This window comes from Anoplolepis gracilipes, chromosome 5, assembly GCF_047496725.1.
Source record: "Anoplolepis gracilipes chromosome 5, ASM4749672v1, whole genome shotgun sequence".
Classification (NCBI taxonomy): Eukaryota; Metazoa; Arthropoda; class Insecta; order Hymenoptera; family Formicidae; genus Anoplolepis; species Anoplolepis gracilipes.
This window is the reverse complement of record NC_132974.1, coordinates 8,560,748-8,849,105: the sequence shown is the minus strand read 5'-3', so window position 1 is coordinate 8,849,105 and position 288,358 is coordinate 8,560,748. Positions and strand designations below refer to the sequence as shown.

General features: G+C 32.4%; 1 protein-coding gene across 9 annotated transcripts; it reads right to left on the bottom strand.

The window, feature by feature from the left end:
- Positions 1–49,005: 49,005 nt before the first annotated feature.
- LOC140665634 (neurotrimin) lies at positions 49,006–222,298 on the bottom strand. 9 transcript variants are annotated; one of them, XM_072891952.1, is made up of 11 exons: positions 222,120–222,298; positions 87,944–87,991; positions 77,149–77,252; positions 74,233–74,440; positions 73,844–73,999; positions 64,016–64,144; positions 58,981–59,118; positions 58,301–58,465; positions 57,351–57,419; positions 56,932–57,000; positions 49,006–51,371 (listed from the first exon to the last, which is right to left on the bottom strand). In XM_072891952.1, the coding sequence occupies exons 1-11, from the start codon at positions 222,190–222,192 to the stop codon at positions 51,223–51,225; spliced, it is 1,308 nt and encodes a 435-aa protein (XP_072748053.1). In that variant the 5' UTR covers positions 222,193–222,298; the 3' UTR covers positions 49,006–51,222. The 9 variants fall into 9 exon arrangements, with proteins under 9 accessions (XP_072748053.1, XP_072748052.1, XP_072748049.1 ...); XM_072891951.1 differs by lacking the exon at positions 222,120–222,298 and adding an exon at positions 125,166–126,255; XM_072891948.1 differs by lacking the exon at positions 222,120–222,298 and adding an exon at positions 94,717–96,815.
- Positions 222,299–288,358: the final 66,060 nt, after the last annotated feature.

Sequence of the window (288,358 nt, the reverse complement as noted above, 5' to 3'; positions counted from 1 at the left end):
ATTTTCATCTCGCCGTTAGGTCCGCTACTGGTTAGCCAATCTGCTTCCGTTCGTCGGTCGTACAAATGAGCTGCGAAGCGAAGACGACGACTACGACTACGACGACGACTAATGAGCTATGGCAGTAAAAAGTGAAGAGAGGACTTCGTCGCCAAGTCCGAGGCGGTTTGCCGCTCAATTCCGAGTCAGCTTGGAGATTATTAGAGAAAGTTAGTTCCCGACAAATACTTGGAGGGGTAATCCTGTGATTAGTAATTATTTAATGAGTGCAAAAAATATTTGATTTAATAATAGAAGCTTTTAACATGCGATTGGTCTGCAAATTCTACGAAGTTTTTTAACTGTCTTATAATAAAATTATTTTATATGTATGTTGCAAAATAATATGTAATATACGTAATTAAAAAGCAAAAATTTATACATTTTTTAAGCTATTTTTTTATTTATTAATAACAATAGAACGACATATAATATCATAATTGAAGTATTAACCATTGCTATCGATAATCTTTTGCCATTTTTCGGGCAATGAGTTCCGCGTCTATAAAATGACTCATCTTTGAGGGGCTATCCATTCATCGATCCATTTTCGCACTCCCTCAACATTTCGAAACCGCGTATCAAATAGACCGTACTGCATTGATCTGAATAGATGAAAATCAGATGGGGTGATGTTCGGAGAGGTACGTTGGATGCGGCAGGATTTCCATTGAAACAACGTCTCTTTAATCGACATTATATGGAACACGATGACTACGTCGATTTGAAACGATTTAAGAGCGTTTTTTTCATGGCTCGATTTAAATGCTATACCCTTATTGACTGTATGATCTGATTATGACTTAATAATCTTTTCTGACTGTCTGCCTAGTAGTAACAGTTCATGGTAAAGCACTCCTTAGTCTCGTCAAATCCACAGGAGAACTTTAACTGACAACGAATATTGCGTTTTGTAATAAATGTCAATAGTCGGGATCAATCATTATATTTTACGCTTTGTATTGACAAAATATATCCATTTTTTTCTTTTATCTCGATTAAAGTGATAAAATATGCAATGGCAAAGAAAATTTTATCCATTTTCAATGACGTTAAATTTGACATTTTGTTTGAAACTGTGATTTTATGTCACATATCTATCGTGATCGGATAACATTTAAAAACAAATGCAACTTTAAAGAAGGAAATTATCAAATGATTGCAAACATTTATTTATGATCTTATGAACTTTTGTAAACACTTAATATATCATGAATTACACTTTTTATTAATAATGAATCTAACTTGTTATCTACTATTATTAATTAAAGAGTTTTTAAATATATATTTTTAGATATATTTTGCGTAATTGCAGAATTTAATCAAATAATACGTAATTTTCTTCACATAATTTTATATTAATAATAAGTTTTTGAATTTATCTTTTTAATTAAATTATTTTTCGCACTCTAATTATTGTATAATGTATAAATCTTATTATTGCCAATTTTATAACATCTCTATTGTGTATAAGTACTTAATTATAATACTTATTATTAATTTATTTAATATTACGTATAATAACAGACAAATCGCGCTATTTCGATTTATATTATATTGAAAATTAATAAAAGAAAATATCAAATTTTAATTTGATGTATGTGCACATGTATGCATCTAGTGTTCGCTTATAAGATTTCTTTATTAAATAAAAGAAAAACATCCTTAATTATAAATACCACAATTATATCCAAAATGTACAACGACATTACATATTTTTTAGATTTTATGATATTAGTGACATAATGTTTTAATATTATATTACAAATCACATAAAAATATTTATATAATCGATATTTGCAATATGACTTAATTGAAATTCTAAGATATAGATTAATTGCGATTTATCTCAATGCTGAGTGAAACTCGATTCTAAAGATTGTCTTAGAGGAAAATCGTATCTTAATAACTCTCTACTTCAAGGGTTAAGCGTTGAGCTTGGATAATCTCGATTCAATTAATTCAGCTATTATCACAGTAGGTTAATAATAACTAACTTTTCGCGCAGATGGTTTCTTCAACGAGCTTTTACTTTTCTTCTTTCGTACTTTCCAAGGTATTATCTGTTCCGCGTCGCAATTTTCTCTATGCCTTTAAGAAGTATAGTAATTGTAACTTTAAATCCCGATCAAAAAATGGGAGACATGATTTCAGGCACATTTATTTCTTCTTTATTCGTTCGTGTTCCAATACTTACGTTGGACAAAATCGTGAATTGTTATGATTATAATTTTTATTATTATTATTATCATCCCTCTTTTTCATCCTCAGCGGACTAAAACTTTAGAAGTCGACGTCTGCATTGATTAGCATCTGCGGTGGAAATTTATCGAGTTCAGAGAACTGGAACACGTAAAATGAGTTTTCTTCCACTTATTTTTTTTTTCAGCCTCGAATTTGTACTTTCACATACGTAGTCACGAAACATTGTTCACAGAGGCATTTGAAAAGTTAATTATACCTTTTGTAACTAACATGCAGAGTACATACCACATTTCCACTTCAAAATGTAAACCACTGCTTTTGCATATTTAGCTTAAAAATTACATTGCTCATTTCACTTTATACTATAGAGTGCGTTTAATAAGCAAAAAATTTAACAGAATATTAATATAATGTATAAAATGTTATTCTTATGTATTGTATAATATTATTTATTTCTTAAATTTTATTTAGCATAAACAAGTGGATTTATTGAATATAAGCAATTATTATAAAATAGAATACTCTAATATCGTATTATGTGAGGTTTAAAATACTAAATAATTATATTAATTGGTTTTAAATTATTTATAATCATATTTTGATATTTTGAAATAAAATATTCAATATTGCGTCAAAATATTCCATTTATTAATATGAATCTTGCAGATTCAGGCCCATTTTTTATTCCATTTACAGGAATATTTAACATAAGATATACCTCATATCTTTAATTCTCATAGTTTCTAGTTTTTAGTTTTCATAACTTATAATTCTTGGAATAGTTCGTGAAAATTGATTGGTCCGATTTTTCAATAATGAATTACTTTATACCGTTAATTATGAGACACACGTTTTAATCTAGCTTTATCTCGCAAATTATAAATTTCCAAGTATTAATGTATCTACGTTCAATCACAATTTATTACTCAAGTTTTTTCTTTATGCTTTACTTTATACCAATTAAAATAATAATTATTTATAAATAAATTATTTAATCATTTAAAAATGTTTTTAAAAAGATATATATTGCCTTGAATACATTTTTTGTTTTGTCAACCCCTCTTTGTTAGAAAGAACTGTGATAATATTGTTAGCGAGATGAAGCTTGATAGCGTGAACTCTTGAAGGCAGGTATCTAAATCTGTGTCGTGTATCGAATATCGATCGTTCGCAGTTGCCGTACGATGTACTAAAATCCACATGGAATTTCCTTTTTCGCGCAATGTCGTTTCCTGCACGTCTTAGACCCTCGCACCCTCGTCGTAGAATGGCAATGAAAATGACGATAGCTAACCGACGGTAGCAACCGAAAGCGCAAAGGCATCTTGATACGAGAGCGCCCCAAAAGCGCTACTCGATAAAAGGTCGTTCCTGGGATCTTGAGTAGATGCGTCCATTTTTAGGGGGCCAAGGACGACTAGCGCAGATAAGAGTTAGTCCTTGAAGCCTGTCGAAAAAAAGTTTTTAAAAATAAAGCGTACTCTGGTGATAGAAGACGAAAAATGTGCCTGACCGATTAATGATATAAAGGAGGACGCTTAATTAATAAATTTGCCGTTGAAAAGCAGGATGGAAGGTAGTACAAGGGGTGGCCTCGTTTTTCGCGAAAATCCTGCGCGCAAAGCAGTTTCCTCCAGATGAATAGCCACCTCCGTTACGTTAGGAAAATGGGGTAACTGAAGTAGCATGATTAATTAACGTATAATTAATGAATGGCTGAATCTAATAAGAAGCTTGCGGTGTAATCACCTGGAAATTTATCATGCACGAAAATAAGCACGATCCGCCTCGCTACGCAGAAGGAAAAATTCCGTCAATTCTTCGTACTTTGCACTTTGCTACATTGTTTAATTCTCGTGAAGAATAAAGAGCCTAGCTCCTGGCATCATGACCGCGTATAATCAAGATACGGCGCTTTCTTCTTATATAATGTTTCATGAAAAATGGGTTTAATATTACTTCATAATATTTATACATAGCATCTTAATAGAAATATATTGTTACACATTTACATCTCCATAATTTAACTCTGTAGTCTTTAAAATATCGTAAAGACAATATTTTAACTTTATTTAAAATTATAATAAATTTAAAAAATATATCTAGAAAAGTATATTTATAATATGTAATGTATTTGTAGAATGCAGTTGTAGAATTATAAATATTTCGAATAGTAATGTGTGAATATTTTCAAAATAAAATACTTTTGTCGGCATTGCTGTTAAAAGTGTAATATATATATATATATATATATATATATATATATATATATTTTTTAAGACTATCAAAAACAGTATATAACGATAATTTAATTAAGTAGATTTACAAGATTTTGGAAAGCAGAAACTGCAATACCAGTGGCACATAGATGTTTATTTAGAACTTATAATTAAATAATGCCATACGTCTAAAAGTTGTCTGCATGATCTTTGAAACCCATCACGTTATACATATTCTAATTTAGGTCGTTACTGAATAGATCTTGCGTTGGAAAATCTTGAACTTCTCATAAATAAAGTTTACACTTCAATATGTAAATGTTGTATCCAACAATTTTGTTACAGTTGCATAAACTAAAATTATTATCGACGAAAATAAACATTAACTGGTTTCAAAAATTATAGTAAATATAATATAATATACAAAAAATAAATATATTGCTTTCCTTTTAAATATTTATTATAATAATAGAAAATATTTATTATTTATAAATCTTTCACACATATAAAAATAAAGTTAATTTATTTCTTTTTTTTCTTTAAGAAATATTGTGTATGATATAGCAACACGTATACACGCTAAAACGTATTAAAACTAATATATATACTAAACATTAGTAACACACATATGTATATGTAACTAATATTATATATATATATATATATATATATATATATATATACATATATACATAAACATATAAAGATATACATATACATTGTGTATATGTAATTGGTGTATTTTGATTGCAAATAATTGGTACATTCCAAGTTGGTCAATAATGTATCTTTATAATTTATATTTGTATCTATATTTAAATATCTATATTTACTAGTTTTAATACGTTTTGTTCAGTGCTCTCATTAAAAAATTTGCACTCTGTATATTTTATTATTAAAATAATATATTGAGTAGACTGTCAGAGATAAATTCTCTCTCTATATAAAATGTAATATATATGAAAATAATTTTGCAAACATCTTATAATTTTATAATTTGTTATGTGTTAACAAATTAGTTTCTTGTCCAATCTATTAATCGTATGTATTGTATAATTAAATGCAAAAGACAATTGAGCTTATCAAATTTATTTCTAAATTGCTTCTAAAGAATATATTTATTTATGTTTTATTAGTTACATACGTTTTTGTTATGCTGTATTTTTCCTTTTTATTCTTACAATTAGTGGAGGACAAAATATATCGCCTATACATATATTTATTCAGCAATTTTTAAACAAATCCTGCCAATATCCGATAATTCATACACATATATATTTTATTTGTTCTGATACCGTTTGTGTGTGCATTTGCATTCTAAAAAAATTATAAATATATAATTTTTAAAATTTATTTTAAATATTAAAATAATTGCGTTAAATCGTGCAAAATTTGTTTCATATTAATTGCGGAAAGTACTTATCAACGAGTGATTTATCTCTATTCACCACTCATAGTCCAGTAAATATTTTACTTTGATCTTCGAGAGTATTTGTTATCTGATCGTTCGACCGCTAATTATTACTCTAGTACTAATTCATTGTTCGGTAAATATACAATATGTTTATTGCAGTATTTGACTTCATTTCGCGTGATTAAAACATAAGAAATGATTTATATATTATCGTGATGGTGCCATTGCGTCAAAATATCATCAAGCAAGCTGAAACAAACAAGCAGACAACGGCCAGAAATTCATGTCGCGCGTCTCCTTCTTGCCTGATTTTCTTCGACTGACTGTAACGCACGAATGTAGTATTACATGCGGAAGAGAGTGCTCTTAACCTCCACCTGGATCTCAAGAGGTGGTCTTGTAGAAAAGAGGGAGGAAGTGGAGGCAACACGAGAAAAGAGAGAGGATCGGATAGAATGAAGAAAAGGGTGAATACAAGGAGATCCGCCATGGTTATCATGAAAGCTCCAACGAAACTCGAAACTCCTCCGCTTCTTATTTCTTCTTGCTTCATGTACGTGGGCTGCATCCTCACGCCAAGGATACCCTTACCTCTTGAAGATCCAGGACTTCGTCATATTTACCTCGTTAGGAATGTCCTGTGTGCAGATGCGAGAACGAGAGGTGATAATAGGTTCCTATGCGCAGATTCAGGATATCGATTCGATATGATCTATATAGTCGCTATAGTCCTTGCCTCAAGGACTATATATCATGATTGGCAAATTTATTTGTAGGTCAGTGAATTGCAATCTGTTTCGATAAATAAACTAAATGGGAGAAAACAGCTAAAATACTTATTGTTAGTGAAATAAAAGGCAATAATATTAATATTTAATTTTATGAAAACGAATATAAGTAAGAATAAGATATTACCGTATCTATATACATACAGTGTATATATATATATATATATATATATATATATATATATATATATCTTTTATTATGTTGAATTATATAGTAGTATTTTTTTAGCATTAATAGAAAAAAAAGATAGTAGTAAGAAAATGTATAAAGTGATATCCTCCAAAGAAACAACTCTATGTACGTAAGAGAACGTTATTACAATTTTATGTAATATTTTATACAGAAGAACACATTACAAAGTGACTTGATGAAAAGATATGAAAAATATCGATCCATATACGTATATTTGTGTATGTGTGTGTGTGTGTGTGTGTGTGTGTGTGTGTGTGTGTGTGTGTGTGTGTGTGTGTGTGTGTGCTTTAATATATGTACATATATGTAACATTATGTTATTTTACTATTTTTAATTATGTATCTATACATCTTCTGTAGATTTCACTAGCATAACAACAACGCTATTAAATATAAAACTCGATCACGAAATAAAATATCGCGGTGTGAAAACTCATGGTCAGTCTTTGCATTGAGTTGTGTTGTCGAATGACAAAATGCCGGATGCTACGGAAATATGCAAATGCCCTCACATAAAATCTGGACGAAAAATAAATGCTACGTGCATATGCATACGCGCTGAAATATCTGCTCCTGCCACGCTGTCATTCGCCTTCATACGGAAGGATAATGCCTTCGCAGATTTTCTTTCGATGCCGTATCTCGTGGAACCGGCTGGCACTAGTCTTTTGATATAGAGACATCGTCGTTCTACGATAGGATAGGGATGGGTCGTGGGTGGGTACACGATAACAATGCAAGCGGAGAAACCGATATCGACTTCCCAGCCGAAGCAGGTTCGGATTGATGAGCTCGCGGTCTACGTTGTAAACGTAGTCATCGAGAAGCTCACCGCGGTATTGGAGATTTGATTGATCTCGATGTATATGAGGATAGGGAGGACAGTATTGTGCCACTGGTGCTAATTCCCATTAGTGGGTGTACGTCGGGTGCGACCAGTTCAGCATGGCAACGACGCCCATCTATGACTATACATGGCCAGAAACCTTGTCCATATACATTCGTTATCACTAGGCTTGCCTTACATGGTAATGTAATATAATCAAGATATGTTCTCTCCCGGACATGAATCTTCCTTACGTTATGGCCGTAAACCTCGTTAAAGCTTCAACCTCACCGGTCATTCTCCCATCGCGCTTACACCTCTTTACACATGCGACCACATGTCACTTTCACATCATTGTTGTTTGTCGTATAATTATAAAATATTAAACAAATATAAATCTTTAAATTCGTTTCGCGTGTCCAAAGTTTATGTAACATATATTAGTTTTTGTTTTAAACTTTCTTTGTTTCATGTACTTTCAATTCTTTTTCAAAGACGTTATCAGCCGTTTTTGCATCAACCACACGTTTTCACAGAACGCACGCCACATGACTTTTTTATCGCTGGTGTTTGTTATACAAATATGAAATGCGAGAACGTACTGGTGGACATACCGTCATATTATTCTTATGCCCACGTTCAATATTTGCGCTGTGCGATTTCAATATTTTTGTTTTCCGTGGTTATCAATGGACGAGATGCATTCGTGCTTGATTTGCACGTTTTCACGTCATATGAAGCGAAGAATACGATAAAAGTTAGTTTACACACAATATAGGTGAAATTTATCTCAGACATCTTAAGAAAGAATGGATTATAGTTACGTCAAAAGTTGATCTAAAAAATTTATGAATTTGACATTGCGTAAAGCTCTTTCAACTTTCTAAAAAATAAAATTAATTATCAATTTGTAAATTATAATAAAGATTTGTCCTGTATTAAAATTTTTATTTTCATAAACTTTTTGTTGTACATTGACTAAAAAAATTGTAATCACTATATAAAAGTTAGTTCGACATAAGATAATTTTAATTTTGAGACAAAATTATATTCTACAGAACAAATCTTTACTTTAATTCACAAATTAATTATCAAGCTCATATCTTATATTTATAAAAGGCTAAGAGTGCTTGCGCAATGTCAAATTAAAAAATCTCAAAATGTATTGAATTTATTATCTTTTGACGTAGTCAGACTATCCAGTTCTTCTTTAATAAGATATTTTAGAAAATTGTTATTTTTAAACTCGTTATTTTTAAAAACGTTATCAAAAATACAAATATATGCCTTAGTATCATTTGATATTAATGACACTTAATCTGTATCGTAATATTATACTGTAATATTATCAAGAAGTACTATTTAGATCCCGCGACTCTATTATATAATTTATTCAGACTTATCAACTTTATTCTAATAAAAACATCGAGAGGTCAATGAACCTCTATTATCGCGTTATTCTCGTCATCTCCCGAATTAGTCGTAGGGACATTGATTGCAGCATGTGTTCCAATGCACGCATGATTAGGACTGCATCGGTGTAATTGAGTGGGCGGATTTCCGATTTGCATTACCGTCGAAGATGTTGCTACGCTGTGGGTTACTAATGGCACGGACACAAATGGCCGAGACTGCCTACCGATCCGCACCGAGTATGTTCCGCGCCGAGTATGTTAGTATCCACTACTCTGGTACAGGTATATACCTGGGTGGCGTTTCTCAGCAAAGCCTGTAGAGGAGATCGACGACGAAGGAGAAACTGAGGGGCCGCAACCGCAGCCCTCGTGAGTGATATACCCTCAATATCCACACTTTACCCTAAGATCTCACTAAATCTCCTCCTAGCTTGCCTACCCATCTCTCCGGCGCATCCATAAGCCTGCATACACAGTGCTCCAGTTTATGAGACGGTATATTTTCGGCTGTAGCAACGCGTGCAGCGCGAAAGTCTGCTCGTGACGGGTCCAACGGCGCATTACGTTTATTATTGTTAACGCTGTACTCTTGCTGCGTCTTCAATCTTCTTCTAATTTTTGTCTTAATTTGTAAAATTTTTCAGCAATAACTTTTTTTTAATAAAATAATAAATTTTTTTATATATTTCAATCAATATTAGATAAAAACATGCGAAGATAAATTAAAATAATAAGCAGATTGCTTCTGAACATTATTCTCCTATAATTATTGTATTTTATTAAAATTATATATATGTATATATATAAACGAAAAAAATATATATTTATATATATATATATATATATATATATATATATATATATATATATACACTTTAAGCAATGTTATATTTTTCTTGCTAGAGAAAGACAGATAGGAGAAAAGATAGGAAGACGATAGCGGAAAATTGATATGCCTTGTTTTTCTCAGACGTGCAAAAAGAAAAATAAACTCAGAACGGTCTCGTATTTCGTTGGAGAACTACGTCTTCGTTTTGGGCAGCTTTTCACAACAGCTGTTGCCAGCTGTCGAAGGACGTGAAAAAAGGTGTCGGAAGCACCGGCGTAAACGTGAACAGAATTTCATATCGGAAAAATCTTTACACATTGGATATGTGATTTTTTTCGCGATATAAAATTAGATAATTATAAATTATACTATATATCCATTAAACAAAAAGTTATTAAAATAGCCTCAGATGAATGGAAGATTGTCTAAAGAAGTTGTTAAGTAAAATATACAAAAGTATAATTATATTGAAGCAAAATTATTGTTATAATATAATTTTGCACGTTTTAAAATACATTAGAAATTTAAAATTGCATATATTTTCTGTATAAATATCAAAGCAATTAAAAATAAATATATTTTCCTATAAGTTATAAAACAGTTTTTTATAGCATTTTATTTGAGACAAATATTATTTTTATTTTTTAACGTCTTAATTTTAAAAAAAATTTAAAAACTTATTTTGTATTTTAAATTTAATAAATATAAATATAAAAAGAAAAAAGTATGAAAACACATAGAAAATTAGAAATAAAATAGCAGAAATATTAATAATGCATACAATTTTATAAAATCTAAAAATAGAAAACAAATTTATTTCTACATTAATATATATTACGAGTTTAGCAAAAGCTTCCAATTTAATGGAAATTATTTCTAATTCAAAATATATTCATGAATATATAATACACTAAAGTCTTTATATACCAACGGTTCGATAAAAGGCCAACCATGAATTAACCGCGTTTTCTACGATGAGACTCTATAAAAACATTTAGAAATCCTGTATAGCAATTACGCCGAAGTGTCGATGAGCTCACATGCGATCCTTAAAGCAACAGGCGTTTTAACTACCTATCAAGAGAATGAATTCATTTACGAGTCGACAGAGGTGAATCAAGAGTGCTCGAGCTGCGGCTGCGGACTAGCTTTTCATACGCCGACGACGTAAATGGCTATGGTACCTCGACACGTTAAATCAGATTGCCGCATCCGCAACCCCTCACAATATGTTCCTCGATTTCACGTAAAGTTCCAATTTATTCATTGATTTTACATTGATATTGAGAAAGTATCAAAGCACTATTGTTAATGGATGTACATTTTACACTTTTATTTGTATTAATTATTGAAGTTTCAATTATTTTAAAGAACACACGCGATTACACGTAACCGTATTGCGTTAAGTTTTTCATACGCTCATATTTTAGCATAAATAGTTTATATTCTAATATATAAGCAACGGTTTATACTATTCGAAGCTGTTTTGTAATTGCTCTATATTATTTCATTGTCATTCAATATAATAACAGTGGCATTATGCAATTCTTTGATGTTATATGTTATTTAAATGATATTGTGTTATTAATCGTATCATGAGAAATTATTTTTAAAATTCTCTGATGTTTTATTTACTTAGTCACAAGTAAAAGAGATGTGCATTATTTAAATGTATTTTTTACTTGTCAAGCAAAATTTACAACACATGGCATTAGCTTTAACGCATTTTTAATGTAGCATAATTTGGAAATAAATATTCAGCTAAAATATACTATATTCTATTTTATCAATTATTTATAATTGTACTGAATTATAATATATACTATGTCTAAGAATTTTTTAGAAAAATATTATAAATTTATTATAAATTATATATTATAAATTATTGTAAATTTTTCACTTTATTTTAATTATTTTTGTTTGTATACACACATACACACACACATATATATATATATATATATATATATATATATATAATTAATTATTATAATATTTTAATTAATTATTATATTAATATAATATTATTAATTAATTATTAATAATTTTATAAAGTACGAAAAGAATTATAATATTTTCAAAAATATAAAAACACTAAATTTAACACACAATTTAATTTTTGCGGTCTTTTTTTAACAATATAAAAAGAAAAACATTAAAAAAAAGGAATGTTAATATAAACTATGTTGCAATATTACATGCTTTACAAACTGTAAATTTGTTTTATTTATATTTATTTTATGTGTATCTATAACTTGAACGTTTTCATCATTAACTCATTATTATTATTATATATATATATATATATATATATGACATAAATAACAAGAGTTATATGTAAACAGCTCGTTATGTGCAAGTTATATAAATATTGCAACGATAATTCTGGAATTAAAATTGGGTCACATATCAAAAGCTTTTTCATACATTATTGATTACAGTGAAAATATTCATGGAACAAAATTTAACTATCCACAACGCATAAATTATAAATTATTTGATTATATAATAATTAATTAATTATTATATTAATTAACGTTAATATATTAATTCGTAAAATGTTTTGTGTCATTTTTTTTATATAACTATCTTTTTTATATACCTATATATCTTTCTTAAAATATGTAGATTTCACGTGTATTATTCCTAAAGAATTTCAAACTCATCTCAAATTTTGATTAGTGTATTATATGTTATATATGTTATATATTAGTATTTAATATACAAGAAATATATATATATAGGTTTAATATATAGGTTTCTTAAATGTCAAAATCTTTTCACCCTAGTGCTTCATCCACTGCATCTATGATATATGATAGGTTAATGCTCCATGCTTTAAGTTTATGGTGTCGATTAGTTCTTTTGCTGAATGTAACTGATATGACATAATTTTATTTTTTTCGAAAAATGAAAATTTATTTTCATATAATAATACATATAAATAAATATCCGTCAATAACAACAAGACGGTCGCGTGTATTAACAATACGCTGAGAAATATAATAACCAAATACTATGACAATTAATTTGTTTTAACCTGGAAATATTCAACACTTTGTGATACTTTAGATTAAATATTTTTTATGTCTTCGTCCATTTCAAATTAATTTCGATGATTGAGACAACATTATATATAAAATCCACTTTAAAAATTTGTAATATTCGTCCATTTGAAAAATTAATTAGTTTGATTAAGAAACTAATTTATTAATTTAATGTTTATTTATGTAAATTTATTTAATGTTATCATTTTTATGTAAAATTTTTATATTTTAAGAAAATATTACTTTTTTTTAAATTTGAAATTTTTAATCATTGTTTATTAAATAATATATGACGTAAGAAAATAAATGAGTGCGCGTGTAGCACGTGCTTTGTAATATTCTAGTAATTATAAAAGTAGCGCTACGCAAACGTTATATTCTACATATATACACACACATACACATATATATATATATATATATATAATATTATATTATACTAATTTTTATAAGTAATATTTTTAAATTTTTATTTAATTAAATATACAAAAAACTTTAATTATAAGATCATTTCTCTCAGTTACAAAACATTTCTTTTTATTTCGACTGTCTTTATCAATTTTTCGTTTACAAATAGACAGGTAAGAGATTTTACTTTATTTTTGATTGTTTATTGTTTCAGTCAAAATACATTTAAACAGCATTTTAATGATTTAAAAACGTTATTTTTTACACTTTTGTTTAAGTAATCTTTATGTTTAATATCTTGTCAATAGCAAAAGCCATATGCTGCAAATCGATTTCGATCATATTACAATTTTTCAGTTTTTCAAAAGTAATAATCTAAGGCATTAAATAAATAAAGTTATTTGTACATTATAACTTCTTCGATTTTTAGACTGAAATTGCACAATCTTTGCTCAATAACAAATACGAAATAATACACAATGTGTATATATAATTAATCGACATTGCGAAAGAGAAATACATATATTTTTATATTTTTACGTAATCAACTTTGTGTTTTTTTAAGTATTCTAAATTTAATAAATAAATAAAGTTGACAGTTATACAAAAATAATTGTTTTTATATTAATTATCTTAATCATACACATTTTGCTTATTATTGAATGGACTTTTGTTGTAAATTTTTGAAAGGTTTTGACACGACTGCAATTTGAAAACGGAAATGATAACCATCTCCAATTGTTGGCAACGCAACTCGATCTGATACCAGATACAGAGATTGTTTTGACCGATTGGCTGTTAGATAGATATGGAAGACAAATATATCTACACACAGATATATCTGCACATAGATATACTTTCCAATTTTTTTCACAAAAAATTTAGAAGTACAAAAGAATTTATATATATATATATATATTTTGTAATAGTTTTTTGGAATAGTTTTGTAAAAGATTTTTTTACTTATATTATCTAATTTTTCCTATATATTTTATGTCTTTCTAAGCATTGATACGTATTCTAACTTTTAATTACTATTTCTATATTATTCATATTTCTATGTTAATGAATTAAAATATACGTAATAATACTTTTTAAAACACTGCTATTATATAATACACGTAAAAAAATATTATGCAAAATAATAACGAGAAAGTACTCTCTCATCTCGCGCCGTACTCGAAAGAAAATTTCATAAAAACAATAATGTTTTCAAGCACAATACATACAGATTCACGCGCATTCATCGCCATAGTACGTATAATAGGAAGGTAGCGTGAAAGCGGAACGAGTTATTACGGCAGGGCACGTTTCAGCAACAGCCTCGGGCGATTTGCTGCGGCTTCCTTGCTCGAGGCTGGTCAACGCGTCCGATTCTCGGCGGAACTTTTAGAAACATTTCTGAATGACTCGGCGTAATCACCGGGAGAAGCAATACGACACAAGGCGTGGCGCAGTTGTAGAAAGTTTTAACGCGCCTGGCGTGATCTTGCAAATAGCCGTCGTAAATCAATAGCAAAGGACGTCTGGCTTCGGTGGAGGGGGTGTAAGCCGAAGAAGGGAGCACGACGCTGGCACGATGGGGGTGTTGGGTGCCGGTGGGCCCGCGCAGGTTGGGGTAACGAGAAATTGAAGGAGCCCGTCGTAAATGGATGTTCGCGATTACGAGAAAAATCGTATATAAATGGCATGGTATGGGTGACGGTGTGAGAAACGGAGTGGAGGATGAAGTTTTATCTGTCGGATGGCTGGGACGCCGGCAAAGGGAAGAAAGGGATGGAGAAAAAGGGAAAGCAAGAGAGAGAGAGAGAAAGAGAGAGCGTGCGCGAGAAAGGAAAAGAGAGAAAGACGGATGGAAGGAAACGGGTGCGGAAGGAATCGAACGGAGGATGGAAAACGGAAGAATTTGTCCGTATGACGGTGCACGTTTCGCAGCGAGGAAAGATTTTGAATCAAAGATCGATTACCACGAAGTTATGTGATTGAGGGAGCACTGACGTCGTGCATTTTTAACTCGCCCGGGATATATGGTACGCTTTCCTTTCCTACGTTTGTTATAAAAACCTAATGCCCTCCTCAGTTCCATTTATCATATGACTTTATTACGCGGTGTCTGTGTATGTTCTCTATCCACTGAACTGCATCGTCGCATTTAAACATACTGAGGATTATATTTAGGATTATATTTACACTACAATATGTGCGGCATGTGTGTAAAGGACATCGATAAAAATTACTAAGCCATGTAAATATGCAGCAAATAAATTATATTGTGTACTGTGTAGTGTGTTACTAAATAATCGCATTACATACGAAACATTTCTTGCAACATCTGCAACTATGGCTTACCAGATCTCGTCGAATGACGCTATTGAAGCGAGATACACGCTAGTAATCGCTGCGTGCGAAGCAACACGGCACACGCTTGTTTGGTAGGATCAGGGTCAATTAGGTTCCGATGTACATAACGATTCATTGAATTGAACTGGTTGGTCTATTCTAGCGTGCGAAATGTCACAGGACATGTGACTTTGATAAATCAACGTGTGATATATTTGTAAAAATGCTGTATTAGTATGATTGCATTTATTATTGATTATATATTTTGTTTTTATCTTTTATTTATATATTATATACATATATATACATACACATATAAATACATATACGTATGTATATGTCTATCAGATAATATTGGAAATATTACTTTAAATTTCTGATATAGTTTAACAGCCTTTTAGACACATTTTTAAACTTCTAAAATGTTCTTGTTACACTTTACACTATTTCAACATAAATATGATATATATAATATATAGCATACAGACTTCTATATATGTATATCTTATATACTAGACTGTTAACATCAAAGAAGTAGCTATTTACAATATAACAAAATAGTTTAGTTTGATAACACTATTGTATTTTTGTATGTCAATTCCCAGTTATTAAAATAAAAGCTATTTTCGTGTCATAACAAGAAATTTAATAATTTCTAGCAAATTAAATACAATACAATTTATATTAACATGAATTATAAATTATTCTGCTCTTTCATCCTTATCATTGTTATTAATAATCTAGTATAATACATATATAGAAGTCTATGACATAGCACAATATACACATATATAACATATTTATTTTATTAATAAAATATTGTAAATACTCCTTGTGAAGTTATTATATCAAAATTGTGCATTAGAAAAATTTTATTAACAAAAATTATACGCGTAAAGAATTAAAAAAAAAAGAGAAAGAGTTTACACTGTTTCTTAATGATTTGCACAGGATCTAAAGTATATGTATAAGAAAGCTAATTAGCATCTCATTTTTTTAAATAAAATATATAAAGCACAAAATTATAAATAATTCAAAAATTCCCAAAGAGACATGTTTTATTCGTCTTCTTTGACGTTTCTTTGACGTTTCTAGAAAGCATTATAAAAAGAAGTTAACGAGGTATATCTCACGGCTTTGGTGTTTATCACCAAAGAGGTGGGCCGATTGGCTACCATAACTGTACAGCACGTACTTTTATCAGTACGACGGCAATTCGATCACGATAATCAGGGATTACCTCGCAAACGGTGGCGCACGGCAGAAAGGTCGAGCATATCCTCGTTCCATAGACACGGAAAACGTAAAAACCTCCGTCACCCGTCCAGCCCCATGACGGATCAGACCAGCAAATAATCTTTTTGCGATCCCCTTTGGTGGCCAAGCTTGCCTGTCTCAGTCGCCGATCGTGGCGAGAAGAGAAAGAGAGTGATGCAACCGTTATGGCGTTGGTGATAAAAACCGATATACCGCCAACGCCATTCGTGAGTGTAAGGATTCCGTAGTAAGCCGAGCAAAGAGTGGAAAAAGCGATTTCAAGAACGGTCGGGAAAAAGCATCTTCTCGCAGCGAAATTAGCAGCGTCGTCGATTAAATCAATTCTATAGAAAAGAACCATGTAATCCAAATCTTTCTTCTTTGCTCGATAATGAAATTTAATTTTGTTGGAAAATTCGACTTTTGTTATAATTTTTATTATCAAAACAAATTAAACCAAGTCAAATTTATTCTCTTAAAATGATAAATTGAATAATAAATTATGTTATACTTTACAATATGAAAAAAAACAGAGATCTTGATATTAAAGAACGAAAAATTATGTCAGAAATTTTTGATATATTTACATCAATAAATTTTATTTTCTCTTTTTATGTATAATAAAAATTACATTTTCATAATTACTCCTATATTTTCTTTATTTAAATTATCATTATCGCAATTTTGATAGGCAGATAGAAACATCGCTATGAAATAGTATCGAATAATAAATAATTTCAAAATCCGACACGAGACAACGCAAATAATCTTCTCGATAAATGACGCGTGCGCCTGTAGCGCGCTAAGCCTGGTCGGAACGGTAGACGGAAAAGGCTGCTTCGCTTAATAGAAATTTAATTGATCCTTCGGCTATGCGCGGTCGAGCGTAATGCAAATTGAAGTGCTCCAGTGAACGACCTCGCGTATCGGAGAAAGAGGACCAAGAGCGGCGAGGCTATAGTAACGATGGGCAAGAAAGAGACGGAAACAGAGGATGGGACAGTGTCAGAGGAAAGTGGAATCGGGAACAAAGGAGAGAGAGAGAGAGAGAGAGAGAGAGAGAGAGAGAGACAGGGTGAGAATGAGAAGGAGAAAGGAAAGTGCGCGGGGCAAAGAGAAATTGCCTGAGCGAGAAAAGGAGAGAGCATAGAGGATGCAACGCAAGGTCTATGATGGCCGGAATTTCGGCGCACAAGTGTGGACAAGAGCGAACAAGAGTGAACAGCATTCTTGTCCCACGCAGCTCAATTCTGCAATTACAACTGCATTTTCCCTGTATACGCCTACTTCCGCTGATATATTTTTTTATTTTTTACTTACTCTGCACTCTTTTCTGTTCTCTCGACCACCTCAGATGCGGGATCCACCGTATCTTTCATTTTCTACGCGACCGTAACGGTAGCAGCATCATCAAACCGGTTGCGTTATGTCCTGAGCGCTCTATCGCGCGACCGCTGCTTGTTCATGCAACCCTTCTTAACCCCTTTTCGTGTGTACCACCTCGTACCACCACACAGTTAATTCTCTTCGTGCTCATGGAGGTCTCATGATACAACGCATGCTGATGATACATTGCGCCCCACCGTGACCGTCACCCTTCACCACCGTCCACACCGCGTCAACGATGCGAACGCGGCAATGAGGACGAGCGAGAGTTTATGGGTGCATAAACTGGGAACACATCCACGTTGATCTGCTAATGCGAAAGTGGATGCTTTACGCTTATTTGCGCCAAGCCCGAGGTTGGCGTTTATAAGCTGTCGTGAGTGAATAGCTCGGTACTTTACGACCACTCTTCGGTCTCTCTTCTTATAAAGAATTTCCTGAATTGTCAAGAAATCACAGAGCAGTTTATGAGTTTCTAACGTATCAAATGTCGATCTCTTGACGATCAATATTAAGTGATCGCAGAAATTTGTTATCTTATTATCTGTTTCAGATGCTGTTTCGATGCCGTGAGAAATAATTTTCTGAATTTTATAGTAATTTTATACGACACCTTTAATTATACGATGAAAATCATATAATACTTTTCGATATATTATGTACGCATATATAAATGTCAAAGACATTCTTTCACTTCATTTTTTATATTTATGAAAACACTAGATATACCTATTTTTGTTTAATAAATTGCAAAGATTTTTTAAAATATTTCTTCTTTTTTATAAATAATAATCGAGTTGACAAATTATAATTTTAAATATTATAATTTTAAATAGATTGTTGCGTTCCGTGTACAGAAGTAAATAATTATAAATTTATATCAATTTATATAATAAATTAAAGTGTATTTTTATTACTAAAAATTATATTAAAAAAACATTACATATGTAGCAAAAGAAATTTTTAAAATATACAAACTACAAATTATTAATAAAAGCTAAATGATAAATTTTTATGCTGCTTACATAGTGTTAGCATGGAGTTTGCAAAATTTTCTATTCATGAATGTAAAAAGTGCTTGCTAATTTACACCCGTTCATTTACACTGAGCTTTAATCCGGCTGGCAAATCTCTTCCTTTTATTGTGTCATATCCATGTATGATGAAAAACATATTTCATTTGTGAGTATAATTTATGCGATAAAAGTTTGTGGCAAGAACGAAAACAGAATATACACGACATATTATTAGAACGAAGTGTTATTTTAAAAACAAAAGCTAAAATAAAAATGTAAAGTATTTTCCTCTATCCTTTTAAAATTTCTAATAATTGCTTTGCTACTAAATCGTTTTAATGAAATATTTGTGCAGATACATTTTATGTCAAGAGAAATCTGAATGAATAAAGTTCTATCTCGCAAATCTAATCATGCAGTAAATCGCACACAGTACTCTCTCACCGAAATGTATATCTCTCAAACTCTGTTGCTTTGACGCAAGACACACCTTGAGAAACGGTGAACCAATCTAATAACGAAACTAATTTTCATACTCCATTTTCACGTATCTTGTCAAAGACATACGCATAACTTTATGCGTTTGAATTCAAAATGGAGCACGCTTTGGAGAATACCTGTTATAAAATAAGTAAATTGGTAAAAATATTTTAATAATATAAAATTGATATCTTTTGTTAACATATTAAATTACTTTATTAGTAATAAGTTAGAAATGCCATATAAATATGTGTAATGTTATATAAAAGTTTTTAAATTTTTGAAGAAATTATTCTTACAATATAAACAAACAGAAACAACATGATATAGTTTTCCGAAAACATCAAAAAATATATTCAGATACAATTACTTATATTTTATGAAATTTTTTTTTGTTTAAACGACAGTACTTTTTAAACAAATACTTAAAGTCACGTGAAAGTATTTTCTAGACGGCAGAATTTTTTGTAGATGTAACTTCTTTCATTTATCGCGGATTAGATATTTCTGTTATCAAATGATTTGAGAAAATATGCGAGAATAATAATATAACATTATGGACACGCGAGTTTGAATCATTACGATATAATGAAGTAAACGAGTTTCTAAATTCATCACGTCTTTGCGTAATATATTTTATTTTTGTTTTGTCGGCCAATAGAACCTGGTATGCATTCGTAGATAAACGATCCTTCTCCACGCTACTTCGCGTGAAGGATTAGCGAGAAGTACGTCATATATTTCATCCTGGACCCGCCCTCCAGAGGTAATGAAAATCCAGATACTAGCTAGAAACGCGGGAAGGGAAACGGGACGGAGAACATGGATAAGAGTACAAAGGAAACTGGAAAGTATCTGTACAAAAAACTACAGATATGCACACATTTGTATATATTATTCTTCATACAAATTCTACTGGTGCTGATGTAAACAATATAAGATATATTATAACAAATGTCTGGAAAATAAATTAACATTTTTTATTCAAATAATCAATATAAATCTGGAATAGCAAAGAAATATAAAAATCTGTTTAATACGATCTATAATATTATATTACAAGTATAGTAAAACTCTTTTTTTTATTGGACTTTTCAATTTCTTACTTGATAAAAATTGATGATATAAACAAACTCTGCTGCATTATAATATTCTCAAGAAATTTAAACTATTAATAATGTTTAACTAGCTTGTTTAATATGCATATAACACAATTCTGACTTTAATATTATGTCAACGCACGTATACAATATTATATGTAGACATATGTCCTTTTTGATATATAGCGATAGTAGTTATTTATACATATATTACACAATAAAATGATAGAAATATATGGTTTAATTTATATATAACAAAATTGTAGAAAAATGTATCACGATTAAAATAATTTGTAAGCCATTTGTTACACGATGCGAAATCGCAACGTGCAGTCGCATAATTCGTCAAAATCATTGGTTATCTTGATCCAAATGCACGTGCGGTCGTTTTGGCCTCCGTACAGCCACGTATGAAGCGTATCGTGCCACCTAACTCGTAAAATAACTCTGAACAAGTTTTGATAAATTGTAGACGTCACAGCACGTGCGAAGCGTTCCCCATTAGTTACGGCGTTTCCCACCAGAACTCCTGTCTTTTCTTGAAACACATGCTGGCGTTACTATCAGCTGTCAAAATTTCTAACACACGTGTTAAAAGTTATTACCCAGAAAATATATTTGATACGAATATATTATACCACATGTACATCATTCAATATGCGATAGCATAATTAATTTTATGTTTAATATATTAATTAAAATATTTAATAATTTTATTACTTATTTTGCAAATGTTCTTTGCTTCTAAAATATTATATCAAGTAAGATTTGAAATATAAGTTCTTTATTATTCAAGTTCTCAACATATTTAATATTAGCTTCGAAAAATTCTCATTATCATTGAACATTTGTTACAGTAAAAATAGATGTGAAAAAAATATGTATATATTCCTCATTTTAGTTAACATTTTCTAGTTTAACACATATAATTTTTTATATTTTAATAGTCAATTATGTTTAACATGTTAGATATATTAATGGACACATTAAATATATAGCGTCAGTCATTTATAACTAATAAATACAGCATTGGACACATGAATAAATAACTTCCAATATTGAAATAATATGCGCGTATTTATGTCAAAGAATAATAAATTATAATATTTCTATCGTTATATGTATTACCGATAGTATCTCTCTCATGTGCAGCGCGTTTGCTTCGATACAATTTATTGTGATTTCCGCTGCTTTTGCAATATATTGTAATTTCAGTCGCTTGGCCTGAAAAGTTGGATGCATCGTATTTTCATCAACGTAATCTGCTTAAAAATGATTACCACCTTTTGTACAGATTATACATATCCATTTCAATACCAGATCGTAAATTTTGTTGGTTTTTGCTTAAAAGCCGAAAAAAGCTGAATTATACCCCGCTATACAATCACAGAAGTTTAATCTAGGTTTCGATATTTCAACAAATATTTTATATATAGTTTCGTTTAGTTTTTTAAGTTAATATAATCTTCGTATATGTACGTGCAAATAGTTTGCACATTTTTCCATTAACAAAACAATCATCGACTAGAAAAAGAATACCATTGTGGTTATCTTTTTTTCAAATATTTGTTACAGCTGTAGGATGAAAATGCATCTTTCATTATACTAGCCGCAATGCGGAAAAATCAATTTTTTAGCGATTTTAGGGGAAAAAAGAATTATGCAGAAGTGCATACTTGAATGTCTTCTCGCTCCGAACTCCGAACACGAATCCGAACTGCGGAAATGTTTGACGGACAGCACGGATAAAGCGCGTAAGGATAAAGAGAACATCCGCTAATTCGAGACACGCAGGCTGTTTAATCTGCCGGCGAACGTGCGCCGTGTGCGAGACTTTCACGGCGACTTGTTGGTATCACCTGGCTCGTGCGTTCTTGAGGCACAATGTAGCGGCAATTTAACTTTGTACCTGACTTACGTGCGCGATGCATACAAATGGAGCTTGCAGGCGAAATGCATCAGTCAAAGGAGTTCCAAGCTGGGGGTAAGCGATGCGACAGCGCGAGGGAAAACGTGGTCTTAAAATCGCACGCGGAACAATACCTGCTGCACGTCAGGTCCGGAAACGGTATGGCCGCAGTGTTTTCCCCGTATCGCCGCGTCACCATCCCTTCCATATAGTATACGTGTATATGACTAGCAGCCTTCCTCGGGGCCTCTCCGAGCTGCACACGAGTTTCTCACTCCCTCGTGCAATGCAATTTCAAATTAATTATGCATCCGGTTGCCCGACGCGTAGGCGAACGTCGAATAATACCTCGGTAGTTCACGCCTCCGCGGTCGAAAGAGGCAGCTAATAAACCGGCATCAATTAGTCGACACGCAATGTCCCGGCACAGACAAACGGTATCTGCGATGTCCGAAATTAGATGTATTCTGCACATATAGAATCGCCATCGTACGAAATCGGGTATCGATATCCGGTATGTTCCTGGGGATTGACGTCAATTAAATGACGAGCTTTCGTGTCAATAATGATTACTCTTCGAAGCATAAACAAGAAGAACGGTACTGCATGATCTTTCCGATGAGATTTTATCTTGCAAAAATAGTTGATTAAATTAAAAGTCGATTAAATTCAAGCTGAAATATTTGAAATCTTAAATAATTCAAACTATCAATTCTTTTCTTAAATTTTATTTTTTACGTTTAATACATGTAATATACATTTTTATTTATTTATATAAAATTCATCGACATGCATCTATACACAAAAATAATAATCGCTAGTGATCTTTGAAGCAAACAAGAAGAATGGCATAAATTGCATGATTCTTTTGATAAGATGCCGTCAAATGGTGGATTAAATTAAAAGCTGTACTACTTAAAATCTTAAATAGTTAAAAATCATTATTATTCCTTTTTTTTTAAATATAATTTTTGTAGATTTATTTTTCAATTTTAATACATACACTCTTTCAATATTTTTCTCCATTTATTAAAATCCGTCGACCTACATCTCTCATACACAAAAATATATAAACAAATGCGACTTTTGAAAAATGCTAGACACGTAGACAGAAATCTGCGTAACTTGTCGGATCCAAATTTAAGGAAAACGAACGGTCAGCAGATCGGACTGAATCGATCTCACACTTTTCTCGCTGCGGAATACAAGCGAATCAGTCCCCTCTCTTCTCCGACGCTACAATGCGCCCTGGTCACGGTAACTGCATTTCGTAGATCGATTTCGTCGCTCGCGCGTTCGGTGTCGATCGCGCCGAGTCGAATCGAGGTCGCCCTCGGTCCGCGGACTCGTACAAATGGAAACGGCAGCATCGAAAAAGGGTAGCGCCGTGCGAAGAGTGTCCCATCGCAGCGAGGGGCGCTCGGCGGGACAGTGTGAAGAAGGGTGAAAGAGCCAAGAGATAGAATTAGATATAGGACACACGAAACGCGCCTGTGTAAGAGAGAGAGAGAGAGAGAGAGAGAGAGAGAGAGAGAGAGGGTGAAAATCAGATAGAGAGGGAAGGAGAACGGATGCAGGGCGCGCGAAAGTGGGAACATGGTCAAGCGGATTCTCTCCTCTCACCCCGCTTGATTCGGGAGGGGAAAGCTTAAATCAACTTGATTTAAATCGCTGAATCCGAATCGAACGAGCGCGCTTCCGCGTGCCATCTCTCGTTCTCTCTCTCTCTCTCTCTCTCTCTCTCTCCCCCTTCTCTCTCTCTCGTTATCTCTGTCTGTCTCTCTCTCTCTCTCTCTCTCTCTCTCTCTCGTCCTTTCTCGTATGTGTTTGTAGGTCCGGTATTCTAGAATAGTGGTGATGTTGGTGGGATGATGGTGGTTCCGCACGGTAGCCGGCAGCTATTTAAACTGCAGGGAATTTCCTCCGAGCGCGCGGCTTTTTAAAAAATCAACCTCTCCGACTGTACACGCCGTCGGGACAAGGGCGGGCTCGTACCTGTCGCGACGGGGGCAGTTTTGTCGAGCACCGACGCCAAAAGCGTCGACCGAGTTTACCACAACAAAACCGAGCGTCGCTCCCTGGGTGCGCCGTGTTTTTAAAACGGCGACACGATAGAAGCGATTATTCGTCGTATTGTGGGATAAACCGTGCGATAAAAACGTTTTCGCGTCTCGTCGATTATACACGACGACACGCTGAAAACGATTATTCGCCGTGCATGGAAATATCGTACGGATAAAAACCCTGCTTGCGCTGTGTACAATTCCAAGAGCCCTTAATCTACGAAAGAAGAATAATATCTGCGAATTTTCAATAACAGCGCACGTTGATCCGTTTGCTCTCTTGTGGATTCTTATTGCAAAATATACTTTATTTTTAATATAGAATTAATTTATTAATATATATAGATATATAAAAACAACAATATATAATTGTTGCTAAAAAACGTAAAAAGAATTTTTTTAATTGTAGATTCTACATGATATATTCTGTCCTAAATTTTTGTTAAATCCAATTAATCGTGAATAATAGACCAATAAAAATTGTTGATGTTTATTGAAAAATATTCGTAAAGAGATTCGTACCAGAAATACATAAATCTTGAACAATGTTGGTTTTGTACAAGAGTGGAAATTCCTGTAGATATCACTGCTAAAACGGTGATGAACTTTGTGCGAAGCACTTTACTAAAACTTCACTAGGTACATAGATTCTGACAGACCCCGACAATTGCCCCAGTTCTATATAACGAGCTTTCGTAGTCGCAATGATAATTTGGGTGCTATGTGCTATTGTGCTACTGTGGACCAAAATTCTTTGTTATGATGGTGCAACTATAACGTAATGTATATTAACGTTACAAACTGCATTTGGAAAAAAAATTATAATAAATAAAAAGTAGTAGATATTTATCAAAATTTAAATTCAATTTAGAAAATGTATATATGTAAGTAATAGTAATAGTTTTAATTTATTTATAAAACAACAGGCTTATCGTATTAAATGTATTATATACTTTCGAATAAAATTGAATATTTTACAATATATTAAATAAAAAAAATTGCGCTTTAATTATCATACCTCTTATTTCGGCACTTTTTTCACTTATTATTAGAATGTAATCTTAATTTAATTATAAATACATTTAAAACTTTTTAAAGATTGCGCATAATTTCTTTTACAAATTCGATTTTGAAGATATTAAAAAGAAAGATAATATAAAACTTACTTAGCACAGTCTTTCAAAAAGCTAATAATAATATTGGAATAACGTGACACATTTTTACTTCAATATCTTCGTTATTTTTTGCCGTCCAAGATATTTGCCAATATCTGCTCATTAATGATGCGACTAATTATGAAACGTTAGTTTTTGTCGTTGCGTTTTACTAGATGCAGAACGCTAGTCAGTACGTAGAAGCAGTTTCAACCACTGAGAAAAAACTTGGGTGAGAAACTTGGTCGCCGCGGCCGGAACTTTCCTGTTTTTCCACTCGTTGCTATTCATGACCGGACGGAAAAATTGTAGAGCCAGGGTCGTCGAGAGAGAATGCGCCGTGAAGGGGAGAAGGGGGGGTCGACAGGGGGTAGGAACTTTTAAGGAAGTATTATCCCGAGGGTTTTTCCGTTCGATGCTTGGTCGCACTTTTAAGTCAAAGCGAGCTGTTTCCACGATGACTATCGTCGTCGCCGTCGTCGCCGCCGATATCGTCGAAGTCGTCGACGTAGTTGTCTCCGCGTCATCGAGGATCTCATTAAAAGCATAGCGAGCCACTCGATTACTTACTCTTCTCTCCCCCCCCCTCCCCCCTTCGTCTCTTTTGCCGTTACTCTCATTCGTTTTCAACATTTCCACCCTTTTCCGAGTGTAAGTACGTGTTGAATTAATGAGATGACTCTTTCGAAGAATTTCTCGTCAATGAAATATCGTTAAAAAATCTCCGAACGAATGGATAATGAAATAAAACAAACAAATCATAGAGGAAACGAATTGAACGCTCTTCGCACAAAGGATATATCAAATAATTAAGATATATATATATATATATATTACTTTACAGTGTTATATAACAATGTTAATTATGGATAATTTATTGCGGGATACAATAAATATGAAATATGTACGGTAAATATAGATAAAATCCAAAGTATAAGCTTATATATGTAGAGATGTTATTTTGTAGATATCAATATGTTTGTCGATACTATCAATAGATAGTATTAATGTTAGTCGGCATTAAACGTAATTGCAAGAAAGATTTTTCGCGACAACATTGGATAAGCATTTTCTCGAGCAAATAGACTCTATCTTTTTAGTGTATTATTTTCTTTATTTCCTCCCGATGTTTACGCCCGATACCTTCTCAGAAAACATTCGCACCTCGCTTATCCGATAGAGCATTGAAAATAAATTTAGCGGGAAATCGGCGTGTCATGGCGTGACTCGCCGGAGGTGAGACGCGCTCCGAACAGTTTCCTGCGGGGCTAAGTTTGACGTTGAATTGATTGGGCTGCGCTCGTCGGTTTCTATGAGATGGTCGAAGGTTGTGATGGTTTGCCGGCATTGGTAGTAGTAGTAGTAGTAACAGTAGTGGTTACGGCGACCGTGACGTTGGTATAGCTAGGTCACGCAATAGACTTCCATGTTGGTCTCGCCATCCACTCGTCGTTGCTTTCGTCGGTGAAAAGTGAAACGAAGTGCCGTCAAAATTGCATCGAAAACTTTTTCCGAAATCCAGCGTACATACCCAGAGAGAATACGCCGGCACTTACGTGTTCGATCGGATACCTGGAAGTTCCATAAACGCAACTTTCTCTCGAAAGGAGGACGAATGGAACAAGACCTAACCCTTCGCGCCAATCCCCGCGCTTCTCTATCACCCGATATCCTCATCCCAGATAAGGAACAAACTTTTACGCGGTGTCGTTGGTTCGCGCCGATTCTTTCTCCTTCCTCGACGCGAGGGAGCTTTTACCGTCGTCGGAGGGTGACCGTCTCTTCGACTAACCCCCTACCGCCCAAAAACTGACTAAGCGGGAGACCGTCGCGTATTCCACGAAGGACGCCGCTCGCTTTTTTCGTCGGGAGATTATCGCTGACAATAAAAGTCAGACCGCCGTGATTCCACGTCGATCGCGGGAACGGCGAGGTAGAAGAGTCAGAAAAGATACAGAAGAGAAAGAAGAGAAACAATGGGAGTGACTGAAAACGTAACGGAATAGGGACCAAGGGAGGAGCGGGGCAAATAGGGGGAAGAGAGAGGAATCGCCTGCCTGCCAGGGTTGTTCGGTGACGACTTTACTCCTTCCATTAATCAACCCTCCCCGCTTTTGTCGCTTCTACCGTTGCCAGCGCCGTGGCAGTGGATGGTATGGGGTGACTCGCCTTAAGCCACGCTCTGTAGCCACGTTGTTCTATTGCTCTTAACGCTAATGCTACCCACCACCCGTCTACGAAGAAAAAGGAGGAAAGTCCCCTTCTCCCGTTCCTCCTTACAACGAGAAAGCATCTATACCTACAGGACCTCACCGGCATAGATCGATTGGTAATCCGCATTCAACTACCTCTCCCAACGGATATTGCTACTCTTTCGTTTTATTTTGATAGTTTTCATTCGATTGATAGCAAGTAATGTAAAAAATTGTGCCTATCAAAATATATTTTATTGCTAATTGTTTATTTTTTTATATAATAAATGCTTATCGATATACTTATATATATAAAGAATAATGACATCATATGTACGATAATCTAACATAAGTTTATATAAATGCGAAATATTATACTTTTACAACAATTAGATATTTTGCTATTTAAACATTACACAATATGTTAAATGCTAAATATATTATAAATAATCAGTATAATAAATTAATTAAATATATAAAATAAAATATTGCGATATTCTCTTGTTATTTACATAATTAGATTTATTTGTTATTTATATTTATAAAATAAATATAAATAAGCTAAAAATATATTTGTTGTATAAAGAGAAAATAAAAGACTTCTATAATTAATTTCTTATTTACGCTTGAGGAATTCAATAAAATATATTTAGGCTTTAATAACATTAAAATATAGAAAAAAATAGCAACAACTACCATTAAAAAGCAAAGGATAATTAAAAACAAATACAATGTTTTAAATAAACTGTTCAAAAATGTCATGTTAATTAGAACCTGACCGAGTTCTTTCTAGGATGAAATGCAAGCAGTTTAATTTCCAAGGGGAGGAATATTTTTTGTGAAAGAAACCTATTTGTAACAGCGTAGCTTGCGCCGTAATTCACCGACCTAGCGTGGCAGAGAAAGAAAATCAATCATTCCAGACTGCCTTTTTTTAATGTTAAATCTTTAATTATCTGAAATCTTTTGGAAGTGAAAATTAGCCGAGGATTAAATGGACGGTATACAATCGATATACTTACATCCGAAGCTGAATTATTACTAGGCAGAGAATTAAAGGTGAAATAAATGAAAGTTTGAATCGTGCGACAGCGAAGTCAGGCGGAAAGTTGCTAATAGCATAGTTCAAGAAAAAGAAATAATTAAGGAGGGAACATAATGAGATTGGGAAAGAAGTAAAGTGAGTGAGGAATATTGAGGTTGGAGTAACAAAGAGTGGAGAGTTAAGGGATGATAAAGAAAGAGAGAAAGATAGAGAAAAAAGTAGAAATGAGTGAAATTAAAAAAGAGAGTCGAAAGTATAAAAGTAAATTTTCTCTGTATTTGTCATTCTTGAGGTGAGAAAAAGATATTAAGGTAAGAGATATAAATGTCAGCTTACTAAGCTTGTTTAAAGCTAATTGCTGGACTAATAATTTATTTATGAGTTATATATTTACGTGCGCGCACAAACTTGTTATTAGTAAATAAAATCAGAGTGAGACTGAAATATTTTAGTGGATATTTATAATTTAGCATTTCTGTCTTATTGTAATCTAAAAATAATCTTGAATACTAATTTAAAATTAATTTAAAATTTTTTTAAATGTACATACATATGTGATGTATCTGTCAATATTATTTCAAGATGTGTATTATCGTGAAAGAACATAAATATTTTCTATCATGTAGCAAATATTAATAGCTCAATGTCAAAGTTATTACGTTACAGAAAAATTAACGTTAATTGTGGAGATATCTATCGATTATCTTTTTTTATTTATCTCTATTCTCAACATCTGATTTATTCGTATTACTGAACTTTCGTGAATAATATTTCTAGTGGTTCTCTGTTTCTGCATCTAACGTAAGTTGTATTTCTCATCTCGAATCTCCCGACTCATCTCCCCGGGCCTTTGCCCATCCCCATCCTCTTCCCATTACCACTCAAGCTTCTTAGCGCTTTAGAAAATTTTCTTGTGCTTCTTAAACTTTCTACCTGAGCCAATTTGGTGCACGTCTTCCTTGTCTTTTGTGCATCTCCGCAACTTGTACCGTCTCGCTAGTTAGACATTGCCTGTACTGTCATAATTTCATTTTTAGATATTTCATAGTTTTGATTTGATGTATATACGTTACAATTTTAATTTTATTCAAATTTATAGATCGTTGTAACACATATTTTTATTTTAAAAAATACATGCATTACAACTTTTAAGAATAATTATATTTCCTGGCAATTATTATATTATGTTTTTTGTGTATTCAGTTTTCTTCGTTTTTATTTATATTCAATTTTCTTCGTTTTTGAAAAACAATAAAATTAAATTATATAGCATAAAAAAATAAAATTATTTATATACATTATTAACTTTTCCGAGCTCTGTTAAATAACACGAACTTTGCTTAATACATTTTCATTGATCTATGAAATTTACGCAAAAGGCATAACGGGATAGCTAATCCGCATCTCAAAAAAGATGCAACAACAAACTTTGATACTTTCAAGCTATCGACTTATATATATCTCTTTTAATTGTGAATGCAATACTGTAAATTTCTGTCAATTTTTTTTTTGAACGAATATCCAAAAGACAAATAACAATATAAATTTAAGCGACATTTTCATTAAAAATAATGAGAATGCGAAACAATATTCCTAAGAATCTTAACATCATTTCTGAAGATACTAGCGTAAATATTTCTAACAGTACTCTGGAGAATCTTAAAAGCGTCTCTTTCCTTGTACAGTGAAAATCACAGTAAAATAATAACGTTGTGAATTTCATAATTAATATATTCGCTCCTTTAATTTGCTTAAAAGCAATTCAAAGAAAAATATAGTACATTGACATACAATAAAACAGTAAATTGACAAAAACTCCTTATTATCTTTTAAACAATTATATATACTTTCCATTATATGCTCATCTTTTCGTTGATTAAAAACATATGTATAATTTATTTTATAAAATCTATGATTAACAATTAATAAAAATTTATTTTTACTATACGAATATACTACTATTAAATAAATTTACTAAATAAATATATCTAAAAGTAACAACTCTATATAATTATATGTCAGATTATTGTACAAATTTCAATTAATATTAAATCACGTGTATTTAATAAAAGTTTTAAATAAAAAAATCCATTGGAAATCCGCAATAGTTTTATGTGAAGATTCTAAGAGGTTTAGATATATCGGTAGTACCGCCATAAAAGCTAATGTTTTGATCTTTCGATCGGCCGAATTTGTGGTCTTACTACCATCGATATGGCATCTTCAGAGCTTAGCGACGCGAACGTAACTCGCTGTTAGAAGGAGAAGACGCCGGAACGTTCTGCAATTCAGGCAAAAATAACGCTGATATCCGATCACAATAGGAGCACAATGGACATCGGGGACGATGACTACCCGGCTCCAGGCACTCAAAGAAATTGGCTGGTGGTTTCCTGACCCCGGACGCCTGGACCTTAACGGATAGTTGGAAACTCTGGGAGCAGGTGGCTTTGGTGTCGTGCCCCGAACCAAACCGAACCACTTCGAAAACCCCTACCCCGGTTCCGTTCACCTCTGCCCTTCCATCTTCGATGGGGAGAAGGGCCGAGACTCGGTCCGGTCATTCTTTTCGCATCGCGTCCTACAAAGGAGTTACTGAGTGCTGAGAGATCTTTTAAATCCCGAATGCTTTTCTCATCCTCTTCGTCTTAGGAGCACACGCCGCCACCCCCGCCCTTCTTCATCCCGCATCCACCGCCTTGATCGTTCGTCGCAGATCGTTCTCTCTTGTAACTGATCTCCCACACGATCGCTAAGTTTTCTCCCGGTATACGTGATCTCTTGTGAAGTCACATTCCGTTATCGGGAAACGATCGTCCGGCTTTTCTAGGCAGCATCCTTCTAGACACTCGTACATTCGTAAGCCCGAGGGGTTTGTCACCAACGGGACCAGCTGGCGGCGAATCGCGCGGTCGCCACTGAAAGATGTCAATGGATGATTATTGCAACCGGGCAGCTGTATTTTGCATATAAACGAATATGATTGTAATCCTATATCGCGCTGTTCGCTCACGCAATTAAATAACCATTAACGTGGTTCGCGCACAGCGTGATTGCACATTAAATCACAATCTGATATTCAGCGCAAATAAATAGTTGCGAATTATGCGACAGCGGGAAATATCGTGACTGCGCGCGCTGAGCAAGCTCGCGTATAACGTTTCCCTGATGCATTCGAGCGTAGCATTGGATTTCACAAAAAAAAAAAATAAAAGGCAGAGTTGTGACGGGTCCGTTGTGCTTCACGAAGCACGATTTTACGAATTCTGAAAAAGAATTATGCATGTCATAAATGGCGATTGTACGTAGAGAAGAAAGTAATTCTCCTAGTATATATATGATATATACAACAATATAATTGCTTCTTATATATATATGTAAGTTGGCTGAAATTCTTTTTTTACGTTGATCTCAATGTTGAATGATATTTTTAATAACTAATAAAGTGTGCATGTATTGTTATATTGTTTAAAGTATAATTTTTTGATTATGTTTAAGCATTTTTGAAAATATCTCAATCCTTATTTATTAATAATAAAATTAACTATTATTACTAGAATTATTTAATTACTATCAAAAAGTTGTCAGTTTTGTACAATTCAAAAGCAAATGTAAATTTTTAAAATTTTTGAATATATATTGACTCTTTAATCGTAATTTTTTAAATGTTTTATAAAATGTTACAATGTTTTTAGTCTTGTGACAAATTATTAACTTTTGTTTTTACTTTTACACAAAATATTTTTAATTTGTAAATTTAAAAAATAATATAAAAAAATAATATACAATACGTATATATACATAGATACTAAACTCAAAAAGATATTTATTTATCTAGAAAATAAATCAATTAGATATTTTAAATATCAGATATAAATATCTGAAATATGCGGCTTAAATCTAATAAATTATTAAGATATAAAATAATTTTATTATATGTATGTAAAACATTATAATTCTATTTTAAGAATTTTGCTAACATACTGAATGGGATTTAATTGATACTATGACATATACTGAATTATTGACTGTATATATATAGATTGCACACACCATTTTGATACATTATTCATACAAATATATAGTGCGTTGTAATATACCGTTGCATCATTATGAATAACTTGGCATGTCACAGAGAGTAAAGTATATTTCAAAAGCTATATAAATTTCATTTTAAAATATAAATTGTAATTAAATATAAATTGATGCGATTGAGTTTAATAGATTAAATGCCCTGACAGTCATAAATTATCATCTCTATGCTATATATATATCAGTGTTGGGAAGTAACACGTTACTTGTAACGTCGTTACTTTTATTTGGTAATTGTAACGGTAACGGCGGTCCATTACAAATTTTTGTTTGTAACGGAAAAAGTAACTTTGTTACATTTTTCGAAAACGAGTAACGAAATTAACAGTTACTTTTATCGTTACTTTTCAGACAGCACATGTTTTTAAAAGATGCTTAAAAGACAACTTAAAGACGTCTTATTGTCTTTTAAATATTTTTAAGATCTCTTTTGGTCTTTTTGCTGTCTGACATTTTTTCGAATATACTTAAATATACTATACTTTTTTCGAATATATTTTCAAATAAAGAAACATAGATATTTTTCGTTTCATGTATATGTGCGCATTTTATACAGTATTGTACATGTAACATATACTGTAGATACATGTGCACATATGCGCGAAATGAAACTTAGGGATTGATAAGAGTATTGAAATGCAGTATCACATAGAAATTACTGGAATCTCTTTCTAGTATCTTTCTACTTAAAAAAGACATTTAAGTAGACAAGTAATTTAATGATTAGTCAAGAATTTAATAATGAAAATTATCGTATTGTGTTAAAATTTTAAAATAAAAAAAATTAAACAGATGTGAAGAAAGGGATTTGGCCATATTTACAAATCTACTGAAAGTAAACTACCTATAATAGAAAATTACTTTACTTACATTACTTTATTTACATTTACAACATCTAAAAGTGTTTAAAAAAGCTTGTCTACAATTTTTTCCAACAGTTTCTCTTATTTAAAATAATTTATTATCAAAATTATTACACACTTTATATTAATAGCGATATCACTGTCAAAATTATATCATTTTGATTATTTTAATGTAAAATAATGTTTAAAAATTTTTAGTGTTTAGTGTAAATTTTTAATTTAATTTGATTTGTGTATTAAATGATTTGATCTTGTATTAAAAAAAAATTTTTATGTAAAGTTTGTATTGTATATACAAAAAAAGTAACGAAAATTGTAACGATTCGTTTACTTTTTGAGTAACGGTAACGGTAACGAGTTATTTTTATAAAGTAACTTTCCCAACTCTGATATATATAATCACACAGATGTATTTTATTGACATAGAATATGTAATTATACACTAAACACACAAAAAATTATAAGCACGTGTAAGTTATATTTATCATATATCATACATTAATAAAAATTGAAATAAACAGCAAATATATATATATCAAGATAGGAAAATCAATTGGAAATTTATATAAACACAATTTCCACAATTTTTAACAAAGATAAGAAATAAGTTAATTTGTTAAACTAATAAATTAATTTCTCTATTTCTTAATATATTGTATATTTTTAATTATATAAAATTGAAATATTTTTGAGTATAATCTTAAATTAAAAAATTTATTTAAAAATTGTACACGAGATATATTTATAATATAATGTATATCAATAATTACATACATTTATGTCATGAAAACTATAGTTTAAATCAGTCAAGGAGAGTACAATTATTTATAGCTACTTGAAAGTAATGAACCAAACAAATCCTGTCCAGTTAATACTGAATAATTAAAAACACAAACTTAATTAATTATTGAGTACGCTTCAGCCGGATTAATTATCTCTGACACGTACTCGAGTTTATTACTAGTAAAGTGCCCTTCATTTACTATTGTTTATAATTTTACTTGCAAAAATTTTCTCAAGTTACACAAATTAAAAGGAAAAGAGAAAATTTAGTCTTTAAAGAGAAAACTTTTAAATGTTTTATTTTCAAAATTAAATCAATATTTATAAAACTCTATGTATTTAGTTTTAATGGCACTTTATTTCTTTTCTATATGTTTTGATTTTTATACACATTTATGGATGTGTAAACATAACTATACAGATAATTATTATTTTATTCTGTATGCAATTAATACAAATATAATCTGATAATATTTATACATCTTATTGATAATGTATGTTGAAAGTAATCTTTTATTTTCATTGTCAGACATTTAACACCTTAATCTAATTTCGCATTATATAATATATTTATGAGTAACATTTCAAAAATTTATTACAATTTTATTATAAATTGCATTACATAATTCCGTAAATTTTCATTTTAGTGTTATATATAATTAAGAATAGTGTACATGTATATATGTATATATATTATATATTATATATTATATGTATAATTTATTTACTATTTTATTACTATTTTTTTTATTTAATTCAATGCACACATTAAAGCTAATGAAATAACAAAGATTTACATTAGTTTTTATTAAAATGCACGTTTGTGTTTCGCAGTGGTGTAGTTAAAAGATAAATGAGTCGTTAAATGGTCGCAGAAGAACAAATTTTCTTACTTCAGTGTGCTAAACACAGAAGATAAAGTGAGCTTAAAAATTAAGACTTAGCCGTTAAACTTATAGCACTATGATATCCGCGTAATGAATATATATGCGCGAAATGTGCGGCACACAGATAACAAGATAGCTTTGCTGTGCGTTTAACTGAAAAACTCGAGGCTTCAGCTAATAATAAGTCAGAAGGTGCGTGTCGGCATTTATGTTCGCGAGTTTATCGAGAGCGCGGAGCTGGGTTTGATACTCGCGATACACAGGTAGATGCACACGTTAGACTAGGACCAGATTTAGGTAGTAAATCTGAGTTTACGGAGGATTCAACGGCGTTGCCCAGGGCTAGCAGAAAATTTATGTGCAGCCGTTCTCCCTTCGTGCCGTGGTTATGCAGGTGGATTCGCCGACGCTTTTCTCCCCGGCGTGCAACACCTCTCGCATCAGTCTTTGTAATGCATAGTGGGCGATAAATAGATACTTCGTATCTCTCGATTACTTTCGGTGTGCTTTCAGAATCCGGTTTTCAGAGAGCTGATCGACACTTTGGGACGTTTTGTACCTTGTGTTTCTCGCATACGTACGACATCGTCAAAACGAATTTACAACGCTAAACGTGATTTATGGAACTGCGTATATTTCATATACATTCTCTTACAAACTGTATACGCGAATACTACGCGAGAATTAGACATTAAAGTGCACTATGCGAAATACGTACTCGGTGGGTAGGTACTGTTGTTTCATGTATGGGCACTTCAGTTGCGACATGCAAGTATATAATTATAACTTACGATCGTGCACGTTAGTATTATAATTATCTTTATTATTATTACTCCACGTGTAGTAATAAAACAAAAGCGTGGATGACAACCGTTAAAGAAGAAATCATCGAAATATTACGTGGCATTCGCACTTCTCTAATAGCGCGAAATCTCGATGCCTTTCTCGTCTAAGATAACAGGGCGCCGAGACCGTTTTGTCAGGATCCTCTTGACGTCAGGAACGTGAGATCGTTATTTCATTATGGTTAATTTGAGACTGAGTGCGCTCGTGGGAAGGCCAACGAGATAACAGAGGGATTTCCGTCATTAGAGGGACGCATCTAGTGAAGATTAACGAGCTCTTTGCTGCGCAGTATCATGCACTATATGTCAAATAATATTTTATTTATATTTATTTTTAATGCCTTTTTCTCTTTATTTATGCGAAATGACGGAGTACTTTTTGATATTTAGTCTTTATCAAAAAAGAGTCAACATGCCAACTATTTAAATGCCATTGACTACTTACGACAATATATTGCTTATATGTATATACATATTATATATATGGAAATATTTTTTATCCTGATAAATGTGAATAAGCATTATAAACTAATTTATTGTAATTTAACTAAAATTTAACTAATTTTTTTCTAAGTTTTACTATGTAATTTTTTTAAATAAATTATCAATAACGACTTTCCATTTATAAGTGTATCTTCTAATTTAGATGTATTTTATTTTTCATTTTTTCTTAATTCAAAGAATTAATTAAAGAAAACAACGTCATTGTAATGTCTTTAAAAAATCTAATAATATAGTATAAAAATATCTATGTATTAAAAATTATATGTATTTAAAATGTATATAAAATTGTATTATACGTGTTTTGAATTTGTTACTATTTGATTTTTTTGTTACTATTTGATATGCATACATATCACTTTTTATAGGATATAGTTGCAAGTTTTGATCGAATAATAATTAACTCAAACATTTCTATCAAAAGTATTGAAAATTCTATCATCGAACCATTTACGAGAAAAAAGGTCATGTGCGGGATTCATCAATCACCTTTCAAGTATCGTTTTGCATACATATACGCAACATGTATGCGTAACATGTTCGTGTCTTTTAACATTATTGAGAAGTTGGCAAAAAACATTTTCTTCCAAATCATGAACTATTCCTCGCAAATACATAAAGATAAAAAAAGAGGAAGATGGTAGCTTGCTAGTTTTTTATCGACCCATTGGCGTCTCGTTACTTCTTTTGCTCACCTTTAAATAAATAGGTAAGCGGAGCTGCAGAGAGGATACTCGCCGAGAATATGTGTAACGACTACATTAATATCAAAGATTAAAATTGAGATACGAGAGTCTCTAATATTTTCTGACGTCACTGTGATAACTTGCATATTTTTTTTTGTTCACTTATTAGTAATATGATAATAGACTGATACAAGCAGAGACATCATAATGAGAAATCTCGCATGCTCATACAATATTATATATAATATTGTATAATATAAGTAGAATGCAAAATTCATACGTTAACATCAATGTCGGGTTTCATGATTGGACGAATGTCACTGGACAGGAATAGGGTTGTCGACGCAACGCCAATATTGGCTTGGAGGATTGGCTGATCAAGTCGTATACCTGCACAGAATCTTGTTTGCTTCACGTGGCTTTTATATTGAATCGCTTGTGTTTCACACGAATCCCATGTATTGTCTGCTAAATTAGATTAGGCGTTTGAAGAGACAGAATGTATTTTGTTTCACAAGTTTTCTATCTGTCGTCATCTCTTCTACAGTTTCATTTGAGCAACAAGTTTGATTTGCAGATATTTAATTATAACATTAAAAATATAAAATATCTCGTATTATAAAAATATATTTTACTCTTAATGCTTATTATTAATGACTATTAACATTCACAAAGTATAAAACAGTAGCTAAAGGTAGTTAGTTAAATAAAAAGAAATTCAAGACGATATAAAAAGCGATAATGTTTTTTAAACTGGTTATTCAATTGTAAAATATGTTTCCTTTATTAACGTATGACACATTCTTGCAACGCTATCTGATGTCTATGATTGTGCTTAATAGGAACTGTGTATGTGTTCACACCAATAGTTACTTAGATTGTATGTCTATCCTTCAAACGCTACCTACAATTGCCATAGTTCACGAACTGAATATCGGAGTTTCAATCTCGATTCACGAGCAACAGTATATATATCTAAACTTCTTAATAGATTTACTGGAACACCGTATAAACTTCATTGAACTTATGCAATGCGTCGTGTTGTGATTGACACTATTATATTATGACTTTTAATTGCAACAGTTTAAAGTCACTCGGAGCGTCCCGCGAATCTTGCTATCTCTAAATCCCTTTACATATGGTTCTCCCTTGTATTCTCGGTAACAGTATTTTGCGCCGCGAAAAGAGTGTGGAAATGCGGCTGGAAAAAAATTAGAAAAAGAATGGGGGGGAAAAAAAACGAAAAAAGGGAAATCGCGGAGGGGCTCGGCCTTGTAAGATTTATGAGGGCCGACGAGGTCTTTGCCGGTGGACTCCGTGTGTACTTACGACCCTAAGATATTGCGGTCGTTTCCCTTTGGTCAGGCAAGCCGAAGAAGTCAGTGGGCGCACCGTTCCGTCCGACTCCTTTTTGCCCCTTGAACGATCGAGCCTCCTGTCCACCCCCGTCCCCCCTTTGGTCCTCCCTCCCCCTCTTTACTCTTTCCATCAATTCATTGGATTTTTAGCGGCAAATGGTTATAACCGCTACTATCGCGTGAAATGTGCCCCCACCGAGTTAAAAATTGGCTTCTAATATGATATATGCCGGTCACCATATGGCCGAGAGAGTGCCGCAAAACGGACGATATTTTCAGTTTCTTCGGATGGTGCTTATTTCTACCTTCTCTCATTCTCTCTCTCTCTCTCTCTCTCTCTCTCTCTCTCTCTCTCTCTCTCTGTCTCTGTCTCTCTGTCTCTCTGCTTTTTCTCTTTTACTCTCTCTCATTCGATTGCGCTTATTCCAACCTTCTCTTTCCCATCGCGCTCCCGTATCACTCTTTCTGCCTCTTCCTTATGTAATCCCTCTCCTCTTTTTCCCCCTTTCTCTAACGTACTATTGGAAAGCGATAGTATTTTCGCGCCGGCGGTTCTCTTATGGCGCGGCCATATTTCATGACCCTATCCTAGAGAGGTGAGAACACGGGATGCGAAGGCGGCAACAGAGAAGAGAGGAAAGGCAGGGTGGCAGACAAGGATAACGGGCAAGAATACTAGCGCATTTAATATGCAATTGCCGAGCACGCTACCGGAGGGTAAAACTTCTCGAAAGATCGGCACGAACACGCGCGCGTCTTCGAGCTCGCGTTCCGACAACTCCGAGTCGCGTTTGACGGTGACATCTGGTCCTCGTGCAGGCGACGAGATCAATTTTCAAGGCTTCTAAAATTTTGCAGATGTACTTAATAGAGAGTTACTTATAGAGAGTTAACGTAAACTTTAACTGTACTTATCTATGAATTATAAGGAGTTTTTTCTTTAATGCATACTTTGTTGCACAAGCAACAAAAAAATTTATTCAAAATATTAATAATTTGACATATATATTCATAGAATATATATATATATATATATATATTTGTCATTAATTTCTTGATTAAAGTAGCTAGAAACTGATGAATACGTCCAATTATAAAGGTCAATTCGTTAGATTTTGCAGCAACAGTTCATTCGTAGAATCACAGCTATGAAACTTTCGGAGCTTTTAGCAAACTAAGTACGAAATTATACGAAGCGGAAAGAATCTTCGTTCAGTACGTATTCTGAAGGGAAGGAAAAGAAAGGTGAAGCGGAAGGGGTATTTATCCCTTCTTCGTAGTTGCCTACGATTTAGATTAAACGAGGCCGATTAATCGCATCTAATTGCACAACTCGGGATGAGCCATTAATTCTCGTTTGAGAAGGCAGGATTACCAATCACTAAGTAGATCCAGTCGTCATCTAGCCAGATCTTCCTTTTTTTACCTATATTGAAATATTCTATTTTATTATAATCCATAATGATACAAAAATTAATACCTTTTTTCAATTTTATTTTGTTTGAAATTATGTTTTATAAAAAAGAAACAATTTTTAGACTCTGAAATATATATCAGATGTTATAAAAATCCCGCAAAAAAATTTTTTGTTAAACAAAAACATAATTAATATTTTTTAAAAATTGCACAATTATATATATGTTTTATATTATTATTTATACAAAAAAGGTGTATTGATATATTCTTCATACTGATATTTATGTTTAATTGTTTTCTACAATTCTTATTCTAAGTTATTTTTAAAAATAATATATTTGAGGTTTTACATATAGAACATTTAATTTATATATGTAATATATATATAGTATATAAATTTGAAATTAACCGTGTGGCTATTTTATTAATAAATAAAAAATTTAATAATTATAAAAACCGTACTTATACCATAAATTTAATATATAATAATAATAGTTTTTAATTTCTCCTTGTGTAAAATTTTGTATAATAAATGTAATACGTTTGAGCGAGTAAAGGAAGATTACAATGAGAAAAAACAAAGAATAGAATATACAGACATCGTAGGAATATAATTTATTTATGCTGACGGTTGCAGATAATAAAAGTCTTAAGAAACGAAACTGAAATTGAGATATATATTGTTCTTTATTACGGCAAAGACTCAGCGGTATTTGAATAGCCTGCATAATGCATTGTGACTTGACGTTGGAATAATTACAATATTTATTTCATTTTTTCTTTGTTTTATCGAAATGTCGATTACCGGAAGCAATCTATTTTCTTAAATGGCATAAATGTAAAATTGTACGATATCTCGTAGAGAAATACTTTATTCAGAAATATTAGAATATTTAAAGGTGTAGTCTTTAATATTATATATATATATATATATATATATATATATATATATATATAATATAAAAACAATCATTGTTGCAGCAGTTTCTTATTTTACTTTTACCTTTGAAAAATGATTAAAAATAACATTGACGTACCTGATATATAATTAATGTTTATATACATGATTTATTGATATATGATAACTTTTCGGTGCCATATACCTACGAGTTATGTATAATTCGTATTGCAATTAGAGTTATAAATAATAATCTAATAAAAAAATTTTTAATTAAACATACACAAACATAATAAAATATATTAACATTATTCTGGTAAATTAATATATGTATGTGTATATATATATATATATATATATATACAGAAATAATACGATAACCATTTAAAAAAATTTATTTGATAATCAGTATTTTAATACAAGGCAATTACAGGTATAGAAAGCGAAGTACATTGAATTAAAAAAAAAATAATGTCAAAACAATTATTCGCTTAAAAGACATTTGCCTCGGATAAAAATATTATAGCAATTGCGAATTAACTATTTACGTACTAATATTATAAAAATAGGTATATTATAAATATAGGTATTATAAATAGGTATATAAGATATAGATATGTATAGATATATATATATATATATATATATATATATATATATATATATATATATTAAAATGTAAAATTTTAAATATAAGAGGTATTATATTTAACATTTTACATATATTTAAAACAAAAATAACTAAAAGTTTAAAAAGAAAAGATTCAAATTATTCCTGCAAGTTAAAGATAAAATAAAATCAAGATTTTATTGCAAACGATGTCCATCTTTAAGCAATATAATTTCGACGATAACATTCGCGGTGATCTAAAACTTAGCTAGGATTCAGAATATTGCGCGCGGAAAATGATCTCATCGTAAAGATTGCACAAGGGCGGCACGTAAAGTCCTCTGTGTGAAGTGACCTCGTCAGGTCGATTCAATTCCAGGCGATGAGCGACGTCGAGGAGAAGAGCGAACAAAACTAGACGAGCTCGTCTGGCGATCTCTTCCATCGCGACGAGAGAGGATCAACGCCGGATAATAGGATTTTTTGACGTACGGGAGACTATTCGGTCCTACCGGGTCGACTAGGGAAAAAAATCGTGCTTATTGCTGACTTTGCGGGAGAGTGACTTACGCATCACTGCGTGCACAAATAATGTGACATGAGGCCCGATAACATCAATTGTTTCGCTTTGCTTTATGTTTTATATTTTGATTCATTTACATATATATGTATGTACGTGTTGAGTTCGCCCTTCTTACGTATTTTATTTCTTTTTACGTGTTGCTACTTTCTTTGCTTTAATAAGAATACGTATATCTAACTATAAAAACGCGCTTATATTTACCTTTTAAGAATCATTATTATTATTAAGAAATGTGACACATTAAGTTGTATATATTATGTGTGAAAAGAACTTACAAATCATACAATAATCATAATTTATAAAAAAACGTAATTATAGTTAATAATAATCGAATGATTCATAGTAATATTGTAATAGACATTTATTTCAATTGTTTTATTAAATTCAAAAAAATAAAATTTTATAAAAGAAATTGAAAAGAGAATATATTTCATTTATAAAATTGTATAGTTTGCTTTTCAAATAAAGTTTTTATCAATTTACAAGTAAAAATAAAATTTCTGAATAGTAGCAGAAAAATTTACGATATTTAATTCTTATGTAGTTGTATGTATATAGAAATTAAATATAACAAAACTAACGTTTCAATCAAAATTTATTAAATGGCAATCATTATTATGTCAAATATACATGTATGCATGCATGCATGTATGTATGTCTATGTAGTGTGATCTTTTATAATGTATTTTACATATTTTCATTTAAATAAATAAATAAATATATATATACATATATATATATATATATATGTGTATATGTATTTTTTTTAAATAAATTTATTTTATTCATTTTATTTTATTTAGCAATAAATGTTATAATACATGTGTATAAACAACATGATATCTTATTACAATAAAATATAATAAAAACATTTTATTGTTGTGTATTATGTTGTTTTCTGTAATATGAGAAAAGGGATAAACTCGTTATAGCAAATTAGTTTATGTAATTAGTAACTGAAACTCGTTACAACAAATTAGTTTAGTTATTGACTGAATTATTAGTAATGATAAAAAATACACAAATTATATCAAAAATACTGATTATTTGTTACATGCTATTGTTATTTATCGACAAGGGCAAACATACATTAAAAGAATAATAATCGACTTTCAATAATTTCAATTTTATTATTAATAAGTAATTTTCATTTTAAGAAATACGTTAATAATATTCAATTTAATTCTTTACAAGTAATATATAAATAAAATTAATCATACCTAACATTACAATAACTAAATCAAATACCTCGATAGGGCTTGTATTTATTAGTCTAGAAGAAAAAGTAAGTCGAAATTGAGAGGTAGAGTGAGATGCGCACATGTTCGCATACGCCGTCGTACGAGATCCGAATCGAAGTCTTTCCCACAGGGCTACAGGAGACACTTTCGAGATTACTTTCCTATCTATCCGAAGCGAATTGATCCAAAAACCATAAGGCATTTCCTGTCCGTTGCATTATTTTCGCCGAATGTCCAATCGCAGTGAGAGCCGATGAAAAATCGCTTTATGCAATTTCAGAAATTGATTCTGTTAGTCTGATTGTACCAATCTTCAACATTTGAGTGAATACCAGTCGCGTTATTTTTAACGTGATACAATCAATAACTGTAAAAGTTTGTGAAAAAACATACATCTCGTTCGTCGATGAAGAAATAGTTTTGATGAAAAGCACTTTGTAACGTAATATTTAACTTTTACATTAAGAAAATGAATATTTGTTTCATTATTTTATTGTGTTGTAATATTTCTCTTATGTATACATACACACACACACACACACACATATATATATATATATATATATATATATATATATATATATATTGTAGAAAATAATTACTTTATAAAAGAAATACTATAACAAAAATTTATAAATATAAATGTAATCATATACATTTAACACACACACACACACACACATACACAAATAAATACTAAATACAGTAATAAATATTTTTACTAATATTAATTTTGCACTTATTTACAGGTACAAATTTTTAGTTTATATGTCTGTTACAAGATTATCTGTATACATAATCGAGACATAACATTATAAGAATAAACAGTATGACTTGTGTAACACTCAATGCACTAATTCAATAGGTCGGCAAATTAAGGCGGATTGAACATCAATTTTGATATTCGGGCCGTCAGGAGTGTTCTGAACATGTTCGTACGATCAGTAATGGCCGCTCAGGGGTGGAGAATAGGAGACTCTACTAACTTCCGCGAGTCGATAATGTCCTATAATTAGTAACTCCCGAAATGTCGATGTGAGGTAGAATATATATAGAGTTGAACAACCCAGCCTTAGTATGCCATATCGAGAAGGCAATCGTTGTCATAGTCGCCATCAAATTATTTATTGTTATTACACCAGCGTTCATTAACAACAAAACAACTGCAATAAGCATCAAAAGCTCTTAATGATTCACCAGTTTAGTATCTCAATCTAAATTTCTAGACATCACAATCCAACTTTAGAATAGACAATCACATTATGTATTGCCTTTCAGCCAGTTACATGCCTACATCCATCTGATCCTAAAGAGGGAGAAAAAATAAATCATATACAATCTGATTGATAGTTCTTGCCATGTGTCTATCTCGAAAATCGCTGACCTCGCTCTTTTTTCAGCTCTCTTTTTTAATCGCCGGTCATTTTCTCGCCGACTGCATCAATATGTACGCGCACGTGAACGCGTTTGTCCGTTTGCCCGCAGCGGCAATCCTCAGTTGAAATATACAGCTGGGCAAAATGCCGGATTTGCAAAATCGCATGGACGTAAATAACCGCGAAATGAAACGCAGAAAACCTGTTTGTCGAAATCCTCTGTTAGGATCGATGCACTTTGTTTTATGCATCATGCATCATTTGAAGAGAGAAACAATGAAACAATTTTTTTATATTATAAATTTAAGCCTATTAAAATTTTATTTTAAAATTAAAAGTTTAATTTGATTGTTCAATTACACACTATTTTTCAAGATATATATTTAATATAAAAAATAAGTGTGTTGTAATAAAGTAATACATCCTAAATTTTATGATTGACATTAAATTATTCATAAAACTGATTACTAAAATATAATGTAATAGTTTTCGAATTATCTTATAAATATTTTTAATAATAATTAAATTTAATAATCATTTTATAAATATATTGCTATTAAACATTAATTGAAAGTTATATACATTATTTGATAATAATTTTTTAATAATTCTTTATTCTTTGTACAGGCTTTTAATAATCCTATTAAATATTTTTGAATACAAACTAACATTTATGACTGATATATATATATATATATATATATATATATATATCAGTTTATATATATATATATAGATTTTTAAATCCTCTGTACGTTTAATTTTATTTATTAACACCTTTATGCAATCATAGCACAATATACAATACTTCGGTCGTGACTACTTTGCATTCATACGGCTTACCTATCCTGTGCGCCTAGTAGACAGCAGACGTATCTTTGTTCGAAACAAGGATGTTATCGTTCTTACTAACAATAAATGTAACAAAATTCAAGTTAAATTAATTTTTTTATGCAAAATTTTATTATAAAGTTCTATGACAAAATAAATTTTATCTAAATTATATAAAATTAAAGCTATTTTTTAATTAATGCAAAGTTGAAATTTTTATATTACTCTGAATCAAATTTAAAGTTATACATTTAAATATTTGCAGTTGTACGGATTAAAATGGAATTTTATTGAAAAGAATTTCCGAATTATTTTAATATATGAGTCTAACAGTATCAATGAGTGTGTATTTTCTATTAGATAAACACAAATTAAAATCTGATCTTTAAGTACATTTGTTTTTGTTAAATTTAAAATTCACAAAAATGCGTCTTAATTAAAATATATTTGTGATTATATGTACAATGAAGGCGACTAAAAAGAACAATTGAGAGAATAAAGAAAAGCATTAGTATCGAGTTCGGTGAGAAAATCGCTGATATCGTTACGAAATGAAAGAAGGATCAAAGAAGAAACTGCAGTTGACATATTTCAATTATTTATTTCAAATGACTTAGAAGCAAACACAATATGCATTATATTAATTAACAATACATAAAATTAATTAATGTAATGAAACAGCTTAATCTCATGTGTCACGGGCTATTTTCCGCTTTTGAAAGAGTGACCTTTACAGTAATCTATTTGCAAAATATATATGAGTAATATACTACAATAAATATACAAGCAAGCGTAGTAATTTTAACTAAAATCATAAACATTTTAACGTTTAATGGCATTTGACTGGTTAAATAAATTATTAATTCCAGTTGTATAATTATGTATAATAATTTTTACTTCTTTTAACTATTCTAATTAAATTTTGACGAGTAATGGATAATATAATTTATCTTTTATTTACTTTCAATATTATAAACATCCAGATATATAAAGAAAAATTAATTATTTATATAAATAATTTATTTTATCAATAATATATGTACATTACATTAAAAATGTGAATGTAAATTAAAAATTCTCATTGTATACTTTATCTAAAAGATACAGACTAATATCCAAAATATTCCATATAATAAATTTCTAATTATTCATAATAGATGTCTAATATATAATTCGTGTAAAATATATTTAAATATAGTAAAAGATCATATTTAATCTCAATTAATTAACTACAATGATGCAAAAGTTGATACATTGGGAATAACTTCAAAGACAAATGCTGGATTTATTTCCTTTTCAATTTTACATAATATGACATATATTATTTGTAATTATTTAAATATTCTCTTTCATATTTACAACAAAGAGATATAATTTTTTTTTATTTTGATGTATCATCTGTATACTCAAATCAATTCAGAATGTATGTATTTAACAATAATTTAACATACGCACAGTATAGGTCACACGTTACATTTATAATAATTAATTTTATTTGCTAATAATGCTTAAGATGTAAATGCAAAATATTATATTTAATACCATTATTATTTATAGCATAATTTTATGCTTACAAGCATATGCCGACCTTCTTAAACATATAGCAAAGGTTGTTAAAGTTTGATATAGATACATATAACACATATTATTTAATATTTTATATATATGAAGAAATTGTATAGTTATTGAAAATATACAGTTAGGCAATCCATAAATATTGTTATGTAACAAAAAAAGTTTTATATATATAATATATATGTAGATCCACGCGCGCGTACTATAAAAATTTCGAGCTATCAACTTTAATATACCTCATATAGTTCACTCATCTATGAAAACTATGATATTACACGGAATGCATACAGTGATTGCAAATATTCTCTTGAAGAAAATAAAGCGCATTTTATTTGATTTTTCATGAAGAAAGAAAGAAAAAGAGATAGTATACCCATATACTGAACTATACAATTTTATACTTTCAGTTAAAATTATGAATATTGTTTGCACTGCAGTGATATATAAAACACATTTATACCATTTTTTCTGGCGTATTAACGTTAAAATTAATAAAATATTGAAAAATTAATATTAATATAATTGCAACATATTTTCTATAAAAGTTTATTATAACTCTTTTCATATTCATTTAATTATAATTTGATCGAAATATTAATTATATACAACTTATTATATATACGAATATTAATATTTACTAATTAAATAAAGAAGTAGATTTATTAACAAGAGAATCCATTAACAGTTCATGTTAATCAAAATTTCGCGGATATAATTTTATTTATTAATAAAACGTTAAATTTGAATAATACATGCACATGCACTATATTATGTATTACTTCAATGTACTCAAATCAAGTCCCTTTCAAATTACTATCTAATACTTGATAATTTATATACGTAAATATAATTATAAAACTATTAACATACATGTATAAATAATGATATATATACATATAATGATACTTACCTTTGCAAGATTTTTAAAATTTTTCCTCTTTGAAAAACTATCTTGTCGAAACAATATAATAAATAAAAAAATCTGCAATATATAAATTAAAATATATTAATAAAGAAATGTAGCAAGATTATTACAAATAAAAACGTACTATTTATAAAGTAATATTTTAAGAACTTATTTAGTAAAAAAGAGTTTATTTTAAGGGCTTATATTTATTAAGAAATAATGCATGTATAATGGCAGTCATGTATTCGATTTATTAAGATATACAGGCCGACAGTTCCACTATCTATTTCTAATCATCGGTTCGTGTTTCATCCGAGGCAATGCATGTGGTACATAAAAATGGTTTGACATAGTGAAATCGTCGGACATGTGATACATTAATAACATTATCATAACTTAATTTGAAATATAGCTACGATCGCGCTGCAGCCTCATTTGGTACTCTATTGAACGACGTCTTCGTGTACGAATACCGTCTTCTCTCTATATCATCTCAAACATTATATAATATTCACAACACTCGCCTCTACATTCGATTTAACAAGCGCAGCCTCGAGTCATCCTCTCAAAGATGACGATCCAGACTGATCACAGCACAACGTATCTACAATATTTACAGAATGAACAGGGAAAGGCGCATGGCATTTCACATCCGCTTCGCTTGAGATCGAACGATGATGGCAATTGATACGATCAGGTACAACGTAAGAAGAGATTCAAAGTGTTTAAAGCGTCACAGACAACATTCTCTACGCAATGTCCCTGTGTTAAGCGCACGCGATTCGCGTAACGCGACGGAAAAAACGAGAAATGAAAAGCAGGATTTGCGCAAATATAAGTGTCATTTTTTCAAAAATGCCAATTAATATTTTCAGACAAAAACATCATTGTCGATATACGCCACACGTACATTAATCTATATATAACAAGGATATATCGATAAGATATCGTTATCCCATATCGTTATCCCATATTGTTATCGTCTCTAATTGTGGTCGTGTGCACCTATATACTGTGATAAAAATCGTGTCCGATTCCATCAAAATGTCATGTAATCGCGCAAAAAGAAGCCACGAAGCTCTCTGCGTCACCGTCGTCGATGATTCGAGGCTACTTGATGTCTAGCGTTAAGTCTTTTCCCGCCACATATATTTACTCGGGCGCAAACTGACGAATTTCTGTTGATTTCTCTTTAACATTCGCGTCTCGCGAAACGCATGCAGGATCATACGTTATATGCACGTCTTATCAATCAAACACTAATTACGAGATTATCGAGCGATGCGTCTCGATACAACTACGATCCATATGTATGTATATATGTGTATATATATATATACATACATATATGTCTATATATATTTTTTTATTTATATTTTTGTTTATTATTTTATGCGTACGTATATATATATCTATATATTTACTGAATACAGTTCCCGTGTCTTTCTCGTGATATGACGTGATAATGCGTAACATTAAAATGATGGTAAAAAATTGTATCAGAATTTTCCGAAAGGAATTTCCAAAAGGAATCGATTAATTAGCACCTATAATAATTATGGAAATCGGGTTAGCGAGTTACGGTTAGAGTACATGACGTACCGTTTCACTGCATATTGGAATTCAATAAATATGAAAATACATCAGGAGAGTAGTTACGGATAACCGAGTAAAACGTTACATCAATAAATCGCCAATTGTGGATCAAGATATTTTTTGGAGTCATGCATTTATAAAGGACATTTACAGATTAATATCCGAATAATTTCGTCAAATTCGAGTATGCCGTAAGTATTCACTGATGTATCTGTGTTCAAGAGCTATATTCATCTCCTTATAATTTAACACTTCTCTTTGATTAAAAGAAAATCAGAGGCGGACACATCAGGCGAGGATTCTCAGTATCTTGAGACCTAAATTTATAATAATAAATCTCGGTGCTTTTGCCGCGGATTAAGTGTGTTTCGGTTTCTAAAAATATTCAACAAATAACATTCTTTCTCAATATATGCGTATTTTCTAAGCAATCAAAAACGTAGGAAGCTCGTTCATACAGGAGGACCAATTACACGAGAAGAACGACACGATTCACAGAGTGACACACGAGTGTCAATCAGTCGAGAAAGCCTAAACGTACTCACCGCATGTATACTTACACGACATACTATATATTCATATTTATATATTATTCATATTATATATATATATATATATATATATATATATATATATAATATCTTTTCTCTTTGCGCGTTCTCTCTTTGTATAAGTTTAGTTTTAGTACGAAAATAATTTTAAGCGCGGCCCGCTTCGTCGCACTCGTCCATCACTTGCCCGGAGACGGCGTACCGGAAACTGGTAACCGCGTGTGCACCGGCCGTCTCCGGCCTGGGTCATCGACCAATAAACACTAGAACTGGAAGCCCCGTTCCCGCGACGTGAGAATCACCTTCTGATGGCCGGAAGCAGCAACGACAGGAGGCTGAGAGAGAGATGAAGAACGAACTGCGCCCGATGGGACACGCCCGGACTCTGGACGTCCGGCAGGTCGCCCGGTGGCCTCATTGACGCCGGGCCGTAGTCCCTATCGTAGTCTGAAAACAGACAAAACAACGCTGCGGTTGTTCCACTACGAGTACAATGAAGCGATTACGCGTGAAGTGCATCAATACGGATTCTATTCAAATCATTTCTAATTCGATTGCGATGCTACAAGAAAGAAAAGAAAGTAGCGGAAAAAATTGGAATAAGACGCTATTTTCATAGGAGATACTACCTTAAATAACATATGTGATATGTTTTTGATCAAGTTTTAGTTGCGTTTATTATTCAGTCATCGGACCGGAAACGATCGGTACGATTACGGATCTGAAGATAACATTATTATAAACTTGTAATGTAATTCTACAAAGTAGAAAATATTAGATATGCGTACGCTTTTAATGATATTAATACAAACATTATTAATTATTATATATTGTTTTTTTTCAAAAAATCAGAATTACATCTTAATGTTTTATATAAACTACATTTCTATCTCACACTCTTACTTTTCCTTCTCGAATTGCAATTGATTGTTTTTATATTTAATATGCCAGTAAGTCAATAGAAACGAGTGAGTAAAAACAATTAAAACTTCTTTCTTTAACATTGTCTATAAAATGTATCACTTTAATAATTATAAAATGTATGAACAAAGAAAAATTTTTAATGATAAAAACATATTTATATATATATATAATAAATTTAATTATCATATTGTCTTTATCAGTAAATGTCTTTTTATAAATTTTACTTGTCATGACTGTTTTTATAAAAAAATTATATAAAATATGCCAATTATATAAAATAGAACTATCTAATTATGATCTCATGAATTCTATATAAAATGGAACTATTTAATTTATGATCTCAGGAGCTCTAATAATAGAGAAAGGAAGTGGTTACTCGTGAGTACTTAGCGATTAGGATTTAAATAATTTCGATAATTTTGATATCAGTAATGCAAACTTACTAGGACTGCTTTCGCTTATTATAAAATAATTATTTATTTAATTCACATGCAGTTCGAACAATTTATCAATTTTATTTAAACGTTATTTATATAACATAGTTTTGATATAATAATTTTTTGATATTTTGATATCTATTTTGTATATTTTGTGGAGTAAAAAAATAAAAAATTTGTACAAATAATAAAAAATTTTTTAATTAAGGAAAAATAGATTTTTTTCATATATATATATACACATGTATATATACGTATATATATACATAATAAAAAAATAAGTTTTATTTGTTTATTAAAAATTGGTTTTATTATAAACATATATATATATATATAAGGGAAAGTTTTTTGTTTGCAAGTGAATATAAATTCCACGTAAATAATATGTAGGTAGATATCTACCGCACATTAATAACGACAAAGTATCTATAACAAAAAGGAATATAATCTTGCATAATGAAGGCAGAGGATGCTGAGCTGGTAATAAAAGAGGAACTTATTCATTGACTGAAAGCTAATATTCTTTCTGTCTGACTAATGAGACTGGCCGCAGGGCGGGTGACCACGCCACCGGAATACCGCCCTCACTTTGTATCACCGACCGCGAACATCACCGCCGTTGACACCGCGTTTTGGACAAACTTCTTGGCTTTATTTTCACATAACACCCCCCTCGCGCCATAACCGTCGTTTGCTAGTCACACGACTTCCGGAACAAATAGTTGGTAGGGCTTGAGCATACGCGAAAATCGTCAAGCTTGGCGACTCATTTCCTCGGTGGTCTCGTTCTCGGCGCTGCCAGAATATGCATGCACGTACGGTAACGAGCGGATACGGAAGATAAATACGAGGAGTTGTTGCGGATAATGCGAAACGAGAGGGGAAGCTGGGCATCTGCCCCCCTCCCCGCTGCTCGCGCGCGCGTCCGGGAATTAAATTCGAGCGAACTCTCGGTTCTACCGGAATTTCTGCGATGTTCAACTCGTGCACAAATCCCTTTTTAACGAGATAAAACCCTCGGCGATGAGGAGCGGCGGGCACAGGAGAGAACGCGGAAAGGGTAAATTCATTTGAGATTAAATATATCCGACGTCTGTTAAATCGGCTCTTATCAGCCGTTACCGTCAAAGAAACGCCGGATGAAATGTTACCGGATTAATTGTGGCGCCGCAGTAATTCGCAGATGTGCCTTGCGAGCTTTTTCATTTGTTATGTGGCGAGAAGAGCGATGAGACACCAGTGAGATACGTAGAGCCAAGAGTTGCTGCGCGAAATGCGTCATGATATATTGAACTTCCGGAGCTTAACAATACTGAAATATCTTGAGCTTTAAGATTTTTTAAAACAAATTTCTATCTAGCGCGCAAAATAAAATAATGTCCAACATCACAAATATGATTGTACCTACATTATTATATAATAATGAATTATAGAATAATGAGATAGATAACAAGAAGGGAAAATGATAGCCATATCTAATATTTAATAATAAAGTCTAAAATGTAATAATAAAATTGTATTTTATAAAGCATAAAGTAGTCTTTAAATACATTATAATAATGAACTTTTATAATATATAAGTATAGAAAGATAAATTTAAATAATCTAGAAAAATTATCGATAAATTTTATATGAGATACGATATTACGGTATATTTGACATATGAAGTGGATTGAATAATATGCAAACGCGTCAGCAATTCCAGAAAAAGCTCCATTTTATTCGATTAAATTCACATCTCCTGACGGTAACTTTTATTGATTGTCTGAACTTTGATAAATGAATTGAAGTCGAATCAATATCGCCACCTGTGGCACTAATGTATAGTTAGTAATGTTACAGAAACGAATATATCAATGCCGGTAGACTATACATCAGAATGTACGATTATTACCGCGATAAAACTTCACCCCGATTTACCTTAATGACTTCCATCCACGGCATTATCAAATAATTTAGGATCTGTTTCCTTATAACAAGTTGCATTTATTAATAGTGATAACTATCTGGATAAAACAAAACTTTTATTTGTTTTATTTTACTTTTACTGTCAAATTATTCAATAAAATTTAAAAGATTATGCATTACGTTGATAATCAAAATATTATATGTATAAATCAATAATTAGGGAAATTTCATTTTAATATTATAGTAATTAACTAATGTCTAATCTAAAATCAACATTATCTCTTGCTCGTGTTACATATTTCAAATAGAATTTGATATTAAATTGAGCACATATTTCTTGTAGAATTTTTTCTAATCTTTAGCAACTAGCCTCGCGATGGAACGTTTAGAACGATATTAACAAAATTTGTTCTCTCCAAAAAACCGGAATGTAACGACTCGAGAAAATGTCCGTTTTTGCTTTTTTCCTAGCACCGGCGGATAGTCGTCCCAAATGCAGGGCGTTTCTCGAGAGTAGTTCATCGTGCCCCTTGGCTTGCCCGCCAGAAACGGACGTCGAAACCGCACGTTCGTTCGGAAAAAGTTATTCCCACCTACCAGTAAAATCCACTGTACGTGACTTTCCGTATAGTCTGCGACAGACGAACCATTTTCCAACACTTTAACAACTTCTTTAACAACTTCAGTCTGTACATTCGGTCTTATTATTGATTATATTTAAGTAATTTTGAAATTACGCGAAGACTAGCCGAACATCTGTGCAACGTTATAATTACACGTACACGTACACACGTAGACACACACACACACACACACACACACACACACACACACACACACACACACACACACACACACACACACACACACACACACACACACACACACACACACACACACACACACGTAGACACACACACACGTAGACACACACACACGTAGACACACACACACGTAGACACACTCGCACGCACGCACGCACGCACGCACACACGCGCACGCACACACACACGCGCACACACACACACACACACACACAGACGCACGCATACACAACTCAGTTTTGTTTATATTAAGTATAATATACAATTAGAAGTTATATTCCTCATTATAAAACAATCTACATATATAATAATATCACAAAATAAATCTTGTTTGTTTTGAAATTTAAATTTTATTTATTAAAATTAATTAAAGTTTATTTTTAAATTAACTTTTGTAAAAAATGTTTTTTTTCTCAATTTTTTATTAGGTCTAATCAAGTGTATGCATTCAGAAAAAAATAAATTGTAACTAAATTATTTTGCAATTTATAGTTCGACTACTCGTAACATTTGTCAATTCTTCTTCAATAGCGGTATACATATAAAAGCGAATAATTAATAAAGAGTAATATTAATTAAATAATACATAATACATAAATCACAATTGTGCGCATAAGACGATACGAAACTCGAAGTCAATCGACTTTTGGAGAAGGAAAGGAAAAGGCGAAGAAAAAAAAGTATCGGAGGAGAGTTTGCCTCTCCCCATTTCCTCTTTTCCACTTGCTGATCCCGGAGGCAGACGGCTGCGAGTCAACGCAGCTCGTTTTTCATTAATTGAAAGTAAACTTCAGGAAGGGAGAACTGGCCCAACGCTCGGGGGAATCTTTGAACAAAGTCATTCGAAGTGAGTTTTGAACTTGCATTTTGCCGCCAATCTTCAGCAGCTGGCTTGTATAATATAAGGATCTGCGAAGAGTTTTAAGTTAACGTACAAAGTCTGCCTTTTGTAATAACGATCATAATTGATGAAAATACCACGAAAAAAAAGATGTAATTATATATATTCAGTGACCATAAATTATTATTTTGTGGGATCATTATTTTTAAAATCAAATTTCCGTAATACAATAAAATCATAAAAAGCAAAAATTCCTTCATTTTGTTTGGAAAACAGTCCACTGAATGCGTCATAGAATATATCCATGATTAGTGTAATTAAAGTTGGAAATTTGAAGATAGTAAATTTATCCGCAGATCTTAGAATGTTACAAAAAATATCTTATAATTACTTGCAGTTTAACCATCCTCAATATATGCAAATTTGTAAAGAAAAGCGCAACACAAGTACAATCACAAGTATATAATATAAACATATATACCTATATATATATATATATATATATATATATATATATATACTCAAAATTATAATAATTCATGGACATATAATTTTTTTCAATAATATTTCAACAAAAGATAAATGGTAATTTATTACGCAACATTTTTCAACATAAAGTTTTGTGACATAAAAATTATCAATCGATTGTGTTGTTTATGGCTAAAATTAAACAAATCCCAAATTTTTCAACTTTTGGCACGCATAGAGTCGCAAAAAATTTCACACCATTATCGATTTTTGCTTAATAAGCTTAAACAAGGAGTGAGTTAATGTATGTCTTTTCGCTTGATTTTCCTATAGCGAAGGGATGACCACAAAATCCTTCTCGGTCAATAAAAGGGACCGTGTAACGCGACGAAGTAATTCGTTCGCGGATAAAGTGGATCACCGGGCATTGCCAATTTAGTGGATTTTCTCTCTTAGGATCTCCCTCTACCATCCTGATCGTACAACGTTGACGAGGTTTTAATTACGCTAATTACTCGAACGACATGGCGGTCGGGCAGAACGTGTATCGTCGTGGGAAATGCCTGGGCTCTACGCGGAGCGTGTTAAAATAGATATTTACTGACCTGGATTTCGCCATTCCTCGACCTCGTAGTCGATAGGTCGTTGTCGTGATTTCTTGTTACTGTTTCTACCTAAAATGCATTACACAAAGGCGGTTTTATACATTGGTGCTCTATACGGTAAGCTGCCGCGGACGAGGAGTGAAAATGGATGGTTTTACTTAGGAATCGAGAAATAAGTGAATTCTGTCAGGAGCTTCGCTCGATCCTAAGGTAAAACGTTATTCTACCTTACTCGATATCCGTATTAGGCGCTTCTGGTGGTTTAACATAATGCTACATTATCGCTCAATTTAAATCTCACACATCGCATTTTTCTAACCGCTGTCCTACATTACGTGTACTTGTCGTACGTATAACAGATATAAACACAATTTGAAGAGGAATTTATAAAATATTTATATATGGCTTTATACAATTACCGTTCTTGTGCGATGACGTTGCATGATATGGCGACTGTGTCGTAGATGTGGTCGATGGAGCTGGAATCTCTGAGCGTCAAAATAAATAAGTAATATACTTTAATATACAAATATATACGTACAGGAATATTGCATAACATTGCATTTCAGGTGTTGGCAGTTTTAAAACAATATTGATGATGGACATACGTATATTAGATATTATGAGAGTGTGGAAGTTCATAAAGTTTTACGAAGAGTCTTTAAGCATACAATGAGAGACGCGTCGAAATAGTTTACATGCCATTATTTCATCTATGTTGTCGCTCAAACTAATTGTAAATATAATTTCCCTTCTACTATTAATATTGTCAAGAAAACATTTTGAAATAGAACGGGTCATCGTCAAACTTTACAAACTTTCGCGCTTTCCTTTTTTTCTCTACTTTTTTGTATATTATGTAAAATGACTAATAATATTCATTTTAAAATTTAAACACACGTGTTAGTATTCATTCACGTTTTACATAATACAGTAACATCTAGAATATTTTATAAGACAGCTTTTGATAACTATACTTGTATGTCCAACACAAATTTAATAGGCAATTATGGTTAATGCTCGCGTAAGAAAAGTATGCGCGGCCTCGCCTGTCGCTCGTTAAGGACGAAGGCTCAAATATCTTAAAGTAACTGACTATTGGAAACCAATTATTTCACCATTAGCGCGAACGTTGACGTCGAATAATCGATCTTAAATAAAACACAATTATATAGTTGTTTGATATAGTTCTTTTCAATGCGCGATATTAAATGTTTTTTCTCAAAGATATATATATCTGATCTAATAAATCTGTATATATGTATATATATATATATTCATATATCTTTATCAAATTTATTTTTTACTTTATTTCTACCTATATCAAAATTAAATATTATCGCTCTTATTGTCATGTTGCATGACTTACCATCTAATTTGATGACACCATCTGTTCCGCCGAGAGAATTTTGTGCGACACATTTATACGAACCAAAATCATTCGGACCAACGTTTCTTATCTTTAGCATCATGTATTTGTTGTACCCGTTGTCGGTGGATATCGCCTCATACTTGTCGCCTGAAACAGAATTGCCTGTGCCAATAAAACCAAGTCCTCCGACTTTCATTTTAAATTAGGATAGCAAAATAATATAAAAATCAAGTATTTGGTTAAACTTTATCTATGATATCGAGAACTTTTAATAACATTTCTTTTTATGTATTTATAATCTTTTTACTCATATATTCTGCGAATAAAATCTTGAAGTATTATGTAAAAATGTAAAATTTTAATTTATTTTTTAAAATAAAATAATTATTTATAATGTTTATTTATAAAAAAATATATTATAATTTATACTATCTTGTAGAAATAAAAATTTATTATTGTACATAAAAGAGAGAGAGATATTTAAAAATGTTTTTCCTATATTAAAAAGTCTGCCCTTTTTCACGTTGCATATAACACATAAAAGTTAAAAATAATACGCTTAATATATTACTCTCTCATAGAATTGAAAAGCTTAAATATATTCTAATTGTATATCAGACATGCAACTGTATCAAATTTGTGAGAAATATTTTTGCTTAACAGATTTTTAGAATTACCAGACACTATCATATCACCGCGTTCTGTTGTCCAATAATTTATAGAATTTGGATAAGCTTCAGTATGACATTCAAGAGTTACGTCTTGTCCTATATAAGCTCCTTCCAACTGATTTGGTATTGAAAGCATGGGTGGAACTGTAAATTAGAAACGTGAAATTTACTGTGAATTATATGTATAATTAATAATATATTATTTATGCTATATATGTGTATACATTATATATATAATATTAATAATATTTTTCACATTTACCATTATCTTTTACTTTTACAGATTAATAACATCACTTTTATAGAATAATATTAATTTATTTATTATATTTTACCAAACACAAGTATGCGCACGAATAAACAAAAATACACTAAATGTAAAAACAGACAGATAATAAAAAATGTAAGTTTGTATAGTTTATGTATACCTATGTAATTATTCTTTGTTGCGCAAACAAAAAATAGGATAATATAAATTTAAGGTAGTTGTAAACCATAAGATAATAATGAGTATATGTATAATAATAGGCATCAGTTACTCAGTGGATATGGGTGGAAAAATTTAAAGAAAAATTTAGCATTATTTTATTTTATATTAAGTTTAAATTTTTATTCAATTTTTTATTTTTATTTTATTTTTTTCTTTTATTTTTCTTTTTTTCTTCTTTCTTGTTTATATTGTTTTATTAGACAGTTTTGTTACTTATATTGTTCATTTTGTTAACGTAATAGTTATATTATACAAATGAAAAAAATAAATTAACCTTAGAGATTCAATAAATATCTATCTATTTTTATAATTATTATTTTAAATTGATTATAAAACAATTATAAAATCAAGACTAAAATTATTTATAGAAAGATTTTGCTTTAAACGTTTTATATATATGTAAATATGTACATATTTTTATGTAAAATTCCAAATTTGTACTTATTACAAATTATAATTGAGAAAAAAGAGAAGAATTTCAATGAAAAAAAAAATATTGTGTTAAAATCAAACTAATCTAGAATAATATAAATATGTCAAATTAGCATATTTATTAAAACAATATAGAAAGTTTGTACAAACATGCAAAATAAGTCTTTTTCAAGATGTTTTTGATGTCTAAAAATTTCAATGAAATGTTCGTGAAAAAGCGCAGTCAACACGCAATTCCCATTGCATGCAGCTGCATACAATTGCCCCATCTTTGCACCGGAAGTTGTCACAATTTAAAAGCACTGAAATCTGAAAATAAGTACTTGCTTGTAGTTGCATGCAATGTAGACTGCATGTCAGTTTTATCCAGTCATCTTGCACTAATATTTTTGGAAACGCAAACGAGTTCACAATATAAGAAGATTTTTCTTGTCTTTGTATTTGTTAAATGTTTTGTTAAAAAATAATTTTAGAAATAACGTATCATCACAGTACTGTGTATAAAGAAAAAGTTTTGAATTAAATTAATTCATATTATTATCTGGAACTATTGTCTTCAGCCGCAAATTTATAAATAATATTGGCTGTTAATTCCTCAAAATATAATAAAAATGTTTAAAAAAATTGTTTTAATAAAATAAAAATATTTTTTATATAATTTAAATTTTCTTATAAATTGCTGGTAATGTTGAAGTCTTGATTTCGACGAATACTCTTTTATTAAGCAATCAACTTATCACTTTGCTAGTTAAGTTTAACGTTTAGTATTTCTTTTAAAAGGAAGCATTATTTTATATGAAGACTCTCAATTGATATTGGTGTATCATAAATGCGAGACCGTTCTTTTTCCATCGATATAGATATACCAATATATCGTGTCATACTTTCGTCTTTTACGAACGAACGTAAATCACGATTTACTAGCAGCAGGTGCACTTTCGACAGAACTACGGATGGTAGTTTTTCCACCTATCTTCTTTCCCCAACCATCCTGCTGAGCTATCGATAAATCTATAAACTGTGAGCGAGTGTACACTTTGATTGCACATCATTCAATACGTATTTCGGAAGCGTAATTCTTATCTACCAAACTTTACATTGCGCATGCGCCCATATTTAAAAATACTATTTACAAGATTTTATAATGTCTAAATAAATATTAAAAATCAAAAGCCCTTGCTTAACAAAAGATAAATACACATACATACACACATATACACATATACACACACACACACACACACACACACACACATACATATATGTATATATGTATTCAAATTTAACTCATGTAATTCTATTCTCTTTAACTCTACCTTTTCAATTATTTATTGTTTAAAAAGAAGTCTTGTTTTTTATTATAAATTCTTTTCTTTTATAAATTAACTGTCGTTGAAACGATTTAATCTTCATATAAATCGCACTATAATCGCGAACGATCTATGATAATGGCGGCCTCTGATGCACTGAAGATAAAGTCGATAAAAAAAACTGTTTGATGATATATATCTTTGTGATACACGATCGGGATATTAATTCACGCCACGCGTTAGTAATACTCGCGCATTTATCACGCATCGTGCGCATCATCAGATCAACATCCGCAAGAGAATATATAGCACAATATGCCATACACAATATCAAGAAAAAATCCAAAGAAAAAACACTAGATCCGCATGGGCAGTATATAACTGGTCAAAAAGTTGACGCAATTCGTGACCCTCATGTGAAATTGCCGTTCAAGGGTGGCTCGAATTCCTCGGACGATTATTAATATTTGTGCTTGCCCGCAGGGGGAAAGATAGCTACGTAGAAGCGAGAAACTAATGTGCTAGAAAAGACGACGCAGAGACGCGTTTCGCACCCCAAACTGAGTAGAACCCGGGAATTGTCGGTGAACGGTTGGCGTTTGAAATGACTGCGCAGGGGTAAACGTATAATATATCGACCATATCTAGGTCAAGTAGCTATCCATAAATCGGTGGCTAAATGAGACGTTGAAAATCGACCTAATGCATAGTGCACCGTGAGAATACTTTTACGGATGAACACGGACAACGACTCTTTATCGCAGCAGTGACAATGTGTTTCAAATGTGTATGTGTGCGCACGTATGCCTGTGTTTTCCAAATAAATGTTTCTTAAAATTTACTTTTATAAATAACTATATTTTCAGTTTATATCGCCGGATATTTACTTTTGAATTTTATATAGTGCTAAATATGATATGAAACTATTTTATATAAAATATATTTATATATGTATAATAAAAATAGATATTGTTTTTACAATAAATGTTAAAAAATGTGTTCATTAGCATTAAATTTTTATTCTTACTGTTCGTTGGCACAATTTTTTATGTCATTATTTTTGTAGAGTCAACAACAAAACTTTTTTTAATATAATAGTTTTTTTTTATTAAAATATATATTTTTCATAACTGATGCGTGTACTTAGTTTACCTTAGGTTACCTTAGCGCCTTTGTTTACCTTTTTTAAAAAGATAAGTTTCTAAAGATTTTGTTTTTATAACAAATGTTAAAAAATATATATTTCTAGTCTAAAAAAATCTTTATTTACAATATAACCTTTCTTTATCAATAATATATTATATTGAATATGTATAATGTGTATATGTGTGTTTATATATGTGTGTTCCATCAAATCTAAAGGCCATAAAATGTAATAACATACCACTTGTAATGCCTGTTAAAAATTTAATACAACATGCGAAGTTGGCACAACTTCGTCGGGAGATTAATAAAAAGCTTATGAGAAACAATATTAGCGTGGTTCATATATCAAAGAAAACTAGTGGCTTTATTTCATTTCTAACGTTTATGAACCACGTCGAGTTTATTAAAAGTATAATATTTCCGACATCATACTTTACTGCTTCCAGCGACCGGCATTTACTAAGTTACGCGCACCTTGCAATCGGGGAGAGGTATGATAAAAACGGGTTTCTCTCCATCATCCTTTCTTATCATCTTTTCTTGCACAGAAAAATACGCGGGTATTCTTACGCGACAATAGTCGTTTCTTCCTGAGTTTTATCCTACTCTTATCATAATACCAAAGTGCATAGTATTACGATGACAACGTGGTTTTCGCTAATGGCATACATATACACAAAGGAATCGATGGTGTCAGTGTCAAATCCAGCACTCAATAGAATGATATTGATGTAAAATCAATATAATCCAAAACGAATAAATTGTTGAATATTCTTATATTAATATTTATATTGTAAATATACGACGATAAAGAAATAATAGTCATTCAGTTACTTTATCGTAATTTATATTCCAACTAATATAATTATTAGTTATATATTTTATCTATATTATAGTTATATTAGAATTTTAATTATCTGTTTTTTTAAGAGAAAATCAATATCAATTGTATTTAATTATATCGACAAAATGATAATTAAAAATAAATTAAGAATAGTAAAAATACAAATAGTTTTAATTTCAATTTTTTGTTAAAACAATTTATTGCATATATAATCTTATTTACGTACATATATATATATATATATATGTAAAATTGTATTTAATAAATTTGATATATTGAAATAATAATTAAAACCATTAAATATTATAAATATATATATCATGTTTAAAATATATTTATTTATTCTGTTATAGACGTTTTAATCTATATTTGATTATCCAACGCGATCCTTCAAAGTTTCGATTGGTTCAGTTTCGATACTTGCGCTGGAAAATAATTTCCACAAACTTTTTCAATCAGAGAAATCAATATTAAAATCGCTGACTTTGCAAACTATTGGTTTTATCTGAATTCGTTAGGTTAATAGGTAGGAAACTATTACTTTACGAATATATTCAAATATGTGCTTCTTTAATCTGTATTTATAAATATATATTTTTTTATGGTAAATTTTCGATATTAATTTCCGCTTTTTATTAAAACTTGTATTATTATATGCACATGCAATTCTTGCCTTTTGTTTTATTAGAAATGACGTCCATATTATTCATATTTACAATTGTGTGTACAAAACTTTGCCAGACAATGTTTTAAACATTGTTTATGCGTACGATACATATATAAGAATTCTTGGATAATGCAAAAAAATTAGTGACTTACATTGTACACGCAGCGAGACTCGCCTGCTCACCGATGGTGGAACACCGTTTGAAGCAATGCATAAATAAGCGCCCATATGAAGGCGGCTTATCTTCACGATATGCAGCACCTCACCATCCACGACATTCACTGAAACATAAAATGTTCACACATATTAGCATATAAACTGCAAAAGCTTCAAGAAAATGTATTTATTATGCTATTTCAACACTTCTATCAATTTTTATTATAAGATAAAAAAAATACATATATACAAATGTATATTTGCAACTAAATTGTTATAAGACTAAATTGTTATAATACTGATAATCATAAGCTCTATTATGAGATCTACAATTAGCAATCAGTTAACAATCGAATTTTGAATTAAACGATACTTTTTAATTAAAACGCATTGTAAATAGCAAATTGCTGAAAAATCCTCGTATCATATTCTGTGCCGAGTAATTTTATTGTATGGAACGTATAATATAATTTAATAAATATATACATGGCTCGTCGCAATTGTAATTCTTCTCACGAATTAATAAGCGCGTGGCGTGCCATGATAATATCAGCATTATTTCGAAACGCATGGATATCGATAATGCCGACAAAGAAAGCAGCATGAAAGCGCGATGAGCATATGCGTCGAAACTTTTATTGCATGTCGTGTGACAAAGAGTACTTTGCGCCTTCCCGGAGAGCTATTTGCATCTACGCTGCATTCATTTCTGGCATGTTGGTTGATATGACTGGCGCAGATCACATAAAGTTGATAGATAGGAAGCAAATTAAACTCTACAAAGGCGCAAAGTAAAGGCAAGTTACGCCGGAACTTTGTCACAAGGCTTGCTTAGATATTAAAGTCATGTACGCGCTGATAATTACATTATTGGCGCTGATTATGCGTCGCGTGCGAAACTTTAATTATAATAGTATAAAAATAAAATAAAAATGTAAATTACATATTATTCGATAATAAGTACATTATATATGCGGAATATCTTAGAAGTCACGTGTCTTTTTCTTTACATGATAATATGTCAACAAAGATCGCACTTATAAGTACCTACTTATTAGAATGATGTTTGTTATTATCATTGTGCACAGATAAATGTGTCTATACAGATAAGTACAGATAAATTATTATATGTACTTTAATATTTCAGAAGATTACTCGGAAAGCATTATTACGGTTATCCTCATATAATTTATGTCATAAACGATAATATCGTACGCAAGCAAAGCGCATATTATAGCTCGATATACCTTTATTCCTGATTTCTAGAACGACTACACAGATAACGTATGTCTGTTAAAGCAGATTATCATATTAACAGAGAAACTACTGTATTTGATGGAATGAATGATTTATCCTATCTCGCTGTTGTCACTCAATGGATATTAGGCATGCTATACATATTCTTTGCTTATTGTTAGATATAGAAATCATCTATCATTCAACAAATGTCTCGTATATTTTACTTACTTCGATCAATTTTCTAACAGGTAAAATACAGAGAGAGAGAATGTGTCTCTATCAATACAATATATATTATACAATTTTACATTATACAATTTTACATTATGCAATTTTTATGCGTAATAAATAGTTTGTATAATATATGATAATTAACTGAAAATTTAAATTAAATATTATTAATAGAATTGATTTAATAATAAAAAAGTGTTTTGGAGCTATTATTGTGTATGTTTATCATGCAACCTTATTATGTCAAATATATATATATGTTTAAAACAAGACAATTTACGAAATGGTAGAAGTTGATATAACTTTTCTCATCACTACTTAGTCCAAACTGATACTCAATATTTAAAAAAAATATATAAAGATGAACGATATTTAAAAAAAATGCAATGACAAACCTATTTAAAGTTTTCTTGTAATAAAGTTAAAAGCATCACGAATGACAAGAAACTTTATGTCTATTTGACCTATATATATAAAATAAGATATAAAGGCGTGAGATGCTAAAAGTTTAACGCCCTTGAACGCATTATACATTTTAATATCTAATAATATTTTACGCGTTTCCTCTCTCCTCCTTCCTTCTTACGGTTTCATTATAATTTAATTACGTTATTTTATACGTGTAAACCCAGAAGTACCACAAGAATCAATAATGCTTTTTAAATTGATAGATGTGATAATATATGTAAATTCAAATACAAAATAAATACACGTATATATTATTGCGAGCAATTATCACATTTCCATATTGTATTTATGCGTTTCCACGCATAACAATTACAATATATTAGTGTCAGATAAAATGAAAATTACAAGTCATTAAATTCCGGCCGCGCTGAAGATTTCTCTATTGAAAGAAAACGTAACATATATGCGCGTGATGTAGCGATGAAAGCGGTGAAAGGAATAAAGTTGTTACCCGGCCAGTAGTAGAACGCGAGAGGGTACTGAATCCCTGGTAGCCAACCCCGTGCTACAAGCTGCGCGGCAAACCTATCTATTGTTCCATAAACAATGCAGAGTGCCGGGAGATTCTGCCAGAGGGTCGCACTTTCAGGGGGTTTTAATCAAGTAGTCCCGCAGGTCCTGTGTCGGAACTACCCGCGCTTACCGGTTTAGCGGGAACCTTTAAAACTTTCGGCTTAATGGGAAACCGCAATATGGCTCGGCCGGGCGGAATTTCACGACGGACGGGCGGGAGCGAGCGAACAAAGGAGAACGTGGACAATTATTATTTTCGGACACGCCCAAATTTTATCGTTTTCCCGTGCGATCGAAGTAGCTCAATTTAACTGCGCGGGAATCCGTTATTTCACGGTAGAACAGCGATCGATGCCAGTTAAGATTAGAACACAGTATTATCATATCGCGTGAGCTCACGCGTTGTCATGTCACATTAAAGTATAAATAATAAATAGTAGCACCATTAATAAAGTTATCGTCGACTCTTATGGAATTCTCTCATCTCATTTTTCTTCTAATTTTTTCTTCTAATATTTGTTTTGTTAATTTTTAACAGCATTTTCAGCTCCTTATAAGATTTAATATAAAATGTTACATTTGTGTATTTTTTCCTCAATAATTCTGATTTGTTTATAATATATATATATAACTATTTAACTATATAGTTAGCAATTAAGCTAGAAAAACGTTCGTCTAATGCAAAAAGAGGGATGTTGATGCATACGTAATATATTATGTATATATGTATATATTAACATAAACATTATATCTACATACATATTGGAAACGCGTACAAAACATAATTGCCTGCATCAACCTAAAAAGATCACTGCATTCTCACTATAATATTATTAAACTCCAGTGAAACTAGCTTTTCATCATCGGATTTAATAAAGCTTCAATGCATTACGTATATCAACTTCAAAATCTTCAAGTGACATTACGGATCTGTAAGTGACGCGAAATCTTTTCAAGCTCCACCGTTTTAAACCGCAAATGCACAGAATGGTGACAAGCGCATATGGAAGAATTCCCGAAATGAATTAACGTCCGTTTGCGTCGATGCCACGCGCGCGCGAAGTACTTTGCATAACGTTCCCCGGTGGCGTATTCTCAGCAGCGTAAAAATAAGCGAACAGCTTACTCGAAGACGAAGTGGTAGGTTGGCCACCTATTTGGGAATTAGTACGTGATGTATTCCGACCCATAAGCGAAGGATGGGTCGTAGATATTTCATCCCATCCCCTTTCTCGTAGCCTTAAGTGCCCTTTTTCGCGTTATAACCGGGAGATAACCCGGGTACATTCATTCCCAAGCGAAATCCTCGACCAACGATTATTGCCGCTAATGCATCCGCGAATGTTAGATCAGACATACGTAAGTGATTTCCACGTATTTATTGCACTGGTCACGAAATTGTTTTAACAAACGTGTTAACGATAACAATCATGACAAATAACGTTATTATATGAAATATTATTTTAGTCAATATTTTTTAAATCTATGCCTTTTATGTTTGGTAACAAAATTTTGGAATGTGTAAAAGAATGTGTCAAACACATTTTTTATTATATGTGATTTGTTCGCTCTCACGTGGAACGTGAAAAATTATTTCTCTGATTTTTAAATGTAAAACAAAACGCACAGGCATTTTTGAATAAATTCCCATATTATCATGTTTATTTGTAAACAAACATATATGACTGAAATGATATATATATATATATATATATATATATATATATAAAAGATATGAATAATTGATATATTTTTTAATGAATTCTTGTAAATATTTTATACTTTCAAGAAGACATAAATTTTATAGAAATATTGCAGAAAAAGGGAGAAAAAAAGAGAGATATTGAGTTAAAACTGGTATAAAAGACAGTCGTAATAGAAAAATAAAGCCGCTCGTTACTGTTCAAATTCAGGGAATATCAACGATCGATTGTAATGGACGATTGACGTCACCAGATTTGAAGAACAAATTACGCTGTGCAGTGCAACATCGCGTAAAGCGAATGAAAGAGACGGGGCTATTATATTCCAGTTTCCAGCGAGAAATTTCTCAGATAATATTGACTCCGTGCTGAACGCTGACTTTACCAGTGGTTTGGAAGGCACAAAGGAACCTCAAACGGTAACGAGAAAACGTAACGTGCTTTCTCACCGCAAGCATTGGCGTACCACCGCAGCCATTGGAACGTTCGATACCGGTTGGAGCTTGGTTGCGTATGCGTGTGTGCGTGCATGTGTATGTGTGTGTTGAATGTGTGTGTGTGTGTGTGTGGGTGTACGCGCGCAAAATGAGTGCGAGAGTATAGCCGACTTTGCGCTGTGCTTTATACCCGATGCACATCGCCTCCTATTCTCCCGTACGTTCGTCTCCTGGTACACCGGCGCGAAACTCAGCTCGTTGTCAGTTTCGATTTTCCAGTCGCGTCGCGTTATGTCGGCCTCGTCGACAAGCCCGTGGTCGCATTAACGGAGGAGCCTTGCCAGGATACTCGTGAGAGTATCGGTGACGAAAATACTCGAGACATCTTTCTCTCTCTTATCTCTACTTATCTATATATTTCTCTTTATCTTCATTTTTTCATAAATTTAAACGTAAGGTAACGTAAAGTGAGCAAAAGGAACATATACATACCTATAATGTTTATGTATACATGTATGTTTAAGAGTCGGTGAACGATATACATTTGTAAAAACTAGCGTATACATGCATGATTACAACATGATTGCGTCGTTATATTGATTCGTGTGATAATTGTGTGCGTATGTATTGTGAGATGAGGGTAGATGAGGTGGATGATATAGTTGCACGGTGTACACACATGTACACATGTATGCGTGCGAACGAGTTTAGAGTTGTTCGTACATCGAGAGACTACACCACCGATCTATCCGACTGGTGCTGATGGGAATGGAGGAGTGCACGGACACGATGGACAGGTAGCGACCGAGGCAAACTCGTATATATGTGAAAAGGTGAGAGAAACCAATCGCGTTTTCCGATCACGAAGCGCACGAAACGACGTCGACGTATACGCGTTTCCATAACTATAGACGACAGGGAGGTTTCACTTCCCCGCGAACCTTCTTCTAGAACAGGTAAACCTCATCTCGCGGTATCGGAGTTATCGAGAATGCGAATACCTCCTGCTCTTTCCTACCAGTCGCGTCTGCACCAATTCAGCTCCAAAGTCTACCGGGACGTGGACATTGGTGGATCGCAACGTTATCACTCTTATGAACGATCGTATTAAGGACACGAGAGTAGCGCGACAATTCGTTTCCGCCGTCCTCGTAGTTTATTTGCCCTTCGTGCCTCCCCGCTGCCGGCGCTCTAATTTCCCACTCGCGCCTTCCTTTATCTTCCCCCTTCATATCCCCCCGCCATCGTCCTTCCGCACGATCAGTTCCGGCCTGTCCGCCGGAGGTAAATCTCCCTCGTACCTGCAGGTGCCTCGCACCACAGCCAACACCAACACCGGCGCACCATCGCCAACGACGGCACCTCGATGCGCCACGATAGTTTTGCTAAATTCGATTTGCTTTCTCATCTCTCTCGGCCATTCTTTTTCGGTTTCCTCACTTCGAGGAGAGAGAGCGAGAGAGAGAGAGAGAACGAGAGCGGATGGGCTAGGTATACCCATTCGATTCGAGAAGAAGCAAGAGAAGCCGACAACCATCTATACTTTCTTCGAGGGTTAGAGGGTGTCTGGAGGCTATCAGGCGGGGAGTAATGGCGTTAGCCCATCCCTCGTGCCCCAGAGGCCAACACATCAGTTAGTAACGCGGTCGTACGGTTCGAACGCGCACCATATTCACCACCGCGATATTTCGTCCAATTACGCCGATAATCTGACGCTTCTCTCGAATGACGGATAGTCGGTTCGCCAGAAGGCGCCTACCTACCATCGATTGATATCGATTACGCGTCAATTTTACAAATTCATAATTTTAGATATGAATCCAGATAAGAATCCAATTATAATAATATTAAAGTAATCTGAAATTTTTGATGAAGTATTTTGCAAAATATTTTTTAAAAGAGTCGTATTTTTAATGAAAATGTCATGAAAATATCTCCTTAATGTTTAATTTTACAGCAATACTATATAATGTGTGACCCCCTTATTTTCTTATATATAGATAATAATCACTTTAAAATCCACTTTAGGTTTTATTATATATAAGAAGTCTTCTCCTTCGAATTTAATATCTCAACGAGAAGCATTTAAGAACTTGCAACCTTTAAAGGTTAATAAAAATGTCAGTTCAGAAAGTTTTCAAGCAGCTTAAAATATATCAAATAATTCGCATTCTGATGGCTGTAAAAAAATAAAAAACTGAATCTTTTAAATAGAAAATAAAAATATTAGAAAACCTACAAAGTAAATGTTATTGGAAACGAGGCAGTTTATGTAAATAGATGATGTATGTAACGGCTTGCCATAAATAAAATATTCATAGCATGTAAGAGATGTTAAGCCTCTCAACACTCATGTGCTATATGCGCTGTGCTCGAACATAAAAGTTTATTACTTTTTTAAGAAAGTAGTATTATAAAATGTCAACTTATATAATTTTAGCAATTATTTTACGAATTCTCTACAACTGAACATTTTTTAAATAATAAATGTGTTTATTACACATGTATTTATGATTCTAATTTAAAATTACTAGAGATGGTTAATACTTACAATCTTTTACTTTTCTACGATATTGGGTTTTTCTATTATTTTCTATTGCGTTGAACGACTATTTTCCATTCAAGATAAAATTCGAAGGCACTTTGTGTTTTCGAATGCATCGCGAAATAATCCACGAACGACGGGGGAAGAAGATGCAATTTTTTGCGATGCAATGTTTACGTATTAATAAATGATACTTAAGTACACGTGCTTTTACCAGAAGTAACGGTAGAAACTATTGCTTTATTTTCGAAAATTTACTTCCAGGAAAATTGAAAATACTTCTTTAGTAAATTATAAAATAAACTTTTTCATTATAATTCTACTAAACAATATTAAATTTATGCGTTATTTTCTTATATTATGACAAAAAGACGTTAATAGACATAATTAAATCGCACTTTATATTTTCTTCTTCTTTACTTTCTCTAGCTATTAATTTCTATATTTTTTTAACATTACTAATATTAAAGAAATAATATTAATGAACTTTTAATTTTAGCGTGAATTTGTAATAATATGTCTACTACGATATAATATTGTTCACATAACCGTGTCAATTTCAGTGCAACTAATAATTGCATCATATTAGCATAAAATAAAATTATGAAATATTTATGAAAGAAACATACTAACAATAAACATTGTAAAACACATAATTAAAAATAATATAAAATAAAATTAACATGATTAATAAGGATTCCCTTCTTTATTTTGTCTACTCGAAGAGTTCTACAAAATAATTGTTTTAATTATTATTATTCACCAACTCTTATTTATCAATTAGTTATAAGAGCAATGCAAAATAAAATGAAATAAATAAACATAAAAAAATAAAATAAATTATAGACATTAAATGTACATATACGCTAATTAATACTGCTAATTTGATCTTAATATAAAAAGTTTCTCTAATTGGATACATCTTATCAAATCTCAATAAATGACGCATCCTTTCGACAGCGGATAATCAGTAGATCAAGTTACGCTATTTTTCCATATCAGAACGCGACATCCATATTTATAAGTAACAGTTTATACGGTCAGCTTAGTATGGGATAGTGGTTTACGATCTGACGATCCTCTCCGGCGAACGCCGGCCTATGCCTGGAGGGCAATGAAAATTTAAATTAGCGTAGAAATTAAATCCAGCCTTTATCGAGAGGAAACCCTTCGAAATCTGCAGACGGTTTGACGTCTCACTTTCCTGTACCTCGACCAACAGACAGGATTGTATTTTTTATAATTAGTAATCAAGAGAATAATTAGCATCGATCGAGACGGAGCTAAGGAAGTAGAGAATAATAAGTGTTTTTATGTCACACGATTATTTTCACAATATTGAAACGACAAGAGTATCTCACACCTGCGCTGTTATCGATCCATTATTTATGTCGGAGTCATATATAATTATCCGCCTTTCATGGAAACTAACATAATTTATCAATGAATTCTTTACTTATTTTACGCGCTTAAATTTAAACAAATCATACGTGGTTTGTACAATTTTAATTAATTATAATATATAAATGTCATTTTGCTACCAGTATGATAAAAATACATCCATTTTGCTCGATTTGCTACACAAAATAACATAAAAATCTCCAAAAACTTAATATAAAATAAAAGAATTTTATATATTCGTGCAGAAATCAAAGAAACTTTATCGCTAACATACTTATATCTCTACATATATTGTTCTCAGCATCTAGCTGCAAATCAGTATCAAACTGCAGTTGCACTTTTGGATATATTACAGTACAGTTTGGTAATATGCAATATGGTTATACCATACAGCTGAATAATTACGTTTTGGTCCTGATTTACTCAGTTAAATTTTGATGTTGGATCAAGAGAGGAATAATTCAATCGTTAAAGCAACAACGTTAGTGAATGGATGATATCGACTTAGATTTTATAGATGTGCTCTCGCACATCAAAATGTATTATCTACAAATAAAAAAAGTATATGACCTCCCATAATATTGCTAATAATATAAATAATGTTATTTATTTATTTTTTAAAGTGAAAAGTGAGTGCATGTAAAAATAAATTTAATTAGTGGTTGAGAATCTATAATTGATCTAACATACAATATAGCATTTAATATTGATAAAATATTTCATATTACGCAGAGTAAATATAATTATCACGATATGATCTGTTAGCTAATGGCTAATGTTGCTTTGTGTTCAAACTTTATTATGCCTATTATTTTATGAATCCATTTATCTCCGCGATTTCAATTATATTAACAAAAGAGTACAAAAAGTGCAATTTTAAAATAAAGAATAGAAAAGAATAAAAATTGTTAAAATTGCTTGTTACTTGAAATTTTATTTAAGATATCGGGATATGTCATTTGAATTGAAATATGTCAAACTTGGAGAAGACCAGAGATATTTACATTTTACTTCGTAAAATAATATTTTGCAATTGTATCGTTATTAGTCATAAAAATGTAACTTGCTATTGTCCCGTAAATGTAATATATATTTAAATGAGAATACCAATTTGGTGTCGCATAATCCAGTATTATTCACTATTGACCGCGATATCGACCACCACATTTCTCGACAGTGTTATGAAAGTAATGATTTTTTTTACATCCGGCGTTAATCTCCGAAAATTATCGTTTCTATCCGTTCAATTATTCATGTAAATCATAGTGAATTATAATTGAAACTCACCACTTTCGCCATTATAATTTATGTTCTTGCCATCCTCTCGCCGCCACATGACGTAAGGATCCGGATATCCGGTCGCTTTACACGTCAATGTCACGTTGGAAGCTTCGCGGACTACCATGTCAGTGCTGGTCTCTTTAGTAATAATCACCGGTGATACTGTAACATAAATGTTGGAAAAATTTTACTTTTAGAATGGTTATATTTATGCGTATCTAGTATGAATTCTTTATAGACACTTATAATTACTTAATTTATATATATATACATATTCAACAAATAATTTTTTGAAAGACTGAAATAAATACAAATAATTTTGAGTGCAAATAAAAGATATAGAGATATCGTTTTTTTTTTTTTTTTTTTTTTTTTTTGCGTAAATTATTACTCACCTACAACTTGTACGTAGCCCTGACGACTTTTCATTGGATCCGTATTCACCTGACACATGTACCATCCACGATCCACTTCCTGTACGTCCTTTATGTGAAGATACCACGAGCGGTGATCATTGTATGTTAGAGAAATTCGTGGATTTTGAGTAATTACATTCTGATGAATCGACAAGATAGTTTGTGTGTCAACGCGCACCCACGCCACCTAAAACAAACGTGAGAATGCATTTTTCTTGAGCTCTACTTTTTTATGCTTTATCTGTTTAATTATCAAAATATTACTCAATACATAAACATTCTTTATTTGAATTCTATTCAATTATGAAAATAAGATATATTAATCGCGATAAATGCTAAGTAACGAAATAATCAGATAAAAATTTATTAATTTGCAAATTAAACTGTGAGCTTATTATTTTAAATTAAAAAATATATGTATATTGCAGTTCCTCAAGAATGATGTCCCGACGACATATTAATGTTAGATTCATAAAATATCTTCTACAAACGATCTCTGACCTGGCAATATATCCTATCTGCGACAATTTTGCGACAATTTTGAGACAATCTGACGATTTTATAATTCTTTTTATTAAATATCCCTTTTTTCTCTTACTCAACCCAATTGAGCAAAGTTGTATTCTTCAAATTCTACATGAATCTCGAAGAACTGACATAGACTTAGAACTACTAACTCTTCTTCCTACCACTGACTCTCACATACTTCTGTCGTTGAGTTTCCGATATAGGCAAGAGGTTTCTTGAGCATGCAAAACATGCCTGAAGTCTCGCGAATTCTATAGTATAATTTCCACCGCGAGTGCAGCTCGAGTATGTTTCATGTTTCCAGTACTACGACTCGAAAGTATCACTCGTAGAAAAGATCAACTCACTCTCTCGCGAATATTTTAGACACATGCATACACACACACACATATATATATATATATATACACATACATATATACACATATATATATATATATATATATATATATATATACTCGTAAATACTATGTATTTATATACGCGCGACTATGCGACGAATAGTATGCGCAGACATCGGAGCACGTACTCATATGCTCACGTTTATACAAGTTTTTCTAGTATTATTTTTTATTACAATATTACTTTAACAGTTTATCTTGAAAGAAAGAGAGAAAGAGAAAAAGAAAGAGAGTGAATCAAACATATTCTTATTAAGGTATAACAAATGATAGTTTGTAGCAATCTGACACTATTGCAATTCTTATAACAATATGTGAAATATTAAATAATATACTAAACTGATCTAAACAATTTGAAATAAAAATATTTTAGTAATTTTTATGTTTCTTGAAACAAAAATAGAATTAAATGTGGTTAATTTTTTAAACCGATATTAAGGAGAATACAAGCACATATAAGGTTTTTTATACATTAATTTGATAAATATAAGTATACAGTTTAATATTTTTTATTAACTTCCTATAATTAAATTTTAAATCTAATGCTTATTCTGTTTTATGTAGATTAAGATTTAAATTGCTTTAAAGAGAGAAAAATACTATGTAATACAATCTCTTTAAATAAAAAGCTATTATAAGCTTAAAATTTTTTGGTTTCCACGTAGAAAAATATTTAATGCTTTTTTATAATATCAAAAGTTTTTCGATTAAAACAAGATGAATGCGTCAGAATCAAAATAAATTTTTTGAATGCGAAATATGCTTTTTCCTCGGAATGCACGATGAATACCGGGAGCACGAAAACTCGTCGAACGACGAGGATATAAATCTTTCAACTCTCATTAAATTTTCAAGCGACGAATGGCGAATACCTCGCAGATTATATTACATATAGCGAGAACATTCCTGAAATACGCTTAAAGGAAATGTATGAATTTAATTTAACTCGTTTAATAAGAAATGAAGAAATCCGCGACACGACGGGCAGGAGAGCGAAGGAAGAAAAATAGAGTTAGTTAGCTCACGAAACATGGAATAATTTATAAACTTCTACTCAATTCTGATCATCATCTTGAGAAAGAAGGAACGTGTTATTAGCTTACGCCCTCTTTTCCGTGCGAACTTGCATTGTATCCAGTAAGTGTTGTCGCTACTCAGCAGAACGAATTGTATCCCATTGTTACGTCATCTCAATTAACTGAAGGAAAATGAAGCAATTATGCAAGGCCTTTGATAACGGTACGTAAACTAGGACCGTCCAATTCGCAGTCTACGGACCATAAACGCCGTAGGGATTTCAGCAGATATTATCTTCGTTTAATTTGTGCAAGCGCTTCTCTACGAAACGGCAAGAAAACTTCAAATCTTACTCGATGGCAATTTGCACGAAAATGCTGTCTTAGCGATGATATTGTGTTTATTTTTACGTAATAGTCTTCTACCTATGTTAATGTACAGCAAGTAGTTACGTCTTTATATGAGATGTCTGCTAATATTAGCAGATTATTTTCCTACGTTTCATACTTATAAGATTTTTGTCTACGGTTTTATCTTGCGGATGAATGAAGTAAAAAGAAATGCAAAGAATAAAAAATAAAATTGAAAAGAATGAAGAGAGAGTATGACATTTTCGATTATAGCCATAGTATATACATAGATACGTGACCTCAATTTTTCTGAGTGTCTCAATCGATGGACCGAATTCAACTCGACGAGAACACGAATAATTATACGATAACGGCGTTTCATATGAAATTCAACACACGTTCAACGAAAACGAGCAGATAATTTCACATTTCGAGCACATGTTATCTAATATTAAAAGCTTTTTTTATTAATTTTTTGAATAATTTTAACCAATGAATATTTGTTGCAAAAAAAGTTTGGATAATTATGCGATAACAATATCTCATGACATTTGGCATATATGAAATAATAAAGAAGGTGTGAGTTCATTTAAAATTACCTTATAATGCCGTAGGTTATCCACCACGCAAGCAAGTAGAGCATCACGACCCTCGCTCACTGTCACATTTTGGATTTCCTCGGCGAATCGAGGTAATTCGGTGTCTGTAACAACAATGTAGGTATTTTGTAAAAAAAAAATCAAGTAAAGAATAAATTGTTAAAATAATGCAACACTTAAATCATAACTTAATTATTATTTATATTTAATATAAAATATTCTGTTATAATCTGTTAGGTACTTAAAGATATATTTCACATGAAAGAAGTATGGATAATTTTTCAAAGAAAAAATCTAATTTTTAAATTGAGTTGCAACGATTGCCTGAGGTTATATTATAATTAATAATAAGTTCATAATTGAAGCAAGTAATTTGCTGATCTCTTTTAGAAATTATATCGCCTAGTGTGTGTATATATGTGTGTGTATATATGCACAGATAGAAATAAAAAATACGTATTTTTAATTAGAAAATCAACATAGTTCTGCTTACATTAGTGTCAGTATTTGTTTATCATAATCTGTTAAATTATGGTTGCGCCTCGGCTATTATAAACATTAATTTCCCTCTAAAACAGAATCCAACGTAAATTAATTAGTAAATAAGCTCTTATTATTAATTTACATTTTTTATGCGTTACTTTTCGTGGAAACAATTAATATTCATTATTGAATAATTGTGAAACAACGAGATGAAATATTAGTCATAAAAAAATTTAAAGAAATATTGAAACAAATAAATAATAATTTTCTTTTGTATGGCTTTTCTTCATAAAATTCAGTTTATTCTTTATAATTATTATTGTACCTTATTATTATCTTATCTTATATTCGTATTAGATGCAATTTTATTATGGAGGAATGAATAAGAATATTACAACATCAATAAATAATTATTCACATAATGCCAGTCATGTTAATAAATGTTCCATTTTGCTACGCGCCATACGTCTGATTAAGATAAATCTGTCGCAAGCTAAACACTTGATTAATCACTTTGTCTATTATTCACTTACGTATGTTTGATGTTGGCGCACCTACACATATGTCTACAATACATCGTCCGACCTGATTGCGGAGTTATTATCATTAGAGTAATACAACAAGTTGAGAATTCAGGCCAGTCTCCCTTAAAAGCTTTTATCTTCGTTAATGTCTTTACGATGTCTCGAGCATCTGAATTATTTATGGGCACAAAGAACTCGCGAAGAACGGGAAACAGAAGGATTGTAGGGAGGAAACAAAATCAAGGGAGAGGGAGAGGAAGACAAAATATCGTAAAAGGATAAGAGCAAAAGATAGAACAGGGAGACAAGCTTCGAGATAAGTTTGAGTTACTTTTAAGTCTTTTAAGCGCGACAGCTCTCGGATACAGGACAACGTTAATTACGCCCTCAAGTGCTTTATTATAAAACACTTCGCAGTGTTAATTGTCGCGCCTACGGCGACAGAGAATGAAAAAACGAGTAACGCGCTTGGAGCAACTCGAAATTCATTGCAGCAATAAAATGTCAGAATAAATGCTTTTGTAAATTCCTTTCTCCCTCTCTCTCTCTCTCTCTATCTATCTATCTCTCTCTCCTCCCCTCCCCCTCTCTCTCTTTTTTCTTGTTCTCTTTGCTAAAGTTAAGATGAGGATTATACTGCACATCGGGAAAGATGAGATTGAAAACTTTTAATATGGTCTAAAATCTTTCCGTCTTGGATCATTATTGAGAGATATTTTTCTCAATTCAATGAATAATTAGACCCTTAAATTTAATTTTGAATCATCTTGAATGCTACTTAAAATTATAGTCTAAATAAGTAAGCTTGTTATTTCGCTTGATTGAGGAAAACGTGTAACTTCTCTTAGCAGTAATAATACGTTAACTTTTATACGTTCATCAACGAAATGTGCCATCGTCATAATGCCGATGGCCGTCACAGCATTCAACGTGTTAATGATAATGAGAGTGAGAATCGAGTGAAACTGTTGGAATTCGCAAGCACGTCCTCTGAAAGTCGTTATCAAACTGATTAACAAGCTTTGATTAAGGTAAATCCATGTGTCGGTATAGCACGGAGCGCTTAATAACATGACTCAGCTCCGAAAGACACAATACATTACATACTAGATATATCGTGAATTTCGTGCATAACAGTCCGCAGTTAATGAATATGAATTTCTGCCACCGCACGTACCTGCGAACAGCTTTGGAATAGGTATTTAATAGGAGCGCGCGCGCGCGCGTACTCGAGTATTATGTAAACGGGGAATAACAATAATTATACAATAAGAGCTGTAAAACGTAGGGTAAGAGATATTTATCACCTTGTGTGATTCTAAAATGCTTTTATAATCACCTAAGTTTAAAATATGACATGTCTAGTGATGCAAATTATCTAACGTATTTATTTTACTAGGAAAGGAAATACGTATACATTTTAAGAGCTTACACAATATTTACATATCTTAAGCATATTTTCTTAGAACGGAGAGATGCTCCACGACCAACAGATTAGACCTGAAAATCCTATCAGTGATAACTGCGATAAGAAACGTCGCTTTTAATCCGCCATGTTCACGTCTCATCTCTCGTTCGACATTATCGTACATATCGCAGGGGAAATCGCGTCCTCGTATTTCAAGAGTTCCGACTCAAAGGCGGCCTTATTTTCTCGTTAAAGAACGATTTAACGAGAAACGAAATTAAGGGTCGCGCTTCTTGCCTCAGAGGCAAGCCCCTGCGTCTGTCTATCCACTTTTCCACAGCGCACTTCGGTGTTTTCTTAGCACACTTCATCACCTTTAACCGCGTCGGAAACCGCAATAGCGTTTGACAGCAGACTTTGGTGCCGAAGATGATTCAATGGTTTCTCATTAAGTTTCTGTCTTACTTTGTCTGATACTTCTATGCTTTTTATTCTTTTAGTGCCATAGTTTACGCAATAATCATAACTCTGCGACAGACACAAAAATTATGCATAATATGTGAAACTCTTCTGTTATATTTTATTATAACAGATAAATTCAATTTTTCTTATACTGAATATTAATTTAGCATATTACAATGAGTACAATAAATAATGTATTTTTAACATAATATCATATATACATAATACACGTCATTGAATTTCAAGTGCAAACTTTGTTCTTATTTTTTTGTTACGCGTTTTGATTCTTTTTGTAATAATATTCAAAATTATTCAATTTGCATTAAAAATATTAATTTTCAATTTACGTATATAAATTTTGAAAAAAAAGTTTATATATATAAATTATCTTAATTTTCCAAATCAAGTAATCCCGAAAAATACATGATTATTAATATTAATAAAAAAAACTGTTATTATATATATGTATGTATATATTTTAACACATATATTTTAAACACAAATTTAATGAAAATAAGGATCTCATTTGCAATAAATACATAGAGTTAAGCATAGTTACATTTACGTTATAATTTCGATTTGCGTTTTTACCCCGGTAAAAAATCGAATACGCGGCTCGGTACATGTAGAGTATGAAACAAATATTCTGTTTTATTATACGCGCGTTATGCAACGGTTCTATCATGGGATACGATTGCGCGAATAGGTACGATAACTTTTATTGTTCAAACTATCATAAATTCCCGCAAAATTTCATTTCCAAACTACATCTTTACTTCTCGGCTGTATCTGCATTTTGCAGCGAACCACGACGGAGAATCGCGGGTGAATCGAGCACCGAGAGTAAAATTATTTCGCCGAGGTGTGTGGGAAGAAGTTAACAGTTAGACCGGCCATTTCCGTTAGGTATTTCGATCAAGCAAGATCTTACGGAAGATTGCCGATTGTTCTATGCGCTATTTCAGACGATTGTCGTGAGCGAGGGGAAAACCTCCTCCCCCATTGAGAATGCGCGATATTCGAGAAACAGTTAAAGCTACATGACGTTCGTACAACCCTACCTCTATCCGATGGAAAGCTCCTCTCAATAGGGAATAATAAACTTTTACTGCAAACTATTTCAATGAAATTTCACGCTGTATGTAGGTTTTCTATAACGGTGAAGAGGACGCGACGACAAAACGGCGCTATAACTGTCTCCGATTTGATCACAATTTTATTGCGACAAAACTGTTGTAAAAGTCATCGAAAGAAAATATATAATTTGTTCTTTGTAATGTAATATAAATTATTTTAAAGATTTTTCAAAATGCATGTAATCACATCAGATATTCTCCTTTTTATTTGCATTTTATACGTGTGAAATAATGCGTAATCATTTTTAAACAGAAATGTTGCGCAACATGCAGTATCGCTAACAGAATATTATTTTCATCCTGTAATTTTCAATACAAATACAAATATTTAAATAAAAATGTAATACAAATATAAATATTTGCATCGATACTGCGAATCGATTTGTTCACGCGCTTTGATAAGTCTTTCAGATAAGAAAATCTTCGGCAAGTCAAACAGTTCGAACATGAAACTCGTAAGGATTTACCGGAAATGAAGTTAGAGTTTATTGGTTTACTGAAGTAAACGGAAAAGGACTTGTGCGAAACGTGCTCAATAATCCGTGCCACGAGATTATCCGAGAACTGGCAGCGTTTCTTTCGACGTGCTTTTACCCTCGCAGCTTTGCGCGGAAATCACGATGGAATTTTAACAAGTTACAGCTCGTGCTCGGGTAGCTTGCTCGGAAAATGCACAAAGACTTATGAAAGTCATGAGTTTCCTCTCGGAGGTAAGCATTGTCGTTCTTCCGCCTCGTTCCACGACAAGTATTATGTACCAAGGGGTAAACACAAGATGTGAACATATCTGCATTAAACATAGATATCGATGAAAAATCTTGTACAAATATTGGTAAAAATCTGAGCTGCTACTTTATAGAGAATTTACGATTGAAAAATACTGAGATGAAAAATAATTGACTTTTAATTACATCAATACAACGAAAATTGTCGAATTGTTTCAGAATTTGTAAGATTTCAAGATTTCTCTCCCTTTACTTTCTCTCTCTTACTCTTAATAAACTTCCCTTTCTCTCTAACATTTGTAAATTAAAGTACCGACCGTAATTACAACGTTTCAAAATTAAGAATGAAAATTGCATAAACAAAAAGAAGATTGAGATAAGAAAACTAGTATGCATAAGAAAACATCATTAATTTTCCTTCTTATAATTTTTAATATAAAACTTGATGACATTCTCGCCGAGCATTAAAACATTAATAAATTTTATAAATTAAGAGTTTCTTTTAGACTTTGTTTTTATTTATCGCACAGAAAAGTTTCAGCTATCCACTTCAACGACGTAATATTAGTTATTTCCTCGCGAATTCTATATTCTTGCAGAACTGTAAGCAGCCTCGGTTTCGAAGTCGTCATATTTCAGGATTTAATCCTAGAAAATATATTAGCGCTGCAACGTCGAGCGATAAATCAGGCAATAAAGGAAAGCTCGACGAAGAAAAGAGGTTGGATAAAAAGAAAATAACAGGGCGGAGAAAGTGATCTTCATTATTTTTAAAAGCACTCCAGAGGCACGCGTGGGAACTGCTGAGGGTGCCATGTGACATATATGTATATATATGTATATGTGTACATATATGTCACACATATATATATATATATATATATGTACATGTGTGTGTGTCACCCCTCGGAGGCATCACGGAAGGGGTGATTGCGACAAAACATAGTCGGCCAATATTTCTAATATTCCTGCCCCGATTCTGCCATCCCTCGAGTTGGTGTGCGCGCGTTGGCGGATTCACTTTGCGCTCGAAGAAGGAGAAGGAGAAAACGACCGCGGGGCCAATCGAGGCTGGACGACGACCGAAGCTGGAAAGTTTTGCATGAAATTAACGTAGGAAAAATTACTGCTATTACCGGCGGTCTCTCCCGTACGTGCACGGTACGGTAAGTCGGACGGAAGTGGTAAGAGCGAAGACCGTGGCGGACCGAGAGAGGGGTGAGAAGGTTGAGCGGTCGGGCTATAATTATAAGTGTGACCGTGACTAATTCAATTTTCCCCATCTGGTAGCGATTTGCAGGGGCAGAATAACTTTGGGAAACGCGAGACTGCGCTACGATGAGAACGGCGCCGGCGACGCGCTGGATAATAGCCGCAGGAAGTGTCGTCTGGTACTACGGTAAGATAGGTAGTAGAGGTAAGAGAAAAGACGAAGGCGCCAGTAGTGTCTTCCACACCGCGAAGGAGTAACAGTCGGCTGGGTAAATAAGTTCCGTTTAAATGTAATATCCCGTTGAATTGTGTGCCTCGGGGTTACCGCCACCGCCATCATCGTCGTTGAAATCCGATACGCACACACTTGGCAGGTCGATACAGCGCTGGTTACTTAACGTTTACTAACTATTCACCACTCGCAGTATTGCTCCTTCTGTCTCGTTCTCGTGTTTTTTCTCTTCCTCTCTCTCTCTCTCTCTCTCTCTCTCTCTTTCGTCTCTGTCTGTCTCTCTTTCTCTTTCTGCTTCCCTCTGTTTCTCTCTTGTTTTCAGACCGCTGTCAGAAATTTCGACAGGTGGAATATCGTGGAAACAGGAGACACCGTTCGCCGGGACGATAAAGAAACGAGAAGTTTGTTCCCGGATCTCACGCGTCTCTCTTACGTTCGTTGACTCGTCGTATTTTATTTCTGACACTTCTCTCGCCTCTCTAGAGCGTCTCCCAAAATGACACGGTGCCTCGTGCATATTCCGTGGCAACGCGAAGCCGCGAGCTACGCGACGAGAAGGAAATTATTTTATTTCGCACTTCGAAATATCACCTCGCGCGGACTCATTCATATTCATGCCCGCGCCTGAGCACTTCGTCTCCGAAATGTGCCACGCCGGTGGTCGTGCCGGTTAGTTTAAGATTCAAGCACGATCTTCTTATTCGGCCTAACTCCATCCCTTATTCCCTTATCGCCTTTGATTTTGTCTCTTAACGAGGACAAATATTACTCGCAATATGGTATCGTCCGTGATATTTGCCCGAATTTGGAAACATTTAAATTTTGTGTTTTTTCGTAACAATACAATGTAAATTATTATTACACCATCAAAATAAACAATGTAAAATATTAATATTTGTTAGAATTTTTTATTTTTATTTTACAATTTTATAATTTTTAAAATTAACGAGTATGAAATCATATTGCAGTGATATATAAATTAACATAAAAACTAAAATAGAAAAACAATGTAAACTATTGTTTTTCTATTTTAGTTTTTATGTTAATTTATATATCACTGCAATATGATTTCATACTCGTTAATTTTAAAAATTATAAAATTGTAAAATAAAAATTAAAAATTCTAACAAATATTAATCTCGAAATGTAAAACAAAAACGCTTAATTAGAAATAGGAATCGAAGAAACTCTTTGATAAAAAGAGCTACAAAAGAATGTTGTATCAGTAATACTAATTATTATGATTTTAACAAACGAATATATAAAATCTGTCATCATTGTTATACTACTGGTGTGTAAGAATCGTATCTACTAACTTTGTTTTATTGTAAGACTTACATCGTCATTCGTACATCAACGAGATGACAATCGGTTCATCTCCGCAAATTACAACTGGATCTTATTTAGCTCTTATTCAGAATGCGAGGTCTAGGTACGAATCTGATTGTCTTACGACGAGTAAACTCTCTACAAATAATGCCATCTCCTTGGTTTATCTAAACAACCCCAACTTCCCACATTGCTCGCTTAACGCAAGCGACTCGGTTGATTAGGGTGCAAACGAACCGTAAGCATTAAATTATTCATCATCTGTTCTACAGTCGAGACGGTTAATTAACAGTCTAGTTAGTATCCGATTAGTTTACGTTATTAATGCGATATGATTAAAACTTTTTTGGGTCACGCGCTGTAAAATGAATTTGCTTTACCTCGGTTGAAATTCGATAATGGCAACTATATGAAGTTATTTCAGTCCCTGTCCTCATTATTATACGTCATACATCAATGTCTAAATTTTGATAACCAGTTATATCGAAAAAAATAAATATAAAAAATAAATACATCGCATAGATCTTTATTATTTTGCAAGTACTTTACACATAATAATATTTTATAATGTTACTATTTTAATGTTTCAAAAAAAGGAAGAGATGACGTAATATAATTATTTAATATTAAATATGCCTTTTATATGATTTTCTTTCGTTCATTATCGCTATTATTCAGCCTTTCGGAATGAAACATCTTGTATATCGATTTCGGTTAATATTGTACGTGCACAAAATCTCTATATATTCGCATAGTGTACATGCGATATGAATAGCATTTATAATGCCGTTATTTTTTATTATTATCAATTGTATTGTAACAATGATTTAACATAACAAAGCTCCTAATTAAAAATCTCACGAGAAGTCTACGTAGGGTGAAATATTGTATAGAAACGTCGACTCCATTCGGAGCAAAGCGTAAGGGTTGTCGCTTCTTTTCTCAGTGAATTGGTCAGATCGTAAGATTTCCCGAGTGCCCATGTTACCGATTAGCCTCGACGCATACGACGGCGAGGGATCGCGTTCCAAGAGATTTCTCTTCGTCGGGGAAACAGATGGAGAGTGGGAAATCGGATGAGAGGGAAGGAAGGAAGGAAGGAAGGAAGGAAGGAAACGTCGAACGCGGGCGTAACGCGATAGACTTCTCTCTAGGAACACGAGAAATTGTAGGGGAGGAAGGAACACAGAAGGGAAACAAGTCGAGCGGTGGCGCGTAACACCATTGTGACGAATGATTCGCGCGTGTTCCGTCGAACATACCACCGAAGTTGCGACCAGCGCGCGCGATGCCGGTTGTACCTTCTGTCCCGAAACTGGCGAGGCACAGACACGGCTTCGGGAATCACGGGTGTCGGCGATATCGATCGGGCGCGAAACGGGCAAATAGAAGGGGATGTGAAGGGAACGGGGCGGGGGAGGAAGGGCCACTTAGAGAGCCATTGCATACCGAAATTTCCTCTCTCCGCATGGAGATTTTCGTCGCGGATTTTTGCGAATAAAAAGACGGACTGAAAATCCTGACGAGGAAGACGAGGAATGTGCAGAACCCAGAGAGAATCGTAGATAGCGGACGATATGGGTGGGCCAGAGAGTAGATGAGTGGGCGGATGCGGCGGGGAGATTTCATTCGGCTTTTGTGACGCGACTGATATATTTTTATCTGACGTCGGGATTCGACTGTGTGCTCGAGCCAAGCGTGTTCGTCTAATATCGACCGAAAGGTATATGCAAATGGTTATTAAGCTATGGCGAACGAAAGCTATCCGAGACGTTCGATTTCATTCGCGAAATCCTACTGGGATTTTGTCGCTTGTTAGTTAATGGAACAACATTAAAAATTCCAACTTGACGACACCCTTTTCATCCAGATACTGAATATAGGGTTAGGTACCGGTATAAAATACACGAAAATGTGACACGTATTGCAACCGCAATATCAAAAAATTATATTAGAAACGACGAATAAAGTTTTAAGTGATTGCTACTCTTCATATGCAGATGTCCCTCCCAAAATTTGATATTCAAATTATAGTTAGAATAAAAGCGCGAAAATTTTTACTTTTATAATAAATCATGAAAAATATGACAATTATAACTATATGTGTGGAAATATGATTCATGAATAATAAAAATACAAAATATATAACTACGTTTTGTACTTTTATTATTCAAGAATCATGTTTCCACAAATATAAAATTATGGACATCAATTATTTCACATATATTTAGCTATTGTCTTTGTCAATATTTGACTTGCAAATAAATGAGAACAATGACCTACAGCTAAGAAAATATAGCATAAAATAAAATATAATATAATTATAATAATAAATTGATTATAATATATTATAATTATAATAATATTAATAATATTAATAATAATATTCATAGAGTGCATTGCATTTTTTTAATTGCATATAAATCAAATCATACAAGCAACAGTCAAATCCTCTTCTAAATGGATCTGTGTAAAAAAATTATACCAAAAATACATAACAGCCAATTGTCACTAAACAATTATTCATACGTGTTATTTTCTAAATTCGACAATCACGAAACGACTCATAAAATTGAAACAACTGTATTTTTTTTTACTTTACCATTGTTTGATGTACGCTATCCACCGAATAATACATTTGCATCATGCGATTCGATAAAAACAATTTGTGTCGGCTTACCGTTTCTCATGTACAATCGATACACAACGCGAGAAAAAAATGTATAGTGTGAAAATCCATTGCTAAGCGACGGCACAGTACGAGAGAGTGAAGTAGGGGGGACTTATCTTCAATAAAGATTATAGATATAAAAAACAATCTGCTCTCGATAAGCCCACAACGGCTTTATCGTTCCAATGTAATATCGAAAAGAGCTCGAGATGTCGGCGCTATGGATAGGAATCGAATTGCGGGGGCTGGATAGAGAAAGTTATTTTATAAGCAAGCGGATGTGCCGAGGCGCGAAACGGACCATTTCATGGAGTATCCGGGAACCCACGTACGATATACCCGCGCACATGCAATGTTGTTAAGGTAACAGCGAAAGCACTCGGTGCTTCATAGTTTATTTTGGCCTTTAACGCAAACAACAAGGACGATAATACGCGGTCCCGGTTGACACTCGAAACGTGCAGGGCCACGCGAGTACGATTTCCGACATCGAGTGCATTTTCGCAACATCCCGCAAAATCTAGCCGTTTTCGCTAGTGATTTTCTGGTTGGATTGCGCTCATCAACCTATGGTCGCTCATTGTTATTCTAACTGTCTGATAATGATGCGTACCGTGATGGTGGCCCAACGTTCCCAGTAATAGATTCCTCGTTTGTCGCCCTGCAACATGGAAGAGGACGTAGCGGATGTTAGATATCGCAAATCTGTCAATCATCAACCGCGTAAATTCAAGCGTTTTGTAAGGAATTTTACTCCCCCCCTCCCCGTATCTATCAACTATTACTCGAATCCGTTAGAGACTTTTTGTATTGATGTTAATATCCGGTTACTATGTAAAAGTTCCAGTAGGATATGGAAAATATTCGCATATTCAGTTTTTTCAGATATTAATCAAAGTTAATTATATAATTCTTATATGCGTTTTGTTTATTTGTAATTGTGACAATGATATATGAACATAAAACAATATCAGAAACCAGAGAGCGTACCAAGAGTGTTTTCATCAACACGAAGAATGTATTGAAAATTCAATTCAATAAAAAAAATATCTGTGAATCAGTTTAATCGAAATCAATTAAATCAAAACCCCTAGGGTTTCAAGTACTTTTATATTACTCATGAACTTGGCTAATAGACGGATATTCCGGCACAGAGGTACTTGTTCTACATTGACAGCGTACTATGTTAGCGCATGTCCATGCTAAAAAATTTGTTTGCAAAATCGAAAAATAATTGAATCTTTTTCTATATATTCTATAAAATTTCATATAAATACCATAAAATTAAAAAATAAATTATTTTGTTTTATATACCTTCAAAACTAGATATAAATTTGCAATTTGTAAAACGTTTTACATTTATTTTAATTCTAAAATCCGATAATAAGATCTAACATTTATCATTTTTTGTGTAAATAAGTTTAAAAAATTGATGTTATGCTAAAACAATTCATAACAATCACTATACAATTCGTAGTAAATACTACAATAAGCTGTCAAACTAGCAAGATAAAACGGCACTTATTAGTGATATTTCGTCCGCGAATATGTCACTTTGTAAAACATAGATTTACATGCGAGATAGCGCGATCGAAGTGACAAGTGACATAGGATGAACACGGGTATGCACCGCCAGAGGAACATCGTTTATGCCGTTCACAAGTGACGCGCGTCACTTCGAAAGCACGACTTATATGAGACATTTATCTCCTTATCATATTAAATGAGAGAAAGAGAGAGAGAGAGAGAGAGAGAAAGAGAGAGAGAGAGAAAGGGAGAGAGAGAGAGAGAGAGAGAGAGAGAGAGAGAGAGAGAGAGAGAGAGGAGGAGGAAAGAGTGTGTGTATGTGTGTTAATATATTATTACTTAAAAATAATTATATAAAAGTAAAAGTATAATAGAAAAATTTCATGATATAACGTCATAAATATTACATTACATAAAAAAAAAAAAAAAGGTTTTGATGAGTATATTTGATAATCTTACACGTGTAGCCTTTCTTTATAATCATCCATTATGCAATAGAAAGGTAAAATGTCGAATTATTGTAGTGTCAATCAAGCCAAGTTTTTGACCAGTATAAAATTACAATATGTTGTTTAAAATACCTTGTGGCGCCTTTTAATATGGTTGAAAGATAACTTGAGTTTTCTCTCTCCTTCATCTTCCGCAACCATTATCTATTCATAATAAAAATATACAAAACAAAAAGCCTTTACAATGTTACCTATGGTTAAGTTAAAGCAAATTTCGAACTTATAACAAATATATTGATTATTCTTTATCTAAATCTTTATTATTATATATTTATTATTATATATATTTGTTAATTTATACATATCAGCAATAATTTTTTTTAATAATTAATTTTCTGCTGAATAAAAGACAAAGCTTTCTCTGCCAAATTAAAAATTTTTTTTCTCGAAAATGCTCAATTCAGAAAAAGGTATAGAAATGTTTTTTGTTATTTTGGAATAGTTTCTAATTGTAGTTCTAGTCTTGCTTCTAATTATTAGTAGAAATAACATCGATACAAATGTAAAAATCGTGTATTTTTCTTCGAAACTGTTTCATATCTTTTTCTATTGGATATCTAGATTTATGTATTCATTCACACAAGTAGAAAAAGATTATTCTATATTCTATATCTAAGACATGAAAAATTTGATGACTACCGACTGTACGTACAATACTACTGAAAGGGTGATTAAATGATAAAACAATGTAAAACTATTATATTGTATATATTTATGATGGAAATCGATCCATATGAATCATGCATTCATATGAATATCGTTACGAGTTTTATGCATGGCAATGTATGATAGCGTTGTGATATTTTCCAGCGAATTCGAGGTGACGAAACTATCTAAACTTGGAGATTATGACAACCGTTTGTCGCGAGTTTAACGATGTTCAGTGACGGCGCTTCCCCAATAGTTATATAACTTCGTGCGTCTCATAAATGCGAGCCACGGAGCAACTTGAAGATAATTACATTCGCAGATGACAGAGGGTAAAATTACTTGCATTATGAGCACGAGAGTAGTAGATTACACGAGGGAAATGTGAATTTGTAAGAGCCAATATATACGCATGTTTTGTGTTTTGTACGCAAGTGAAAATTTCAGATAATTACGTATACTAGAGGAGCAAAATTGCTCTGAATAAGCAATAAATTAATAACAAAACATAAATCTATCAGAAAGATTTATTCCCATTTAAACTTGATTTTACATAAAAATTTATAGTCATTGCTACGAGATACTTTTTACAATATGCATACACATGTAATTTTGAAATATATGACACGAGAAAACATTCATTGAAACCACAAATCAAATGAAAATGTGTTTACAACTCTACATCCTTTATTAAAACCTCATTTGCTTTATTTTTTACTATTGTACATGTGCAATATATATATATATATATATATATATATATATACATTGCAAATACCTTTACACTATATTAATGCACGAAAACTTTTCTAACCAGATAATTCAACAAGACGATAAAAAGTCATAGCAATAATGTTTTCACATTTGTCTATATTATTCGACATTTTCACGGTATTTCTGCTATTCCCTTACATATATTTTTAAATTTTTTTGTCATAAATTGAATTAAATTTCATTGATCATGATTGCTGTTTTATTCAAGCTTTGCTAAGTGTGTTGCTAAGGAAGGTTTCATTGTGTAGTTCGGGGATACGTGCTATTATGCCACGTCGCTCTTTTTCCCTTTTTCACTCGCTGGTGCAGCCACCACTACGTAATTGCGCAACTGCATTTTCTACGCTATGGCGCCGGTGTTTCAAGCGGCCGCATTTATTTAGGAATAGCGTGGTCTCCTCATGACATTGTGCGATATCGCGTGCGTCCGTGGTAAGATTAATGGACCAATCTTGGCGCCGGGCACGGTTACGCGCAATCAGGAGACAGCTTTTCGGAGCTTCAGCCTTTCATCGTGATAGCAATAGATACGTACCAGTTACCCAACATGGCTCGCTTACGCGCAGGCTATTCAAGTCTACGGTATTTACCTTACGTTCTGACATGTAAACTCCGTGAGACGTAACACGCGCTTTACATGGTTCGCAGTCTGTGTTGTATACAGAGCGAATAAAACAAGTGTTATTGTAGTGAATAAAAATTTGCAAATTTTTTACAATGCTATTATTTTATAATATTATCATTCCGTTAGATATTCGAGCAATAAAAACGCAGTTTGTAAATAGAGGATCTGAGGACAATTAATATAGCACGCTTTTCCCTTCCTATAAACACAGATTGCAAAAACATTGATAGAGAGATCGGTTATCAAACACTAATATTTGTTATAGACGATCAAATCACTCGGGAATGAAATCGATTTGTCTTTTCTCTTGGATTCGTCTCTGAAAGGTCAAACTGCCCAAGAACTATTTATCAAGCAAGCAGAATGCCAGAAGAAGCATTGAAAAAAAGAAAAAAGTCGAGAAAGAATAATGAACCCGGTTGAAAAATTGAGGTACTTCACCAAATTATTCTTACCCTTTTCGTGTTAAGTTCTATTCGTTGTGTTGCTGCGAAATGTCATTGTTTATTTACCTTCGTGAAATCATGTCTGTCACATTAGATTTATCTTAATAATCATACTATTTCTCTCGTATAACGCAATCTGATTATTATGTAAAAGAAGTCTAATCACATACAAAATCGTGACGGAGGATTTAATTGCTAATATTATATTGCGGATTGTGCGCAAGAATTTATATGCATCAGTTGCAACATTATAAATGCATGCGACATGAATATAAATAGAAATAGTTATCATCAGCATCACAATGAATATAATATTTTATTAGCAAAAAGATTCGCATAATTAATATATTTTTTTTTTCATTTTGAAACGACAAATAGTCTCTCATTGTTACGGTTATCCAATTAAATAAATGAAAGCTGAAACACACAGAATAGAAGGTAAAGGCAGATTACATGCCTTTGTAATCCAACGGTATTATTTCATAGTGAACATTATCTTGCTATGTCCAACCGTAGAACACTTTTGGTTGGATTAACTTCATTGTTCGAAATCCAAGCGTGACGTTACGTATTTGTACGATAGTAATATTTCCACATTTCTCACACGCATCTCTTCTCAAGTACGCATCTCTACACCTCATTTTCCATTACAGAACACTGACTTACGGCGGATAATGCAAGTCATAGCCTGCTTAATATAATTTTGCACGCATTGATTATTCACTTTGTCCCGCTCAATGGTCTCGACCGCATGTAAATTCCCGAAGGATCATGAGTCTCCAAACGGCACTAGGAAGTTGCAGGACGGAGTAAAGTACGGTGCCTAATACAGCTTTATACACCCAAAGGAGTGTTTTACCCAAGTTGGTTCGTTCCGGTCTGTCGCCACTTTTCCGATAGGCTCTTTAACTAATTCAAGCGACGGTGCCATAACAACTGAGATAAAATTCAGCAGAGAGTTAAAAAGGCAAAGGCCAGAGAGGCAGAATGCTCAACTCAGGCGCATCGCTTGAATGTTAAATCGATGAACACCTACCCCGTTAAAACTCGAATTAATTAATTAATTACAAATAGCGGAACAAAAAAGGAATAATTTGAAAAATAAATATCGTATTCTCTTCTATATAGTCAATGTTTAAAACAAAATGAAATACTTTCTCTTATTTTAACAATGCTTTTCGCTACAGGTATGGAACTCAAATTAACTTTCAATAATAATGTACACCTCGGCGGTTTGCTAGTTGTACTTCGTATTTAACTTATAAATTTAATTAATATTTTTTTCAGTTATCGGGAAATGTAAGTTATAATCGTACGAGTTCGCAATGGTTATAAAGATACGCGAATCTCGAGAAGTGGAAGAATATTACAGAAACCTGCAGAGGAATAAATTTAATTTTACATTCAACCATGTTAATCGTTTTCTCTTTATGCACTGCCTCGGTCTTTCTTCTCGTAAGAGGAGAGAGGTGCAACTTGCGAACAGAAGTAACGCGAAGACCGAATGGAGGATGGTCGAGGAAGATGAAGAGGTACAAGGGGTCAGGAAAACGGCGCGCTGGAAAGGGAAAGGACGGGATCTGCAGAAATAAAAGGACTAACTCCGACGTACCGACAAGTTGAAAAACTAGGTAAAATTGGATCTCGGTGCTGTCTTCATCTGCGGAAGCGCAGAAGTGGCAATCGCGCAGCAAATTAAGCGAGACCATCGTAAAAGAACGAAAATGATTATGCCCTGTCCTAAACTTCCTCTGTCTTACCGTCATTCTTCTTCTCTATTTTTCCAACTTTTTGCGCTTCTATTAAATAATAGATGAATCAAAGTAATGCGTCTACAGCGAAGTATATTTCGCTTCAAGCTAGGAACAAGTTTCTAAAGCTTCTTGCCTATCTTCGTACAGGTAAGCATAGAATTACAAGACATCGGCTTAGTACATTAAAAGCTTTCTTGCAATTACGGTTGCAATAAAGCATTTAATTTTTATTAATGTATTTAAAAAACAATTTACTTATTGTTAAAGCACAGAGATATTAAAATATTAAAATTAGTTTCATAAAATTGTTGAAAAATATAAATATTGAAATAAAGCCTGATAAACTGTGATTTATATATATATATATGTATGTAAACAAATATCAAATTTTTTTTAAACTATAAAAATAATATGGTATATCATCTAAAAATACAAGTATCGCGTGCCCTAGAAAAAAGTATATAAAATGACAGTTTATGATTAAAATAAAACAATGGGACAATTTTCGCTCTATAATTCAATCATAATTAAATATTTTATTAGAGAAACATAAAAAATGTATTTCAAAAATAATTAAATATTTTAAAAATAATAAATTAAATAAATTATTATCAAAATGCATTGCATTTATTAAAAATCAATATATATAATCTGTATTTTTAAATGCAATATAACTTTATTTATATTTGATAAAAGAGTTATAATATTTAAAAGATTTATATATATTTAAAAAATTTATAAAAAATAAATAATAGAAATTAAACTCTTCTAAATTTATCTAGAGTTACCATCGCGCGCCCGCATGCTTTTTTCGTCATTTTAACTTTGCTCAAACTTTCAATTTCTTATAAATATTTTATTAAATCTAAAATATTATAAATATAAATTTTAACACTAAAGCAATACTTTTCTCTCTCACACACAAAAAAAAGGAGATTAGTCAAGATTATAAATGAAGCGTTAATTGTTATTTCGCGGATTCAATAAAATGCTCATTATGATTTCATTTAGACAAAATTATTCGTATAAAGATCCTTTTTCATAAGCCATATCTTTTATGCGCTAAATAAAATATAGGTCAAAGTATACCTCTCGTCTCTTACCTTCCGACACTTGGCCCAGAATCAGTATAAGTTTCCAACTTGGTAGCGAAGAAAGCCCCTTGCGGCAAGTTGCGTACCGCAGAATCTCGTGAACAGACTCAGTGCATGCCAACCATAAGAAAGAGTAAGACGGGGAATGGTATGTCTTGGACCGCGGCATTCTCTCTTATCCCAAACACGTACCATCACGCGCGCAAACTCTTACGTACAGGAGACGCCACGTACGTGTACCTAACCGAGCGCAAGTGTTTCTTCGTTGAATGAAATGTTAATAGCGACGGAGAAGATGTGCGTGCCACATGTATACGTTGCCAAGAAGCATGAACTTTTCGGGTAACACCCAGCATTGCGCCGTTCGCGCATTCTTTTTATACGGCTTGGCGAATACTCCACGTTCTTGCTACCGCATGAAACGGAGTGTCTCGAATTCTCCCTCGGACGGCGTTAACAGCGCCCACGCCCGCTTTTCATTTTTTTGCTAACGAGAAGCTCGGGTGATTCATGGAAACTCGTAAATCAACTTGACTACCTGCTCCTTAAGGGAATAATTTCGGTCTCTTCTTACCGAATGATTTATGAATTAATATCTTTCTTAAACCGCTGGTATATTCAGTCCGCGAGTGGTCAGTACACGTTAAGTGTTAAATCGATTAATTTGTTCTCTTGACTAATTCAATCAGCCATTTCCTGCTTAAAATGAGTAAATTATTTTCTCACCAGATACATATAGTTTTACAAAGTATAGTTTAAAAAAAATTGTTTGTACTTTAATTTTATGTAATTAAAAATAATAAATATAAAAATAAGCTACTACATTTAACATTTAATAATATCAATAATGTATATGTTGGTTATTTTTTAATACGTATAATAAGCATTGTAATAATTTTAGAGCGTCGACTTTTAATAATCTGTTTCCGTTTTTGATATGAGATTTCATTAATGCTGTCCAGAATAATTAAAATCTATATTTAACGTAGCTTTGTTCATTTGATCATATTTTGACGGATTAGTAAATATACGAAAAAATGTGATTTATTTATCTTTATGTATTTCAGTGACAATATTTGTGACATATTTTCCAATATCGTTCGAGAGTCTAACATAAGTTTTATTTATAACCGCTATTATTTATGAAAAGAGTTACTTTTATTATTCTTGACATTAAATCCCTGCAACCGCACAAATAATATACATATAATACTCTTTTTTCCTTTTTTTGTGAATACAATTATCGCAATTATAATGTTTAATGATATTCGTGTGATAGGTAATTTTATCACCAGGTTAGCGTTAATTATATTACCTAATTATATTATCTCATTGCGACAAAGACAATCTGTACGTATATGCACATTTACACAGGCAGCAGTTAACTTCATTCCCATGAGAACGAGATACAAATAGCTCGGGGCTTCGCAACAGATTCGAAATATTCACACAGCTTGTATCTAAGCATCGCGTTATATCTGAAGGCTATATCGGGAAAATCAATGTATTTAAAATCGGATGTTATGCTCGATTTCGTGAAATGCGCGTGTATCAATCGACAAATACTGCGCGGAAAAATCTGCAAAAAATTCCGAGTTTCAGCCGGAGACCATTCGTCTGTGTTAAAAAGGGATTCGCTGTCGATATCGCTGCATACATCACACACGTGATCGATGATGGCGATTGTAGCGGATCGCTGCAGCTGGTTATTTCATGCGCAGATTGAGAGAGGAACATTGTTTCGGCTTAAAGATAACGCTTTGTTTCCGGTGCTTCGCGGTGAACAATGCACGCATGAAAATCGAATAACGCGCATAAAGCGCACAGATAAGCGCTGTGTTGGGTGGAAAAAAAGCATGGCTCAAGCAGCTTTCATATTTCATGACTGCCACTTGCGCCATATTTTTCATTTTACTCTATTCTCGCCCTTTTAATTACTGATAGCGTGGGAGAAACCGTACAGCGTAGCTATGCGCGCGTGCGATCACAGAGATTTGTAGCCGACACCAGGCCCCGCGAAATTAAGTTTTACAAATTTACAGTTTATTATCCTGTGCCGGATGCAATACGAATGAGAGAAACGGATGAATAAATAATATACGCGATAACATTATTTACATCTCTTCTTGTGTGTGGGTGTGTGTGTGTGTGTGTGTAGGATGCAAATCTTGCCATGTTCCGCCGATGTTTTGATTGCGTCGGTCGGTATCATGTTTAAAGAAACGAGCAAAAAAAAACATTACTCGAAAAGCCAAATATAAATATAATTCGGGAAAAATTCACGCATTTCAGTTATCCATCAATTGTGCGTACAGCCGTCGAAGTGATTTCTAATTACCGTAATTCGCGTATATGTGATCATTTGCCAGAACACAGGGAACGGATGCCTGCCGATGCAGCGAAATCGAATTAATGCCGCCGTCACGCTTGTCGAGAGGTCGCAAGCGAATTCGTACGTGTCGACGTACGCTAATTCGCGATCTGCAAATCTTTCGCGCCAGTTAAACGGCCGGATGCAACGCGATTCAAGAGATCGATTCGGAAACGCGCACTTTACGAGAGAGAGCTCGTCGTTGCTGCAGATCCCGGCGTCCCTGATGCTCGTGAACGCGATCGATACGCGAAACAAAGTGCCAAACGTACACATTTCTATACGTTGCAATCCGAAGGGCAATTCAATTGCGGCGGTCGTCCCATACGGGCATCTGGAATATTCTCCGCGAGCAATCGTTCTCCAGGGACCGTCAATGTATGCGCTCGCACGGCTCTCCCAATGACATTTACATTTATATTGACACGGCGCTCAATGGGATCTTGAACAACGGCGGGAATGCTTAAATGCATTTGCGACCGCAGCTTAACGACCGGACCCGAATTTTTCCGGTGCCGGATCAACGTACGGAAACGCAGAAAATGGTACATGCGGAGAACGCATTGCGTTCTGCAACGAATGTCGAAATGAAGATTCAACACGATTAAGTTTTCACGTTACAATCGCGCGTATGACTCGCGGTACGCTAACTTCTGCGCGTGATACGTTTTCAACAAATTACAACCGACCAAAAATTGTTTCTTTTTTTTTTTTTGTACATCTACAGAAATGAATAAAACGCGAAATAATACTTCTTAATAGGATGAAATTTTTCATAGATATAAATGTTTGGCAAAAACATTTTTAATTATACCATTATTACAATATAAAGTAATATTGGACATTTATGGTTAAATGATATTGTATATTTTACTGCAATTAATATCTTATATCTATGATGTAAGCTATAGGTAATATGTTATCTACACTATCTGAATAAAAATTGTTTTTTTTATCTACAGAATAATTTAATATGAATACTGCCATATAAACTATAATATGATATAATATGATATATATATATAAACTGTAATATGATATCCAAATATTACTTCTAATAAAGAATCAATATTGAAGAGTTTAATTCATATATACAGATATACACGAATTATATATTTCTTATATACTCTGTAGAATATTATTCATAGTTATTACAAAAACTAAACTATTATTATTTTATTTATTATTATTATTAAATTTTCATAGTGCATATATAATATTAAAATAATACAATACTAAATCAATATAATCGCTTTTAGAAAACATATCGATGCGATAACAAGTTGCGACTAATAATAAATGAGACTCTACGTCATATATTTGTCTGGGGAAGGGGCTTTACTGTAGTTCCGTTGATAGCTTGATATATTAATATCAAAGAATTCCAGCCCAAAATAGTATACGGACAATATTACTCTACCTGTTGTCGATAGTATTTTTAATGTAGTATTTATTTAGTATTGCAGAGTAGACAAAAAAAGATGGCAATTGGCAAATATATACCTATACTATAAGTGTAAATAGGTAAAGTCAAATCTAGCATAAAATCGACGAAAGGAATCGATCGTTTTCGCGACATTGTACTCGGCGATAGAGAGAGAGAGAGAGAGAGAGAGAGAGAGAGAGAGAGAGAGAGAGAGAGAGAGAGAGAGAGAGAGAGAGAGAGAAAGAGAGATGTGATTTTTACCTTCGATTTTCTAATTCAGATAACAGAGGGATATCGTTCAAGAGCCTACGGTCGCTCTCTCTTTTAGAAGAATCGCTTTCGAAGGCGGAAGGAAACGACGGAAAAGATTGCGTCGCGATGGCTCGTTACGCGGCCGATACCCCGCGACTCGTACAGCCCGTTCACTTGTGCAAGAGCGGTAACCAAATTCGCCTCACGTATTTCCTCGGTCCTTTAAGTGCGACCTCCGGAGACCACGGCGGCCTGCAATTTATTTGGAATGACGTTCTATTAAGATGGGATTCGGTTGCCTTTTACCGATCCTTACACCAACTTCCGGGGTAACACGGCGACACAGGGCCTTTCGTTTCACGGATAGCTACGAGCTAATGAGTTTGTAACTTTTTAAACGGTCCTTTAGCGAACGCGCGATTCTTGGCGTCAGTCTAAGATGTCGATAGTCGATACGCGACACGGTGATTTAAGACCTCCCTTCAAGGGCCAAGGTAAGTTAATTGTAACTCGATAGCGTTTTAAATTTACCGGATATTGATTTTTTACTGTGGTTACAAATAAAATGAACCGTCATTATAGGATATTCAATTATTTTTTTTAGACAGGAAACCGCAGCTGTAATATTTCAATTAGTGTATTCTTATTGTATATGTACGTATATAAATGTAAATATTATAATCATTATTCTAACAAAATACAGAAAATATAAAAATCCAGAAAAGGAAATGCGGAAGACAAGAAAATAATTATTTTATAAATGAATATATCTCTATTTTTTTCTAATTTGTATTCGGTTTTAGACAAAATAAATGTTTTGTAAATCAATAAAGCTCATTATTATTAAAGTAAACAATTCGATAAAGATTAATGCAACATATGTAACTATTGATCATAAAAACATATCAAGAATTATAAAATATTGCAAAATACAATTTTATATAATACAGCTTTTAATATAATAGTTTTTTGTTGTTTGAACTTCGACTTTTGTCTGTTTTCTATGCATGTAAAATTTTTACATTATATGACCTATTTCAATGAATTCAAAAAAAAGATTAATATTTCCTGAATAAAAATGATGAAATTACGTGTTTTGAACGGAAAGAGAGGAAATGTATTTGGACATTTTGTGCATCGGAAAATTGTGTTAGGCAATATGCGAGATATCACATGGGAAGAGAGACAGGAAAAACTTTTCGGACACGCGAGATGACATCTGAAGAAATCTTGAGAAGCAAAGGCGCTGACGCATATCCGCGTCACATATATTTCACCCTACCTCCCCTCTCGTCTCGCGGCCTACCTATTCTCGAATTACGAAACTTCGTAACGCAAACATTCGTTGTGTCGGATGAGCCGACGCCGCGCGAGGACACTTTGTTTCGTAGCGACTGTCAGGAGACCCGTACCGTTGTGCTCGCGCGTCACGTATTATGGCATGCCCGCTCCGTCGAGTCGGAGCCGCGCCACGTATAAGCGTTTTCTCCATCTCGCCTCTCAAGTTTCCACAAAGTATACGATGCGCGGCCTGGAATTTTCACAAAAAGAACGTCTCGTATGCGCCCGGGGATTCGTCGAAATATTTCCGTCAGCTGCCTTTCTTCCGCTCTCTTTTCTTCCTTTATCGTGGATAAAAACAAGATGGAACGTCGCATCGCATCGCATCGCATCGCATCGCGTTGGCCCGACGAAATAAAGAAAAGAGCGAAGACACAGATTGTACGAGCGATACGTAAACTAGAATCCGCGGGTCAGTTACAAAGGAAACCCTCCGTGGCTTATTTCCCTGTCGGTTTCGCGCCAACCTCGACGATTCCGCATCTGCAAGACGATGATATCAAACGGATTTCGTAATTGCGAAACCGACTGTCGGCGCGCGCATAAATATTCCATTCCATTGCGGCACGAAGAGACGAGTCTCCGTGACATCACGTACGCGAATTATACGCACACTAGCTCGGAACAACGACTGCGTCTCGTCGTCGAATGATTTTCCCGCTCTGACAAAAGTTCACTCTTACCGCGACACGACAGCTCTTTGCCGGCGAAAACTTTTTTCGTTTTACTAGGTACGTGTGTGCGATATGTGCGTGCGTGTGTGTCTGCGGCGCCGTCATTATTCTCACACCGAAAGAAAAAAACTCTTCTCACAAGGTGACAGGCGAAATTCGTCAGGTCTTAGACTTATTTTTTTCTTCTCGCAGTGATTTAATGTTACATTGCAAAAATAGGTTGAAAGCAGAGGGAAAAGCAAGACTCGCTCAATCAAAATCATTGCTTTCGCGATTTCGCGCGGAGAGATGCGGCAAGCAAGGGCAATTTCGCGAAGTATGTCGGGATTAGTGCTAGTCCGTTGTCAGTTTAGAGAGAAATAAGTGAGATAAGATGAGGGTGAAATGACAGGGCGTACTTTATAGGATAACCGTACGGAATGGGAATGAGCTCTGAATGCCGACACGGTGTATTGACGCGTAAATCACGCCGGGAAAATTGATTTCCTTCTTCACTTGATTAATTCCCGCTCGATGCAGATTTGTTATTGATTATATAGCATTCGAAGGTTTTTAATTATTGCATTAATTTTATCGACATCAACGACATTACCTGTCTTCTTCGATTGTCATTTCCGCGCAAACATTCTAAATATTCACGTCTCATGAAAATTTATTAAATTTTGTACATATACACTATTGATTTGACAAAATGATAATAAAATATCGACAGAAATTATTGAAATTTTTTAAATACATAAAAGTATAAATATGTATTAAAAATAATTTGTCGAATTATTTTTCATACTCTTATGATTAATTAAATTATATCTCGTTATCATTTCTCGTAACTCATTGTGTATCGCTTCAATAATCCATCAATTGAATTACGGTCCAATTACAGCTTTATCTCAAATAGCAAGCGCTTGAAAAGAATATTACATTGTAAAATTTAACCGTATTTTTACCAGCTGTAATTAATGCTGAAACGTTTCGATTCAAATTTTTTGCTTAAAAATTTCGGATATTGCACCCTCCATGGTCGAAATTGCACGTACGCCTCGATCGGCAAATGTTCGATGGTTTCATTATCAATCCATTGTAACGTAAAATCCGAATTCGCCAATCCGTTCTCGTTCACAATTTCGTTTCGATATGACGAGCGTGATATCACCCGGATATTGATCCTGGCGTATGACACGCGTACGTGCAAAGGAGCGCGCGCGCGTGAGCAACGCGCTCATCGAGAGCGCACGATTGCGCAGCTGAATCAGTTACTCTGAAGCTTGATTTCAATTTGCCATAATTTCATAGAATTGATAATCAGGATTTCGCGTGTTTCCCCGACTGTACGTTGCTCGTTGGTTGATATAACTTTCACGAAGACGAGAAATGCGTTGCAAATTATTATGTTGATAATATGCATTTGCAGCGTAGATGTGGTACTGCAAGTTGCATATGAGATCGAGAAAGATGCAGCGCAAAAGAGATAAATGAAATAAACGAGAAACTAGATATTAATTCTTGAAAGTACGCTTCAAAGTATATGCAAATTGTTTAAATATCTTAAATATTAAAATTGTTTCAGAATTTTTTTATTTTACACACACACACACACACACAATAAATAAAATTATAATATATGTATATAAAAAAGAAAAATAAATATATACATATTTATAATTTTTAATATTAAAATATTAATATTTAATGAATGTTTTAAAAGTCATCTTCTTTTACTGGAAAAAATTAAATTTTTCTTGTGATACTATAATATGGAAAAACAAATTAAGGAGAAAAGACATATCATTAGTCAGACACAATTACAGACTAATAGGATAACTAAGTTTTAACCATTTAAACAGCAGAAACAAATTATAAATAAAAATACACAAACACTAATTTTAAAAAGTTGCAAATAAAATAACTAACAAAATAAAAAAAAGAGAAATTTTCACGACCTTAGGTCGTTACAAATGTTCATTCACGTCGTCAAATCTAACAAATTTCGCCGCAGCATCCGCCAAATTATATTCGCATGAATACCAATGTAAAAAACGAACTTCTCTCTTTCCCTCACTTTATACTTGTTGCAAAGTATTTATCTAACTACATGAATGCGAGAATTTGAAAAAAAGGTGATAAACAGCTGTTATCAATTGACAACATGTTAGTTCATATTTTATAGTTGTTTTCTTCGATGAAGTTTAAAACTAAAGATATAATAAAAATTTCTAATTAAATTGTGGAATTTTATATCAATTGCTATGATATAGCTTTATTTTTTATGATATATTTAGACAATAGTCTAGAAAGAAATGTTTACTTAATTTATAATTTGACGTATTTTTAAGAAAAAAAGATAATAAAAAAATTAACAAGTTACGCAAAATTAAAAATTATTTATTACTTATAAGATATTATTACAAATGTTTAGACAAACCAATCTAAACAAGAATATCAAGAATATAATCATAAAGTTTACTCCGAAACTGTTTAATATTAAAATTCAATTATACTTTCAAATTTATTCAATTATATATGTGTATATGTATAAGAAAATAATAAATTACTAAAAATTATCTATTATTACGGTAAAAAAAGTATGTAACTCTGTGATTAGTAGTTTATCACTAACAGTTATTTTTAACGGTACACATTTTTGCTTTTTCTATCCAGAAAAAATTTGTAACATAAAATTCCGCTTGCACAGTAAATGTGACAATCGCATTATTTTGCCCCTTGAGAATACCAGTCATTGAGAACAGGAAATAACTCAATATATTGGAATCAACGACGAATTGCCGTGATATATATATATATATATATATATATATATATATGTATATATATATATATATACATATGTATATATGTGTGTGTGTGTGTATGAATGTGTGTGTTTTTATCACGAAGAACTCACAATAACCCCTACTCGATTTAGAGTCCAAGCAGCTCGCAGAGACTCAGCATTGGACGGGGAGTACGAGGAAGTAAAGTGGTAAATCGCGACGGACATTCGGGAGAGACAAAGAGGCAGCAAATGTCCAACCGAAGGGTGAGATACGCGACGGTTTCTATGGGCTTGCGGTGGAAAACCGTTAAAGGGAGAGCACACCCGCTGACGAGGCTTTCCCTAGGTACGCCGGCACCTAGTTGCCGGACCAAGCTTTCAGAACGAACGGAAGGAAAACAGAGAGGATAGAGAAGGAGAAAGAGAGAGAGAGAGAGAGAGAGAGAGAGAGAGAGAGAGAGAGAGAGAGAGAGAGAGAGAGAGAGAGAGAGAGAGAGAGAGAGAACAAATGGGTGACAAGAGGTACCTGCAGCGGGACAGAAGAGGGAGACGGAAGCGGTGAGGTAAGCGGGAAACGAGGGACGAAATCAAGGGAGGGAATTGAGAAGCGGTGGGAAACGGAGAGCCGAGCTCAACGCGGAATCGCTCGGCCGGAAAACGCGACACCACCGGAAGATTGCACTATCGCGCACCCACTTGTTTTCTATCCCCTCGTCTCGTCGTGGCCTTTTCACCCTCGCGTCGCGGCCACCCTCGCGCGCCTCCTCGCTTTCCTCTCGCCTGAACCAGCCGATTCTTCCGTTCGACAGGGTATATACAAATCCGTTTTATCGGTTTTCTTTGTTACACTTGGGGTCACCGAATCCAATTCTCTATCAGAGCTCGTGTACGCATACTCGCTTGATTTTCTGTAAAACGCGCAATACCTCGCGACGAAACAATCCGGAAGACAACGTTTCTTGCGTCAAACGGAGAGAGGATTCCATGAGTGAATTTCGAGTAGTAAAGAGGTGTCGTTTAAAGGATGAAGACACCGTTGCTTGGGACTTTGCTCCGCGATACCTGGCTTCGTTTTACGGGACTGGTGTGCGCGCAACCGTTGATTAAAACTCGCTGCTTTCCACTTTGAGCTTCTTTCTTTCGTTCGAAGTTAAGTTTACCTCGTAACACGCACGCGTATGATTCCTTGAACATTTTCCATCCAATTTCGTAGTCTTCGTTCGAGAAGCATTTCTTTCGAATATTTTCAATTCATTTCAGTTATAGCGACTCGATTAAGAAATTTAAAATAATATTATGACTAAAAAGAGATATGAATTAAAAAAATAGATCCACCAATTTATTATATAAAATCTATTTTATAATTTTGATACAAAAAAAAATTTTTAATTTAAATAAAAGTATACGTAAATACAAAAACCATTATATAAAATATATATTGAATAAAATAAATATTTGAAAATGATTATAAATAATTATTCCTTTTCAAAGTGTCTTTAATTTAATTAGTTTTAATTACCTTGCGTATTTTTTAAATTACAATTCTTCAAACGTTTAATTTTAACGGTATTATTAGCTACAGTTTGTACTTTCCAAATAACAAATCACTTTTATTAGCAAAAAAAAACACGTTTGACGAGAAAACGTCACGGCTTTTTACTCGCAGTAATTTAACCTAAGTCCTACTCAATTTAAGACTTCGGTATTACTAGCTTGGTTTTACGAGATTCACGTGGCACCGTCGGTTTCATTGATTAAAACTCTTCGCTTCTCTCAAATCGCTCGAACTCGTACGAGACGAAATGGAGATGTCGAAAGAGTGAAAGAGAAAAAGAACTGCGCGGTGACCGTTGAAAGAATGAAAAAAGAAGCAAAAGCCTCCTTATTCCGGAAATTGAAAGAAAGTACGAATGGCCATAGCGCGGTGACGATGAAAGGAGAGGAGAGGAGAGGAGAGGAGAGGAGAGAAGAGGAGAGGAGAGGAGAGGAGAGAGAAAGAGAGAGAGAGAGAGAGAGAGAGAGAGAGAGAGAGAGAGAGAGAGAGAGAGAGAAACATAAGAGAGAGAGAAAAATCGGAAAACATAATGAGGTGCGGGAACAAAAAAGAAAGAAGACGCAAAGATTTGGTTAGGGGATGGAAACTGCACGCGGAGCGCGTTTCGTACGAATGTACTTATGCATTGGAATTCCCTTCTCGAGGGTGCGACAACGGTACTGGTAATAGGAACTGCTCCACTAGCATCCTAGACGAAGCAACGATTTTCCTGCGGCGAGAGGGGGAGAGAGAGAAAAGGAAATATAAACGAGACGAGCGTTGCGGAAACTCACGCGCGTACAGGAAGAAGAGGAAAAGAAAAGGGACGCGGTCGACGAGAGATATAGTTCGATAAGTATGAGCGAGTGTGTCGTACGAGCCGAAACGAAGTTTTCCAGACTCGAGGTTGCCAAACGCGAGTTCGGAGAGCGAGCGGTAGAGCGAGGCAGGAAGAACAAATATGTACCTGAACCTGGTTCCGACGGATAAAGAATTTTTCTTGAATATGACGTAAGACTTTTTTTTAGAATAACGCGTTTTTATTTCTTTTTTCCAAGTTAATTTCTTTTCCTTTTTTTTTCTATAATACTCTTATTTAATATGCTATATTTTTATCGTTTGTAGCATTTGTATATGTATATAGGATATAATTATTGAAATATATACAAATCATAAAGCCAGCATCTTTGTTATGAACTTTGCGATAAAAGTGCGTATTTCAATATCCCGTTGACATTTCGTATCAGATCATTTAGAATTGAAATTTAGAAACTGTTGATCCTCTTGAAGAGTGTTACGCTTCTCACGCGCGCGAGAAACCTACGATCGCTGTGTACGAGAGTGGCCCTAAGGCACGGAATAAACTCACTGCAAGATACTTGCAGGGCGAGTGTTTGGTGCTACGTGTGCAACGCGGCATAGCGAAGTTTGCATCGAGACTGCCAGCCGCAGGTCGTAAGGACAAATCCGTTTTCGAGTTTCGTTGGGTTACCGTTGAACAAGGAGTTTCCTTGATCACCAATACGATTTCGAGCTGAATTGGTCCACGTAGACGTGCTCGTACATAAGCAGATACATTTAGTTATATGTGTATAACCGTCCGCACATACATACATATCTCTAACACATGTATACAAATACATGTACATACATATGTATATATACATATATCTATATATATATATATATATATATATATATATATATAGTTCTCATAGGGAGGGTTAGTAACGCCACAAATCAATGGTGTCCAAAGTTTAATGTAGCCCAAGGCGCGTTACACGCGGCAGCGTGTAATTAACCCTTAACCGTGAGCCGACAACGACTTTATAACATCCTGAGTGTACATCCGGTGGCGCTAACCTACCTATCCCGACGTCACCGAAGCAGAGTAATTACGACCAGTCGGCACAGGTAAATAAGAGTTTCTTGCGTCAATCACACGGGCTCATGATCCAGCTCGTGATCAGGCTTGCAGATAAATACAAATGCCGATTGACCATAAGGGTTTGGTGATGAGCAATTTGCAGCATTTGATGATGAACGATCGAAACAAGCCTTACGGGTAATTTCAAACGGTTTCTATCGGAGATGCCGACCATGCAATCTACCACTGAAACGCGTCATTTCGTAAACACACTCTCATTGATCGGATCATATCGGCAACATCGGGATGTTCACGCTTCTATCGACCGGTCCATTATCGTTCTAATCTCTAGCGTACGTCGACAGGATCTCGTCACGGACCAGGAGAGATAATTGACGATGTCCGCGGCACCCCAGCTAGAATCGGTAAGTACGATCGATCGTTAAAATGCGATAGAAAGTTCACTCTGTAGAGTGTAAATTTTTAATCAAGCAGAAAAAGCGAGACGTTGCCAATTCCGCTTTCACTCGCCACATGAAAACGCAGAGAGTTACAAAAAAAGTTGTACGCCATTAGTTAGATGGAAAACTTGTGTGAGTTTTAACTTCATCCATTTCGGAGTTCGAAATTATATATATACATATATATACCTAATCATTCAGAAATATCACACTTTTTCACAATTATCGATACTACAGACAAAAGTCTGAACAAGATCGACTTTTTTAAATTATAATTTAGAATTAGATGAAGTTATATTAAATTATATAAGGATGTAAAGAATAGATAAGAAAATTTTATTTTTTATTTAATTTTAAGTTTAGAATTTACTTTAATTAAACTTTGAGTTGATAAATAAATAAGTATTTTCTTGAATAAATAAATTAAATAAATTTTCTCAAATAAAAGTTGTGATAGCAGAATATTATTTCAGCAAAACAAGTGTTATACACTTAGTGACAAACGTTGGTTAGATAAAAATTTTCGAGAATCAATAACAGATTTTTTTTTTTTGTTAAGAGGGATATATATATGTGATATATCGTAAAAATTCTATTTGCATTACAACTTCGGCAAAGTTTCATTCTCCCTCGCCCGGGTAAAGTTTCCGTGAGTCTGCCAGGAATAACATGGTAAACGTATTCCTTAAACCGGAAGTTTATCAGGGAATCCCGGCTGTGGTCAAGCGGATTCCACTACCCTTCACCCCCATCCGCCCTCTGTCCTCCTTTACTTTAGGAGCGCAAAATATTCGAGCAATTTGGTGACACTGCCAAGCGTCCGCTGGGGTCTTTTTATCCGTGGTGTTAGCCGGCTTAGTTTTATCGTGGGCGTATTATCCTTCTTCCTTTTCCTCTTCCATCTCTTTCTATTCTCTCTCGCATACATTTCTTCTCTCTCTTTCTCTCTTCTCCCTTTTCTCTTTTCACTTCCTCTCTCAATATCATATCTCTCTCCTCGCGGTACCAACTACATTCTAGCTCTTACCTATTCTGGATTAATGCCAGTGGTCTTGCCATCCGAATCTCCCCTTCACCATTTCGAAGGAATATCACCTTCCTCTTCTAGAGACTCCCCTTTTTCCGTCCTTGTCTGCAGGTTTCTCTCTTCCTCTCTTGCCATCCCTGTTTTCCGACGATTCGCCGGAGCGACATAGACGTGAAACTGACAGTCGTAAACGAAGAATTACGAAGTAGAACGTTGGTGTCGGCGCGAGACACTATGCATATTTGTTGTTCTGCTCGGTTTACCCTTCCAAGTCGAACCTCTTGGAGTTTAAACTTTATCGCCTTTGTATCATCCGTAGTACATATTACAGAATAGAAAATGCCAGCGCTGTAGGTGATCGTAAGAGAAAAAATATGTTGCTCATGCTTTTATTTATTGTTGTTTAAATGTATTTAAGTTTGTGAGTTGCATATACTTTTAGTTATTCATTTAAACGAATAAAATTGTGAAAATAGGATAATACAATATATTATGAGGACAAAAAGAAATAAAGAAATATTTTTCTAATATCTATAATATCTTATGTCTTTTTCTTTGTTTCTCTTTTTTTCTCTCTCATGGATAGATAACATTTGCATTTATGCCAATTTTAATATGATGTTTTATCTGAAACGTTTGCATGAGAAGCAGTTACTATACTATTTGCAATACTAATATATTTATTTTTATCGAATCTCTATCATGATAAATGCTGTATGTATTGTATATATTACAGAAAAAAGAAATTATAGTTTTTATTATCCAAAAATGTCAAACTTTTCAGATGTATATACTAATGAGAATTGTCATTCGTATTAGTATTTGCAGATGGTAATTTGATACGTGACAATTTAATAAATTCGTAGTCACGTATTCAATGTAATAGAAAGCAAACGCATATGTGAAATATGTTTAATGAAATGTATTGTTATGTGTATGCAATACGTATTATTTGATACGTATTATAATACGCACACGTTATGTTATATCATGTATCATAGCGCAGCATATGTTTTTGTTTATTAAAATAAGCTTAATATATTAAAAATAATAAAGAGGTAGAAAAATATGTGCCCTGTGAACTTATAAATTTCGGAGAAAAAATTATTTTCTGTGAAAATCGCCGCATTAACATTCGCGTTTGGCTCTTATTCCTCAAGTTTATAGTTGCTTGTTTGTAAATATTAAGACCTTAAACCTTATATTCGCAGTATTAATAAAGACAAAAACATATATTAATAAAGAGGTAATTTTATTGTTTTTTTTTTCAAATTTTGCTCTACATAGCAACGGAAAGATCACACATCGCGTCATCTCGATGGCAATGTGCGCGAATGCACATTAGTTAATATCTAAATATTATACGTTAAATACACAGCCATCTTATCCATCGCGATCTATTTCAATTACGAACGCTAAAACAAACAGTTTCACGACACCCCGGGGAATCTGGTCTCGAATTTCGTGCTCTACGGAACGACCGTCTTATCATGACGTATCGTCGGTGTGCGTCCCCGAGAAGTTACGTCGAAGATGATTTAAGGAGATAGATTTGCGCGCCGTCCCGTAGACCCGACGCAGGGATGCCTTAATTGGTTTAGGTTTTCCCTGATATCGGGTTTTACGAGACGACCAAGAAGGAATGCGGTACTCCTGACGCTCCAGCGTCATAAAGATAACAAACTATCATACTGAAGAAATACCGCGAGGCGTAATTTACCGCGAAAACGGTTGCTTGCCCGTCCTTTCGTCAGAGAGAGAGAGAGAAAGAGAGAGAGAGAGAGAGAAAGAGAGATCGATCGCTATAAATATATACGGGATGTGTTCACGCTCGCTCACACCCCATATACACGCGTGTCGTAAAATTGCACAGTGGAGTGATCGGACGACAAAAATTCCTGAGCGAAAATTGCGACAACGAAAATGGAATCCATTTCGGAGCCGCGTATATACATGGTTTCGCGAGTAAATCCTAAGGGGACGATGCGGACAACGTTTATATCGTGATAGCTTTTTTACTGTCCGAGTGCATGTACGGGCATACCGACAACCGCTTTATTTTCCTGATTTGCTGCACTTTTCACGTCGTGATAAAGTAGGCCGACAGCAACCCTGTGATTGTGATTGATGTACATACTGCGATGTGTTCCAGCTGCCTGGGACGATCCGGCGCATTGAAAGTAATGATCATTACTGACGTTATTAGCAGTATATTTACACAGAAAAAGAATTTCCCGACAACATCATAAAGCAATAAGGTGTTTTATTCAGCATAGCAAAATGCACATAATTTTACGAATAAATAGAATTTCTCTTCAACAAACAAACCTTTGATTGCATATCACTTATTCCGACAGATTTCAATTTTCAATGTTATTAGCTATTTTTGTAAATAAACTGTAAATAAAATAAAATATTATTAAAACAAAATTCTTTTGATATTAACTAATAATTTTATTATTTATTTGTAGTTTTTCAAAACTTATCTATTCAATCCGAATCTATATCCAACTCGAAAAGTTTTTATTAAAAGATACATTTATAAAATTTAATTTAAATCTTGTCAGTTGATCTATATAAACACTTTTATATTAATATTAATTATTACTTTATACATATATTTATGATCAAATATTTATGACTACTTTATTTATTTAGATTTTAATATTTATATTCTCTCTGCAGATTTCCAGATAATTATACATATATATATATGCCATATGTCACAATACGGAGTCTACTTTGTGTAAGTAACTAATAATTTTGTATGATATTATTCCGTATACACAAAGTGCAAGATATAAAATTTTTTATTACTTAAATTTCATTCCATTCAAATTTAAAAGTTAATAATTGGGATCTGTATATCTAATAAAATAATTTCTCGTTTTATTCCACTGTATTTATAATTATTTTCTCTCTCTTTTGTTATTTAATTATATTTGTCTTCAAATTCTCTTCGTTCGTGATCATAAATTAAAAATAATTAAATATCATACATCATATATAACCACTTCAAATTTTTATTAATATCTTCTCTTTCGCAAACTTCCAAGTTTCCAGATCTTTCCGTGAAAATTCCGTGAGAATTTCTTGAATAAAAGCAGTTTTAGGTTTAAAAATAATTGTCTTGCTCTTAAATATTTATAATTCTTAATTATACATTATTGATTTTAATACTAATCTCTACGTCGTTTTCGGGTGAACGTTGATATGCTATGTAATTTCTAGAAATTACCGAAATTAATCCGTGTAAATATTATACCAGCGAACAATTATAGCAATAATACTGGCGACATTACCACAGAAGTTACAAGCGATCATTATTACGCATACACAAACAGAGTCTCTAATTACCATGCCATTGTTAGACCTTCGAATGGCGCCAAGTCATTGCGAACTACTTTCGCTTCTCCTATGCTTTTAACACATAAATCGCACCGTAAATCCACATTCATGAAATATTCCAAGTATAATTGGTTCTAACTTTTTTCATATATGAACCAGGAACTTATAGCTGCGCCCGGGAAAATTATATTCCATGGACCCGCGGGTTATGCAACTCGGCCAACCAAGTGAGACCGTACTATGAACCGCGCGTACCATAGTCATTATATTAAAATATATGGGAAATTCGCTGCTAATACTCTATCTCGTTCGACCTCGCACTGAAAACTGCGCGATTTCAAATATTCCTTTGGAAACGACCTGGTATTACCTTTTACTCGGATAACTCCTTTCAGTAGTATCGTTTCAAAGGTCGTGTTAAAAGCCTGTGAAGTAATAATAGGATTTCGCTTTGTTCGCGTGAACATGTCAGTCTGGTTACGCCTAGCTGCAATAAGTAGTACAATAATTGACGTGACTGAGCGCACTGTGAACAAAAGGAGAAACTATATTTGCATTCATCGACCATACTGACGTTTATCACGGCACGTAAAACTGCGCCTATTCTACGAGGCGGTATGACTAATGACTTAATTATTATGTTGGCAGTAATCGTTGTATTTGTGAGCAAATCATTATTATTAATATTCCAGTATTCTTCATCATTATCTTTACTTGCGTATATATTACATATATGTAGTTTCTATAAACTTTATTTTGACAATAAATGCTTACATTATTTGTTTTTCCAATTTTTAAATACGTTATAATAATTTTAAGAAATTTGAAGAATAAATTAGATTTAATGTAAAAAGCGAAAAACGTGGTAAGATTTTAGACATTCCAAAATGTTGATTAAAAATTTATTTTATGTTTATATCTTTATCAATAGTTATTAAAAAATTTATTCTTTTATGATGCTCCCGCAAAATTTCCATTAGAACACATACGATTGTGTAAAATTTTTATACGGCAAAAATATCTATGTACAACAACGTGTTACTAACGAAGTATTACAACAAGGAAAACACTATTATCAGCCTTCATATGAAAAATATTACATTGTACGTGATGTCGGTATACTACAATAGAAACTTGTATATACGTATATTGCATATATATGTATGCGTATGCACTTCACGTCCTGCGCTTTTGTCATGAATTTTCATGCTAAATTTCATGCATATACATTCATAAATATAAATCTCGTATTTTTTAAGTAAAATGTTGGGTAGTTTTATATGACTATGCTGAAGGATTTATTATCAGCATAACTGAGAATCTCCAAAGACTAACCGAGTTATTTTTTTTTATATTAACGTTTTTAAAGTATTTAACAATAAGATATTTAATTTCATAATGCAAGTGTAACTTATTCACATGAGTGTATATGCGTATATTGAAATATTATTTATATTTTTTCTCTCTTATAATTAATAGTTGAAATTATTTTATCTGACTTGTGATAATCCGACTTGACCTGATCTTTTCTTTTCTTAAATATAATATATATTTTTCAACTTTTTCAAACTTTTATACTAGACTTTCAATCATACAATATTTCTTTAACTTTATCGATAATAAGTTTTCTAATTTCGTAATTTGTTTTATTGATTTTCGTTAGCATTAGAAATATACCTTTTTTGTCATGTTATAAAATATGGATATTTTAACTTATGCAAATTGTGCATCTATCAACTTTACATCATAACATGTTAGTCACGTCGCGAAGATTCTACACACTTTCTCCATTTTACGTATAATACCAACTTTTCAAGAGACCAAAGTAGACTCTCTGACGTACAATAATGACATTTTTTTTTTATTTAAAAATTTTTTATAACAATTTAAGATTTAAATGGAAATATCAATATCTTCTTATAAGATTTCAATATTCAATTTATACTAATTTAATTTTAAATATCATTAAATATAAATAAATTTAATTTAAATTTTGTTGCAAAGTCTTTTTTTTTAATTTATAAATAAAATAAAATTTTCTTTATTTATTTGGATACTTGAAGTTCTTTATTTATTACTTTTAACTATTAAGTTATTTGTATTTTTCAAATTTTAATACATTGATAAAAAATTCGAATATTAAAATAAGAACACAAAAAATATATATACTCGATGTATATGTATTGCATACGTGTTCTTATTTTAATATTCGAATTTTTTTATTTATATATTGAAATTTTTCTTATATATATATATATATATATATATATATATATATATATGTATATATTGTATATAAAAGATATATATACAGGGTGTCCCAGACTTACCGAATCACCTGTTAATGGTGGATTCCTGAGGTCATTTATAGAGACGAAAATCCTAATACCAAAATGTCGAGGCTACAATAGTTTTCAAATTGTAAGAGTTTGAAGTTGACCAATTAGCATGACAAAACTTCGTGCGCTCAGGCACGTCGCATATTAAAAGTGCCACCGCACTAAATTTAATTATCAACATTGAAATATTGATAAATTATGTATTTAATTTATGGTTAAGTTATTGTTATGTAGTAATTTATTGTTATTAAAATAATTTTATAAATTTATCTCCTTCATGTGCGGTTAATAAATTTTGGTATTAGACTATCTCCGCAATGACAGAAAATCCTCGTAACCACCCAATTAAATTCAATGTCGATGTTGCGCGCGGAATTACGAGGATTTTCTGTCATTGCGGAGATAGTCTAATACCAAAATTTATTAACCGCACATGAAGGAGATAAATTTATAAAATTATTTTAATAACAATAAATTACTACATAACAATAACTTAACAATAAATTAAATACATAATTTATCAATATTTCAATGTTGATAATTAAATTTAGTGCGGTGGCACTTTTAATATGCGACGTGCCTGACGCGCGAAGTTTTGTCATGCTAATTGGTCAACTTTAATTTTTTATCATTTAAAAACTATTATAGCCTCGACATTTTGGTATTAGGATTTTCGTCTCTAAATGACCTCAGGAATCCACCATTAACAGGTGATTCAGTAAGTCTGGGACACCCTGTATATATATATATATATATGTATACACAATATATACATATATAATTTACCTAATACGTCATATTTTCTTTTTCTAAAGAGTTTTTAAGAAATGTAATAAAAAATGAAAAGTGTTTTTAAATTATTATTAATTTAATATTTTTTTTAGAACAGAAACGGAGAAAAAAGAGAAATAGAGAGAATGCGATATACAGAAAGTTACATCTTATTCAAAATGTGCATGTCACGCGAAATGAAGAGCTTCAGAAATCTCCGGATATAAAATATCGATTAAATAGAGATTAACAAAAGCATGCTTATTAATGCGCGATAATGCTCTGCAGTAATGCTGCACGTAGAATTCGTTGAATGTGCTTGATATTGGAGACGTGAATAGCAGTGAATATTCGTCGGAATGTTCTTTAATTTCTACAACAATGGACGGTAAAAATGCTGAACCTTTTCCATTAAACTTATTTTAAATGATGTGATAAATTGCAATATTAAAATTCCTTTATGGATGTCAAATTTAAATATTGTACAATGCAGAAAAATATATTGACAATTTATATTACTAAACATAAACGGAACAACCTATAATTTAACTAACAAACTTTACAAAAGCATTATTAAAATTGACATAAACAATTACAATTATAAATCTAATATAATAGAGAAGTAATACGATCACTAAATTAAAAAAAAATTTTTAATTTTTCGTCTTTCTTTCTTATTCGTATATAATTGAATAGATATATTTTCTTGAGTTGTATGCGAAAATTCGTTGAATGACAAATAATTAAATTCAATCAGTAGTTTTATTCCTTTCCTCTGTTTACGAAAATATCAAGAAAATTAAGTACGACCTACATTGCACGTATGCATTTCTTCATCTATAATGCGAGTCGAACATTGCCTGAAATGCGGTTCATGTCCGGAAGTAATTTAAGCCTGGGAGCGGGTTAAATTTTCTTCCACTTCGACGGGAGGTCAGTCGGGCGCGATATAATGAAATATCGATTACGCGGTCTGCGGCATTACCGAAATCGTTTTCCTGGCACTCGCTCACATTGGCCCAAATTGTTCCGCTCAATGCACGTAGAAACTTTTATGTCTGTAGTATCTTTATTGTACGTATACATATCCTGATCAGTTTCTCATCATAAATATTTCTCTTCTACTAAAATTTATTTTATTCTATATGGATACATATGAAACAATTCAATACAATTTATTAAAAATTATTTTAAAATCAAGTGATAAAATAATCTTTGACAATTTTAAAATTAATTTCTTTTTCACTAATAACAATTAAAGTATAGAAAAATTTATTTTTTGTAATAAATTGTAATACAAAAGAAAAATATAAAAAATCTATAATATATACTTTGCGTACTATTAAGAAAACAATATCTGTCAAGTTTTATATTTCTGAGATATTGTTTATTAAATATTTACATAATAAAAAAATTCATAAAATTATTATAAATTTAATAAGTATTATATAAAACAAATTTTATTATTAATTTTATACGAAATATATTCGATTATATTATATTTTTAGTATCTCAATGTCATTTCCAACAAATCCCACTTAATTCCGATTTGATTACAGAATATACAGATGGAGGAAAGAGGGTACGAATAATTCTTGACATTTTGTATGAACAAGCCGTTCTTTCCAGCTGTTTTTTTTACACGCCGGTCGAATTGTATGTATGTTTCGTGACGATAGACAATAACGAGCACGCATCTCCTGCCGGAATTTGTCCGCGCGAATGTGTGCGCGCGCGCGCGTTCGCTTGTTCATACAGATAAATTTCCAGGGTGGCGAGGGCATACATGGGTATGGCTTCGTTTTGCGGGGCGTAATTGCCGCTACCGAAATCGATGAATATTTCAGCGCGTACATCAGCACGGCACGTCGGTCGCGTACTTGCACCCGCTCGTGTACGTTAAATTTACCCCCTTTATCCGCAGCCCTTCTCGCTTTCGCTCGCCTACTCTCTTATTCCCGCTTTCGTATCACAGTATTTGTCTTGTAGCCCGCTCTTTCCCCCTCCCTCCTCTCATCTCTCGCTGGCAACGGCCGGCAAATATGTTTATTCATGCGGTTATTTATTAGTTCGAGCAATTAGCATTAATTAGCGCAATCTGGTACTCCGTTCTACCTCGTAGCGGCACGTCCGCAAGCCGCGAGCAGCACGACATTGTGCGGTCGTTATGTTTTGGTGGTACACAACGAGGCAACGGGTTGTAAGCTACCAGCTACGATTGCGTTTACAAACTCTGTTAGCTTCTCATTTACAATTATATCTACTATAAGCAAGGGGAGATCAAATGTCTCTAGTTAATCTGTTTTCTAAAGAGGATGACAATTAGTTTTTATTACCTCAGGAATGGATAGATATTTTGGAATTTTATTTTATATAAAAATAATATGTAAAACGTTATGTTTAATTTTTAATACATTGTTTTGACAACGTTTAGTATATTGCGTTTACAAACTCTGTTAGCTTCCCATTTACAATTATATCTACTATAAGCAAGGGGAGATCAAATGTCTCTAGTTGATCTGTTTTCTAAAGAGGCTGACAATTAGTTTCTATTTCCTCAGAAATGGACAGACATTTTGGAATTTTATTTTATATAAAAATAATATGTAAAACATTACGTTTAATTTTTAATATATTGTTTTGACAACGTTTAGTAAAACGTAACGAAACAGTATGACTTTTATATAAGTATGAAAAGTAACGAGAATAAATTAAATATAATTTTATATGCGTATTATTAAAAATAGTTTTATAAAATTATTATATAATCTGTTAATGAGTTTTGCTTTAGTAATTTCGCTACACTATTGTTTATTCAATATTATACACATACATACATAATAAAAAATATTATATAATATAATAGCAAAATATTATATCAATAACTCTTTTACACTTACTTTTGTTTCATCATTATAAGCTAACGTCTAAAGCCATGTTTTTGCTTTTATTATTATAGTCGTCATATTGATTAATGCGTTATAAGTATAAATAAATCATGCGCAGAGCAAATTTAATTGGCTGATATAATGTCACAGATAATACTCCAATCAGAAAGACGTAGAGGGACGAGTAGTTAAGCAAGTGTTTCGGAGATAATAGCCTCCTCTCTTGTAGAGATCACTTCATTTTATGACTATGCGCGATCAATTTGTCTCGCTTCACTCTCTCTGATACTTTTTTTTATTGGTCAATCTTATACAGTTGGAGAAAATTGCGGCCAGAGTTCTCTCTTGCCGCTTCTGACGTCACATAAAGTTCAAAGAAAATAGAATCAAAAGTTAGCAACGGCTAGTTTCGTCTAAAGATAAATATTGATGGTTCAACATTGAATTGCAGTTATGACACGAAATAATTTGTTCCTTAAATATCTGTACTCTATGCAGTACATTAATTTTCTTTTCGCAGATTTTTAACAAAATAAAACAACTTGGTAAGTCGAAAGTCTTTGTATTAAAGTATTTAAAAATGTATTTAAAAAGCATTAGAAGCTCTAAAAAGTTAAAATATAAAAGAAAGATATATATTTTTATGTAAACGAAATGCAAATTGCGTTAAATAATAAATTTTATATTAATTTAAGCAATTTATGTGAAAAAAAGTTAAAAGAAAGTAATTGTGAATGGTGTTGCAAAAGTTGTAAGAAATTATGCAAATTGAATGAAACCGAAATATCAAGACATTTTAATATCTGCGCATTTACTTTAGATTGTCTTTCATACCATATTTTATCGCACTTATATTAATACTTGGCTTTTATATTAATATTCCATATTTTGAACGAGAATATTCCATATTTCTACTCTAAAATGCTATAACATAAAATCAATTTGTATGACGTTAATTTAAATCAATGAATATGTATGAAGAAATTTGAATGTATAAAATAAATATAGCTACGATTTCAACATATTTGAAGAGACTTAGATATTCGAATTTCTCCATCACAGAAAGGGTAATAATAGTGGACCAGACACAAGAGATATGAAAATCTGATTATTCGAGGACATTATAATGCGATATCCATTTTCCAAATGCATCGCGCCCATCCGTGTTATTCACGCGATAATAGAACAGAAAGGATTGGCAAGATACTAGGCAGGCCAGAGCATTAGCATAAATCCGATAGAGATTCCCGGTATTATGAGGATCCGAATTCCTGGCCGTTAAGCGTGTCCTCTTTCCCCGCGTAACCATCCGTACCATCGTGAATGCGGTTCGTGCAGCATGCAGTAGCGCTCACGGAAAGACAATAGACTCCGATGCCGTGAGGGAGTAAGAGGGTTCATTAGTCGATGCCGCGTCTCTTTGCATTAAGTATTGATAACGGAGAACTCTCGAAATAGCAAGTGGAAGGGTGAACTGGAAGGGAGAGATAGATGTGGTCTTTGTTCGTAACTACTTCTTCGTCCTGGATCGTGCGAAAGTTAGGTGAGAGGTATCGTCTTGGCGATGTCACGATGACTACTTGCCCGCGGAATCCGTCTTTGATATCGCTGAGCACAAGTACAGCCACATCGCAAATACATCGGTGGCAAAGGTACCACATCAAACGAATTTACTTCGAGTCGACTTCGCGTACCAATCCCCAATTATCGTCGAGTGTGTCTGTAAAGTCGTTTCCTTGAGTCGCCGTCATCTTCGCCACCGTCTTCGTTGCGGTCCCCTAATCGGTTGTCAAGTAGCGGTTTCTACGTGCAGTTAACGACCTGCTCTCCAGATCAATGAACGTATACAGATGGGAAATGTCACATAATTTTGATAACAAAAAAATTCTCTCACAGAATACTCAAGAATAATAATTTAAATCTTTCAAAAATTCTGGAGTATTATTTTAAGAGAGAAAGAGAAAGAGAGAGATGGAAAGAATACACAATATATATAATACATAGAGTATATATAATACACGATACTTATTTCATAATTTCATTCTGCGAAAATAACATGTACATGATTAAAATGCATAAATAAAATAAATAAAAAATTATGAGAGTATAAATTAAATTTACATTATCTTTGTTTTTAAAGACAATAGAATTTACATGAAGTTCACTATTCGAAAATTGGAATGCACTGAATAATGAGAATAAAAGCAAACGCTAATTTTGATATACATGGGATCATTATTAATTGAACGACGTTTTATTTATGGAAATGGGATAATTACATGCGCAGCGTTCGAAAGACGCGGTGACCTATATTACATCAAATAAGCATGATTAATTGAGCATGATTCAGCTTAACTCTTCTGTTTCTCCGCGCATAAACTAGAGGTAATTTCTGATAAATGATGCTTTGTTTAACGCCAATTAGTAAACGAAGCATGTATAGTAATCAGGTAACAAAAATAAATTTTTAAATTATAAAAACTTGATATATTTAAGAAGGGGTTTAATATATGCATTGCACACGTATGTATATAAAGTAAAAGTTTTCCCTGATTTTTCCGTCAATTTTAATGAGAATGAGGGGACGTATGTAAAATTCTCATGACGCTACACATCGTTAGAAGCATATTGAAAACATGTATCTACTACGTACATCGAAGTTGCTCTTCAAGCTTGTTGAGAACCGGCAACGATATTGCGCGCTAATGCAACTTTCCCCTCGAGTATTTTCCGTCCGCATCGCGCTTAATGCAACAAATATATATATCGCTTTTTATCTTTTTTTGTTTCGTTTTAAAACAACGGTCCGAGGAGGTTCGGGAGTATGTATGGCTACGTAACCGGAAAGATAATCGTTCGAATGTATCCTCCCGGTTCGATCAGAAGGGAGCAGGGGTGACTTTCCGGGTTTTATTATCCCTGTTTTTGTCAACCCCTAGAGGGGGGTGATCGTTTCTTTTTCTTAGCAGTGATATTTTACCGGTGGCCGGGGAGAGCCGCTCGCCTTTTAAGCATTTGTACTCCATTCGGCGAGCTAGATCGAGAAAGAGACGGGGGCAGAGGGCAAGGGAGGATAGTTACCCGCACTGCAGAATTGCCATTTTCCGGCTTCACCCTCTCTATTTTACTCCCCTAATCCCAACGCCATAAATTAGCCCGGACGGAAGTTCGATACGTTAGTCGCATTTGTCCACGGTATACCCGAAATAAAGAGGACCTCGTGAAATCATGAGCGTGCGCAAGCCGGAAGAGGAGAATCGTTCCCTTGGTATAGCGACTCCATCCTATCTCATGGTTAAAGGAGTCGGGCGAGCCGTATGTCTGTCTCTCGTACCTAAGATATCGATATCTGTATGTAATGTCCTAATGAATGAAATAATGACAAATATTTACGCCGACCTAGCTTCACGTTATATACCATTCGCTCTCCAAAGTGGAATGCAACTGGTTGCTCGTTTATTTCCTATCGATATTTTGTGATGCATATGTTTGAATGTCACAGTACCTAAACATTCCGAGTATGATCTATGTTATATAAATGCTAAATATTTAATGTATACTGCAAAGAGACTCTTCAATATTTCTTAAATTTCTAATTATACTTATTGTTAGTTTAGTTATGATAACTATTATTATTATTATTTGTTTATTACAATGCATTCAATTGTTTAAAATTTAATACATAAATTTATATAATTGTATAAATAATTTTTATTATGCACATATAAATTGCATGAGTTTTAAATTACTTCATAATTATTTCTCTAATTGATATCCAAACAGTTCTAAATACATTCTTATTACTATTAATTAATATGTTATATTTTCTCTGATCAAAGTTTATTAATTATTGAAAACTTATAAATATATTGTTAAAACTCCTCTGAACGTTAATAATATTTATATTTCTGCCTATAATTTATTACCGTATTATTCATATTAAAATAAAATATATTTCCATATTACTTCCACATTATATATTAACATACACGTTGAGTATTAACATATTCTTTATTTATTATATTGAAAATTTATTGTAATATTGCTCTTACGCGTTGCATTCTCATCGTGATGCAAGTCATGACAAGTGATCCGTCGAATCGATATCCTGGTAGATCGCTCATCTGATTTTCAAACACTGAATGTCGCCTTGTAGCGTTGTATATTAATGATCGCTCTGTACTATACAGCTTATACATACAATGGCATGCAGCGAACAATAGTGTGCATCGATTCGAATGAGTCAATCACGAGCATAGTCTAATTTGGGATATACATAAGACCGAAGCATATGGAACGTGATTCACGATCTGTGCTATCCTATTGAAGGTAATTTCGACGATATCCAAGATAATTTCAGCAAGATATTCCAAAGTGTTTTTGCGGCTCATAAGGAACATATTATTGTTTGTCCAAATATAATCGATTATCTATATTTTCGTTCAATAAAAAACTCTCTGGATTCTATATTTATTTCTCTATTGTGAGTCGGATTATAAATTTTATCTGAAAAATTCAAAATTAGAATTCTTTTAAATAGATTTTATTTTTAACGTGACTATCTATGTAAAATTAACTAATAATATATATATATATATACATATAATAGGTTAGGCTTAATTTAGCAAATTGTTTTTTAAAATCAAAATTAAAATTTCACCCAATAAAATCCAATTTTCTCGACTACGCATATATATAAATATATTTTAAAATGTATACTCAATTTGAAAAGCTTTATTAAAAAATATAATATTTTAAAGATATTTACAGACTGTTAGAAATTTTAATATATCGAAAATTGTTGTAGAGAGATAGCATTTTGATAAGTTAATTAATTTTCTAGCTGCTATCTAAATTATTTATATTTTAGAATGATTAGTTAATATCGATTGTGCGCAACAAAACAAGCTCAACACATAATAACAATATAGCTAATAATTAGCGGCTAATGATGATCACTAATCTTCTATTATTCTCCAAAATAATACAATTTTGAAATCGCACATTCTGTTAAGAGAATTATATAAAAAAATATAAGAAAATAACTATTATTTAGTTTTTATAAACCTGTGTAGCATAAATTTTATAATCTAAATCACAAACCACATTTCAATTAATTACAAATTATATGTTGTTCGATGATTTTGTAGAGAAACATGCTGTTTATTCAGTGTACATTATATGTACTGAACCGTTGTGGCGCTCAGAAAATGTACACATGGTGAAATGAAACACAGTAATTCTCTGACTAAAGTGTAAATAGAGACGCCATAAAACTAATCCGAGGATTTGTCTTGTGTATAACGCTTTTGTTATCCTTAAATTAAATGAGTGTCGCGCCGTTGCCAGGACTTTTTTGGCAGTCAATGCGGAAAGGTTTCCGACCTTGTGAGACGAGTTGAAGAAAAGGAAGTGAAGTGAACGAAGAGAAAAAGGACGGCAAGGAAAGTAGAAAAGCTTCACTCGCACTCGCCGCCTCGTTCGTTCGTTATTGTCGGCGGGTAAGGATCCTGCCAGGGATTGGACGTGGAAAAAAGTTCCTCGGTACGGGAGGGGTTTCTCGCTTTCAAACTCTGAGGTTTTATAGATGGAGATAAATAATGTATCAGGATATTGGGGGATAATCGCGCTGGCAAGAAGAATTGAGGGTTCGGGCCAATCGAGGGGTTAGATATCCACAGAGCTACGTATATATTCACCCTCCCCCTCCCCAATATGTACGTTGACTACAATCTCTCGAGTTTCATCGAAAACGCGATGGTTAGATAAATCGAGCGAAACGGCCAAGTTTTTTGCGTGTTCTTTATACTACCACTGGCCCTATTTGAGAAATTCTATCTTGATTCTGAAAAGCCAGAGTATGAAAATAAACTGAAAAATGTGAAGAAGAAATTAAATTTTTCCGTGATAACGTTATCAGAAACGTATACGGTAGTTTGTACGTTTCTGTTTGAACAAAGCTGACGAGCTACTTGATAAAGCCATCTTTTACCAGAAAAATCTAGATTGATAAGAAACCTAAATTTTATGAAAATTAACAAAAAAATTTCAATTTAGAATATATATAGCTAATATTACTCTACGATAATCAATTAACGGTAAAGAAATATCATATAAAATACTAGTCTACAACGAATGAAAAAAAAATTGTCTAATGCCATATATATTGATAAATTAAAACATCTATATCTTTAACTTCTGACAATCATAAAACGATCTAAGCACATGTGCCGCTAAATTATCTTTTCTTGGCAAAAGCAATTTATGTAAATAAAATGAAAGTGTCGTGTACCTATCGTGTATACTTTATCGCGCATGACATGTCATTACTTCGCTCGTGTCACGAGGTGTTATGGCATGTCATTAAATTAATGCCGAAATCCTGTAACATAAACTGCTGAAACTTACCGACCAACTCAGATTCCGAAATACAATCTCGGCGTGCCACAGAATGACATGCCAACATATTTTGTAACTAATTTTAATCATATTAAAGAAATATATTACAACCATTAGGACACAATCATTACTACGAACATTAAGATATTGACTTCCAATAAAATATTTATCGCGCGTGATTTTTTTTACCTCACAATCACACACACATAATGTAAATATAGTTTATAAACTTGAATGGATTAAAACAATCATTAACATATATATGTGGTTAAAAAAAACAATATTTTTAATAAATTATTAAGTGCGGAAATATATTATATTCAAAATAAATACATAATATATTTTAATATTATTATTCATATATTTTTATCTTATTTTATCTAATATAAAGTATAAAATAGCCCGAAAAAAATATATTTATGCAATTATATAGGATTATATTTTTTGGCCATAATTTTATCCAAAATTTAAATGCTTATATACAATAGAGCCAAATTTCGGGTATAATTGTATGTGACTAAACATGATCTTAAATCCACTTTTTTCTCGGGAGTTTGATAAACGCACTATGTGAGAGAAAGAGAATATATTATATTTTAAAATAAAAGTTTTAGAGGTCTAGTCACTGTTTTGTTTCTCACACCGTTCTTTTCAAATATCGCGTTTATAATTTTAGTGTAATTTTATACCATGCACGTGTAAAGAAATAAATTATAATAGCACTAAAAGTTATAGGTACAAAAAGATGTACGGTTAATGCAACATATCACGTCGCATAATGTATCACGTGGCAATTTGACGAAATAATTAACATTAATCGTCGCGCGGACTAATGGAGACAAACTTGGCGAGATTGATTCACAACCCCGTATATACCCGAATAAGTCACATAGAATACCTTATTCCACGCACAAGGACCGCTTTCAAAAATAAAGAGACAGCGATTTTCTCAATGTATAACGGTAAACGAACGGCATCATCACTGACCTTCCACAAGGGATGGACGAACAAGGAGCACCTGCGCGACGACGTAAATCGCTGACACAATAATGCGAATCAGCGACATCCATCTAGAACTTGGCGTGACGCCACGACGGGAAAGAACAATTCGCGCCGGAATCTCGGTGCGGACTGGCACACGAGGGGTTTACTCGGCTCGGTGGTGGCTGGAGTAAAAGAGAGGGTAAGAAAGAGCGGTAGGGAGAGACGGAAATAGAGAGAGAGAGAGAGAGAGAGAGGAAGAGATAGGAGAGGGGTGGAGAGGGGAGACAGAGAGAACGTGATCCTTTCTGGTCTACCGTGAGCTTTAGGGTTGGTTCGCATGCGCCCGTCGGGGTTCACGTGCCCTCCGCCATCACAAACCGTAAGACCCGCCTTCCTCGTACAGGAGACACGTTCTTAGGATAGCGAGAAACACACGTAGACACCAAGGCCGGTTCCATGGGATCCGACCACCAGAGTCCCCTTAGAATAGATAAATGATCGAACGTACTGCTAAACAAGTAGATGCGCTGAATTATGTTTCTATTTACATAATGCATGATGGTTTTCTGGAAATAATAAAATTTATTATATACATATATAATGTATAAAGCAATTGCGCTCAACTCGCTCATCGATCCGATGTACTGCTTAATTAGTATGTATAATAGGTGTATAGATATTACCATGTTAAACGCGTTATCGAGCGTAAGTTATCTTAGCAAAAATAGAAGTTGCTTTAGATTCAAATACCACAATGTACTATTAATATGCTGCTGGTTATATTGCACATATTATTTTTTTAGCCAAGAATTTTAAAAATAATTTTATATTAAAAACTATAAATTTTTCTATTTAATTTTTTTAATGTTGTTGCTGTAATAATTTAATTATTTAGATAAAGAACAGAACTATTACATACAGGATGTCCTGTAATTGGTGAAAAACCTGCTAATGGTAGATTTTTGAGATCATTTAAAGTCGATTTTTTCTCAGCGAAAATATCAAGAGATGTCATCATTTTTTGCCAGTTTCCAATTTTTATTATTATATATATCTTTATAATTAAGTTTTAAATTAAAATTCTATTAGAGTAAACTCTATCTAAAATTAACCGAAAAATGTAGTTTTGGTAATTTTTTAACTCCAAAAAGTTTAGTTTGCAAAATGTGCCTCTTTTTCAATTGCTCATAACTCGGAAATTATTGATGCCTCGACATTTTCGCTGAGGAAAAATCGTCTTCAAATGATCTCAAGAATTTGCCATTAGCAGGTTTTTCACCAATTACAGGACATCCTGTATATATAAGTATATTTCACTAAAAAAATTTTAATGTATCTTTTAATGTATATGATGAGAATTGTAATTTTTGTAATATTATATTAGTATTATTATACATACACAGTTAAATCATTATATTAATACTTTCGATATTACAAGTAGTAAAATCCGTCATATGGTCAGACGTGAATTTCAGGCTGTACTAGATTAAGAAACGAAATTTATCGTCTTTCTCTATTGAACTTGTATAGAGTGTGTAGAGTGAAATCACGTGCTCAATCGAAACGTTGCTTTTTCAATCTGTGGGGGAGTGAAAATAGGTTGAAATCGATCGTCAGTCTGACGGTGAAAAAGATTATCCACTTTTCCATGTCAGATGATAAGATTTCGTGACCTGTGATTCACCGCATCAGGGCAGCCTACACGTGCAGGGACTATTTTAACAGGCTGTCGATCAATCAGTAGATATCCTCGTTTATCAACTGCTTTAGAAGAAAGCTCGAGTCTAATGAGACGTATGTTCTATATCGTAAAGCTCTTTCTTCAATTGCACATACTATGTACGAAACTTAACCAAGTCGGATGCAAAGTTCATTGGTTTGAATGTAATTCGCGTCTTTCGGTGTTGTGGTCTCGACGTCACGAGACCTGTCAAGTCAAAAATTATGAAACAAACGGTATACAGAAAACTAAAATTGGTTTCAAGTCACGAGCAGGAGAATCGTTAGCGCGATATACCAGCGAGGATGGAAAGTCACCATCAAAAAGGTTGCCGTGGAGTTTAAACGTTTTACGTCTTTCGGTGGCATGCGAACGAGTAGTGCAAGTCATAAACCCAACCCACAGCTCTAGCCAGTATTCGTAACAGGCATTACAGTACCTACCTACATCGCGCACTATTTCGAGGGATGACTCCAAGTGCAAGTGTACCGAAACTTTCGTGGGTGTCCTCGTAAACCGGTAAGAGATGGCTTCAAGGTGACGGCAGGAAGCGAAACGTGTTTCTAACTCTCCCTTCTCCTTCCCTCTTTTCGTCGCATTTACCTTTCCTGCGTGTCTCTCACTCTCTTTCTCTCTTTCCCTCCCTCTTTCTCTCTCTCTCTCCTTCTGTCTTTCTCTATCTTTCTCTTTTCTTTCTACAATATTCTCTTCCTTTCATCCGTTGGCAAGGTAAAGCCGACAACATTTCCACTACACTTGCCTTGTCGCACATATTCCGGCATCGTGTTGTAAGTGCTTCTGTAGGTCTTTCGAGCCAAGTTTCACAATAGAGGCACGAGTCCCAAGAAGGAAACTGTAGGTATTGTTCAAATTATACCTATGTTCTAATTAAAGTCACGCTATTGTGTGTGTGTGTGTGTGTGTGTGTATACGTGTGTAAAAATTTTATCTTGAATAAGAAGTCAAATGAAGCGCGATAGAGAAGTTTAATTAAATATTTAATCAAATATCATTTATTGTTTTTCGCTAATCAAAAATATATACATACTTATAATCGCGTCTTTATCATGTGTATATGTATTATTAACAAGAATATAAATTACGATATCAAGATTCGCAAATGGCTTTTAAACGATCGTGTTTGCCGATGATGTTTGTAGAATATCGTGGTTTTAAAGTCTTGACGACACTATTCAGCACGTATAACTTTTCGTCTGATGAGCTGTCGGACGGAAAAGAAAAACGCTACGATCGTTTGTTTTTAGATCCGCATCTGCGATAAAATCAAATTGCACGGAGATCGGGTGAGACGTCGCGGAGGTCGTCCGAGACGTCGAAGCGGCTCCGGAAAATGCCCATTCCCAGTGAAGGACTGGATGCTCATTTCCTGCCGTCGGCGCGGCGGACCGCAAACGCGAAACGGGTAATTCGATTTTCTGCAAAAGCGCTAAGAGGCGTCCAAATGCTTCGTTGCGAGCGCTCTCCTCGCGCTTATTCCAGTACGGTTGTCGAAGAGGACGAAAAAAAAACGGCCGCTTTATTCGCCTTGCTCTAAGTACTCGAGCTTTTATGCGCTCTAACGCAAGCATGCGAATGCAACGCGAAGAAACACACGAGAACAAACGGACAAACTTGAGAACTCTCTTAACAGCAAACTCGCTTTTTAATCTCGTATATGCATGCATCTTATAATTCGCAAAATACTTCATTTTTTACAGTGTTGTCGATAGCAGGTATTTGATTGTTAGATATTAATCGTGAATCGCGTACGTACACTACTTTGTTATCATGATTGATTCTTTAATAATTTTAGAGACATTTGAAATTATTTTATATGTTGCTTATTTTATAACTTTTATATATTTTTTATTTGCTGTCAATCAATAATTTTGCGGCATTTAATCGCTAAATGTCAAACTGTCACACCAGTGGAATCAAGCCAAATTTACTCGTCTGAATCATATGATTGGCAATCAATCAGCTAATGGATAAACAATAACAATATTTGCGTAATATTCAGTTTTTGTATTTTGTAAATTAGGCTTACACAAAAACAAATTTATTTTACATATATTTTAAAAATTATTTAAACTTAGAAAATGTCAAAATAAAGAAAAAATATAATATTAGATAAAATAAAAATAAAAAAATATACAGTATCAATAAAATAAAATAAAAATTACATTTATAATAGAAATTTTAATTGATTTATTTATACTTTAAACATTTACATAAATTGCATTATTAATATATATGACCATACACACATGTATTTTTAATTTAATTGGCAAGTACATGCAAAAGAATGTAATGTTTCCTGCTTCTGTATCTGGTTCAGTCAACCAATCTTTTCATCCTGTTATATAGCTATTTCTATATTGGCGCTATGTTATAAATTTATATTTTCCCACATCTATTAAAAATGGTACGACAAAAGAAGTGTGACATTTGACAACGATATGCAGCGGTTTGCTAGCACTAACATGCAAGGGGGTGCAATGCGAAGAAGCGCATGAACGCAAACGAGAAAACTTAGAAACTTCGTTAATAACCAAGCCTTTGCATGCATCCTGCCCAGCCGCAAACAGACCCTGACGCCACCAAGGCGATCCTACCAGACCTTAACGGCCTCAGAAGCGCGTTACAGCGATAATATTATGCTGGTAATATAATGCGCGCCATGGGGGATTCCTGTTATATTCTGACAATATCGGCACGCAGCGCGTCCCCATCGCGCACGACGCAATAGGTCAGAGTGCATCGTAAAATCTGCCTTGCAAAGAGATATCGATCGTGAATCGTGGAGACGGGGAATCCTTCGCGAGATAACGAAATCACTAGATATAAGATCTCTATGTAATTGATCTCTATGTATGCATACATCTCTTTCAACCAATAAAAATAACGTAAACAATCATGCGTCCAATTTACAATTGTTGAAGCATATGTAAGCTGTACTTGTGAGATGCATTTTTGAAATATAAGAAACAGACTTATTCTTAACTATATATATATATATATATATATATATATTTTAAAGAATAGTATTGTGATATGCATCTTTTATTTCAGAAAAATAAAATGCTAATTGTTTAGTAATTTCGAGAAAATAACTTAGAGAAAAATATAATAGAAAAATATTTCAATTTTGGCCTAAAATATTTAAAAATGTGTTTTTAATTTTTTTTAATTTGTACAAAAAAAATATTATTTTTAGTACTTTTAATATTATAAAATTGTATATGCATTATTTCCAAAATGATACATATTATTACGTTGCCAAACCAAGTTTACAAATTGTAATATTTGTTGTAACAATATCCCAATTAGTTAATTATCTAGTTAATATGTAAATTAGTAAATTGTTTACGTCTCTCGTATAATTATTTGTACAAGCAACAAGCAGAAATAATTATTAAATATGACTTGTATAATTTTACTATAATCATTGCAAAATTGTGTAAAAATTATTTTGTTAGTTTTTGACAAAATAATAGTATAAGAGAAAAAATAATAAGTGTGTGTATAAATTTTTGCTTTTTTTGTACATATGTCAAATCTTCATTTTAACTATTTTTAAATCATTAATATAATTAACAAGATTAATGGATAATTTAATGTAACTTATTACATCATTGAAATATCGATTACATCTGCTGTTAGCATAAAACAGTGCGTGATCTTTAATTTTTGTTGTTTCAATTAAAATATTACATTAAAATGTTACATTTGTCAACCTCACGTAAAGTCGATTTGCATGTATGAATAAAACCAATTACGCGTATATTGCGGCGCATCAATTTAAATACATGGCTAAACTAATAAACATGCTTACGCATTCTTTTGGTTATGGATACGTATATTGTTTAATTGGGACAATTGCATGCACGCGCACATGTTGGTGAATATTCGAATTTCGATGACACCTACTCAACCAGATTTGTATGCGGTTGCATAATAATTTATTCCCGATCAAGCGCGGTGCGTAATTATTTATACACAGTCCACTGTTTTGCGTATCTAATAATTGGACTCCCGGCTGACTGGAAGAGCTGCTTCCTCTCCCAGGTCAATCAGGCCGACCGTGACAGTTCTGCATTGAGCCTTTCAATTAATTTTCAGCGGGTGGCAACGGTACCTGGGCCTTATAACGTGTATGCGTGCACCTTTGATAAACGAGTCGCATAAGGACGATTAATTAGCACAGCGTGTGAGCGCTGTTTGCATCTACACTCCGTACATCTGGTCCAGCTACGTGTAAGCGTGCACGTTCATAAACGTGCGTGCCGGTGCACGTAGTCGTGTTGTACGTTTGGTTGTTTTAGGAGTCGAAGGGACTACGAGACGGAAAGCGTTGGAACGTCATTGTCTAACCACAACCCGAACCACCGTACCATTATTCAGGGGCACAAGGCTTTGACGTTTGTCCGAAGCACGAGATAAATTGGTTCACGCTATAAGCATTGAATAAACAGTAGTACACATACAAACACCTTTCCAAAATACACGTGACTATATGTACTTGTATATAGCTAGAAGGAAAAGGAATCGCCGATAAGATGGCGATGGCCTTCAGACGAAAATATATCACTTTTACTTCCAGTAAAATATATATTTCGTGTTTCATCGCCTATATGTTTCATAGTAGTTAGGCACGATTAGACATTTTGGACAGAGATGCGCGTTGACGTGGTTCTATCAGTATCCTTCTGCTCTAGTTGTGTGGCTCTGCTGTACAGCAGTTTTTATCCATGTCTCGTCAGAATCTCACTACAAGTATCGATATTGATGGCACCATCATTATTTTGATAAAATACATCAATAACGTTGTATCTCAATCGATAAAAATATAATCCGTTAAAAATTGATTTAGTTGTTGAAGTAATCGTGAATTTTGTCACTCTTTAGACTCTGTTTGTTAATTAAAAAAAAAAACGATGACACGAATATAAATATAAATAAATAAATATATATATATATGTGTGTGCCATCTGTGTAAAAGATAATTAAAAGTTTTAATCATTTTTAAAGATTTTTTAGACATCTTTTTAATCATAATTGTATACATATATGTAGAATTAAAGAGAAATTATTATATTGTAACAATTTAAACAATTTAGAATTTACAATAAAATAGATGATTAAAGTATGCAATTGTCTTTTAATAACTTAAAAAATAGAGGTCTATTTTTTTATATTTAGATAAAAGATAGTAAGATATTATTTTATATTCAGGAAATTGAGGGATAACTGTTTAAAAGCTTTCTGTATTAGCTAATTGCATATTAATTGTTCAATTATTAATCCTTTATTTTCTTGTGTGTTTTTAACTTTCCTTATTTAAGATTAAAGTATTATGAAAGTATAATAAAGTATTATCAAAGTATTATAACTTATATACGCATTGCAGAACTAATTTCTCGGCTTTCTCGAAGTAATATTTGTGAGCCATACGATGACTTTGTCACACATGTTATGGAGAATTTGTGGCACACAAAATAATAAAATTCTAGATATGTATTTCGGGAAGCAGATTATTTCTCTCGCGCATATATTTCATGCGCATCAAATGCATTTCCGCTTCAACCGCAAAACGTTAGTAATTTTAATATACGTGAGTTATAAGTGCGCAACACAGTACGAAGGCGAAATTGCGAACCGGAGGGCCGTTGTTTTTCCTCGCGCGTCTCGTAATACGATATGGCGGAAAATTGCATACGTTTTAAAGTTCACTCAACAAACTGCAACACCAGGCGGACTCACGGTCGCAGCCATCACATATTCATAAACGCTCTATGTAGCCGTGGTGGTATGCGCGGTCACTTGCTCGTACGCAATTGCGGTGACTCCGTCATCGTAGGGAATACATTATCATCGTTCTCGCGGATTCCCATATTACGTTTCTTGCCATTAAGCGATGCAGCTTTGCCGGCGTATAAACATCACTATTATGATGTAGATTTTGGTCTAATGCAAATCGCTTTTCAAGGTCAATTACGTTAGACGCAAAGTATTTGCAAAAGGCCGCCATACTTGTACGATAAGCCCACGAAGTTCTTAAGGTTCTTTCAACGAAAGCACGAATCTCTTTCTGAAAAAAAAAAAAAAAAAAAAACTCGAGATTACCGTGATTTCCTGGAGCGAGGGTGAACGCCTCGGAATGTGAAGACTGGCTGGGTGTGGCTGGATTCATTTTCCTTTTATTCAGTTCGTCGTTGGTAGTACGGGGATCTCACAAACATGAAAGGCTGGTGGCTCTCCGCGTGAAACAATCCGAAACAATACTATTCGAAATAACGGCGCTACTGTAACGTTACCGATGTCTGCGTCTTTAAAATAATTCGACATCACGTTTTTATTATTTCTTTCTCACAATAGTGTTATATTACAAGTCAGCAAACGTGAAATTGAAAAATGGCAAATGTGAAATTTAAAAATAATAAACTTTGGCTGCAGAGATCATATGTAAAAAAAAAAAAAACAATTTTAAGACAGTCCATAAAATTACAACTTTTTTACAATCTAAAATTTTTGGAAAAGCGCACAGTAACTTATGAACGAAAGATACTTTTTTAAGTTTAAATGACGTGTATTACACACTTTGTGATTTATTATTTACAGATTCAATTAGAAATATACAAATTGTGCTAAAAACAATGATGTATTTATTTTTAAGCAATGCTTATTTTAGTAATCAATTTCTTAGCTTAAACTAAGATAATGTTAAGATAAAGTTTATTTGAAATTAACTAAAAAAGACTTTATAATTTATTCATTTCTTTCAAAAGTTTCGTAATTCAAAAAGCTACCGATAGCATTAAAGATATGTCTATCTTAATAACTTCTAATCAGCTAGATAAGAGATAATAGATAAAAAATATTTTTTATAGTACACCTAACATTTTCGACAATATTTCAATATCCTGTATATTTGTCTATTCAATCGCTGTCTTTTGGTCAAGGTCACGTTATTTTCAAGTCAATACCAGTATATTAATGTTTATCTCAGGTTGAACTTGCTAACGAGGTAAGGTAACCTCACGATAGTTGTCCGGAATAGTTTACGTTAAAGGCTGATTTCATGGGCGTTGTTGCTAAGTTAACGTAACTGCCCTATCGTAGTTGACGTAATTTTAATGAGATGAGACAAAGATCTTGCTTATAACATTGTTTGTAAGATTATAGCTACAGTCTACCATTTTATCTTATTTACATTTTCAAAAAGAGAATAATATAAATAAATTGTATAAATAATATACATCTCGCAAAAAAGAAATATTTAATAATAACAAAAATATACAGTTACAATTTTTAATATAGATAATCAATTTGCAGTAGATATTGAAATTTGAATTTTATGGAAAACGCAAAATCGAAAAGTATTTTGTTAATAATCTAAAAATATATTTTTTATCCTTCTATAAAATTATCAGATATTACTGTATGCAAGGAGATGAAGGTTACAACATGCGAAGAGCATAAGCGCGTTAATTAAATATCGATAATGCCGAGTGTGCGACTGGAACGCTTATACGTGGTCACGTGCGTTCTTACGTTCGGAGGAATATATAAAATCCTGGTTGTGCGAGAGGGTGGCAACTCGTCCGGACCATCGAACAAAATTATCGAAGCGATAGGGAAGCTATCCGAGACTCTGTCCCTTCGTAATCCCGCCTCTGCTCGAGCTATTATCCCGGAAAAGCCAGTCGAACATCCGATTAGGAAAACCGAACATACGTTATTTCCTTTGCGCAGAAAATGTTCGTCGGCTCGCTTGCAGCAAAATGACATTTTATCGTTATTACGTTTATGATTCGAAACCGGCGCCGATCGATCCTCTTATAAACGAATTTGCTACCGCGGTCTTTATCAATCTCAGAATTCTGTCGTTCAATCACCCAAACTATAATAGCGATCAGATCTACTTTTCGTCAAACGCGGATAGTAAAACGTATTCTATTGTTGTTCGTCAAAATGAGAAAGTATATCATAAAATTAAATATTTTTATTTCTTTGTAATTATGAGAGTAAAAGTGTATGTGTGTGTAAAAATAAAATCGCTACATATATTGTAAGAAAATGTCGGATTATTCGAAAAATCGACTCTTATTTGCCATTAAAAGAGATATAGCAAAGAGTGTACTGAAAATTACACGATATACTAAACATTTAATGTTGACGAGATAACTGCATTGCAAGGCGTCGGAAATCGCGTTATAGACGTTGGAACGCGGACATTCCCGTATGTCCTTTGTGCCAAAGATTCCTCTGCTATTCCTGCACATGCGGGATACAGAGTAAAAGTCTCACGATGGCTTAAGCGACGGCTTAAGCGGCAGCAAATAGATGCTCGCGAACGCGAGCGAAAATCTCGGCGTTTGACGGTGGAATTTTTCAGCGTTTTATTCTCAGGTGCTCGCAACCTGTAATTGATAAATGGCGTCTCGAAGAAGGAGAACGAGAGCGCGATGCTTGCAAAATGCCGTCGCGGACGGGGAAGAGGACGGTTGACGGTAGGTGGTGGATGGAGGGAGGAGAGAGGGGAGGAAAGCGGATAGAAGAGAACAGAGAACTGCAGTTTCACCGCATACCGGAAGACGAAGGCACGGCCGGTCTTGAAGCGTTTCATGGCAAACCAAATATTCGCGGTATGCACCGGCGTTACACGCCGGAATTTCCAGCATGAAGTCGTTATACTGCGAGACCACTTATAATTAATTGCTCTAGTTTATAATCGCCTTGCGGCCATTGTGACGCGGCCGCCCGAATAACGCGGATACTTGTACTGCATACTGCGTGTCCGGCGGCGGGGCTTTTATTTTATTCCGCGAGAGGCTCGAGAGGCATAATTCGGAAGACGCGCCCACGCGGACTAATCGGCGCTTATCACTGTCCGACCGAAATCGCGCTTTATCGACGTGCATCTGTGGAGGACAACCCGCCTCGATAAATTAGATAATATGCCATGCGTGTTTCCGCTTACTTGCCGCGCCTGCGATTAATGAAGCAATAACAAGCAAACGGCGTACGGCGCCGTTTATTTTGCGACAATTGACTGGCACGTGACAGAGTGCAATAATTCGCCGAGACTTCATTAATGCTTATACGCTTTAGTGAGTACATTTTGGTTTCCATGTCAATTACAATATGCATAGAACATTTCATGGTAATTTCACGCGTCTCCACAGCAGATTTAATCAGAAATTCACTATACCGTTATACATACAATCATCTAGATTTATTGATAACAATTTTAATTCGAAATATAAAGTCTGCATTATACATTTGTCACACAAATATATGTTTAAGTTACTACACTATAATATAAACATTTTTATTTTGTCGTGTAATATATCTCATCTAATTGATTTGTGATCATAATAATCAATTTTCTTTTATTAAATTTTAAAATAGTAAAAAACTTGTAATATGAAAAAAAATTTATAAGCTTATTATCATTTCTAACAATACTAATATTTATATCTGCAAAATTTCAAGTGATATGTTTTTTTCATCAAACATAAATTAAGTCAAACATAACATTAAATCGAATTTTTAGAAGCATCGAATTTATAGTTGCACGAAATTGCAATTGTCAATAAAATATCAATATCAATTTCGTTTTTCTAAAACAAGATTTATAAATAGTATTGTAACAAAAAAAAGTAGTAAATTTATTAAGCTACTGTAAAAGCATTTGTCATTCTAGCAATATTTTTATTCTAGCAATGTTAATTCCCAGGTGATTTGTTTTTTTCATGAAACATGAAACATGAAAGATAACATCAATACAATTTTATAATCAAATTATGTTTTAGTTTTCATCGACTCAGAAAATACAACAATGTCTATGGCAATAGCTTTCTCCTAGTTTATAAACAGATATCGGCGAAATAAAAATATTCGCTCGTATGTTTTTTTTAAATTTTATCTTTTATTAAATTGTTATATATAAATATTTTAATTTTCTTTTATATCTTGCGAACATTGCATTCGCGCACACAATGCAATGTTCAAACAATAAAATTAGATCGTAAATGTATTAAATATTTACTTGCGCGTAAATTTTCAGGTTTACCTGTATTTGCGACATGGTGGGTCTTCAAGGATGAAATTTAAGCTCTCTGTGAATTTAAACGCGAACCGTGTCTCTGTATGTCTTCCGCCGATTAGATGCGACCGCGGTTGTTTGAGTTTACAGATTGCGCCTGGGGTGTATTAAAGCTACCTTAGCAAATTACTATCGCATGTACTAGTAGTATATGCATTTCAACACGATTTGGTATGTCTGCTTAAAATTTTGAAAAACCTCATGTATGATATATTAATGAAACATTTGGGAGAAAGTATTGTGTTCAAAACGCGGTATGCGCGCGCATACTTTGTATTTAATGTACCTACATAATTATTAAAAAATAATACACTTTTATGTAACTCATCTGCTATGAAATAAATAGGAAATACTATGATACGTATGTAACACATTTTATAATTCATTTAATCAACAACTTAATATAAGGAAATATTTTTTGTTCACTCTTTATTTTACAGCAAATTTTAGATAAAATTTAAATATTTAAAAGGTTTCATTTATTATCAAATAATAGAAATACTTTTATATATAAAAGAATGTAACGCAAATAAGGTAAAATTATTATTTTAATATATTACTCAAATATCCATTGCTATTACTTTTTCATCAATTTAATCATTTACACGTTACTGATATTACCTAGAGATGAAAATAGAATTTTCACGATATTTTACTTTCATAACATCATCTGTGGAGAGAGGGTTGAAGAACTAATTGCTGAAGTTTTCCCTCCCAAGCAACAATTTACGGTGACTCGCGCAAGAACACGATGAAGCAATTCGTCCGAGCAAATCGAGGCAATTAATATCCAGCGGTATAGTAAATTTGTTTTTAAGCCCCTGACATAGATTGATCGAGCGGACTTTTAATATAAATATTACGTCTCGCAAGAATTGTGTCACTGTCAAATGCGCGCCACGCGATAAGACAATTTGCTGAACGCCTCGCGTAATAATTCACGTCGACGATACGGATGCTCGTGCGCGATATCGATTTCACCAGAACGACCAGAGAGCGCGATGCCTCCGCCCCCAGAATTTCCATTCAACTCCCAAACGAGATTCGTCGGCGAAAAAATTCCGACTATCGAGCGAATTTGCGTCTCGATTCTGAGCTGTCGCATCTAACATTTACCTGGACCATTAAATATTTAGTACCAGCTGTGAAAATCTCGCGTCGGAATAGAATGACGTGCGTCCCATGCCGAGAGAGGACTTTAACGAGAGTAAAACGAGAGGCGAGAAAAGCAGAAAAAAGCTCGCGAAAATCCGTTGTTTCCGAAAACAGAAATTTCGCAACGTTCATAAAATCGGACGGAAACAGCATCCGTGAGATAACGCGGCTAATAATGCAATCTTCGAACAAGTTTGATATTAATGTTTTCTCTTTTCGTTATTTTTTAAATGAATGATTTTAACCGATCCAATTTTGTCATTGTGAATAAAATGCATCTTAGTCAGCGACAAGTATGTATTCGACATTGTTCAAAATTATATTATATTTTATAATTATATTTATATATAACAAAACGTATTTATCTTCTTTATATTTAAAGCGTTTACTATTCTCTTTGTTTCAATTATCGGATTTTGTTTCATTCAGCACTGTTGACGTTATTTGGCGTCTAGAGACTTTGAACAAATTATTATATATTTAAGGTCTATCATGTTTGAACTTAGTCATTTAATCATCTTCTGGAATCTTCGTTTTGCAAATAGCAAATATATATATATACATATATATATATATATATATAATATATGTGTACTAAAATTATTTATAGGTAAAAACATTTACATATTTATCTATCTTTGCATTATTACGTTTTATTTCTGGAAACACAATAAATAATTTAATTAATTGATTTGCAGTAAACATTATTACTTCGTTAATTCAGTTGCATTCTTCTATAATGTAATAATCTTGTTTTCTATATATATTAGCAAATCGTAAAGTTTATCGAGTTATCGGAATTTTTTTTATTACTATTTTTTTATTATAATTGTCTAAAGAATACAAAATGCAATTTGAAAATTTTTATATACTATTAAATCTTGTACATATTCTTAGAGTTATTATATAAAATAAAAAAATAATATATAATGACAGTACTTTATGTAAATGATATAATTCTATACAGAAAATTACCAAATTAAGTAATTGTGAAGATTTTTAATTTTACAAGTAAACTTGTGATTCATATATACTTGTTTATGATGACTTTGGCGAGTAACACAACTGATAATAACAAGTTACAAACAGACTTTGTCTCCAACGTCATTTTCACTAAGCTATACAAATTTCAAAGCACACTTCAACGTGTGGTAAGCGCTTGTGTGAACAATGCTTAACTCTGTATGAACAATGTGTAAATATAAATGTAAATGCAAAGGAACATTTTACATTTTGTGCAAATAAATACATAATGCGTATAGATCCTATAAATTTGCATATTGATACTATAAACCAAAAAGAGTCATAGGTTAATCGTCACACAGGTTAGTGATCCAAACGACATGTCGATTTAAGCTTCTTACCGAAGCTGCAGTTCGCTTGACGCTCGGCTCCGTAACTGACGGAATAATACTAACTGTCAAAAATGACAGTGTTATCGACAATAACATGGGCTTTCCGGACGACGGATTAACGAGTCACTCAGGATTTCGCGAACAGGGCGCACCGTTGCGATAGAAAGACAGGGAATGGGACAATGATAACGGGCTGAGCCCTAATCTGGGTCCATTAGCCTGACAGATGTAACGGTAAACACGATGCCGTTGTGATATCGGCTTGCAAATTACAACACTCCCACCTGGAGGACTGTGATAGACAGGTCTGCACCCGGCTGATTACGGGGGTGGCGGCCCGACGAATAGAGGTCTCTCGGAACGAAGATAATACGAGGGCAATTAGTTCTCGAGTAATGCCGCGATGTCGTCGACATCTGGCCCGCTAGCGGTGCACATGATTTTTCCCGAGCTTCACATTCTCAATCACATGGTTGTGTTCGTATCACGTTTCACTATTCGGTTGGAAAATTTTCAATAAGATACATCTTCCACAACAAAAGTATAAAATTAATGTAAATAAAAAATATCTACATAAATCTACATAGACATATTTTAAGTGATAAGAAATTAAAAGAGACAGAGAGAGAAAAAGAGAAAGATGTGAATATAATTGTATACATTCCAATAATTTTTGCATAATTATATATTTATAAATTTATTGATTTTTCGAGATCATTTAAATAATTAACTTAATAATAAAATATGTATAATAACTAAACATAACGAGATTTAAATATATAAAATAAATATACTTGTGGATTCTTTTAGTGTTGACACGATCAAAAGAATTGAATAAATAATTTACAATAATAATCATTATGTAACCGAAATAATAAATATATATATTATAAACTAAATAATGATCTGCATCAAAGAGATAGTAAGAACAATCGCCTGGATTCCAACTCATAAAGGCATTTATGGTAATGAAGGGTCAAATTCCATGACCGAAGAAACATCATCGCAAATATTTAGTACAGAATTGGAAATCCCCATAACAGAGTCTTTAAAGAAAAATACAAAAAAAGTATATATTGTAAAATCAATGAAAAAAAAATCACAATTTAAAACAATAAAAACTAAAAGGCTCACAAATTAAAATCATGGAAAAACACGAAAGGCATGTAAAGCCAAGCGCCAGATAAAGGAAAGTAAATAAAAACAACGTTTTGTAGTAAAACAAACTTTATTTTCAAACGTTTTGATCCATTTTTTAATCATCTTCAGTGATAAAAAAATTTTTTTAGAGTATTTTTTAGAGTACAAAGACGCTCATGCTTTCGCAATTACATCAAATAACGCTGAGTCCCTCAATGGTGTCACACAATTGCGAAAGCATAGACGTCTTTGTAATACTTTAAAAAATTCTTTTTATCACTGTAGATGATTCAAAAATGGATCGAAACGTCTGAAAATAAAGTTTGCATGTTTTACTACAAAACGTTGTTTTTATTTACGTTCCTTCATCTGGCGCTTGGCTCTACATGCCTTTCATGTTTTCCCACAATTTAAAAATTCAAAGGAAAACAATTTTTTATAAATTTTTAAGAGGACATCAAATATCCCATCGCAGGAATCAACCAGTTTCAAAATTCTGTCACAACTCTGAATTGTTTGAGAAATAATCACTAAAAGTAAAATGAATCACTAGGTAGAATATATACACTCATAATTAATTAAATGTGTCAAATGTGGATACAAAAAGAAAAAGTGTTTATCTTAAATCTTGTAAAAAAATCCTCTGAAACTCACTAATTGTTAAGAGTTCTTTATTTTTAATAGTTTCTTTACAAATTCAACAGAAATAGTTCTGGTCATTAAATACAAAAAAATGTTCAGGATAAATTGAGACGCCAAGTTCACGCTGCGTCTCATTTTATCTGCCGATTTTTTAAGCATTTCTTGCCAGACTTTAACCGCTGAAGAGTTTCACAATAGTATTATACAGAAAATTCTATAAGTAAAAATTATTAAAATATTAATTAAACAAATTAAATTGCTAAATTAAACACTGGTCATATATCGATAGTTCTATTGATTAATAAAATTTCGTGTTATTTTTGGAATAATTTTTAATTTCCAAAAAGAGAGTTTTATACATTAAAATTATTAGAATATTTATTAAACAAGTTACAATGGCTCGCCTGAAACGCCAAACATATAAATAGAGATGAAACACACTGAGATCATATTTCGATAGTTCTATCAACTTTAATGAGATTTCGTATCAGTTTGTAATCACTTTTAATTTCCGGAGAAGGTTCTATGCGTAAAAATTATTAAAAATATTTATTAAATAAATTAGATTGGCTGAGATACTAAATGTACATGTACTGAGATAAAACGCTGGTCATTTCGATTGTTCTATCAACTTTAAATGAGATTTCGTGTTATTTTCTTTTTTTGTTCTGCAATTATTTATATTTTCTGAATAAAATTCTAGTTATACATAAAAATTATTAGAATATTTATTAAATAAATTAAATCAAGACAATATAACACGAAATCTCATTTACCTAATTTGTATAATTAATATTCTAGTAATTTTCACGCATATAATTTTTCTGTAGAACTATTACAGCACTTTCAAGCGCTTAAAATCTAAAAAAATGAGCCAGAATTCTAAAAAAATCGTCGAAAGACAAAGAGACGCAGCGTGAACCTGACATCTCAGGTTTTTCCCGGTCTATTCTTTTAATAGCAGGCATTATTTGTTTAATCTATCAAGGATTTCAGAATTATTAAAAATAAAGGTAAAATTCTCAACAATTAATGAGTTTCCACGAAGTGAGCCGCCAGCTTCACACACGAAATTGCAGAAAATATGCTGTGTATAATCGCGACAAAAAAATTAATTCCGCGAATAATAATACTAATAATAATAAGAATAATAAATTACTAATACTATAAATATCATTATTGTTGTATATCTAATTGTTCCCACAAAGCCTGACACCATCCTAGGCCTGCTTAAAATACGAGCAACATTTTGCACGACACTTCTGAATTCCATACATATTACGTTTATTTTGATACACAAAATCTATATCCGACCGGTACCTTTCTTACTTGCTTACGTGTCGCCGCACGAATGATAATAAACTCACACTGTTATACATAATATAAAATATAAAAAAATATATACAAAAAATTCTTTGTGTTTTTCATGGATTAATAGATAACAAAACGAATGTCCTTTCAATTCGACACTCCCGATACTCGTTCGCGCGCGAAGTTCACTCCCCCCCTCCGCCTTCACCGCAATTCGAACTACCGTTTCCGACAAAATTGCGATTGTTAGATCTCTCCCTTGGCATTTTAATTTGTCCCAAGCCATTTCTTTTATTTAATAGCCAGAACTATTTATTTATAATCTTATCATAAGAACTCTGTTAAAAATAAAGCCAAAAACTCTGAACAATTAATTAAGTTTCCATAAAGTGAGCCGCCAGTTTCACATACATGGCTGACTGTTTACAATATGGGGACAAAATTATCAAAAAAAGAATTTTTTTTTAAATTTCCTGAATCCCAATAAAATTTCATGAAACATCTCTGATTTTTCTAGATACAAAAGAAATCCCTGAGAATTCCATGTTTTCCATATTTTTCTAAAAACTAGACACGAACCCGAAAGACATTAATTGATTTTCTAATGTAATTTTTTTAATGACTTAAGATTAAATTTAAATCTGAACCATAATATAAATTAAATTGAATAGGAGCTAGCAAACCAGATTGCATCTGAAATAAAATCGTGTAATCATAATTTTATCTCGCGAAAGGGCAAGGTTGTAAAATATATTTCCAGATTTGACCTAATTATATTTAGTTATTCTTTGCTATTATGACGTAAAAATTTGATTCTCAATTTAAATTTATTACATTTATTTTACCTATAAATTTTATTTTTCTAAACTTTTGTAAATAATATTTTTATATATATTTTTGAAAGATATGTTTAAGAAAAATATTATTAAAATATATTCTAACATATTACCTTTGTACAATCGTCTTTTAATAATCGCTCTACAAATATTATTTTATGATTAATTTTAAAATACATACACATAAATAAAAGATTTATACAAATTATAATTTCATTATACGAATATGAAAAAAGTAACTCACGATTAACGATGAACAATTATGTTGTGCGTAACCATCAAAGTATGATAAAAATAATATTTCAGTGTTGCTGTAAGCAAAGTCTGATGGGGCGCGTGGATGTACTATGCATGAAAATATTAGCATTTATATATAATACTATACAACAAGCTTTTCTCACGCTGTAATGCATTTAATAAACAAATTTTTTCGTGCTTGCATATGTCGATGTTATTATTAAATTCGCGCTAATAGAATTTTTTTATGTTCAATATAAATATTATCTTTTATGTATTGATGCCCTCTTTCTTTTATAATAATATTAATATTAAAAGTTAAAGTCAATTTTATATTAAAGTTTTGATATTATCATCAGATAAAAAAGCTTTTTATATGATTCAATATAATTTTACAAATATTTGAGCTTTTGAAAAATTTCAAAATATAACAAAAGCAATGTTAAATTTAAAAGACATTTAAAGCTAAAAAGATGTTATATTGTTTAAGAAAGTGGACAAAATTATATCTTTATATGTATCTTTTTAAACTTTTCTATTTCCAAAGAAACAACATTTCTATCTTAAAAACAAATTTACAATGCCAATCTTTATAAAAATTTTATTATAAATTATTATCATTACGTGTGTGTACGTATACGTGAAAAATGAGATCTTTTGATCCTTTACGAATTAATTAAAATAAAATACTGTTTATATATTATATTTAAAATAATGTAATATTTTAAATAATTATCTCTAGAATAAACAGAAGCAGAAAATAAACTCAAGTTCTCTTCATCTTGTTCAAGGGGTGATTATTTTTGTAAAACATTGTTCCCATTCATCTAGAGACATTATCAAAAGATAAATATGTAAAATCTGTGTAAAATCTCTGTAAAATATAAAATCATATCTAAAGTTCTTCGAAGGTATATATTATCTGATCTCACTCCCGCAATGTTTGAGGCTAGTAAAATATGCATTATTCAGGAAGGCACCACAGAATATTGTCCCCTCTCTTAATATTGTCCTCTGTAATTCTGACTCTTGTACGTGCTGTAGTCTGTCAGCAATGTCTGTTATGAAATTTCCCACTTCGTCCGTTTAGTGATCCGTGAATTATAAAGTACGCTTCTCTGTTTTGCTATTATTTAATAATAATATTCTCGCGATATTATTAATACGCGGACATAAAAGCATTGTATTTATGTATTAGATGATACAAATTTGATTTTATTACATCTCTCAAGAGTTTGAGTTTCCATCCCATTTATGTGCACGTGATAATTTTATGCGTTCCACGTGAATTTTCAGAGGAGAACGTGTTAATGCGGCTCGCAATTATCCAGTTTGCGGAAACGAAGGAAGACGGGGCGCCATTAAAAGTTGAAATGCGTGCCAGATAAACGGGGTCGAGCTCTTATCGCTTTTCCACGTTTCACCAGAGCTGCGTGTCTATTTTCGGGCAAGCCTCGAATTTCGGTGAAGCTTTGAAGCGCCGCGATTTCACGGCTCGGCCCGAATGAAATGCAGGCTCTCTCGCGACTACATCGATAGCGCGAACGAGCATACCTATATATCCCCAACACGCAAGCCACGCCGTGAAATTCCAATACATTTCTCTCTGCACGCGGGGACATGCGCGTGAACCCCGACTTTTTTTACTGCTTGTTTAGCTCGCGCGAATGACCCTTTTGAAGTTAATGCCCCATGAGCGTGCGCGCCCATATACTAAAGCCGTACGATTGTTGCCGGCTGAAAAATTCATCGAGCGCGTGCACACGAAAATGGGACCCTCGCCGACAGTGAAATCTAAATTCCGCTCGTACGTATCGGGCGCGAAACGCGCACGATAGTTGCCGTCCGGTATGACGATTCGTTTTCGTCCAAGTGTTCAATTATTAGCCAGGCAACAACGGCTGAGAGAAAGCGTTACTACGGTTTCGTCACGTTATTTTATAATAGCCATCGGTGGGGACGGGTCGCCTGCTTCATTTTCAATTTTTTACGTACGATAGAATATTTATCGCGCATTTCGCCACATCGCGCATATGTTCGCATGTATATCAAATGCCATTTCCAATGCTTATAAATACATGAATATTATATTTATATGTAACTCATCATTTTAATGAAACGATCGCAGTTGCGCAAACGTTCTAGCATAAACATTCAAAGAGATTAAATGTCCCGGTGAAAAACTAATTACCGTATTAATATTCGCTAATAAACCGTCAGCATTGAAACTCTCATGAGTAATTGATAAAATGTTACGAGCGAATGAAAAACATTCTCGATTGACATTCGACCAGGAAGAGCAAGTACACGTCAAAATTTTTATATCACACGAAACGTATATCTACGTTCAATCGTTGTCCTACAACAAGAGCGTTTCAATTATTATCTATTCCAACGCGTTCCGCTGCCGTCATATCATGACGTTATATATGCGAACATTGTATGTCGGAATTGTATGTGCGATGCACGATTGGCACCGACGAACATTAATCTTTAATCTCCGCTTCTTTCGCACCCCGCGGGAAAGAAAAACTGAACAGCCGCTATATTCCCAAGACCAAGCCGCTCAGGAAATTGCGCGCGCGTTCGAGCCGGTTCGGATTTCCAAATTGCTTTACGGTGCGATAATGGAGCCAGAGAGAGAGAGAGAGAGAGGAAGGGAAGGAGAAAGTGCATATACATATATGCACGTGTATGCACTCCGCCTCTCTTGCGACGGAATCGACCGGAGGAAAATTGACCGGTGTTTTCCGAATGTTTTTTTTATCGCTGACAAATTCCGCGGGCATTACGTAAGATTCCGGATAAACCTATTCGACAACTGGCCACATTAGCGATCCGAATTTTCCCCGGTTCCAACCTCGGTCTCGGAGAAGAGGAACGGGTTAAGCGGCGGCCGTACGTTCTCATCATCCTGAAATTTACGCGACGGCACTAAAGCAAATTACGCTCCGCGCCGGGTTCGCGGGTTGTCGGGCTCGCATAAAGAGTTCCTTCCTCTATCCTCCCTCTTCTACCTTCCTACCTCCCAACACCCCCTACGTTCTCTCCTAACACCCCGCCGCAGGCTACACGTCGCCGGACGTCTCTCTTGCGCTCCCTCTCCTCCCTTTTCCCTCTCCCGCTCCCTCTCCGCTCACCGCGCTGTTTGGCGAGTTTTTAAAACCGGCGGATTATGTACGTCCGGAACGGTAATTTGGCCACTTATTAAAACATTGTACAGTTACATAAAGCTCGCTACGCGGGGTGCGCCCGCTTTCGTATACTACGGAGAATTATAGTGTGCTAGAAAATAGCGCGGCAAATGGAACTTCAGGCGATTTACGCTTCCGACGAGGAATCAGTAACGAATTTTCATGGGGGTGAAAAGAGAGAAGGAAGGACGTAGCGCGTTTGTCTTCTATTATTTTATCTTCATTATTATAATTATAACAAATGATTATTTTAACGATTCGCTGTGACTTTGCTATAACTCGCGCTCTGCATTATAAAAATTAAATATTTCAACAATTGTTCTCTTTTTATTTCGCAAAATTATTTTTAAATGAATCGACTGGCCTTTGTAGTTGCATACTAAATGAATATATGCATGCATATTAAATAGCATTATACGTAATAAAATAAACTTTTGAAGATTCGGCACTTGCATCTCTTTGCATCTCAATTGTGCTCTGATTCTGCAAAATTCTATTCTGTTTATTATCTTCCATTATATAGCATTATACGCGCCGACAAAGAAAGGAGAAAATAGAATAAAAGAGTTGAAAAAAAAGTTATATTTAAAATGGCTTTTGCAGAGGTAAAACGTTGCTCTTTATTTCTCTCACTATTTTCAGTGAACGATTAAATTACTTTGCAATTGACCCAAAAACGTTTTTGCTTTAATTAATACACACTACACGTTTCGCTAATATTTTGAATTTATTTTCAAATTTAGTTTTATTAGTTTATATATGTATTAAAGTTATTAGAAGAATTTGAATGTTGCATTTAAATAAAAGAGCTTAAAATCGACAGCTTAACGTATTCTGTGGAAAATTCTGTATTTAATACGCATATAGAAAATAATACATTTCGACAAAAATAATATATTGTTGTATGTGTGGTTTCTTTGTAATATTATTCTACACCTACGTTTCACACACATTCTACACATTTATTGCGCTTGTGTTTATTTATAATTTTGGAAATCAAATTTATCACTGTAAAATGATATTTACAATATCATGCTTTACATTTATGTTCTGTATATTTTTTGAATGTAACATTAAAGATTTTATTTGTTTCTTCGTGTAATGTATTATACATGTATTGTACAAGCATAAATATTATTATTATATATGGTATTAAAACAATAAAAATTTTTTAATTTTTAAGCTTGTTTTTATAATTAAATATATAATTAAAAATTTGTTAAATAACAATTTGTATAATATCTAATTACTGATTCATTGTAATTGTAATTAAATTTAACTCAAATTTAACTCAATTTATTATGAAATGAAACAGGATACTAACCAAATTTTGATACAATTAAGTTGCCCCTAACTCTGTATGCACGTAGAAAATTTGATATATTTGATGTTAGAAATATTACCGTTCGAAAAATGGTAACATAAATAATGTTTTCGAGAGGTGATATGTCATTTGCCATATATCTTCCGTGTGTGCTGGCGTTGAATATTGAATTCGGAATAAAATGGGCAAATCTTTCAAATCTAGTGGAGAATACAATTGTATCGTGAATTGATAAAATTTAAAATATTTATTACTTTTATCTCAGTTTTGCTGTCACAATTAAAATTTGCTCAAATATTATTAACAAGCTCGATTGATCTGCAGTTATAAAAAAATAAGAATACCTATACATTAATTTGTAATATATTATTTAATTGTGTAAGATTTATTTTATATTTACAAAAAAATATAATTAAATTATCCACAGTTTTTTATATCTTTAATGTTTTAAGAAATTAATTATTAAGTATATATACATATATGTATACGTAGCTCCTATATTTTGATCTGTTTCATAAAAAACGTATCTTAAAAAAATTACATTATAAAAAAAAATTTTTTATCATATTTAAATTTGTACATTTCACATTTCACAAACATTATATCTTTACTAAACAAATATATATATCAACAAGTTTAAAATCACCTTTCTCGCACGTTTAACTGTATATATTCTAAAGGATTGCGAAGGTAGGTAGGTAGGTAGGTAGGTAAAATTAATGAGTGGCATTTCAAAGCGAATCATATTTAACACGTGCTAACCCACGCGATCTGTATCTCCTGACGTGATCACCACCTACTCATTTAGTCCACGCGGGGGCAGACGGAGCTGCAGCTGGCGAAAGATAAGGAGCTCGGTATGTGTGCCACGTGCCAAGCTTTGGTGTGGGCGCGTTCACATTAGAGCCTAAATCAAGGATTTGCGGAAGGTATATGCGGTGCATAGATGAATCGCTCGTTGCAAGATGCCTAACCATCCACGAAATAGGAGAGATCCGCATTGCGGCTAAGTACTCTGATAGGGTCTGAAGCCGACCTGAGAGCACGGCCGTCAGAATTAGCTATTGTTTTAGCCTACGATTTAGGTAAGAGGCTGCAATTTACTAGAAACTTGTTGATGGAAGGACTACAACGACGTTCGTGAAAGCTTAGAGTTTAAGGAAGGGGTGGAAGACCCGTCGATAGAGGGGAATGTCTTTGGAGAGGTGATAACCTGACTTAAGTACAATCGCGGGGATATGTAAATTGCTTCAGTGTAAGAGGAAGGAAGGACGAGGGAGGGAGATACACGATCTAAACAGCCGTTGGAAACGAGACGGGTAGATATCGGTATGTCGGCAAATAGATCTCGGCTAAATCCAGGAAGAGGTTGCGGAGATCGTGGCGAGGCTGTCGGTAGAAGCTGAAACTTCTCGTAAATGAAATCCTCGGGAACGAGCTCTGGCACAAGAGTTGATATCGGACCGGCAGTACGTTAAGGAAAGGTACTGCCAGTTTCACGGGTAGATTTGCTGCGAATTTGCATTACAAAAAACGACCGACGCCGGGGAGGGGGGTAAAAACGAGTCAAAGAATGTATATGTAAATTCAGAAAAGTCGGTAACGCAACTCCTGTACCAGTCGAGAACATATGTCTCGGCATTATTTATACGTGTGTGTGTGTGTGTGTGTGTGTGTGTGTGTGTGTGTATGTGTGTGTGTGTTATATATATATATTCTTATTTAGAAAAGTGCATAATCTGCAAGCAAAAAACAAATTTTTTTACACATGTTAATTGAAATAATAATAATGATACAATATTTAAGGAAACATAGAGTGATAATAGAAAACTTATATTTTTTAATGACATTCTTTGATTAACGTATAAAATTGTTTTCTTTTTATAACAAAAATATTGAGGCGCAAATAATTTTTTAAATTATAAACAATTTAAAATAAAATATTTTATGCATAATTTTAAAAATACATTTGGTAACTTTAAAAATACAAAAAAAGTAACAAATTTTTAGTGCACGGAGATAAATAAATTTTACTTTTTAATTTCAATTTCAAAATATTAAATAGATATATTTAACGTGAAAAATTGAAAGATATTGTAACGAATTACTTATCTCTAAGGAAGAAAAATAATAAAAATAATATTAATCGAATTTCTTCTCTTTTGCACGAGTTGAATTGTAAGTAATTGTCCCATTCTGCACTAAAGCCGCAAGAATAAGTAGCGGTATCGCTATACATCAATAGATCGTATTGCGGGCAAACAGCGTAAATTTTGATTTGTGTATGTATGGCGGCGCGTATTCATACATGGAAACGTCGAGGACAGGTTGCGTTCTTGCAAGACAGTATCTAGAGGCGACCACATTTGCGAACGTTACCGCGGCTGTAAATCTCCTCGCCGCGCATCGGAGAGCTCGCAAGTAGATCATTATGCACGCTGCAGCCGTAATTTTGTCTTTCCCATCCCCGGAGCGCATTTCGTGCTTCGGCATGCTAGAGAAACTCGCAGCATACATCGGTGGTTCCCTGGAGTGCCACTATATACATTCGACTGTGCCGAACTACCCAACGGAATATCGAGCCCGAAGTCGAACGTTATTCCCCAGTCTGTTGATTTATTGCCATTATTAATAGTAGGATAATATTACGCGATACGGACCGTTAAAACCGGCGTTAAAATCCGCTTCCAATATTGCCGCTTAAAGGCAGGTGCGCGTGATGATCGATGTCCGTAATCCTATCGCGAATCCTTTAAATCCCGACGTCGGTGTTAAAAATCCGGCGAGTTTTCGTATACATGCTAACGATCGGAGATTGCTCGTAATAAAACTATTTCCATATATACATACATACATACGCGCAATGCTGACTCTCTACGCGATTCTCTGCTATTCGGCAAGCTGATACGCGCGCGCAGCGAGAAATGATTTTATAACGCTCCGAAGATTCCAGAATTTCATTTGATTGTTGGTCTTATCCGTACTCAAAATGGAAATACGTGAATCAAGTTATGTTCCCGAATGTCTTTTCGCCCGAATAACTTCTGAAATTGAAACGTTATCAAATGTTGAAATTGGCAAACTCTCCAATTATTCCATTTTGCTCTAAGGGTAGAATGTAAATGAAATAAGATGTTAAATTATTTGAATGATTCGATAGGTGTATAATTAGAAAGTTATTTCTTATTCGAAGAAAACAATTTTAACCTCCCAGTGAAAAAGATATATATTTTGCGTATGCGCGTGCGCGCAAGCGCGCACACACACATACGTGCATGTAAAATTTTATAAAATAATTATATTAAAAAATAAGATTACGTATAATTCGGTAACGCACACCTTTTTATTGGCTTAGTCATAAATAAACATTACGAGAAAAAACAAAAAAAAATAATTATAAAAAGTTGTGTAAAAAGAAGTAAAGAAAATTTAGTGTAAAATTTAGATCCTTTTTACATTGTTAACACTGCGAAGAAAGACATGATATATTGCAACTTATTGTCGGATTATGATAATCAAGTAAATAAATCTCGTGACTGGATCTGTCACTTAGTTCCAAGATTTCTCTAGTTGAGTATGATGCCGCATAAACGAGGATTCTTGACTTTGCCAAATCCGAAGAAAATCATTATAACGGAACTTTCAGATCCTGCGAAAATCCTTCTGTGCTTTCTCAGCGCGAATAAAATTTTTTCGTCTAAGACAGTTGACGAGCCTCGACGAGAAAGAAACTCGAGGAAACTTCTCGTTATGTTCTCCTGGGTTCACTTCTGTCTGTTACATGGAGAAAGCATCGATATCGACGACGGCGACAACTCGACAAAGCGCACCAAATACTCCGATTTCATCCTTCCCCCCTCCCCTCCCACACAAGATGCATTTTAAACGTGTATATATATATATATATATATATACAATATATGTTGTATATATGATATACATATATATCAATATGTGTATATATCTATTCACCTTTTGACCTCTATCGAAGCATAGAAATACGTCCACCGCGACTTTTCTGCTTTTTGAAGCGAGATAAAATCAGTGAGGTGAAACGCAAATGTCGTCGTGAAATTGTTCAAGAGGGATTTGAGAAATCGTGAAGTTTTAGCGTAAGAGTGGAAGACAAAGATATTAGCGATGTGCAGTTGACAATCGCATTAATATTGACAAGAAAAGTCAATATTAATAGGTTCAAGAGTGCTGTAATTACAATAATTAATTCAGTTTAATTTAATCATCTATTTGTTCTTGTTTCTACATAATTTATAGGACTTTTTAAAATAAAATAAATCAATAAAATTGCAACATATTCTTTTTCCAAAATCAGGACACATTGAAGAAAAGGACAATAATAAAATAATTAAATATATATCAGAGGAAGAGAGAAAGGTAGAGACAGAGACAGAGATTAAGTTTCACTTTTCTAATTAAAGAACGTTTGTTTGCGTGCAGGCTGTGTCGGGTTATTTCAGTATTTATTCCTTAAGCCGTATTATTTCACGCAGAAAGATGAGAGTGTGAATTTATATTACGAGCGGCGCGAACCGCGTGTACGACCAGGAAGCTAGGAAGGATGATAAGCCACTGATATTGCCCATCGAAGTGTGATGCTTAGATTGGACTCGTTCCTTCCCATATCCATTTCACATAATCACCGCGAGCACCGAGACCACTCTCCCTCCCTGCTCGCAATTGCGATAGTCTTTCGACGAAGGGAAGGCAAAGGGGAAAGTGACTGGAGCGAAAATCGGCGGGTGAATTTCCACGTTCTTACGATCAGATCAATCTGATTTGTTTTTGCTTTATTTGCCATCGCCATCTCCGCTGCCATTATCACTAAAAACCGATACGGTCGCGCTCGTTTTGCTGAATCGATTTTCTAATAATACGCCGCTTGGTGTTAGAGAAATGTGCGCATGGGAATTGGGCGTTAATTAGTTTTTATTTCTGCGGAAATTGTATGCTAATTGCAGGTGTTGCACACGAACGTGGTTGCGTCTCATGGAAGCTTAATGAAGCCAATAACTTTCTTTCAAAATTTATGCTCGCTCCTATTTATATGTACGTTTTAATATGCAGATATGAATCGCCCATTTTATATGAAAATTATGTTTAAAAAAAATCACGAAAATAATATTTTACATTTTTTTTATTATAATTAATTATTATATGTATAAAATAATTAACTATATGAGAGTTATCTCTATGACAATAATTTACTATATTTTAATGTAAAATTTTTATTTTATTAGAATATGTATTTTATGTGCATATGTTGATCTCTAATGCACTTTCAAAATTATGGCTATAAATTATAAATATTTGTTATATACAATAATATAAATACATTTATTTTATTTTACATTCACATTAATAAACATAATGTTTATATTATATGTTTGTGCTATAAAGGTGGCTATAAAACTAATTATTCATATTATGTAATAAAAATTAAGAGTCACACATATTCTGATAATGTAAATTTAAAAGATTTACTTTATTAAATTATTTATGAAAATGATAATAACGTCTAGATTAACAAAAAAATACTTTTCATTGATTTTTATGTTCTTTTCGTATTATCATAGTTTCATAGAGTTTTTATTTTCCTCTTAATGTATGGAGCATTTGTACACAAAATGTTTAACACACACACACACACACACACATATATATATATATATATTTATAATATTTGATTAATACTTAAAAATTGCTTTTATAAGAATACAATTATTTATTATAAATTTGTAACATTAAAATGTCATTATGATCAGACGCTCATATTAGCTTATAAAAATAGTAAGTACTAATATACATATTCAGTAATTTATACTTATTTGGAGAATAATTTTTAATATATAATACATATTTCGCACGTCAAGACAACACATTGAATCTTAATTTACTGTAAAGTTTTATTACTTTTAATATTACTAATAATATTACCATTAAAATTATATATTTTACAAAGCAATTGTGATATCTCATAGACAATATTAAATCGAGTCTTGTTCAGTGTATGATCGTTTATATTATTTTTTTAGAACATTCCTAAATTATTGTAATAAATATGGATATACATTAAAATCTAAATTTGATGTTTTTGATAATTAATCAATATTTGCGTGTTAGAAAAGATGCTATTTATTGTAGGTACAATATGTTTTGCCTATGCACATATGCAAATATTTATATTCAAATCAATATTGCGTGACAAAAAAAGGTATTGTGAGAACAAAAATATGATTTGATATATTAATATAATAGGTCGTTGCAAACTTTGACGTTGTAAAAAATTTAAGTTAAATTTAAGCCATCAAAAAGACAAATAAAAGAAAACGAACGATAGAAGTTTGCGAATTATCCGAGAGTTAAACACCTGTGTGGACTGTAATTCGTAAGAAGCGATGTTTGAAAGCCAATGAGAACTTCTTCTCTACAAAGTACAATTTGATGGTCCAGTTAATTTCTTCAAGTTTATCACCGTTCGAGTCTCGCAGAAATCCGGTAAATGACGTGAATCGATTCACGAGAAAAGAGATGTGAAACTTTGAACAAGCTGGCATTAAATCGTCACGCATGTGTGATTCAAAAAATATTGCAAGAGAGAAAATCTGTGAAAGGCAAACGTTATTAATTGTTAGACTTGCAAAGACAACCGTACAAGATTTGAAACAGCAATAAAAAATTTGTAGATAATTTTATATAGAATATAATATAACATTAGCTATGATTAATTTTTTTAATAAAGATACTTACAATTATGATACATGATTATTATAATATATAATATATAAAGGAAACGTTTATAATTTTTGTTAGAAGTTATAATTCTAGTTAAATCCTATACATATACATAATTTTATGTATTAAATCAAATTTTACCGATTTATTTATAATAAATGACAATCCGTAGAATAAAAAAATTCGAATTCAAAAATTGTAAAAAGTATAATTTTTATAATCGTATAAAAACAACGCGTTTAAAAACAAATTTTTTGCTAATAAAAAAAATATTTGATCCTGAGTAAAAAAAAAAGAGAGAAAAAAGAGAGAGATTAAACAGAACAGGAGTATTTTTAGAGGCTAATCGGGATTTGGCCGCCCTGTCCTCCAACATTATTTGCCCATCGATTTGCGCCGACTGATTTTTCTATTGTCTCTGGCCGATGAAACGCCTGTTCGACCGGACACCGTGCCGAATGCTAATTCGCGCGGTTCAAATAGTTTTTCTACGTGACTTAAATTCCTCGAACGTGAAAGCCATTAACTGTCCGTAGTAGCATCTGCACCGCGTACCGATTGATCTCTCTTTGCATAATAACAGAATGCAATGACCCGCATTAGTAAATTTGTCTAAATAGGCAACGCAATTCCGTCAATATTTTGCGGGATTCGTATTAAGGATCGGACAACAATGTTTTATCGAAACGTATAAATCTTTGCAAGACATACGCAATACACATCAGTAAATGCAACCAAGTTATTGTACGGCTAACCGAACGTGCCGAAATAGTATAAACGTAGACTGCGTAGTTAAAAATAACGAGGTTGCAGTGCTGAACTGGTATATTCTTTGCGATAAAAATCCAGAAAAATTGAGAAAAATTTTTGTTCTCGCTCAAGATACAAAAAAAATTAAAATTTTATATATAGATGTTTTTTTAATGTACTGAACGTATCTATATGTGTGAAATTATATATTTAAAAAGATTCTTTTAATGAAGATAAATAAATTGAAAGAACTTGATGCAAAAATGCATTTGCGAGAACAATAAATATTCAAGTACTAGAATCAGAAGAATTAATTTTAAAATTGTTGAAATTTTCTCTCTCTACATTTCTCTTCATATGTATTTTTTCTAAAATTTTTAAATTTCTCTCTTATATTTCTTCATACATATAGTTTAAAATATCCATATTAATTTTTATAAAAAATGGATCGTATTTTAAATTAAAAAAAAAGAATAAGGATATATAGATATATAGATTTACTATACACTTAGCATTTAATTAGATCATTAAAAACAACAGCATTTTCAAAATGGAAAAAACCATTTACAAATTTCAGAAATGAAAAAATTAAATTTGCATAATAAATTCAAGAGCAATTTTGTTTTAGTCACTATTTGTACTCAATTATTTCAGTCACTTATTTTAATAAAAAGTAACTTTTTGCTCGTGCAAATAAAAATTTTATTATTATTTATAAATAAAAAATAATTCATTTATTTTGATTTTAATGTTCACAGTATTTTTTTTTATTGTGCAGAATTTTTTGTTTTAAAATTGAATCATTATTATTTCATAAGAAAATTTGTTTATATGTAATACGCCAATGTACTTAATACACTTTCAACATAAACATTGTGTTTATATTAAGTAATATACATATATAAGAATAATTTCTCCAGAAATAAAAATGCAATCTATGCAAAACCTAACATGTATAAAAATATCGATATTACATTAACTGATGTCATACGCAAAATAAATCTCTTACATACATGTAATATTATATAATGAATATTACTTATAACAACATTTATTTTCTCTCACACATAGGTACGTAGGTGCCACGTCTGTGTTTACTGTGAGCTTTACATTACTTATGCCGACAATAGGCGATCAGTCACGAAAGCTTCTCTTTTTACCTCGACGAGGAATCTCCATGTACGAGAGCGCGTACATAAGCACGCGCAATCTCGCGAACAAGTGGAAATGGCGCCCGTGGCGGTGTAACACAGCTGTGGGACCACTCGAGCCACGACGACAACGATATTTACGTTAAAGCATAAATCACGGCAACGCGAAGGTACACGAGATAGGCCACAGTGGGAAAAGAGAGAGAGAGAGGGGGAGGGAGGAGGAGTGAGACGGGGAGAGGGAAGGCGAAATCGGATGGAGGAATTGGCATGCATGAGAATACCTTGGCATTCGATTTAATGCGGGTAAAGAGGTAAGATGCCGTGAGACGTATCTATCCTGTCTTATCGGATCTCGAAGATGTATATCGTTGGGCAGCGAATACGAGCGCGGCCCATCCAATCCCCGCGCGGCTCCAAGGTGTTCCATCGTTCTTTCGCGATCCAGCTTTAGGCAAAGAGAGGATTCCCTTTCGACTATAAAGCCTCTCTTCGCAGCCTACGCGATCTGGCATTTTTTCTCTTCTACCCGGCCATCCCTCCGGACGTAACGCGTCGTCTCATCTCCTTTTCTTTCCTCCTTCGTTCATAGATCTGTTCCGATTGAATTGATCTCTTTGGGCCGATATACCGGCGCGGTATGTCGTTTATGTTGTTACATTTGCTGCGCATTTTGTCCATCATTTTCAAAATACCATCGATTTCCGATAATCGGCGGTACGCGGAAACAACCGCGGCCAGTGCTCATCACGTATTCCATCTCGCAGCAGCCGGCGTGACGGATCAAGCCTAGATCGGACAGAGAGAAGGTAAAAGAGGGGTAGGTTGAAAAAAAAATACCGGGGACCTGTCATTCGCCAGCGGCTTCCGCTCTGCCGGCATTTGCCAGGCACGGATGGTGGCATCGTGTCTGCCTGGGGCCAAACCATGACGGCGAAAACGAGTACTGGGCGCCGAGGGAAACAACGGCATTTCGACTTCCAATTGTTGATCGTGATAAAAACAGAAGGCCGTGTTAAGATTGAACTTTGCAGTACACTCCAATATTTCAGTCCGCGCTATTTATGCCAACACAATATATATATATATATATATATTTTGTATATACATTCGTTCATAAATCTTTATTATTTTTATAAAATTTTAAATGTAAATATATCGACCGTTTTACAAGCTTTCCCTCTATTTATATATTTTTATTTTTATAAAGAAGGCGTTTAATCTCACGTTAAATAAAACTGAGGGCACGTTACTATATATATAAATTTACATTTGTATGCACTTGCGAAAGAGAAAGAGACAGAGATATTATTCTAATCCGGATATTTGGCACACTATTTGGCGCAACCCAAACGCATAGGATTATCTCAGTCGCGCGCACGTGAATTTGTTTGACAGTGTAAATACGATCTGACGTAATTTTTCATAACGCCCGGCAGAAGTGCATCGCTTTGTGCGAATATCGGGTAACGCTTGTTTCGCGATATTCCATTCCGCTGTGGCGGAGAAACATTTATTCACGAAGCGAATGAAAAATGAGACCACCGCCATTACATGTATCGCGGCGAAACGTCCAGGGCGTTTGTCACGCTGTAATATCGCATTTTACATGTTTTTACCGGTCAAAATTGATCACGCGACTGTTTCGACATGGTGATCAGGATCACATAACAATGGTGTGCGCGTTGCGATCTCTACGAGCCCGAGATACCGGATATGCGAAGCAAATAAAATGACCTCATTCCAACGTATCGCGAAAATTCGATGTGAAAAGCGAATTTTATCGCCGGGAACAGAGTGAACGTTCTACAAGTGTCTCTGCTTAGAGGTTAATGCCCTTCATTTCAAATACTTAATCTTTTCGTAGGAAAAAACACGAAATACAAAATACCGAATTAGATCGAATACTTCATCGTAATTGATCGATTTTAGCTTTTCAACTTTATCACCACATCAATAATTTTACAGCTTTTCTCCCCGTGTATATCGCAACGCTTATCGACTTTGTCACGTGTCAAATATCATATATCGAACGTCTATTGCTGTATTTTTAATAGACATTTTTTTTATAGAAATGATTGCATATAATAATGTTGTACATTTCACTTATATAATTTTCGAGATTAAACTTTTACTCCATGTGAAAAACGCTATTAAAGATCAAATATAAACTTATCGCTATAAATTTTATTATGCGAATTATCAGTAGTTGACATTGCAAAATGTATCGATAGCGACTAAATAGCTTGTAACGATAGCTGCTCCAATATGCGGGCAACCGAATACACGCGATATTTAGCTTCCGGGCTAAAATCGCCCACTATCCATTATGAAAGTAGAAGTGACGGTTGGCATATCGACAAGCGGAAGTCTGATTAATCGTTACAAATAGTTCAATATGAGAGACGTCTGTCTTGTTCGCAAACTGATCACTTATTATAGAAGAATTCTTCCTCTCATTAAGAGTACAGAATGCCTGGGTACGCAAGTATTCATTGTCTGCGAGTTAAGCGGAAGACGGCAGGAGGCGAAGATGCCGACGACGAGGACGAGTGAACGGGTCGAAAAGGGTGGAATGACGACAACGGCGACGACACCGACGCAAATCAAATATGTCATTTATATCTGATGAGCGCCGTAATGAAGTCGTTATTTGCCTGCGAGCAAAATGCTGAAAATGCAAATTGAGAAATGGGCGTCCCGACGCGCAATGCTCTCCTTTCCTTGTCATTATATTTTCCTTGAAGAATGAGCATGCTAGCGAGGGAAAAAGGGACAGTATCCTCTTCTTCGTGTTCTTGGTTAGCCGTAATCTCACGTAACGGCACTGACGTAGCGTTTTCCGCACGTCGCACGTTTTCCGCGAACTAAAATTATTCGCGACTCTTCTAAATAATGACTCTCAAAACATACAACGGTCACTTGAAATTTATCCAGTAATACAATGAGTGATACATCAAAAGTAATTATAATATCGTAAACCAACGACACGAGATGAAAAATTTCGCTGCCCTTTTGTAAAGAATTATATTTAGTTTTTATTTTCCATTGAAAAATAACCTTAATGAAGTAGATTATATTAGATTAAGTTAAATTCCAGTATCTATATCTATCTATATCTATCGATTTTTAATTGAAACTATTACGATCACAATAAGACCACTTTATTTTTAATTGTATTATTATTCAATATAATTCATAGTTTTTAGTAAGCTAATCGGTTCTGGTTTTATCTCTGGATTATTTTTACTCCAATTAATGACTTCAAGAAAAAAGTGTATATATGAACACATCTATTTTTGGTAAATGTTGAATGTCTATTGAATGAACTTTTATTCGTTACATGTGCGATCAATATTTCAACAGGCAAATCGTTTACATTCAGTAGTAACTCGTTCTTTGTGGATAGTCGGACAGGCTATTAAATATAGTAACAATTATTAAAACCATTATTCTTCGCTTTTCCTTAATTGTGAATAATGTTAGTTCTTGCTGCTTTTCATAATTCTGCAGAGCATTATGTACAATAGCAGACATGTGGATCTAATTAGTTTTGTGTCATGTTACAAGCTCTATAGGAGAGAATATCGCTTGATAGCGCTTGTTAAGTATTTCAATTTTCTCATTTCGCCATTATGAGCAGGAAACAATGCTCTCTTATACAGAGAGTGAAATTCATAACATAAAGTTATATGAAAGAGTCAAAATTCTTTTACACTCTAGTGTAGGTAACAAAGATTGAGAGATTGAATTTTTCTTGACCAAAAACTTAATTGAATATCAAATATCATTTTCATAACATTTTAATAATTAATTCTGAATATCTAATTTATTCTTAAATAGCATTTTATTAAAATAAAATCTACTTGAAATAAAATAAAAGTCAATGTTATTTTTTTAATAATCAATTTCCAATTCTGAAATTTATCCAGTTGTCTTTTTCTTCCAATTCTTTATTATTTATAAGTCAAACACTAAATTAAAGAATAATAATGAAAAATAACAGTAAGAACTAATAATAATACTCAGTAGCCAAGAAAAACTGCTATAATTTATTTAAGCAAATTACTAATAGAAAAAAATAGTTAACAAAGTAATTTGAGAATGTCACTACGTAATAATTCAATGAGACAAATAATTGAAAAAAAGAAAATGAGAATAACAGAAATAGATAAACGAGTTAGATAATTTAATCAACCAATTTATATAGTCTAGAAGTAATTTTATATGCAAAGTAACTTTTATACACGAAACAATTTTATATAAAAAACATAAAATTAGATACATTATGAGGCACATCTGTACAAGTGCTGTCATTATAGTACCGGCGATTATTACCTCGACTCAACGCCGTGGTTAATACCCGTCTACCGACATCCGGACCGTGATTCTGTTACCGCCCGATGTGCGCTGAAGTCACTTCCCACAGCTTCTTGCCAATTATCGATGTTGGCCAATGGTGGCAAAGCCGCGGCCGCGGTCGCGGCCGCGGCACGTAACCGCGTCGGCGTCCCGCGTGAATTTCAAAAGTTGTCCGTACTTTAAGTTTTGACGAGAACGAAGCGCGCACGCATCACCTGAGCCTGCCCATCTGTAAACAAGATTTATCAGCGGAAACGTTTTAGCGAAACTTTCTCTCCCACGAGTAAAACCGACGCCTAGTCTGACCGAGCGCCGCTGCTGCTTCACAACCCCCGGCCGGTGGGATGCTTCTCGATAGGAAATATTTCACTTCGACGAACACTGGGGGATATACGTAATTCCCAATGCATTTTATCCCGCATTCGCTGTACCAGCGAGAGGTCACGTTCGCGTTCCGTGCTGGTTGGGCCGATGGGGGATTCAGATTTGTGGCGAAAGAATAGGTGGGAAGGGTAAAGCGAGGGTAATGAATGGAGGGTAGAATAGCGTAGAGATTTCGGGTTAAGAGCGCCCTCCCTCTATATCTTTGCCATGGCAATAATCCTTTTTTTTTTCACAGCAGTCATAAGAATTATTATCAGCGTGATATACGATCTGTACGCGGCGGCTGATACAATACGATATAGCGCAAAGATCGAAATACCATATGCGTGAAATGGGACTCGGAGCAAGATAATAAACGGCCTCTTTTAATCACGATTTTTCGGACCTCGGTTTCGTGCTGATCTCGGTCGAAATTAATTTCCGTATTTTCGCGAGAAAAACTTCCTTCGCGCTCTACGACCTTCGGAGGATAGCGCTGAGGCTCGCACACAGCAGAAATTTATTCACGAATTAAAGTGGAAACAGATATATTTTTCCATGTTTCCTAATGCCTTATTATGTCAAGTATAATAACCGTTCCTTTCCTATATTTTGAGAGAAAAAAAAAAAAAAAAAAAAAAAAAAAAAAGAAGAAAGAGACTATTCGCTTACGAAAAACTGCTATAGTCAGTATACGGTTTGCGAAGAGATTGAAGTAGGAAAACGACGATCGTTCTTGTGTACTCGGTCTTACTATCTCCCTTGGATCGGTTAACCGGTCTGAAGTCTTTATTTGTGTTCTTGACAAGCCAGAGAGGAAGGTAGAGCGCCGGAGGGAGCTCACGGCTCTTTGGAAGTTGAGGTATTTACGATCTTATACCGGGCGTATACAGAGTCACGGGGAAGCGGGAACGGAAGGATTTGCGAGTAATTAGTAGAATGCAATTAGTTAATGGTCATGAGGGGGAGGGGGAGGGGAACAGGGCGATGGTTTTAGACCCTATAATCCTTCCGTTTTCGTATCTCTCTGTTTTGCACCTCTAGGGTAGGGAAGTCGGAAATTTGAAACGGTCGGACGGGGGTAATTATGATTTCGTGTATAAGCACGTTGAAGTTATTACGATATGCGTTGTGAAAGATTGAAAGCGTAAATAGTTACTATATCCAAAAGAGCTTTAATGTAATTTAGGTACTTTACGATGCGTGTATACAGTTTTCCACATAGCGTTCTTGTGTAAAAGTTTTAATTTTTGTGTGTCAATAATGTACGTAAACTAAAATTGAAATAATATATTATAAAGAGGACACATGTGTGCATATGTATTTTGAATTAATTTTTCCTCTTGATGCCTTTTATGCAAAAGATATTAAATAAACCACGTTTATATAAACCGTCATTTTATTATTTACATCAGTATAGATATGTGCCTACGGGGCACAATCCTGCAATTTAGTTTAAAATACATTTGCTTTATGCAAGATACCACGCCGCAGTACACGTCTATGCATAATATCTCGAGTGCATAGTGCAACCACAAAACAAATTTCGTGATAACTATTAATGACCAAACGATTCAATAAACAATCGCGCGATAAGGAGATTTAATAACGATTTGATGACTTCGTTTCAACACACCATCCCAACGATATTTTGCCCTTTTAGTCGTTTTTTGTTTTAGATGTGTACATCAGCCTATAAAAATCCAACAAAAAGGCTACAGCCTACAATCGTAACTTTACTGATCGTATATTTTCCTCGTAATATTCCTGATATTCAACAAGCTAGGTTGGCGTCTTTGATCGTCGTTAATAGATCGTATAATTAAAACGTGAATTGAGACGTGCGAAAAAGCTAAACATTCTTGGGTCAAAAATAGAGACGCAAAATGTCAATCTATGACGCGGACGACGTAGTGATAAAGTTATAATAGTCCCCTTTTGACGATGATGCCGCAGAAATGCGCGCAACAACCTCCCCGTCCGCAATAAAGTTTAACGCGATGCTCTCATTTTATTGTGCTCGTCGGATAAGGTATATAGACGTATACATATATACACGCATATACGCGGGCTGGGGAAAATGGTCGCCTTTTGTCAGCTTGCGTAGGAAGGCGACTTCGAGCGTTAAAATACTCCGACGAAGGAGCTTCCAATCCGGAACCATGGCTATATTGCGAACAAACTGAGCCGGTATATTATAACTCAGACCATGTACGTCCTCGTCGACGTCTCTGTTCATTTCTGAAGTGGTATTCATATCGACATCGGGATTTCTTTGAATTTAAATCTGCATGACAGAGACGTATAAACTATCAAAATATGGCTTAATTTATTATAAGCAAAATAAGCAAAAGCAGATATTAGCTACTCATTACTAATGAATTTTATAGCTGATAAGAATAAAGATAGTAATTGAATATCTCCTTTAAATGTATCAAAAAATGCAATAAATTTCCAACAAAACTGATTGACAAAGTTATAAAGGTTATTAATAATTTTTTACCTAACAAAAGATAGTCATAATCTTCTCAATAATTTCTAATAATTATTAAGCATCTTTATTAATAATATATAGTTACGTCGTTCTATCTAATGGTTTCAATTACATCCTCAATTTGTCTTTTAAATATTATAAGATATTTAATAATTCAATTTTTCTTATATTATCTTATATATCTACGATTTAAGATCTACATAATTGATTATAATATAAAATATCCGATTGAACAAAATATTCTGCGTGAAAAAATGAATAGTTTATACGATAATCGTTTATACGATCTGATATTATTTTAAGCAAAATAAGCATAATAATCTAATAGATATAAACAGGAGTTCTACTTTAACTAAACTATTTGAATAAAATTCCTTCACACTTCTCATTTTGCGAAAGTGTAGCTACTATTATGCATTGAAAAGAGAGATTACAAATAGAAAATAATAAAATTTTCCCGAGAAATAGCGTAAAGAGTTTGAGAAGTTGCGAAAAAGAGAATTTCAACACGATCGAGGTACGTGTGTTGCAAATGCTATAATTACGGACTCGCACGAATGAAGACGCTGAACGGTCGATAATTGAATGAAGGACACGTGGACGAGATTACCACGCCAACACACGGTTTGGCGGTCGACATTAACTTACTTTGCGGCTACTTCAGTGTGAGAAACGAGAAGATTAATGGATTAATTCTGTTTATATAAATAATGTATATCCGTAAAAAAAAGAAAGGAAATAAATAAATATCTCTTTTAATATTAATATAGGTAAAAAATATTTTAAACATTTTAAAAAGTAATTTATTTAAATCAATAAAAAATGTAGATTAAAGATTAACAGATTTATTAAAATAAATTAAGTCTTTCTCAAAATATACACGATAAGTAAATCTAAATTTGAGAAAAGGAAATTTATATTTTGTAAATCAATTTTTGTAAAAAATAAATGAGTAAAATCCTGAAAAATGTACATTTTAATCTCAACTTCATGTGATTTATTCGTCAAATATTCTTATTTTGTCGATAAGTACTTTGTTCACTGACAAAACTTCTTATCTTCGAAAGTCGGTCATGGCAATTACTCGTGGAACGCTGGAACGTTCTGACAAGTTTCATCGATTCTCGAAACCACATAAATTACATATATCTCGTAACTCGAGCAGCGACGTTCAGGCTGAGCTTTAGCAGCTTGAGGCCGATTTAACGGAACACGACTAGACGAGAGATTCTCCTACCTGGTTAGGAAATTGGCGTTGACCCGTAACCTCGTTAAAGCTCGTCTGGTACAAAGGGGAGAATATCCGCGCTTAGAATTTCTTTCAGCCGTGAGAGGACCATGAAATCCACCTATTCCTTGTTTTATTTTTATTTCTCCCTCCTTCCTCTCACTTTTTCCCTTCGGCTATTCCGACCCTCACGCTCCGCTTCCGCTTACCCCGTCTTCCGCTCGTTCCTTCGGAGGATCCGAAAGAAAGATCCGGTTATGCGGGCGAAACATTCTCGTTTTGCCAAGCTGAGAGCCCCGAGGAGGAAGCCATCGAGATAAGTAAACGGTCGCGACCGCGTGGTGCAATTCTTTAAACGCTGCAGCTGCGGTACCGGGCCAGAAGGATATTTCTCATGAATGTTTCAAACGAAATTGCGGATCTAACCCCACGGCGGGGCTAAATCATTTGGAGGCCTTCGCGCGCGCCACTTCTCTTCGACCCTCCCTCGACTTTTCTTGCTCGCTCTACCGCGCGCGCAAGGGGTTTCCTCCACTCTTCCGCCTTATATCCCTCTTCTTCTTCCACCTATTTACTCCGGCGTTCGTTCCAGCTCGGTTTTCCTCCCAGTTACCATATCTTTCCTCTTCCTTCCGCCCGGCATGACTTCACTATTCCTCGATCTCTTCTCACGCTTGCCTCGCGATCTTTCTTGTCTTTTCTTCCTCTGGTTGAAAGCATACCAAAACCTGGATTCCCGTTTGCAAGTGAGAACCGCGTTACCGCCGAACAACGTAGTTACGGGCTTCGCGCCGACGGTTTGAATGGATATCTATAATGCATGGCTCGCTTTATTCGAGATTTTCGATCTCCAGCGAGGCTTAGCTTTCGCGCTAGGATAAATCGGATGGACGAAGAAATAATGAATTCTTAAATATTCGCTTATATAGTCCGTACATATATATTCTCTGACGCACTGGCGGCTGCCGTATCGATCTGCGGTGAAAATTACATTTCTCTATCTTCGTCTGCTGATATGATAGTCATGCCGATTCCGCAGTGGTCCTTACCGCTATTGTGCGACTACTCCGGGCATACAAAGGCAAACAGTTATTCCCGCGAATAACTACAGTGATTTTATTGTTAACGCGGTGAATTTTAATAAAGCTGCGGCGATCAGACGGTTAACGTTGCATAATACGCCGATAAATTAATAGGCGGCCATGCACGCCGCATTAACGAGCGGTGATGCGTGGTACATCGTTATTGTAGCGGTATACTATGTCGCGTTCAAACTTTTGAATGGCTTATAACTGTTCATTATGTGGAAATGCCGCTGAAACAATGGTACGTTGAATATATGTAATATATACGTTTGTGTAATAAATTTGCGTACTGTCAAAAAAGTCGATTGTCAAATCTGCAATTTTTTTTAAACTTTTGTAGCTTTCTTTTAATTATATATGTTTGTCAAGTAAATTTTAAATGTTCTCGTTTAATTTAAAAATTGTCACATTTCTTTTCGTTAGTCGTACTGTCAAGGCCAATTGGTCGATCATAAATTGATCGATTATGGGCATTTGCTTTATAGCAATGTTTGCTATATTAATTTTACATGCAATTACACATCATTTTAATGAGACAATAACATTTACTCTAAAAGTTATTAATTACATTAACTCATTAAAGCTAACGTATGCAGTAACCTATTATCATTCTTATGCATGTGGATTGTAAAATTTTAGAATATAGATTATTCGCTATATGCATCCTATGTTGTTTTAATTATAATATTAAATTAATAAAATTGCACTAAAAACAAAAAATTAAATAATATATATAAATATATATAAAATATTGATTTAACAATATTTTAAAATGTAAAGTTTGGCGAGATAATATACTATTTTAAATTTAACACTATTATCCATAAAAGACTCATAAAGTTTGTCCTGTAAAGTTTGTTTCAAACTCTTAAGAAGCATATTATTTAAAAAATTTAAGATTAGAAAATGTCTTAGCAGATTAAACTCGAAATTATGAATAGATAATGATATCTCATTCATCAGTTTTCCTTCAAGCAAACTTTGTTTGCAAGTTGCGGATCTAATATTAGTAAGATATTTATAACACCAAAGAATCAACAATTATAAAAAAAAGTAAAGTATTGACTTTTTTTAGATTTCTTTTAAAAAGATCCAAAGATGGTGATTTTTTAAAGCAGCGTTTTACAATAATAGAATTTTATAGCACTAGATGATGTAAGACGTATTTAGAATGCTATTGATTGATCCTCGAAAATAACGCTGGCCTGAACATTTTAAATCAGGACTGCAAAAAACGTCACGATATTACTTTTTAGTAGCACAGTTGCCACATGTGTGCACTGTCAGATTATTCTCTGACACAAATAGCATAATTACTATTGGACCAGGATATCATCAGGCTTCCTGGCATGCTCTATCATTATTTAATAATATTCTATAACAATGATCTAATCCGCTTTATAGCTTATCATACAAAATCTCTATTCTCGAAATTCTGCTGAAATATTGTATACAACACACACATCTTTTAAAATATTTAAATAATAATTGATATTAATTCTAAAATATATAATTGTATTATAATTCAACATTATTAATATTGCGTTATTAATATTGCAATAATATTACAGAAATCTATACAATATAATGACAACTTCTGTAAATTTCTGTAGATTTATTTCTTATTGTAATATCATTTTTATATACAGAGATGTCAGTCTTGATTTGACTAATGAACTTGTTGAAGCATTATTTAGCGGAAAACAACTTTTTTTTCTATAAATACCAAATTTAATTTTGCAAAATGACAGTTCTGAATCGCTTTTATTTCGATATCGGAATATACGGATGCAATGCAACTATGATCCCGCTATGTTATTTCCTTCATCAACCAATACGGAAATTAAAATAAACCGATGTTTATGACATTTCGATATAACTAAACAGACGCAATACAATTAATTAAAGGCAAGTCGATTAAATAATGCAGGCACTGAAACACGAATGGAATGACGGATTAAGTCCGAATTACCACTAACGAAGCTAGCCGGAGTTCCTGGTTGTGATGCAATCGAAAATACGTAATACAAGTGTATATCTGACCGTTATCCGGTTGCACAGAACGAAATACGTCCCCACGTCTCCACGAAATGCGAGAGAAACGAAGTGTCCCATCCTCCTGCCACCGGACACGCGAAAAAGAGAAACCGGTGACATTTTCCAAGCGGTTCTAGAGCAGCAGCTGCTCCCTTAACGAACGTTAAGCTAAGTAAGAGCGTTAACCCCCGCGTCGCGTAAAAACCGCGTGCGAACCGTCCGCAGCTGCGGCAGGGTCGCGGTACTTTAGGTAACTTTTCCGCTAATGCGCTCATCCATGGGTAAAAGAAGCTACCGCCCATGGCGTGCGCGCGCCAACCCATAAGAGAAATGACCGGCCAAAGAATTCTATTAAAATACATTAGATCTCGGATATGCTCAACGCGTTTTGTACTTCGGCACGATTCCTAATGAAGTTTTCAGGCAGATGATTCGTTACCTACTCGTATGCTAAACATAATCAGTATATGACTTGGCTCTATAAAAAAATGAGTGTAAGCAAAAATTTGCTAATATACATACATATGTTATATGTATGTACATGTATTAAAATATATTTACATACATTTTTTTTATAAATATGAATATTAAATTTTTCGTCGAATAAAAAGACAATATGTAAGAAGATAAAAATGTAAGAAAAAAGAATATTGCAATTACATTACTGTTAGTATATTAGCTTTCGTATTGAACAATGGAGTTTATTTTATTAACACATTTAAGGAATCCGAGTATGAAAATTTCTGGCAGTTTGGATGTTAAATAGAAGATAAGGGAATATCCGTACAAGACTCAATTCGATCTTTGCTATTGTAGATGCGTGAGATTGCAACGAGAATCCACGAGATTAAATCGGTCCAACGATTGTATTTCCGCGAACGTGACTATTGTAGAAGTCTTACGAGAGAGTTGGGTACGTGCAACAAGGACCGGCGACTTATTGTATGGTTCCAACGATGTTCTACGATCGTGTTAAACAACTCGCGCTCAATTTGCACATGCAACCCCAGGAGTTTACACTAGGTGAACCCTTGACGATAATGTGCTTCTGCAGTGTTAGCTTCGAGAGAACGGACAGTAGCCGACTGCGGGATTTTTTCCACACGGCACAAGAGTGTGACAGAAAGGGATCAATAGTGAAGCTGTGTGCACACGTTTACTACAGATATTATAAAAAGTGTTTACAAATGTATAGGAAGATTATCAGCGGTGCAATTATGCATTATTTGCGACAGTGGTAAAGTTATCTTAAACAACTGGCATGTTGCAGAATTCCATGTAAAACTTGCATAAGAAGAACGTGGTAAAAAAATTACACAGTTAAGAATCTTTAGAAATTTTTGTGATTGTTTGTGCTTTATTTGCGTAATAAAATTGTAAGAATTAAATAAATAAAAATGTATAGAAAAAGAATAGAAAGGTAAATGAAAATAAATATAAAAAGAAATTATATAATGCTTTCATTAAATTGTGCCCGGTTTGTTTGATGTCTAAAACTTTAATAAAACATAAGTAATTCAACTCTCATACTTAACGACTGCAACATCCACGCAGTTCGTACGACGCATTTTCCAAGTCGCGTTCGTTTAGCGCAGGCAATCTCGGAAGTTTACATTACGCAAAGTATCTTCAATGACGCGAATTTTCGAAACTTTCCAATCTTTCTTTTAGCGAAAGCGACAAACTTTATTCCATTACCGGAGGGACCGGGAAAAGCGCGTGAAGTTCTTTCGAAGATCGCGCGTAACGAATTGCGTTTGAAGGCAAATAAATGAGCGCAAATTGAAATAAGCCCAGCTTTACGCGCAATATACAGCGCAATATACGATTATCTCCGAAAAAATACAATATATCCCAAAGCCAATTTACATATTTAAATAATTACTTAACTACGCGTTAATGCAATCTTGATAGTAAAAATAAAAATAGTAAAAAAATCGATCTTATGTGTAAAACGAAAAGGTGAATTTTTACCATAACTGACATCGCCTCACATATAATTATGATGAATTACAGGTTGTTAAACGCAACGGAGTATTGAGTAATTAATCACGAGCGTCACGACACGTCTGACATGCCGAAAACGTCGCATACTAGTTTTTACGTGCAAGCACGACAGCTTAACGATTCATTATCTTGGTCTACGCAATACCGTAAGATTCATAAGGTGCTGTCATGAAACACGAGTCCTCCTCCCTTCCCCATAATCCTTTCTAATACCGCGTTACTGAAATTCAGTTATCAAGGAATATAACGGCGCCGGCACGAAAGATTCCTTTCGAGGATCCTGCAGATTAAATCGCCGCACCAATCGTGTTTGCGCGGACGTGACTGCGGATCATCAGTTAAACTCCCTGCGGCCAAACTCCTGGCTGCTCGGTCGATACCCCTCTAAATAAATAGGGAGGTTTGGGTCACGGCCATTAAACGAATTAGCTACGTTTGATTTTATTGGCTTGACCCTCTTCGACCCACTCTACCCGCGCGCCGATGTTATCTTCTAACTCATTCTAGTTCGGTCAATCTATAAGCGAGAAATGAAAACGTATTCGCCCATAATATTGATGATATCAATTTTACGTGATATTTTTACGCGATTGTTAGCAGCTTGTATGGCGACTTGAATGGAAAGTATCGTTATGTTTGTATGCCAAATATTTTTACAACTCGACACGCGCTTCTTTCATTATCTTTCGTATCTTTTCTGAACACGAACGGTCGACCCAATTTTAGTTTTCCGTGTCTCGCGATTCCGGTCATATTTATAAATTAAGAGCTGTTTGCGAAACGTCGAAAGCAGCATCGACGTATGATTGATTTAAGAGACGCGATAAATATAGATTTTGCTGACGACGGCTTTTGTAGTACGTGCATAAACGGATTATGAAGGTTTTCAATCGACCGACCGGGACGGCTTCGGACTCACCGTTCATTCGCGAGCACACAATTTCAGAAAAATCACAAACCGGCGATATCTTTCTCTCGCCCCAAATCACACGGTGGTCGACAGGATTCGATGTCCTTTCCGTTGCTTCACGCAGAACACGGGACACGCCACGATCGCGACAGCGTCAAACTCGTGAGGCGTGAGAACTCGATTTATCGATAAACGGATTTACAAGCAACCCGCATTTTGTCCAATTACCTATAGCTTAATCCTACGAAAGCATCAGTTTTTTAAAACTTTCGAGTTAACTAAATCTCTTTTCCAATTCTGTGTAAAAGCTTTTTTTTTATTTTTCGGTGTTAAAAGTAAATATTATCGACAGTTTTATTAATGTATATTTGCCTTTTATAAAAAAAATATAAATAATATACACGTCGCCAATTAATTCAAAATTTTTGTATTATTTTTCAAATTTTTATTCATATATTTATCTATATATATTGTATTATTGCATATATACAGATAAGCACATAGAGAGAAAACTGTATGCATATACATAGATGTTCCAAACCTATTACTTGATAATAACAGATTCTAAAATTATTTAAAAACAAAAATCTTAATATTAAAATTTCGAAGCTACAATGGCTTTTGAATCGAAAACATATAAAGATGACTTAAAGATGAGAAGAAGAAGAATTGGTTTGTTGAAAATTCATTCATCCGTAGTGAAAGCGCTCTTAAATATTAACATAATTATATTTTTAAATTTATCTCTTTATAATAATTCTTGATGTATCTGCTTAGAAAAAACAATACAAATTACACGCATATTATTTTACAAAGTGCAGAATTTATTACTACAAGATTGTTAGATAGATAAATCATCTTTAAATCCTTCCTATTCAGAAACTATAATACTTTAGCCTTGATGTTTTAATATTAAGATTTTTGTGCCAAAATAATTTGAGGAATCTATATTAGCAGATAGTGCAATAGGTTTGGAACATCCTGTATAAACGCTATAGTCAATTCAATGACTTATTTTTAAGTACTAGGCACATATTTTAGTATAATTTTAATTGACAATAAACAAAAAGCATTCATGAATAAGTAACAGAACAATAAGTGAGATAAATATAATTTTAATTAATTTTGTATAGCAAGCAATCATTCATTTGTTTATGTTATGTAACAGTTTGTAGAATAAAATGTGTCGATGTTATACGCTAATGGAAACCAATATCGTAATAAACAAATTAGATAACAAATGCAATACTTATGCATGTGCGCAATGTTTTACCTCATCTACTTATCATAAAAACAAATACTACATTGCATATTATTATTATCATTAAAATAAATTATTAATTTTATTATATATATATATATGTAATAAATTTATAAGTTTTTATAATTAGTTTTTATTGTAAATCCATAGAAATGTTATGTATGTTTAACGTAATATTATGGTTGATGAAAAATAAATATAAAACTGGGGAAGGGGAGGTGGAAATAGAGAGAAATATTTAAATATATGCCTGTATTTTCATAGTAAAAATAAGTAGAAAGATTCAAAGCTGGATAATAAGACTTTTTAACAAAATATATTACAGAATTAAAAGACATAAGTCTTTGAAAAGAAATTTTATTTAAAAGAATTATTTGAATAACATCAAAATTCCTCATCCTTTTCGAATAATAATTTTCAATAATTGCTCGAAAATTCTATAACGAACATTGATATTTCTACAATACGATAAGGAATTACCTTGAGGGGGAGGATAAAGAGAAGTTAGAAGCTTCAGTTTAGAGGAGCTACTCGATTCGGCTTAACAGTACCATCTTTTATTCATTGTGGTTGCTTGCTGTGTAGCTTGACGACTGCGTGAGCTGAGTTTATATACGCTCTCTAGTTAAAGTTCTACCAGCCTGCGGTCTGCGAATCGATCTGTTGAATCTTCTCCCTCGGCTAGCCGCACGCGTGAAAAGAAGGCTGCCCTTTGTTAACGGTGACGTCGTTACTCTTGTTGCGGCCAGGACTGGCCACAAGTCAAGTTACAATATGTGAAGGCGAATGGCAAAATTATTAGGTGGCTGGATATTCATGAAATATTTTTCGTATTGCTGTAAAAAGCATTTCTCATATGTAAATTGCGGACATATATGGCATATCGAGTAATCGACAGAATACTAAAATGACAGAAGAATAAAAAAAAAACTCGAAAAATTGCATAAATTTTTTCATTAAAAAATTCTCATTTGAAAAATATATCTTTAATGTGGCTATTAATGTTTGCTGCCAATTATGACTTTGATTAGCACAAATAATCTGTCGATACTTAAAACGATATTAACAACGATTACTAAAATCAATTACTTATGTAAAACAATTATTAAGTGTCCTTAATCTCGTTTTTCTTATAATTAATTGAGTTACTTGAAGTAAAAAATTATCTACTCGTTATATTTAATATTTATCATACTTGAAATATATATTGTATATATATGAAAATCATTTGTATATTTGTATATTGTATATTGTGGAAAACTCTTTTGAATTAGATCAAAAGTGGTTTTTCCAAAGTATAACAATCGATCTCATGCTTATAAGATTATATTTCACAGAGTGAACTTTGAGTTAATTTACGAGATCAAATCTTCTTAATTCAAATATTATATAACATCCCGTGGAGAAATCTTTCAAAATTTTTTATTTCTTGAATTAATAAAAAAGAATTTATTTATATACCGCAGTATTACATCAGATAAAATTTAATGACGCGAATATAATACTGAATATCTCCGTTTTACAAATTTAAAACGCAATCATGGTTGAGTACCAACACAATTACATATGTCAATTATGATTTATAATATTGAAATAGGCTTTTCATTTAAATATAGAATTATAAATTAATACCATAGAAACTTAATGAAAATAAAATCAATGCACATATAATTCAATTTTATTAATAATTTGCTGATTATATTTGATTAACTAACTTGCACATATGAATTCACTAACTCGTACATTAAATAACTGAATAACTGTCTTATATGTATCATTTTAAAAAAGTACATATAAATTTAATTTATTATAAATGTTGAATATAAGTTAATAATATAAGTTGACTAAAGGAACATATTCGCGTGATTAAATATGAGACCCTTTTGCTACAAGTCATTCAAGATTCATAGAAAAGCGTCATGAAGAATCCGCAGTGTCGATGCAAATCGCGCTCTGATAAATGCAGATCGATGTTTCCGTTGGCAAGAGGGCAAAGGGTCGCGAGTGTAAATGCGCGCTTAAGTAGTGCCACACCTTAATCGGTCCTGTTAGACTACGATAACAAGGAGAACTTAATTGCGGGAGAGAAGAGAAATGTTCGTCATTTCTATTCGCGCGGTGGAAATATCCCAAATTATAAGCAAAGGCGCGCATACGTCGTTATCTACACGAAAATCATTTATATGTAAGTGAATGTCGTGTTCATTGTGAGACCGAGCATCTTTCAGTCGTCTTTCTTTGCAAAATTGCGTGTGTCGTCGCAATAACCGCTCTGATGGTCACGCCGACAACATAAATATTGGGGGGTAAACGCGTCAGTTGACAAGTCACGGCTAACGGCTCCCGGCGAAGAGACAAGAGAAAGATCTGCGATTCTGTCCCTCGAATTGACTCGGCTTTCTTCTTCAAGGGTCGTCGCGAACCCAAGGCTAATCCTCCGCGAGCATGTCACAGAAAAATAGTCGGTGTGATTCAGTCACGCGATTCATGTCATCGTACCGCTTTGAACCACCCTCCACCGAAACACTTTGCATTTGCATCGAAAGCAAGTACGGGCACACTAGCACTTTTTATATAGTGCGTTGGTGGCAACAAACGCGAGAAAAAAAATTTATCTAACAACAGTTGGATACATGCGGCGTGACAGAAATGTCTTCTCGAACAGAGACGTGATTCGAGAGTTTTCCCCTTGATTTTTTGCTGACAATGAGATTAATTCGAGCCGAGACTGTACATATGACTGATAACCATGGTCACTCCGGTAGAAAGAAAAGAAGAAATATAGAACATGCGGATAAACGCGTGTCCGCTAAAGTTCCAGTGGAAATGAATTACAGCAAAACAATAGCCTTTAAAGGGACAAGTAAGTTATCGCACTTAAATGCGTAAGCAATTTTAATTCCGATATAAAAACGCATAGATGGCAATTTCATCTGGCAGAGAGACGATTTACTATTCAAACAGAGTGCTAGTTAAATTTAAAAATTCCCGATAAACAATTCGTACCAATCAACAAGAGTATTCGAGTTTTAAATATTTATAAACAATTCGTATCGATCTAGCTTCAAATCATTAAATCATATACCAAAACGTATCCCTTTGTGTTTCTATGTTGGATTTATATAAAAAATAACAATTTATTAAATTTTAAATCGTACAGATTTTAAATTTTAAACATGCCAAAAATATCAGTTCAGCAATCAAATTATAATGTTATATCAAATTGCTTATATTTTATTATCGATGTTTATGATATCACGCGAATCAACTGAATTAGCAAGCTAGGACAAGGAAAAAACGCGTACGAGCGTCTAGTTAAATATAAAAGAGATATTTTATTATAAATAAAATATATTTTAATGATTGCATTTATGATATATTATTTTATGCAATCAATTTGCAGAATAAAAAAAATAGCCTAAATCAGTTTTTTTTTTAAGTCATTAAATTTACTTTTTATACGCAAAGAATAATATTGAAAAAACAGTATTCATTTACATATAAATCAGTTTATGAAAACACGTAATAAATTTATGTAATTATGACATTACATTCATATTTCTAACGCCTGTTTTTTTTCATATAAATTTCTCTTGTTTTACTTATTGCTAGTGAAAAGAGAAGTGCATATTAAATTACATCTGATCAGATTTATTAACAGATTCATGGAATAGTAAAAAATTAGTTAGATTTATGATGCAAAGTGAGTAGAGTTTCCATCATCTGCGTCTCTACCTTCATAGGCCTTATCCATTTCACCTATCGCCAACGGAGATATAATGGAAAAAGAAGTTTAATAACTGGTTTGAATAATATGACGCGCATGAAGGATTACGTGAAAGAAAATGCGCTCTAATATGAATCCATTACTTTTACCGTGACAAAGTTGGTAAATGTAATTTCAAGACAAAACGATTCAATATCATTGGCAATCAAATTTCCCATTTTATAGTGATTGATAAATGGAAGTTAAAATTTGCTTCGTTACTTAATAATAAAATAAAAAAGTGACACATGATAGTACTTAAAACGGCGGGAAAGAGGCTAACCTTTCATTCAGAAATTATAATGATATAATCATATATATAAACATCATAGATACCGATGGTATAAATACATTAAACTTATTTTATCGGATTACGTTGCACGTATTCTTTTTTTCCTCTTTCTCTCTTTTTTCATCTATCATTTTTAACGTATTTTATGTGATGTCGACGCAGAGATTTTTACCGAAATTACGTGTGTCTATCTGCCATAGATTTAAATCAAATCTATGGAAAACTGAACGCTGTCCGCTGAAAATTGAGTAATGTCCGCCTCTCGAACAGCGCGCAAATTCGTTTCTCCGAATTTTTGCTTTCGATTATTTAAACGCTACTACGATTGGTGCATTTCGTATCAGTCAGATATGCGTCTAGTTTTACATTCGTTTATGAGAAATTAAAAAATAAATATCTTGTTCACTTTGATTTACGCGATTAGTATAGCTAGCAAACAGAGAAATTAGTGTTTGCGAGAAAAGAGTATATTATATCCGACGTGACCTACTTTCTTTATACCGGGAATATCAACTTGAATGGATTTTATTTGGGAGGTATTCTTTATTTTATTTATTTATATAAACAGTACACTTCAGTCATGACATATATATGTTTCCACTTGGGGTGTGAGCGTTAGTTGTTAAAAAAATATCGGGATATTATTGCGCTCGGCCGCGTGCAATATGTTCGAATCAGCCGTTATGTTTCGCACGATTCTTCGTCGCGGATAAACAGTGTATTTTTCGCATATTTGACTCTCTTGGATGTGAACAGTGCACTCAACGGCTCACTGCGTATATCGCGCCCGATGTGCGTCTCTCTGAATCGCTACGCAAACATGCAATACACGCTGTGTAAACGACACATAGATTCTCCAATTGCGAGAGCGAGATTTCTTTTGCATTGTTGTGTTAAGCGAGTTTTCGTGTCATATCGTTTCTTTTCATTTACTTCGTACACGTCCATTTAATTATAAATTATTTCGAAAAAGTTTGAATGTAAATAAATAAAAAATAAAAAAAGAAAGAATTAGGAATTCATTATATTTTAATGGATATACACATATAATAGAAATGACATCAAACTGTCGTAATTTCTCGTTTCATAATATATTATATATAAAATTAGGAAAGTTTGTAGAATATCAAAATATAATGATTAAATAATATATAAAGTAATACTAAATAATAAAAAATATTATTATTAAAATAGAGCATAAATATATGTGACACACATTTGCCTTTTATATATATAAATACTTATTTTTATAATTTAAAACGCGTAATAAAATTAGATCACATGATAACTTCTGTGTTTTCAATATGTGTATAATTTATTACTACTAATATAAAGAAAGAAATATTTTTAAATAAATATATTTATTTTCGAACATAAAATATGGAAAATAATCAAAGATAATAAAAAACTGTCATATTTTTTACTAGCAAAAGAGATTCACTTTATCTCTGTAATTAAAATTCTTTTTTCTCTTATTTGCATTTGACAGATTTTTTCGTCAATACACAATTGCCAAAAAAATAGTAGCAAAATAAAAGAGATAATAATTATTACCACGACATGCTTATAGACATTCTGTAAAGTAATATCACTCAGCATAACGTCACAAAACCCATCGATCAGCTTATTTTATGTCACAGCGACATTAAGTTGACAAACGCGAACTACTTTAATATTACCTGTCCTGTCTCACGAGTATGTAATAGGTACCGCGAGGACGATCACTTTACCTAATATGAACCAATCAAGTAACACTTGGAATAATAATAGAAATTTCCCCGGAGATGTTGCATCCTTGTACACGCGAACATAATCAATATATCGATGAAGCTAAAAGCCACAACACTACTTTATCATGATAATTTAACACAAAATTAATTTATTAGTATATCGTAAAAACTTGGAATTTAATTATAAGCTTATATAACATAGATTTAAATGTAGAAAAGTACAAATTATATACATGAGACCACACTTTTAAAAGAAAACGGGAAAGAAATCTAAATTTTCCTTGTACTCTCTTTCTCTTTCTTTAACAAATTTATACTGATTATCAAAAAAGAGTTGCTTGTTTTAAAGTAAACTTGATTCTATCTAATTTAATATACCTACTATACTATATATTTTTTTCAGATTCTTCTATCTTTCTTTTTTTCAATAATCTAAATTTATAACGAGTTGTATTAAACTACAAGAATATTAAGAAATGCAATATGTTTATAATTAGGTACCGCGAATGGCGGAGGTGACAAAACCGTTAATCCATTTCCAAGAGTGTGTAAAACGATATTCTTTATTATTAGAAGGCTATTTCAAAAGTGAACACGTCACCGCGCACGTCCATACTGTATGTATTATTCATCGTGGCACTCTCCTGTACGAACGAGTGGCCCGGTCTTGTCACGAGCGTCTGCTCCCGTCGCGGTAACCGAATCTCACGCCACCGAGAGTGGATTATAATCGGACGTCGATATTTCCTTGTCTGGTCTGGGTGTTCCCGTTGGTTCCCGCGTATATGCATACATATTTATAACGAGACTTGGTCGCGTTTAAACAGCAGCACATTCGTAGCGCGCATTCTTTGATCCGCGCACGTATCTCGCGTTACAGACCCGCCAGTCCACGTCGTCCAATCAGCGGCGACAGATATATAATATTTTGCACGCTTCGGGCATTTTGCGGGGGCTCTCCGTCCGTCTGTCTCTCATTCCGTCGCCTTTTTCCTCCTCGAAAAACGCCAACGCACAACGAAGTCACGTACGTGGCTTAACGAACGCACCATATTCCGGCGGATGGCACGGTTATATATATTCGTCTTTCTCTCTTTTTCTCTCTCTCTTCTTTTTTTTCTTTTTACTCGATTATTCCTCTTTTTCAAATTAGATTGTGTAATTCACGATATATATATATTCGTCATCCTGATCGCGTTCTGTACAAGCATTACCTGTGTTGTAATAGTAATGTGTGCGAATTACGACACGTCAATCGTGCTTAAAAATGATCGGTCGGATTTGTCTCCCTACGGGTTTTTAAAATTATTCTCACTTCTGGTATCTTATCTTATTCAATAACTGCTTGCAATAACGCTCGTATATATAATGACCGTCATCGATCGGTTCACGAGATTATTTTGTGGAAATCAATTTTGACCACGATAAAAAGGTAGAGAGAAAAGAAAAAAAAATCACCGGAAGGAAGTGAAGTTCCCCAGCCGGATGTAGTGAAATGTATCGTTATGGTTATAACGATCCCACGAAAACGATGAATGTTTTGACCCTCTTGTACCCTTGTTACCACTGTCTGTCGGCGAGTGGCTTGCTATTCTTCGCCTTCTTTCGAAATCGTTGCTTTCTAGGAAAGGACGACGGACCCGAGAGAGGAAAAGAATAGATATACGTGACCGAGGAAGAAACCGGCGTGACCAGCCGGACGTATGAAGAAAGATAGAAAAGGAGCAGGAGCGAACGAAGGAGCGATCGAAGAAAACTCGGTAGAAAAGAGCCCCCAATAAACGATCTCGATGGGTCAGGCGGCGTGGAGAGCGAGGACAAACGACATCAGAGATAAGCTATCTCGTGCGGCGTTTTATCGTCAAGGAGACGGTTAATGAGGGTCCACTGATAGATGATCATTTTCGAACGCGCGTAGTTGCGACCAGGGAGTTGCGTTTAGATCGCTTTTCTTCTTGCGAATAGTTTTCTCGTTCGCACGTAACAAGATTATATAAGACGGAGATAGAAAGAAAAACTGTTTAGCCTTTTAAAAAAGAGGGAAATGAGAAAGTTTAAAATATCCGTTCACTTTGAAATGTCATAAAATGTCTGTACGCATCGCGGAAGAAAAAGTGCATCTGGTATTTATAAAATCTGGCAAGACGCAGATTAATATCAGATATTAAATATAAAAACGTACATATAATAAAAAAAATCATCAAATAAAAAACATCGATTACTTATTACGACGAAAGAAGCGAATAAAACGAAAACGATCAAATCGCAGTGTGCCTTGCGTCTCGAATTTCGAGAAGAAACGTGATTTGTAATAATACTATATGATTATATAGGTAGCTACATTAAGTATGAGATATTGCCTACGCGTAGAATAAAGCTTTACAAGGTGAATATTTCGTGCGTGGGCGAGAGATGAATAAATTGCGGCTCCATGTTCCGTTGAGGTGTACTTATATCCAAGAGTGAAAAATCTTTTAAAGCTACCAACAGGCCAGACTAATTTTCCGCGTCATGCTTGAAACATGGTGTACAGCAGCGGTTACATTATTAATTCCTGCGCGGGGTGTTATATGCAACACGCACTGCGCTGCTTCCAGTTGGATTCAGATTGCAACTCTCCGTTGGTTATATCCTGGTATAACGAAAAGCCACGTTTGTGATTTAGGTTGGCGGTATCGAGTACTGTAATTATTAAACTAAAGCCAGAGGGGCTTCTGGGAATTTCATCGTGCCGCATAAAAGCGACATCATAATAAATGATGTAATATTTTATTTTATTCTGCATTTAATAATTCAATTATGTAGTCAAATTTTTTTAATAATGACATTATTGTTCAAAAAATAATTTTAAAAATTATTTTCATAATTTTCTGAAATGTTACTACGTTTTTAACATTATAGATTTTTTTAAACAAAATTGGTGCTTTTCTTAATAAGTGTATTATTATATTGTATATATATATATATATATATATATATATATATTAAGGAAGAAAAATTCACATAATTAACTGATATAATTAAACCTGTAATAAAAGCAGTGATAAAAACTCATGAAGCGTGTTCAAGTCGAATTTCAAGTGCAACAATATAAATCTTGAAAGTCGATATTTTATATCAACTTAATTTTTTTCAATTTATTAAAAAGTGTAATCGAAATAAGAATGCAAGACATCACGGATAAGATAAATTTTATAACAAATAGAACAAGATAAACAAAATATTGGTCACTGAAAGAACAAATAATAAAAGATTTCTTTCAGTGACCAATGTTTTGTTTATCTTGTCTTGTTTGTTATAAAATTTATCTTATCCGTGATGTATTTTTCCATTCTTGCTTCGATTATCGATTGTACTTCTTAATAAATTGAAAAAATTAAATTCATATAAAAAACGCGCGCGATGCTCTCGCTGTTTGCTATTCAATATTTAAAAAAAACTTTTAAATAACATATCTATACAATATAACTTGATAAATTGTAAGTTAAATTCATAAATTTTTAATCATTTTTAGATAATTTTATGCGTAACATAAAAGATTCATTTATAAAATCTACAAAAAGTTTATTTCAATTTTTTATAATACATTGCAATATTAATAAAATAATTATTATAATAAATTTTTCTGTAATATTGTAATTTTCTTTAAAAATATTGAATTTTTAACTAAATTCCAAATTTTATTTACATCTAAGACATTTTTATAAATTTCTGTAGTATTTTTTAAAGTTTAAATGGATCTGCAGAAAATTTGTCAATATTCTCATTAAAATATGCACATCGCGGTTGAATTCAAAAGCTTTTTACGATACATTTATGCCGTAATCATGAAAGTAACAATTTGAGAGTAATTCAAAGTTCTGCTAGTGTATAATCTCGGGGTCGCTAGTTTCTTTTACTAAGAATTGAAAAGTTTACGAAGTACAACGAACTTGTCGTTTCGATATAAGAGTTCGACAGCGGAATAACTGCGCATTCAAAAGTTTTCCAGCAGCTCGCATGCCTGTTATCAAATTCTAAAGTCGTTCGAACAGAATTGTCTTGCTCGTGCAGAGATAGGTATTGCGCGGCCTCCTTTTGATCGACATAAGTCTTATGTCTTTATGTATTTGTTACGATAAATAAATAATTTAGTTTTATAATTATTATTACAAAATTATATATGAAAATTATAAGAAAAAATAGTGAGATACGTAGATAATATTTTTTAAGCCTTTATAAACATAGAATGAATATCATTGAATGCCTGTCATCTTTTGAATAATAAATGTGTTATAATTTTAGACAATATTATTAGTACATTAAAGAACGTTGATATATTGAATCGTTTTTTGATAGTGAAAATTTCAAGAGTTGACAAGAACGATTTATTGAAACGCAATTGAGCTCAAAAGGAAAATACGCGGTCGTAAACTCTTCTCTCACAACGGTACTTTGGTAAGGTGGAAGACGATAGAGAGAGGAAAAGTGTAATATATTTTCATTATTCGACCTGCAATTCACGCGGACCACGACGATATTTAGAGAGGTTAAGCAGTGATTTTGTGCAAAATCTTCTTAAGGGATTGTAATATTTTCGCTTAAATTTTACGATTTTGTAGAAAATTCATGATTGCATGTCATACTCAGAAATTTAACAACACCAAAATAAATTGAAATAAATTTAAATTATGTAAATTATGTTAAATAAAAGATTTGGAATGTTTTTTCAAGGATTTTTAATTAATTTTTCAACTTTAATTAAATGTTTGTTTTTAAAAACTTTTGACTGTTGTATTTATGTCATGTAAAAATATTTGTTATGTCATATTTGTTATGTAAAAATTTTATTTTTTATTTATCAGAACAAGAAAAATTACATAGATTAAGCACATATATTTCTTCTATAGATTTCTTCTTTTATAAGAAAAATATGAAATCTTTTTCTTTTGTAAGAAAAAGTATTATTTAATTGTTTATTCTGTTCAAAAACGTTTTGCAAAAGGTGCTCAAAAAGTTTACCAGAATGAGATCCACGATTCAGAACAATTATTAGCAACTGACACTTAACTGCTACCGATGTCATTCATGACTCATCTTTCGAAACATTTTCCGAAAATATTTACTAATTCCTGCTAAAAGTGCCAAAGTGTCGATGGAAAAATTTTTAGCGTCTTTTGTAAAGCTTTAAACAGAATAAAGAACATTAAACATTTACTTCAAGTAATGTTTTCTTACGAGAATAACTTTAATACTCCGTAACCGTAACCGTAACCGTTAAGATGAACATATGTTCATTAGACATTTTCGACTTGCTTTTCACGTGGTGAAGCCGCCGTATCAGTTTTTGCACTGAGTTCAGAGACACTTTTATACTGATTTTAAAAACTATTATAAAATTTTATTATAAAAGAAACAATTCTTTTAATCGTACATAATTAAATCATACACAAAAGTCAAAATTAAGATGTATAATAAAAATATATAATATAAGCAAAAATATAATGTCATCCATTATCTTTAAATAAATCCATTATCTTTAAATGGATTAAGATAAATTCAAATAAGTGTATATATTTAATTTACAAGTCTGGAATATATTATATATGTTTATAAACTTTATATTATAAAATATATGTAATGAAAATAAGATAATAAGACTGAAAAATAATTCGAAATATATATCAAATTAAAAATAATTTTAGCATATTATTCTTTTAGTAATATGTCATATAATTTGTCACGTTATACACATGTATGGTTTTGTACATTGCCACATGCGCGATTTTTTATGTTTTATAAATGTAATTATAAATAAGCATATATGTTCTCACTTGGTATATCTAAATGCTAATAAGATCTGTCGAGAAACTTTGCTGATTCTGCCGTAGTTTCAATCAGTAAAAAAGCTCTCTCAGATTGCGGGCTTTTAACGAAGGGAATCCCGCTATAACTAAGAAATTCCGCCGACGTGGAATTCGAGATCATTACACGGTAGGAAAGGCATGCGGCCACAAATTCCGCATAAATAATCCGGCACTTCCGGAATTCGGCGGGACATAAATCATGCAAATGAACCGTTCGGACGTGATAAATATTGCGCCCTTGTAATCCGCTCGTTTCTCCCGCTGCACGATTGATTACTGGCAGATAAATCCAGGCCGCACATTAAGCCGGAACCACACCGATGCGGCAGCGGTAACGGTAACGGCAACGGCAACGGCGGCGCCGGCGCCGCGGCTTCGACGGTTGAGAGATCCCGTGGCGGACTTTGCGCGAGTAATAAAAGCGTTGGGGTCTTAGGCGGCCGGGAACGACGGCGAGCGCTTTTTCAAACTTCCCCGCTCATCTATCTGAAGCTGGAAAGTTGCCGCGCAAACGACGGTGCCACGACGATTTTGCGACTACCCGCGTTCTACCCGCTGTCGCGCCATTCTGTGGTCCAACTCCTTCGCCTGTTACCTCTATCTATCTAACTCTGGTGCGCATATCAGACGTGATGACTTCGAAAGAAAACTCGACGTGGGAAAAAATTCCGTCTTCCTTCCACGATATCTCGTGCAAAGCTAGTTAAACGAGGCAAGGAAGTCGCGACTGCGGGTAAAACCGACGGGTAAATCCATCATCCCCGCTTAAATAAAGATTCGATTAAATAAAGATTCTTATCTTGGTCACCGAATTATGACAATTGAATTATTTGGAGTTGATTATAATCCGATTATCGTTATAATCCGATATAATTTATTTGAAATTTGCGTAACTTATTTCATTGTTACTCCGATATCGCTATGTTATAATCCTCTCTTCAAATCATACGTTAAAAAGAGGAAATTTGACAGATTTCCATTAAAGCTATGCAGAAAAAGTTCTGTCAATATTAAAAATCTAATAGAGGTATTCCACTAAAGCGCTGCAATTTATCAAGCGTGATTTATCAAACAAATGAATTAGAGATATCATGTTAGATTGGAAAATATCGAGAGCAGAAAAATCCTTTATAATGTCCAAATCATAATATTCATTATAACAAAATATTAAACACATATAAAAGTCATACAAATTTTGCTTAATTTTGTTTATTGATTAACATATAAACTATTTTAGGAACCATAACACATAAGAGAAAGAGAGAGAGAGAGAGAGAGAGAGAGAGAGAGAGAGAGAGAGAGAGAGAGAGAGACAGACAGAGAGAGAGAGAGAGATTAGAACTGAATTTATAATGCAAGTTATGAGATGACAACAGTTTGTAACTTACAATTACATACAATTGCGTTCTGCAACATCATAATATATTGTTCATAACAGTACACAAACTTAATAAACATGCATTCGAATTAGACTAATAATAAAGTACTTACTAGTTATTATATAATCACGAAAAATAATATGTTTCTGTAAAAACTTTACATTATAAAAATATGCATAATAAAATTTGTGAAAATCTTTCTAGTTTTAGTAATTGTAATTTCTTATGACAATAATATGTTTAGTTTAATCTCATGATTTGATATAATGGAATGTATGCTTAAAAAACATATCTTTTATTATTAGTCAAAATAAATTTTTATGTTTGCAAAATTTTTTCCTATTTCTAAATTATTTCCATACATCGTGGATTTGCACTAGTAATCGCGATGCAAAATGAAGAAATTTTTACTATCCGAATTCTAAAACTTCTTTAAGCTTCCTACGCGGTAATATCCGACTTTAGTTAAACTTTGCATCTTATCTTATAGTACATAATCCTGCTTAGCCTACCACCGCAAGACGATTCAATTTAGACAATCTCTGATTATCGGGATTATTGTATCAAGAGATTAACATCTACTTTCTGCCTATTTGCAGTTCGTTAAAATGATATACAAACACATTTTAAAAGTTCTCTTTCTCTTTGAATTTCTTTCTCTCTTTTTTTATTATTTCTCACATTATTTTTCTCTCTCATAAAATATTAATGAAACAAAAATTTTGTAAAAAAATCTCTGAAAATATTTAAACTGACAATTAGTTTTTTCTGTACAAATAAAATTTACAGTATCTTAATTATAAAAGTCACACTATTATAACTATCCAAATATTATATATATTACTTTTGTCTCGAATAGAAGAAATACTTGCAAAATCATTTATAAGATTCGTATTCAATGTGCATAGTAAAATCAGAGCATTTCCATTTGATGAAAACTTCTTGGCTTTCACGGCGCGATTTATTACATCACGACTAGACGCACGTTACAATTGTTATTCCAGTGGATTTATTTCCCTCCGTTTTACATGTCACAGCCATAAAACGCGGCCGTTAAATGTTACTCGTGTTTTGTTGCGGCAGGATCGGATCAAGAAATCACTTTACTTGGTATACAAGTCAAACATATATATATATATTTATATATTCTTTAAAGATATTTTAAATTGAAACATTAATTAATATTATATATAATAAATATGTATGTATATAATATCTAAAATTATCTTTTAATCTGAAACCATTTATATCGCAATATATGAGCTAAACGAGATTGTTTAAACTACACTACAATTGTTCGAGCCGGTCCTGCATGACAGACGTATAGTCTTATTACAATGAATCTATTGTGCGAAGTGGATGCCGCGAATTCCGTTTGAAGCTAAATTCATGGAGCGAGAAGATTATAATGGGTCTTATGGGTATCCATATACATGGTGGCGTGTGCCATCAGGGAACATGATGAATCGCGCCTTTATCACCACCGCGGTTCTCTTTACAAGCCCCCGAGCGCGTGTCAATAATAGCCTTTATTCGCAATTTACCCCGTTACTCTTATAATTTCCTCATTTCCATTTCACGGAGATGGTCGCTCTTTTCGCTAAGAAGCTCCTGAGTACCTCGGCCCGCAGGCATTAATATTCAACGGTTTCAGTTATGAAAGTAAAGTGAAAAAGTAACGTCCTCTCGTCCTCTTGCAGATTCCCACCGCGTGGTTTCCTTTTCTACGTCCTTTTTGCTCTCCTTCTCACTTCTGTGATGGCACATAGTAAAACGGCATATTTAAGTCAATTATACACTATTTAGCATTGTAGTTGAATAATAGCGTCAGTTGACTCAATTATTTCGTTAAGAGATTCAACGATGCGTTTCATTGAGAAGGATAGATGTCGCCAGACACGTGTACGGAATAGTATATATATCACGTGGTTTCTTCCGCCGAAATTGACACGAATCATACAAATTTTGTTTTTTACAAAGAACTGATGATTTTCAAATCCAGAAAAATTCCATACAATAATCAGCTTAAGAAGAAAAGAAAGATACAATTTATAAAATAAAAGTGTGATGCGGTAATTACTAATAGAAATTTATGTATATTATAAATATTATAAGATTAATTTTATACTCATGCCACATGTTTGATCAAGAAGTCATAACAGTACTTCCGCGATGCCTGTAGACGAGAAAAATTACAGATGTACCGTCACGTTTGTCTGAAAAATATGTGCATACTTTTTACTTGTTACTTCAACAGCGAGAACGAATGCGGCTAACAATAAGTCTCTTGGTTTTCTTTCAAGGTAATTTTACTATGGTAAATATAGTAGAGAAAAGATGCATATAAATAAACAAGAATACTCTGAATAGTTTTGATTATGGAAGGCGATAGTCAGTTCAGGCTGATACAGTATTATGTATTCAAGCTAATATTGATTACGTAATAAACATAAGCTCCATAAACAGAGTGTCTATTTTCTGAAAAAACATGAAATTCTCAGCAATTTTTTTTGTTTGGAAAAATCAGGGAAGTCTCATGGAATTTTATTGGAATTCAGAGAATTTTTTCTAAAATTCTCTTTTTGATAATTTTACTCTAATATTGTAAACAATTAGCCGTGTGTGTAAAACTGTCTTACTTCGTGGAAACTCATTAATTGAGAGTTGTGGCTTTATTTTTAATAATTCTAGTGTTCTCGATAGATTCAACAAATAGTTCTAACTATTAAATAATTTAAAAAATCACTCGGGACAAACTCAGACGCCAAGTTCAGACGCTGCGTCTTATTTTGTTTACTGATGATTTATTAAGCATTTTTTACCAGATTTTAAACGCTTGAAAATTCTACTTTAATAGATCCACAAAAAATTCTATGTGTATAAATTATTAGAATATTAATTAAACAAATTAAATCGTCCGAGATACCGGATATATTAGTACCGAGGTGAGATGCTTGCATCTCTGCTCGTTTATAATAAATTTTATGTATATGTACAGAAGTGTCATTAATATCTTTATAAATAAATTTATGCACATATCAATACATTTATATATTTTTTTATATATAAATACATGGAAAATGTATGTGTTCTAATATGTGCATAAATTTATGTTTAAATTAAATAATGACTCTATGTACCATAAAGATGATAAATTATGTATTTGTTTTATTGTTTGTTAATGATTATATATTAGTTTGTGCATCAAAATATTTAAATAATTGCAATATTCGTAAAACATAATACCCGTATATAATGTTCGCATATACGTATAATATTGTTGAATATCGCACGTGATTTCTTGTATATAATATGTGTATATAATTAGTATATAATATTATAATGTATATAATTAGTATGTAATATTTTTATATATAATATTCCACGATCACAAATATCATATATTCTAATTTTTATTATTATATTTTTTCCATATAGAGAAAAATTGATATTATATTATTTCGTCGTGGAGCAAAGAATACAGATAATTAATATATGTAACGCGAAGCGTATTGCGCGATAAAAACAGTGAATGATTGTTTGGAATTTGTTGACGCGTGTTGCTATATACGCGACACAGTCGTGTAGTGATATCAGACAAATACGCCATCTCTACCACATGACCGCTGAAAGTGAACAACAAGAGTCATCAAGGTCGAATTGAAAGAACGAATGTTCGTTTCATTATACATATCAATCCACGGAGAGGTACACACGTACGCAGTGATTGTGTCATTCGTGAGGCGACATGTAAGCGGGAAGGTCGTACAGATTTCTTGTATCAAGAAACGTAATACAGTCGGTCCTCTTATCCTACGACCCTCTTATGCTACGAAACCTCTTATCCTACGACGGAAAATCCTCTCATGCTACGACCGCAAAAGGGGAATTATACCCTCACTCTCAAATTTTTGTCGTAGGATCAGAGGTTTAAGGGGAAGGTTCCGGACCGAAAATGACGTAGGATAAGAGGTCTGACTGTATATCGAATTCGGGAGTGTCGTGCAAAATGTCGCGCAAGTATTTTATGATTGCATTTGAAGATGCATCAACAAAGGATTTGAAGAAGATGAACAGACTTCGGATGGAGCTTTGCGGGAACAATCAGATAATTTATTACTATTATTAGGTAATTTATTACGTATTATTATTCGAGGAATTAATTTTTTTGTCGTAATTATCGCATAGTATATTCGTGTAATTCCATTTAGATGTGTGTGTGAAGCTTTTCACTTCGTGGAAACTCATTAAATGTTGATAATTTTGACTTTATTCTTAATAATTTTAAAATTCTTGATAGATTATGCAAATAGTGTCTGCCATTAAAAAAGTGGTCCCGAGAAAAAATTGGAACAAACTGACAATGAAATGCCAAGTTCACATTGTGTATTGTTTCTGTCCTTTCATGATTTTTTTAACATTCTTGCCAGATTTTCAGCACTTGAAAGTGCTATATAGTTTTATAAAAAGTTCTATGCGTAAAAATTGTTACAATATTAATTATACAAATTAGATCTAAATGTAAATGATTTAGTGTTAAACCAGCATCTCGATCTAATTTGTTCAATAAATATTCTAATAATTTTTACGTATAACTAGAACTCTGTTTAGAAACCATAAGTGCAGAACACAATAACATGAAATCTCATTTAAAGTCGATAGAACAATCGAAATATGAGCAGTGTCTCATCTTGATATTTATATTTGGCGTTTTGGGCGATCTCATTTATTTAACAAATATTCTAATAATTTTTAGAAATTAAATCTTGTTTGTTTAATAAATATTCTATAATAATAATCTTATTTATTTAATAAATATTTTAATAATTTTTAGAAATTAAAAATAATTGCAGAATAATACAAAATCTCATTAATTGATAGTACTATGGAATTATGATCAGTATTTAATTTGGCAATTTAATTTGTTTAATTAATATTTCAAGCGCTTAAAATTTGACAAGAAATGCTTAAAAAATTATCGGCAAACAAAATGAAACGCAGTGTAAACTTGACATTTCAGTTCGTCCTGAACAATTTTTTTTTATTTATTAACCAAAACTATTTGTTTAATTTGTGAAGAATTCTAGAATTATAAAAATTAAAAATTATTAAATTAAAATTATTAAATTAAAAGTAAAACCAGAACTTTCAACAATTGGTAAGTTTTCACAAAATGACACGCCAGTTTCACACACACTCTCTTAACCAAATAAAAAATTTATTTTAGAGAAAGTTGTATTAAAAAGTCTTAAAATATTCTCTTTACTTGAATTTTGAAAAATCTTGGAAAATCAGCGAATTTACAGAGAATTTTTTTACAAGACTAGACACTAGACACTCTGATGAAATCGTTAAAAAAATATATAAAGTCTCCATGATTTTATTGGAATAGATTTTAACGATAAAAACGTATCATACATACTTAGTACTACACATATTCGTACATACTAGACGAGTTCTCAATCAATACAGTTGTCAAAAGTGCTGTTATAAACATTGCTTTTTAATGTTAATTAGTTTATTGAAATATACTTGATCTGTTTCAAAAGTTAACATTCATGTCCGCTATAGTTTCATGTTTTAATGATGAATATCATTCTAATTTCTATAAAAGCTCTAGTTGCTGTAATTTGTTATCACGGTGTCGCGATTAACATCGCGGGCTTCATTGGACGTGTGTTAGTTTTAAGGTCGTCAATAAACCATTCCTACATTTTATGTTGACTATAAAATTCGCGTAGCGTGTCACGGCTATCGTGAAATTTATGTTGAATCGTTTATGCAGTGCCGCTGCGCTTCGCAATTACTGAAATAAAAAAAAAATATCATGTCGCAGTAATGGTTCGACGCCACGAAAATCGTGATGGGCACAGTTTGATCTGCTGCATGTTTATCTCATAGTAAGTTATGTTACTAACCAACCAGCTTGCATGTCACAGCTTTTGCAAAATATAATATCTTGTCAAGCGTGCAGTTTATTCAATTAATCAAATGAAAAAAAGTATGTACAATAACAACAGGTAAAGCTAGTATTTATTATAATTTTCTTTGCTAGTTTTTTTCAAGCTGTAATGTACGATATGTATAGATATGTAACAAATAATTGCGATAATAATACATTAGTATTATACAGCTCAATATTAAAATATAAGCAATCTATAAAAATTACCTTTGAGAAAGTATATAAATATTTTACACATATTTTTTTATTTTTGTTTTTCTCTTTTTTTTTATGTTATCAAAGATGCGATGATGCATCGAAAGCTTGAAAGGAAAATTGTTTTGATAGAGTTTGAATTTTTATTTTACCAGAGAATAAAAATCTCAAAAAAAGCGATACGCTATATTGTTCAGAACAATCGAAAATGTTTACAAAAATCTTTAAGCCTATATATTCCTTTGTTGTAAAAGCAGAATAGTTGCTACATTCAAAAAATTGACTCGGAATTGATCCGATATTATTTCACCTATCTATTAAATATTATGAAATTAAATAAAACTTAAATATGTACAATATAATATTAAATGAAAAATAGAATACTCGATATTTAAAGCGAAAATGGGAGTAAAAGGAGTCTGTGTACTAAATTTGTTACATAGAAATGTAGGAATCGTTAATTGAAACAAATTAATACTTCAACACTTTGTGAACCAACTGAAAAAGTAGAATAAATCAACTTTGAATAAAGATCAATAATCACGTAGCTTGCATCATAACACAATTGTTTCGTAAAATAATTAGTTTTAGCTTACACAATCAATATACAATGTTTTACTTCACAAAAGTTGTTCTACTACGTTTACGAAATCCATAAAATACTTTACTCAGTGATATTGACCTATGTTTGACAATACATACGTAAACATAGTATGTATTGTGAAAGTACAAAGTATTGTAATATGTGAAGCATAATTATCGTCATCACAGGTAGCTTTCGACGCAGGTACAAACCGATGACGGGTGTGCGGTTACGTAACAGAATAGTAGAAGCATTCATGAAATCGGATAACGAATTGTTGCTACATCGAGGGCTCGGATTACAATCGACGAAATCAAATTATCGCGTGTACCTAAATCGTCATGCTAATTTTGTCGCCAAACTTAATGCCGATGTCCAATTTTTCTCTCTTTCCACTCTTCTCCTTTCTTTCGCCGAACGATCGGAATGCATTTTCTACGTGACTGCTTCTGGAAGCGGCATAATTGATAACGTTTTCGTTACTTTATTCCTGTTATTTTATATTTCTCGGCACTGTCAACTTATTTGAAACTTGATTGTCTGGAAGAAATAATTGCGATTTGCTATCTTTTCTCACAGGAATTTTGCATTTTTCACATTTACGAAATTGTCATCAAGTAAATATATAACACAGCTGCTTAAGAATCAGTGTATTTTAAAAAGCGTAATTTATAAAGAATCACTGATTCATATCAAAAATGTACAATGCATTAATAATGTTTTTCTAATATGTAACTATTTATAATATATTATAATTAATATCGTATTTTTAGAATATATAGCTCAATTTATTGTACTAAATTTTTAAGAGAAAAATAATATTAATAATTTTACTATAAATGAGAAAATTATATATAGTCTTTCGCGTGTTCGGTAAAATTAACGGAACACATGCTCTCTTCTTGAAAATAAGCTCTTCAATTATAAATTAATATGTCAACGCGTTCAAGAGAACAGGCAGCAGTGACGTAACCATAATTTTGGATTTAGTATGCACGTGTAAAGTCTGTCGCGAAATCCGTTACGGCGGCGGCAACGAGAAGCTAATAGATAAATTTGGTTTCAGACTGCGTGTCCTTCCGTGAATAACAATCAAGAGCACATTACGCACGTAACAACGAATGAGAATGGCAAAGCCGATGGTAGGGTAAAATTAACGCGCTCGTAAAGCGGCGAACAATGAACGAAAGGAGTCGTTTGGTTACGGAAGACTCGTTGCGCGAACTCTTTAATCTTCGCCTCGTAACTTCGCGGGACGATTTCTTCGCGCATTAAATGCGAAAATGAAGGAAGCGTCAAGAAATTTTGAAACTTTAATGACACTGCTAATACGAAAGACAAATTACGTTACAGAAATTCATTAGGAATTACGGTTGTGACGATGACAACGGCTTCTCACGTCCTGCGATAAACGCGAATACTTATTTTCTTCTAGCAATTTATATATAACACATTTTTCTTTCTCTCTTCTCATTAATTCTCGAATTATGATTGTATTTAAAGTTAAATTGTGAAAGTTATATTTTTATAATCCCTTTAATAAATGAAAATGAAGAAAAGAACAAAGCAACGATTGAAATATATTATTGCAGTTGCAAACAAATTTGTATGTTAAATATTTACAATTTTATAATAAAATAAAATGTCTTAAATAACTATCGCAATTAAAAAAAGAAGACAAAAATTGCTGCAATATATTTTAGTAGCACAAACTAAAATTATGAACGATTTATACGTTTGCATAATTTAATTCAAAGATTTATTATTATAACCTTATTTATTATTATGCCTATTAAGAAAAATTATTAAAGCAATTTTTTAATAGTAGCTTAAATTGTGTATATATATTTAACGACATTAAAAATAAAAATATCTAATAATATTTTTGCAGCAAAATTTTTAAGTTTTTTATAAGTATGTATGTATATATATATATATATAAAAAGGATAAAATTTAAATCTTGAAAATAGTTTACTAATCTTTATGTGCTTTATATATGTGTTACAAAATAATTAATATAGAAATAATTAATAGTTTTTAGGAATTTTTGCTAAAAAATTTCAAAGTTAATTCGAAATTCATTAAAGATTAAGATATTTCATATCTATTATATCATTAAAGATTAGGATATCTTACATCTATTATACTTATTCATGAAATTTAATATTATTGCAAACAATAAAAGGTTATTAATCCAAATGCTGTAATATACGAAAGAATCGACAGTCTTATACAATTTTCTGTGCCATCTGTTTCCAATTTAATTAAATATTCTGTTAATATTCATGTCCAGAAGGAGAGAAATTCAATATTTCGCCGCTAGTTTACATTAAAGCAGAATGAATAGTATTCGTTTGCAATTGACATTGTGAACAAGTCTGACAGAAACGGGCCGACGTAGTTCATAGCTTTCTATAAACCGAACAGCGGGCCACGGTGTCACAGAAAGGTTTGTGTGTGACATCTCTTTACATCATGGCTGTTGCGAAGACTCGCGCTCGTCATCATTCCACAATCTGTTCTTCTTTTCCTTTGTTTCCTCCGTAATGTCTTCGAAGTACTTATAAGCTTATTTCAATTCGCACGTACCGATTGTGTATGAATCTTTTTGCTCACTCTTGCATTGCGAATCATCAGACCGTATTAACCTTCTCGTCTGCGATACGCCGTTCGAACGACGCGACGGATCGAAACCGTAGCAAGATTTAATAAAAAGGTTATTTCCTCCGCAACGGGATCCAGATAATTGGGATCCATGTACGCGCCACCATAATGAGGTTATATATTGATAAGGCGACTGGGAGCGCGAGACGCACTTAAGAGAGAAGAGGCGAAGTGATGCAGAGGGAAGGGAAACGAAGACCACACACACGTATGTGGGATGTGGGCCCAGAAGAGGTTATCGAGCTCGACGCGAGATGATCCAATCATCTCAAGACGCTGTCATGAAATTGCCTCCGAGCTCTATTCTATCCGCGTGGCACGGCCAATTGCCCGCCGCTTCAGAACTCTCAAAGAAACTTTGCTGCATTTCGGATTAAGTCGGTCGGAGCTTAAAGCTTTTCCACTGCGATCGGTGGTAGAGCGTAACCGTCGTCGTTGTCGTCGTCGGCGACGGCGACGGCGATGGTGGCAGGCCGGCAGGAGAGGGCGATGGGGCTGAAAGAATTATTCCTTCCACCGAATTACGTCCATTAAGTTCGAGGAGAGCCGCGCCTCATGAACGAGGGAGCGCGAATGAATAAAAAACCGTTATAACGAACGCTTTATAATAGAAGCGAAATATCTCGTTGAGATGTCGATTAATAACTTCTCGGGCAAAAGTTAGCAGACGTTCCGCCGTTAAGGATAATCAGGCCAAGTGCCGGAGAGAAGCGGCGAGTCGGAAATATTGTTTCCTCCGTTGGATCGCGCGCTATTAACTTCAGAAATTGGAACATTTCGCGTATGAGCAAGCAGTATGTACACACACACACACACACACACATACATATAGACATAAAGGTAGACAAGTACATCATGACATTACACTTTGATCAAATCGATTAATGAATAGATACGACTGTGTCGTAAGCAAATTACAAATATTTCGACAAGCGGCTAACATTTCATATACAATTATTGTCATACATTTGCCAAAATACAATTAAAGCTATGATCAATTTTTTTTAACTATATTGATAATTAAGCAGTGGAACAATAATACGCTTGTAATAGATTATTCTTAACTACATTGCTTTATGATAATTCTGATGATAATTATGTTGTATAATATTTTACAAAAGTTATAATAATTATATGTATTTCTTGAATGTGATACCTGTTATGAAAGAGAAAAATGTATGTGCAAATTGCAACCGCAAACGTTTTATAAAACAAGGGATGTAGCATGTGATATGCGACAATCGATAAGAGATATTTTTAGATGGTTTCCAATATGGGTTTATGGAAAAGTGATATTGGAACACGAAGCTATCGTAAAACCAGCCAAAAACCAATGTGAAATTTTCGATCTGACAATTTTTAGTACTTGAAATAAATGAAGCTGACGTTTCACTATAAGAACGTCACTATCACAAAAAGAAAATTATCGTGAATATCATTTAAAAAGAGCAAGATTTTAATTTAAAACTAATTTTGTATATTCTCTATTTATTGAAATCTTTTTATTAATCTTCAATGTTAATACAAAAAAAAACATATATATATATATATATATATATTGTTTCCTTTGTATCTTGATATTTTTTTCCCAAGTATTCTCCAAAAATTTAATAACATACTTCACGTTCTTAATAAAATATATAATTTTTTTAATGAACACATTGGATATAAAGCGAGTATTGTTTGAAATATTACACATGAAATGATACACATTAATAACGTTGTATTATTAATAGATATTATACTTTGTACTCTTGACTTTAGAAGCTAATAGAAAACAATGTTTTGAAGAATGCTTGCGACATGACATCATCCACATACTTTCGCTCTTGTCTCTTTGAGAGAGGATATGACCCAATTACGCCTACAAAAGAGGACAGCATGCGCATATCGCGTATATAAAGTTTCATAAATAGCATATGGACGAGATTACTCTCTACCATGTTTTCTTCGACTACTGCAGGAAGCTGCATACATTTTTAGTCGGTTTTATTTAGATATTTGAGCAAAATACTTCCCGTCTTTTTCTCCCGTTTGTTGTTTCGTCCTTATTGCGCCGCATGCATTTTTAAACGCGATTCCTTCGAGATAGCGTCGGTGATGTACGATGCAGTCGATATCGTGCAATGTCATAAGGGGTTGATGCTCTAATTCTACAGGAGTGTATGCTGGCACACCCTAGAATGGCATGTCGATGCATCTTCCCGAGATGGATATGTTGAATTAATATATGTGGAATAAAATTTATCGACGTGAGTATACGGCCATATTTTTCACGTGCGTCGCAAATTGAAAGGATATGCTGCTGACGAAATACATGTATGTTTCAAAAAAATTCGTATGAAAAAGAATCAGATTTTACCATTCGTTACAATTGTATTGCGAATCTACATAGAGCATTTTCCGTATTTGCATTATTATTCGAAACATATCACGTTTATAAATCGCAAGTATTGTATGGCAAACAATTATGTAGCATGTAATTCACCTGGCGAATATTACGTCAGAATTACTGAAATATAGATGTGTTCGAATGCTCCAATTCCGTTAATTCAATTCGCTAAATGTCAGCATGCGCATGATATTATATCCCTGTAATTTAATCGTTTCTTAATTACTTCGTGCACGATACTACACTACTCTCTACGTACTTAAATGGTACTGCTTGTCACTTGCTTATCATGTTTCCGTCGCCTATTAAATCCCTAACGGATATGCTTTCGTATTTACAGAAATATTCAGCAATATTACGTGCTACATGTTTCGATTATTCATATCTAAAATATATCAAAATATATATAATAGATATAATACAGCTTTCGAAAAATACATATTTCACATTGCATGTACTTAATCTTTTTATTTAAAATCGATTATTCTATTAAAAAATAATTGCTATAAGTAGTACAATTATTTCAAGTTAAATGTTTATTTTGTTAAAGAAAATATAATTTACAGCTAATTAATTTAAGAAAAAAACAAACTATTATTTATATATTTACGTTTGCACAAAGGGTATTATAAACATAAAATAGTAAATATTTCCAAATGTAAGGAAGAAATTACAATAATTATAAACATTTCGGTTTTTATTTTTATGATATTTCCTTGCAAAATGTAAGATAATATATTGACTGATTAGTACAGAATGTATGTGTTATAAAGTTCTGGAGAAAACAACCTTTGGATACTTCATAAAATGAAACGATATATGTAAATGGACAAAAGGCAGTTTATGCATCTCACACATCGAAAGACTTTCTACGAAGTGGCAAGACCTGGTAGTTACTTGAATAACGTGCATAGTACGCGTCATTATTATATCAAGATATGCCACAGAAAGGAGACGTCTAATGAAAAAACAGAGAGAGAGAATGTCGTATTTATTTTAAAGCGGCAACGTTCTACTTCATATTCTGTTCTCGGAGCGATTTTCTCAGAACGACGTTGAAATCCGGGATGGAAAGACGTCCGCGCGCGGCGAAAGCGCGGCGCGAGAGCAAAAGAAAAAAAAAAAAAAAAAAAAAAAGAAAAGGAGGCGGCTGAAGAAAGAGAGTGACGGGAAGAAAATGGTCGGTGCCGGTTCCTTAACTACTTGCACAAAAACGAGGGATTGCGCGCGTTGCCTTCTTTTCTCCAGTGCGCACGTTTAATTTAACCCCGGAGTGAGAATCGAGCGAGTCACGGTAAACCGACGAACGAATAGATGGTGCACTTACGGGGAGATAAGTGGCAGCGGTGCCGGCTCCTTGTTTGCTAATCTAGAAGAGCACCCCGGGATCATCTGTTGCAAGCTGTTGCGGCAAAGAGCGATCGCTAATGGTGTTAGACCCTCGCTTCTCACTCGCCGTATCCATCCCCGTCCACTCGTTCACCCGCGTGCGGATACGCGCGTGCACGCACAACGGCCCTCGCTCTCTCTCTCTCTCTCTCTCTCTCTCTCTCTCTCTCTCTCTCTCTCTCTCTCTCTCTCTCTCTCTCTCTCTCTCTCTCTCTCTTTGCATATGCGAAGAAAGCGGGATGGGAAAGTAATCGATCACCGGTACTCAAACGGAATACTATGATAGCTTCTTACGCGCGCTGATCGGCTCACCCGATCCTTTAAGCCCGAATAATAAATGCAGGATAAATCAACGGCTAGTCATCGTGGAAGCGACGATGAAAGATATCTTGACTGCTTGCATACGCGAAAAAATACTGCACTTCTTGGAATAGAAACTGTTGCTACATAAAAGTGTGCTAAAATAACAGTGTATTTTAAAAGCATAATAACGTTATTAAGAGGATGCTGAAGCTGTTCCATATTACCGACGAAAATCTAACTTAATATAACAATATATTTGCTTAATATAAAAGTTACAATTTATACAAATAAAATAAAATAAGTTTCCGTTCTAAGGATTGCATAAGATAATATTTGTGAACTTTTAGAAATGAATTTAGAAGCCTAGATAAAAAACATTTTCTTGTAGAAAAAGTTGTTGCACGACATTTTCTACAACAAAATGTTTTTTATCTAGGTTTCTAAACTTATTTCTAAAAGTTCACAAATATTATCTTATGCAATCCTTAGAACGGAAATTTATTTTATTTTATTTGTATAAATTGTAACTTTTATATTGAGCAAATATATTGTTATGTTAAGTTAGATTTTCGTCGGTAATATGGAACAGCTTCAGCATCCCCTTAAGAGGTAAATTTTATGGAAAAGTAAAATAATAAAAATTATATTTTATAAATTGTATATATTAATTTGTTTTTTGCAATGCCATATCGAATAATTGCGGTATATCGTACAGTAATGTGTGGCTTCAACATTTTTATACATATTTGTTTTTAATTATTTATTAATAATATTTTGCGAAAGAACGACTGTACGTTTAAAGTATTAAATATTTTTATTTTTAGGAATGAATAAATCTTTTGTTTCTTCTTTTGACGTTACGCGAGATCGATTTTAATTTTTACGTACACAAATCTGCAGACTGCAATTCCCAAATGCATCTGTGTGAAACACGAGTACCTCAGTGTAATTGCAATTATTCTCTAATTTAATGTAAATTCTTACACAGATGAAAAAGTATATTTTCAATTTTAAAGTATTCCCTATGGTTTATTATCTTTTTCATGATACAAAAAGCTATGGGGAATTACATCGAATATTAACATTGGATTCAGTATGGCCACTTACTATATCTTCGGGATATATCGAAAATTACTGAGAGGTCAGTAACAAGATAAAAAAGTTTTTACGTCGACGTAAAGAAATTATAAAGTTCAAAACCTTATTGCGCTTAATGAGAAAATAGTCCGAGAATACCACAGCTACTCCGTATAAAAACGAAAGTTACTATAATGCTTACGCTTATATGGAAAGAAGACGTATAAGAATACGAGTATGACTGCAATATCACGAATGTATTCCTTACCGGCATTGGAAATTTATTTCCAATTCTCTCAATGGCGTATCCTTCTTATCTCGTTTTGATATCCATTTATCGAGAATCTATTCATAGCGAATGCCGGATTCTCGATGCAGAATGGGTTCGCGAAATTTCTTTATCCTTCCCTAGAGAGCCATTTATCCCGTTACCGGGCGGGCCACTCGTCAGGGCATTTCATGGGCTATCCCAGCGCTTTTTGAATTCATAAATTTCAGTTTTCTGAACAAGTTTCGTGATAGACTAAGAACAACGGTGAGAATTAGACGGAGGAATTCGTAATACTGCTATATATGTTGCCATAATATAAATAATATAATATAATCAAACATTTTAATATTATGAATCAATAATCGATATATAGATTAAAAATGACAAGTATAAGGACAATTGGAATAAATAATTTTAAACGCAAATTTAAATTAATATTTTTGAATGACAAAAAGTTAAAATATAAGCGTATCTATAATGATTACTTTATTTGCAAAATATTACATATACATGCTGACATAGCAAAATTCACAAGATTTTGTATTTTACTTTATTTACATCATCTGTCAACCTCTCTTTCTCTCTCTCTCTCTCTCTCTTTCCAATTTATTTGTACATTGGACACACAAGTAAGGTCACACTGTACAGCGCTTTTGTGTCAAGATATGCGCGCTTGCATTTTCATCTATGGTCGTGAAAAGGATTCTAGGCAAAAGCTTACCCGGGATGTCATACAGGTGCCTTGTGTACCAAAAGGAAGAGCTTCAGAATGAGAAGGGCGAGCGCACGAAGCCCCGTAAATCGTACTCTATGTAACGATCGGGCATAGTAATGAGGACAAATGAAGTGGCTGAATTATACGCGAATGTCCCTATGGGAAGCAGGTACCCGCTGCTCATGAGTTATTCATGGAGGTCTATCATAGCCACTCCATCCAGATTGCGAGATTAATCGAGCGCGCGCACTCCTTTGCTCGTCCACCAAACGCGCTATCCCTTTACGTCTGAATGTCTCCTAGGTTTCTTCGCACCTCACCAGAACGAGGCGTCAGTTTCCTGAATCTTCTGTACGACGAACGACTTTTCCTATATCGATTCGTGAAACTCTATCTCCGTGTAAACAAATTTGTTGTTGCGACTAAATGTGATACCTCAGAAGACGCAAATGATAATTTACAAACAAATTCAAAGTTAAATTCATCTTATTGTTAAGGCTAAATATCAAAAAGTATTTTGGATTATATTATATTAATTTTTTATAAAATAATATTAAATATTAGCAATTAAACTTTAAATTAAAATTCTATGGCGTTCTGCAAACAATTATATAAATTAAGGTAATAAATTGTCTGAAAAAAGTCATAGAATTTTAATTTAAAGTTTATTTGCTAAAATATCTAATATTATTTTATTATATAGAAGTCATAATAACAACTTTTTTATATCTAGTTAACTATATATATATATATATATATATATATATATATATATATATATGATAAATGAAACAATGAAAAAAGCATCTTAAATATTTTGTTTCTTCTTGATACATATTCAGTTTTCCACATTGCAAAAATTTCTTACAAAAAAGTTTTTTCTTATAAAATATATTTAAATTTAATATGTTAATTTATATGATATACAACTAAATTATCTATCTAATTGTGCTATTAAATCGCATATAGATGAACAAGCTATTTTGAATTGCTCATTAATGTGAAAAGAGCGACTTAATGAGTAGGCGATCATGCGTAAGGGTCAATTGCATTGAATGCAAATGCAACTCGCCACTTGCTGATATCATTCTAATCGAGCTCTTATAAACTCGCGTTCCGCGTTACTAGTTTACTCGGTATTAAATCACGTCAATTTAACCATTAATTTGACATTAATTATCATTAAAATTAAACGTTTATTCCTGTTTACTGTAACTCATAATGATGATTAGTAACGTAATTGTATTTGGTGATGTAAAATTTAAGAATTTTCTAGATATAATTTTTTTGCATAAATTGATATATTTTGTGATATAAGAATACACAGTATTTTATGATATAAGAATACGTCAAATAATTTTATACAAGGTTTTAAATAAAAAATTTTGCATTAATATTTGAGTGATAATTTCTTTTTCGCATACGTATATTTACTGCATTAAATCTAAATGATAAAATAAAATCTCAATTTTGTATTTTAATGGATAAATTAACTGGTTTTAAATTCCTTTATTTTTACTGCATTTTATCATTTTATGTGGGATATCAGATATTAAAATCCTATAAATTATACAGCAGCAATTGCATTTGCTTAACATACATATATTTTAATCATAATTCAGCATTATACCGCAATATCATTTCCGTCATAATATCGGTAAATTAATTTTTAGTATTTATATCGATCTTGAACCAAATGTTAAGAGATGAGAGATTTCAAAATTTACTGTCAATTGAAAATACTATAATTTGAGCAAATGATTGCGATAATCCAATTCATTACAAACTGATCTACGTTCAATTTCGTCTATGGAATTCCAGCTGAAATATCCATGTTGCGTCATGTTATTACTGACCCAAACACATGCAATTTTCATGCCACGATCAGGCTGCATTAACTTTTAACCACCATTCCGTATACACGACGCAATACTGTTCATATTTATCGCGCGAGCTTTTACTTTTTGCGCTTGAAATAGAAGTTTATCTGCGGTCTACAATCTACCTTGTTCTCCAGAAATATATATAAAACATGATTGCAATCACAGAAAGAAACTTAGGTTCAACGAACAATTTTCAATTCAATTGTAAATTCCATAGTGCCATAAAAGCACGCCCGTAATTGCTTTGGTATCGCTTGAACCAATTAAAGCTTAAACTCATATAAAGCCGTTAAAGCGAAGTTTACCGCATCGTCCACAATGCGACACTCGGACGTGCAGCAATATTGCTCGTCGGAAAAACGAATTTATATTACTTTCGATATTGTCACGTTATTGACACGAGATGGACGTCAGAAATTTGATGCAAACCTATAATCGCGGCAAAAGTAAATTTAAACTTAACCGAGATCTTTAAGAACGTATGTCACAGAGTTTGCTTGGATCTTCAAGAAGTTTATCTCTCTAATGTAATTTGATAATTTTTTTTATTAAGAATCAGAGTTGTTTAACTTTATGAACTATGTAACGAAACTTTTGCCTTTTATATACTATAACGAATTTTCTATCTCTATACAACGTAATTTTTTCCGTTGGATCTCACAAAACTATACTTTACTCTCACTAGTATATACGTAATTTGATCGACCTCGCACCGCAATACGTCATTTCTCCTGGCGCACGTTCCTTACACCGCCCCTCCGCTCGCGATCCTATACTCCTTCGGTCCTTCGGTCCTTCGGTCCTTCGGTGCAATATGACGTTTATCCGTTCGATAAGCGAGATTTTATTGCCCGTGTAAATCCAGGCTTTCATCGCAATCGACGTATGGCATCGGGCATTTAGATTTATTATCGGTAACAAAATTATAGCATCCCCGACAACGCTAATATTGGCCAATGCGAAAGCACGTCGCAGGGATCGCGGAAATATGCGAGAGATTAATGTCGCAATGATGATAGTACGACAATAAGACGAATGGTCCCGCGAAAGGAGCTCCAAAATTCGCGATGACGTATTACTCTTGGAACGACAGGGATGGGGGGTAGTAATCCGGCAACAAGTGAATATACGCTTGAAATTGAAGTCTGCCGCTGCTTGGGAAATTCCCGGAGTCAGATCGATTTGGTGCTTGTTCAATCAGAGGGTAAAGCCTCTTTGCCGACGACCGAAAGTCCTCGCCATGAGACGACGATATCGGCAATGTCGACAGTAGCATCGACGATAATGGCGGCGGAGTGAAATGATTTGTCCTTGGCCATTATTGCTGCAGGAACCGGCGCGGCGGTTGTCGTCGGGATAGGCAGAATCAATGGCGGGGGTTAAATCGAATAAAGGTACTGAAAGAAAAAGAGAGAAAGACAGAAAGAGTCCGGCAACGTGAAAGGGTTTCTCTCACGTACGTGGTACGTGGTACGTGTATGTCGATACTGCCTGTCGAACGATAAAATAATAATGGAGAGGAGCGAAGACGTAAAACGCGAAACCCACGCCTATTTTTAGATGTCGAATATTTTTCCAGGCGACGCAGTCGACTAGACACTGTTTACCAAGTTGCTTCGAGTATCGTTTCCGAAATTCGTGATTTATAATCCTCGCAGAATAATAAAACACAATGTTGCTACAAATTAAGAGGTCGATCAAACCATTTCTTCCGTATCCGCCGCACGTTCTTCTCCCATGATCGCGGAAATTAGTCCCGCAAGACGGTCATCTACAGTGCACTCAGACTTTAACGGTCCTCGACAAGGGCGAGAGAGCGTTGTAGATCGAGCGTAAATCCCGTCGGTAGGTGAGTGGATGGGATATCCTCGGGATAGGGCGAAAAGAGGACGTCGTATATAATTTTGAAAAAGAGGACGCGCAAGCTTTAAGTAGATTAACAGGATGAGAAAATAAGGGAGTGTAACCGATAACTAATGTGTTAGAGTATGGGCGAGCCAATAAGAATTACTATTATAAGGGCGAGCGTTAAATTTTAGTAGTCGGCCGGGATCGAACGGTGACCTAATGGAAGCGATACGCATGTGGGACAAAGAAGCGGAAGAAACGAAAGGATGTAATTTAACGTGTGCCCAATGTCGGAACACAGCGAGCGGTAGTGGCAGCGTATGTTCCCGAGACAAATTCCTCCGTTCCGCTTTTATCGATAATTCTTCTACGAAAATGTGGATGTACTGAACTAGTCGCGCCGGAATAAAATATTACAAGATCGCGCAGTAAAGAAGATGTCGATTGCACGAAACTAGCGGTGGAAAATGTGGAAGCGGGACAGCTTAAGAGCAACGTCGATGCATTAACGTCGTCCTACTAAGCATTGCTTTCTCGTAGAAGTCAATGACATTCGTTGCGTTGGCCGTTGGCTACAAGACGGGAAACGTTAAGCCAGTATCGAGACTGGATGGTGGCCAACGACTCGAACTGTCTGTACGACTTCTCCTCTCTTTAGAGTGTATGGACTACTCTAAATTGTGCGTTAAACACTTCACCTGTCACCTGTCATATTAAAAGTCAGGTTGAAAAGAATATCACAAATTGAGTATCATTTATTAATTCTTTAACTTTTAGAAATTGTAACTTTAACTTTAGAATTGTACTTTTTAGATAATTAAGCTTCTGAATATTTTTTTATTTAATTAATTTTTAAAAAATTTAAACATAAAATTTCAAATTTAGACTTGGTTTCAGCAAATTATAAAATATTAAAAATCGAAAAATTGCAAAAAAAAAAGAAAAATCACAAATAAAGGAATTAAATTTTTTTTCTCAGAGAAAACAGATTCAATAAATATCAAGAATTCATGTAATTATAAGAAGGTATGTGACTTTGTGACACACAATATATACGATGCAATATTGTACTTTAATAATCTCACGATGGAATTTCCACAATTTCAAAATAATATTATAGTTAAAAGAGAGATCATGACCTTAACGTGTCTGGAGGAAGTGACGTAGGTAAAAAACGGAGAGATGTGAGATCTGGAGACACCACGAAAACCATTCTCCTTCGTATCCTGACGACGGTTTGGAGCATCAATTTTCCTTGACTTCATCGTACGACTTCGTTCGACGACCGTGCACAGGCGTTTCCGGCTGTACCAACATCCGCCAGTTCCTGCAGGACGCTATGTACAACGGACGAAAAGGATTGGGGAAGTTCTCTGCTTGGGCACTTTGAATACATTTTGCTTGAAACGACGTAGCACCATCGATAGATCGAATTCTTATCCTCTCTCGTCTTTCCTTCGCCTTTCTCTCTTTTCCTCTATCTCCAAGAATGCTAAAATATGTGTCGTTTTACCGGTTTTTTTTTTATACGTGTCTTTTATTATCAGTTTATCGAACGTTTCGGCATAGAAATGTGCATCAAAACCTGTGCTAAGGAAAAACTTTAAAGAGCAACCAAAGGAACGAGAATTTTTGTTTTACCATAGGAAGATATAAATTTCTACAAATATAAAGGGAGATTCTTTTGATAAAGATAAAGGCAAGCATGAAGATATATCCGCGTGTATTCGTGTTCTAAAAGACAGCGTTTACGTCAAACGCTTTTGTCGATCTTCCTCACCGAAATTCAATTAAGCGCTTTTACATCGAGTTCCAGAAATGGTTACGGATTGTTTGTAACAGGGGTTGCGAATATATAGCACAATATGCTTGCAATAACTGCAATACGTTCTACAATACCTAAATGCAATATACACTTTGTGTGTTTGGTGGTTATAACAAAACGTTAAACCAAACGTTACCTACCCTCATAGTTATTAACATGGCTTTATCGTTATGAATTTAATATTATTTACCATACCGATATTATGTTTATCGTATAGCTTTATCGTATAAGTTACTTAAGCTACGAATTTATTAAAAGTGCCGTTCGCGCTAACAATATTAGAAGAGGTTCACGTAAAGTGTGAGAAAAAAAATTTTTTACCGCGATATAAAAATGTGTTAGTCTCCCCAACCGTTCAAGTTAAGCTTCCTGCATCCGCTGGGTCTTGACTAGTAGTGTTTAGGGTAAATCTTCTCCATTTTACCTCAATTCGGTTCCAGATATAGCGGACGAAGCGACGTCCATGATAAGCGCACTGGTTTGACGTGGTTATGCGGATAATTCATACGAGCCATCCTGTACGATTGCTACAATCTTATGTACATCGTAAATAACGCGACTTTCTCGGACTATGTGTGCACGGAAGAACCCAAACTAAGTCTGTATCTACGAATCATTGTAGCAGTTCCGGTTGTCTCGTTGCCCGATCGATATCGTGTCGTCTTATCCAGCGAAGCGTGAGCTTCGTGCACGTCTTCAATCCGACCTGAAAGACCTTCAGTGCTTCAGAGGCGATAGGTAGGTACGTCTGTAATACGGCGATATACTTGTCGAAGCTGTACAAGAACGCATTGCATCCGTGACGAATACAGGATAGCTGTTTGAAAAGTCGCGACACTACGTTTGTAATACGATGTAATTGCAACTGCTCGGAAGCATGAGAACAATCGAAGGTTTCCTTTGTAACGAGCATCAGAGATCACTCACTATGATTGTATAAAAAGATACAGAGAAAGACTGAAAGTCGACAGATTTGAATTCTTTAATTAAATGGGATAGTCGGATTGAGAAGAAAGTAATAAATGTAAGAATGTAATAAAAAATATTCGCCAAATATTGTAATAAATATTTCTCGAAAAAGCTTACGATTTCAAAAAACAAATTGTTTAAGCTAAAAATATAGAAATGTAACGAATTTAACTTACAAATTAACATAAATTATATACATATACATATTATATATAAATTATATATATACATATTTAACAAAAAATAAATAACAAAACTTTTAATTATCTAAAATTATTAAATTAAGTGATATATGAAAAAACAAATTTCTGTATAAGACACGATATAAATTTGTTTCACTTTATTATATTAGAAAATAGCAATTTCAATTTTTCTAGAAATGCTATCTTCAAATATAACACACTTCTTATACCAGCAGATATGTTTCACAGTCATATGCAACAGGCCGTTTTTCGATGTTACCTCAGTGTGGTGGTTGCAGTGTAAAGGAATTCTAGAGGTGAGCCCTGGTTTCTGCAGAATAGCTAAATCGCATGTTGCATACGTAACGTAAGACATATCGCCTTCTGGAAGTATGTAACACATTTTCGAGGAAAATGTAGGTGATAGTCATAGGAAAGAAAAATTATAATGATTGCGTCGGCCCGCATTTTAACAAGCTCTTTCAGAATCAAATAAACGTAACAAATATTTAAATTCGCAGAAATACAATAATTTAAATACTTTTTAAACTAACTAAATGTTTGTGTGTGTGTTATAAAATTACAAATGTATAACAATATTATTCTTGCATTATTTTTAAATTGAATTAATATATATATATTATATGAACAATTCCATATTATAATTATACTTTAACGTAAGAAAGTCGGTTAGAAAGACTATACTTAAAGCCGCAAAGTTTGTCACAAACTTTATAAAATACCCGAGATATAGCATAAACAACCGCAGCAGCTGATACGCTTCTCGATATTTCAGCTATTCACGTATGACGACACTGGTGAATGCTGATGTTCAAAAGTTATAAGAGCAAGGAAAGCTCCTTTGGCGGCTCGGATGAAGCGGGATAAACGCCGGTATATAAAACGTACGAGACGGTCTTAACTTGAAACTGCTTCCAACACCTAGGGGCATAAGACGATCCCTCTTACAATTCAAGGCATACATCCGCTGGCACGGACGGTAAGGGGAAACCGGTCCACGGTAGATTCTCACGCGGTAAACGAATTAGGGGTTGATTTCTCGGGTAGGTGACCACCTATCCATTCTTCTCGAGCACGGCAACACAACAACCATGATCTAGCATGCTCCATATCGTGCTTCCTTCCGGTTATCTATTGTTTTTTTCGCCACGAGTTGAGAGGTAAAGGGTTAGATATACTCCGGCACGAGAGATAAAACCAATCACATGGCACTATACACACAGAAATTTATTGCCGCAGATTATCTGGCGAAAGTCCAAACACAAACACATTTCTTTCTTCGACCACTCGTGGGACAGGCCGTTTGGAGCCGACAGAGAGAGAGAGAGAGAGAGAGAGAGAGAGAGAGAGAGGGGGAGGGGAGAATGAACGAAGAGGATCGTTGGCATGAGAAAGTCAGTGAAAGGAAGAGAAAGGAAGAGGACAGACATGCAACTCAGGAGGATGAAGAGAAGATACAGTGAGCGAGAGAGCGGAAAGCTTTGACGATGGGTGCGGGTCGTCGAGCTTTCCGCTTATTCCTTCCCTCTCTCTCTCTCTCTCTCTCTCTCTCTCTTCCTTTACTGCTTGTTCGCCCACGCCATTCGGAGTTCTCCACGTTTGAATCTCGCGGAAACAGGGGATTTCTCGGCAAAGACGTGCACCGCTTTTTATTGTCAGATAGACCATTTGAACAACAGCCAACATGGCAATCCGAGCCCTACTATGCGTTGTTCTATCTGCGCCTTCTCTTCTTGCTCCTTTTTTTTACTTTTTCTTGTTTCTCTTTATGATACATCGGCTGCGTCTTTAACGCGATCCGACTTGTCTCGTTCCCTTTTTTTGCCCCAGATACGCGATTTATGAGTTTACAAAAAAAAATAAACCATAACGTATTGGAGATTAAAACAATGCAAGATAACTGTTCGCAAACGGATATACGAGATAATCTTGTAAATGATATACATTTTGCCACATTACATCACAAAAATGTAGAGATTTATATTTAATATTTGATATATAAATTTATACATATATTATGTATATAAAATATATCAGTTTTTATTCGATGAATTAGTACATTAATATCTTTCTACTTAATTAAGCTTTGCAAATGTTGAACTACAAAAATTGACACATGTTAAGCTTTAATGAATAAAGAGGAAAGCTAATAAAGATCGAAAATTACACATTCAATTGATTTATTCGTATAATAATTTTAAAAACGATTACAAAAAAAAAAATAAATATTACATTTATTGAATAATCTAATAAATAAACATTACAAATCGCAAATGGTTTTATTGCACACTAAAGAAGTGCTTGTTCACAAGTAAAGGAGAAAAGTCCGGAGACACAAGAATAACAGGTAGTACGTATGCGCATTTGCCAAGAATATTCCGATATCCAGGAGTTGATATTTGCCTCTGTAGCCAATAATCTATCTTTTCAAAAGTAACTTAACGGGAAATCGACGTCCAACGAGGAATACGCAAGCTACGCAATGGATCCGAGTATTTTCAGCGGTAGGAACAATATTTTCCACAGGGATGAGGCAAAGTCAAGAAGTTTTCCTATCGTTCGCGTATCGTCCGATATTTGCATAGCGAGATCAATACCAAATACCGCTAGATCGAGAGCATTGGGAAAATGGTCGCTATTGTATACCTCGCGCGAAATAGTACCGGTCGCAGATCTTATTTTTCACATTTATGATTAATGTATTCTTTTATTAGGTATTATTTTAATGTATTCTTTCCTATGATAGCAGTTATAACGGAATAATATAACTGTCGAAAATAATGTTTATAATATTAATTATACATTTTTCTTCTCTTTCATATACACACATACATACACAAAATAATTAGTTATTTATATTAAAGGTACATAAAAACTTATTTTTTTCAAGATAATTTAAAAGTTATTTTTAATAAATTTAAGATTAAGTCCCTATAACGGGAATTTAACTAGGTAAATTTTTACCATTAATTGAATTTAAACGTTATACAATACATGGCTTTTGATAAAATATTTACAAAGATATAAAAATAAAGAAATATAAAAAATACGATTGACTAATCTTCACTCAGCATTCTCAAATGTCACTCAGCAAATTCAAGAAAATGGTAGCTTTTGTCTTCTTCTTTAGGTAGTCCATTCATAGTCGTAGAAGTGGACGGTGAAGCAATCGTTTCAAATCGGTCGTTAGTAAGAAAGTCATTCGGAGAATCTTTCAGCTTGAAGAGAGAAGGATATCTCCAGAAAGTTTCTCCCTATAATCGTTGTGCGGTCTTTAATCTAAAATCGTGTGAAATCTAAATTCTTCTATTCTCTCTATTCATTCGTTTAATTTTAAATTACTGATTTTAAAGAAGAGATTTTAAATGATTTAAAAGTAATTAAGTACTAAAAGCGTTAGTATACTGTGTATTAAAATTGAGGATAAAAATTTGAAATTTAGTAAACGATTACATGCTCACTAACAACAGAGCTTGGCTCTTATTTGCCTTTTTTTACCTCAGTTGTTAATTTCGATAGAGCCTCTTATATTAGTTAGTTTTTTAGGATAAAAATGTTATTAATTAATTAAGAAACCTATGATATGAGTATATATATTTGATATATATAATAAATATATAAATATAAATAAAGTTAATTATTACTTCTTCATTGTTTCGCATTCTAGTAGCAATGTAGCTTAAATACACAATTATTATAATAAAGTATTGTAATTTGAAATAACAGAGAAGGGACGGACTGGCATTACCTAAAACGATACAGCAGCCAATTACATGCTAATAATTAGTCGACAACTGTGTACGCAACAATGCAAGTTTCCATAGTAAAGTTTCTTGTGCGTAGCACGTACATATCGTAAACATACTTAATAACACAACCATGTTAATTAACGGCAACGATTTGTCTTTCCACTAATGTTTCCTAATATCTAATAATGAACCGATAAACATGGGCCCATAATATACCTCTGTTTGCTGTTACTAAACAGTTCGCTCATTTTAGTTGATTCAGTATCCGTTGCTCCTCGCAAATCAAGCTTATTCAGCGCCGGACCGGTCTTTAATTTGCGCAACAATGCTTTTCACGCGCTCTGCATCGCGCGGTCAGATTCGATCTCCGTTAAACGTTCTATTTGTGCCCGGTTCGACAAGGCTCCATTAAATAATATCGTGACATTAGAATTGCCACGGTAAACTTCGGGCGTGCCCGAAGCGGGTATGAAAGCGGGAAAAGTTCACCGCGAGATGTCAAACAGTTTCTACCCACAAATACCGACAGACCGTGAAACTTCGAGGCGATGTGCCGACCCGTACTGGGTACAATACTTCTTGGCATTCCTGCCACAATAGCAGTCTCTCGTATGCTTTATTGAGAAGTTTGCTCCAGGCCTCGAAAGGTTAACATGGATTACAGCAGCCACGGAGCTTCTTTCTAATACTTCTAATTCCCTGCATCCACAACTTCCATCCAACTCTCCGTTACTACTTCACGCTCACGAAGAGGTGCCAAGGATACCGAATCGATCACGATACCACTACTCGCTGCAACGAAACTGTGTAAATTTCTACCTTCGCATCGTCGACGTTTCTCATTAATCGCTGATCGATCTCCTTACCAAGTGATTAACGTCTCGTACGGCGATAGAGAAAGAGTAACGGCAGGGGGAGGTTAACAGGAGATCGAGACCGGAAGAGAAGAACAATCAAATGGAGAAGGGAGAAGGAGGAAGAAAGGGGCTGGTCAGCAGAGGCAAACGGATTGACGTATCTCTAAATGTGAAGGGCGACGGGTTGTGAAGTGTGAGATTGAGCGTGCGTCAAACAGTATGCGATTTAATGCAAAATACACACGAGATGATGAAACGCTTGCAGAGTGTAAGTGTACTGATTGTAGGTAGCTAATTCGAACACCACGGTAATAGTTATTCGTCTTCTGTATGTCATCAAGGTATGTACTAGTACTCGCGTTGAGGTATTGGAACGTAAGGAGACACGAGGCATAATTTCCTCTCGTCCCATCCTTCCATCATAATGAATACGCGCATGACGTTCGCATAGCTATGTCACGTGTCACGAGGGAAACTTTGAATGCTTGTCATCATGAAATACCAGTCGCACACATTACACCGTGATCATATGTCATTACGCAGCATTTGTACAGCAATGATGATAAGATCGATATCTCATAGCCAAGAAAAAAACTAGAAAGTTTATTACGTGATAATTCTTTGTTTTCAGTGAAGAACAAGGTTCGCATAATATACGTCGCAATCTTTTTATTATCATTCATGATGTAAAATTTGATAACTTATTTAACACCGCAATCTTTTTGCAAAAAGAAAGTTCTCTATAAGATATTATTAATTTATGTTTTATTTTATATAAACATAACTTATACAATACATGCAATCTAAGCTTTTCACATTTTTTCAAAAATTTACGTAACAATAATTTGTAATATATGTAGGAAAATATTTCTTGTTGTAAGGAGAAAAAATTATGTAAAGATTTTTTAATTATATGCATGATAGCATTATATAACAAATTTGATAAGACATAACTTGTTTTATTTGCATTTCGAAATAATTTTAATGTTAAATGATAAAAAAGAAAATTACTAAATAAAGATTCTTATAATTGTATTTTATAGTATACAAGTTGCAACGAACGTCCAATAAAACGGTAATCGTTATACTCGGTTGCGTGGTATTCTGCTGCAAAAAGTAAAAAAATCTACTCTCGAGAAGATGGATTTTCTTCCAAGAAACTCGTGTAATAGCTTAAATTTCGCGATCTCGCTGTTACTTATCGGAACGACATTCCCATCTCTCCGTTCATTCGACAAATAAAGGTTTTCCTTATTACATCGCTATGTAAACACAATGTTACACAATCAGTGTTGATACGTGTAAACCTTCGTTCTCCAAATCTAATCATCCACTGGGTATCTGAATAAACGCCGCATTGACATGGTTTTTTAATTTTACATCGTTAAAGATTAAAGATTGTACAGAAATAAGACAGAATTATGTCGTAATAGTTGATTAAAGAGAAGTAAAAACTCAAATGACAAGTTAATAACCGTGTCTCCACGAAGATCTGACAACCTTCGTAAACTTCGAACGATGACCAACTCGTACTAAGCTTGGAAACTTGGAAAAGTGAACGTCATTATATCAATACTTTACAATCACATTGCAGAACACACTAAAGTATATTCTAGTTGTATCAATGGACAAGTTTGATAAAAAATAAAAAGTAAACATACTTTTTTAGTATGTTTTCAAATAAGAAAATTAGACTAAAAATTTGAGAAAGAAGTATTAAGTAAAATATAAAGAATTATAAAAAAAATAAAAATTATGTTACACAATAATTTAATTTATGAAAAACAATAATAGAAATCTTGTAATAAATAGTGAATCAAAAGTTATAAACTCAGAATAGCCCAACTCACATTACTATAAAAATAAGAAAATTAATTAATAACAACAATGTATAATAAGAACAAATTATCTTTGAATAATTTATAACAATAAAGCAACTCTTCATAAAATTGCAGATGTTTGGCTGTTCTAATTTTGAGCTGATTCTATGAATATTATATTCAAATGAATATTGCATTCCTAATCATAAAAGGTTAGAAGGAAATGTGTATATCGTAATAACGTAATATTGCAGACAGACGGTGTAACAGTGCTTGCTCGTTAACGTTAAAGTCTTACATTTCGTTTCCGCTAGCTATGCCTGAAATTCGTATTGCGAGAAAAGCTCGATTCACCGCGTACAATGTTTGCGCGTTCCCTTTCGTGCTAAGAACAATGGTTCAGAAGCAACCTACCAAAGAGCTTCCGTTTCCGGGGTTACCGAAGGTTTGCCCTTCTATACCAGTCGTATGCTCATATGTATGCGTGTTGAGTTGTTCTATGCGTAACTGTATGAATCTATGGAAAAAAAGAGACAGAGGGTTCTGCTAAAATAAATAAAAAGATTACCGAATATTACTACGCAGAATGAGAATCCTGATCAGATAAAAAATAAATTAGTTAAATTAGTTATAATTTTTATTTAAATCAATAAAAATCAATTTATATTTTAATACAAAAATCAATTTTTACATAAAAGTAAAAGTTGTATATTCCCAATATAATATATAAAATTATAACACATTTACAATAATTGTGATTACTTAATGCTTTTATACAAACTACTAAATTTTTAAAAAGCAATATATCGTATATTTTTTATTTATTAAAATAATTTAACTCTTCTACATGTTATTTTTTTAAATGTAACTTTAAAGGAATCTTGAAAAAAATTATTAAACTAATGAATAAAGATTGATTAATTTTATCATTTTTTTTTTTTAACATGCACGAAAGTAATTTTTGCGCAAACCATTGAAAGTGGTACAAGTATCGATGCATGAAAACGCACTAGAACTGCAGAGACAGAATCGGTGTCATGGTGGTTGCGGCCGTGTCGGCAATCTGAACGTGCGCAAAACAGCGCTTGCAGCTGACGTTTTACGCTTTGCGGTAGCTGATGGTAGCCAGATAGGTTTCTCGAATTGTCCTCCTTCCCGCGCGCAATCATCCTTGTCGCTTCAGCCTGGCAAAGTTCGCGCGATTCGTCCTGAGAACTGACCTCGGAGAATTCATGAAAATTCAGACTTATCGGGGAAACAGCCGTCGTGCCAACCTCTCAAACTCCTCAAAAGTATTTCGCGATTAAAAGCCTTTATAGGACATTGATATGATCGAATCCTAGAAGCTTTACGTCCTATTCCTTTGAATGAAAGATAATTCCATGAAAAATTGTTTATCAAACTAATGCTTTTCATAAGCAATTAGTTAATCTTAATTGTCAGAATAAAACATCCTTAATAAATAATTTGTTATGGTAAGATATTGATAACGTTGACGATGTAATTTGCAATATATAATAAATAGATTCTCAAAATATATTAGGCATAAATCTGTTAATTAAGAAGAGTACTATGACTTATATGTATTGATTATAATATAATATATAATGTATATAAAATATATATGTATGTGTAAACTTATGCAGATGATACAAAAAAAGTTGTCGGTATATTCTCATATTTATATTAATATTTTAACAATACATGCTGCAATAATTTATTAAACTATATATTTATCACTTATATATTATATGCTATGTAGTTTCAAAATTTACGATGGATGGTACTTTTGCACGAGTGTAGATAAAAGATACTATGCAAAAGTGTGTTTTCCTACATTTTGCTGGTTTAGCTTGTTTTGTGCTTGCCTATACACTACGGTGCAACGAACGAGGATATTTAACACGTAGATAACAGACTAAAATGAGCTGCAAAAAATAAACGAGTAGCAAAAGATAAACAGTTTTCATCGATGACAAACATTAAATAATATCTCGATTATATTCTAAAAATAACGTTCAATAATAAAAAAGAAATAAGGTACATTCTACAGTATACAAGGACCAAGAAGCGATTGGTCATTGGACGGGTAACCACGTGGAAATTAATTAGCGAGCCAATTTAACTTTAACGACCGTTCGATTCCATAGAGTTCCCGACGAGGTGTATACATTGATAATAATTTGCTCCAATGCACTATCTTACTCGAATATATTCAGCACAAAAGTTTTTTAAATTAATTTTCTAATCGCCTGTTGATTTTACCACAAAACAAATTCATACAGAAGAAATGTATATTAAAACTCTTTATAATATTTATTTCTTCTTTAATTCCATCAATAATATGTTTTAAGCATGCATTCTGATATTTCCATAACTGGCAAGTAGTCATAAATAGCTATAAATTTATATGTACAATAATTACAATAAACAAATAAATTATATAGCTACTTAAATGTAACATAATTATAATTGAAGTAATCAAAAAAAGATATTTCTATATCAATAGTTACAGCACACACATATATATATATATATATATATATATATATATATATATATATACACATATATACAGGTGTAAAAAAACTTTTTTAGCCAAGTATTAGTTTAGTCAAGTAAATCTTTTGCAACAAGATTTTATTTCCTTAAGAGGATCCAAAATTTTCGATTACATGTATATAATCGTGATCTTTTCTTCAATCTTGAAATCTATTACTATACGCAACTTTAAACTTTTGAAATACTCATCGCAAGTTATTTTAAAATAATACTAAATGTACAATATATAGGCCATATAAATATAAGAATTTGTAAAGACCATATATCTAATAAAATTTAATTATATGTAAACATTTAATTATATTTTAATAATTATGATAATCTATTTGTTTATATTTATTATATATTTATTATATATAAATTGCAAGCACATACACACACACCGTAATATTACCTATGTTCTGTTTATAATAAGTCTAAATAAATGGTTCAAGTACAATGTATAATGATATATTGAATAGTACCTCTATTTAATAATGTAATACGCGTATTATCTTTTATAAGCATGTTTGTGGCATAATGAGGGGGAATGGATTTACGAACTGATTTTCCGTTATTCTGATGATTTATGAAAATTCATTAGATTTTAGCCCTTCCCCTCCTTAACGTTTATATGTATATTTTAAATTAAAATATAATATACATTAAATGAGGTTATAATCAAGTTAGATTAATTAGTCAAATAAATTTTTGTTAGTTTTTATATGAAGATTGTGATGTACAATATCTATTATATACAAATCTCTTTATTCTGTTCAATTAAGTTTTAATCAAATTAACTTAATTGATTATCTTATAATAATGCCTACATTAATATTATTTTAGAGAAATTATTAATTTTTTATTAATTTACACATTAAAAAAAAGATTAGATTAAGAATGACATACAAATTACATAGTTAAAAACTTTTGCGCAGGCAAATTCTACACAAATTAAATCAATCGATTAATCAAAATTTGATTAAAGTTCTCACAAAGAAAGTAAATTGCATCATATTTTAAAAATAAAAACACAAATATGTAAGTTGACTTTGTATGTACGGTTCTATGTCACACGCGTCATGTAAAAATTCAATTTTAATTGAAAATGAGCACGTTGTCCATTATAATTTCATTAAACATGCAAGGAAGACAGCCTGACGAGGAAAAACTATCCGCATCGCGCGTTCTGATACATACGCGTCAACTTGCTGAGCTAAATTTTCCACGATGTTTAGAAGCACCCGAGCACCGAACATCGCATAAGAGATCGTCCGCTCAGACACGCGTCTCTATTTGCATAACAGAGGCGTGTTGCATAATGGAAATTGGCCCATGTTGTATACCATTGCGTGCTTGCATCGTGTGCGCACGCTGCCCGCCGAGAAAGAGAAAGGAATTTCTCTCATTCGCGTGCTAGCGAATAATTAGCAGGTCTGCCCGTGACATGAAGTTTGAAGCTGCTGCTGACTGGATATGCACAGCTGCCTTACATTTCCCGCATTCCTTAGGCAGATTGGGGTCACTAAATAAGAAATTACCTCGCACGAATACGCGGCCCGTAAGTTTTCCCATTACATGAAAGTAAATCTTTCCTAACAATATAACGCGAATATTTCATTAATCTCTGCCTGGTTTTGTTATGATAAAGCGATAACCACGAGAAGACGTTAACCACCGCTTTTATAATTCAGTATACGCATGCATGGAAAATTAACTATTATTTTCATATCATTGTCAACATTATTTTAATATTATTTGTTACCTATTATTTTATTATTATACTTTTATAACAAATATAAAACATCTTTATGTATACAGATACATAAAGACTTAATATATATGTAAGATACATATATATTAAGTGCATTCTCTTTAATGAGATAGGTTTTCAAAATGTAAAATTTCTAATCCCTTTTCTTTTTTTTTACACATTTATATACTTTGATAAAAATGGAATTCTTTCTTCCGTTTCTTATCACTTACATAATAATTTTTTCTCATTTATTATTTTTATTTTTTGCGATGTAACCTCGAATAATTGTACGTTCATGTCACTTTACGTAGCAGAAAGAAAAGATTGATTACAAGTGTAATACGCTTGATAATAAAAGCGCATAAGCTCCAAATCGACTAACATGTTTTAAGATTGTTGATACAAAAACATTCCAATTCTAATCGTCAAACCATTATATACGTACGAGTAAACAGATATAATCGATAATATCTATCTCGATAAAAAAGTTGAAATCGTATGCAGCAGTGACGATTAATGACGGCTGTATGGTATAAACTAAAAAGCAATTTTTAAAATCAATAACGCGCATTCTAATACAAATCATAATTTTATAAATATTTTATAGTGAGTTTACTCTTTTGTCTATTTAAACACAAACATGCGGCACTTTAATAAATATACTAATGGAAATTATGACGTAAAATATCACGCTGCCATTTATATTTCCTTCCGTTCGGACATAGTTATCGGGAAATAATTGCATATCACGTAATCACTTCATGATGTAAACTGCAAAATGTTAAATTCTTGATTTATTTCATGTTCAATTTTGCTTCCATTTATTACGGTATTGCAAAACCATCACGTAAATAATGCTTTAAAGTAAACTATTGTATATTTTATAATACACTCATCGTTTAAATAATATTATACAATAGTATTATAGCTCCTGTATTCAAATTGTGATATTACTCTAGTCTCAATATGTGTGTGTGCTATATATATATATATATATATATATATATATATATATATATATATATATATATATATATACAATATATATATAATTACAATAAAAAACCATAAATACATATAATATGTGTAAAAAATATTTGACAGATATTACAGATGAGGTCAAAAAGAATTCTTCTCTCTCTCTCTCTCTCTCTCTCTCTCTCTCTCTCTCTCTCTCTCTTAGTTAAAAAGATGAAAAAACTCCCGTCAAAAACTATTATGGGTAAATCAATAACATAATTCGTGCTAACTTTAATATAAGCATAGCAATATCGTTGATTGCAATCGACGTGTAATTTATCATTATATTCTAGCAGTTTATTGATCACGTCAATCACTGACTTTAAAAGATTCTCTCAAGAGAATTCGAAGACAATATTAAGAATCGATGAAAAACACTAACCTCTTCAAACTTTAATTTTTATTCTTCTAGAACAATTATCTGGTAATAAGATAGAATCATGATTGTAACACGTTGGATTGAAATTCTAAATCTACTGATATATCAGTAGAAAGAATTAATTTACTCACACACATACACATTTATACACACACACATATACATTCACACACACATACACACACAGTTTTATTTCCCATGCAACTTATATCACTTCGTTAAATCGCGAGTATGTTGTTTGTATCTCATTCTTTGCAAACTTGAAGTATGACAAGTATATCCAATAATTTTATATGACTTCTGATTATTCTAGTTCAATTAATCTCTATTATGTATCGCAGAATGTTTTAACTCTTTCACGATTCACTTTTTTTATTTCATAACAGAAACATTAACTTTAAAATGTGATTTATATTGGCGCAGTATCTACACATTTAGATTATTGTTGAATCAAGTTATACACGCGCGTGTGTGTGTGTGTGTGTGTGTGTGTGTGTATATATTATAAAATATATATAATATCCTGTATTGTAATAATATTATAATATAATTATTATTTTCTCACAATTTGATGATTCGATAAGTATACATTTTCTATAACATCTATAAAAAATTTTTTTAAATTTTTAAATGAATAAAAACAGTGATCAATTACTATGCACATGCGTGCACACACAAACATACAATTTGTAATATTTTATTAATATATCTAATATATTTTTAAATATTTGTCACACATCTTTTGATATTTAAATACAAAAAGTCGCACACGTTTTAATTTTTCAACAATGCAATTATAAGAGAATTATAATGATAGGTGACCTTTAAATTTATCATTTCGTACCGTCTGGTACCTGTGCAAAGTATATATACAATATTGATCTAGACTATTTACGATTTACTTGGTCCTTTCATTCATATTGTGTTCTCGTTCCCGTTTTTAAAAATGTGAAACAGGGCAATAGTCATGCGCCTATCCAATCCTTCATTCGATAAATCATCAGTTTAAGCAAACTGCTCTCTCTTTCTCTTCTATTTTTGGTATCTTTCTGTATCATTTTCAGCAATTGCTATTATTCCCGCCCGTTCCGCTAACAATACCAATTAGCACTTCCATAAATTTGAGGCTTTTTCCGTTTTCTCGCAGATAATACTTCTGTGTCACGCCACCATGTGCACTCCACAAATTCTCATTTAATCATGTACGCAGTTTTATCGTTATTTAAGTTTTCATTTTTATACCCTGAGGAATTTACAAGAGAGAGAACATCACATTTTTAGTTAACTTTATAATACGACTGTTAATAAATATTAATAAATTCAACTTTTTTTTACTCCACTTTCTACATTTATATTGTACACATTATTAATAACTGTTTTAAAATATTTTATTAATTTATATACACTTATGTTATAATATATAATTAATGTTTAAAAAAACCGTATACGTGAAACTTTTTTAATTTAATGTAATATCTATTTTTTAATTAATTTAATGTCAATTTATGCCTTTTAAATGCATTTTAAATGTAAAACGATTCTTTGTATCAATTTTATAATATGCAGTCATTTTATCTATATGTAGTCACAATGTGTAATCATATTGTCCAAAAAAGATATCCAACAATATCTACGAGAAAAACTGCATACACTCCAATATCTCCTGCAATATTACGAAACTAGAACAACGCAATAAAAAGCATTAAAAAATAGTGAAATGGTGGTATGACTTTATGAAGAAAGTTTCGCAAAATGGCATGTCGAGTTAAGTCAGATTTATAGTATAACCATAATGGATGGTATACGAAGAGCTTGCATTCGGATGTCGCAGTTCTTTTACGCGTTCTGCTGAGTGGACTTGATTTTTTTCTGTTTATTGTAAAGCTTAATGATTTAATTTTTATAATTTTATTTGTTAATGTATAATTTATCGTGAACGTTCAAGCTTCTTCTTCTCGATCCAAATTATAATTAACAGCTTCCACCATCAGAAGATTTAGGCACGCGAAACACTTTTATAAAGATAAATTGATTAATTGGTTGTTTAGGTTTATGATTAAAAACTATCATCTCTGTTATCTTTCGGCAAACATTTTCGCAAGTCTATCTCCGTACTTACCTTCAGATGAATGCGCCAACGTAACGAAGATCCATGCAGTCCATGAGACAAGGATGGCAGTGATTATTGTCATATTTATTACTTTTTCGAGATTTATGTCGTTTAATTTTCGTCACGTACACGCACTGACATTACAAAACCTACGCGAGCCGGAGTTCAGATGCAGACTGACTTGTCGTTCGGAGTCCAGCAGGAGCAACACGACACGCATGCGTCCTGACTCCCACGTGCCTCTCTCTTTCGTGTCTTTACTAGTCAAAGGGACAATTGTGATTTCCCGGACATCCTCATTCTATCTCATTGCGCAAGAGACTTGTGTTCGAATGCATCTTCGAACGTATCATACGAAATGTTATCTCTCTTATCGTTTCTCTTGTACTATTGTCATCACGTCAACTTTAAAAGTATTGTGTGCGATCGCGCAATCTTATATATGATATATATACTTAACATACATAATATATACACATGCGATTCGTTTATTCATTACTCTTTCAACCTCCCTTTATAATGCAAGAAAGTTGCATTTCTGTCGCGCGTATTCACATTGTAAAATGCATTCAGATTTCACATTCAGATTGAGAAGCGGGATTGAATAGATTCTTGGAATATCTTTACTAAAAAGATATTTCTAACATTTGATATAACGTGACTTGTGCTCTTGTGTTCCTGTCTCTTTTGTATCTAGTCATAAGGTGATTGTGATTAGCTGAATATTCTCATTTTATTTCATTGAGTAAAAAATTTTAAAATGCCTTTAACCGTATTATATAAAATATTACCTCTCTTAGCATTTTCTTCTCTTATGTTTTTCTTTTTCCTTTTTATTCACGATGTGCGTCTTACAAAATATAGAAGATAAAGAATGTGAATCAAAAAATCATACTCTGAATTATTATATTAATATATGTGTATATGTAGATACATTTTATTGGTAGATTTACAACACGATATTGGGTCTGAAAAATTGAAAAGTGTGGATAATAAGAAATTAGAAATAAAAATACTGACTTAATGATAAACATTATTTAGAAGATTAATAAGAATTAAAAAATATATTATTAAGTAAATTTAATTTTTTTTTACAAAAAATTAAAGTTACTTAAAAATTTAAAATAAAATTGCAATTTTTTCCTTTATTATTTATATCTTTTTGCATTTTTGTGCTCTTTTTTCAGCCATCCTCTATTAAATTTATACTTAAAAAGTATTTTTATATCTTGAAAAGTAAAAATAACTTTATTTAACAAGAAAATAAAATGTGAATCTAATAAATTTTTAAAATAATTATTTAACATATTTGTTCTAATTATGCTATTTAACAATCACTGCTTTCTCTGATTATTTCTAATATGTTTCTGCTTTTAACAAATAAAATATAGCAATATAAGATAACAAATATAAAAAATTGCTATTTAGATTTGCTACGGATTTTATCGAATTTAACAACAGAACTTTCTCTCTCTCTCTCTCTCTCTCTCTCTCTCTCTCTCTCTCTCTCTCTCGCTCTTTCTCTCGGTTGTGGTTCGGTCATATCCAAGTGTGTAATATTGTTAGCCGAATCTCTGTTGCAGCGGGCGGAATAAAAAGTCAAATTTCCACGATTCTTTCGAAATCCCATCGCTCGCGTTCTATTCTCACCGGAAAAGAGTGTATCAGGCACCGCTCATTGTTCGCGAAATTAATGCCGGAAACCACAACTCTGCCTCTACAAACGGCGCCGAGGCGCGCGCGCACACGCTTTGATAACGCGAGATGCATGGAAATAGGGAAACGGAATGGAAATAATTCGCCAGGCTGTTGAGGTAGCTGGGATTAGTGTAAGCCGTTAGAGGTACGTCCTTGCGCCCCGAGCGTGCGTGTAGCAACGTTTCTTCTCTGAGAACGTTTGAGGATAAGGGAAAGAAAGAGAGGGGTAAGAGAGAGTAAAATGTATAGAAATGTTCTAGAGAAAGGTAGATAAATAAGGCGAACTAAAGTAAAGGAGAGAGAAAGATGCGAGAAGGATGCCGGAAGTGAGCAAACATATTCCACCGAACGAGCATCGTTAGCGCGAGATTCAGCTTTAGACTCTTTTCACGTTTGATATGAATTTCTCTCTTCTTTCCTCTCCCCTTTTTTTTCTCTTTTTTTTTTTGGCGAAGCATTAACGCGCGTTTTTCGTTTAGCGGATCCCCGACTGAAAGTCTCGCACGACGGCAACCAACGAGGTGGAGCCGCGTTCGAAACGGGGAAGTCAAACGAGAAAACTTCGCGGATTAAGCGCAATCAAGTACCGATAATTCTCTGGTGAATCGTGTCTCCCGCTCTCTCTCTCTCTCCCTGCCATCCATCCGAACGTAGAACGGCAGGGGGACGGATAGGTTAGAGGGACCTTCGCGTGTCCCAGCTCGAAGGAAAACCAAATTGTTCGAATTGGATGCCGTCGTGTTCGCGGCAATGCTATCTCTTACGCCGACATCGGCGCTCGCGAAAGCACCCGTGGGCGTTATCTACCGAATTAATCGGGAAGTTTCTCGCCACAGCCCTTTAACTATATAACATTAATTTTAATATCAATTCGACGTGTCTCGTGGTTCATTCTCTTGATGGCATTCGCGGTTTCTGAGTGTTCACCGATGCGAATTAAAGCAGCGCTATGTATCGTGTAAGTTAGGGAATGAGCTATAAATTGCGACATTTGATGGTAATCGAGATTTCTATGTAATAAAGAATCAAGAGACATTTTAATTTATTAAAATGTCAATTTTTTAAATTAATTATTAATGTAATTAAATTTTCTTTAGCATACTTTTTCAGATAAATATCGACATAATCTAATAATAGTTTTTAATTTAAAAATAGAGTTTTTATTATTAAAAATAAAAGTTTAAAAGAGAGCTAGGAAATAAAATATGTACTATAATCAAATGTGAAAAAATTGTTTTTTAATTTAATTTCTCAGATCTGACATTTATAGCTGAAAATGCTAAAAGATAGTATATCTCTGTCATCATAGATATACATTCTGTCCTATATTTTCTTCTCAATATATCAGCATCAACAATATTTATTTCATAAGATTAGCTTTTAAAATAGTACTAGCGAGTTTTATAAAATAAATATAGCTTGCAAATTAGTGTATATTCGATACACAGCAATTAGAATTTAATATGTATTATGAATGTACAATCTGTGTACGCAGTGTACACCTTAAAGAATATGTTTGCATCGGTAACTAGTTAATTAAATTAAACTATACTGTTATGCATACAAATGGGATTCCACTACGTCATGCAACCAAAGTGCAGTGCATCCAGTATATGTATGTATGTGTATGTGGATGCGCATATATACAAATTTGCGGTTCTCATATAATTAATCTAACCTTGATACAAAATAATGTATTTTGTCAAAAACGAAAGAGAAAAGGAGTTTATATATAGAAAGCATAATTGAGAGTCTTTTATACATTATTTATATCGGTCTAAAATTCTTTACAAACTATTTTTGGTGCTACATAAAACATGTGATAAATACAAAGAAACTTTATAAGAATATATATGTATATTTCAAATATATGTAGTCACATATATTTTTATGAACAGAAAAATTTTATTACAAATGCAGAGTGTAGCAGGAATCGCTGCGTTACTTTATTCTGTATATATGTGACTCAAAATGAGATATAATATTTCATACTGAATATTTTTAGTATTCATGTAAATGCGTTTTGACATTATAAACGTAAACGTTGAAATGCGCATAGAATACATATACATATAATAATTTATTAATATATAATAACTTATTAACGTTTCTAGAGTTTTATATTATATATATCCACATAATAATTTATTATATTTTCTCACACACAAATTTTTTTACTATATATATATATATATATATATATATATATATATATATATATAACATTAAATATTATATAATTTTAGTTAAATTCGACATACATAAATAATATATTACGTATAATGAAATTATCATAGCGTATGCTTGCAAATATATGTTTTATTTTTGCAATATTAAGTAATAAAATATATATATATATATATAAATGATAAGAACGATAGGTGGATTATTAACTTGACTTAAATTAATTAATTAGTATCGAAAAGATCTTTTCTATTTTCGAAAATCGACAATGTAACAGCGGTGCAAATTTTGCCATACAGCAAATCCTGTAAACTATACGATAATGAGACTAATAATTCGTGCACGGAAGCTTCTCACGTTCCATGTAATTCACTACTCCAAGTACAAATGGCTCGTAACACCCGTGCCGTTAATGTTAATATACAACGTAGAGACGCACATATGGAGCATCAGATTTCTAATTCTAATAAATCTTGCGCGGGGCGTGCCTGCTTAGATTGCGCCTGTGAAATACCGGCAAATGGACTCTGTAATTCTTTAAAGAACAACCGGTACGTGAACGCGAACAAAAGTCAGTCGCGAAGTTCTACTCATTTAGCGTATCCATGAGCGGATATTTTAAAATAGAGAGCAGTACCTTAAAATATAAAATTTGATAAAATAATAAAAGAACGATCAATAAAAACGATATGAAGTAAGCGTTGAATTATCGAATATAAGTTGATTTATTTATTATATAACAAGATTAGAGAGATTGAGAATATACGTTTCATAAAATATTCTTTATAGATGAAAATGTTCAAATCTTGTCGCGTAGTCTATTATTTAAAAAGCTATAACATTCACAAGATATAACATTTTTATTTAAATAAAATAATTTTCTGAAATGTTTGAAAAATTCAAAATTATCTATTTTTAGCTTACATTCGTTTATTATTAAAAGATCTTCATTTAACCTACTTTATATAGATATGAGCTATTTTTAACATTCTGTTTTATTGTTCTTATATTAGACGATAACCTTAATATACTTTACATATTGCCGAATATATTCATATTCTTCGATATTTTAAAACAATAAATAACAATTAATCGACAAATTATAGTAAATATTTATGTGTATTGAGATTTCTAAATTTAATTTTTTGTCGTCTTACAATTTTGAAATACCAATCTAAATTGAAATCTAGATATTTTGTAGTGAATTATACTTAAAACACATTGTTGATAATTATATAATTTAAAATTATAATTTAAAACATTATATATTTTTAGTATTGACTAAAATATTGTCAATACTTTATGCGAGAAATAAATTTTATAAGAAAAGAAAAAATACAAATTTTTATATAATCTTATTTCCAAGATGCTAATTTATTTTAATACATAAGGCTTCAATGTTTAAAACAAAAAATGCATATCTTTAAAAAGTATTTTAGAAACATTTCGTCCGTATTAAACTTTACTTAATATTGCAAGTACGTGTCATTATTGTTTAGGACTGTGTTTAAAGCGATATATCGAGAAACTGTATGCGCAATTGTATAGACATAGATTCAAGACAGCGATAAAATTGTATAAAGGCAGAAGACACGAAACCTCGGTACGATTCTGTTGCACAAACTGGCGGTTGACGGCTCCGAAAGGACGAAGTTATCTCACGAATTCCTGCTCCATAATCTGGCATTTATACACGTGTACATTCCATAGAGTTTACCGGGTCTTCAAGCACAAAGTACAAAATTTTCAAAGTGCCCTTAATTATACGTACAAACGTAAAAATCTTTTGTCAATTGTACAGCAGATTCTTTTATCAAAACTTGATAAAAGAATTTACACAAATTGAATGAAAAATCTAAAAAAATGGAAAAATTTAATTATACTTGTGGAACATATTCCACATTTTAAAATATTAAAAAAAATAAATTTTTAAATAATTTTAAAATCAAGATATATTATTGTTACATTTTTAAATTCAATTCAGTAAATTATAAATTACATAGACATGATATTCTGATATGAACTCTGACACATTAACACACGTTACTTACAATATTATCTTTAAATTATAATGAATCACAAGTTTTACTGTCCTACATTATACTATATTACTTTTTTATTACTTCATTTAATATAGCAAATAATAAATTTAGAAGAATACGTTTTACATTATATTTTATAAGAGCACTGGATTAAAGGACAAAAGTTTCTTTAGTTTGAAATCGAAACGTCTGAGACATTTCACGGCAATTCCACGCGCTGTCGTATTTCCATGAAGCGTGTCACTTAACGGCGAGAGCGCCTTAAAGTTTTAAGACGGTAACAAGTCGACGGAGGAAATTAAAGCACTTTTCAGGGAGTCTACCACACGGTCCGCGTAGAAGTAGCTAACGAAACAAATGGTTAATGAATTATTGAAAGAGCCGTCTGCGTGAGCTTCTTAGTTCTTTTCACTAAAAACCTTCACGAGATCGTATAATTTCATAATATGAGCTAAGAAGAGAAATCTCGTTTTATATTTGCGATAAGCCATGATATCTTTATGCGAAATGCGATTATGTTCATTTGTGAATTTATATAAATAAAACAAATATATTTAGATTTTTTTATGTTTCTTAAAATACTCTTTTATATTTTAAAATATATTACTTCTTTGATTATATTTTTAATGGGTTATTATATTAAATAAAGTCTCAAAATAAAAAAGCAAAAATATTGCCATTTAATAATCATACACAAAATTCAGATATGCGAAAAAATTATGATATCTAATAAGTTTCGATATAAAACAAAATTGCATCAGACTAGCAGCGAAAATTTTGAAAAAAGAAACAAATCTATTTTCAGATTTTAATAAACTAAAATTTTTTTATAAAACATGCAAGCAAGATGTTATATCATAATTAATCAATATTGTATAAATACACTGAATTTCTAATAATTGTAGTAACTTAAAAAAGATATAAACAAAGAATATTTGATTTTGAGAGATGCACGGTACATCGCAAAAATTCAAATGCGCCCGACTGCATGCACGAGCGTACGATAGAAAAAATGCGGTATAAAAATTTTGTTTTTTCAGATAGATGGCATACTTTTTATTCTGCAAATTCCAATCGTACCTACATAAACAATGCGTGTCTCTTGACGCATTTCACGATCAGTTCTGCAACCGGATCAACACTTCGGAAATATAAATTTTAATATAACGCGAAGCTCTGTCAACGAAGCCCTAATTCCAAAAAAAACCTAGTTACGTAGCGAGGCGTGGCGTGAATATACGGAGGCGTGCTTTCGCGCGAAACGCGCACCTTGGTCGCAGTTTGATTAAATCGATTGTCATTGTAAACAAGAGCGTGCGGAAACTGTTGTTGAACATTCACGCGCAAAATTCAGATGTGTAAAAATTACAACGTGAAAAATGCCACGTGCGCGTCACCGCCACCTTCCTCGTTGGTAATCGGCTGGTATCGGTTCACGAAAAAAAAAGAGATATCAAAACGATTCGTAAATAGAGAATGCCAGATTCATTTGATTAGCCCGTGACAATCCCGCGGAAAATGCACGCATAAATATATAACTCTTTCCGCTTCTCCACGTACACGCAATCAATCACATCGCTACATGCACTTGAATGACTTGTGCTACTTGTCAAATGCAGAATTCAAGCGAATTAAACTTTGTGTGGATGAAATATGTCTCATGCTCGAATGAGATACGTTGTGTTTCACCATTCTCGCGAGTCATTCGTTATCTGCATCGATTCATATCTCATCGCATCGAACGGCTGTTATTATTTGTGCATTTTACATATGAATCGCTGTTTCGGTAAACTTGTAAGAGTTATTAACCGCGTTAAACGTCAATCGTTAGCATTGTAGCGTGCAATGCACGCCGTGCGTATACATGGCATATGATTTTTATGGTCGTTCGTTTTTTCAAACAATAATTATATCATTTCGTGCAACTTGTTAAATAGCTCTGAGCAACATCGTCAAGAATGTACTGTAAGTCAGTTCGCGAGGAAAACATGTCACATTTTGTAGCGCAGTCCAGTGTGTGATAACATAAATATCAGTCGTTCGAAGAGAAAACAACTCGTCGTGCAGCCACAACGTGCGGAAGCAAGCAGCACACAAGGGCGGCCGTGCAAATCCGGGAAGCTACCGGAACAAATGCGGCATACACACATTCGTTCCTTTGTTCACCGTTCTTTTCCAAAGCATTACCGCACACAGAGACGAAGCCAGTGGATCCTCGACAGTATTTCAGTGAAGTATCTAAGAAGTGAAATGAAATGTAGAGGGCCGGAGGCGTGACTCGAACTCGTATGAGTCGCGCCAGATGTTACAATATTTACTGCGAGAAAAGCCCCTAACCACTCTCCGTACATATCCCCAACAGTCCCTTACATCCTCGTACGGATATTCGCGATGTATATACTGTTTAATAATATTAATGTTCCAGCCTAATGAGGAGATCCTAATGAGAGAGAAACTGATACGAGAGATTCATTTTTCGCTCGATCTTTGGTCAATTTTTCGACTTTCTGTCAATCGGACCTTAATAAAACGTTCGAAATCATGAATCTGATATTTCTAGACTGTTGCGTCTTTGCTTCAAAAGTTTTATTTCCCTTCGATAAAGATGCATAATAATTATTACAATGCACAATAGCCATCGTGTTCATTAATGAGTCTGCTGCTTTCAAATTCAGTGTCAATATTATTATTCAAATTTAAGTAAAAATTTTGCATAAACAAGATTTAAAACTTGATTAAATATTTTTAAATGCATTTAAAAAACTTATAAAAAATATTAAGAAAATATAAAACATATCAAGTGTTTAGAAAAAGTGGACTTTAGTTTGTCTAACAAATCTGCAGTTGGAAGAAAATGCTCTGGCACTTTTACAAGGTAGCGAATTTTATAAGCAAACTTAAAGCCATAGCAAAGCAAGAAAGTTTAGAAGAGTTTTGTGGAAAATTTTTATAATGTATATCTAAAAGTGACTTTCTATTAAAATCCTTAACATGGATTACACGAACAAATATTTGTTTTACTTTTATGATGTTTAAGATTAAAGAAACAAACTGAGAAAAAGTTTGAGTATATATTATTCTTTTTATTATTATATAATCAATGAATATAACGATATTTTTCTTGACTCAATCTCTTTTAATTGTTAAGTATTCAGACGAATCCAAATGTTATCAGCTATCAGCTGACAAAAGATAGATTGGAATAGTAACAATCAATTGGCCAATGTGTCGTTAATCTTTCTCGAAATTTCATTACTTCTATACGCGTAATGTGCTATTGCAAGAAAGTCATCTCTCATAACTACATCGCGACATCGCGAATTTCTACAGCTATACGTTACATTTGAAACACATCCAATCGAAAATATCTGAAATAACATTCATCCTTCGTAGCGCGTTGTGCTCTGCGCGGCGAACATTCAATCTGAAAATTGTATACAACAATCGGTGTGCAATCGGCGAAAAACCTGGCACAAAATAGTTTCTCATCTTCTCGAGCGGGTAGCGTTGATCGAACCGTTGCGTCAAGTGAAACTAGGTTAATTGACTATACCGGAAAGCGAGTATATTCCCGAAGGATACCTCTACTGGTCTCTCTGACCAGCCTCTCGTAGCCCATCACTTCCACTTCGTGCATCGTCTCCGGATAACGCGACGCCGCATTAATGTGTAATTGGCGGCGAGCCGGGAAAGTGACACGATACCATGCCGCCAAGGGGGACCAGCACTATGTGATGTAGCGGTGGCAAAGCCTGCTGGCGGCATAGACATTTTACTCGCGGAAGACGCATGGTCTCTGCTAATATGACGTTTGAAATATGGTGCAACTCACGGTCGAAGATACGGCGGGAGGATGACAGAAAGGAAAAGAGCAGACAAAGAGAGAGTCTAGCGCATCCGGTTAACGGAAGCAGTGGAATGTGATCAGCCGGAAGGGAAATACGCGGTGGGATATAAAATATTGAGTTTTGCCGATTTTAACGACTTTCCAGTCACACGTTGTCGCTTCTCCACGAATGAACAGCGATAAGTTACAACCAAGTGCAGAAAACACGGAAAGAAGTGACATCACAGCACGTGCATTTTTCACATGTTCATTACTCACCAGTGTGTTTCCAGCTTTATTGTCATGACATATGACATTGATTGCCACGAACTCGGTCCACAGTTACATACACATTTTATAAAAAAAAAATTATATAAAGAAAAACTCATGTTTTTAAAATTATAATAAACAGTTTCATATGTAACACACATATAATACAAACATATGATTAATAGAAAATATAATAGTAAACATTTATTATAAAAATAATTGCAAATAATTTTCTTTTAAAGTGTTACAAACAAATACCATATACAAAAATTTAAATACTTATATTTTATAGAAAATTATACTTTACAAATCTATATTACACATATTTAATTAAAATAATATTAATATAATCGTATCGAAATATACATTTTAAAATATTATTGTTTTATTTAGAAATCAAGTTTGACGATAAATTATATACACTGACAGAAGTTTTCTAGATTGTAGATGCAACGGAATGAAGAAGCAAAGAAGTTGATGTTTACTTTTTACTTTGCGGTACCAAGATTACGGTCAAAGTTATATAGACGTAACCTCTTCAAAGAAAGAGATTGTGTCAATTTTTCCTCCGAAGAAAATACAGTATGATGCGTAAATGTCGCAGTCCAAAGACAAAGTTTATTAGACTTGAAACATTGAATGACGGCTACTTTATATAAATTAACATGCTTTTAATATGATTAATTTATTATCTTTTAAAGTAATAATGTTAAAAACATTTTAATTTGTCATCTGTATTTATTAACTTTGAGAGAATGACAAATATCGTAACATCGTTCCTTCTTTTTCAATTTGTTCTGGATTAATGGATTTTGACTAATGCGTCATTCATCATATTTATGTAGAAATACAGAAGGTACTTTTTTTCTATATAACTGAACGATATATATAAAAAAAATGTGAAATCATAGGAAAACATTTGCGATTTCATTACGTTTATGTTTTAAATCTGCGCAAATCTCTATGATCTCTCTATTTACATATATATTTTATATGACGCAATATATTCGATCAAATAAATCTGAAAACAAGTTTTTAAAGTTTTAATCATAGTAAAATTTGTCACATTTCTTTTTCTGACAAACGTTGGATATAACTAGAATTTATCTTGCGAGAGTTGATGCATCTCAGAGATAAGTCCAAAGAAACTTGCGAAACAGTCGTATCTTTCACGGTATCTGCATCGCCAACTGCTCTCCCGGTAGAGGTCGACATATTTATTAACATTTATTTCATTATCACAATATAACACTGTCTTACTAGTGTCTCTTCCTTTCTCTTTTGATAATAGAATTGCATTTCTCTCTAATTATCTCTACAACCACTGACAAACTGAGCATTTCCGCCTCTATTGCTGCTAACTGTTCGATCAATGCCGATGAATCGCCGTGTGCGTGTGAGTACGCATGTATATGCTAGTGTACATGGAATGATGGCTAAATAATACATCATTGCCCGTTACACGCTTGCTCAATGATCGAAATGTCGTGCGGATTGGCGATCCATTACCAAACCGCGAGCGACGAGCAGTGATGCTACCGGACGTATACGTCGGTCACTGGCGAAAATGTTAGCAAGATGGAACGTGCGTTGAACAGCGCACGCACAAATAAAATTTATTGAATTAGAACGTTCACATTTAAGATATAACCAATATGGTTTTCCAATTAAAAAGAAAAAAATAAACACGAGTGGAACAAAATTGTACAATGTTAATAATTTTAAAAGTTTAACAATACATTTTTAATTTATACCGTCTTGGTTTTTAACTCTTTAAAAAACTTAGATTATAATGTTTGCAAAAATGACAACTGGTTAAGAAGTCGACATATTTATTAGATTACATTCAACAAAGTATAGTAATAAATGCTTAATGAGATAATTACGCTATAGATACTTGTCACTCGATTCGATACTGATGTGATGTTTAAAACATATGAATCTTTTATTAATACGCGAATGCCAAATTTTTGCTTGCAACGTTTTCGGGCAAAGAGGGATCAAACCGATCCGGATTACGGAACGCGAATCACCAGGAGGGTTGGGAAGGTCTCAAAGTAGACTCCGTTATAGTTGAACGACGCGCACTTCATGCCATGCCGATTTATTCGAAAATCCAAGAAAGTGGCACGTTTCACCCGTTGTGAGGCGCCTAGTCACCCTTTACACCCCGCGGCGATGTCTCTCTTTCTTTCTCTCTCTCTCCCCTCCCCCCCCCTTCCCTGGCAAAACCCCACGTGATGTCGTGCACTCTCCTGCGCGCGATCTCTCCTCTTCCCTCGGGCATCCAACGCGTCCTCCGACCTTCTTACCCTCCGTGTGAAGTTTAGGTATTCCCGTAGCAAGCTTCTCCCGGAGCCAGTTTAGCGTCCTCTCTCGCGCCCCTATCTGATTTCAATGTGGTTCGGTTACGTGCCTCAAATCAAAAACACGAACGTTATTTCTGCACGTGGTCTCCACTTTTCTCGTTCTGCTCCTCCCTCTACCTCCCGTTTTCTCTCACTTTCTCTTCCCTGTGTCGCCAAGGCATTTCTTGTTGGTGCTTCCCACTACCAATCTTTCCGTCGTTTTCTTCGCTATCCCACCGACGTTTCTACTTTCCGCACCTTCGTCGAGCGTATCCACGTTCGAATCCCACCTACATGTACACACGCGCGTTAGCTTATAAACTTTTATTTTCGGAAACGAGGAAAGAGGATAACAGGAAAGGAAAGAAGACGAGGGAGAAGGACAGGAAGTGCGCGAGAATGAAAGGAGAATAGGTGCAGGGACGAAACGATTCGAGCGGGAAAGAGCGTATGTTCTGTCAAGCTGTCGCTGAGAGGGAGCTCGCCTGCCAACTTATGGGACACGTACAATGCGAGCCAAGAATATTGCAGCGTCTGTCGCCCTTCTACTCTTCTCCTTCCTTATCCCATCTACCGTTGACGCTTTTGCAAAGGTATACGTACGAAGAAGTTACCTTCTAACCGAATATTGAAATGTATTTAGGAAAAGAAGGTATATATACGTGAAGAGGTACGTGTGACACGGTCGACTTTTTCCGCGCTTACTGACGATATCTATCACATCAAAACATAGAACCTGGCAAAGCGATACACGGCTTTTGATGAAATATAAAATCGATAAACACACGTAGGTGAAAAATTTTGAGAAAATAAAATGTTTAAAGCAAAGTTATTTGACGAAATCATTAAGAACAGGTGAGAAGAATTATTTTGAAGAAGTTTGAAACACTTACATTGATTAGTAAAATCGGAAAAGATGAGAGGAGAGTGAAGAAGATTGATCGCACACACTGTTTTTGTTAACTGGTACTACAACTAACTGCTCGACATGTTGCGGTTGTGAACTGGGAACGACTCGATTTGTTTTTGCTGTATTTATATTTTATATGCGGTATTTCCATATGTGTCATTTTCGTAATAAACTTTTCATATGAAAGCTTCTGTAATATAATGCTTTTTTTATTTCATATTTCTCCGAGTGCACAGTTGTTATTATTTGAAACTTGGTATAAAAACAGAAGTAATTTTAAAAATTCTTTTAAAACGAGAATATTAATAAGCAAATATTTTACAAATTTATACACACACACACACGCACACATAAATATATATATATATATATATATATATATCTATGTGTGTGTGTGTGTGTGTGTGTGTGTGTGTGTGTGTGTGTGTGTGTGTGTATTTGCATATATATGTACATACATATATAGAATAAACTAGGGTATGATGACCATACGGAAAAGATGGCGATAGGCTGTAATTTTTCTAATAATTGCTACATAATGCGCTTTTTTAGTCATTAATCGATATTTACAACATTGATTAATAAAATCCTTGATAAAAAAGGGCACTATGTAGCTCTTATTAGAAAATATACAGCCTATGACTATCTTTTTCGTATGGCCATCATACTCTAATTTACCCTATAAATTAATTTGTATTATATTTTTTATTAGTAATTCCATTTCCATTATATTCTTATGATTAATCTAATTATTTCCTATTAATTTTTTTTATCTTGTTATAGCATATCACTGAAAAGCTACATATTATAATAATTACAATATACATAATTAAAGCTACGTTATTGTTAATTCATATAAAAGTTTAGAATTTATTAATATGTTTTAAGTTTTAATTTAATAATTATTGACACGTTCGTATTATAAATTCTTAATATGTTATCTTATACATAAGATGATGCTTTCTCTCTTTCTCTCTTTCTCTCTTTCTCTCTTTCTTTCTCTCTCTCTCTCTCTCTCTCTCTCTCTCTCTCTCTCTCTCTCTTTCTTTTTTTGTCTTTTATTATATATATTGTTTTGTTTTTTACTTTGGATCTTTAATAATAATAATGTATTTTTGCAAGAAAATATAGCGTTATATATATTACATATATTAGCTTATATGCAAAAGATTGCGCATTAATAATATTTAATGGAATTTTACATCATTAAAATAATTTAATTATTACTAAATATCTTTTTCCTATCATACATCGTACTCAATTCACGACAGATGATTATGGTTTAATTATAATATATTCTTCATTCATAAATTGAGTGACATTGCATAATAACATTAAGGTCAATCAATTTATCGATTTATGTGGTTGTCATAGGAACGGAATTCCGCTGTACCTGATCAAATTATCTACCTGTCCCGAGACATCGCCATGTCGTAAATTATTAGATAGTAATTGATAAAATGCCTACTGCTATATGAAAATCAGACAAATACATTGTCTGTCTTTCACATATATACACAAAGTTGATTATTACTTTAAAATTAAATAAAATTGTAAAAAAACCAAGACATTAAGCTTTTGTTTATAACTAACTAAAAATTAAATATTTCGCATATTAGATTTTAGAGTAGAATTAACTAACAAGATTTATTTCTCAAATAATATGAAATAAGAATATATTATATTATTTTTTTAAATAATAATTTAATAAAAAAATTTTTCTAGTTATAAATGCTTTAATTTTATCAATCAAATATACACAAATTGCATTAATTTGCAAAATAATTTTTATTGATTTGTTTGTGAATTGTAATTTTGTAGTAAAATATAATACTTAATACTAACTGAGATAAGGAAAAAAAAATACCATTTTACATACATTTCAATATATATATATATATATAGCATTCTTACAATTATTTTCAAATTGCACATTAATTGTTTTAGCTCTAACATTAACAATAAGTATTACATTTGTGTTATTAAAGTATTATTATAAAAGTTTATATTAATATACATAAGTTTGAGATCAAGACTACTTCATCTGACTTTAACTATATGCTAACTCACGACGGCTTGGAAAACCCGAATACAGAGCTCGGTGTGCCTGTGCATCACTCTCAATCCATACCTCGAAATCGAAGTATATATATCTTCGCATCCACGTGACGCTTAAGGTGCTGTAACGGTTTGCAAGGAAGAGGAACCGTTCGTCCGCGACTGCGATCGTTTGTCACGTCGGTCGTCGTCGAACAGCTTTTTACGTTCCAACGAAGACGACGACGCAACGCAAGACTCGCGAGGATTTGGCTTAACGACGAAAATTCAGTCGCCGATTTCTCGTTTTCGCAAGAAGCCACCATAAGGTGTTTTCAGTGGTGTAGAAGAAGAAAGTAGGAAATAAGGATATGACATAGAGAGAGACACATATATATATATGTATGTGTGTAACGGGCATGCAAGGTCGATTTGAGTAATCTTGTTGCCCTCAACCTTCATTCCTATTTGTTTCTCTATCTCTCTCGGCATCATCCATTTTCGTACGCTATGAGCACCGACAAGCACAGATACAATGAGATATCTCACATTTCCGACCGAGAGAGTGATGCCGTTCAACAGAATCGGGTGAATTTAATCATTGCTGTGCAGGCCTTTAGCGGTGCTTACGCGCATCAAGATTCTCGCGGATTGATGGATCTCTAGCAATATTTTCAAAGTTAGAAAATAGATATACATTAATGACTGCTACTCGATGAACTTTCTGCATTTCTTGACTGCATACTAATTTTATACACAATATTTTTATACACGCAAAAATTACATAATAAAGTTTAGAATATATTTTTTGAATTTATTAAAAAGTAATTTTTTTTTTTTTTAACATTATAGTATTGAATTTGATTCTTTTGAAAATGCTAATAGAAATATAAAAAAGGCATTGCAGTATTTAAGTCACTTTTACATAACGTTTAAACTTTCGTCATTTTTATAAAGGCCTATAGTCATGCAAATATTAACGCAAATTGGACACGGATAAAATGACGTTAAAAGATGCAAATTCAAAATAAGAAGTATCGAAGCCCTTAAAGGTACTTTTTAAAGAACATACCTCATTACCTCGGTTCTTAACCCGAGATGGTCCTAGTAACCGAGTAACAAATCCCATTTTGGAATACTGCAAAAGTTAGAAGTTCAAGGAATAAAGTTGAAATTATGGATATGGGAACTATATAGGCACGAGAAAGTTAAAATTGTCCCTTGGGCGGACGCCTCTTTTTCGCCAACCGTTAGAGCGACCTCCGTTGAGAGTTTACATATCGCAACACTTAAGAATTAAATAAGAAAAAAGATAGATAAAAAGTATTATCAAAAATGTAGTATGTATGTAGTTTCAAAAATATGTAAAAACAAAGTAAATGAAATTACATTTTCTCACAAAATCATCCAACAATAATGCAATTAAAAAATTTTATCGTATTGAGTACGAGCACAGTAAACAATAAATGTTTCAAACCAATTAAATTATAAGGGTTTATAATTACAGTAGAAAAATACAATTTTACTAAAACTGAGACAGTAAATTTGTTGTTTATGTATAATTTGAAAAATTCATTTAAAAAGAATAAAATTAACTAAATGGTCTTTATCAATTTTTCAAATAAAAATTTTTATAATGTATTAAGTTTGATAATTATATATAATGTGTAAGTATAAATATTTAAGTATATATATATATATATATATATATATATATATATATATATATATGTATGTGTATGTATAAATCATAAATAGCAGTTCGCTACAATCACATCGCTGAGCGATTAACTGCTTGGGAGAAACGATTAGACGGACTTAAGCATTATAGTTTATGGTCTAAGGCACGTATTCAGGCCGCGATATTAGCGTTGTTAACCCTCTTATGGAGTTTACTTGGAATATACATTTAAGCCGTTCACATCCAAGAGACCCGGCGTTTTGTGAGACACCGTTTATCGTACATACGATAGCATAGCGTTGAATTTCCATTGTATTTATCTTCCGCATCTGAACTGTGTCGCTCTAAATACATTCTGAGAAGTTGCTTGAACTTCAATAATGTTACTTTAAAGTGAAATTAAACTGTACCCCATGTTGGCATAAGACGAGCTAAGAAAATAAATTCTATCAAACTGAAAATACAAGAGATTTCATGTATATGTATATATATAAATCTTATAATTTTTTATTCTCTCTATTATTCTAATTATTATCATTCTTTATGTATGATGGCAAATACGTCTCTTTTTTTACAATCCATGCCTGTGAAACGCATAAAATAATAACAAGCATAATGCTCAACTTATCGCAACAGCAGTTTGCGTTGAACGTGACATAATTATCGTGAAATTTAAAGCGAAATATGGAAAGCAAATCGCAACAGATAACTCAAGGCTGATAAAAATTTTAATCTTTGCCTACGCGCATTTCACGTATTCTTTCTGTTAATTTAATTTAATTTAACGTCACTCGTGCGAATGTAATGCGAATCGCGGGATACCTCGGAGCAAACATTGCTGCACGTTGCAATGCTGCTCGTTTACCGGATTTAAAAGTCGAAGTGATGAAATTGCAATGATGAATTGGGGCAAACGGGAAGGAAAAAGAAAGTTTGTAGCCAGTGCGACCGACAAACTCGCTACTCTGCAAGCTATTACACCACCTTGACCATAGTTCACGGGCCGTAGATTTATTTTCCCTCCAGGCAGAACGATGTATCCATGCTCGATTTTATTCGCGGCCGAACAAATTTCTCGCGCAAAACTTAGAGTTGGCGGAATAAAATTGAGATGATAAATACGGCAAACGCGAACGGGAAGGAATTGAAATTGCGGCACTGAGTCTTAATCGTTTGTACTTCGTACAGCTATATAACGCGCGTGGCGTATTTCCCTTCGCGTGGAGAGAAATCTGTTGTAAATTAAAAAAGATGAACGTCGTAAAAAATTAAAACAATAGAGAACGATGTATGTACGGAAGCTTGAATTACGTATCACAATATTAAATTTATATTAAACAAAAGAAATGATATGTATTTAAAAGAGTATATATTTATTTTATTCTCATATTAATTGATGCATTTATTCATTCAATTTAATATAGAATATGATTTTTTTATAAAACGTATCGATGAGCAGAATAATTTAACAAGCATAAAATAACATAAATTCACGTATCTGAAGACATAAAGATAGACGAATAGACAACGTGTATTATTGTAAATGTAACAGTATATTTTATGCTGTGTTACTTTTACATAAAATATAATATTTAAATAACAATTAAAGATTCAATATAAAATAAATTTAATTTATTGCTGTTTTATAATTTAAATTATTAATTTTTATTCTAGTTTTCTTTATATTTAAACCACATTTATAATATACATTGTTATATACTTCACGTCTCTCAGCATTACAGAAAAAAATTATATGCTTTACTGCATTACATAATGCGCTTGAAATATAAAATAAATGTATTTATATTATAAATTCCATCACAAATAACGATCGTTCCTTCATGTTAAAATCTCGTTATATTTCTTACTGCTGTCATAGCTGACATTTTTTTCTCTTATTTTAGCCATCAGATATTCACAGATATTAATATTACAAGAGATTAATAGTAGAGATAATATTATAAACTGTGCTATTGAGAAATTCAACTTTTCTATATTCCTTGGACAGAATTCCAATACGACGGAGAGAGTGAAGGAGAACCCGATCATGACCTGTTTGCGCGCCTACCAAGGAATAAAGATGGAAAACGCGACGAGGCTATCGGACCTCCATCCGATGGTAAAGAACGACAGTCATTCTTAAAATGAGGTTAATCGAAAACATCTCGCGATGCTTGTTACCCTGCGCACGTATCAAGTACGTAAGGGTGTAGGAAGAGGAAGAGAGTGGTGGGTCGCGAGATATCACGAAACGACCGCGCCATGGCCAGCATTCGTAGCTCCAAATCATTTCTCGTCTCTCCATATTGTCAACCACCGTACTAAATTGCGAATTGATGTCACATTGGGCCTTGAGATATTGCATGGAGACGAATAGAGAACCCTCCGAACCGAAATAACAAGATATGAGGGTCATTTTATCCACTTCTGCGAACACATTGAGTCACGATCGATTAATAAATATTACTGTAGCATACAATATATATAAATTCGATAAACATCCATAGTCCTCTCGTTTATTTTCAATGAACTACCGTTTTAATTTATCTATAATTTATATATATATTTATTATATATATTTATCGATATTATAAATGGATATTTAGCACTCGATAGCGTTTTATTTTATTTCTGTTCCCATTCGCTTACTTATGCTATCAACAAATGGCAATATAAGACAAAAAAATGCGAAAGTTTTTTTATCTGAATATTAAAAAATATAATTTTTTTATATTGTGTATATATGTACTAATATGAATATTACGGTCCTAACATATAATAATAGGAAGAATTTTTTTATCAAAATTGTATTCAATAGTTTTAATTTAAGTACAAGTCGGTAAAGAAATCCCCATCTGTAATACTAACAATATCGAAACGCAAACATAAAATTCACAAACTTAAGTATCTTATATACATATAAAATTATTTCTTATAGGATAAACTAGGGATAATGGTCATACGAAAAAAATAGGCTGTATATTTTTTAATAATCGCTACATAATACGCTTTTTTAATCATTATCAAAGATAATCGTAAATATCAATTAATGACTAAAATAGTATATTCTACTATTCCATCTGTGAAATAATATTTACATATTTCATTAATTTTGAACATACATTACATAATTACCTTTACTACTATAAATACCTTTTAACAACATATTTAGTAAAAAAAAGTGATTGATCATAAATATATAAAATTAAATAATTAAAACAAGAATTCGGTCTAGCAAAAATATATACAATGTTATATACAGGAGATACAAAAATTATAATTTCTATTTCAGATCGCATTTTTATACGATCAATCAAAACGTATTGTTTCTAAACGTAAACAAATTTAAATAATATTTCAATAATAATAAGAAATTACATACAGAATGAGCATTAGAAATAAATAAATACAACAAATCTAGAAAGACAAAATTATTTCATACAAAATGTTTATAGTTCGATACGAAATAATACATATTTTTATATATCAGAACTTTCTGTCCTATAGTATTACATTAATTTATTACATTAAATAAGTCCCTACATTTAAATAAAAATTAAAATATCTTGTATTAATTGTTAAATTATTTTTTAATTTATTTTATTTTTTTACAATTTGTCTATAATAATTACAAATCTTGTTTGTAGGAAAAATGAAAATTTCCATAATTAACATAACACAAACACGGTATTGGATACAATATTTTCTTTACTATTATAGAATATTACTTTCACGAATTGTAACTGCTTACATTGAATATAAAGTAAATAAAAATAGTATTTATATTTGCATTATCAAAATTTTTTACATGTTTTACTTAAACAAATAATTTTGTCTGCATCAGATAAAATTGAGCCTCAACCCTCACGGTATTTTCTTCCCTGGACACATGTCCGGGAAATTTACAGTCGTTACCGTCATCTATATCAAACCGCGTATATAATAATTACATATCATCAGCAGTTGGCTATGTTTCTTCCTGTATAAAGATACCTAAAATATAAGATCTTTACAATATGGTTTCCATAACCGACGATCGAAAACCAGTACTCGACCGACATTGCAGGGACCCTGCTCGCCTTCCTTATAACACCGACGGTTTCCTGGCCACAATATCATGTTATCTTTACACTTTGTAGCAAGCTTGATGTAGTCCGCTTGGTCAGGAAAATAGACACTATCAGAATTAACCATTTCTGTGATGCCGACTGTCGAGTGAAATAGAACACATATCGTGATAAAGAAGAACGATGCTGAGAGATACATTCTTGATATTAAGTGTTCTTAATATTGTCCCACGCAAAAATGCAACTAAAAATCTGAAAATATATATTTATTATAAATGTATGTTCTAGTAATATAGACAAAAGCAACAATAAAATAGTTATTGATTTGTCCGCAATAAAATATAATTATTAAAAGTATGAAAGTAGAATTTATTTTTTTATTTGTTTATTAAATATATTCTTCTTCCATTAAGTTTTATAAATTACATTATTTAAATGAAATATATATATATATATATATATATATATATATATATATATAAATTATAAAACAGAACAATATTTTTCGAAATTTTCTTCTATATATGTATGTATAATAAATTCAACAATTTAACGTAATTTTTTAATAAAAAAACTTAAACTAAAGAATAATATCGATAAAAGTAGAAATTATGATTTAATATGGCTTTAATGATAAATTCAACTTAGATTCTAAAATAATATTTGCACGGAGATATTAATGGAGTCGATATAGCTCTCGATATGTACGTAAGAGTGTATTATTAAATACAAACGTGTGTATATATATATATATATATATATATATATATATATATATATGTATATATATACATATATATATATATATATATATATATACATATATATACACACACGTTTGTATGTAATAAAAGTGAACAATTCCATGATTAATAAAAAGAATTCAAAGCGTTCGCACAAAATATAGTGGCTAATAAATTAACTAATTTAACTAATATTTTCATATGTCAAATAGAATAACGCAGTTATTGCATATTGAAATAAAAAAAATTGTATATATACATATGAATAAAATGAATACGCGATTGTATGTAAAAATTAATTTCTACGAATATTTCATACAAATAAAAATATCTAACAAAAAATTCAACTCTACCATACATCACGGTTTTGGGAATATTATAAATATATGTTTTCCTTTTATATATATTATTTATATATATTTGTTTTATACATTTCTGTTATGTTTTTATATATTTTAAAATTTACTATAAGCACATTCTTAATCAAGCTATACTTTCGGATTTTTGTTTAATTTTATTATAGTACACGCAGAAAAAAAAATAAACATTTAAGAAGTTATCTTTAATAAGCTAAATAATTTTGAAATAGAAAAAGTTCAACAAAAAATTTGATAAGTATATATACATAAGTCCATATTCTAGTATTTTAATAGTATTTTATCTACTTTGTTAGTACTTTAATTTAGTATTGTCAAGGCGCTATTATATTATTCAAGAATTTGCATATCTCTAATGTTTCTACAAGTTTCGACTTTCAAGCAAATATTTGCTTATATCATATATTATTTATAGTAAGCAAACTTAGTTATGTGGAACTATTATATGAAGATCACATTCGATATATTTCTGGTGCATCAAAATTCAACATTATTTAATGTATTAAGACAGTAGTTTTTTTTATAACAATTTTATTTTTTTATATTTTTGATTTCGCGAATGCACAGCACACTGCAGCAAAAAAGAACAGAACAACATTTTAAGAATTTAGGCACAAAAAAATAATATTTGTATGTTATAAAACAATATGGATAAATACAAATAATAAGAAAAAATACGTATATTGAACTTACAATTAGACATTATTCATATATCTATATATAAATAAATAATTTTGAAAAGGACATACTTTTTATATCTCTATTTACTTTTTCAGAAAATGTATACATATAAAAATTTAATTATTGCAAAAATATGAAAAGATATTTAATGAAAACTACTGGTTGATTAAAACTATCTATTCACAGCAGTGAAGCTATTCACAGTCTACGGCGTGATATTTAGCCAAAATGACTTGATATATACACGTATGTATGTACATGCATAGCTTTTACAGAAAATAAACTCCGCGACACATACATAGACACGCACACGTTGTGATAAACTTAAGCGCGGGAAAGGTGAGAAGTACAAGGAAAGAAGATTATATGGAGTTTCCACACAAAACCGCTAAGAATAAGAGTATTCATTTCATGCATCGCATTTCACAAAATTTTCGCACGCGACTAGCGAATGCGGTTCGCGGTTTACTCGTTCATAGAAAGTTTTGAAATTAATTTCTCAGACATAAAAAAATGATGAACAACTGAGAACAACAATTCAGGCGAAACAATTTTTTACGTAATAATATTTTATGATATAAAGATTTTTTATACAGTATTGTAGGTATGTATATTTCACGCGTTTAAGTATAATATATTATACATTAGATTTAAATTTTTAATGATATAAATAAATAAATACGTTTTTTTTCGTCAAACATATCTAATAATATAACAAAATTTAGATGGAAAAAGAATGTGAACATATATAAAATTGTAATGTAATATTAATAAGATATATGATCCGTGATATAAAATTATTATCGGATTATATGTAAATAATTTTTGTACAATGCCGGATAGAATATTGATTTGCGTAAAGTGAACTTAAATCATGATGCGGAGATTTGCGGGCAATATATATTTCGGCCGATTGATTGCACTGTCGTTTGGTGCAGTGGTATCCCGCACAATCCTATATCGCAGTATCGGAGATTGTAGTATTGACAATAAAAATTATATCTCATAATTGTAATATTCAGCTTAAAGAACGTCAAAATCCTGTAAACAGATAATTCTTTCGCATGTTAAAGTTTTATGCATGATGCACAGACACCAGAGAAATATTTTTTTAAAAATAACTCTAGTGTGTATGTAAAGAGAGTTGCGTTAAATGTGATACTTTTATTGTCTCGAGTGTGTATTAGAATATATTTACATTAGAGCTATTAAAAATAATAGTTTATACTTTATATTCAGATTCTTTTCGAATAGCATTATTATGAGACATATAGGGAAAAAATAATTTGAAAATATATATTGTAGAAAGCATGATGTAATATAACATTAATTGAAATTATTTTTTATTTTTATTTATATGTAATAAAAAGAGTTTACATTTTTAATATTTCCCCACATGAAGATTTTAATAAGAAGGAGACAATAATCAATAAATATAATTTATAAAGTATATATTTTATATATATATTTTATACGTATTTCTACATTCGAAATTTTTTGTTATATATAAATTTTAATAATATTTTCATAAATCTTTCTATTGTCATACATTTTAATACGCGCATTATATTAAGTATTTTAATTTTATCTAGTATGGCTGGTTATTCAATGTTAGTTTATATGTTTTGGATATAATATTATTAAATTTTTGCAATTGATGACACTATACAATTTTTATTACAATTTTAATTTAAAATCAATTTTAGAATATTTCTATTAAATTGAAAAAGACAGAGAAATAAATTCTAAAAATATTTTCTAAACATGATGAGAGGCTTACGTCAATGGCAATCTATTTTCCAACATATAATATCATGAATACACGTGCATTTTCATAATAATTAAATATATATAAATTGTGGGGAAATACACATATTTTTGTCATTTTCTTATTGTGACGCACGTTGCGTTTTCACTAAAGTATCAATTAGCGTTGCCTCGAGCTACTTAAACTAATATAACAGAAATTACTCCGTGAATAGAAGCTATCGAACACAATAATTATAAAGTATCCCTAAGCAACATGCTAGTAAAGTCAATGACGACACGCAACGTTGTCATTAAGATAAACTACTATCGCCCTAGGCAATTAAAGCAGTTTGAAACTATTATACTCGATTCGATGTTCTAATGTCCAACTAAGCAATCTAAGATGCATGTAGAGTAAAAATTGTACAAAATTAAATGTACTTGAAATGATAATCGCCCGACAAGTAAAATTCTTATATAAATAAAATGTTATTAATACCGTGCAAACTTGAATAAATCAATCTCAAATTTTTCGTAAAAGAACTTAAGTTTATAATAAAAGTTATCGAGATAACAACGCGCGCCACTCAACATAATTAAAGACGAGTTAAGTTTGACCCGGAATAATAAATTGCACTATCTCCATCTGAATGCTTAAATTTCAAGCATGGAACAGAACACAATGGCCGGGTATATCTGGTTCCTTCAGGTGAAATACTCGCGATAATTCCAGAGGAAAGTTTCAACATTACTCCACGATACAGTGACCGGCCCTTTAGACTAAGTTGTTGCTCCGACAGTCTAGCTTAAGTAACCCTTGGTTAGCTTCGCTGCTCCTTTCTAGATTGCAATAATATAGACAGAGAAATGGAGGAACTCGCGTTACTCGACTCTTAAAGAGACAGAGTTCGAACTGAAGAATTTGTCTCTCTTTTATTGTTCGTTTCTTTATAGATCTGCAATTTATCGTACGTTGATAACGTGATTCGGTTATAAATTTTTCAAAAAATGTGAGCCAGCATTTATTCGAAGATTCTATTTTTTTTGTTTCCACTTTTTTATCATCGTGTCTCTCACAGAGCGGAAGGATTATGGAGCGTTTGCGAGACCATACGCGGGATATCCATTATAAATGCGCAACGGGTTTTAAAACAATTTATCGCTTAGCCTTGCCAGGTTGTCACGCGGCGGCCGATATATGGTGCATCGTAATTTTAAAAAATAGGTCCATCGCACCGTAATCTGCAATCGTAGAAATGAAATACATGGATCCGAGTACATTCGTGCACTCCCTCACCGCGCTGCCTCTGTCTCTCCTCTGATTTTTTCTTTTCTTCTTTTTTTTTCGTTATTTTCTCCAACGTATTACCACGAAAAAATACAAATCACAAGAATTACCCGTACACCGACTGACTCTCAAGCGGTTGACGAGAACGATTAATTTTTGCCTGTCTCTCCTGTCAACGTGGATGCTTCAGTAACTGAAGCTGGCTAATTTCATTTTTCGTGGACGAAAAATTTGGAAATTAATTCTCATTTGCAAACAAAGAATACCTCAGTACAATTGATAATTACTAGTATCGTTTACATATCTACATTTGTACAAATGTAATGTGGATCTTTTAATGTAAATAATTTCGTCGCAAGTTTTAAATAAATTATATATATTAAAATTCTATTGATTGTTTTTATTTTTTGTAATTGTGTGCTCTGTTAGTAATATATTACACAATTATTAATGGTAAGATTATTGAATTTTAATTTCCCTTTACGTTACAAATTAAATTATAATTGTTCAGCAATTTTAAATGTAACAATAAATAAATTTTTGAATGTGTAGCATTTTTATTGATTTTTTCAACAAATTTAAATAAATTATCTCTCGCTTTTTTTTATCTACTAAAACTTACGCGATTGATGTAAAATATAAAGGAAACATTAAAACAAAATTTCAATTGCGACGGATGACAGTAGACAGAGAAAATGGTCGGTTTTCTAACAGATACATAACAGTGGGTACTAAATTGCCTTCAAAATTTTTGATGGGACACTTTGGTACGGTGTATAAACATTTCTCAGAGACAAACGCGATCCCAGGCTATAAAGGGTTTCCCGAGTTGCTGTGGAATCACGACCATCACGAGATCGAGCATAAAACCACGCTCGGTTTGCTTCGCGAATATAAAGGGAGGCCCTAAAGCGCCCGTCGGCGCGCGCACGTGATGCAAATCATTTTGCATAATTTACATTAAACTTGCGCGGTATTCTCCATGCTTTCACGGCCAACAAGATTAACGATTACTTTACACTCACGTTGATTCGTTCTTCGTTCAACTCGATGCAGCTCCGTTCCTCTCTTTCCTCTCTTTCCTCTCTTTCTCTCTTCTTCACACCAAAATTCCTCTCCGTTCCACGTATATACACATATATACCGTGATTCTCTACCCGTAATGCCTTCACCTCGAGTTACCAGTCAAATTACGCTTTACGGGCAATTCGCTGGCGCTAATACAAATTTAATAATCGGCATCGGAACGTGTTACACCGCACATGTACGAATCGGCGCTAGCGCCGAGACTGAGAACGCATATCAAAAGTTAATCTGTGAGAGACTCCATAAGTACTCGGCAGGTTGGTGGTGGAAGGAGAATGGTAGGGAACGAGGTATATCCTCGTTGCCTCGAAACGTGTCATCGTTTTTAGTCTTTCCGAGAAAAGGAGAGAGAGAGAGAGAGAGAGAGAAAAAGGAAGAAAAGGATAAGAGGTAGATTAATCCGAGGCAAGAGGTGATCGTCTACTAGAATTGGTCCGATCGTGAGAGGACTACCTTTGCGTTAGCGGTATCTTTTCTGCTAAACTCTTAGAAGAATCCTCCGGGAAATGAAAGAATATATATTATATTTCCAATGTAGTATTCGCTGGGATGGTTGGTTATTCGATGAATTATATGTCCCACCACGCGAATAAATAAAGACCTACCAGCTATATCGAAATATTTCGACTACTAGATGATTCGATTTGTTTTACAATCGATTTGCGTATTTATTAAGTAACATGAATAATTTAAAAAGACCCTTCCAATATATACAGTAACCTGGATATGATTGTATAATTGTTCTCAACTAATCAGATATCTAATGCGTGCAAAACTTTTTGATACTTTATACCTTTTGTAAAAATTCAAATTGTATAATTTTTACTAAAATTATTAAAAAGTTATATATAATTTATTTTAATATTTAATTTGTATATAAAACAATAAAAATGGAGAAAGGAGAAACAAGCAACATATTAAAATGAAATATACAATTTATTATTGTGAGAAATAATAAAATCTTGCTTTTCTTTTGTGTCAATAATTTATATATTATACGTATATATAACTATTATATATGCTATATAAAGATACTAGGAAATATATTTGTTTTTAATATATTCCTATTGTTTAATGCTGCAGTGCAACACAAAAACAAAAAAAAGAAATTGAACAAATTACTTAATATTACTTAGTAGATAAAAACTTTATTAAATTATATATTATAACTATAGATTATAAATATGAAATAAGTTTATGTTGAGCTAAAATAGTTGACGTTTTTCACTATCTTCTTTTTAACAATATTTTTTAGTACCAATTAGTATAGATATTTTAAGCATTAGTTATCGTAAAGAACTAAATTTTCAAGAAATATAATAACGTATTATATATTGGATATATATATAAGACAAAAATATATTAAAAAATTTGATAATTAAAAAAATTACACATGTATTTTTTTAGGAAATTTCACTGTCCATGACATTTAGTTTCAATGCGCTATATGTATGTGCATTAAGAATTAGTCATCTCGCATGTATGTGGTTTCGCGTGTTTGCGCTGCTGTTGACCGTAACCTTCACACATGGAAAACAACTTTCGTTAATACTACGAAACTGGTTGAAACGTCATGAGTATGTCATGAGTACGTCATAAGTGGCGAAGTAGGGGTTTCCAAGGACGGTAAAACGCGTTTCAGGAAATGCGCTTTTTATCGTGAAATAATCACCGAATAAACATTAAATACATGTGAAATCGATCGATATCTAAATGCACATATATTATGTATAATGCATATTTTATTTCGAAAAATTTCATTTTTTATTAATCGCGCAAAATGGAATTTTTTACATTTATCAATTAGAAATTACCAAATTTCTGATCAAAATTAAAATATACGTGTAATTTGTGTTTTAGTAATTATTGAGATAATAATTTATTTAACTTCATATAATAAAAGTTGCCACTTTTGGTCAATTTATGACTAATGTATAATTATATCTTCTTTAATTACATCATCGCTCTAGTATAGTTTCCTTATATAATTTCTGAGATTTACATTCTTTAAACGTTAGTTCCATAGTCTAACACATATTTTTACTGCTAGCTATGAGTCACTGTCAATGAATTCTTGATACAATCGCAACGTCAAGGGAAATCCACTGCTTATTAATAAGTCATTTAGCATAAACGCAAATTTATTTTTCCTCTTATCCGAGTCAATGATTAACCAAAATTATGGATTAAATATAAAATCTAGAATGTCCGCGGCTAATATTCAGGGAAGGAAATGTCCTCCGTTATTGCACATTTTAGTGCTTGCTTTGTCGAGCTCGCGCATTTAATTTCCTCATATTGATATCGTACGTAATATCGTATTGTACGTGACGGAAAAGAAGATCAAGAACTTCTCAATTCGATAAAAATAGTTTAAAAATAAGCGAATGGGTTTTTCCCAGAAATAATTTCTTCATTTAATCATGATAAATAAAGCGCGCAAATAGTTTAGGACAAATTTTTCAATTATTATATTGTATTTCCATTGTTTAAATTGATGCATTATGCAATTCTAATTAAACTCTTTATGAAAAAAAAAATATATTTTTTGTCATTAAAAGTACACTCAAGTTTATCAATACATTATATATATTGTAATTTGCTACTGTTTTGTTAAAACTTAATTGCATTTAATAATCATGCATATAGTTCCCCATTATAATTCCATAATATTTCTTAATGGAGCAATATTTTCCCATGTGGAATAAAGTGTTAATTACAAATAAATTACGTAACGTCTAAATAACTCGTTAAAATATGTATGTATATGTATATGTATACGTATGTAATAGCAACAAGTTCTGTGATGTATATTTAAAGAGAGATTTTCAGCTCATGAGACAGCTTTCTTTTACATAAAAAGAAGAGATATAACAAGCGCAAAAATTGTCAAAGCTTGTTGCAAGTATTAATATAAATAATAGACAAGCTTATTCAAATTTTTAAAAATTTTATTGGCATCTTGTACGATCATGCATTATCTATATGATTGCAAAATATTGAGCTTCAGAAAACGATTTCCGGGATATCGAAACTCAATGAACGTCTTCATCGATTCTACTTTATTTTTCATCTTCTTTGACATTTGTTCTCGTAATTATAATATAGCTTAAATTTCTTCCTTTTTTTTAAATCTTCTAAAATAAAACCTGTTAAATCTTTTATAAAAAGAAAAATATGAATGCGCATGTATACGAAATTACAAACAAGAAAAATAAAATAAAGTATAAGATAAATTCTTCTTAGTATTACATAAAAATATAATCGGTGACTTATATGAACAACATTATCATGAAATAAAAATTTTAATAGCAAACGTCTGCAAAACCATTTTGCGTTATACAATTTACGATGCTGTGTGTGTGTGTGTGTGTGTGTGTGTGTGTGTGTGTGTGTGTGTGTGTGTGCGCGCGCCTCTGTGTATGCGTATATAATAAGAAACGAATAGATTTCTTATTAAGTGAATCATATAATATTGCTTAATATGTTACATTATATTGAATTAAAGATACTACATGCGGGTTTTCCATTTTCTGTTGTTAAAAAATAAAAAAAATTGGATTACTAATCCGCGTATGTTACTACCAAACACACACGCAAAGAGATAAGAGTAGTTACAAAATATTTCAGAATCTATGCATCAGACAATACCTAACAAATATCTAGTAAAAATGTGATGCAACTATGTATTAGTTACACCATAGCACATAACTTCAAAACATTGAAATAATATTTACAAATAAAATTTGTGCGAAAATATTATATTAATGATTAAATCTCTGCAGATTTTTTATAAGCGTTGTTTTTTATGGATATTGAATTTTGCATTTACGCTCGTGAAATTTGCATTCTATAATTTACAATTAACCAAATAAAATGAAATAATATAATCAGTACACCTGTGAATTTTTAAAAAATTTTTCTATCTTCTTTAAAATGATTGTAAAATATTTCAAAAATTATTTGTGTAAATATAAAAGTTTTTCTATTGACATCATTTGTCTTAATAATCCCTTGACTTAAAGTACCAATTAATCACTCATTGAAATCATGAATAATTTATTTGAGGAGAAAGAGATCGTACTACCGAAAATGTCTTACTTCAGTCGATCTTAATTCGTGCTGTCAAGACGAGCCATTTTCTTCAGCCACTTTCATCGCCAGGCGACCGTTTTTTTCTTTTTAATTACGTTTCAGTCCATTTCATTTAAAATTAATAACGGACTAGCCTATCACGTTCCGTGCTCCGTAATACGAGTATTAAATATTACCGCGGTTGAAATAGACATATGCTCTACATTGTACAATAATAAATTTGAAATCTGGAAACTTATCTTACAGTTACACAAAAAATTAAATCTTAATAGCTTATTCTTAAAAATATATTTTTCATAGTTTTTCCTATGTAAAATATGCGATGCTTAAAATATGTTCTAAATATATAAATTTTTTTATTACGATCAATTTATCTGCATTCACTTATTTTTTATTAATTAAACAAATTTTTGAAAAATAAGAATTTTAATGTAAATAAGATTTTTAAATACAAAGTTGTAAAATACTTTATTTTACTAACATTTTATGGATATTTTAATAAAAGTTAAATTTGCTTGGGAGCTTATTTCAGTTAATTATTTTATTAATTGAAAAATTATGATAAACAAGAATAAAGTTTTTATTAAAAGCTTGTTTTATACCTTTGTAAGATTAATATTTTACTTAAACGTATTTTTGTCTCGAGCAAATCTTTTTATAGTTAGATGGGTACTTTATTAAAATCTCTATTCATACTTTTTATTAATGTAAATATTTCGCATTCAATTAATTGAACAATTTTATTAAAGAACGTTATTAATCTATAATAAATAAACTACATTATAAAATAGAAAATGGAATGCAACGCATCGATAAACATGAAAATCGTGCAAAAATGAAATCATTTACATATAAAAACATGCATTATAAAGATACTTAAAAATATCAAACAAGCTCATTGAAAGAGAAATAATTTTCAATGTATGTTATAGTTAAACAAAATTAAATTATCATTGTGAATAAAAAACCTGACATCAAAGATATTCCATTGCGTGTGTTCGTAACATAAAAGCGTTAATATAAAATCTCTACAATATTGCAAATTTTTTTCTTAATTTTAAATTCTCTTTGTTCAATTTAATTCAGTTTATTCTTACAAAAATATATTTAGTACAATCGTTTTTTTTCATAATTTTCTGTATAACATTAAATCTGTCTTTCTCTTTTTTTCTTTCTATTTATAATTAGCATTTAAATTAAAATTCTGCTAAATATATGAAGAATTTATAATATATAGTGCCAATTTACATTTTATTGTTTATATATAAGATATTTAAAAATGCTAAAACAAACCCATTAAAAGAGATAAAAGTTTATATTTTATATATAATTTATGTTTACAGAACAAAATTATGAGGCGCGCAATGCATGCTATATACATCAGAGAGGCCGACAGAATATCCATTAGTGTAATTAAAATAGTAACGTGCGAAATGGAATGAAAGGAAGTTGTGCGTTTGGATAGTTTATGACACTATTACTAATGTTAATATCATTAATCTATTTATCATATGAGTTGTCGAGCGGCGTGTATTCTACTCAAAGTACAAGTCAAGCAAAGTTCGTGCAGCATGTTTCCTCTATCTACACTAGAAATTAATTTCTAGATATTTTCAACGTGCAATTAGCTAACCGAGAAATCGTTAATTGCAAGAAATATAAATTTAATGACATAAATAACATTATTACCTTGAAATTAAATTAGTAAGATTGATATATTTAATAATATATTTGGACTATTGTCTTAATTTCTTTGAAATTTTGGATTAAAATAAGTTAAAGAAAATGCTACAAAACTAACTAACCAGTTACAATTAATAAAATATATACGCGTTGCGTATACATACGCACACCTTCCTACACGCGCACACCGGTAATTGAAAATTCTAATAATTAAATAACTTTTCTAATATATAGAATCAATCTTTGTTCTTTAAGTTTAACTTTATACCAGCCCCTTACCATACTATTTTAATTATGTTTAAAAAAAGTTATTAAAAGATAAACTGTATTGTAGGAATAATTATAATATAATATAAGATAGTACATTTGTTCGTAATAAAAGACTTCTGTTATTAAATATACTATAAATTTTATACTATGACTTCTATACGATTTTGTTACAAACATGATATATGGAAAAACATATAGAATTTTTACTTTATAATTAAATCTTTTAAAATTATTCCAATTATATTTTTTGACATTAATTTTTTCATATAACAGCAACATTACATGTTTTTGCTGATAAGATTGATACGTTGTCATTTGTATAAATTGCAATAAAAAGAATAAAATAAGTGACTGTCTAAAAAAAGTTCTAAGAAAGAGCTCTAAGGAAATTCATAAAATAATTACATTTTATAATATAAACAAATTAACTATTTACAGTGTAAACAAATTAAAAATACACATATGTCTACATTTGTATCTGTATTGTTTCATTAGAAGTTAAAAGTATGAAAATCCGTGCCGATATAATGATGTGATTATATAAAAAAGGGGTGTACAGAAAACCAATGTGTCATTTTCTTGTTCTTTCGAATAAATCTTGTCGTTAATAGCCAACGAGGACGTTTATGCATTAGGTCATGAATTACAACTGACGTCCATTATGAAATGTCGGCATGGTATTGGTGTTTCTATTATACATAGGAACGTATATGTACGCGCACTCACATTACATATATGCGAATCCTTATTAGCGCCTACCACATATACCGCGTTACTCTCACGGCATCGATTATTACTTATGGCTTGCACTAAATTACCCACAAAGCACCGTCGCCGCCTCCGCCACGGCAACTTCGAAAGACAATCTCGATAATTTCGCTGACTTATCGTTGGCCTCCCGCAGCTTCGGCGTATATAAACGGCTCTCTCTTTCTCTCTCTCTCTCTCTCTCTCTCTCGTTCTCTCTCCCTCTCTCCTGCCCGGTATATCTTCACGGTTTCTCGATTAACTACAAGTTACGGGACACACTGACTTACAACGCGATTGATGCAAGCTTCCTTCCGCTTCGAAGAGCGATCCGCCGATCACGGTCAGCGAGAAAATCATCATTTGATCAATACGAGTGGGCAGATTATTTCAAATATTGATCCATATCGACATATCCATATAGACATAAATGTTAAAAATAATATAAGTTTAAACCTTAAAAACAAATGGAAATTAAATTTTACAGAGAAGCAAATGGAAAGTTTGAAAAAATATATTGATTAAAATGTATTATTTATATCAATATTGTGTAATCTGACATAAAGATTGCAGTGAAAAAGACATATTTACGTTTGTATAATATTAAAAAATTTATAACTTTAAAGTGTAAATACATTTTACTTTATGATTAATATATAGTGTGACTTACACACACACACACAATACACACACACACACACACACACACACACACACACATATATATATATATATATATATATATATATATATATATATATAGAATCTATTTAATTATATTTAATTATATAGAGATTTTAAAAAGATAAGATTTTAAAAGAGTAAGATTAACTAAAAAAACTGATATAAAAGATAACTGATTATTAAAATTTAAATTAGAAATTGTCGTCTTTCATATTATTATTGTAGTTACACAATATATATTTTAAATACCTTACTTTACAAATTAATTCCGTAAACAATAAATGCACTGTCTGTAGAGGAGTAATTTAAGATTACTAATTTAAGAAATAATTTAAGAGAAATGAGCTTAAAAACGCATTTAACATGCTTTAGTAGCAAAAAAGAAAAATTAAACTTTACAATGACATAAATATCAAAGTTGCAAATAAAGTCTGCTTTATTTTATCTGTACAATTATGTAAATAATTAATAAAGTTTCTCGAAAAGATTCCTGTGAGAAGAATTTATAAGTATTTGTTTATACAGAATAAAATTAAATTTGTTACGTAAAATGTGATGTAATAGTAATAATTAAAACAAAATGTATTCTTTTTCTTCAAACATTTTTCTTACCAATTGATCCTTTTATAAACAGAAGACGATATAATCTCATTGTTACGTAAATTTAATATGTGCTATAAATGATACATGTGCATGTGTTCGGTCTTTTTACAACGAAAGAAAGATGCGATACGATGAAAATCTAATCGCAACGAGACTCCCCGAATAGCGAGCATGCCAAGGCGTGCTTTCCCCTCCTTCAATTTGCACTTAAGGTCCCGGTGTTCGTGAAATACCTCCCCCGAGGAATGCACTTCGCCGGCTCTCAAGATTTTCTTCACATAAATAATTTTCAACTGGCACCTCATCCTTATTTTTACCCTATCACCTGTGCGCTGAGCAAGCTATTTCTCGATTATGTAATATCGTCACAATTGCTGTAATAAATAGAATAGATTTCATAGAATGGAAGGAATTAGATTATTTTTGTTCGCGTATTATATTTTAAACGAAATTTTTTGTATTTAAGCAAAATTGTGTATTCAATTCTATAGTTTAATATAGTACTTTATATGTCATATCGATTTAAAGAGATGGCAGAGATAAATGAGGCTGCTTATCGTCAGATAGACGAGGAAATGTTTCTGAAGTTTAATATAAACTTTTGATAAAACTTTGTACTTTATAAGAATTAAGTTTAGATACAAAAGTTTATATGTGTGATATAATGATAGCGTGTTTGTTATTATTTGTTATGATAAAAATATCACATATGTTGTGCTTAAGGAACCTGCAAAAATCTCGATTTATCGACGCAAATAACGATCGTTTTTTTTCCTCGCTTAGTCATGATGTAAAATCTATTTTATGAATTTTACGAAATTACGGAAATAATTTGTTTTCTCAATAAGTAATTTGAAGGGATCTTTCCTCTTATGCTGTAGCAACGACGGTAGACAGCGTCGACGAGTCGCTGTTTAGAAATTTAATGCAACCACCGCACGTTTTTGGACGCGCTTTCGAAAGTAGTTTGCGATATCGTAAATCACAATCGCATATATATCCGCCGAGAGCTGGGCGGCCAGTGTATCGTGGGTGGATGTAATGCATTTGTGTGTGTATTGCTCGGCAACCCGGTAATGTATTCGCAGGGATATAACATATCGATGTCGAATCCTCCATCGAAAAATAACCACGTCGTCGGTTTGCGTCGAGAAAGGAAACGAGAGAAGTGGATGATGCGCGTGCGATGAAGATCGAACGAGCGAGGGGCGAATACGGGTTTGAAAGTGATATGGTAAAGTCACAAAAAAAGGACGGTATTTTTGTTGCGGATTTCTGTAAGATGTATTCTTGCGTACGTGTGTGTGTATATATATATATATATATATATATATATATATATGAAGAAAAAAACGACGAAAAAAAATTTGAGTCATGCAGAAGACGAGTAAGTTTCTATTTTTCGCAGAGGCCGGAGCTCCTGAAGCGTGAAGAGACAAATGCGAGTGTTTTATTAGTAGAAATTCTTATGTACACAATATTATCCGTTTCTTATCGCGCGATATTATTTGACGCAGCAACAGAGGAAAGCTTTTTACGTACATAGATTTACATATATAAATAAATATACAAGTTACGTACGTTGAAATAAATTATTAATCTTTGAACGATTATAAATATCGTATTGTGCTTTATGCTTCTTGTTGTTTGCTTTGTTAATAATTAATTTGCAACATTATTTTACAAATAATTATAACTTGTTAGTATTGCGTAACACATAATAAACTAATGATACACTTTATTTGGTTATACAAATTATTTATAATTCCATATCTGCTTAAATAATTTTTTTTGTAGAAATTTATTATTACATTTTATCTCTATTTTCTATTTCAAAATTTGAACTATATACCTATATCGTAAAATAATATTATATAAAAATACTTTGAGAATATATATTATATATATACATATATGACATGATACATTTTTTCGCTTTCTTCTCTCGGATATTGCATCTTATATCAAATTTTTAACAATTCATAGAAATGTAATAAAAATTGAATATTTGAAAATATATAATTTTAATTATGATGACGTCAAGCAAAATGTATTTAAATCAACAGAAAAAATTGCATATATATAAATATATATATATATATTTTATAAAAATTATTAGAGATTTTATGTGGAGTTTTTATAACAATTAATTAAGACTTATAACCAAACTACAAATTCTACAAATGTTGCGTACCTAAAGTAATTTAGTTTATTGTTAATATCGTTAATAAATGCTTATCTTATTCCCTTGAGATATCGACAGAATTTATGATTGTTAGCATTTGATAACTTAGTAGACAGAGTTAAGTAAAATAAAGTCATGAATAATAATGGAAAATGCATCCCTTGCAAGTTCATGTACGCGTGTACAAACCAACGTATACATTTATACGTCTATAATGAATGCATATATAAAAACGTAACTATATCTACCGATGTTTTCGGAAAAGGGACAGTGCGCGCGGCTGTTTAAATTACTAAACTTTAAACTTTCACTCACGTATGCAAACTAATGCAAACTGGAGGCTTGTGGAAGGAACTGCAAACAGCTCGCTCGAGACTCCCCGCTACCATCCGCGTTCCCAGCACAGCTTCTCTCAACACCCTCTCCAACCTCTACCGACCGACCACCCCTTTTCCTTCCCGCATTCTCGCTCGTCTAAACGCTACCGCTTTTCCCAAGCGTGTATCATCACCCCTTCCCCTCTTTCTCCTCCTTTTCCTATTCCCCGGCTCCTGCCGTCGCCACACAACTCTTGCATGGCTTCGCTATCTATACTATATCGGGCATCCTAATTTTCGTGCCGGCGTGCGCTTTATCCCTGCGAGTGCTTTCGCTTAACCGGTTGAAAACCAAATAAAGTACGTCATTAAAAGCGCGAAGTGGTATTTATTTCATCGACCAAGCGACCGCCGATGGTTAAACAAGTTTAACATACTTCTCTCTTGAGGAGCTGGTGTAAACAAACGATTCGCCAGCACTGCAATAAGCGCTCGTTTCTAACATCACCAGTCCTTGTGACGAGTATACAGTTAACCTTTACTCTGTACTGTTGTTTTTTGGCACCTTTCAAGTATACAAGTGGGTCAGCGTATTATTGATAAGTTTATCAATATGTAAAAATTTTTTTTAAAATTTGAAAAAAATTTTATATACCTTCTTTGATTCTTTTGAATAAAAACTAGAATAATAATTCTGAATAAAGACTAATAATAAATTTTAAAAATAATTTGCTTAAATATATTATTTTATGATTATTTGTTTGCGAGAAATTGACGCTGTTAGAAAAAAATCACGGACAAAAATAAACTACCAGTACGGGATTGAAGTCGGACGGATTTAATAAAAGGTATAAAACGAATGAAAAAATATTCACTCGTTAACCATCAATTTGGCATATATCCGATAATATAAATGTTTCATTGATCACGGATAATAGATGAGTTGTGAAAATCAGTAATCAAGCATATTGTCATTTTTCTGATATTAATGAGGGTGCACAATTCGTTAATGAATTTAATGAACGAATCACAATCGTTGGTGAGACGCATTGACGAGCAGCAGTGACCGTTGCGGCTGATGTTATCGCGGACAATATAATACATTGAAAATTTTACATAATGCATAACATGAAAATGATACGTCCCGTTATTTTGCTGATCCCGCATATTATAATGAGCTCTTTGTTAAATCTGGCATTAACTGTGGGATTTAGCCTCTAGAAGGAGCATTAAAAAAATTTATTAGCAATGTATCTATATATATATATATATATATATATATATATATATATATATATATATATACACACCGAATATTTGTCAAATAATAGAATATTTTAATTAATAAACATCTATGGCATTAGTTAATTAATAACAATAGAATGTTTTAAAATGTTGGTTTTATCAATTACTTGAAGCAATTATATTAATCTTTTTAAAATCTCATTAAATTTATATAATATACTAATAAATTCTTATTATTAACGAAATATTAATTAACTTTGAATATTTATAATGAATTTCTAATAAAATTGTAGATTAATGATAAAGGTGCAATCAATTATTAATCAAAATTATTTTTTTAGATGCTGTAACAACACATTCATTACAACTCTCAAACAGTAATCTAAATGCAGAAAACAATGCCGAATACAATGCAGAAAACTTTAATTACATTCAAAATGTTAAATCGAGATATAATTATATAGAAGAGGAGACGACACAACATCAACCTTACATTTCTTTTTGGAACTTTGTATTTTCTATTTGGGACATAGACATTTGGATAGCAGTTCTTATAACATCGATACTTCTGTTATTGATATTATGTTTGCCTATTTATTTTAGGTAAATCAATTTATTTTGAAATATTTATGCGCTTATAATTTTATAATTAATTTATGTACAAATAGTTCATAATTAACACTGACAACGAGCAAATTCCTAAAATATATATATATATATATATATATATATATATATACACACACACACACATATATAAGTTCATTATGTACATAATAAATTATATACCTAGATAATTTAAGCAAGATGTAAATAAAGATATAAAATATAAATGTATATAATATACATATATACACTAATATAGTGCAGTCAAGGCGAAACCAATTATTTTATTTGTTTTAATTACAAACAGTATATTTTAATAAAAATTTATTTAATAAAAACAATTTTTGTTTTTACCTATTTTTTCACAGATATTAAAATTTATTTCAATTTAAACTTTTTTTTAATTTAAACTGCATACTATATTTTTTTATCATTATAATTAAAATAAATGTTAATTAGTTATATACGTTTTATTATTTATTATAGGTATATAGAACATGTAATAACCATAAACTGTTATGTATTGAAGATATCTAATTCATTAATAAATTAAATATTATCAAAGACATTATTAGAAAATATCTTTATAAAAACGACTTTTTATATTTTATTTTTTTATATCGTTGCTTTTTATATTGTTTGTTATCATATAGAAAATGTAATACCGTTTTCAGAAAATGTGTCTCTCCCACTTCTGAAGTTAAACTCCCGATAAAAGTCCATATCGCAATTTCTTATCGACAAAGTATTAATTTTCTGGAGGAACATGAAGTACATAATGTAAGTATAACTCCAATCGTTACATGTATATAGAGTAGGTATATAATAAATTTTTAATTTATTTAGAATACATTATGGTGTGAAGCTGGCGTCTCATTTCGTGAAAATTCATTAATTGTTGAGAGTTCTGGCTTTATTTTTAATAATTTCAAAGTTTTTTATAGATTAAACATATAGCCATTAAGCTAAAAAAATGGCTCGGAACAAACCAAGTTTAGGCTATGTTTATAACTTTTTCCTCCGTCAATTTTTGTATGTCATTTCTTGTCAGATTTTAAGCACTTCAGACTTCTATAATAGTTCTACAAAAACTTCTATGGATAAAAATTATTAGAATATTAGTTAAACAAATTAGATCGCTCGAGATGTCGGACGTGTATAAACACTGAGGTAAAACGCTGGTCGGTTTTTTAAAATTTTATGAATTCTAAAAATGAAATTTTATATAAAATGATAAAACTATCGAAATACGACCAGCATCTTTCCATCTTATACATCCGGAGTCTCGAGTGATCTAATTTATTTAACAAATATTCTAATAATTTTTACGGAAAGAACTTTGTTCAGAAAATATAAGTGATTGCAAAAGTAACACAAAATCTCATTTAAAATTGATTAAACTATCGTTATATTACCACTTTGATTCGGCGTCTCGGTGACCTAATTTTAATAAATATTCTAATAATTATGAATAAAATTTTTTGCAAAAACTATTGTAAAACTTTCAAGCTTTTAAAATTTGGTAAGAAAAGCTAAGAAAATCATTGAAAGACTAAATGACACGCAGCATGAACTTGGCGTCTCACTTTGTCCCGAGCTATTCTTTTAGTTTAGTGCCTAAAACTATTTGTTTAATCTATTAAAAACTCTAAAGGTATTAAATGTAAAGTCAAAATTATCAACAATTAAAGAGTTTCTACAAAGTGAGACGTCAGGTTCACACTCAATCAATGCTGTTAATTATTTAATTTTGTAGGTGCCAATAGAGGAGATTATTTAATTTTGTAGATGCCAATAAAGCAGATTGTTTAATAGATAAATCTTGACAATGATGCTATTGTAAATTGATTTTATTGATATAAGATTTCAATTATTTGAAAAATTACTTGTAAATACGTAATTATTATAAAGAAATTCGACTTTCAAACTTCAAATCATTTAGACGTTGCGTTTTTGTGATGTACAATATATTTATAATTTTCAAAAAAATTTATAGATAATAACGATAAAAAAACTGTCATTATAAATTTAAGAGCTCGTTAATTTTGTCATTCCTTCAGAAAATTTTCACTTATTAGCTATAAACCTAATATAAAAAATTTTAAGAAAAGCACAATTTTTTAATTTCTTATGTTTCTATGATTATTTTTAAAGAAAAATTTATATTGAAAAATTTAATGAAAACATTAAAATTTAAATATAATATTTAAATATAATACGATATAAAACGATTTTACACTTTAATATTAAAACAAATATAATATAAATAAAATAATTTATAAATAATTGATATATAATGTTTTAATTAATATTTCATTTTAAATAAATTTAGATATATGTTTTGGATATATTTTTATAAAGATAAAAAGTTTATTTAATTAAATAAAAATTATATGTATTTACCTTTTATACTTAAAGTCATATTAAAATCAGAATAATAATTTTAAAATGGTTACTGGCTATTAATTAGTTAAATTAAATTCGACATCATTTAATATACTTTGATGTGTGTACTGCACTCGTCTTAGTTTACATAATTCCACAATTATTGTACAATGATTTAACAACAAAGTCATTGTATACACGCACATACATTATTTCTTATGTCTGTAACTATATCATATATTACAGCAATTGATTAATTGATTACGAATTCCAGATTTTATCTCTTATATGCAAATTGTGTAATATTTATTTTTAATAGCAATTTGTATAAATAATTAATTATTCAATTTGAAATAATTTTATTAAATTTAACGTTTTTGTTTAATTTAATATTATATAAATTAATTTATTGTGTTATTATCATATTTCAAACGTTTCCATTACAAAAGTAATAAAATTATACAACTTAAATAAATACACAGAATTTTATTTTAATAGATCAACAAAATAAAATTACAGTGCCAAAATACAGTAACTCATTTTTGCTGTTTTATTAAAATTAATATTTTAATATAATTTTAATTTATTTTAATCAAAATTATTTATTCACTCTCTTAAAATTATTTTAATCAGAATAAAAATTTTATGATTATCATTGACTTAATTGGTTGAAAAAAATTAAATTTAATGTTATTTAATAAATGTGTGCATACATTTCGGTTCTATAATTTTATTTCTATTAAAATGTAATTAATTGAAATAAAATTAACCATAAATTAATTTTTATTTTATTAACAAAACAAATATAAATTTTATTCTTAACATTTAAATTTAAAATTAGATTTAGTAATCTATTAATACATGCACATAAGAAATTAAACAAGATTAGTATAAATATAATTAAATTATTGTAAATGTATCAATGTCGCTTAAATAGTAAAAATAAATCAAACGAAAGAGTTGAAAAATCGGTACATATGTGTAAGTTAGTCCCTACATGTGAGTGGTACACACACATGATTATTCCAATTTAATAGTTTATAATTTTAAAATTATTGTTATCTTGACATGTGCAAAATTTTTTGCTTTAATTAATCTTTTGAGTTATAATATATATTGTAATTATAATATATATTGTACCCTTAGAGAGAATTTTTATTATATGTAGCTGTTGAATTTTCTAAATGTAACAAGTATCTAGTAGGTTCGATCATATCTTTTATATTCTTACAATTAGTATGCAGTTAAAATTGGCAATTGCTTTCGTACTATATTTTTATTATTATTTGTATAATTATTGTCAACCGTTTTCTTTCCAGCATATATTCCCCTACAGTGTATGCAAGTGTAAATATAAATATCACAAATTTATAAATTGTTTCATTTTTGTTACCAAAACCTATCAGTAATAATACCTTACAAAACTTAATTTAGCAATTAATTAACAAGTAATTAATTAATTAATAATATACACATATATCGTGTGTATGTGCATATATAAGTTTTATGAAATAAAAACACATGATACTTTTATATTCCTTTTTTATGTTGTATGTGTCAATTACTTTTTTAATATAGTTTCTCAGAGGAAAAATTTGAGAAAAAGAATTATCATTATTGTAATTTAAATAATATGGAAAAACTTTAAGAAAATATTTATAATCTATAATTTATTAGATTTATAATCTTTATTGGTTATGAAAGAAACATATTATTTATTCATTTATTTATTTATTTACATTAATGTTAATGTAAAAACTCCGGATAGGATTCTTGCAAACAAAATATTTTGTTACTTTAATGAAATTTGCAGTACAAAGGAAACAGATTCTTATATACTTTTGAAATTTTTGTTGAGAAAGATCCGTACGTTAAAAGACAAATAGTATAATTAAGTATCAACAACAAACAAGATCAAGTGAATAGACTAATGGAGCATTAAGTATCTCTTGTGTTTTCCTTACAAACCTTACATTTATAATTGTCTATGTGTCGTGCATATAATAGAAAGCAGAAAAAGCGAATACCGTTTTGGTAAGATTTACAAAGTAATGTTGCAGAATTAATTATTAACTCTTTAATTCGAATTAATTTTATAACATTTTGTCGATAAATCAGAGTTGTCATGCCCAAACTTTTTTTTGATATATATCTTCTTGTAATTTTTTAGTTTATCATTATTTTTGATGCAACAATTTGTCAGTATGTAGACCATGCAATTCATTTTACTAATTGTAAGCTGTAGAATTTATTTCTGTATTCTCAGAGTTTATTTAATATAATAATTGCCACATATTATTTGGAATTTTGCAATATAGATTGTGTGTTCATATTATTATCTCGTATTATATATTATTGATTTCGTGAAGAAGTCCGACAAAGTCAAAAATAGGTTATCTTAACAAAATATAATTATCTTTTTGATTTGTGTAATACTAATTAAAAAAAAATTATTTATATAACACTTATAAGATTATATTTGATATTGATTTAACTATAAGAAATGTTGATTTATTTTAATTTTAATAAGAATAATACTTACATCCGACTCTAGTTTACTCCCGACTCGTCACTCGCGATGTTAAAAAATATCTCAGACATTTATTACGCGAAACGTGTGTTTGGAGACTGACGTCTCACGACAAACACTACAACGCACGAAGCGATGGATAACGATTGCAAATAACCGCGGCAGATGCGATCGCGTAATCCAATGGGTAAATCGAGACGACCGTCCATCGCTAAATTCGACACTCCCGATAATCATCGCAAAGACATTCGCGACACTTATCACAGGTTCCGCGAAACACGTGTTTGACGAATGACATTTCGCGATACTGACACACGCGAAGCGACGGACGCCGATTATAAATAATCGCGGTAGACGCGGTCGCGCAATCCAGTGGGTAAATCGAAACGATCGTCCGCCGCTAAATTCGACACTCCCGACTCGTCACTCGCGATGTTAAAAAACTATCTCACATACTTATCAATACGCGAAACACGTGTTTGGAGATTGACGTCTCACGACAAACACTGCAACGCACGAAGCGATGGACAACGATTGCAAGTAACCGCGGTAGGCACGAGCGCGTATTCCAATGGGTAAATCGAGACGATGGTCCATCGCTAGATTCGACACTCCCGACTCGCGACACTTATCACAGACTGCACGAAACATGTGTTTGGAGAACGGTATCTCGCGACAAACACTGACACACGCGAAACGATGGACGCCGATTGCAAATAATCGCGACCGCGTAATCCAGTGAATAGATCGAGACGATTGCCCATCGTTAAATTCGACACTCCCGACTCGTCACTCGCGATGTTAAAAAATATCTCACATACTTATCATTACGCGAAACACGTGTTTGGAGATTGACGTCTCACGACAAACACTGCAACGCACGAAGCGATGGACAACGATTGCAAGCAACCGCGGTAGTCGCGATCGCGTATTCCAATGGGTAAATCGAGACGATGGTCCATCGCTAGATTCGACACTCCCGACTCGCGACACTTATCACAGACTGCACGAAACACGTGTTTGGAGAACGGTATCTCGCGACAAACACTGACACACGCGAAACGATGGACGCCGATTGCAAACAATCGCGACCGCGACCGCGTAATCCAGTGAATAGATCGAGACGATCGTCCATCGTTAGATTCGACACTCCCGACTCGTCACTCGCGATGTTAAAAAATATCTCACACACTTATCATTACGCGAAACACGTGTTTGGAGATTGACGTCTCACGACAAACACTGCAACGCACGAAGTGATGGACAACGATTGCAAGTAACCGCGGTAGGCACGAGCGCGTATTCCAATGGGTAAATCGAGACGATGGTCCATCGCCAGATTCGACACTCCCGACTCGTCACTCGCGATGTTAAAAAATATCTCACATACTTATCATTACGCGAAACACGTGTTTGGAGATTGACGTTTCACGACAAACACTGCAACGCACGAAGCGATGGACAACGATTGTAAGTAACCGCGGTAGGCACGAGCGCGTATTCCAATGGATAAATCAAGACGATGGTCCATCGCTAGATTCGACACTCCCGACTCGCGACACTTATCACAGACTGCACGAAACACGTGTTTGGAGAACGGTATCTCGCGACAAACACTGACACACGCGAAACGATGGACGCCGATTGCAAACAATCGCGACCGCGACCGCGTAATCCAGTGAATAGATCGAGACGATCGTCCATCGTTAGATTCGACACTCCCGACTCGTCACTCGCGATGTTAAAAAACTATCTCACATACTTATCATTACGCGAAACACGTGTTTGGAGATTGACGTCTCACGACAAACACTGCAACGCACGAAGCGATGGACAACGATTGCAAATAACCGCGGTAGGCACGAGCGCGTATTCCAATGGGTAAATCGAGACGATGGTCCATCGCTAGATTCGAAACTCCCGACACGATACACGCGATATATTTGCGACACTTATCACAGGAATGACGTTTCTGATATTACTTTCGTCCACTCGCGTTTTCGCTATATTCGACACTCTCGACTTCCGTTAAATATTAAAGATGATCGATGATAAACTTTCGAGAATGTTTTTCTTATAACGGACAAACTCCACGATATCAGAGAGAATGAAGTTCTTCTACAAACATTAACGCGATTAGAAATTCGACTGAATATAACCAAGATACACATTGATGGCAATCGCACAAATCCGTTAAGTTTAAGTGGCTCAAAAGATATCACCATATCTGTCAACACATCGAAAGAATATTCGTTCCAATATTCGTTCGCCTTTAACTTCGGGACGATCTGCGCCACTCGTTGTCGGATGATGCAACTATATTAACAAATATGGCTGTCGAATCCTTTACGCGAGAATCGAGGCGAGTAAAATTACTCGCGTCGTAATTAAACCGTCTCGCGCACTCTCGCTACACCTTTCGATGCTTCTCTATTTTTCATGTATTATTTAGCACTCGAGACGCCTATCAAACCCACGAATTGCGCGAAATGTGCTTGATAAGGGACAAGCGTATTCCATGATAAATATCGATATGATAAACACCGTTCCGCGACTGGCACGCGAAATAACGAAAGATGTATCGATTGCGATCGCGAAGATTGTCCGCCACTAAATTCGCTAAATTTCCAATATTCGTTCGTCCGCGGAATTTATCTGGCACGGATGAAGACGGCAAATGATCACGAATCGATAACGCCATGACACCAACCGACGCCACCGCCGCCACCGACGCCACTGACCCACCGCGACTTTGCGACGATGACGTAACCAATATGGCTGTCGAATCCTTTACGCGCGAATCAAGGAGAGTAAAATTACTCGCGTCGTAATTAAACCGTCTCGCGCACTCTCGCTACACCTTTCGATGCTTCTCTATTTTTCATGTATTATTTAGCACTCGAGACGTCTATCAAACCCACGAATTGCGCGAATGTGCGTGATAAGGGACAAGCGTATTTCATGATAAATATTGATATAATAAACACCGTTCCGCGACTGGCACGCGAAATAACGAAAGATGTATCGATTGCGATCGCGAAGATTGTCCGCTACTAAATTCACTAAATTTCCAATATTCGTTTGTCCGCGGAATTTATCTGGCACGGATGAAGACGGCAAATGATCACGAATCGATAACGCCACGACGCCCACCGACGCCACCGCCGCCACCGACGCCACTGACCCACCGCGACTTCGTGACGATGACATGACAAATATGGCAGTCGAGTCCTTTACGTAAAATATGAAGCGAAATTATTTGTGTCACGGTTTACCATCACGACCCAGTCTCCCTGCTCTTTCTATTATATAAATATTAGAGATGCGTCTCTAATATTTTTTTCATGTATTATTTAGCACTCGAGGCCCTGTTGTAACTATATTACCTTATAATAGATTATATCTTTCAATCTGGTTAGTTATTTATTAAAACATTTTATTTCTCATTTAATATTTTGCGCAAGATCTAAGTTATCGGATACAAATCGCTTTCCAATAAACTTCAACATCCAATCTGTATCATTATTTTTAAACGTTTATTAAAATTAATGACTAATTACATATAAAGAAAAACTGTAATTTTGTCTAAGTTTTTTGAACAAAAACTTAAGCAATTCACGCAATTCATTATGATGCAAACTTTATGGACCATCATCTTTACGATCTTAATCTCAGGTAAATAAAATTAATATACTTGAAAATTACGAATTTTTACTGTAATAAATAATGTTTACTGCAATACTAACAACTTAAATTACCAGTAATATGTTTTTACAGCTAATGAACTGATTTATATTAATTATAAATCTCTACTTTTTTTAACAAAAGAAAATTAATTTACATTAATAAGAAATCGAATAATTACTGATAAAATAATTTTATTTATGACAAATTTTTGCAACTAACAAAGTTAATTTATTACTAATAAATATAATTAATTATAAATTAATTTTACTTTTTAGTTGTAACAAAACAAAATGTGGTATTATTATCAAGCAGTAATAAAGAATATTATTATAGCACTTAGTCCACTATTGAATTAAATAATTTGAAAGATATAGAGATAAATTATCAAAATTATATATTTTCTTCGAAAGACCAAATCATATTCATATTTATTTTTATTGTATTTGTGATGTTGACATTATGTTTGATATTCAGGTAAATCAATATTATGTTTATAATTATAGTTTTATAAATAATTGATTTAATTTAATATATGAGTAATTTTAACATATATGAGTAGTTTATAATAAAAAATCAACGAAAAGAAAAATAAGATAAAATAATATTAAAAATTATATTGAGTAATATTTTTATCCATTTGTATTGTTAATAAAGAAAACCACAAAAAGAGAAATAATTTTTTAGTTTTTTTTAACAATAAAAATACATACTACTGTAATAAGTTAATAAGATAGTTGTTTTGTTTTAAACAAAAAAAATAGCGATAAGAATATTTTGTATGCTTTTTCTCAAAGATATTAAAACCAAATTTATCTATAATTTTTCAAATATAATATTAAATTTCTTATCATAATTTGTGAGAAAGATTATGACGAATATAATGCAAAATATATTGTATACTTTCTTTACATTATTATAACAAATACTAGATATTAATTGTGCTATGTTGTTGTCATCTATTATAATGTCAAATTCATTAACAATCTTTTTCTCGTTTGATTAGAAAGAAAAGAGACAGTTGTTGCTTTACAAATCGGTACCGTCTTACCTTTAAAATTTATCATTTGCCTATATTTTTACCACATATGCATCAACTAGATTCATCAAACAACAATGTTTAAGAACTTTATGAGATACATAATGTAAGTAAAATATGAGATTAGTGAGCATATTATATGTATGCGTATGTATATGTGTGCGTGCGTGCGTGCATGCGCGTGTGTATGTATAATTAAATATTTTCTTTTTGTATACATTTTTATTAATCAGCTCTTATTTAATATTTATTATTTAATATGTATAATTACCATATATATAAATAATATCATCGATAAATCTAATTGTACATTATGTACAATAATTAATTAATTAAATATATTATACATTATATAAATATATAAATTATATTAATATATATTAATTAAATATATTTTAATAAAAATAAGATATATTGTTTTGTATAAATTATTAAAACTCAATAAAAACAAGATTTTATAAATTATTATATTATAATTATTATATAAGAAATTATTAAATTATTATATTATTATATTAAAATCTAAGATTTTTTTGTAGAACAATTGTATCTTTAACTTTTTTTAAATATTTATAATAATTTTTTCTAAAGTATTACATATTGTAAATACTATTATCTTAGAATTCTTTTCTTATACACTTATACAATAAAAACATATTACTATGTACAGTGTAATATAAGAAGCTCATCATATGTGTAAATCATTTTGCAGCAACAAAGTACAAAAGTTGCTCATAGTCTCAAATATGCATAGAAACGAAGTAACAACATCAGTAATACATCTTGTACCATAAAAATGCAATATTATTAGAAAATATATATAAGAGCGCATGTAGTTATTAAAAGTGGGGGAAAGTGCAAGAAAAATGATTTTTCTGTATATAATTGGATAATATAAATAATTTTCAACAATATTTTCCAATTTAGTATTACTAGCTTTAATCGTATGCGTAATCTGCTTTAAGAGATTGATTTTGCTCCAAAGGCAGATAATGAATGGATCGTCTCATTTATCTCAAAGTAATCCGCGAATTGATAAACTGCGCGGCGAAACGTTTTTATCGCAATCGGCCCTATTTGCATTTAATTTTACGATTTTCTCGCAGAATACGCCGCTGGCTCCGATTTCCAACGCTAGTAGAAACGCGCCGAATGCATGGCTGTTACGGGTACGTGCGCATCAGCCGGTTCCATGCCGTCCATTTCCGGTGTCTGGATAGCATTGCGTTTGTAGCTTAGCTAGAGCCCACCCTACTAACGACGTCGTCTCGTTGTCGTCCTTTCGCCACTTCGAGGACTTCGACCCTGCATCTCGTTGCATTTGCCGCTGATCCTGGGATAGTTCCAGATTCCAAGGGACTCCTCGGCTCCACTGGCAGACAACTCCACTTTAACCAGTACTGCACTCGACCTCCCACTCTCCCGCTAATTTCATAGAAACGCGCATCAAAGTCTAGCAAATTAACGACCGGAGCTTATTACCTGTCACGATAATTACACGTACAAGGATTAAGCGGTCGAAATAGACATGCATCGCGTTGGACCGCGTTGCCTCGTGTCGCGTGCATCAAATTTGGTTCCGGTTTGAACTCACGCAAATATGAAAGTAATAACGCTGAAAATAATAATAACTTTTATTACGTCGTGAAAAAATGTGAATTTTCCTCGATACCGTTCCACACACTTTTCGCTCTTTTTCGCGAATAATAACTGCAACACCTCGGCAGTTCTATTTTTACTGCTCTATAATATAATCTCTATCATAATGCTTTGCGAAAAATTTGAATTAGACTATCGAAAATCTCTCTATTCTTACAAATAATAGTGAAAACGATAAAAGAGCGATAACCGATATATACACATACATTGATGAAAAGATAATATATTAAAACAATTTGTACGAATAAAATTGCTCAAATTTTTTGTAAAAATTTTCTTATATGATATAAAAGCTTTATACAAGAATAATATGACAATAGATGAAATCGCTACGTGTTTTTAGTAAAAATGAATGTATGTGTATTCATAGTTTAGTTTACATCTACCGTTTTTCGATAATTTGGGAATCGTTAGACTTGAACTATTTTTTCGAACTGGTTCAACGTCAAAAACATTCCCAATCGAGTTTGGTCGAATCGGTCGATGGTGCCAAACCAACCAGGGCATTTCTGTGGTCGACGAGGATAACGAGTTAAAGTTCAGCAAGCTGTTTCTGGCCGTGTGAAGTAAGGTCTGATTAGAATGCGGATGAGGTCGATCGGTTCGTGGTGGTGAACATGTATATTCAACGCGGTTTCCACAAGAGGCATCGGAAAATCGATTTCGTACCTTAAAGCTTACTCCTTGAATAAGGGCAGTGTTAAATAAAAGTACGTAAACTGATTTTAAAGCACCATTAAAGTGTTTTAGCGAAACGTGAACAAGGGAGCTGCATATAATACACGAGCAAAATTTTATTTTTAATTTTATTGTTAGTAGAGAGAAAAAGAAACAAAGTCTCTGATTTTTCTCAAACATAGTGCACACGTTGTTTATTTATTTAAAACATTTATCAATTTATTATATTTATCAATAAAACATTTATCAATTTATTGCATTCCACAATAAAAGCTTCATGCTTGAAATAATAACGGATGAAATAATATAATACAATAAAGTAAAAGAAAAATTACTTTACAGGATATATTAAATTCTATGCGGAACAATAATACAATTAACATTTATCTCCACTAATGTTGAAAATTAAATTTAAATTATTAAAATAATTTAATAATAATAGAAATTATAAAATAATTAATAATTTCATAATATAGCTATAAAATGGCAATTTGTTAACACATTGTTATAAAAAATTAATAATGTTTTTATAAATTTATTATTATTATTTCAAAAAGTTTCAAGCAAAAGAATATAGTTATTACATAAATCTATTGTCTACATAGATCGCAAATTCACATATATGCTCTATTTCGACGATTCGTAATTTGGACAATTTGTTCAGATAATCTTGGATAGTGACGATAAGTTTCTCCGTTATCCTGCTAAGGTTATCATATGTCGAGTCACGATATTTTGGTATACTTGAGCGATTCGAAACCGAAGTACCTGCCACACCATCTTCCTGGACTGCTCGACTTTTATCGCTGTTATCGAACATACACACTTTATAGATTGTATCCAGGCACACAATGTCGAGATACATCTCGGCAGAATGTCGTTACCTTTCACCATACGAGAGTGAGGTTTCCATTTGCGCCTTTCAACGAATTCTACGAAGTATTTCACGCTTGCTGCGTTTTTCTTTAGTTGTTCGGTCGACCTTTATTCTCTTCCTTCTACAGAATCAAAAGTCTTCCAGTATCAAACGTGTGCATTCGCAAAGTGCATAGAAATCGCGATAGACGTTACAAATCTCCGCTTCAACAGAACTTTTATGCTTTCTTACCAATTCATAATCGTTTCCTTTAGATAACTATTTAATCATTAAAGTTACAATTATATTCTTTTAAAATATAAAAGTAATAGCATTAAATATAATTTATTCTAAATTTTATGTTTGTATCAAAAATTGAGATATAAATCTGATAATGTTTATTATAAATGGAGAATAAAATTGTCTTAAAATATTTATTTTTAAAAATTAAATAACATTACATTAAATAACATAACATTACAGTATGTATAATAAAATGTATTTTATCGTTATCACAACCAAAGTTTGTATTTAAAAACAAGGCTGAAAAATATGTATAAATGTCAACATTATGAAATATATTTCATATTTTTGGTTGTGATAATGATAAAATACATTTTATTATGCATACGTAATGTTACGTAATTTTTAAAAATAAATATTTTGCATATATGCAAATTTACTTAGTGCTTCATATAATTATAAATTAATATTGCAAAGATTATAATTATAATTTCTTTCTTTCTTTTTCTCTGTATATACGCGTTGTATGTACAAATTATATCTATGACAACTTAGTATTTATTATATTTATTATAAACCTTATAATATCTATTATAAATATTATCGATAAAATAATAGCATTTTCAGCAAACTTAAATTTGAACAGAAAATATATAACTTATAAAATTGTTATACACAATCTGAAAAATTATGAAGTTTATTCACACAAAGAAAAGTGAGAAGAAAAAAAAAAAAAAAACAGAAGAGACTCGCTGCGTAGTGTGCAGAGAATAATAAGTGGAAACAATAAAAAAAAGTGAGCGGAAGATTAGAGAACGAGATTATAACGTCGGAAAGCGCTTATTACGCGCTGCGACACGGTATTTTTTCAAGCGCTTAATATTATAAGAAAATTTAACAACTTGACAGAAGAAGAGAAAGAAAAATTATTAATTATAGTAATAATGATATTTATAATTGTGACAATAATAATAATCGAAGGGGTAACTTTTAAGCATAACTAGTGCGAGAAACAAATTGGAATTAAAATAAAGCTTACACGAAACACAATAAATAAAGTTTTGTGCTAGAATACAGAGGGTAATAAAATAGAGAAAATTAAGGAATAAAAGTTCAAGAAGATAAAGATCATTTAGCCGCACATACATACATACACAGTGACTGAAAAATTATTGTCTTATCCATTTGTTACGCGATTGGAATGTAAGAGTTAGAAGCTGTACTTAAACTATTCGGCGATATGGAACTTCCATTGCCCAACTATATTCTTTTAATCGTCACGCACAATAGATAGAAAATAATCTTTCCCTTAGTTTCTTTCCCCCCCCCCCCCCCGCGAATTACCATTCTTGGCTCACATTCAACGATCTCATATCAGTAGTAATATCGGATGCGCTCGCCGCATTATTCGTGCCCACTCCTTCCATATTCGGGTTTTGCACGATCACGCAAATCGCCGAATTATTCCTGCGCTGCCGACCGAGGAATATCGTCGGCTTCCTCAACTTATTATCTACACATATATATATATATATCGTCGTGTTTCTTTAAGTTCTCTTCTCCTATTTTAAAGGAGTCTTAAGCCCTCGAGCCATCGTTTTCAGAAGAGAGTGTGACTCTCATTTGCCGACTCTCATCTTGTCGCCATTGCGTTTACGATATTTTATCGACGGCCACAAATAGGTAGAACCCAACCGTGATACCCGGACGAGCATCTTGAGCTCAAAGTGCTTCTCGGGTCGCATAGGTTAACTGGAATTTGCACCTCGCTTTCATACCGATAAAACTGCTTTCTCGCCGTCTACCCGAGCTCCTCCACCCACGGAAACGATAAGAAGAATTTTAAAAGGTCGAGCGTCACTTCTAAAGGCAGTCGTGGACTCGAATTTTTCTTACGTCGGCAAAAGATTGCACGTGTAAAACGTTCAGAAAGCAAGATGAAAGCGAAAATTGCTCGAGTTTAATTGCTATAAATCTGTGTAAAATCTTGTTATATTTATCAAATATGTTAATGACGTTTTGAAAACTATGTTAATGAATTTTAAATTAATTGTAAGTTTTTATGGTAAATAAGAGTTTTTATTGAAACATATCATTAATATACGTATATTATATATTTGATAATGTAAGATAAAAATTTGATAAAATAATATCTAGATTTAATGATTATTATTATTATTATTTTGCTGAAATAATTACATTTAAAAAATTTTATTAACATATTATAAATTATACAAAAAGAATTTTTTTAAGAGAAGCAGAGAGTCGATGTATTCGAGAGAATTCCTTTGCCAAAGATTAATTCTGTATGCACAAGGTTGAGAATTAATAACAAAGCCAGAGTGCTTGGTGATTCGGCGACCCGCACCGTGTTTTACAGGCACCACGTCGTCAGTTAAGGGGTTAAGCGAATTACTGCGCTACACCAACTTCGTTTCATCTGTGTTAGCGCACTCGACCGAAAGCCTTCACGAGGGGTATAAATCTGCATTGTATCTCCTGCGAGGTGAAGCACAATGAGTACGAACGAGTGAAAACAAGCGTCGCAAAGAGAATAGTAAAATGGTAAAATGACCTCTTGAACGAAAGTGCAACCAGTAGCATTCAGATATCGTTGCAAAAAATTGTAAAAATATTTCATATTATATTTTATCTTTACAATCATAATTTTTTCTTTTAACTATTTTTTGTTTCTATAAGACTTATAATTCGAATTATTAACTTATAATTAAGTAATAATAATTAACTTATTTATAATGAAAAAAGTGTATCATTTTTAAATTAATTACTTTCAAAATAATGTTACTTTCTTTACAATAACAAAAAATATATAATACAAGCTTGGAGATTTTATATTAAAAATATTTGCACAATTTGAGTGATTCAACATTTATATAACATGTAACACGATATTTTATAAAACATCAAATACACTATATATATAACATTAATATATAAATATATCGTTACGTCCCTGCTTCGCGTTCCCATGTTGCGATGTACAGCCGCTCGTTGCGGCAAAAAGATCGTCTCCAGGATAACGAGAGAGTCGATTGTCTAACGACGGACATTCTAGAGAGATTGTGACAGCTGTTAAGCTGAACGTCGCGTTATCTTTTCTTACGAGAATATTGATAATTGTACATAGTTTCTGTGTTTGTGTTAATTATTAAAGTTCCCTTTGTTTAATAAAAATGTTCCTTTTATTTCGTGCGGTCTGTGAGTATCAGTTGCACCGCGTATGCGTTCGATATATATCGATCCGGCGGACGTAACAATATATATTTTTATATATCAAGATTTCATAACACAGAACCACGTTCCCAATTTTTTGGAAAATAAAATATTAATGATACATTCATAAACATATGAAAGTTCTATACCTATATACTGCTTATAACAGAGCTGCGGACTAACTAGCCTAATAATTATATAAAGTAAATACTAAAATATTTAGATGTATGTATTAAATGTAAATTTTTCTTTTTCTCACTCTTGTAAAATTGCGATTTTAAATTTAGGCCTTTATATTATGAAACTCTCGATATATTATACATGTCATCAAAGTTAAAAGAAACATAAATTAAATACAAATATACTATAACTATATTTTCTATAAGTAACATTATATATTTTTGAAAAATATATTTTGATTATTAATATTATTGTAACTTTATAACAAAATTTCTTTATCACTATTAATTTAATAAATGTATGATTATAAATTTATTTAATATTTTATCAAATTATAAATAATATAGCTAACAAGTATTCTCTATTGCTTTGATATTAAATTTATTATTAACTTTATTATAAATATTAATTAAATATATACAACATTAATATATAATATTAATTATTTATAATAATATAATAATACAATATAATAATATAATAATATAATTTAAAAAATTAAAGTTTTTGTTTAGAAAAAAATTGTTACTTATATTGTGTATATTTCTAAAGAAGATAAAATTAGGAAAAGATTGTATATATACATACATGCAAAACTTTAATTATTAAATATTTTTTCAATTGTTTTTTTTACGATTTCTTATTTGACATATTTTTCCTAAATGTAACAATATTAAATTAACGAGCTTTATGCGTCTTACCTTCTAAGGAAAAAAATAACAATCTATTATGACCAAGATTTTCGTACTAATATAAGGTCCAGGTAGATTACATCTCGTGTACGTGAGTCAGGAATGAGCGAGTCCATGCAAGCAATTATATAAACGTGTTTACCCGCTTGGCAAGACGACATAGTACAAGTAAATGTTGGTATAATAATTATGCTTTGCCGTAACGGTACACTCAGTAAAATATTGTCCTACCTGGGGAGGAAGAAGAAAAGGGAAAATCATGGGAGCGTTGCAGAACGAGTAAAAGCTGCGGGGTTGTCCCGGGAGTAATAGGGCTGGTAATAAAATGCCGACGGGACTAAGGAACGTGGGAGAGGTGGAGATACAAGAGTGAGAGTCGCTCACAAGCGACTTTGATCATCGAAAGGACAAGGGATGCGGGATTGAAAGCAATGAAAAGGAAAGGAAAAAAGTGACAGAGTGATGAAAAACTTGACAGGAAGAAAACATCGAATCAAGACGATGAAGAAGAGGTCGATCGGTCGAGACTATACGCTGATGTCATGGGAAAGAGAAAGGGGTGAATCGGGTGCGCGGGATGCTCAATGTCACACGTAGGGCGAAAATACCAAGTGTAAGGACAGGAGCAACATCGGCGAGCGGCTACTCCAGGAGGTGAGTATATAGCGAGTTGTAAGTAAACCGATATAAAGGACAACTCACGATCCCGTCGTAAAATATTATACGGCTACGTGTCGCACGGGACGCGGGGTTCAGAAGACGTTTTTTCGAGCGGAAACTTCACCCCTCTCGTCCGTCCGGACTTGTATCGGAAATCTCATTCTCATCCGATGCGGGTTCGACGCGACGAGAGGTGCAGGACGCGAGAGGGTAGCTCGCAAGTGTCTCGGGATAGCCTCGGCACTGATGGCCTCAGAATGTCCTGTTTCGAGACTCACCATCGGATCGTTTCTTTCATGTAAATGTACGTACGTTCAAGCAAAAGAATCTATTTCTAACACGCAACAAGAACAGTGACGAATGCAATCAAGTAAGAAACAGACTCTCGCGAGACTCTTTCCTGAAACTTACCACCGTGTATTCCTTATTTTTATCGCGTTCATTTTACAACTATTTTATAATGAAAGCAAAATGAATACTAAAGTATATTCAATATCGCGATTAAGTGGCTAACTATTTGAAGCGAGTAATTCGTGTTGCGCGTAATAATAATTTTGGCGCAGCTTATATACTAAACTGTATCTCATCTTTAAATAAATACATTAAATGATGACATTATTGAAGAAACAAAGTAAACAACGTTTAAGTACTTTTCTTTAAATACACTTACAAAATACATAATGAATTTATTGCTTAGCTGTAAATTTATCAATAAAAAGAAAACAGAATTGTTATACGTGCAGTAAAGAGAAACGTTTAAATTTTAATTGTTATAAGATATTTTTTTCATCAAGAAAACAGATTTGATTTATTTAAGATTACATAACATATAAATATACTTTATATTTATATTTAAAGAGAATTAATTATTAATATCAAGCGCGAGAGATAGAAAGAAAGAAAAAAAAATTGCAATGCAAAAAATAATAGAATCAACTGACAAATATTTTATCCTTCTCTTTCTGAGGAAGAATAATTTTTTCCAACATATATGTATATATGTATACATATGTGTGTGTAACGTTGTTTAAACTTTGCTTCTTGAGTAACGTCATCTACATTTCATGTATGTAATTGAATGTTTTTAACCCTACAAAATTTACGTCGAAATTAAATTGAGCTCCGTTTGTGAACTGCAAATGGAATTCTATTGTTACCACTTTTTCGTTTATATTTATTTTATGTTGAATTCTATTTCGTTGAGCATAGCAAATAACATTTGTTCATCTCATTGTCAGTTATATTTGCGAGAGATTGCCAAGTATTAAACAACGCAATGAACATCGTCAGTTATACTATATATATGTAATAAATATAAATATACATAATTTTTGACATGATGATATAATATTCTTCTTATTGGACCGAGTCAGAATTGATCTCGACATTGAATGATTCCAAGCGTTTTTACAAAAATATTACAAAACGAAACAAAGAATCGTGGAACGTGATGCAATTTGTTACTACACAAATTAGCCGAGCATTCCAAACCGGGGGATTTATTCGGCCGTGTTTCCTTCATGAATATGGACCTCGGTAGTGTCAACCTCATCCCCGTTTACAGCAGCGACAAAAGAACGTTACGAAGCGTCGGCAGAGCGCTTAAGAAATATGTACACGCGACCATAACGCACGCATTTACGAGACAACCATGTATATTGTATGTATGCCTGTGTTACACATATCTCTATTATATATACATATATGTACAAATACTCGTGTTAGTTTTGGAGCGCGCATGACAATATGATGAAAACCGCGACGCACTTATAACTTCATGCTGCGTTATGCGTATAATGAAAATATCGAACGGTAGAATATAAAATGTAACTGCGATGACGAACAGGTCGTGATAAATTTGAGGATCTGTCGTATTTTCAATGCATAAAATTGTAGATTGCAAATGAGAGAAGCGTTAGTAATTGCGACTGTAATTTGCAGCATATAAAACACAACGTACATCAACACGATGTACATCGGAAATACTGACTGCTCTCATTATCGAAACCTCGAATCACCACTTTACCAGGATTAAAATTTTAATGCGTAATTGGTCAGCAATAAAATGGAATTAAATTCTTAATTCGTCCTTCACTTTTAATATATCAATGATTGTTAAACTCATTTAATAAAACTTGCATATACTGTTTAATAGAAACTATTCGATTGGAATGGATCCAGATGTAACATAAAATTAATCATTATTTTTAGTAATAATTTTTTATGTAGTGTGAATAATGCAAAAACGAATACATAATTAATTAAAAATATTTAAAAATGTATCTTCTTAAAAAAAATTATATTAGGCAATTTAATAACTTAATGTAATGTATTTATCACATTTACATCAAATATAAATATATAAATAATGAAATTTTATTTTTCTCAGTTAACTAAGGATAAATTATATTAACATTTTTTTAAGTTTAAAACTAATTATTAAAATACTGTATAAATATTATAATTTAACAAGATAAAAGTTTTACAGTTGAAATATATGTAACTATCATTATCTGTTCCACATTTAATACTATATTTATGAACAAATAAATGGCAAATTTGGCATCGGCTATCGATTTGTATTCCCAGCAACTCGAATTATACATTACGTACATACAAATGTATGTACATGCTCCCAGTCGACTATAATCCTGGGGATATATCGCGTATCTATAGGTATTTTAATGAAATCTTAATTTCCGTGAATGCGGAAACTATGTTATGTCAGAATATGTATGTGTAAAACATTTGAACAGTCCGTATCGATCCGTCATCTTTTTATGATCGATTATATACGATTATATACGTTACAATACGCATTGCAGCGGCAATATGAGAGGTGACAGTATGATTTCTGTCGTTATTCAAAACGTATAAATCTTCATACATGAGTAAATGTTATTCACACAAACGACTGTATTCATCGATTACATTTGTTTCACTTGATTGCGTTATTTGTACGCCGAGCATTTCTAATAAAGTATTACGATATTAATGTTCAAACGATAAAAAAGTAGATAAGGCAATAGATAGATAAAGATAAAAGAAAGATTTATCATTTTTATGTCAAATTCTTACTATAAAATCTCATTGATAAAAAACGTCTTCTTATTATAGATTTCTTCCTTATTCTATGATAAAACTGATTACTGATTTTATACAAATTTATTAATAACCAAAACTATTATATAACAGAGATTTATAGGAATATATTTCGTAATATGCAAAGATATTCATGGCACATAAGTTTTGATTAAAGCTACGAAGTGAAAACTGAGCAGATACGCATTAATATAGGTTGCATCCAAAGTTTCTTGGCCAAATCAGTAAAATGAGCAATTAACTGCAATCTCTGTTTTAAAAAGAAATACCGATTTAAATGAAATCCATGCATATTAATATAAAATTATATAATTTCTACTTTATAGATTTTGGCAAAACTTGCTTAATTATAAATTTGTTATCTATATAAATGTACTCATAAATTATAAATTTTTTTTAGCAACATAAAATAATTTTTAGTTTTTATTATTTTTTTTTTCTCTAGTTTTCTTTTTTAATTTTTTTTTTGTTTTAACTTTAATTTTTATCTAAAAATTATTTGTTTGTATATTTTGTAATTAAAATTTTTTTTCAAAAAATTTTTCATGTCAAAATTGTTAAAAACTTCACAAGAAATTCTTTTGCAAAAGGATCATAACATCGTTAGACTTTGTTTGTCAGAGTGAAAAATCTGCATTTTTATATTTTTTTAGCGTTCTGCTACTTCTATGTTTTAACAATTCTACACTTTTTCATCGAGCAACTAGTTCCTGGTATAATCTATTCTAATCTAACGAAATCATTTAGATCTGAACACGTAATAGCCAAAAGCTCGCGCGGAAGCGCCGGACGATCAGAATTTAAGCTTTCGTGATCCTTCTAATAAACTTACGCTCACACATTCGTTGCCCATTCCACAAGGGTTATGGTATTACCATAAAGATAGGAGAGTGGGATATTTGTCTACGATGTGTATAAACTGTGAATCGCGGTATGTGCTCAATGATCAACCGCCCTTCTGAAAGTCTAATAGCTCGTCGCGCACCTAGATGGTTGCCATAGGCAACCTAGACAGCACAGAGTGCTTCATTGCAGTTACTCTACTACCTACAACTCAACTCTACCTACTAACGGAGATTGTCAGGCTGCATCTGGTTTACTACGAGATTTCCGGTGGTTCTGATAGCGGCACTGGAAACTATCAACTTTGAATTTCCTGCTAATTTTACAGTTATATTTTTTTTACTCTAGACGTCAGGTTGTAAATAATACAACACTACATTTTGAACTTTATTCATATACATAAATAGCATAAATGGTACATCTTATAAATTCAACATGATGTTGGTTTTAGACTGAACTATTACATATTCATTAAGCAGTCCGTTATCGGAATTTTGAGTCGATTTATCTCTGAAAATCCAAAAATATCTGAAATTCCAGCTCCAAAAATATATATGAATATTTGCACATGACACGAACGTTGACGTCAGAAATCTCGCATCAGTTATAAAAGAGAAAGAAAGAGAGAGAGAGAGAGAGAGAGAGAGAGAGAGAGAGAGAGAGAGAGAGAGAGAGACAGAAAGAGAAATTGATAAATAAATAAAATTTAACACAAAAGAATGTAAAAACGCAATTTTATGTACAAAAATAAAAGAACATAAATGAAAAAGTTCTCTGCACATATAATTGTGCAATAATTTTATTATATGCATTTTATTTCGCGATATTACCTATATAAATTATGATGTTAAAAAATTCCTATTGAAATCGCAAATGTCAAGCGCAGGAAGTGTGCAAATATCATTAGGCTTAACGTTAAATCAACTTGCGGCATTGTTTATGCGACATGACGTGCTGCATATGGTACTTCAAGCTGCGTATTGGTAAATGAAGTTCGTGAAACTTCCACGTACATACGTAAGCAAATATTATTAACGTGACTCGTGCATCAACCGTTTCGCCGACAATATGTGTACAATAGCACGTTCGTTCTTGTACGTACATAATATACGTAATTAAATTCGCCAATTGCTATGGAAAATGAAAATTTAAAATTGACATAAATCGAAACGCATTTTCATTCTCAATTGGTAAATTTTTGTAATAACGTGCAAACGTTTCCAATATTTATCTGTATTGTATCCTTCATACACCGATTGTAGACATACTTATCCTCGTTTCTATTGTGTGCGGAATTCAATCGAAGGTTTCTCAAAACATAGTTTGGAATATTGGTGATCAAATTATAACGTTAATACAAATTGATTGATAATAACCTATTTTCATGTAGACTGAGCAATATTTCGCTGTCACGTTGTGAAGTTAAAATGTTAATTATCTCAACTGGACATTGATCCTCCTGATTAGTACTTTTGATGATATTTGCAGCTAAAATTTGAAACGTATAATAACATTTGACGAAGCAGGCATTAAAAAAATTTTGCAAACAGTATTAATTTTATTTTAAAACCAAGAATATTAAAATATATTTTAATATACGCAAAAATATACAACAGTTAAAAAATGTCAAAATATTAATTTCGTATCTTTTTGATATTTTTTATATATAAACTTGTAAATTTATTTAAGAGGGAAATAAGAAAATAACATACGTATAAGAAAGAATAGGTAAAGTATGGATAAGAAAAGAGAATATTAATAATTTTTCCAATATTATAATAAATTTGAATTATTGAATATCTGTGTCGATTAAGAAATTACTAAAGAAATTTACTAAAGATTATAAAAAAATATCTGGTTTATTTAGATATAATAAGGAATTAAAATCTTATAGATTATATATAAATCGTATTATTATATAATTTTATATATATATATGTACGTTAAATAATTAAATAGATACGTTATTTATAAATTCTTTTCAGCAATGTAACTTAAATAACGTAAAATAGTAGATATTTATTCTTTCATGATTCGATTATAAATTCAATTTATGTTTTTGTTCCATGTTGGTCATTAATTAGCAGTAATTTATAGCTTGTCTCTTCGAACATCCGAAATATTCTCGCAGTCATTTGTAATACTCTACGACATAAAATCGTTGAAAGTTAATCGTCTAAAAAGGTTAAATCGATAGTGTCCATGCCGGACATATAAATGCGATAAAAGCGAAATCGATATTTTCCAATGCTCGTAAAGCAGGATATTCCCGTGATAAAATCGCGGTTTATTGCAGATTCGTTTATAGTCGTTGGAAAACGGCTCAGTTTGTATAGTTTAAAAGAGGTTTTTCGTGAATCAAGTTTTACAATTAATTAGGATTATACGTAATTATTTTTAAAATCTTTTTCGAACAAATTTAATATTTTGACAAATCCAATGTAATATTTTTGACATTTTTTTAAAATTATGATAAACATTGCCATATTTTGTATTGCAAAAATTAAGTAGCATTTATTTATGAAAGATTTACTGTGAGTTCGTCAGACATTTCGGAATAAATTGCATAAAATGTAAGAAAAAGATTGAATAGCGAGTAGCAAAATGCAGCAATGGTAATTGTTTGAATGCGTTTGAATGCACAAAATACCTGCTATTTGGATTATGATCGAGAAAACGACGCTTTTCGCTGATCTTTCAATGGCAATTATATTCTGGTAATTGTTAGGCATACAAAGCAAAGTGCATTTAAGTTGAGATATAATGTTACCAAAAAGTTTTAAGTCATAAATTAAAACGATAAATTAATTGAAACTATCTATGTCAAAAACAAAAATATTATTTTCATATTTTCATATAATATGTATGTAAATATTAAATATAAAACTTAAAATTTAAATATACGCTAACAAAACATTTTATGCATAAACCTCTAAATATATACATATAATAGACAGAGAAGAATTTTTCTTTCTCTCTTTTCGCACTAAAAAGCTTTGTAATGTACGTGAAAACAGCGAACCAATCTTGACGACATTACCATAAGAATCGATAGTCGAATAAAATTTTTATCTGATGCATATATTTTGCCGCGTTTGTTACAAACAAATACATTTATCGAATACGGATGCGTTAAGACTTTGTCAGACGTACTGTCTGATAAGATACAAAGAGGGATAAAATGCGCGATTGGGGTATTTGAGACATGCGCATGCAACGTATCTCGTATCTACATTTACATTACATTCTCTCGTAAATATTTAGCATATTCGTTTTTTATCTAACGTTAGCCATTAATGAGTACAGATTATGGCACGCTTGCGATTTATTCTTTTGCCTTTATTTATCAAACACTTGTATTTATGTATATTTTTTGCTTGGCTTGTATTATTCTGCAACGCGTAAATCTCAATATCTTAAGTAAGGTTTGTCACGGATCGTTTCTAATCTTATTGCGAATCACGCGAAGCGACTGATTCACGTCGCTTAACATCGCCGGATTAATTACTGTGGTGTAATTTCGCAGCAGTCGTCGTTATGTCTCGAATAAAGTCGCACGAGGAAAATTTATCCTTTTTCCTTCTTCCCTTTCTCTCTCTCTCTCTCTCTCTCTCTCTCTCTCTCTCTCTCTCTCTCTCTCTCCTTTTTCTCCTTTCAACTTGTTCTTCGGTGAATTAAAGAGCGTCTGACATCTTAATTGAATCTCTATTAACCGGATCCTGTTTTCCAGAATCATTATCAGAGAACTTCTGCTGCAAACATTCAGAAGCGAGAGATTCGCCCGGGTTCTGTATAATATCGGCTATAAAACGATTGTCGTCAATGATAACGACCCGCGTTGGAAGTATTCAAGTAAGTGGTGGATGGACGAGCACCTTGCACAAAGAGCGCCTCCTTGATTACTCGACAAAAGTTAGCTCCACGATCTTTCCAAGTACATCGTTGCGCCTCGGCCCCACGCGCGAGTCTCACCCCCTGGTTTGTCCAATCCCACTTCACCCTCCAGTATCCTCTCTGTAGTTTCTCTGCCACTCTCTACTGCTATTAATTGCAAAAGTTCCTCTGATCGAGGACATCGAACGTTGTGCTAAAAGCAACACAAGATCGTAATCCAGCTATCAGGGATGGAATGAGGAACTGTATTTAGCACCATTATACCAATAAATAACAAAGAAAACCTGCTGATATACCTTGTCGGTGCATTAAATATATTTTCGTTATATTCATGCATAGCGGTCAATAAATTAATTATTACATAAAAAAAATTAAAACGACGGATAAGAAACAATTTCCTTTTACTTAATAACTTTGAACGTTTAATTAAAGGTTTAATAAATAATTTAATTACAAAATTTTAAATAAAATGATAAAATTTATAATTGAAAATCTTGACAAATTATACATATATTCCGGAATTTTTTAAAATATAATTAAAAAAAGGGTTAATAAAGTTTGTTTAACATGAGAAATTGATAGAAAGATTTCTGTTCTAAATATAATTAATGAGAATTTATTTTTTCGCGTTCACATACTGGGATCGTGAAATTTAATTATAAAATCTAATATATTGTGAAAAAGATAATTGTTAAAGATTATTTTATACAATATAAATAATTGATTAAACAGAGATATAAGCTATTTTTATATAAAGCTAAAATAGTTATAAATATGTTTGTTTTATAGTTTTGCAAATAACTGTTTTTTTTTCTTTTTCTCTTAAACTGTCAGACTTCGGTACTACTCAAATAATACGCATCAGTCTTGAGGCGTCCGGATATGTAATAACACAGACATCGATCAATGTCAAAATAAAACAAGAAATCGTACACGGTTATAAGATGACGAACGAACGTTTAATATAAGTTCAATTTTTTTAGTAAACAAAATTTTTTATTAGAACCAACTGAAGACATGATAAATAACATTATAAGCTTTGAATGTCAGTTACTTGGTACGATAATCCATTTAACGCAAAAAATTGAAATAAATTTACTTTTTCATGTCTGCGCATAAAACGAATTTAAATCTATTTTAAAAATCA

What these genes read in the sequence shown, in the direction of transcription:
- LOC140665634 (XM_072891948.1), bottom strand. Translation starts at nt 94,876, where the DNA reads ATGCCGCGGTCCAAGACATACCATTCCCCGTCTTACTCTTTCTTATGG. An exon ending in ATAACCTACGGCATTATAAG is followed by an intron (nt 74,441 to 77,148) that starts GTAATTTTAAAT and finishes CGTTTGTTTTAG; the next exon opens with GTGGCGTGGGTGCGCGTTGA. An exon ending in AAATTATAATGGCGAAAGTG is followed by an intron (nt 64,145 to 73,843) that starts GTGAGTTTCAAT and finishes TTTATGTTTCAG; the next exon opens with TGAATGTCGTGGATGGTGAG.